A 251,676-nucleotide genomic window follows, 5' to 3' on the forward strand; every position below is an offset into this window, starting at 1 on the left:
CGTGTAGTTCTCCCGCTCTGCCACCACCACGCTTGCGCAGAACTTCCCCGCCCGGGCCGTTTGAGCCGAGGATGGCGAAGCGTTCGCCGATTGGTCCGGCGGAGGCCTCACCCCTTCCCCCTCCCACTCGCCCCGTCCTTTCTGATTTGTGATTGGTTCCGTTGCTCCTCGTTCGTTCTGGTTGGCTGGCTGCGGCCAGTGGGCGGGGCCGCACGGCTGTGGCGGGAAGTGCGGTAGCGGCTGTAGGGCCGGGCGCGAGCGGGCGTTGGTGGTGAGGGGGGGCGGGAAAGGGGCTGAGGGAAGCGGCGACAAGCCGAGCCTGAGGGGCTGGCGGGGCAGGGTCTTAGGCCGGGCGGGGGTCTTAGACCAGGCTCTGGGAAGAGCTGGGCCTGAGGGGATGGAAGATGTGGGGAAGGGGAGAAGGAAGGGCTGGGGAGGTGGGTGAGGGGCCTGAGGTGGGGAAGGGGTCTTAGGTGAGAAGTGGGGAAGAGCTGGGCTTGAGGGGATGGTGGGGAGGGGGACAGGGGTCTTAGGCCAGGCGCTGGGAAGAACTGGGCCTGAGGGGACGGTGGGGAGGGGGGCAGGGGTCTTAGGCCAGGCGCTGGGGTCTTAGGCCAGGCGCTGGAAAGAGCTGGGCCTGAGGGGATGGAGGAGGTGGGGAAGGGGAGAAGGAAGGGCTGGGGAGGTGGGTGAGGGGCCTGAGGTGGGGAAGGGGTCTTAGGTGAGAAGCGGGGAAAAGCTGGGCCTGAGGGGATGGTGGAGGTGGGGAAGGGGCTGGGGCTCGGGGGGGTAGAGAAGGGGTTTGAGGTGGGGAAGGGGGTTTGGGTGGGATGCTGGGAAGAGCTGGGCCTGAGGGGATGGGGGGGAGTGGGGTGGGGGAAAGGGGGCTGAGGTGTGTGGAGATGGGGAAAGGGGTGTGGTTGTCCCGTGGTGGGAGTGGGTTTAGAGGCAGGTGGAGGTTTGGGCTGTGGTGAGGTCTGCTTTGGAGAGGAGTGGGGAGTAGAGGGGGAGAGGGTTGGTAGGGCTGGGTGAAAAGATGGAAGATTTGGGAAAGGAGCACAGCTTGGGGATGGAGCTGGAGGAGGGAGGGGGATGGAGAAGGAAGCTGAGGTGGCCTGGGAAGAGGGAGGGTAGCTTGAGCGAGGTAGACTGAGGGTTTGGGAAGGGAGGAGACTTTGGGGGGGAAGTGGGGGCTTTGCAGGCAGCAGCAGGCGGGGTAGGGAGTAGGGGGGAGAGTTAAGGGGATTGGGAAAGGAACATGTGGGGCATGAAAGCAGAGAACGATTAATGTGTTATTTGGGAGCAAAACTTGGGCTGGTGTTGAAGAGCACTGGCACAGGGAGAGGTGAAATGAGAGGCTGAAAAGGGAGCAGGATTATCTGGGGATAGGGCTGGGGGGGGAAGTGAACGAGGGACTGTGAGAATTGCAGCGGGAATCTGTACTGGGAAGTGGAGAATGACCTGGGGTGGGGGGCCTGGGAGTGAAACAGTGGTTGAAGTGGAGGGGAAATGTGGTGTAAGGCTTGTGAAGGGGTTGGAAGAGGGTGAGCTGGAGAAAGGGGGTGAGTATCAGGGCATGGACTGGTAGAAAATTGGTAGTGGAAGCGCAGGGACATGATGTAGCTATTGATGGATAAGTAAATTTACAAGGGGGGAAAGTGAGGGGGAAAGATTTAGTGCCAGGCTGGCACTTCTGGCTAACTTTATTTCTTTAAAAGTCAATTCTGGTAAAAGCAAGTTCAGCTGTTACCCAGGAGGTCTTGTCTTCCCTTTCCTGCCGTGCTTAGGAAACGTGTCTACATAGCTCTTTTTTCTTTCTCACTAAACTGCGTCCGCTGTGGCCAAATCGATGTCACTTCCCAGGTGGTTGTATCCCACTGTGCAGTCAGGATCGTACTTGATAATGTCTCAAAGTTACCATGGATATAGGCTTTCTCTTAAAACCCTGTTTTAGCTGTTGGTCCTCATGCAGCTGCATCATATACTGCTAAAATTGATACTGGCTGGAAGTATTTGCAGTCGATCGTTGGTAAGCTGCTTTGTTTGGGAGAGTTTTAAGCTTTTTATCCCTTTCTCTTCCAGGGTGACGACCGATTGCCATGAGTTCAACTATTTCCCTCTGATTTGCTGTTCGCTGGGCCGAAGTGTGGGATGGCTACGGAAGCCAAGTACAGCATCGTTCAAGAAGTGGGCCGAGGGAGCTACGGGGTGGTTTATGAGGCCATCGTTAATAAAACTAGAAGCAAAGTAGCTGTAAAAAGGATGCATTGTAACGTTCCCGAAAACGTAGAGCTGGCTCTGCAAGAGTTCTGGGCCCTGCAGAGCATCCAGAGGCAACATGAAAACGTGATCCAGTTGGAGGAGTGTATCCTGCAGAACGGCCAAGTCTTCCAGCCGATTAGTCACCGTTACAGGAAATCAGACAGCCATTTGCTGCTCATTGAGACCTGCCTGAAAGGGCGGAGGTGCATGGATCCCAAATCAGCCTGTTTTCTGTGGTTTGTGATGGAGTTTTGTGACGGCGGCAACATGAACGAATACCTGCTGTCTCGCAGCCCGGACGCTCAGCTGAATAACAGCTTCATGCGGCAGCTCAGCAGCGCCGTGGCTTTCCTGCACAGAAACCAGATAGTGCACAGAGACCTGAAATCCGACAATATTTTGATTTCTCATAGACGTGGAAGTCCCATAGTAAAGGTAAGGGAAGAAAACTTTGCTGTAACGAGTTATGTGCTCTACGTGCTTAATGCCTCACGTGCTCTGGAATGGGCTTTTGGTAAATCTTGTGATAATAAGTGTACTCAGAACATCTGATATCAGCCGTGGGCTTGTTTTTAGGAGTCTCGGGAGGAAGTAGAGGTCACGATGGTGTTTCTGGAGCATCCTTCATCCACTCATCCTCGCTTATCCTATTGAGAGGAGCAGTTCAGGGCTGTCTAACTTCTGCACGCTAGATAATCAGAGAGATCACGATCAGTCAAAGATGAAGCAATATTTTCTGTTCCCTTAAAGAACACGCTGCCCTGTTACAACAGCTAGTGCTTCCAATATTGCTGCCTCAAGCACGTACTGATGCTCAGGGGATGTGGGGAATGTCTTGGTGCTCATGTTGGTGCCCTGATTGAGGTGAAGACTGGCCAGCTGCCTTTCTTACAGCACCAGACTGCAAGTCTATACAGCTGCTTTCCAGAGAGCTGGAGAAACCAGGAGCCAGCTCGCTCCTGAACTTTCAATCCCAAGAGTTCCTGTAGTTAAACATAAAAAAAATAGGTCTGTGCATTCAGATAATTCATGACTTGACTGTTCAGATCAATAATGGTGTTTGTACTTCGACCTGTAGAGCCGTCAGGGGACACTTAAATCAATGTCATCTTAATCACTATGGATAATAATGGTAATGCAAGAGATTCCACGCACTCGCCGTGGAACAGCAAGAGCCACTTCTACCGTAGATGTCGTTCAAGGCATGTTTATGCCCCATTAGATGTAATCAGAGTGAACTTTGCAGAAAAATAACGGTCAGATACCTGTTTTGCCCATCTTAGGAAGGGGAACAAACAACAGGAAAGGAGTTGGGGAACGGACAGCTAACAGGACATTCCCAGCAATTTGTTTCAGCGGGGTTGCCACCCGAGAAGCGTCCACACTGCGGTGGAATTCACTGAGCCGCTGTTTGTAAACATGCTTGGAAACTTGGTGTTTGTGAATAACCCATTTTGCTTTTCTCTTTGTGCATTGCAGGTGGCGGATTTTGGCCTCAGCAAGGTGTGTCAGGGGAAAGGGAATGTGAACCAGCATCGCTTCTCCTCTGCGTGCGGGTCAAACTTCTACATGGCTCCGGAAGTTTGGGAAGGGCACTACACGGCGAAGGCTGACATATTTGCCCTTGGGATCATTTTCTGGGCTATGGTCGAGAGGATCACCTTCCGAGATGGGGACACTGAGAAGGAATTGCTCGGTGAGGGTCAGATCAGCACTGTCCTGTTGTCAGTGGACGTTCTGGATCCATAGGGATCCTCTGAGAGATGTTCTCCCAGCCATAGTTACAAACGCTGTGGTATATATGCTTTGGATGGGGCTTTTTCTAGGAATTTGCAACCCAAAGAAACCCAAAGTCAGGGTTTTTGCGAGGTTTAGGTTTTTGTTTTAAGAGAACTGCAAAGAAACCTCTTTTTCTTCAGTATGCATTGCTCCTAATTTGGTTGCTTCTCACGCAGCGTTTCCAGGTCTTGAAGACATATCACTAAGGCAGAGGGAATGCCTTTTATATTTACAAATCATTATTTTATTTTGAAGATGATTTCTTCTGCCAGATTTTTCAAAAATACTCTGGAGGATTTAAAGGTTAAGGGAAAGATGCTTTTGGCTTCTCTGCTGTCAGGCCCTCCTTATCCTAAGGAACGCTCTTCAAAAATGGATTTGGCCCTTATTGTTGCTAACAAATTGTAAGAGGACAAAAAAACTCGTAGCTGTTGGTGAGGCATCTGTCTTACAGCTATGCTCTTGATAGAGGATTTAGCATCTGTATACTTCCGTTTGCCCAGAAATGCTTTTAACGGTCTTAAATCCGAAACCTTCCTGGAATTGGGCTTACGGGTTCGCTTGTATCCTTGACTTGGCATAACCAAGGGATGGGAGCACTCGGAGCACTGTAAGGATGTTCCAATGATCCAACTAATAAACTGGGAAAGGATGTTTAGATAAGCTTCAGTGCCATCTGGCTGAGTTTCCTCACAGTTTAGAGATGCAAGATCTCGCAGGGATGACTCGTCCGACGGCTCGCTCTCACTCCCTCCCCGCCTCCTCCTTCCTCCAAATCCCCCACGCTTGAAATACTTTATAGTAAATGATTTCAGAAAAGTATATTGCAGTAGAAAATCCATCTCGAGAGGAGAGAATGCCAGTCATGTGCATTAGCATAATAATTGAAGACATTTACCCAGGCGCTGAGATCATAATATACCTGTCTGTCTTTCTTTTAAATGTTTAAATTCTTAAAAGGAATTTCTACAGAGGAACTTTAAGAAGCTATTGCGCTATCCCTTTAATTATTTTTTTTTTTCATCTTCCAAGTAGGCTCAGTTCTAATTCTATTATTTATTTCTTTTTTAAAATGCCAAACATTGACAAATGTTTTAGTTCCTGCCTACAGAAACAAGCAAATGGCTGCAGCTGAGACCAAAGCATGAACAGATTTCATTAAAATTGCTACCCGCCAACTTGAGATAAGGAGTTTGCAAGGCCAACCTTTTCTATACACAGACAGGTCACTGCCTTTGAAACATTTATTCTTTGCCTGGTGCAGGGGCAGAACAGCTTGAGTGAGCAAAGCTGTTTTTACTGTCTGTTTTGGAAGCTGGTTAATCATTTTCAATAACCGGTGAAATTATTTAGATTACCAGGAGCAAATTTACATTTCCCCCCCTTAATCTTGCTGAGGAGAAGTTGGCTAAGGGTAAATGGCATATGCTGTCATTTTAATTGAAAAGTGTTTGACTAACTGAGCAAATAAGTTTTGTGTTTAACTCTTTCAAGTCACCTCAGCCAAGCACAGTCTCCCTCCCTCTTCTAGAGCTTCCGAGTCTCCTGGTAGGGTGAAACGGAGTAAAATGGAGGCAGTTCATCTCAGCAGCCCTTTTTCTCTGCAGATGACCCATAGAACTGCCTGACAAACGTGCCATGCTTAAACTTGCTGCCTCTGTTCCACGCGTGGTTACACACACAGCCTTGTGCAACATCTCGATTACTGTTTGAAAGAAAAAGCCTCTTCTGATAACAACTTCTTGCAATATTTGACTTGGCGGTTGCCTCTTAATGAGTGATCTTGCCGGTAATCTTTCAGTGTTTTGTTTTCCAGATTGTCTATCTGTACTGCACATAACAGCATTTCGTGCAGGTTTTCCTCTACCTCTATAACGTGTCTCCTCCTAATCTGTGTTCAGGAACTTACATCTGCCAAGGCAAGGAGCTTATTCCCCTCGGAGAAGCGTTGTTGGAGAATCCCAACATGAAATTACAAATTCCCCTGAAGAACAAGAAGTCCATGCCGGATGATCTCTGCAAGCTCCTGCATGATATGTTGGCTTTTAACCCAAAGGAAAGATTGGATGCTTTCCAGCTGGAAATCCGAATCAGGCAAATCTCCTATGGCAAAAAGCGCCAACGCTCTGTCTCGTAGAGATGAAGGACGTTCAGGTTAGTGTCTCTGCCAGGCTACTCCCTATTTAGTCTGAGCTTACAGGGGATTTTCTGTTACTGACCTCCAGGCCAAAGCCCTCTAAATCAAATGTGACCTGTAGCGGTTCTGAAAACTCAGCGATAGAAAGATGCAGTCAAACTAGATGAAGAATAAACATTTGGTAAAAGGAATTTTTTTGTTAGACGTACTTCAGCCAGACACTTTTGCCTCCTTAATGGTGTTTGTTCAGGGAATTGGCTGTGCTGTCTGTATTTGGGCCAGCCTATCCTTTACCCTAAACCTCACCTCTTTCCACAAATGATGGCAGATTTCTGCCATCACTCCAGCGTTTACCTGCCCTTGTCTGTTGCTTTTACAATATATTTGCTAACTAAATAAAAGCTGAAGTTACTGTATATTTGTAGGTGTGCATCTTAAATATGGAATTCAGGTATAGTAACTGCCAGATTAAGGACAGTTTTTATTTTTTTTAATTAAAGCACTGTTAATGCTCAGACCATATCCGAGCTGGGTGCAGCAGATGATAGAGGAGCTCCTGTCCTGAACTGTTTAACACATAAAGGCCTTGAAGAATGTCTTGGAAAAGGCTGGACTGGAAGTCTGGTGGTCTTGCTGAGTCCTGCAGTGAGACTTTTGTTTTTATGTTTGAAAAAAAAAATTGATGCTAATCCTTGTGAGTTCTTGATGGCCTCTTTTAGTATCTGCCTTGCTGGAAGTTTGAACATCCACCATAAAATTCAAGATGGTCTGTCAGATTGCATGTCTTTCAGCAGAGCAATGAACATACAGAAGGGAGTTTCTGCTGTTGTGGGCTTCATATTCTAGAATTTATTTGATAAATGCATCACAGCAGTAAAGGTTTTTGTGTCTGATACTGTCACTGAGACTGAACATCTGGCTGTCCTTACAGCCGAGGACGTTGTCCTTTGCAACACAAAGGCATTTCTGATCAGTTTAATACTCGATCTTGCGACAGACTTGTCCTTTAGCTTAAAACGTTCTTCTCCTTCCCAGGTGTTTGCCCATTCTGAAACTATTTTATAGAGAACAATTGTAACCTCAGCAGTGTTTCTTCCTGTCCAAGGTGGGTGGGTGGGTTCCATCAAGGTTGGCTCCTCCATAATTTCTGCACTTACTCTAGACGAGTCTCTTCAGGCCCTTGGAAAGCACTAGCACTTACTATTTCCTCTGGAAATATTCCTCCTGATGTGTTCCAACATCACATCTCTCCTTTCATATCTATATCACTTAATCCTCTCATAATTACTTTGTATCCTAAAGCCCTTTTTGACTTGAGTTGCTTCAAATCAGTAACATTCTGGGTTACAGCAGTTACTTCTGTTGACAGACGCATGACCTTATGTTTTCTATTACCCAGTTTCAGCCCCCGTCAGTTAGAAGAAACGGTGAATGACCCTGAATATTTCCTCATCCTTTTTTATAATTGTCATCCCTCCAGCCTTGTGTCATTGGCACACTTCTAATTGTGCCAAGGCTGGTAGTGAAAGCATTAATTAAACAAGCCCGTTGCCAGTGCCCATCTTGATAAAACTCTACTCCAGCCTCTTCGTTTCCAAATTATCTGTTTCGGTTTTCCCTTGGGACAGGTTATCTGCCTTACACCTTCTTTTTTACTAATCCCAGTCTTCTCCCGTCTAATCTAATCCTTTCTGGTGTGGAACTGCACCACATGCTTTACTGACATCTCAGTGGACAAGACCAATGCTTCTTTTTATCTTGGAAAAATTAGTTTTATCACTGAAAACTACTCGATTAGTCTGGCGGGATCTGCGGTTCTGGGGACTGCCACCTGACACAGGAGGCCTGGCATACTGTAAGAGCAACAGTACCACTAGTTGGCAGGCCAGCCCTGAAGTGGTTAGCTTGCTATAGAGGAATTTGCAAGGATAAAGAGGAAAAAAGGCTCTTAGCAGCGCAGTGTCAGGCTTACTACTGTTGACTTTCCTTTTTTCATTATGAAACCACGGTGGTAAATAGGTTTGCAGACTAGGCGTGGAAGAAAAACACCAGCACAGCCAGGACACATCCCTGAAAACCCCTGTCTGCCTCAATCCTCTTCATTTATTTTATTTTCCTGTCCGGTGGGAAGCTAGCTGAATACCTCCTCGCTCTCGGCACGTAATCGGAGTTGCTGCAGCAATGACTTGTGGCACAGCGCTCCACAGTGTCATGCTGTCGGCAACGCTGTCGGCTGCTGCCTTAGTGTGGGCTGAAATGAAAACCAACTCGCCTCTCTAAACCGGGGTTGTCTTAACCACCACCCCGTGGAGGCTTCAGTCCAGAGAACAGACCCATTTCACACCTGACTTTCCCAATCTAAAATCGGGAGTAGCACGGGAGCTGAAAAGGGTTTCTCGCAGCGCTAAATCTAGGTGCTTCGGAAGAAATTCTTCAAAGCAAGTTTGAATCAAACGGGAGATACTTTTTTTTTTTTTCCATAATGCTTTGTTATCACAGGGCAATGAACTCTACAGCGTAGGGCAGCCAAAAGCTAGATCTCCTCAGAACAGTGTGAAAAACATCTAAATGCATTTTCTTTCATGAATTTAAAGACCGGGATACAGATATAACCTGTGATTTAGGCAGTCCTTAGGTTAAACATTGCTCAGAACTGGGATTTTTCCTGAGGAAAACCAGCTTGTGTCCTGCCCTCTGCTCTTCCCTCAGCATAGGTGATATCCCCGAGGCAGAACAGTGGGTCGGGGACCTGTGGTACGGGCCAGCTCTCTCACCAAGAAGTATTTAATTTTGCAACTTTGGCGTGTTTCCTTTGCAGGTATCATGCTCCGCTGTGATCTGGAGGCCTTGGAGGTGGTGAACAACTCTGCCTTCCTTTGGAATGAGGGGGTTGATCAGAAGAGCGCTGCTGACTTCCAGTTTTCCCCAGACGGTTATATTTAAATGGACAATAATTTTATTTATTTGTACAGTAACTTTAAGAGGAAAACTACCAAAAAAAATATCTATTTTTATAAAAACACTGAAGGTTTGCATATCTGCCTTCTTTTAGGCAGCGAGTAGCATAGGTGAAAACTTGGCTGAGGTGACCTTGACTGTCCAGCCATACTCGGGCATATTTGTAGAGGAGTTTCTGAACTTGCTCTTCTTAAAACAACCCTCGCGCATCCTTTTGGTGCTGAGCTGTGACTGCCCTTTCAAAGGACGGCAAAGAAACATGCAGGACACCTCTGGAGACGGGCTTCTCTGCCCTTTGCGTGCTGACTGCCTTTCCAGCCCTGGCTTCTCACAGCTAATGCCGTGGTGCTTGTCCTTGGCACAGAAGCTGTCTTTAGGAGGTTTAATTAGAGCTTTTTTTGTGTGTGTGTGTGTGTGTGTGTGTAATTGTTCACTCTGTGTTGCTTGGCCACGTAACTGAGTGATGTCTGCTGAATGAGCTGGCAAAGTGTTCAGTGTCTATTCTGAAAAGTTAGAGCAGAAACAAAAATGTATTTTCTTCACAGTAGCTTTTGAATATTCTTGCTTAGATTAACTAAAATGCTTTCTTAAAATAAATACAAAGAATGTTAAAGATGCCAACTCTTGATTAGAACGTATGCGTCACTAACACTTAAAGTAGTTTAAGGAATCATGCTTCCTGCTGTGTTAGCTGCTTGTGCCAGCTGTTCTTACAAGGGAAATGAAAAGGACTGAACTGGAATCTTGGCAGGTAAATGGGGAGTCTAATTTGCACCCTGTTGGAAAAATATTTTAATGTATCTGTAAATATTGCCGATCTTTGCTTTTCTTAAGGAGCTGGGACCTCCTGGCAGAGGTTCCTGCGACGCTCTTCTGTTGTGCAGAGGTGAAATAGTGTCCTTCAGGGACAGCTTCCTTCTGTAAGAAACCAATAAGCTGCTGAAAGAACGATAAGATGGTGAGCCCCTCTGTGCCACCTATGCCACACAGAGGACAGAAATACAGCTATTTCTGTTAGCAACAGATTAGATATTTCTTCCCCCTGTCCTACTCTATCAGGATTGTGGCTGCAATATAAAAGACTTACAAGCAGTGTGTCATAAGCTAAATTCATGGAGAGGATCTTTCTTCCTGCCATGACTTTATCCAGAGGCTCCACTGACCTTCCGTGGGGGAGCGTAACGTTTTCTCACCTGCTCCTTCAGGCTGTAAATTACATTTGTCCTGCACAAATAACCATTAATTGGCTTCTGTCCCCGCAACAGATAAACAGATGACCAAGAGGAGTGGTCCCTGAAAAGAGCTGTTGTGGCAACGTATGAAAAATAAGTTAATTGCGATAGTTAAACTTGACTTTTGAATTTAGAGAATCCAATTTCGAATTTAGAGAGCCCAACAGCGCGCGTGTGCGGCAGCGATAGACACGGTTGCTTTGAAGCTCATTCAGCTCCTCACACCTCTGTGCAGACAGATCTTAGGGTGACTGGAAACGAGCTGGAAATGGGGGTTTGGGTCTTTTGTTCTTAAAAGCCACAGTTGTACGCTTCTCTCTTCTGGTCAGAGCCAGGTCTGGTTTGACTGCAGCTCTACACCCATCTGACCCAGTTCTCGCTGCTGCCTCTGTTTTTAACTCATCCTGGAGTTCTGGGGAATCATAACTTAGGGCTGTATGCTGGGTTTTCCTTCCCGCAGCTTTCAGTTATAAATACTCTCCTGCTTTGCAGAGCTGCTCTTCTGAACTAAGATTTCTTCAACCTTCTCTTTTTAATCCTGTAGCTGCCGCTTCTCCGTTGTCTGCTTTCTGCCACCTCTCCTCAGAGCATGCCGGTGGTCTTCCAGGGCTGTTTGTAGTTGAGTCCAGGGCCGTTTTTCTGGAGTACAGACAGGGCTGCACACCCTCACACCACGTGAGAACGTTGCAGGGCACGAGAAGGGCTGTTTACTCATTTTCTTCCTTGTTTTGCCATGCTAGGCGAGTATCCTCACAGCTGCTAGATATTTTTAGCCAGTCTGTACATATGCTTTAATCACTTGGAACTCTGTACTTTATAAATTAATAAAACGCTGTGGTTTTTTACTAATGCATTAAAAAGTGTGGTGGTAATGCTGAGAATCTCTTTAGAATCATGTGACACTTTTTTTTTTTTTAAGGTACCACAAGTTCGTAAGTCTAACACCTAGTGAATTGGTAAATGAACACAGGCAATGACAGCCTCTAATTTAAGTGACTGCTTCTTAGGGAAAGGGGCGGTGGGGAGCTCTCTGAAAACAAGCTCGATATTCAAAAGTGATCTAAAAGGGTAAATGTAACGTCTGTAGCTGAGAAAGGAACAGAATAAAATGGGAGAGTGCATGAATCCATGGTATTTTGTTCCAAAAGCTGTGTGCAGCTCATTAATAATAATATAGCTGAGCAAAAAAAAGAAAAAGATAAGTTTGTCAAAAACCTACAACTTGGGAATGGGGGGGATGGGGCATTTGTTAAATTACGTATGTTATGGAGAAAAACTCTTCTTCATGGAATGGACGTTTCCCCCCCCTCGTGCTACGAGAACTAAGGGGGTGCCCAGGGGCGGTGCAGGTTTCCCAGCAGACAGCACATTGCTGAGCTCCCTGGTGACAGCAGATGGGCTTAAATCACACCAAGTTGTGGAAAATAAATCTGGGAACAGTGGTTTAGAGCAACCTCTGGTTCAGGGGGTTCCTAAACTGTTCGCTGTGTTTGTAGAGAGTTTTTCTTCCAGCTCCTGGTGACGCTGCTGTCCTCCCTTCCCACCATCAACCGCTGAACCCTAAACATTGCTGCCCACCGCTCTGGTCATGGTGAAGTAGCTGGGTTTGGGTGAAACTGCTGCTTTTGGTGGCTGGAGGAAGATGTTTGATGGTGCTGTGATAGCTCTTTATGTGATTTCACGTTTTAGGAAGAGAACGGTGCCATCAAGCGCGTCGTGGGGTGACAGGGCCGCAAGCAGGTGCCTCAGCTCAGTGCCCGGCTCGCGGGGCTTTGACACTGTTGATTTTTCCCTAGGTCAGACCACAGGCAGCGGTGACTAAAGATCTACCACCCCACTTTCATTTATTTTTTTTTTTTGTAAATCTACGGTCATTATCTCTCTTGAAGAAAAAAAGAACAGAGAGGAACGTGGATCTGTGATTCAGCTTTGCATTTCAAGCAAACTGATAGCGGAGGTGAAGCTTTGTTCTGCTTTGGTGGGGGGAAAAAATCTGTAAGTTCTCCATTTTTATTCTCTCCCCTACAATGAACCTCATGTGCATCGGAGCGGTTTGTTAGAGTGGCCTCTCTAAATGCTGGAGTTGTCCATTGAGGCAGGCACTTAAATGGATTGGTTTGGATTAAGGATGCTTCAGACTAGTTAATTTTCTTTCAGTGGGACAAATAACATCCCTCACAGAGATGCAAGATAGCTAGGGGCTGAATTTAGCTGGGGAAAAATTAAATACTTGCTGCTGTCCCCAGTCAGGATCAAGTCAGTCAATACTATTTTATTTTTCTCTAAAATTAAGCATTGCCTCTGAATCATTCATTAGCAGAATCCTCCATTAATCATCAATCCCAGCACATCGCACATCTTTTTTTTTTTTTTTTTTTCCTATGTCTCTTAAACACATCATGGTAGCTGGTAGTCTTACAGCTGCTGGGAAGGGGTTTTTGGAACTAAATAAATTCACAGGTCTGTTAATCATGAAGACTAATGAGGGTGCACCAGCCGCCTGTCACCAAGCAGTTATCTGCAGGCAACCAACATGCCGAAGGGGTGGCTGGAGGTGCAGAGCGTTCCAAGGGGGGGGGACAGGGGAGCCGGTTGGATAAAGCGTCTCATCGCAGCGGGGGCTCAGCACGAGATAAGGAAAGATTTGCCAACCTGCTCTTGAGGCTTGGGAAGGAGGAGGGATGGGAGGTATGGCTTTCTGGAGAGCTGCCAGTCAGAGAGGGACCTGGGGGGGGTTGATTGCCGGCCGGCTGAACAGGAGCCAGCAGTGTGCCCAGATGGCCAAGAAGGCCAATGGCATCCTGGCTTGTATCAGCAATAGCGTGGCCAGCAGGGACAGGGAAGGGATCTTACCCCTGGACTCGGCACTGGTGAGGCCGCCCCTCAATGAGTGGGTTCAGTTTTGGGCCCCTCACTCCAAAAAGGCCATTGAATGACTCGAGCGTGTCCAGAGAAGGGCAACGGAGCTGGTGCAGGGTCTGGAGCACAGGTCTGATGGGGAGCGGCTGAGGGAACTGGGGGGGTTTAGTCTGGAGAAGAGGAGGCTGAGGGGAGACCTCATGGCCCTCTCCAACTCCCTGACAGGAGGGTGCAGAGAGGGGGGATGAGTCTCTTGAGCCAAGGAACCAGCGCCAGGCCAAGAGGGAATGGCCTCAAGCTGCGCCAGGGCAGGGTCAGACTGGCTCTTAGGAAGGATTTCTTTGCAGAAGGGGTTGTTGGGCGTTGGAATGGGCTGCCCAGGGCAGGGGGGGAGTCCCCATCCCTGGAGGGGTTGAAGAGTCGGGTTGACCCAGCGCTGAGGGATCTGGTGGAGTTGGGAACGGTCAGTGTGAGGTTCATGGTTGGACTGGAGGAGCTTCAAGGGCTTTTCCAACCCAGATGATTCTGTGGTTGGTTTTGGTGAAAGCTGCAGGCCACCGTGGTGGTGCTCCTGATCAATCAGCTGGGGACATTCTCCTTGTGAAAGGTGCAGAGGAGGAATTTAACTTCTTCACGGCTGGAGAGGTAAGAACAAAGTTATTGACTTGTGTGGGTGCAGAAGTGAACTGGCGTCACTTGTGGACTGACTGAATTTAGACAAATAGTTTTGCAAAATAAGGAGAACGGGGAAACCTGCAGCTTAATCCATAGGAGCTGGACACAGACTATTTCCTAATTCAAACCTTCAGCACTGGAGCGCTCAGGTTGCAGTCGCTGTTCCTCCTCTCTCACCCTAAACTGAAAACGTTGCTCCTTTGTTCTGTTAAATGGCCGCTGCCTTCCCCCACCAAAGGCGGCTGTTTCCACGTAAACCACTAACGTTTTATCTGCATTCTGTTTGCAGAGCTCAGCCCAGGTACTCTTGCGGGCAAAATGTAGAGACATCTACGTGCCACAGCTGCCGCTGCGGAGGACCATCACAGAGAGAGGGTTTGAGAAGGTAACGAGCTCGTGCCGTTCAATCTGTCAGTCCCTGTTCTTTCAAGATTATTCGTACGCTCTTAATGGATTTTGCTGAGGCTTTTTGAAGGTGGAAGGAGCGCTTTGCTCCCTTTTAAGCTTACTTAGCTTTCCTTTATTCTCAAAGAGCTGCAGGATCCGAGGATTTAGATTAAATTGTTTTAAAATGGAAACAGTGTGCAGTCTACTGGCGTTATTCAAAGGCCCGGAGTGCAAAGCAGCCAGGTTTCTCAGGAGGATGGGTGAGAGGGATGGTGGAAGCCACCGTCCCGCCACCTGCTGAGGTACACCAGGGAGATAAAACCCAAAACTCATCAACACTTGCCCTCCTGCAGCTTCCCCAGAAAGTTTGGGGTTTAAGTTTTAGAGAAAGTGGTTTTTAAACTCTTGCAAGCTGCACTGAGCCATGATGCGGGTCCCACAGTGCCGGGACCAGGACCCTTGGTTTTACTGCCCTGCTACCTCCAGCTCCCCTAATCCCAGCAAACCTTCTGGGAGAGTTGGTTCCTAAGCAAATAGAGGCATCAGGGTTTAATTAATGAAACTATACTAACGGGAAATAAATTTATAGAACTGCCCTGATACGTGCCATGATGTGGGAGTTTGAAATCCCAGCAGTAGAGGAGGGGGAAGGGTCTCCTAAGGATGTTCCTGCATGAGGGACGCGTGTCCCAGAGCAGTTACTGAGCTTGTTTCACCACTGGCTTCCTGGGAAGTGACCTGAAAGGGCTGCGGGATGCCTCGGGACCTTCCAGGAATGAAAATATGGATCTGTGAGGCTTATACAGTCTATATGTAAGGCTTGGACCTAGATCTAGTGCGCAAGAACATCAGCTGCTTGTACACAGGGCCAGAACAAAGCTTGTATTTAATTTTCATCAGGCTCTCAGCTGGATTTGGACCAAAACTAGATGTGCGTAACTTTGGGAGGAAGCAGCAAGGAAAACAGGTATCTACAGAGGAATTTGTACACATTGACTTAAGAGTTTAGGGGTTTTTTTAACCTTTTCCATTAAAACAACACCAACTTCTGCCAAAGACGTGTGCTGAATGAATTTAGCTGTCAGTTTGTGACCGAGTAGTCTCAGCCTTTTGCTTACACGAAAACATTGAGGCTGAAACCACCACGTTTGGCTTTTTCCCACCATTATAAACAAACTGAAAGACGGATGAAAAAAATACAAGGCCAAGTGTGTTGCCACAAGAGTTTAAAAGCACCAGAGCTGTGAGTCAGGGCAGGACCTGGTGGCCTTCGCAGGGGGACTCTGGGCACGAGCTCCCGCAGAGCCGTTGGCTCCCCTGCGCTGGCCGGCTGAGACAGGGAAGGGACAGAGAGGGGCAGCAGGCAGAGATGTCAATAAATCGATGCCAAACCACTTCTTTCCCAGTTGGAAAAGGACTTGAGATGAGCCCAAAGATTTCGTGCTGCTGCTTACCTGAGGCCTGAGCGGTGCTGTTTTACCTTGACTTTGTTTTTTCCAAACTACCAACTCCTTATTCTTATTAAACAAAGCCGATGAGCGCAGCCGGATCGTGACTGCTGTGTTTTTTAAAAATCAGGCTCCTTTCTGGCTCCTGTTTCTCTTGATTTAATTTTCTCCTTTTCTTACAGATTTGCTGCAGATTCCCCGAGCCCCTGGCGTGACTGCTTATTGCACTGAAGGCAGGAGGCAGCCCCTGCTGCTGCCACACGAAGGATGCGAGAGAAGAAAAAAACCCAAAATCCGAGCTGGCAGAAGGGGATCAATTCTTGAGAGCAGGTCAGATCCCCACCACCCTGCGCCACTGGTAGTACCTGGCCTCCCCAGAGAGGCTGCCCAGGGTCGTTAGGTATTTCTGGGTTAATTGCCTTATAATTTTTCTCTATTTCTCTTTGGTTTTTTTCCCAGTTCACTTTTTCTGTACTGAATAGAGCTGCTGGGGTCTCAGAAACCAATGCAGCTAATTGTGGCTTAGAGTTTGCAGCCAGATGCAGGATGTGCCGAACTAGGATCTGTAAACAGATTTTCTTTTATTTTCCCCAAACTGAGCAGCATCTATTCTGCTAAATTCAACCCTTTCAAATGTAGAGGGGTCTACTGGATGTAAAAATTACCCTTAACATTAATGACAGCAGAGCAGCTGAGCCACTCAGGTCCTACTTCACCACGTCCATCTTGGTGTCCTCTCATTTTACAGCTCAGTTCCTGTAACGGTGGGGCCTCACCTTGGCCATCTTGGGCTTGACCACCTCAGGTTTTTGAGATATCTCCCAGCTGCTCTTAAATTTCCAGTTTCCTGCTGCTGTAGGCTGCAGTCAGACATCCTTCTCCTGGAGCCAGTTCTTCCACCTCGCAGGAGTTACTGGCCGGAGTCATTCAGCACCGGCGCTCTGCCAAAAGCCATCGGCATGTCAGATCCCATGGCTCCCAGCAACAGCTGCTTGCTTTTTTTTTTTTTCCTAAAAAGGCTCTTGAATCACTGTGTTCGCCTCGTTCATCTCACTCACTTGGGGCTGCACATTCACCCAGTGGAGCTTCGAGGGGCAGGAACCACCTCTGCCTGCAACGCTACAGGCAGCGAGGCCCCGGTATTCACCACGAAGAAGAACAACAGGCAGCTGTGGTCAGCGTGGCAACCAGCTCAGGTTGTGTTTTTCTTGCTGATATGGGACGGGGGGTTGTGCAGGTGCTGTGACTGATCTATTTTTTTTTTTTTTTTTTTTTTTTCTGCAGAGCTATAAAAGTAGGGTGATGCCTGTCAGGTCCTCCAAACTCAGGCCGAGCAGCAAAGCAGAGAGGGCAGATGTGCTGAAAAACATAGGCATGGCATCATCTAGGCTTGAAAAGACCTTTAAGATCGAGTCCAACCGTTAACCTCACGCTGCCAAGTCCACCACTAAACCCTGTCCCTAAGCGTCACATCTACACATCTGCTAAATACCTCCAGGGATGGTGACTCCACCACTGCCCTGGGCAGCCTGTTCCAATGCTTGACAACCCTTTGGGGGAAGAATTTTTCCCAATATCCAACCTAAACCTTCCTTGGTGCAACTTGAGGCTGTTTCCTCATGTCCCTGTCTTTGTGCTGCTATTTTAGAGCTTGCCTACAGCTGGGGGGTGAGAGTCTCTGCCAGCAGCGGGCTCACGGTGCTCTTTACCTGCTCTTTGCTTTTTCAGAGGTGGAGCCTGTGCTGGGAGGACCCACCCGGATGCCTGCATGACCCCGGGGAGCAGCTCTGGTCCCTCCTGCAGCACCCACCCGCTGCTCCAACGCTGGATGCCACAGAAAGCAGGAGGTAACAGCTCCCCAGGCCCAAGCAGCAGCAGATCGCAGCAGTCCCATGTCCTCAGCAAGGCCTTCCTGGGCAAAGCCGGGCTTCTGGGCTTCTTCCCGTGGCTGTGGGGAAGCAAAAACCAGCTCTGGAGGCACTTTACTAATCCCTCCAGCTCTGGAGCCATTAGTGGAGCGATGCTGGAGGTAGTTGGTCCAGCACTACCAAGGCAGGGGGAGAAGATAATTTTAAAACAATGAGGAAAAGGCATATAGATAGAAGCAAGAGAAATATTGGAGCTGGCAGAGCTTCTTTTCCCATCAGAAAGCACAAGGTTACAGCAACAAAATCAGGGCACAAGCCCTGGTGCTCCTGCCCCAAGCAGGTTATTGCTGCTCGAGCTGCACCTGAGCTCCCTGGCACCCACGTGCCACCTCCGAGGGCAGGCAGAGAGCATCAGCGTCCCGAAAAGAGCAGGAGAAACGCAACAAGCTGAAATTAATGCAGAAATGAGCATGACTCACCTTTTTTCTTCTTCAGAGGAGTTTAAGCTGGTCACCACTGTTTGCTCATGAAAGGGGACAGCAGCTTCCATTAATGACTTGCTTTTCTCCATGCCTGCTCGTTTATTTTCCTCCTGGGCTGCGAAGGAGCTGGGTGCAGGCAGGGGAGCACAACCCCCTGCCTCAAACCCCCTTTGCCTGGCTGAGGCTGTGGCCCGAATCCTCCCTTGGCACCATTCCAACCCCAAGTGAGGAAACCTGGGGCCTTCCCAGCCCCAGGTTTCATTTCCACAGGCGCCGGATCAGCCACAGCCCTTGGTCTGTTGGGTTTTACAGGCAAATTATATTTTCTTGAGTTTGTTCATCTTTTGAACAGTTGCATAAGCCCTGTCTGCTTAATTGACCTCATTTCCATCATGAAGGGAGAAGAAGGAGGAGCTGCTGCAGCTTGTCAATACAAATCAGGGGGTGGGGGTGGGGTTTTTTGTGCTTTTTTTTTAAGTTTGTTTTTTTTGTTTTTCATCCAGGAGGCTTCACTACACTCTCCCACCGAGTCTCGTGTAAAAGATGCCAGGCTTGACCCCTGAAGGCAACGCCGTCTGCATTGAGCCGACCTCAAACTGCAGAACAATTCAGGGCTGCAGCGAAGCGCAACCACTTCTGGATTTCAAAGCCCTTTTGCAGTGAATTACACGACAGCTCTGTAAGATGGCATACCTGTACTCAAAGGGATGCTGTTTTCAGGGAGCAAAACACTCCAACCCCTACCCTAATAACCCAAACTTTCCAAATATTGAAAAAAAATATGTTATAGCTGAGCCCGTGGTGTGGCTGAGTGGCTATAAGGACCCTGCCACTGAGCCCACAAAAAAGCCAACACGTTTCAGCCAAACTAGACCATAGCTGACAATTTCATAATAAAAGTTTTTGGTGCTCAGCAAGGCTTCTTCCTCCCCGCACACCCAGGGTGAGGCCCTCTGCTCATCTTCAGCCAGAAGTGTGAACTTTTAGGTGTGCGTGGGGGGGGGGGGGGGAAACCACACCAAAACCAGGCCAAAGCCTTGATTTATTTCCTGGCAGGGCTTGCAGAAGAGGTTTGCCATGTGGAGTGCCAGCACCAGGACTCACAGTTGTTGCAAGCAGCATTAATGACACAGGGCAGAGACTGTGACCGCGTCTGTCGTGTACAATCCTCTACAAGGAGCTGCTGTCTGTGCAGTCACAGCACCATCCCCCAAGGCCTGGCAACTTGCTGCATCAGGATCCCTCAGGGCTTCCCAGTTTGTTATTTGGATTCCTGGGGCCACGCTGTGTTAACAAAGTCCGGCTTAAGAAGTGGCCACGAAGCTTCAAGCGTCACCAGGGGAGGGAACTGCGCAGCCCTTTTTCTCCCAGGGGCGTCTCCTCTTTCCCTTGGGCCTCCCATTTTTTTTCAGCTAAAGATGGCCGAAATTTTGTCAGACTTTGTGGCTTTGTTGCTGTTCGTGTACGTCAAGAAAGCCTGAACCCTTTCAGAACAGCCTTCAAGGGAGGCATGGTTTAGCTTTTCCCTCCCGGCTGCCGCACTGCAGTGTGGTGTGAAATGATCTTACCCCAACTTCCCTCCAGCCAACTGCAGACCCCAGGAGCCACGCTAAAACCTGCAGAAAATCCACACCCACCTGCTGACGTGGCCCTTCCCCAGCTCTCTGTAGGCGACTGACACACACCGCTGTAGTTTTAAACTTGGACCTGAAGAGTGAGAAGCTGCAGCTCAGGCTCCCACCCCAGGACTATCCCTCAAACCATCGCAGCTCCTGGGCCATCCTGGCCTGTCCCAGTGAGTCTTGTTGCCCTGGCAGGTCCCCAGGAGCCCCTCTGACCCCATCCCAAAGCCCAACGGGGCATGGAGCAGCCACAGACAGGCCCTACGCCAAGGAACAGGCGTTGGAGGAACTCCCTGTCCCTGGCGGAAGCAATGGCTTGGAGAGGAGTACAAACCAGCTATTCATTTGGCTGCGGTCATATCAAAGGGACAAATCAATACATCACACTTCAAAACAGAGCCCAGCCTGTGCAGACAAGCCTGGAGAGTTTCACAGAAGCCGAGCCAGTGCAGCATGAAATCACCCCGGAAAGAACACACAAACGGGAAGCTAGAAATAAGGACACCCCCCCCCCAAAAAATTGCTTTATTTCCCAATAAAGCTGCTAGGAAACTCAAAATGCATTTTGGCCTTAAAAACCAAAACAAACGTATTCGATATTTCCTAGATTTGCCAGAGGGCTACGCTTTCAGACGCAGGGAAGCGGTGAGCTTTACTGGCCAGTACCTGAAAAAAAACTGGGCTGTCAGAGCTGAAAGCGTCAGAGTGATTCATAATTATGTCAGTGGTACCAGAAGAACGAATTTTACAGAAAATTTTAAGGATTCTGCACAGAAATTGCATCCCCTCTCAATGCATCCCTTTCCATCTCCTCTGCTTTTACGTGTCAGAAGCTCAACGTGGCCCCCTTTACCGGGGCCTTGGAGGATAAAACAAACCAGTTCAACAAATCAAGAAGCAACAGCCTCCATTTCCTGTCTTTAAACCAAACCCTCCGGCCAGGGCACGAGGCTCAGACACACTCAGGGTTTTGGTACCAACAAGCTGCTCTGTGGTTTTTCGCTCCCCAGTCCTCAAAACACAGGACACCAGCGTTTACCTTCAATCATAAAAACACTTTATTGCCAGGTATTTCGGGTCTCTCCAGCCAGGACATGCTTTTTCTGTGCTGCTCGTGCGTCAGCAGAGGCCGGCGTGGCTCTGGCCGCTGACCCCGCAAGTCGCCGCTCGGGAGCAGCAATAGATCAGGGTGGCAGAATCTGCGTGGCGCTGCGAAAGCCTTCCTCCCCGAGCTGCTCCTCCTCCCAGTTAATCACGTGTGGCCGAGTGCTTGTTATTGGCGAAGTTTCCAGAAGGCTCCTGACAGAGTCATTTATTAGAGCAACACCCAAAATGTCAACTTCTCTACAAGCCGCTACGCCGGCTTTCAACCCTATTTTTGATTGAAATGCTATAAAAAAAATGAAGCGGAGGAGGTCAGAGCTCCAGCTGCTCCCTTCAGATTTTGTGAAGTCAAGCGGGCAGCACCAGGCATGCTGCTTCTGAAAACCCTCAATCGCCGACATCAAAGGACACGTACCCACCCCGCGGGTCCTGGGCCGTCCCCACCCTGCCAAGGGGCCAGGGAGAGGTGAGAAGGGTCCTTAGCTCTTCACCCAGGGTCACAGCGTCGCTCTGCCATCCCACCTCACAATCCCACAGAATCATCTGGGTTGGAAAAGCCCTTGAAGCTCCTCCAGTCCAACCATGAACCTCACCCTGACCGTTCCCAACTCCACCAGATCCCTCAGCGCTGGGTCAACCCAACTCTTCAACCCCTCCAGGGATGGGGACTCCCCCCCTGCCCTGGGCAGCCCATTCCAACGCCCAACAACCCCTTCTGCAAAGAAATCCTTCCTAAGAGCCAGTCTGACCCTGCCCTGGCGCAGCTTGAGGCCATTCCCTCTTGTCCTGGCGCTGGTTCCTTGGCTCAAGAGACTCATCCCCCCTCTCTGCACCCTCCTTTCAGGCAGTTGTAGAGGGCCATGAGGTCTCCCCTCAGCCTCCTCTTCTCCAGACTAAACCCCCCCAGTTCCCTCAGCCGCTCCCCATCAGACCTGTGCTCCAGACCCTGCACCAGCTCCGTTGCCCTTCTCTGGACACGCTTGAGTCATTCAATGGCCTTTTTGGAGTGAGGGGCCCAAAACTGAACCCACTCATCGAGGGGTGGCCTCACCCGTGCCGAGTCCAGGGGTCAGATCCCTTCCCTGTCCCTGCTGGCCATGCTAGTGCTGATACTCCTTGCTCCGTTTGTAAAAAGAAGCTTTAATTCCATCATGCCTGACAGAATTCCCGATGCCTGGAAAAGGCAATCATCACACCCGGCTCCAGGGAGGACAAGGAGGAGGATCTGAGGAGCTCCAGGGCAGTTGCCCGACTGCGGGCTGTGATGGGGTGACGGCAGCGTGGATAAGGGGGGGACGTGGCGGTTGTCCACCGTCACCTGGCCAAGGCCTCTGAGTCTGCTGCCATGGGGCTTCCTCATGCTCAAATCAACGGAGAAATGGCAGAGCTGGGGCTGGAAACAGACTAAAGCTGAAGCAAAGGCCATGAGGATGGTTACAGCACTGGAGTACACGATGCGAAAGGAGAAACTCAGAGACTGGAAGCAGAATTCTCCCAGAGGTGCACAGGGACAGGCCAAGAGGCAACAGGGACAAGCTGAAACACTGTAAAGTCCAACCAGAGATTAGGAAAAACTTTTTTAATGTACGGGCAGTCAAATACTGCAACAGGGACCTAGACGCTGCGGACTGTCCATCCGCATCCCCTGAATATTTCCACCCTTGGAGATATTCAATCGCCATCCTGATCTAACTGGACCTGGCTTTGAGCCGGGTTGGACTACAGAGCTCCCTCCTAGCCTGTTACTCCATGGCTGTGTGTCACCGTAGAGAGACAGTTTAAGTTTTAATCTCAATTCCACCACCAGCAAGGTAACGGCTCTCAATCCTCATGGTCTCCTACTGCAAAAGGATGAAACAGCATCGCCTGGGATGGACAGAAAGCAGCCAAGCCCAGCATAAATGAATTCACACAAAGAAAGAGTTGATTCACGTGGCAGAATAACCCTCACAATTTCAATGCAGAAACATTAAAAGCCCGCTGACAGCATCATAGAAATAACAGATGTTCTGCCCACTTGGCTGTTCAATAGGGTCCCCAAATTCAGAGCTTTGGGTTCACCTGCGCTTCGGTCCTCTACTGCAACGCGTCAGAGCCCCCCCCGGGGATCTGGCAGGAACCGAGACGTGTGAAACGTCCCCAGCCTCTCCTGGGGCCACGGGCAGATCTCAGAACTGCTCTCCCCAGAGGAGATGCCCGACTTGTTGCCGGGGGCTCTGGCATAAGCAAGTCCTTCGCAGTTGGCAGGCTTTGATTTTTAGCTGACGTCTGTCACCTTGAGCTTTTTTCCCAGGATGAGTCTTGTCTCCTCCCAGCAGCTGGGGGGGTGAGGGCCTCCCGCAGCATCAGTCCAGCCTTTTCACCATGTAAGGCCCTTCCAGCTCGTAGCCGATCTTCCTGTAGTAGTTCCTTGTGCCGACACCTGTGAGAAGAACAACAAAAAGCTTTAATTCGGTGTGATGACAAAGGAGTTGGAGAAGCCAGGGCTGGAGAGGAAAGTCACTTCCACAGAGGGATGGTGCTGAAAGGAGCTTGGCCTCTCCGAAAAGCTGGCACTAGGCCTCCCTGGCTGCCGCGCTGGATGGGGGTGTTTACTCATTAGCACCTGGACTGATTGTAGGGGGGGAACACCACTGTTCTATCTGCCCTGAATCATGCACCCCATCCTTTGTCTGGAGAAAGGCTGTGAGCTGTGAGGGAGAGAGGAATCAGCACAGGAACAACAGTGAAACATGAGTCAAGAGTTCAGAGTACACCAGATACAACAAAACCCAAAGACGGGCTCTTGAGAGGAGGCGGCCCAGCTGCAGGCACCATTACCAGGAACTGAAGGGCTCTAAAACCCCACAAACTCTGTCCAGTCGCTCCTAGAAATGAGCTCAGCTCCACTTCAGGCAGACAAGTGGGCTCCGCAGCCGCAATCCAATTTCCTCGTTGAAAAGGCCAGCTCCGAACGCCTCGGTTCTCAAACAGCCTCTTCCCTCTCCTTCCTCCCTTAATGAGACCCTGCAGCTCAGGGCGAGCCCAGCCCCACCGACTGAGGCCGCCTTTCATGCAGCATCCTGCAGCAGGACAGGTCCAGCACAGCAGCCTTCCCCCTCACCTTATCTAATTACTCACAGATGCAGACATTAGTCATCGGGGGAGGGAGGAGGAATTCAGCATCGTGGCATCATTGTCAGCGCAGCTGGTGGGTAGGGACAGAAGGACAGATAGGACATGGCTCTCCATCAAGAAAAGCAGCCCCTCTTTTCTCTAATCTCATCCCTCCAGCCAGTTCCTGGAAACTGCAGGCGCTTGCAAATGGCTCTTCAGGAATCGGCTGCATCTCCTGTGCAGGGAGCGACCCGGTGCAGCTGGTAACCCCTTCCTGCCCACGCATCGCTGCCACAATTGTACCCACTGCTGCTTTAATAGATTTGGCTAAAATAGTGGTAATCTATTTCCTGAATGCACATTATAATAGTTACCGAACAGCTTAAAAACCACAGCTCCAGCCAAACCCCAGCCAACACCCTAGAGAAGCATTATATTAATTTAAGGTATGGGATTATATTAATTTAAGGTATGGAAAAGATACCTGAAACCCAGACCCGAGACATCACAGAATCATCTAGGTTGGAAAAGACCTTGAAGATCATCTAGCCCATCCTTGTGCCTCTCATTCCAGCTGAAGCTGGGAAGAGCTTGAAAAACCACAAAGGACCCCAAATTGGAGAACAAATTTACTTCTAGGCAGTGGCAAAGCCCTGGGACGTGGCAGCAGAGCACCGTCCTCAACTAAAACCATCCTGAAGGGACCCAAATTCACTCAGCTTCAGCGTGAGCCTGAAGCCAAGTAAAAACCCAAGTCCACTGCACACACATCCACTCTCCTCTTCCTGATCTCTGCCCAGGAGGGTCTCTGACTTGAACTAAACTATCACCTTTATCAACATCTTGCCTAAAAAACATCCTCTGTGTTTGTTAGTAGAGATACTAGGGTATGACATAAAGATTTGGGCAGTAAAACAGCAGGAGTCACCCCACCCGTGGCCCAGAACAACTTGGTTAAAAGGATTAGCGAAATCTAAAGCAACAATCCTCTTGAAGCCAAAGGACAACTGAATAATTCAGCTGCTGGTTTTAAAAACACCTTGATCAGAGTTATTTCACACTTCCCCTTTTTTTTCTAAAGCCCTTGGGAAACACGTGGATTTTTAAAGAAGGCAGTTTAGGTTGTGTGGAGCATCGTGTGCTGCCTCCATTAATCTCAGAGCTATTAAGTGGCACTAGTTAAGCGCCAACTCTTCCTCGTTTGAGGGCAACGGGTTCAAGCCATTAACAAGAATGATGATGCAGTTGGCCGGCCCTGTGCCCCAGGGGTCCCATGCCGTGAAGCAGCTCAGTCATCATCTCAGCCCTGCTCGTAGCAGTAACTTCTCACACAAAATTACTGTCCTTCAACAGGAAAGTCTTCCGTGAAGAAGCAGCAGAAGCTGCCTCAAGCGCGTGAAGATACGGCGTGGTTTCCCTGCTGTTCAGTTCTAACTTGGGATGTCTTGCTAGCTCCAGTGCTGGAGGAATGTTTTTGAGGCAAGAGGCTTTTGAGGGGAAAAGCTCTCCCCAAGGCACCCACAGACTCCCAGAATCATCTGGGTTGGAAAAGCCCTTGAAGCTCCTCCAGTCCAACCATGAACCTCACACTGACCGTTCTTAACTCCACCAGATCCCTCAGCGCTGGGTCAACCCGACTCTTCAACCCCTCCAGGGATGGGGACTCCCCCCCTGCCCTGGGCAGCCCATTCCAACGCCCAACAACCCCTTCTGCAAAGAAATACTTCCTAAGAGCCAGTCTGACCCTGCCCTGGCGCAGCTTGAGGCCATTCCCTCTTGGCCTGGCGCTGGTTCCTTGACTCAAGAGACTCATCCCCCCTCTCTGCACCCTCCTTTCAGGGAGTTGGAGAGGGCCATGAGGTCTCCCCTCAGCCTCCTCTTCTCCAGACTAAACCCCCCCAGTTCCCTCAGCCGCTCCCCATCAGACCCGTGCTCCAGAAGCACCCCAAGAAGCAGCCATTGAGTTGGCAAACTGAAGCATGGAAGCCGAGTGTCCAGGATTCCGTCCCCTGGCCCATCAGCCCGTAGCGTTGCAAGGCAGTGCAGTGGAACAGCAGCAGCTTGCCCAGGCACCGAGGCAAGATCTACACCTGCAGGTGGGTGTAAGCAGGCAGGTGCGGAGGCACAAGCCCAGGGGACAAGGAATCTCATTGCAATCTCATCTGGTGTAACAGGAGGGGATCGGTGGGTGGAAGCACATGGTGCTCAAGCCCACCCCTCTACACTATATGGGACTGGGGGTGTGACTTCAGACTAGATTTTTGGTATCCTGGACTCCGTGTCCCCACCACACACTTGAAGTTGGCCAGAAAGCCATTCATTCAGACCCCTCTGTCCCCTTTTGAGTGTGGACTATGTTTGACCTGCACCTGGAGCAAAGGTTGTGCTTTAGATTCCTCTGAAAAACTGTGCCAAAACGCACAAAAACCTCCCGGTGAGCCAAACCGGTGCACAAGTGAGGATGAGGATGGGATTCACTTCAGCTGCTCCCAACCCAAAAGCTAACAAACCCAGCCTACAATATTCACTAGGATGCCATTAATACGAAGATATCTCCTTGTAGTCAAAGGGTATCAGGGAAATCACAACCAGCACAGAGGATGGGTGTTTTGAGATCAGCATGGCACAACCGGATGAGAAAAGAGGTGCTGAAGCACGGAATTAAAAGCAGAAACCATCCACAGCCTTCCTCATCCACCAGAGAAGTGCAACATGGTAGACACTGCTAAATGGAATAAAAGATCTGTGGGACACTAAGTCATGCAGAAGGAATACATCATCACACACCTCTCCATTGTGAAATTATCACAACTTTGTAGGAACTCAAAGTCTGAAAAACCAAAGGATTACGCTGCTGGCTTCTGATCACAAGGAGATTATCAACATGCAGTTCTAAGAAAACCAGAGCTACAGCTGTTAAAACAACATGCCATTTTGTCTGCTCACAAGCCATTCTAGGGGTAAGTGATGGAGAAGCAACTCGTAACGCCCAGCATGCCCTCAATACTTGTCCACTAAGTGTTCCTGAAAGGAAGGTCTCGATGGCACAAGTTCTCTGCCCAAATCTTTGCTGCTCTAATTTACAGCAGACGCACCACAGAGCTGGGGAGACCTGTCCAGGCAGAACTCTTCCCACTGCTCCAAGTGCGCCCGTGAAAAGAAACATCATCCAAGAAATATCATAAAAGAAACATCACGCAGGAGCGGAAGAGTAAGGCCAAAAGCTGGGCCAAGAAGCTTTTTGACTTTCCGAGCCAGAATTGGCTGCATTTCTCATTCTGGGGCTTTAAAACAGGGGTTTAGATTTTAAATATTCCGTATCAAACTGTGCAGGAGAGCTTAGTTTGAACTCAGCAGAGCAGATTTCATCCAACCACTTCCAGATTTGCTGCCAGTGATTTGGTTGAAGGGCAGGAGCTCTGATCACGCCTGCCTGGATGGAAACCCATGGCCAGGGGCCAGCTGAGGCTTTTTGGAAGCGTCCCTCACCGCAATCTTCAAATGACACATCCTCTGGCAACGGCTGCTGGTTAATTTAATCACTTTTTGTTCTCTTTTTTTTTTTTTTGGAAGCATCTGAATAATGGTGAAGCCTACTGATAAAACCCCAAACCTGGCTTTTCACCGTAACATTTAAACCTAAAATAAATAAATAAATAAATAAATAAATGCCTGTAGCAGGGAACAGAGCAAAGTGACCACAGAGTCAGGGTTAACTTCTCTTCTGGCCCAGGAGGACGAGCAGTTGGCATGGGACTGCTACCCAGAGGACAGCAGAAATCAGATTTCGTTGCCCATGTGCAGCAGCCCCTGCCCATGACCTTTTCTGTGCAGAGCCCATAAATACACCCTTCTGACTCAGCCCTGCCAGAAATATTGCGATGCAGCATCCGAGGCTGAGTATCCTCAAAGATTCCTTCACCACGGCTCACTAGTCACAGAACTAAGTGAAAATGAGATTGTTTTCAGGATCATTAAAGAGCTACTAATAGTTCATAAAATTTCCATAGCAGAGACTTACTGAGGCACACAAGAGACTTATCTCTACACAGGCCTCTGCATCTTTTGGCAACGACTAAAATCTTTTCCGAAGATGCACAGTCAAGGCGTATCATGTCTCGCACCTTCCTTCCCCCTCAAAATATTTCTCAGCAGCAGTTAGCGGGGCCCTGCGTGCAAGGCAGCGAACCTGAGTCAGCTCAACTTTCCAAACTGCCTCCCTCCATTACCGAGCCAGCTGCAGTTCTGGTGACAGTAAAGCCTCTTCCAGTTTTTTTTTGGGAGTAACTACCCGGCTCGGTGCTTTGCCTGAGGAAGGATGAGCCCCGAGCTCACTGCACGGACACCCGGATCGTCTGTAGGATCTCTGGCAAGTAGGATTGTCCTTCAAGGGTGCTGAGAAAAGGATTCATGCTTAGTGCAGGTAATAAGACAGGAAAGAGTGATGCTACTTTCACCAAAGCACTATGGATTTCACCCAGAACGAGCAGCGAGTCTCAACCCAGCCACAGGGATTTGGGAGGACCACAGCTGCCTCTCTTGCTATCAGAAAGGACATTCCCGCTGCAGTGGCCAGTGTTGCTGCTGGCACAGCGATGTTCTGTGAGGGGAACGCTCTGCCATGGTTGGAATAACATTTTCGGAGTTTTGAAAAGGCAAAGAGAAGGAAACAACAAATACTTCTGCAGTCACCTCACTACTTCTGTGGATGTCGGTAAAACACACAGAGCTGGGCAGGAGGCTTGGAAGCTGCCACGGGACACACCATAAACATCCGCATTTTCAACACAGCTAGAAAAGCAAAGAAAGAAAACAAGAGCTTGGAGAGAACCTCCTTGGCCTTCAAGTGTGACTCCCATGATCAGATGGAGGCGGCCGTCATTCAGAGATCACAAAGCTCACATTTTAGCAGCTCTCAAGACTTGGGGTCGGGTGACTGGGAGCCTGACGTCAGCGGGGAGCGAGCAAACAGAACTCTCCTTTTACCATGGGTCTTGGTGGAGACTCAAGGCTACTAAAAGAGAAGTTTTAGATTTTTCTTTATACTCCTTGCTTTGACCTCCACCAAGTCCAAGAATCACGGAATCATTCAGGCTGGAAAAGCCCCTTGGAATCATCGAGTCCAACCCTCAGCCCGACTCTACAAAGTTCTCCCCTACACCACATCCCCCAACAGCTCATCCAAACGGCCCTTAAACACACCCAGGGAGGGGGACTCCACCCCCTCCCTGGGCAGCCTATTCCACTCTCTGACCACTCTTGCTGGGAAAGTTTTTCTCCTCATGTCCAGTCTGAACCTCCCCTGTTGCAGTTTAAAGCCGTTCCCTCTTGTTCTCTCACTAATTCCCTGGGAGAAGAGACCAGCACCAACCTCTCTACAATGTCCTTTCAGGGAGCTGTAGAGAGTGATGAGGTCTCCCCTCAGCCTTCTCCTCCTCACACTGAACAGTCCCAGCTCCTTCCATCGCTCCTCACAGGATTTATTCTCCAGGCCCTTCCCCAGCTTCGTTGCCCTCCTCTGCACTCGCTCCAGCCCCTCGAGATCTCTCTCGGATTGAGGTGCCCAAAACTGGACACAACACTCCAGGTGTGGCCTCACCAGTGCAGAGCACAGGGGGACTATCACCTCCCTGCTTCTGCTGGTCACACTATTTCTAACACAAGCCAGGATGCCGTTGGCTTTCTTGGCCACCTGGGCACACTGCTGGCTCCTGTTCAGCTGCTTGTCAATGAGAACCCCCAGACCCTTCTCTTCCAGACAGCTCCAGCCACCCCTCCCCAAGCCTGTAGCCATGCAGGGGGTTGTTGTGGCCCAAGTGCAGGACCTGGCACCTGGCCTTGTTGAGGCTCATCCTGTTAACGTTGGCCACCGATCCATAGCGAAGACAACACTTCTCTAGCTGTCAAACAAATGCCTTGTTGTGAAATCCACTGCTCCCCATAACCTAGACTCCGCGCAGGACTTGAAAGCAAAGCCGACACTTACTGGCACTCAGCAGCCACTTGGGCGAGCGTCCAGACCTTGCTTTGGAGCGAGGCCTTGCTCTTCAAGTTGGTAGGACTTGTTTATACAAGGAAGGGTCAGAACTAGGGTTGCAAATCCAGAAGAGTGGTAGGAAAATAAGACAAGGGAACGTTTTCTTCTCTATTGTGTACTGGACGCTGACCGAAAAACCACACACCACATTTCCGAAGTGACGCACGAGTTAAGAATGCACAGTGGATCCATCCACGGCCTCCGATGAGTTTGCTTTGGCATTTACACTTTTCACAATGCTGGATTTTATCTTCAGGGAAAACACGAGGCTGTTTCATGTGAATCGCTACCAACCAACCGCAGAGAACGGTAACAATGGGGAAAAGGCAAAGGATTTGAGATAACCAAAACGCCTTATCAGCACTGAGGAAACAGAAAAAACCCAACATTCTTGATGCTGCTGAGAAAACCTGGGCACGTCAGAACAATCAGAAAAGTTATTCATTTAAGAAACCAAGAAACAATCCTACATCTATCCCTGCAGCAAAGATTTTTATTTTTATTAAAATTTAGATAATTGGCAACTCATTTCCTGAATGTTCCTAAAGATACTGGGAGATAAAAAATCCTCTGAAAATTAGAAGTAGGGGCTTTTGGAAATGTTACCCAGTATCTTACAAATAAAATGCTCTCAATTTTCAAAGTCACATAAAGAGCAAACAGAGACATGTTCACTTTTCTTTTAGAACAACAGATTCTGTTGAGAATCACTGAGAACTACTAGAACTCTGGCAGTCATCAGAAAACATAACCCAGGCAATGTGAATGGAAAATAGGAATGTGAATTTTTTTTTCAGGATAATTGAAAATATTTTTATTTCAAGAGATCTGCTTTAAAAACTGAGCACTGGAAACTATTTTTTTTTTTTTCCCCCACCTACAAGCACTTCGCAGCGCCAGGGTCTGAAGCATTCTTCCTGCAGAGTGACTCTCCCCATGTGTTTCAACGGTCTCTGGAGGGACTAAATCCAAGGATGGGAGAGTTCAGTATTTCCTGACCTCCTCCTGCTGCAGCAACCACAAAGAGCTAATTAGCGCCGCAGTTCGCGTTGTGATTTAGCCATAACTTTATGTACTTACATGATTGTTAATATCACTGCGTGTGAAGCGTTTCATAATCCTTTCTCTAAACGATTAGCAGAATCAAACACAGTAACAGCAACTGTGCCTACCCTGTACTTAGTCTGTGTGTTGCTGTTGGTTGGACCTGGAAGAGAAATCCGCACCTGAAAGCATCTGGGTTTTTTCTGCCAAATGCAAGTTGTGCTTTCTTCCTGCCCAGACTGCTTCTGAGATTTTAAATTACTATTTTCACAACACCTCTGTCTAGCGGGGAGGTGCTGTCATCGCCACATCCCAGAAGAAGAGCCAAGATCCCAGGCAGCTGGAAAATTTGTCTGAAATCACAAAGCAAGTCTGTGATTAAAAAAAAAAAGAGTTTTGAAGCCTGGGTCTCCCTTCATCAGCTCAGCAACTCACTTCACTACTGCAAAACACTGACAGCCTTTCCGATACGAGATTGCATTATTTTTGAAGCCGTGACCCACAAGCAGAAAGCCCTGAATATCCCCAGCATCACCCTTCCGCCTCTCACGCAAATCCAGTCCCTGCTCCATTTAAACCTACTCTGGATTTGATGAAAACACAAAAAAAATGCAGCCCCTTTCTGACAGAGCTGATCCTTCCTCCAACTCACCGTCAGCTTTTGGGCTTGGTAAATAAAAATGAAGGAAGAAACTGCACTATGTAAACAGCACAGGAGACCTTCACTCTCCCCTTTGTAACTTACTCTTTATACACTACAGATTGAATTTAATTTAACTCAATTTAAATCTGGAATGACTTGGCATGGTCTAGGACCTGGTCAATTTGAAAAGCTCTTTTTCTTCCTCTTTTGCATCTCCCAACATCCATTTACCATCAGTCCTTTCAAACGGAGATCTCTAATCTAGCAAACAGGTCCCCATATGCACACTCGGTTCAGCCTGTGAACATAATTTAGTGAACTGCTTATGAAGTTTTATTAAAACAAAGCAGACATACCACATTTCCTCCTAATCTGTCACGCTGCAGAATCTGTGTGTTGGTGAAGGTGCAGAGCTAACAAGGAAAACCAGAGCAAAAGCTTTATCATATTAGCAAATGGATCGCTCGGGGATTTTCTGATTTGCTCTTAAGGCCAAATCTTAAAACCAAGACTATCGCCAACAACTTTTTTTTAAAAAAAAATTAAATATAAACAATTAAACGAGCAGTAGAATTAAAGTGATTTTACAGCATTCAACTTTTGGGGTGCCTCTTAGCACACAGGAGATGCCTTGCTCTAAAACTGCTTTTTAAATGGCAAGTCTGCAGGTAAGACACATCATAGAGCTTCCAGATGGTGAGATTACAACTCATTGATCTCTTTATTATAGAAGCAATATTTCATTAATGACTACACAGGCCTGCCCAAACCCAGCTGCGCTGAAAGCATCCACTGTTAGGAGAGAGAAAGCCACCATGCCAACACCGCCTTCAACTGCGACAGATGAAGCCTGAGCTGACAGATCTTCTGACTCTAAACCAAGCCAAATTAAATATTTAAGAGCTAATACCATAACTTCTCTTACACTTTAACAAAGTGCTGCCATCGGTGTGGCCACTGGGCATTGAGAGAGACAGGGACCGTGAAATGTGTCTGCTACTCAACCCCACATTTGTCAAGTTAAGTGTTTGTGAGCTTTTAGATCCCCAGGCTACGTCATGTCTTGAGGCTTCTTCCAGCGATGGCTGCTGAAATATCCACCCTGGCTGGTAAGGTATTACTGAGAGACTGGGATTTAGGATGACTCACCGAGCATGTGAGGCATTCACCATCGATTTTGTTTCCTATGGTCTATGAGATTTTAAATGCTGATGAAGAAACACTCGGTAATCTTGAGAGTTAGCCTGCCTGTCATTAAACAAGCAGCGTCCCCATGCGTCTACTTCCTCACAGACTGGTTTGGGTGGGAAGGGACCTTTAAAGATCATCCAGTCCAACCCCCCTGCCATAAGCAGGGACATCTTCACCTAGATCAGGTTGCTCAAAGCCCCATCCCACCTGACCTTGAATGTTTCCAGGGATGGGGCATCCACCACCTCTCTGGGCAACCCGTGCCAGTGTCTCACCACCCTCAGTGTAAAAACAGAGCACAGGGCTTCAGGAATTCGTTTTAGTACCTGTCCAGTGCAGGAAGCTAGGGGTCAGAAACCAGCCTTTTCTTCTGAACTTCCCCTCTTACTTATCAGAACAGGAAGGAGATCATTAGATTATAAATATGATGTCTCTGTACTGAAGAACAACTTAAAAGGTTCCTGTAGATCTACAGTTTAATCGTGCAGATTGCTACATCAGATGTTAGTGACTTCTGGTGAGTAAAAGTAGTGTTGAGAAAAGAGGAGAAAGAGCCCAAATGCCTAGCAGGATCCCTGCGATGTGTTCCTGTAAGCAACAGGCACAGTCAGCAGTTTAGGTGGCTCCACTATGTATTTATAATAAAGAGTATCAAAACACTCAAAAAAAAAGCTACTGATCAAAAAGAAGTGACAATGACCAGGCAGGGAAAAATCTTTTACAGTCTCTTCTTGTTTTTGCATGTGTTTGCAAATAAACAATAAAGTCCCTCTTGCAAGTTGCTGATAGGGCTCCTACAAGTTCGTGTGTTCGTCTGGAGCCAGCAGCAATGCAAGTGGAGAGGGTCACTCAAACATCAATTACATCTGCATCTCTGCAGTGCAAAGAAGTCCTGAAAAGGCTCCAGTGTGGCAAATAATGAATGAATACAGTTAATATAGGTTAATACCAGCTAGCCTCTTGCTTCCAAATTTTGCAGACTACGCCCCTTACCTGCTCTGCAGACATACTGTTCGGCTTAGTTCTGAAAAAGGACACGGAGATGGGTGGTTAATGAGGACTGTGCATGCTACGGGTGATTTTTTTCCAGCTCTTCCCCAGCTACTCGACTTCTCTGATGGTCCAGCTAATGAAGCGGGCCGGCGACGCTTGACATCACCTGATCCTCCACGCCTACCATTCAGAAATCCATCCTGCCTTCCCATCAGCACCTTCAGCCTCAGCGCACTCAGGCGTGAAACATCCCTGGCCTGTGTCCATGTTAATTTTCTACTTGACAGAACACAAATAGAAGCCTGGTCTGGGGGAAAACTGATCATCTTGCCGCATAGTAATTAGCTTATAGCGGGGAACGGCAGCGGTGCCAGACCTCCACGCCGTCGTGATAAGGCTGCTACGTCACCGGGACGGAGCAAGGCTACAGCAAAATCTCGCTGCAGGGAGACATTAAACTGCTGCTTCAGAAGACGAGGCGTGCTGGTGCGGATTTGGCTGCGGATCCAGACACCTCACCAGTCTGGGGAGTAAATTACCAGTGAGGCTCATTTAAAGGCTACTGGAGTTGGTGTAGGCACAGGTGATAAAATGCCTGCACTTTAAAGGGAAAGGAAAGGGTGCTCGTTAATGCACCTTGGTGCGTTCAGTTTGAACAGGCCACGCACCTGCAATAGGGGAATTCAATCTCATCCCCCACCTCCCCGAACAAGCATCTTCTGTACAGAGATAAGGAGACAATCCTGTTGGTACAAGCCAAGCTAGCCTGCTTTCCTGATGCCAGCATAAACAGATAACGCTGACAGACGTCACAGCAGATCCTGCAGCCGAAAACGCTCTTCCGTTCAAGTAGTGCTGTATTTATAGAGCAAGCTTTTAGCTTTTGAAAAGTAATTTGCAGTCTTAGAGCAGATAAATATTTGGTCTGTGCACTCCTGGTCCTTGCCCTTGGAGTAGCCAGCAGCCTCACCTACAGCATCGCAGCTTTCAGAGTCACTAAACCAAGGAGGCAGCTTCACCTGCTGCCACCAGCACGCTTGTCAAGGACAATTAGCAAGACACCAACACTTTAAGGATATGGCAGTAGGAAGGTGCTGACCCTCTCCTTGTGGCAGCTGATTTAGGCTAGGTAGGTAATGACAGAGACAGCTACTCAATAGCCGGATACCTTCAACTCTTCTGCTGTGGATAAAGGGAATGCTCAGTGGTAGCCCCATCTTAACAAAAAACTTGCGTTACGGAGGTAAAATAAATAAGCCATGTACTGTCGCTGTTAAATGCCACTGGTACCAAAACCACCAACCTCTGCCGTGTCCATCAAAAGCGAAGTTGGAGGCAGCTACTTGTGCTCAGCACGTGGCAGCGGTGTGAAGTTTAGAGGAAAGTGGCTTTCACACACTGAAGACACGTGAAGGGCACGCAGAAGCAGTGGTGGACAGTGTAAGTAGGGTTTGGAGACGGTAACGTTGAAAATCCACGTGTAAAGGCAGCGGCTATCCCCGAGACAGGCAGAGACATATCCTTTCGAAAAAAAAAACAACAACCCAACAAGAACAGTGATGTTACACACGGAGTCAAAGCACGGTATTTCGGTGCCAGGATGGGATGTCAGTTTGGCACAACCCCAACACTTCTCACAAAGACGAGCAGGAGATTAAGGGCTTGGCAAGGAGCTAGCAAAGCGTAACAGCCCAGAGCATACTCAGAGCTGGGAGGAGCTCAGCGTAAAGCCGGGCTGCCCAGGTGCAGGCGAGCTCTGACCCAGCGGTGTCTCACACTCGGTTATTGCTAAGCCCTGTGTTGGCACGAGCTGGTCAGAGCTGCTCAGGTATCGGCCAGTTGTGTTCCAAGTCTTCAAGGTGGAGGCCTGAAGGCCACAAAGCCTGGTCAGGAATCCCAGAATCATCTCAGTTGGAAAAGCCCTTGAAGATCCTCCAGTCCAACCATGAACCTAACGTTGACAGTTCCCAACTACACCAGATCCCTCAGCACTATGTTGACCCGACTCTTCAACCCCTCCAGGGATGGGGACTCCCCCCCTGCCCTGGGCAGCCCATTCCAACGCCCAACAACCCCTTCTGCAAAGAAATCCTTCCTAAGAGCCAGTCTGACCCTGCCCTGGCACAGCTTGAGGCCATTCCCTCTTGTCCTGGCGCTGGTTCCTTGGCTCAAGAGACTCATCCCCCCTCTCTGCACCCTCCTTTCAGGCAGTTGGAGAGGGCCATGAGGTCTCCCCTCAGCCTCCTCTTCTCCAGACTAAACCCCCCCAGTTCCCTCAGCCGCTCCCCATCAGACCTGTGCTCCAGACCCTGCACCAGCTCCGTTGCCCTTCTCTGGACACGCTCGAGTCATTCAATGGCCTTTTTGGAGTGAGGGGCCCAAAACTGAACCCACTCATCGAGGGGCGGCCTCACCTGTGCCGAGTCCAGGGGTAAGATCCCTTCCCTGTCCCTGCTGGCCACGCTAGTGCTGATACAAGCCAGGATGCCATTGGCCTTCTTGGCCACCTGGGCACACTGCTGGCTCATTATCAATCACCCCCCCAGGTCCCTCTCTGACTGGCAGCTCTCCAGCCACTCCTCCCCAAGCCTGTAGTGCTGCTGGGGGTTGTTGTGGCCCAAGTGCAGCACCCGGCATTTGGCCTTATTGAGTAGATCCCATTGCTGCCTCAGCTCTGGGCTGTGATGCTTTGTCCTGCTCTAGATGAGCACCCGGGCTTTGGCCAGTGGTGCTGGGCACTTCCAGGGGCTCTAAGTCCTCCTGAGTGACCTTGAACGTGCGTGTGCTGCTGTCACTCCGTGCTGCTGAGTTCACTCATTCGCACCCTTCTGTCTCTGTAGACCTGCTGGTTACAGCCTCTCTCCAGATTTCCTAGATTGCTACAATAGATGACACATGCATTAAAAGAACAGAAATCTTTGGGATAGGAACTTTCCCAGAACTGCACCTGCACACACATTATTTAAGTTCACAAGGATTATTTTAAAAGGAGGTAGGGAAGCATTTCTGCCACTTTTTTCAGTATCATAACTACTGTATTTTAAAAGAGAAAGGTATTGGTCTTGTAATTTTACAGCTCAGGTGCTTCAAGTAATTGTAAAGCACTGACTCGTATCTCTCCAGTCATCGTCACTGACAAAGGTAACTACCAAAATCAGAGGATGAATCAGAACAACTAAGTTGCTGCTTAGAGGAAACACAAAGGACCCACAATGTATGAATTTGTTTAAGCACATCCAGTCAGGAGCTTTATGCTTCTGCCATTCAGGAGGGGGAGGACCCAGGACTTTTAATATTTCAGAAGTTGTTGTATGTTACATTTCACATACTCATCACTAGAGCTGCTTTAAAGAAACAGTTTGAAGTACTTGTTACAGGATTAGGGTCAGAAGGGGCTAATTATGGGATGTCAAACAGCAAAGTCAAACCAACAGCAACAGGAATCCGCAAGGGGACAACAGATTGCACCTTGATGAGTGGGTTCAGTTTTGGGCCCCTCACTCCAAAAAGGCCATTGAATGACTCGAGCGTGTCCAGAGAAGGGCAACGGAGCTGGTGCAGGGTCTGGAGCACAGGTCTGATGGGGAAAGGCTGAGGGAACTGGGGGGGTTTAGTCTGGAGAAGAGGAGGCTGAGGGGAGACCTCATGGCCCTCTCCAACTCCCTGAAAGGAGGGTGCAGAGAAGGGGGGATGAGTCTCTTGAACTGAGGAACCAGCGCCAGGACAAGAGGGAATGGCCTCAAGCTGTGCCAGGGCAGGGTCAGACTGGCTCTTAGGAAGTATTTCTTTGCAGAAGGGGTTGTTGGGCGTTGGAATGGGCTGCCCGGGGCAGGGGGGGAGTCCCCATCCCTGGAGGGGTTGAAGAGTCGGGTTGACCCAGCGCTGAGGGATCTGGTGGAGTTGGGAATGGTCAGTGTGAGGTTCATGGTTGGACTGGAGGAGCTTCAAGGGCTTTTCCAACTGAGATGATTCTGTGAACAGGAAATGTTTTAAGAGGACTGCCCTTTATCCACCTTCACTTAGACCAAACGATTACTCCTCCCAAACTCAAGGTACAACGACAAGGCAGTGTACCCGACCCTAAAGAGCTCATGGAAAGGGATGGGGAGCGAAAGTTTATCAGTTGTTGCAGGCAGACTGGCAAGGCAGAGAAATCCCTTGAGGGCCATCACACACAAAGGCACCCTCTCTGACTCTAGAAGTCCTTGGGCAACAAATGGCTGGAGGCTGAGAAGATGTTTGCATGCTTATTCGATATTTACTCCCTTCCCCAGACACCCAGCATCGTCAGAAATGCCATATTGATCTGACCTGCTGCAGCCTACTCATATTCTTCAGGCAGAGGCAGAGTCTGAGGCAAATAGGCTGCAAGTTGGACTAAGAGCCAACAGGCATGAGGGCTGCGTTGTACTTACTCCGTGGGAGGAACGCAGGGAATGAGCATGTGTTTGTCCTAAATCATCCTCTGGATGCTGTGCAGTTTCTGACAAGAAAAACCCTGTATAGCTTGAGTCAGTGCACGCGACTGCTCGCCACTGACTCCCAAAGGGGACCCTGGCAAGCGCCAGCACCTACAGACTGCAAAACAGGAGATACAGCCTCAAAACAGAGCTAAGAAAAATCCCGTCCCAAACAGAAAGCGATACGGGGCTGCAGACTAAATGGTAAAAGAGGAGTGGAAGGGAAAGCTTCGTTAGGGATTGGAGTAGCATCATCATACCAAAAGGAGAGAAAACCCTGAATACAGAATTCAAGCATCGGCTGTTGCCAAAAAGGAAGAAGCGATTATAAATTCAGCAAGCTTATGAGCCCATCCACTAGCCTCAAACACCAAGGTTTCTTACATTTTCAGTGCCTAAGGACTTGTGGACATCAGAGGAGCAACATGTTTAAAATTGTTTTAGTGTAATTTAGGTTTTGGGGGGGGGTGCTTTTTTTAATGAGGAAAAAAAAAAAAGCAAATTCAAAGCAGGTATAACTGAAAGCGAAAACAAAAAAAAACCCCAACCACACCACAAAACCAACAAAAGGCAAAGAAAACACACATGCAATTACAAATACTGGAAAATGGAAAAACAGACATTTCAGATCAGACCTCCCCAGAGCTCTGAATAATGGAGTGATGCCTCCAGGGTCTACCATTCAGCTACCCAAGCCTGCATACTAATATACTACTCACATCAGAGGAGTAGAAAGGCACCACTCATGCAGAAAATTACCTTAAATGAGCAATGACTTCATGATAAACAAGCCACTTGCTTTTTTACTTTGCTCTTTGATTTAGGGCAGGGGGGGGCACCTCCTCCCTACCACTAAGACGTAGACACCACACTTCTGGGTCTGCGCAGAAACCTTGCAAGCAGGCCACAAAATCACCTCGTTATTGTGAATATTTAATTCTGGTTGGTTTAGTCAAACATCCAGAGATGAGCTTCCATCTTCGGAGGCTGGGGAGGGGGGGAAGGATGTACCTTGCAATTTTAGCACCCGAAGCATCCAGGATCACTAGCATCCAAGCTTTAAATAGAGAAGAGAATCCGCACAGTGGCATTACCAGAGGTGTAACTACAGCGTCACACACAATATGAACCCAGAGTATCTATGGCTGATATCATTTCCCGTCCCATCGGTACCCTCATTTCCCCACATGCTGTCAAGAATCCAAAATGCCCTTCTTAACCTGGCTTGCAAATGCTCCTCCTTCCCTTACAAATGCACTCCTAGTGCATTTGTCATGGACTCCGTAGTCGATTAAATGCAGTTCTCCCACCGGTCCCCTTCAAATGAAGTGATATTTAACCAGATACACCACGAGGCAGCTGCTGTACAGCCTCAGCTTGCTTTGTGCATCATTCCCCGGTTCATTGCCCGCAATGACTCCTGGGTGCCTGATGCAGGGGACCTCAGATTTTCCTTTGTTTGAAAGTAACCTTGCATGGTTTTAGGTACTGTCTTTATAAGCAACGGCAATGCTGTTAAATCCTGCCGCATCTTCTTCCCTTTTCGTCTGTAAATTGAACACCCCTAAGAGCTAAAAGACTTATGATGAGAAGACAGGTTCAGCTGAACCCGTTTACTCTAAGAACAGCAGGGAGAACAAAATGCTTTGGAAAGAGTCTGCTGGGAAACTCTGCATTTTTATTTTTTTCCCTAGGAGCGCAAATTAACGTGCTCCGAAGAAGCACAGGAACTGATGGCATTCATTTCTGCAGTCCTGGTTGAAATGTGCTTTTAAAGGAAAATCTGTTCACTGTGGCATGAATACCTCCGCTCGTGACGTCGGGAGAGGTCCTCACCCTGCTCTGGGTAGGGCGATGGCAGCTGATGAGGTGCAGAACACGACCCAGATTGCAGGGTGAGACTGGTAAACCAGGGAGGAGCGTTGGTTTTTCCATAACAGCCTTTAGAGATGAACAAAGCACACCGGAGATAAGCCTGCCTTAAGCCAGAAGTCATTCTCTGCTAAAGCAGCAGTTGAAAAGCTGGACTGCAAGTGTGTGTCGAATTTGGGTTATAAACACAACAAAGATGAAACCCACAACTCAACCAACTCTACACTCAAAGCTTGGACTAAGAACAAGCTTTAAGCCTTTAACCCCCGGTGCAGCCTTGAAAAGGAGGATTACCACTTGCGGGCAGTGTAAGAACAGCACCAGAGAGGAAGATTCCCATGAAAGGAAATTATTTTTAAATCCCTGAAAACTGCTATTGCTCACAGTTCTGAAACACCGGAGCAGGTTGCCCAGAGAAGCTGTGGCTGCCCCCTCCCTGGAAGGGTTCAAGGCCAGGTTGGACGGGGCTTTGGGCAACTTGGGCTAGTGGAAGGTGTCCCTGCCCGGGGCAGGGGGGGTGGAACTAGATGGTCTTTAAGATCCCTTCCAACCCAAACCAGTCTGTGATTTTATTTATACTGCTGTGCTCTACAAGTCACTAGGATGAAAATCACTTTCAATTCATGATTAATTTGATTTCTAAATGCTTCCTACCCAATCTAATTTCAGACTTTGTGGGTTTTTCAGTTGTTTGGGTTTTATAAACTTGGGGATAGTTTGGGTTGAGATTGGGGAAAGGGCTGTTGAGGAAGGAAGAAGCACAAAGGAGGTCTCCCCATACATTCAACTCCTGCTCACTAGATTCTGTGTAGGGTTTGTCTTACTGGTTCTTCCCCTGCCCACTCTAAGAAAAGCTCCTGCAGATGGAGACCACACAAAAGCCTTAACAAATCAAGACAGATTCCCACTTTCCAAAACAGACAGATGCAAAATACGTGGAAGTCTCTGGTCTGTATTATGCAGAAGTTAGGCCACATTATAAATCTTTGTTTGTAACATATCTTATACTGTATATATATAAAAACGCTTCCTACTAGAACGCCCTTGCAGAATGCTGGCTTCTGCAGAAGCGTCCTTGCTTAAGGACAGCAATATTCCTGTCCACGCCTGCACCAAAATCCCACTTAATATACTATCAAGCCTGTTTTCAAAGCTGTTACATCATTAAACCTTCAAAACTGAAGTTCATTAAGAACTCGAGGATTGTACACAGTAGCTATTCCACAACACCAGTCCCCTAGTATGGGTTTATCCTTGGCTTCTTTCAAATCCCCCTAATTAATTTTTTTTTTTTTCCAAAGGCCATCAATCTGAAGCGGACAAACATCAGAGAGCCAATTCATTAACATTCCCATATTTCCACTTATCTTGGGCCACTTCTTTTCTTATTAATAGCTAGTAAGATTGGCGTTTCTAAAAATAACCAACCAGAGCTGGAAGCAAAACTCCAGGGAGCCCTCGCAAACCCCATCAATCCTCCCAGCAATACTTCGGAGTCTCGTCCTAAGGTCTCCCGAGTACACCCTGACAGTTGGCAATCTCTGAGGCAGGCCATGAATCAACATCCAATATGAACTACGAGATGCTGATTACTCAAGTAATTTATTACTTCTAGGGTGACCAGAAGGCTGTTTACACGGGGAAATTAGGATACTTCAGAGTACCGTCACCTGTGCCCTGAAACTTTACCTCTGATTTATATGCCAGCTCAGTTTCTCTCCCCTTAATGTTCTTCATTGCAGGTGAATTTAATGCCAGTATGATGCATCAGATTTACTTTTAGAAAGTTCTGAACCTCCGTTTTCTCCCTAACTGCAAAAGGCAAAGGCAAGAGTAGCACAGTTTCCTTAAACACATGAGACAGTGTGCTCAAGCAGCACCAACAGACTGGGAGATGAGTCACTGACTATAATGAACGATTTTATCTCTCGTGGAGACTACAGAAAACAGGTGGTATTAGTTTAATTTCTATTCACAGTCTTGCGATTGTGGATTCCTGGCTGCTGCAGTATGCTTAGGAGAAAGATGTTGGGATCAGTCACCCCGATCTGATTATTATGGTCCTACGGATCTTAATCAGGAGGCAATCATGAATTACTCACTTGTTTCCCATTTACATGTTTGTATCAAATGATTTTACAGTACTGCCTGACAGAGAATATAAAAATGCGAACACTTCACACTGAAATATGCATCTGACTCACTGCTGAGGGGGAAGGAATTTTAGCCCTCCTTGAAGCAAGAAACAGGCAAGTACAAGACACGACACCTGACCTAACGAAGGGGACATCTGCATTTGCAGGCAAGTGAAATAACATTTAATTAAGAGTAGTGAGTAGGATATACGTGGGAAGGAAGCAAGCAGAGGCAGAGAGGAAAAGATTTTGCCTGAAGTCCTCCGGGGAGTCTGGACAAAAGGAAAATTGGGTCTGGCAGCTAACGTGCTCTGCCACGGAGAAAAGAGGTTTCTAATGAGTAAGACTCTAATGGACACAGCCTGAGATGTCAGGAAATGTTGAATACTGCCTTGATCAGGATGGGCAGCAAATCAGCTGGACAGGAGAGAGGTGTTTCTCATGTAGCCTCACTAAAAGCAGATTAGTCATATGGTGGTTTTTTTCTTTCTTTCCTGTTTTTCATAACCACTTGTATTGCCTCTTTTGGATGTTGTACATATATGCTTTCATCTGAATTTACCTTCATCTGGCTTGAGTTAAATGCATTTCCAAACCAACTTCAAGACATGCTTCAACCCAAGGCCGTGGCAAATAATCAGCCAGAGACTCTTGGACCCCTCCAGACTTATCTAGCTCCCCAAATTCATTCCCTAAAGGGGCAGCAGGGCCCCCACCAGCTGCACGAGCTGGAGATGGGTGTCTGGCTTCCCACGTCTGGAGAGACAGGGGTATCTTCAGTGATCAACTGCAGGCTCTGACATACAGCAGGATACCAGGGAGTACCCAGTCATTTGGGGTCCCTAAGAAATGGGCTGTCCTAAAGCGATCAGTATGAGATACCCCTACTCAAAGCCAGGGTAGGGAACAGTCACAGATAATCACAGAATCATCGAGTGGTTGAGGTTGGAAGAGACTTTTAAAGATCATCCAGTTCAACCCCCCTGCCATGATGCCTGCTGCGAATTTCTAACCAGAGCTGAACTTGAACTGATTTTAGAGATGAGCCCTAGTCAATAAGGAAAACCCTTCATGCTGTCCTATCTTAAAAATACACGTATTTCTTTTTGAAGAAAACAAAGAGGGAGTTTGCTACTCAGACATAACCTTCCCAGAAGTTGTTAAGAATACAGAAATTCAACCACTTTGCTAGCGGAAGCCGCGAGAAGGTTTCAGCCCTGATGGACCAGCACAGCCCCACGCAGTTCTCCAGCAGAGCACGTGCATCAGTGTGGACCAGGGACCATTCCCTGAAGATGCAGTTTGCATGTTCTGGCACTGTTCAGTTGACCAGTTCTGATGTAGCCACTAAGTACAAGACTGGAAAATACTGCTGGAGAAAGGACACTGTTAAACAAAACACTGCAACAAAGCATTCATAAAAACATGCAGTGCTGATGAGGTAGAGTCCTGTGAGAGACATCTTCAAAGCCAACCTCCCTTACATGCTTCCCTCCAGAAAGCAGTCAAAATTCTGCAATAGGTTGGAGATGTAACCTTGCAATGGGTTCCCAGATTAAAAATCTATTTGGAAACCAAAATTAGCAAAACCAAGATCATCCTCCAATGGAGAAGGAACTTCTGGCTGCATTTTTATTTCAGATAAAACCTACAGGAGAACCGAAATTCAAGTGGTAACATCTCCAAGGAAACAGCTGGAAAACTTGTCGTGTTTGCAGACGCTGTAGCATTCTGTATTCAAAGACAAATTGTACTATATTGTACTTTGCACTCCGGGGGGGGGCGGAAAGCACAGACAAGGTCTTAGCAGGATGCCACAAACCGCATGCAGCAAAACGAGACTTCTTGCACTGGATCTCGATGCTGGAATATATTCTTCACATCAGTTTCCTAAAACACAGCTAAAATTAGTAACATGAATGCCTTCACAAATTATTTTTTAGTAACTTCTGTACGTTTTCTGTTCTTGTCAAAAGAAGTATTCTTTAGCACAGAGGAATTGTGATTTCCTCTCTCCACACATCCCAAGCGAAGACACTACTAGCAGAACCAAAAAAAAAACCATTTCCATTTTTTGTGCCTCTTCTTTACCGAGGAGTGACGTGGTACGGACATTTCTTAGCTGTATGAAATTCCCAGTTCAAACTGACACCACGCAGCAGCTATAGGGAAACTCGACTGGCATACGGCTTAAGCAAATAAGAAATAGGCAATACAGAGAATACAGAATTCTCTTTCAGCATCTGGCTACTGCCTGCACGCTGTCCTCACTCACACTCCGGCCCTTGCCACAAGTACTTGTCGAGATGGCCCACTTTGGCTTTTCAACATCCAGGGACATTACAGAGCTGGAAACACACAGAGAACCTCTTCATTTCAGCACTCAGCAGCTTGGATCAAAGATGGGGATTTCTGCTTTTTGGGGTTTTTTGGTGGGGCAGCAGAAGACAATTTTTTTTTAAAAAAGATCTATATTACAGCTACTCTGTATAAATCCCCCAGCCTACATTAATCTTAAGCCAACAAGAGTTTCTCTTCCCATGCAATACGCCAGCTTCCCCAGTTGTATAACCTATACGCCTGTAAAAGCTTTCTATAGCTACCATAACTGCTAATATAAGATAAATTAAGACACAAAGGTAGTCCCGACCTTGACTTCACACGCACACAATGAACTGATGCCGCTCTTCTTAGTCACAATGCCTTAAAAATGAAATAGAAGAAAGGGCTGCAGCTCTTTCTTACATAGCTCCCTTCTTCATGATAATGCTTAATGTATCCTAAAAGCACATCTGTCCACCCTAATGACAGCACTTGCAGAAAGACTCTAAAATGGAGGCTGGCAATTTTCTATCCTCTAAGCTCTGGAAAGCAGCCCCCAACAATAACAACCTGCGACGGGGCCAAATCAGCGAGGTTGGAAATAGCAGTGTTTGGAGGAGGAGGAAGACACCCGTGGTCATGCACTCCGTCTCCTTTGGCACTAAAAGCAGGATGGTTCTCCGCATCATGTCCTCCGGTATGTGGTTTACAGTCCTGGTATTGTCTGGACAAAGCTACGACAGAATTTGATTCCATTATGAAGAAGCATCTGCTGATGTTCGTTTTCTACCTAATATGATGAACGTTCACAGCAGTGGCGTTGGCTGCAGTGGGTTTATTTTCAGATTAAGATATATATATATATATATAAAAAAAAAAAAAAGGAGGGATAAAGCAAAGGTACCTGAAATTACAGCAATTTTCCATGACCCGTGCTCCTCCTTGGCTATTCTTTCTGCCTCCTCCATTAGTAACATACCAAATCCCTGTAATGAGAAAAATAACAGGAAGAAAAAGATAAGTTCTGTAAAAATAGAAAGCATATAAGCCAGGTCAGAACGTAAGCATTAGTACAGTTTCAAAAGACTCATATTTTTGGCACAGGAATGATCCTGTGATCAGGAATATTGCTGAATCTTGCAGGAAAGGGCTTGAGAAGAGGTGTACCAACACTAAACTTTAGAGTGGAGCTTTCTCAGGGTTTTTTTTTCTGATCATGAAATTATTCGTAGGCAGTTCTAGTGTCTGACTGCTTCTCAACGGCAGGAACAGAATGATGTTAAATCCAGTGATGGTAAGAACTTGGTAGGCATCCTGTAATTCCTGGTGCTGAATGAGACTATCCTGCTGAAAGAACCAATCCTAAACAACAATCACCCATCTCAACACCTACCTTACTAGACCTGGGTTTGTGCTGGTGAATTAAACAAAGCCAGAGCACAAATGCCGGCTACAATTGCTCGTGCTGTTGAACCGCAGAAGGATCCCAGTGTCGCTCTGACTGGGGACAGCAGTTCACAGAATCACCTGGGTTGGAAAAGCCCTTGAAGATCATCAGTCCAACCATGAACCACACAGTGACCGTTCTCAACTCCACCAGATCCCTCAGTGCTGGGTCAACCCGACTCTTCAACCCCTCCAGGGATGGGGACTCCCCCCCTGCCCTGGGCAGCCCATTCCAACGCCCAACAACCCCTTCTGCAAAGAAATACTTCCTAAGAGCCAGTCTGACCCTGCCCTGGCGCAGCTTGAGGCCATTCCCTCTTGGCCTGGCGCTGGTTCCTTGGCTCAAGAGACTCATCCCCCCTCTCTGCACCCTCCTTTCAGGGAGTTGGAGAGGGCCATGAGGTCTCCCCTCAGCCTCCTCTTCTCCAGACTAAACCCCCCCAGTTCCCTCAGCCGCTCCCCATCAGACCTGTGCTCCAGACCCTGCACCAGCTCCGTTGCCCTTCTCTGGACACGCTCGAGTCATTCAACGTCCTTTCCGGAGTGAGGGGCCCAAAACTGAACACAGTTGAAACGGACATAGCCAGACATTACAGACCCAGAGACAGGCCCTGCCGCTGCTCACTTTTCTGATACACACGTTGCCTTAGCGCCTCGTCATTTTTATTTCCACAACCCCTCCAGGAGTCAGGAGCTGTTACCGTGCTCATTTCAGGATGAAGAACTGAGGCACGCAGCGACCACAGGGCTTGTCAGAGCTACCCACAAAGGCTGCATCAAACCGCTGCGTGACCCTTGCAGACCTAGGCTGGGCTCAAGCTCTGTACTGCTCGCCTAGGCTCAGCCCGTGACACAGAAGATGCCAAATCAAAAAGAATTGCAGAAGAACATGTTAATATTCTGGATCAGATCCATGCCTCTATTTACATTTGGAAATCCTGCACAACAGGAGTGCTACAGAAAACAAAATAATGCTTCAAAATAAGGGAATAGCCTTTCCACTCTATTTAACAACTTCGTTGTCCTATATATCTGGGAATAATTGATTGGATTAATTCACTCCTAACATTAGGATGCAGAAATTGTACTCAGCTCTTTGTCCATCTGTTTTCCTGACAAGATGTACAGAATGGGGCTGTGGCGACACTGAAGCAGATGTGATTTAATTCCAAAACACATTTAACACTTACAGGCATTTTTAAATAACACACAGAAATCTTCATTCTAAAACGTCCTTCTAATCAGAAATTGCCCCCACAACTGTGAAGAACACTTTCTGATTAACCTCTTGAACACTGACTAGTCTGAATGAACATGAGTGCGTCATATGCCATGAAATTTCAATTTGCAGCCTATTTAAATGTTTGTACTGGGCTACTTTCAACAGATTTTCTCTCTTTTTTTGGTTGTTTTGGGTTTGTTTTGTTTTGTTTTAAATACTTAGGATGACCACCTTTTTATTCCTAAATTTTTACGTGTTAACTACTTTATAGAGGAAATATCCTTCCCCCCCCACCGCCCCAAGCCACTGCGTTATGGTCACACATCATCAGCATCTAGCAAAACTGCATCTTAATTCATATACTCAGGGAAAGATTAATAAATACAAGGAAGTTAATTTAAAGCATCACCTTGAGCACTTCTGGCAAAGAGGACTAACCGATTGCTTTTTTGAAAGCTCAGTCTAAAGGTTCAAAACCTACCAGGGCAAAATTTAATTCACATTTTTGCTCACCGCAAGCCACAGCACGTTACGTGCAGCAGAAGGATAATGTGCCATTTTCATACAAGTCACTGCAAGGAGTTAGAAACACAGCTTTCCACTCCATTCTTCACACGCTTTAAGACATATATGAAATGGTTTCACAAGTGTGTCTGAAGCAAAAAACTGTCTGATCCAACTAAGAGACTCTACTCGGGAGTGTCACCAAATGACAAACCGATAATCATCTCTGAACCAAATCTGGATTTCTTCTGTTTTGGTAAGGAAAATGTATTCAATTAATGTTCCTTTGTATGAAAACTAGGTAGTACCAAAGAAAATCTCACCTTCCCACATGTAATTATTTAAGATTTCAGAAATGAAATTCATCTATCGAATGAGATCAATTTTAGAAGGAAATAAAAAGACACAACGGATGTATCCCCTTTGCTTTGTTTTCACTCAGTTTGCAGCCAGGTCTGATGTACCGTACAGGATAGCAAAGGAAAGATACTTCAGAACCAAAGATGCTTAGTAGTCGAAAGTCAAATTAGCACCAGCACACTGTTACCGTATGGGCATGAAGCACCGCTGACAGCATGCAGCCATATTTTTTTTTTTTAATCTCAGAGTGGTTGCAATTGCCTAAACACGATCACACTAGCAAAAACTCAGAAGCAGCCTGATTTTAACAGGTGAAATGCAAGAAAGGGCTCAAATTAAACTCTGTTTCTATTGCAGGCGACTATAATTCAAAGCAACTGAATGAATCTAAGATATTAAATAAAATTCTTCTCCAATTATATTGAGAAAAGGGGAGGAGGGTGCAAGAGAGAGGCACAGATGACAAATAAAGATGGTTTGGAGTACCTGGTGCTGAAATTTTGAAGGATCCCGACTGCTCACGGGGACCACGCTCCCATACACGTGCAATTCCCGGACAATGGAAACGCCTCCTTTCAGCTCAGGTCTGAACGACTCCTCTGAACACTTCCGCAGTCGTAGAAGGCCAACGAGAATATCCTGCTCTGGATCTTCATAAGAGAGGAAGGTCTCCCAGCCACCATTAGCCACATAATCTCTTCTAACTAATTCAATCTGGTCAAAGAGAAGAAGTGATGACAAACACAAAAAGGAAAAGAGAAAAGGAAAATTTCTTTAAAAATCTTTAAGCAACACGTTGAACAGACCAAAACCAATTTCATGGATCCATAAATTATTATGTTTCAGAAAAAACATGAAGTGCTTTCTTCAAGGCCAATTTAATTCTAGATGGATTTTAGGAGCACTGGGTAAGAACTGCTGCTACTGCAGTCATATGAAAGATAAAATATGCGACTACTTTAATAGAAATGTATTTGCCAATGGGAAAGAACTAGTCTTCTATCCCTATCTGCAAGCTTTCAAGAAGGGCTGGTAACGCACATGGTTACCTGTTTGTAAGGCAGAAACCTAAAACTTACATTTCTTGAGTTATTCGAGTTTCATAATCCCTGCAAAATCAATGGGGGCAGCAACTCTTGCCTCCAACCCAGGGACCTGCTCTAACTGAAATTCAGCTCCAGTTACAAACTTGCTAATGTAGAGTGAGTAGTTTTGCATCTGCCTTCACTAAACCTGCATTTAGAACCACAGACTGGTTTGGGTTGGAAGGGACCTCAAAGATCATCCAGTCCCACCCCCTGCCACAGGCAGGGACACCTTCCACTAGCCCAGGTTGCCCAAAGCCCCATCCAACCTGGCCTTGAACCCTTCCAGGGAGGGGGCAGCCACAGCTTCTCTGGGCAACCTGTGTCAGGGCCTCACCCCCCTCACAGGGAAGAATGTCTTCCTTAGAGCTAATCTAAATCTCCCCTCTCTCAGTTTAAAACTGTTACCCCTTGTCCTATCCCTACTCCCCTGATCAAGAGTCCCTCCCCCCTTTCCTGTAGCCCCTTTCAGTCCTGGGAGGCCGCTCTAAGGTCTCCCCGGAGCCTTCTCTTCTCCAGCTGAACCCCCCCAACTCTCTCAGCCTGTCCTCACAGGGGAGGTGCTCCAGGCCCCCGAGCATCTTCTTGGCCTCCTCTGGCCCCACTCGAGCAGGTCCGTGTCCTTCTGCTGTTGGTGCCCCCAGAGCTGGACCCAGCACTGCAGGGGGGTCTCCTGAGAGTGGAGCAGAGGGGGAGAATCCCCCCCTCGCCCTGCTGCCCACACTGCTCTGGGTGCAGCCCAGCACACGGGTGGCTTTCTGGGCTGCCAGCGCACGTTGCTGGATCATGTCGAGCTTCTTGTCAACCAACACAACCAATTTAGGTCAATGTCTCTACTGCTTTGCAAAAGAAGTGGCTTGGAGATGTCTACAGAACATGGGCTTTCTAAGTAGCAGTCGAGTTCTTTACTAATTACCAATTAGCTCTTTCCAGCACCACACAGGATCTACCTACATGAGCAAACTGTGTACTGCAACAGGAGTGGATCTGAAAGAGTTGATGCTGAGTGAATATGGCATTACACGTGCTTTACAGAATCAGCTGGAAGGATTTTCTTACTCATTCAAATAGTAGTGAAGACACCAAAACCATCCAGACAAGCACCCTGAGAACTGAGCAGTAACATATTACTTGCCTCAGAACCAATTTTTTATAACAATCTAGACAAAGGCAGCTCTAAAGATCACAACAAGTGGAAGGGAAAAGTGAAGTGAGAGTTGGCTGACTGTGGAGAATACAATAAAGACCAGGCTTGGGTAGAAGAAATTACTTCTGCAGAAGACTCAGAAGCTACAAAGATTAACTGGTGAATATGAGAGCAGAAGGAGGAAAAAACTTCTTTTTCAGACAGTCCTGACCTACCATCATCAAGGAGCAGCCCCCAGGACCCAAGATGAGACTTCCTTACGGCAACATGAGACCTGATCAAATCTCACATAATGGTAGCTGTGATTATATGCAGCAGAGTTAGCACTGAGTTAATCTGATGTAACCTGTAGATGATGATGGTAATGTCACATCTTTGGTGACATAGTGACTCACTCTATTTGTGTTTTGAATTGATAGGGTACAGATGAAATAGCTGCCCATCCTTCACAGAATCACAGAGGTTGGAAAAGCCCTTGAAGCTCCTCCAGTCTAACCACGAACCTCACCCTGACCGTTCCCAACTCCACCAGATCCCTCAGCGCTGGGTCAACCCGACTCTTCAACCCCTCCAGGGATGGGGACTCCCCCCCTGCCCTGGGCAGCCCATTCCAACGCCCAACAACCCCTTCTGCAAAGAAATACTTCCTAATATCCTTGCTGTAGGGATTCTCTTGCCCACCTGTAACAATCAGCTGCTAAGACCAAAATTATTTTCCAAATTGCCCAGCTCAACAGAAGAGCGGTGGCAATAGTTTGTAATATTGAGAGCCTGATAACAACACAGTGTATGTTGGGGGGTTTTCAGTACAGACTAGTCTTGGTTCTCACCCCGTGAACTAGGCACCCATTACCAGCTTTCTAAATTAATCTGCAAGGAATCAGGGGAATAATCGGAGGATTTGATTCAAAAGCACACACCGCTGATCTGAACCAAAACCATCACACAGGTACACCTGACACCATTTTGACAGACTCCTTTAACTTTAGGAACTCAAATGTGAATGGCAAGTGTCAGTGGATGCCCTGGGCACCAGCACTGCACTGGTGTTTCTAATGTTTACATCCTGAGTACAGTATAGGATTGATCCCTATGTATACCTTGCCATGCTCTTCCCAGTACTACTATAAAGACTAAAGCAATGGACCTCAGTATTTTTTCTGCAAATCCTCTAATACCCAGAAATCCATGAATTAAACATTTGTTTACAGAACAGTCATAAGGGATTCTGTCGCCTGCCTGCTCTACTCCATGACAAAGCCTGGGTGAACACAGTTCACAATTAAATCCCTTACTGACTACAGAAGCAAGGCTCATTTCAGCACTGACGTACAGCTCACGGGGTAAGCGCCCAAGCAGATGTCTGCCGATGTGCCAAGTTCTCCAAGAGCACAACTCCGCTCCAGCTTGTGTCAGGATGGCTGACACACACAGATCCAGATCTACCGTGAGGTACATAACGCCACTAGTAAAATGGAAATGTGCAGGCAAATAAAAGAGCATGAGATTTTTAAAATATCCAGATTCTGCAGTTAGTTTCCTACGTGGAAAAGCAGTTAGGTTAAAGCTTTCTGTTAATGTATAAAAAAAAAAAAAAGCAGAAAATATTATTAAACAGTGCTATCCTGAGTTTGAAACGGCAAGATTGGAGATCTCCTGTTTTTTCCTGAGGACAAAACAAAACAAGCAGAAAGCGTGGCTCCACTGCTTGTCCTCCAGCAGGGACTAGGTGCTGCGTTATGCCCACATCCAGTCCGAAAGCCACTTGTAGGCAGAGATGAAACAAGACTACAGGAACCTTCACCGGGAGGCTTTATATGGTGTGCATTTTTGTAGCATCATGAGCATGTACCAGAGAAGCCGATCTGCTCAGAAAAGTCCCTTCTGGATCAAGTTTTTGGTTCTCCCTGCTTTCCTGGGCACAGAGGGTTCTAGGATACACAAATCCCCTCAAAGACTTTTTAGGGACTCATGAGATGTACAAAGCCTTTTCCTTTCTGGGATAGGGGTATAAAGGTGGCAAAGCCATCCTGAATCCCTCCTGGTCGGCTCTAGCACGCTGCAGTCCCCGGCATCAGTGCCTCGTCCGTAAACCACCCCGTGTGCGGGGTAAGAACCACCCTCCTCAGGGTGGATCACCATTTCAGTTAGTATTAAATGCCCAGCACAGCCTGTTTTAAACTCACTTTGACAAACAAAGGGAAAACCCAGTTGCAGATTACACTCAACTTAAGACAGCTATTCCCAGCTTTAAAATCTGCCTTATTCCTCCCAAGGCTCTACATTGAGATCATTATCTTGATACAAAACCCCCCGCTTTGCAGGAGCAGCAGCTTCTATATCTTACACTTTCTGCTTTAACACTAATGTAGGTTCATATCTGTAACAGAGCTGTCATCGCCCCTCGCCTTTCAAAAACTGTCAATCCAACGTCTCTTTACAGCAACAATTCACTAGAGCATTTTTAAGGCTATTACGTAGCACTGTGCAGCCTTAACCATTCTGAGAGCAAGCAAATACCTTCCGCTGCTATGGAGAAATGCCACTAATTGAAAAGGCAGCTTAGAGACAGCTCCGTAAATTACCAGCTACAGGCAAGTAATCTACTTCAGATTGGTTTTTTTTAAAAAATACTTTTAAAAGCAGACACACCATTACCATTATAAAAATACATACAGCCCACCGATCCTTAACAGAAAGAAGCTGCATAAAACACAACTAATTACAGCAAGAGATTAATTTATTTTAGATCTGACATGATAGCCTCTCTTATCAAGAGGATGCGTTGTTTACTTACGAAGCCAAGAAAAACATCATACCTTGTCATTAGTCTAAAGCGCATGAAAAATTATACCATCTTCAGAATATTTCTCTTGCTTGCTGTCATGATAAATTTTGCTAAGACTACATAATGACATCCTCCTGCCACTCAGACAGATGAGTTTAACAAAGGGAATTTTCAACATAACGTTGCTTTGAAAACCCTGTGATAAGCTATTTGCTAACTACTCAAGAAATTTACAATTTAAATTAGATTAGCACTGCTGAGAACAGACATCTTTGGAAGATAATTTCGTGAGATGACCTCAGATTAGATAACAGGAGCAGAGCACAAAGGCTGTACGGCCTATGTGCAAACGAGTCCGTACAGCCCCAGTTCTTGCAAAAATCTGGTAGGAACAAGATAATTTATCTGGGATCGTTACACATTTATATACGTTATATCCAGTTATATTGGATTTCTGTTCTGCAAGATGGGGAGTATCGCACTCCATCTGAATTCACATAATGGCAGGAGAAAAACAGAATATGGCACCTAGTAATCTCTGATTTGCAAAGTGAGAACATCTTTCAGATGCTAAACTCAAGAGAATATTCATTCTACTTAACTTCTGGCACCAAACTCAGAGCCTCTTTGAAGCCTGAATAATCAGTGGAGCTTCCAAAGCACAAGTGAGAGGACCTCTGTGAGGAATCTCTCTCTGTGCTGACACACAGCCTAACCCCAGTTTAGTGGCTCCCATTTAGGAAGTGGGTACATGCCCATTGCACGGAAAAGCAGAGAGGTATGTGAAATTCTCAATCAGCTTTCTACCTGGGGGTGGCAGTGCCTTCTGCCTGGCACAAAGAACTCTTGTTTGAAAGTAAAAGCAACATTATCATGGACAAACTCCAGAATCGTTTCAGTCCCTCCTTAATGTCAGCAAAGGCACAGGAAGAGAATATTCCAGGGAATGATTTATTAGCCACAGCATACGTGTATAGTAAGGTGGATCAGAGCCTGTGTGATCTTAGAAAGCTCATCTCCTTGGGTGCCACGGACCTCCTGACTGCTTTCTGGAACAATTGATCCTTCCTTGTGACTACTGGAGGATTAGTTTCCTAAATTGGATGCTTGAAGTTCAGCAGTGAATATTTTCCTTTCTATAAAATAAGCATAGCAATTTTTCTGTGGACTATTTTAGGATTTTAGGAAGGAAAAAACACAACATGTGTCATATGCTAAATGGATCTACTCCCATATAAATATATACATACATGTGCAGAAGTGTGTTTATACATATACCGTTTGCCTATATAAACATGCACATTCACAAAAAAATAGGCTTTAAACTCATCTTGCTAAACCTTCATTCCTGTTCAGCATGCAGACACGGTGCTATTGGTATTTTCTAAATTCAAATTTGTAACGAGGAGGCAGAAAAGGGAAGGCAGTTATTTTGTTATAGCCGTGCAAATATCAAAATAACTGCTGGCTATAGTCAGTTTATTGAACATGGTGGTCCATAAATTTTAACATGTGACTGTGCTCAAACAAAAGACATCCAAAGCTGCTGTGAGAATAAATGGAAAATTGGATCCAGCTACAAAGGCAAACCACAGGATTGGACGTGCAACAAATGTGTCTCAAGGTCTCCACACCAAACACATATAACAAATGGTGTCTGAAACAAGCTCCTAGAAAAAAAGACAAATCTTACCTGATATGGTCTCACTTTATGGTGAATTTCTTGAATTCCAACCTCTCTTGTCCTTACATCACGACACTAGGAAAAGAAAGGGAGGAAAAAAGAATTACATAGGAGAAAAACATTAAGCTCTGAAACATAGAGATTTCCAGCCACCTATTGGGTTCAAAACTAAACTGAAATAGCATGAAGTTGCACAGATGAATTTCAAATGGATAGACTTCAAAATAAAAATGCTCACCGATCCATCCCTAATATACCTCAGGAAGAGGTCCTAGTGCTAAATGGAAAGACACGCTGGCAAAAATCAATTCACTAAGCAACCATTATGGCTCATAAGGAAACGTACCCTTTGATTCACAAACAGCGGGCTCCGGAGACAAAGTCAACAGACGTGAAAAAATAACAGAGAAAAAAACCCAACTTTGGCATAACCCATTTTTACCCTACACTGGGAAGGTCTAACATTGGCAAAATCTACGCCAAGGCACCAGAGAGTCCTTAAATAGCCAGTTTTTGAACCTCAGCAACCTTTTTTTTGCATTTAAATGAGGACAGCTGCAGAAGCCCTACGCAGATATCAGACGGTAAAGCTAATGCTGATCTGGCATCCACAGAGCATCACTGAGGCTTGGGACCAACGATGGAGAAAACAAAGACAGCCAAGAGAAATCCTCCCTCCCTTCGAAGTCAGACAGAGGAAGAGATGAGGCTCCAAGGCGCTTGAGAGACGGGTTATAGCTTGCATAAACTTTTGTGTTTCTCAGAAAAGCCAATGAAAGTTGAGTAATTTGGCACCCATTCCCATAAGCAAACAGTTGTGGCAGTATAAGGACTCCGACTGTGGGAGACTATGTGCACTCACATCTTGGCAGGTTTAGCAGGAAGTCCAACCATCAGCTTAACCCAACTTTTGTCAGCAAAGTGCAGCCACAATAGTTTTACCCCAAGTTGCAAATGCTCGTTTCATTCCACTAGTGCTGCTGTACTTGGAGGGAAGGAAGATAACCTCCATCGGTGGACTAAAATTACTTTAACAGCAACAACACCTACTTGCCCGTGTGTTTCCAAAAGGCAGACTTTTAGACAGGGAAAGAATGTGTGAAAATCCAATTCACACAGAAACTCGGAGTGCCCAGAACAAGCTCTATCTCATGCCCTGTCCTCCTCTGAATGCTTTTAAATTCCATTATCGATATAAAGCAACAATCTCTCAAATAGCAGAAAAATGTGAGGTTTTGCATTTGTTTTTATCCTGGGTTATGGTAAAACCAGGATTCACTGTTATACCAGGATTCTAGAGTAGAGGAACTCTTCTCTGCTTTACAGTTTCCTAGCTACACAAACAAAACAGTAAAAGGTAAAGAAATATCCACCCTTCATTAAGAACCCCAGAACTGAGGAAGGACAATGTATTCTGGGATGCTGCTTTAAAGTTCTGTGTCCCAATTGTGTATCTTCACTTGCGCCCCGTGGCTGGCAGCCACACAGGCCAGCAGCTGGTCCCTCCAGTGAGGCTCCTCAAGAATAATTTCCTTCCAACCACCACAGACACAAGTTGCAGTGTTAGCACGACTGATCCTCAGCCCTCAGACGTGCTCCTCACCAAGCCATTCCTCAGAGAGGGCTGCCAGAACTGCCAGAGCTGGTGAGCTGGCTGATCTTTACTCCTGAGCCTGAAAATGTGTAAGATTCCTACAAGTCCCTTCCTTGCCTTGGCCTTTTCCTCTCCTTCTGCAAGCTAGGAGACAAGAGGACAAAGCATATTTATAGTTTTCTCCTATGACACAAGAAAAACACAACAGTACCTTACATTTCAAGCTATATTGTAGCAGACTGGTTCCTCATTCCACCAGCTGCAGTGTTTCTGCCTCACAAAATTAAAATCTGTAATCATCTGCACAGCAGAGATATTTACAGAGTTGGTTCTTCTAGAAGCGATCACTGCCAGCCTGACAAGCCCTTTAATGGTTCAGCTCAGCCCTGACTGCCATGGATCAGCCATCCCTGCTTCTCCAGCTGGTCTTGATCAGGTTCAGCTCAAACGATGTGGTTTTAGTATCAAACTCAGGGAAGAGTTCAGTAGTAGCCCTAAAGAGCTCAACTGAAAAGCTACACCACAGAGATTGTCTCCCCTGCCTAGTTTTGAAGTGAAAAGTCAGCAGGAGGGATGGAAGCTTCTGTGGCTGGCAAAGCTATCTGCCAAATCCTGGCTTGCAACTGGAGAGAGACTGGGAGGAATGATTTAGGGAGAAAGTCCAGGGCATCAGCTCAGGAGAGATTAAGTGGTGTGGAAAGCCCAGCTGGAAGGAAGACAGTCTGGAGTTTCTTTTCTGATTTTTTTGCACTGCAACTGCAAGATCCAAGTGAGACAGCAAAGGCAGTAAGGAGCTAGATGTGGCCTAGAGAACTATCCACGTTAAATACCAAAAGTACAGGTCAGCTGCACAAGTTGATGTGGGACCATGCAGTAGCTGAAGACTTTACTATTGCTGGATGCAGTAATGCCTGAAAAGCTCTTTACGAAAAGGTGAGCTAGAAAGAGCGAGCGCTAAAACACAATACAGACGCATGGAACAGTTGTGGTGAGGATCTGCCCCTGCCTGAACACAGGACACCAAAGCAACTAAAACCCCGTGGAATAGGAAGTCAAGCATCCCAAGAAAGGAAGAACTTGGGCATAACTTTCCTGGAGGATCCGCAAACCGTGGCTGATAGGCAGGTTTCAGAGGGAGCAGTGTCAGGGCAGACTGTGAGGGGCACTGTGAACGCCGACCGCTGCAGCGATCTTCCGAGAAAAATCAAGACTGGGTATACGTAGCTCCTTCTGACTTCAAATACAAACGCAATTCCTCCCTCTCCCTCCTTCTCTCCACCCCTACTCATATTTTTATTTGACCTTAGAAATATCAAGAATATCAAGTCTCATTTGTTTGTGCTGAAATCTCTCTTGCAAGATTTCTCTGGCCTCAGACTAAGAGCTTTTCTTCCAATTGTTCAGTCAAGTAAGTGCATGCGTGGGAAAAAGAAAGCAAGAAGAACTTCTAATAGCATAAATTAAAAAGAAACCTTCCTGCCTTCTCTCTGATTTAAGAGTTTCATTCTGCTAAGCAGCAGAATATCACAAACTAGTTACTAAGCACCTTCAGGAACAAGGTGAAAGTGTTAAACTAAAAATCAACCAAACAAAACCAGCGTTTCAGAAGTACCACCAAGGTCCTTTTTAGTCATTAATATTTTTTTGAGAGACCTTTGCAGATCGTTTTAGTTCAGCAGTAAACCTGGCTCTGATCATGTCTTCTGGTCATTACTCTCCTCTCTGCTATTTTGTGAAAAGTCAACAAGCAGTTCTCCCTCAGTACCAATTGACAAATATTTTACCTGTGTCCCAAGATCTTTCATCCTGGCCAAGGCAAGCTCTCTCAGGTTCCCGTGCTCCACTCCAGAGCTAACTAGTGGCATTGGGATATCTCTGCATATAAGAGGAAAAACAAAAACCTCAGACAACTGCATTAGCAGACAATACACCATAAAGCGCCATTACAGTTGCCTAAGTCAAGATCCCAAATAGCAGACCACAGAATTTATCTGAATTACCTTTGTTTCAAGTCTTAGGTTGAACAAGAAATAAACACAGGCAAAACACAACTAAAAGTAGGAGAAAGATGAAGGGAAAAAAGCTACAGATTTTATTTTAGTAAAAAGATTGAAGATAAAAGTAGGCTTTTACAATCCTCAGAAATAGGTTATAATTTTGCTCTCAGTTCTTGGAAGTCTGGAAAAAAAAAAGGATCATCCAGCCAAGCCTGTGCCTCGCCTAGGACTCCGGGTCAGATGTTCTTATGGTATCTGTTGCTGGAGACCAGCAATTGGGAACCAGACTGCATTTTACTGCTGTCTCGGAGTTGAAAGTCCATCAGGGAAAATTCATCAGAATTACACATTTTTATATTGGGACGCTAGCTGCTTGAAAGTGAAAAAATTCTGTTTAGCAAAGGATTTGCAGCAAAGCCCAGCCAGAAAGTCTCAGGCCTTCCTATGGGAATGTAAATCATGGGTCGTTTAGATGAGATGCTGGGGGATGTGGTGTAGGGGAGAACTTTGTAGAGTCGGGCTGAGGGTTGGACTCGATGATCCAAAGGGTCTTTTCCAACCTGAATGATTCTATGAGTCTGCAAACGGCAGAACTCCTTCTTTCAGTTCTCCAAGGAAAGTACTAAAATGAAATTTGAAAGCCAGACCAGGTTTGGCCTCTCCACTGCCTTCCAGGGCCGTTTGTCCCACTAGAGATTATGAAAGCACGATACCATCCCTTAGGGAAAGGAGGATTTATCCATCCAGATCAAGCTGAAAAAGAAACATGTGAATTATCGGCACATCCCACTCCACACTCACCTTCTATCTAACTGTACTATAGGGTGATCTCAAACGCTTCTCCCTCCCCCTGCTCAAACTCCACCCTGGCACCTCTGATAACACATCACCCAAGCACACTGCTGTGTAAGCCAAACCCCCTCAGATCTCCTACAAGGAAATAAGGACCACACAAGTATGAAAGATACCCAGGAAATTGTACAACAGGGTTGGTCCCAAAATGGGGCTCAAACATTCCTTGGAGAGTATTCCTCCTTTTTCTTTATCTACACAAGCATTCGACAGAGTAAAGAACAGAATATCACAAAAAAAAAAAACATACAGAGAATGGGATGGTTCAGGGAATTGGTAATGTAATTAGCTCAATCCGTGTTCGTTCAGTAGTGACTAAAAGTCATCACCATCTAGCAGCTGGCTGATGACCTCCGTAAAATGTATTAATTGATCTATTCAGTTCCTTGAGGACTTGCATTCACACCATGGCCCTCACTAACAATTACTATTTTTGGCAGTAGCTGTATAAAAGATAAAGGTCTTCAAGGTTCCTGAAGACCCTTGTGTTGCTTCAGCCCTGCAGAAGTCTGAGACACTGGCAAGGGGGGCAAGAAAAGGAGTTTTCCTTTACTGTTAAGAATGAAAACAAGGGCTTCAGGATTCCAGGATTCTCCTGCCATTTCAGCATTGCGCTCCAATTTCGGTACAACTTTCTCCGACATCACGAAGGCCCTGTGTTTTACTTTTCTCCCCTGTTTTCCAGGCTCTTTTTTCTATAAAGCCAAAGGGTCTACGAAAAATTCCTCGCCTCTCACACTCGCATGCCAAAAAGTTGAGGCAAAATACAATTAGCTAACCAGTTCATTTATTCAGTGGATTTCTTTGAGTAAATAAGACACCGCAGAGCCAACACAACATACTTTAAAGACCTTCAATTAGAGGAAATGAGCACTTCACATTGTGACTAAAGGACACATCAGAGGAGAATGGCATTTTCATCAGGGTATGTTAGATCTACAGTGATAATCTAACTAAACGCCTTTCTTCTAATTATGGAACAACTCCAAAAAGTCAGGCTGTATGTATTTTCCCTACAGGGACACAGATAAACATCCTCACATCTTCCAGTACTAAGTCTTTAGCTAAATCCAGAGTCAGCTACAAAACAGTAAATGAAGTATTGCAAATAAAAGACAGATTACAACATACAGTATCTTGAGCCTCTCTCATCTGCCTACTAGGGAGCAAACTAAATTAAAATATGAATGTGAAAAATAAGCTTTTTAAGAAAGAGAAAGCAAGAAATAGGTTTTCCATCGCCACTTCACATGAGGGCAGAGTATTTAAATAAATACCCTGTGTGCATCATGAATGCACACACTAACTGCCTATTTTGAATAGCCACAAGACAGCATTGTACCAGTGATTTTAGAACTTGTTAAAATGCTAAACAAATTCAGGGATATGGGGGATTAAATCCTGACCCTATTAAAGTTAATGTGCAATTTGCCAGAGGCTTCAACAAGGCCTATTTAATCTTCTGTTTTTCAAACATTTTGCATTACTTAGGACACTTGTGAAGCAGCTGACTGAAGCACACAGCAAAAGTCTAAAGACCTTGAGTCTGCTCTCAGCTCTGACTTATTATATGATCTCGAGGGAAGGTATTTTATCTCTTCATATCTGCATCTCCCCATGAGTAGAGTGAAAATAACTTTCATACAAAACACCAAGACCCACAAAAGAAAGTCCCAAGGTGTGTGGCACTACTACTTTCACACTTTCTCACACACCAAAGCACTTCGGTGGTAATGAGGTTCACAAACATTCAGGATAAATACAGTATTAAGCATCTCTGACAGTCACAAAACACCCTGGAAGATATATTCTACCCCAACCAGCCATTAAAAAAAAAAAAAAAAAAAAGAAATGCCATTGCTAAACATATTTAACTAGGTTTCCTGAAGCAGAAAGACTTCTACAGCGTTTTGTCAGTGAAACCCTTCCCATGTTCACCCGACTCATTAAACTGATTATTTTGAGCATGTGACAGACTACAAAAACACTGAGTCCCTTATGTTTCCTCAAAAGCTGGTACTAGGGAACAGAAATCCCAAATAGTGGTCCTAATAAGGAAGGGCATAGATGTCTCAGCCTTTTTCTGGTGGTGTTTACTAGAAAACCTGAATGCACACATCAAAATGGCCAGTCGGCATGCAGAGGGCTAGGGACAAGTTGCCATTCCAGGCACGGGTTGAATCTGAGAAGATTGTGGAAATAGAGCCTGAAATACAAGATGTGAAGGCTGGAGGACTCGTGGCAGCAGGCTGGAGGGAGATGGAAAGGGCCTGGGGCAGTCATGGAGAACAGGAAAAAAGTCACTGTCCTCAGTGAAGCAGGGTTGGGAACAGGCCACAAGTGTTTTTAGAAATCCAGCTTTGTTCATTATTCTGTTGCAGGGTCACACAATGGCCCTGAAAGCAATTTAGATCAAAGTAATAGCTTTTGGACCTTGCACTGGAGGTGTAAAAATCTGTAATCACCACGAACAAATTTCAGATAACACGAGCCAGTCAGTAAGAAAACAGCTATTCCACTGGAACATAATAACTGACAACCAGATGACAGCTGGATGGAGGCTGCTGCTGTTGACAGAAGAAATCAGTCAAGCCCAGGCAAACCAGCACACGGAGCAAAGACCTTTCCAGGCCTGTGTTCCTTAGGAGAAGGCCTGCTAGGCTGCAAACTCATGCTGTCCTCTATGAAAAAACCCGTTATACAATGCCATGGTGATAGCATCATGAACAAACGGGCTGTTCCGTCTGTAGTGGAATTGATGAGGAAGAAGGAAATGTGCAGGGAGAAAAGGTAGGAGTTTTGCCTTTAATAATGCTTCTACGAGTGATGGGAAGAGCCTGGGGGAATATCAAGTAGAGATTTCCCATCAGCTACGTTTTGCTTTCTTCGTCAGTACCACATCCTTCTCAGAATTCAGCTACAGGCACCAGTTTCTCACAGTGACAAAGATCTGAAGAAAGGATCTCCTGGTTGCTGAAACCGTGTCTCAGTTCCTACAGGCTGCTGTATCACAATCACATTCATAAGCCTAATCAAGCTTCACTATAGTCCTATTTAGCTTCTTCTTCTTTTTGGTAACTTTGGAAAGCTACTCCAGAATCTCAGTACTAACTGAAAATTCCCAGCTTCCTGCCTCATTTTATGCAAGGCTATTTCTTTTCTTGTTCTCTGCCCAAATCAATGTTCCTGTTTCTTAAAAGGTTATATTCCTTCTCTCACAGATTTACAGAGGTCATTTATGTCCACATCCATCCTTCAAACAAAAGACTGATGCTCCTCTGCACGTATTTCCACAGTTCATTTTCTTGAAGATGGGGATTATTCCAGATGAGGTTTTACCAAAGCCTTGTCTGGCTGCTGCGTTCATACTTTCATCTCTTTTTAAAAAGGGTTATCCTGAAAAAAATGCTTTTCATGGCTGCATTCACCACTGACTTATGCATATTACAGATCAAGACATTAAGAACTTTTCCTCCTCTGCATATTTTCCATGGTGATCTTGTTGCTTGCAGCAAAACCCCCCCTGAGTCTGATCTCAAACTTCCCTGAACTGCATCTCATCTCTATCACTCCAGCTTCACCACCACAAGATCCCGCTTGTGCATCCTCTCTCTTTCTGTGATCCTTCCCAGCCCCGCCAGGTTTCCTCAACACCCTATTACTTTTTGTGCCATTGTAAATAAATACAATTTTGAGCAAGATTAGTTTTTTAAATGGATGTTTGAGAAACTCCACTACCAACGCTGAGTCCATACTTTCTTTGCCAAAGCTACCCAGTGTTTCTTGCCTTCAGCCACTTTTTCTCTACCACGTTTCTCTGCTTATCCCCACTCCGCTACATTTATCGGTCTCATTTCCCCATCACAAAATCAAATGTCTTAGAGAAGTCCAGGCAGGTGAGGTCTAATGCACAAGCCTTTCTCTTTCTGCTCGTGGAGAGCCAGGCACTGGCACTGCTTCCAGCTCATGTAGCTGGAAGCCGACGGAGCATTGTCTCCACATGCAAAAATAGGCAAGTAGGCTATAGCCTCCCTCCCTATTTATCAGACAGATTTAGGAGATAACAGAAGAAAAATAATCCAAGGAAGACCCAATACTGAAAATGCAGTGCTAAATAGGAGTATTATCTATCGTCCTGGGAGGTGAGTGCTGGAAATAACGGCACAATCATAGTACATTTATGAAAACACTGCAACACCCACAGGGAAAGAAAGGAAGTTTCTATAGCCAAAAAAAAAAAAAATTACACACCTCACAGCTCCTGCAATAAATATATTTCTTCACCCACAGCCAAGAGGCAATTATCCATCAATATCATTAAAGTACTATGCGTGCTGCATCCTATGCTCTTGTCTGACTGGCAGCAAAAGCAGGGCCTCCAGAAATCCTGGAAGTTTCTGGGTGCATTAGAGAGGCAGTTCAATTTAAATAGCTTCGCATTCTACTTGGCCTTTCCCAGTCTGAACAGATAGGAAGCAGTTTTAAAAATCTTTAGTGCATTAATGATTAAGGTTGAAAAATAATAAAAGGCTGAGTCAGATCTTGCTGTAATTAAAGTAAGAATCCCTCCAAGTGCAATAAATCAATATACAAGGCCTACCACAGAGAATTACCTCTGAACACGGTACACACGTGTCCATGGTGGGACAAGGGCCAGGATTCTGGCCACCAGATCCACAAGAGTGCTGGGGGGGTAGCTCTTGTATCTTCCAGTCTTCCAGAGCTCGTACAGACCGGTGCCACGGATCACTAGTGTTGGATAGAGCTTCATGCCATCCGGGCGAAAAGCAGGGTTCTCAAAAAACTCCTGCAAAAGTGGAACAAAAAATGCAAGTCAGGGCAAAACAAACTACATGTCCCAGGGCTTCAGTGCCCCAACAAAACCAATTTCAAAACAGATTTTGTAAAAGACAATTATAAGTACATTTTAAGAATTACTGGCTTACATTGAGTTGCCAGTATTTATCAGCTTATGACATTTTTCAAAATAAAGAGCGTGCCCTAGATTTAAAGAGAAGAAAAAAAAAATCCACATGACAATGCTACAAGTCAAATCTGTACATTACTTCTACCTTTCAGCATGAATACGACAGATATTGCACCATTTATTGTAACGGACTCTGTTCAGAATTAGAATAATAGAAATGAGTGTACTTATCTTCAATCTCAGCAGACCACATTTAGAGATTAATCAATGTGTCTGGGAAACATCATTTGAATAGCAATGAAGAAAAACAGATTTATTCTACAATGATGTTCTGAACAATCCTGGAGAATGGGAGGACAAACAGTATCTCCTGCTAACTTCTATGACTAAATCCCATCACAGAACTGCAAATTGAACAGCACTAGCTCGCACTACACAACAATTGCATTGGGTTTTTCTTAAAATTAAATTTCAGTAATGACAATTAAAATAAAATAACTTACAAAAAAAAAAATCAAAAACCAGGCAGGACACCCTGAATCAAGCAACCATTAAATTGACTTAAGTGATGACATGGCACGCATAATAGCATCCACAGGCCAGATCTAATACTGGATTAGACTGTTGCACACCTGGAATCCACAGCTTGATCCCTCCCCAGCATAGTATTCTCATAGTAATACGAAAAGTACAAGTCTGTGAAGCTGAATTAATGGCAGACTACTGTGGTGCCACCAGTTGCTGTGGTAGAAGCACTCACCAGCACTTTGCCAAAGTGCTTCAACACATTCATGTGGCCCAGACCCTCTCAGACATTTTGCTACGTTTCCTACTGCTGCTGTGTGTTAAACCAGCTCCTGGAGTGCTCCAGCAAGCCCCGACATTGGCATAAAGCACCATTAGCAGCCTGGTGGGAGCTGGACCTCCACACCTGGGCAGCTCAAAGTGGCTCTGTTGGCTCCCTGGGCTTCACAAAACCATACTTCAAGACGATAAAAAGCAGCAAATGGTTTGCTGCTAGCTTAAGCACACCAAAATGGATCTGCACAGGCTCGAATGCACGCTAGATCCAGCACAAGGACGGGAAGAGGCAAGCAAGGTCAGAGAAACAGCAGGACCACGTCAGCCCAGGCCATTTCTGGCAGACTCCCTGCTTAAGTCTGCGGTCAGGTCTAGCAGCCTCTGGCCTGTGCACCCGCACTCCTGGGCCACCCTACCCACTGCGCAGCTACAGAGAAAAACAGACCAGAGAGCTAGCCCAGATGAAAAAAAAAACACTAAAAAAATATCTTTTCCAGGCAGAGCAGCCTCCTCAGCCATTTATACACATCCTCAGAGAGAGACAGGGACAACTGAGTTGGTTTGAGAGACAAAACAAGACCTGGACCACGGAGAGAGTTCATGCCGCTGCTCCAAAATTAACTGTCAAATCCTGCATTTCTGGTCTGATGAAGCTTCAGCCATCACTATCCCAGCAACATCACTGGCTTAAGGAGCAGGAAGTTCCAGATGACTCCATAAAGAAGGATCACACAAGGGTGAGATACTGGTTTTAAATTTTGCAGGGTTGTTTTAACTCAGATCAACTCGCTGATTTGAGTTACCTGCAGCTTTGCAAAATGGTTATGCCAAAAGCTGCTGCTACTGAGAGAACCGAGCACTTGCCCTGTACAGAATCGCTAAACAATTTGGTTCTCCACCCTCAGCCTCCAGGAGGAATAACTAACTCATTTCTCCTCAAAGAGCATCCAAGATACAACACCAACCATCCCAGACAGGTAACACATCTTGTATCCCGTTAAACTGTGTTTCCTGTAAAGTAAATGGTTTGCAAGGAAGTTGGCTAAAGGCAGATAGAGAGAGATGACTCTGAACCCCAGTGCCCAGGTGCTCACTCTGGAGTGTGTACAGATAGAAGGCTGGTCTCCTCCTTTCCTCAGGACTGTTTATGCACTCCATAAACACTCCTGTTTGTCACAAATTTCACATGGTCACCACGAGATGAAAAAAACCATACTTATCTTGCCAGCTCCATGAAATAATAAAATCATCGCCATCACCCTGAGGACAGGACATAAATGACTTATTTGGAGGCACTCTGGGCTGGTCTGTGCTGCAGCTTCGCCGGCAGCAGATGTGATGGCTCCCTGCCCACACTTCCAGCCACGCCGTCCTGCTCCCAACCTCGTGCCAGCTCCGATTCCTGATGGACCCTTGACCAGGATGACTCACCTCACTAACGTGAGAAAACCCAACGTGCATTTTGGGGAGAGTGCTTTTCTTTTGTTTCAGTGCTGGGCTGCGTTACAGAGCCACCTATGGAGCACCACTGGTGAATCTCAGAATATCTCAAGTTGGAAGGGACATAAGAATCATCAAGTCCAACTCCCAGTAAGGAATTAAGGTCAGAAACAGGATCTGTCCCCCTGTGACAGCAGGGGACCATTATGTCTGCTTAATGCATCTCTTGGAAGTGTGTCCCCTCCCCTCTGCCCCAAGGGTTCAGTTTGACTTTACAGGTCAATACTGTTGCTGGTGGCTGTCAGAGAAGGCAGACATGCTCTGCCCTTGGCCAACCACTTCTACCACTTCTCCTGTGCTGGCTCTCGTGTGCATCTGATGTTCAAGATGCAAAGGGGGGGGGGGAAAACCCCATAAATCACTGGACTAATTTTCAAACCAGCTGAAGCAGGTGTGTAATCCAAAGTCATATAGCATATGAGGTAGCATAGGGTCAGAAAAATAATTCAGAATCCTGTTGTCCTGGAACAACCCAAAAGGACAGACTTCCATCTTTTGTAGGTGGTTAGAGGTGCTCTAATGTAAAACAAAGCAACTGTGAAAGAAGGAATAAGAAAACCATGTAAGAGGTGATTATTCTAACGAGAGGAGCTCCATGGCCAAGCAGCACTGAAGAAGAGAAAGACATTAAGGTAAGGAAGCAATGATGCTTCCCCAATGAGATATATGAAGGTAAATAAACCACTACAGCAGGGGAAAAAAAAGGCTTCCAGTGAGGTTATGTATTAATATTCGCAACGATACTGAACTGAATGCAAAAGCATGTATGATTCACCAGTCAGAATATTTAAACATTCACTGATTTACATTGCAGATTAAAGGCAGGCATCAACACAGCTCTAAGGTTAAAGCCATCCAGCAGTCAAAGGCAAGGTCAAAATTTAAGGTTTCTAATCACATTGCGAATTTTGCATTTCATACACACTGCACATTTTACGTCAAGATATTAAGCTGGCTGATAATGCTACTCCACATTTCAGCAATGCTGGCATTAAAAAAAAACCAACGTATTTTCATATTTATTTCTTAAACTATTTCTCAAAATATTCCTCAAGCTTAATTTTTTCAGAAGTAATTAATTTCAAACAATATAACAAAGCAGTGTCTCCTTTTTTTCCTGAACCCCTTTTTCCAGCAGTAAACTTCAAATAGTTTCTGTAAATCCCAATATTTAAAGGCTTAACCTTTTTCCATTACAAACAGTTTTGATTAAGTCTCTCATGAAACAAAGGAACTATAAAATGCTAACACATGCCAAGCTTTAGTAGGAACTGTAGCCTTTTCTTTTTTTAATTAGACACCTTAAAAGCTGTCTTCAACTGATAAAAACGTTCAGAACAGTTTACAGCCAAAACAAATTCAATTCCTAAAACAACATTTGTTCCAGAGACCACCATCCATGGCATCCCTGGAGTCAACAGGAGGCCTTCCAGCAGCTCTCACAAGCACTCAATCAGGGCTTAAATTCACGTCTGTTAATGCACCGTGAAGTTAGAGGTTAAAGATGACCTAGAGAGAAAGGATCCTGACGTTATTTCCAGTCTTTTTGAATCATTTGAGGATGCAGCGTAGTGCTCTCGCATGCATGAATACTCCAAATGGAAGCACATACAACTTCAAAGCTACTAAACCAATTTCTTTGAACTTGGAAGTTTCTCTCCTCTAGCTAAAAACTGTAAGCCAGCATTTAACACGTCTTGTATAAGAAAGATGGATGCTAGAGTAAAATTTTAAATTTGTGTGTGTAGACAATGGACAGGACCTGAGAGGTTATCGTAGTAGTTTCATTGTAATAAAATAAAAAAAAAGGTCAATTCAGATCAGCTGAAACTTGATCTGAAGGTTCATAAACATGGACCTTTTCATACCCTAAAATAATGTTTCTCATAACCTTGCCCAATTTATGTGGTATTAGAGAAAAGTTGAGTACTTTTTCACAGGAAGTAATATAATGAGTAACCAGAGAATCCTGGAATTCACATTTTTTTTTGCTTCACCTGAACTCCATTAAACATACTTTACTTGTAGGAACAGCTGCTCTGTGAATTACAAACAATGAATCTTAATAAGATCCCATCAACACACATTCAGACTACAAGGTTATACAAGTTAGCCACTAACATGTTTTATGAGAACAGTAATTGATTTTAGTAGCATATGCCTTTGTTGTAGAAGTTCCCTGTTATTAAAGCTAATGGCATCTATAGGATCCATTCATTCACCACCTCATAAACTCACTGCCACTATGAATAATCAGGGTCCAATGGGTGTAAAATTAGTCATTTAGATGCCAAGAAACCTCTGATTTTTCCATCAAGGCAGACGTATCGAAGTGCGTGATGGAATCCTTTTGTCCAACTCCCATCAGTTGCTTTGAGTCCTAAAAATTGCATGACATTGTAATTACTGTCCAAGAAAACAGACATTAGTTGAAAACCAAAAGTCAAGGTAAGACTATGTGAACCAAAACCAGATCAGAATCTAAGAGGAGACAGAATCAAGGGATGAAGTCCTGAACTCAAATATTTCACCTTTTTAAACAGAAAACCTGTTACTCACCCATGTATCTGTTCAGAGTTGCAACAGAAAAGTCAAATGATTTGGGACTGTGAGACCACACAGCAGTTTGGTCCCGTGTTCAGGGCTGGTAATAGCACGACTCAGCCAATATTAAAAGATTATACCTTGAAGTTTTAATCTGATTTTACTGACCACTTTAAGTACAGAACAAATTAGAAACATGTTTTGAAGACATCCAAAAGCTGCAGTTCTCCAAAAAGAGAAAAATATTATTTTATGGGATTCCACTTCAACATTTTACAGACCAAAGATTCAGTTGCCATCTTTAATCTTCTTGCTCTCAAGGTGTTCAGCTGTTTGAGGAGATATCAGTTATAGGATAAGTGCAGCAATTTTTTAAAGCAATTTACTAAAATGTCAGGATTTGTTAAAAATAAAGGTCACCAAAATCTATTTTTTAATGACCGTCCACCAGAAATCAGGTGCCATTCAACCTCATTCTTGAATCGCTTCCTTTACTATAGTCCCTGCATTAAACAGATGATTAAATTCGTGTCTAACTACATTAAGATGAACATTATCTTAACTCTCCATATTACAGCATTCCTTATCTCCATCAGCTGTATTATTTATAACTACGAATACTGGTAGCACTTGAAAGCTGCTGCGTTGAATGACACTTCCAACTCTACAGGGAACGAACAATCACTTAGTAGTTTAATTATATGCATTAACAGAAGCTTGTGGCTCAAAAGTGTGGCTCTGTTTTAACTCTAAATTTGCATTTTCCCCTCTTTCTTGTAAATGCTAGTCTAATTAAAATGTAATGAGAGGATCTGCATTCACTGATACTGACAATGGCCTACTGACCGAGAAGTATAGACTAAATTGTGCTTTTTTTTACTGCCTTTGGAGCAGTCTGGGAACACACACGTTGTCGAGCACCAGTTGTCACCTGGGAAGCAGGGAAATGTGGTGCAAGAGCAAGCTGAGAAGTGGTCATTTTACCACCTAAGTGTTAAGTTTAAATCCCTTAACATCAATATCTTTCAACCACGTGACCTTAGACTTCTATCAAGCTACCAGAACATAGTAAGATGCTACTTGTTAGCTGCTCTGAACACCATCTGTTTGCAGACTCTGACTTGTGATAAACGAGGAGGTTTTAGATCTAGCTTACCACTTTGAGGGATAATGATGAAAAAGAATCATATTTACCATGATGCACATTATAAGTGCATATATGTTACATACTGCGGTCGTATACCCCCTGTGGGCAAAACCAGGAGAGCACACGTGAACAGGAACACAATGCACAACATAAGGCAGATCAGCCCTCTACGAAAGGGAAGCAAACTCTCCAGCATTTCACCTGTGGCAAGCTGGAGCTTGTTCTGCTGACTGCCTGCACACCCACTCTTCAAGGTATCTTCACCTGACACTTATTTTAAATACATAGAATTAAAATACAATTGAAACATTCTTCTAATATACCTGGGGATTTCCTAAAGTTGCCTTGGGTTTATAGAAGGATGGTATGTTGATATTACTTGTGCCAAATATACCATTCTTTGAGGTCCATCAGGGGTTATCTGTCCTCAAAGAGCAACACTTTCTGACCATCCAAATGTTCTCTGGAGGAGTGACTTTACAGTGCAATTAGTAAATACTGGCACCGAATCAGTGATGTCTAATGAAACACAGTACAACATTGCAACATTTTTAATTAGGCTCTTCTGAAAGGCATATGTTACTTTATATATGGTGTCATGAATCTCTATAAAATTGATTCAACGGTGAAAGTAAAGCAGAGATAAATTGAGACACTTCTGCTTTATGTCTGCACTCATGACAAAATCTCCTATAGATGTGACCACGGGGCAAGAAGTTTCTAAAGCAGATGATCCAATTTCCAGCTCTTCTGAGAGCACCTGTAAAGCAGTCTGCAATCAAAGGAGGAAAGACCATTTTCCAGTTAATTGTTATAACCTTCCTGACTATTGACAGCTATGTGACAAAATCATTTCAGTTCCTGACACATTCAAGCTGTTAGATTTCACCACATAAATATAATTATGGAAACGACTAAGCCAAGAAAACAGTGACATAAACCCCAACATTTCTGCCACGAGAGGGTCAGTTCTGTGATGATGACCAATATCTATTTTTAGCCCATCTGCCTGCAAATCTCTTTGACACTAGTATATATTACGGTGCAGAAGAACAGCACATCACAGATTGTAGCATGGTAACGCATGGTAGGTGAAACAGAAAAGTTTGTTTCATATTAATTTTGCATATTCGTTTTGCTAGTCTTTAAACTCCTTAAGGAAGACGCTCAAAATACTAGAGTTTATCAGCAGCACATCACTGCAGACCTCGATGTCTTACTGAACTATTACAAATTACAAAAATTACTAGTGCAGATTACCAAAAAAAAGTATGTTTTTGGCTGCTAGTTAAACTAATCCGTGTGCTTACTTTAGGATGTTCTGTAATGCCTCATACGTAGACTTTGAATGTCAAATAAGAAAAGAGGATTTTCCTGCTAAGGTCCCGGGTGAAGAGTGTAAAGGACCCTGTAAATCCACCCCCCCAAGATGCAGGAAGCTGTTATGCCTCCTCCCTTCCCCAACAGGCTCTAAACCCCAAATCCACATGCCAAAGGGAACCTTCCCAGAAGTGTCTAATGCAAGTGAATCCCCACAATCTTCCACTTCAGAAGAACCCATTAAGAACCCATTATCACATAAAACTCAGAAGCAAACTGCTCTTGGGGTGCAAAGCAACCGTTACAGTAGAGACTAGCTAAATGACAGGAGCATTTAGTCCACAGATGTGAAGCTGTCTTCAGCAAGTTATTTACCAAGACTGTGCACCTCAGCGTCACAAATACCCTAACTCTCTACACACTATAGGAAACTGCTTCTGCCAGACGAGGAGGGAACATGCCTGCCTCCCATCCCATCCCTCCCACGGTCTTTTTTTACCCCTGGACTGTCAGGATCTACAGGTTGCCTCCTGTCTAACACTCGGTTGGATAGTTGCTCTCTCCAAGTTTGCACAGAACTTACCGCAAGGAGATCCTGGTCGGTGACAGTCCCTGGCACTGCTATAATACAACTCAATAAGAAGAGGAGACATTTAACACTTGGAAGAGGCCTTGGGCATCAGCAGCATGACCTTGGAGCGTGGGTTTGACTCCTGAATGCAGTATCTATCCGAACACCAAGACAAATCTCTCCAGATTGTGCTCACTGCACCGAGCAGTCCCATCTGCTTAGTCTTGCAGGTGCTCCAAGTGAGTCTCCATTTATTACGCAGTTTTGGAGAAACCCATGAGACTACCTCAATCAATTTGCTGTGAAGTTTCACCTTCACTTTTACCAAGCACAGAACTCTGGTCTTTATGTTTCTGGAAGGGTCAGCTTTCCCCTAGGGCTAAGTACAGGAAATATAGCATTTTTCATTGTCGTAAGTACACAATTTTTGCAGCACAGATCCCTGTGAAGCATGTCTTCTACCCTAAAAAACATCAAGACCAGCAACTCTATAATGTTTTTGATAATCTAATCCTCCTTCATCAGACCTCTCCTTTCCATAAGGAGCATCAATACAACCATGTGCTCTCTCCCACCCTGCTCAGCGCTGCAAAAGCTTCTCATTTACGTTCACAGCAAAACCATTATGCTTTTCTAGGACTTTTTTTAATTAAAAAACCCCCCCAAACCCCACAAACCCCACAAATCCAACAACTAAGTCCTCAAAAATCTAATTTGGACATCATGGTTTATCCACTCCGATGACAAGCATTCAGTTGCTGATGATGATTTGTGCTAAAATACATATTTTACTGACTGATGCTCTCTTTGCCTAAACGCCTGGTAAATTTGCACTCTCTATCCAAGACACATCCCTTTACTCCTGCGCTCCTTTCCATTTGGCTTTATGTTCCCAGCCATATGCTCATTATTGACTTCAGCAGCAAGGGGCCTTAGGGAAAGAGCCCCAGAAAACAACTTGAATAGACAGAGCGACTGTATGAGCCTATGCAACCCACAGTTGTCTGGGACCTGTTAAGTACAGAAATGATCTTTTAGTTCAGGTAGGAAAAGGGTCTCAACTATACCTTTATATTTAACAGAAGCTTTTTTGAATGGAAGGCTATTTTAAAGGTAGTGATTGTCATTACCATAACTTTCACGGCTGGCATGCTGGAGAAAAATGTGCGTGCAGACAAAATACTAATTCAGAAAGACAAAGAAAGCAATTCAAGACCCTTAATAAATGCAGAGCCTTGCAATTTATCACGTCCATACTAACGGCATAGCAGTATGTACTGTTTCTATGCAGTACAACACAACACAGCAAAGATCACGCTGCTACTGAAACGGCCATCCTTTGCATTTTCTGGTGTAAACAGGGTGACCCTAGCCACATTACACACGGATCCCCAGGATAAGGGACCAGTTTTACCTCTACCTTTCAACTGATTCGGCTATTCTCCTCCTGCACATTGTCACACCAAGGGCTGCAGCTTTAACTTCTACCTTCTTTCCTACATTGCACATATCCAGAGAGAAGTCTGACCCACTTTATAGAAAACACACCCAGAGCCACAGCAAACACACCCCGCAAGCAAATAGAAGTTATTTCCACACAGACACTGGAGAGGGAGAGCAGCTTTGTGCACACAATTCAACCATCTGCAGAAGTGGGCACACACCGGGGCTTTATCTAGATATTTTATCCAGAAATATGAGTGCAATTATCTGTGAAAATAGTTTCTAAAAATAGCCTGTTCCTTACTACTGTAATTCTCATTAACATAAAAATTACCACGGCATTGGCCATAGTTCATGAAACTGTAATTGTTTCCAAAGTGAAAAGCTTTTGAGCTCTAACATTTACCAAGACTCCAAGAGAAGCTCTAGTAACTGAAGAACTGATCATTAAATACTGTCTAATCTGTTTCTGTAAATGTGCCCATGAAAAGACAAATCTTCAGAGGTAATGCTGGCTACCTGCCAATAATAGTGTTTCAATGAGATGTTTAGTAGGAACTGAAAGGAAAATCATTTACCCCACTAAACATCTCAGAGCTATATTTAAAAACACAGATAATTGTCTTCCCAAAGGAGTAAAAATCAATGTAGATCAGCAGTTTAACTATCTTTTATTACAGTTATTAAAAGCTCCTGATAGAGGTGCAATATATTAGTTTCATTATGAATTTCATCTCCTTGATAAAAATGAAAGCCCTCAGGAAAACTACCTCTTTATTTACAGCTAAAGGCGATAATACAATAGCATTTAAAGTTTTACAACAACATCAAATACATTGCAAAGAAAAAGGACACTCTCATTACCCACTGCATTGCTCGACCATTATTTTTCTTTCTCGTGTTCAACGCACCCAAAAAGACTGTAGCCCTCTGCATAACTTACACTTGGATCATAGATGCATCAGGCATTTCACTAAAATTAGTCTATTTCTGGGAAATGCTTATTTTGCAATTCCTTCAGAAAAACCCCAGCCTGACACATGACTATAAGAAAACTAATTTTCACCAGACTAAAACCATTCAATGACTGAATTTTATTTTAAGAACACAAGAACGGCTCGGCTGAACTGAACCAAAAATCTCTTCAGTCTGATACTTGTCTCCAGTACTGACCATTAAACGGTCCTGCCTATGTTTTTACCCTCATCATTTTATTTATAGTAGACTTTAGATGGACAGAGTGAAGCCACAGGACCTCCTCATGGATTTCCTCATGGAAAAAGAGCTTATCTGGTGTTTCTGGGCAGCATCCACCAGCTCCCACGTGCCTTCAGAGCTGGAGGGTTCTGCCAACAACTTGCTGTGACACTTCCCCTGACACTTCCCACACTTGAAACTTCTAATCTTCTGGCTCTCCTCTCCGTTTCCTTTCCTTTTTTCTGCTCCCCAGATTTATTTCATCTATGAAGGGTCTTTAAAGTTGTTTGAGATGGGCTTACAGCCATCCCTCCCGGACGACCAAGAGGAACAGCAACAGTAAATCATGCTTAGGCAAAGACCAGAAAAATAATAAAATAAAGGCAGACACAGGAATATCTTCTCTCTTAATAAATATGTTACTAGCTTAGTAATATTTGTTCTAGAACGGATAAAGTTTGTTGATTATACTATTGCCACTCAGTGGCTCTGCAGAAACAGAATGAGGAATTAGTAACAGCATCCTGGGAATTCTTTAGCCTCCTAAAGTTTTTGCTTAAATCCTAAGTTCTGCTTGGTAGCCCTGTTGGCAAGTGTGATTCATGAATCCTCCCAACCATTTACCCCTAGAGTCACCTCATCTCTCTCATGCTACAACAGCAAAGCTGAGTGTTTATCGCGTTCCACAGGATGAGGTGTCTGCTCTGGTAACAATTCCATTATTCCTGCTGAGTCCTTGATTTATTCTAGCTATTATTCTAATTATTTTCTCCGACCACCTGCTATGTGAGGCACTGGGAATCAGTCTTATCTGTTAGGCTTGCATTTGCCAACCATAAGTAGCAATGTGTGTGTGTATGTGTACACTACCTGGCACAACCACATGGGTGGTGGGAGGAAGCAGAGCATACTCCCTCCCTGCAGCGTTTTCCCATATGTGGAGTGGGGTGGAAAGACCTGAAGTAGAAAGGAAATCCTCTGAGGCTATAAAAAGAATCAATAATAAGGGAAAAAAAGAGGCATGACGGGGGAAGGAGTGGAGAAGCACAACATAACTGGGACACAGGACTATATCGATGCTGTTTAAAAAAAGTAACTGTAATAATCTTCATGATGAAGGCAGGCAAAAAGCCAGTCACCTGCCACTTACTGTAAAAAAAATATAACGAAAGATCTATCTACTATACTCACTCCTATCAATAAATCAAAGTTTTGAATAATTATTAATAAACTCTCCAGGAAAACAGTTGCTATACACACCCACAACTCTGAAAACCTAGATACGTTTGCAAAAGAGTAACTGATGGGCATCCTAGCTGCTGGATGGGAGCAGCAGGAAACACTTTGAAATCAATAGGTCATAAGGGACAGAAGCAACGTTCCTCTTGAAACCATAATTACCTGTTCAATTTGAAGAAGCACCCAGTATTTTTAGTACGCAGTCAGCACAATCAGCAAGTTATTATCTTCCCAGGAGAAGCCCCTGTATTTAATATATCAGCCAGTAATGAAGGCAAGGTGCTCAGACCTCCTTCTAAAGTCATCTGGTTCCTTCTTGTCCTGCCTTTCCCTGGTCTGAAAAGCAGGGTGGCTAGAAGGGAGGTTAGCATCACAACAAATAACTTATTTTTTCCAAACTTGTTTAGAACTACTACAAAATCAGAAATCTGTAAGGATCCTTGATAAGCCACAGGTGTCTTTGTCCAAAAAAGTCAGAGGTATCTTATAGAAAGATTATATGTTTTTGTGAATAGGAGAATACTGCATAAAAGAGCACTACTGCTGCTCGTGAACAGCTTAGTACTGTTGCAAGAACACAACAGATGCTCTCCACTCGGTTCCTCTCTTTGCTCTCACATTATTTTTATGTAGTAGAAATGTCTAAATATTTACCAGCATGGACTAACATTTATACAGCCCAACATATAAGTTGTTTTAATAACTCAAAACCATAATATAAAATTTGAAGGTAGGAAATAGAGAATGTACTGTCTAGCTGAATCCCTGGGAAAGAAGGAGTTGTTGTCTGCTGAATACTTCTATTATATTCAACAGTGCAGGGCTCTGGGAAAAAAAAAAAAAAAAAAGGGTTGTTTTTACTTTTTACCCTCTATTCTCCTCTATTTAAGACAAAGGATCTTTTAAAAATAAATTCTAAAGCATTTAAGATAGGATGAGCAAGACAGAGGAGAAGGTAAAAGGAAGAGGATAGCTGTCTCTTGTTTACCATTCCATCTTCAAACATGTCACAGTGATCCACAACCTCTCCACTCTCATTCCCTGCAGCTCCATTTTCTAAACACACAGTGATCACTTAGCTGGCCATCAACTCTGCAGCTGCCTCTTTCACACAGGTCTTTTTCCGTGGGCTGTCTGGTCTCAGATGGCGATGGGGACCCCGTGCACCTCTCTAACACAGGCATTTTTGATTCCTTCTTCTCCCCTTTCCCAAACTTTCTTCTCTTTAAAACAACACAGGTATAATTCTTCTCCATGTTGATGTGATCTATCACCTCTTCCTCACCCGCCCGCCTCCCCAAGTCCCATTTTTCTTCCTCACTCTGCAGCATTCACATTACTTCTTGAGGGCTTCATCCTCCACACTGATTACTCATCCTCCAACTCCTCATCCGTATGTTCACTGGCATCAAATCTTAATTTGATCTGCGAGCCTCACTTCAAATTTCTGAACTCGTTAACAGGGCTGTCACTTGAGTTGGTCTTCACCCCATCACCCTCTCTTCTTGAATTCCCCCTCTTAAACTATCACCTGGTTTTCTTATTCCCCTGCTTAGCACTTCTCTTTCTGGCCCTCCAACCTGCCTTTTTGCCAATTCCAGCTCTTCAGCAAAAAATTCTGATCTTATCTTCCTTCCTGCTGTGTCCCAGAGCTGGCTGACCATCAACATTGGTTTTCCCAGCTCCTAAAGCCAAGAGACTTCTCTGGCAGAAACAGTCTAAACCAGTTGACCTTCTCTGCTCTTGTTTTCTCTTTCTATTGCTTTTCTATGCTCAACTATTTTCCCAGCTTTCTTTTAATCTCCGCTTTCACAATTCCAGCCTTTTCACCAAGTTCTTGTCTTCCCTTTCTGAAAGCTTTGCCTTCTGCCTCTATTTCTGCAAAAATTGTCACTAGGTGGGCAAAATACAACATGGCATTACCCTTCCCCTAACAAGCAGGGTAGCCTGCTGGCCTGCAGAAATCAGAGGCAGTTCAGTGTCACTTGAAGTTATAACTTTTAAACAGACTCCCCAGATCCCCTGCAATGAAACAGGAGCAACTCCAGATCCGACAGTGGAAAAGCCCTAGCCATTTATCAGGAATAAGCAGCAATGACTAATAATCACTAGTAATTTTCTATAGAAGCTTATAATTCTGTCTTAAATAATTTCCTCCCTCTTCAGTTTTACATCTTGCAAATACCTTAGATTACTGTCTCCTCCTTGCTGGGTCTTACCCAAGGTTAGCTCTTTAAATCTTTTTGCCAGTATTGCCATTCTTCCACCTCAAATTCTCTCCAGCCTAATACTACTTCACTAATGACAGGCCCGTAAAGAACGCAGAACTAGAGCTGCAACTTCTCAAGATACTGAGCAAGGGACTCAAGTTTTGCTGTACCCTGCATCACAAGTAATTCTATGAAAACACAGCTACTGCGATGTCCATCCTCTACACCCTTCAGCATTATAAGAAAATAATCCAGGAGCAACAGGGTCTGGGGCAGGAATTTTGAGTTAACCTTCAGCTCTCCTGCTGCCTTCACCTCTAGTTTTGTGTACATCACTTTGCCCCAGCCTCTCACTTTGTCACACGAACATAATATTTGCTAAGTACTATGACATTATGTTTATGAAGAGCTCAAGGAATTTTGCACAAAACCCCTTAGTAAAAATACCTATTGCAGGTTTCAGATTTTCCTTTATGTACTGTACAGCTGCAGTTTCAGCTGGTTCTTTCTAGATGTGCCTGTTGCAGCACATCAAGATAAACCACTGCTTTCTGCCTGTACTTCTAATCAGTATATTCCATTCATTGATAGTTTTTAGTGCCAGAAAGCACCTAGTCTGACCCTGCACAGAAATATACCTGGGATCCCTGTGTCATGACCGCAATTTCTGCAGTATTTTAAAAAGATGACCAATTTTGATTTAAAATAATAATTAAAAAAAAAATCTACCACATTACCAGATAAAGTGGTTAATTCCCTACATCTATAAACATCTGTTTATCGTTTGCTCTTTACTCCTCATTTCAGTTTTTCTAGAAATAATTTTATATTTTCTTCCACATCATTGATAAAGATATTGAACAGCACTGAGCCAAGAACAGAGATGCTATATAATACACCTATACACTCTACTTTGCAATTAATTACCTTCGACATAGTATGCTTTTAACTTTGAATCATGTTCTATTCTAAATCCAAGGAAAGAAAACCACCTTGGAAAAAAATAAGAGCCCTAGTTAATATCGGAAGAGCTATATTCCACAGAGACCCGAGTGACTCAGTCTTTCATGAGGCAAGGATATAATTTTCTGGATGAAGTAGTTCAACAAATCTTTTTCACCCTCCACCTTCAGAAAAGAATTTTAAATTATTTGTCCTTAAGAAACAATTCTGGCCTGGATCGTAACTAATAGCTGAGCTAAGGAAGAGAAGCAGCATTAGATGAAAAAGCTGGAACACACTAGAAACTCCTGGTTATTTTAAGCCATACTCACAACAAACTGGTCCATGTCCCTTTCAAGCCCCATGTTTGGTAGATCAGGCATCATGTGGGCCACCACTTTAAACCCGGCATCCTTGGCTAAGTGAAAAGACTCGCACACAGCCTTCACGGTGTGACCTCTGGGAAGAGAGAAAAGAGATTCAGGATCACATAGAAAAAGGCGTATTTTGATACGTTTAGTTGAGATTATTCTCTAGGAAGTGCAAAGGGTTGAGTTTTATTATCAGTTTACCACCCTCAAGTCTTGGAACATGGCTGTTAATGAAGTAAACGAGGGCCTAAAAGTTTACTACTTCTATAGCAGGTGAACCACACCAAGGCTACAGCTATTCAAACCACAGCCTGAGAAACTTTGGAAAGCTGCTGGAATTCCATTTGTAAAGCAATGACACGACTTGATGCCACAGCACAAACTAGGACACTCTGCACCAAAGACTGTGTATAATTAAAATGAAGCATAATGAGAAACAAAAGCAACAGAAGAGGAAAAGAGGAAGAAGGATGGGGGCTAAGTAAAACCAGCTAGCTAGAAAAATCATCCTGCAACACGCTTGCCGAACTCTCAAGTACTCCTTTTAGAGAAACACAAACTCTTCTCAACTTCTGAGAGGTGCCAAACCTCCAAAACATAGGGTGGATTAGGACTCCTGAAGGATTTCATGTTCTTCTCCGCCAACATCAAACCAAACTAACTCAGGCTTGCTCTCCAGGAGCTCGGAGAGCCTGGGAGCCCAAACGATGGCAGGAACAAAGGTTGAATTTCACATAACTCATCAGCCTCAAGCAAACTCCTCTCTCCTTCCACCTCCATGGCTCAGGAGCCGCCTTCTGCCTCCGCAACAGCAATCACTCTCACTACAAGGAGCTACCAGGAGGTCCCCATCACATGTGACCAGTCTTCCCACAAAGTCCTTGCTTTTGCTCTTCCACTACTGGCTGACATTTCTGGATGTTTCTATCCCCTCAGCATTTTCTATCTTCTTCCCTCTCCAATCCCTGTTTTTTTCCCACCACACTTTCACACCAGATCACCACATTTTTCTGGAATTTCTTGCCAACAGATTAGCTCAGCAGGTGACTCTTCTTCTCCTCCATAGTCCTTTGGATGAAAAATTAATGCCATCTGGGCATCTTTAGAAATGCATGTCTTTGGCTGAGACCTAATGTTAACCAAACCAAACAGCTACTTCCCTTGTTTTAAGGACCTCTTCTTTCCTCTCTACTGGAAGATTCTGCCTCTGTTAAATCCCTACATGTAGTTTTATGACTATAGTTTTATTTATGATTTTTTTTTTTGGAAGTATTACGGTGTTTTTCTGAGACTGTTCAAGGACAGTATTACTCAAGACCTTGAGTACCCTGAGGGGAGTAAATGGAGACTTGCTTCATAAATAAAAATTATTTTCTTATTAGAAGTGGAATTTGAGCTGCATCAATAACTTGATTATTTGATGCCTAGATCTGTTCCTGAATATTTTTCTGCCTCACAGCCACCAAAAGCACTCAAAAATCTCACTAATGACTTATGGAACATAATAGAAAGTAATTTCCAAACAGTTAGTCTAATTGGTTGTAATCTGACATTTTGCTACAAGCAAAATATTAAAAGTTTAAAGCCAAAACACATCCCCCACAAAGTAGAAGAACAGAAGCAAAATGAGGTCATTTCAAAAGCAAGAGAAACTTGAGTCACCCTTCTCTAAAAGTATATTCCAATTCATTGTTCTGAAAAGTTAGAGGGAGATATACGAGTGAACAGCCTGCATCTTCCCTGCTCTGAGACAGCCTGCAGCAAAGCCTTTTAGGAATTCTGCAAGCAACTTTGAAAAGTGCCAAAAACCTTTAAAAATATAATTCTATACAGGATTACTTGTGAGTGAAGTCAAGTCAGTAATATACTACTTCATTCTTCCGATTCATCAGCAGGAAAGTGAAGGTTCGTTAGCAAATGTACAAGCCAAAAGTGACGTACAGCTTTGAGTGATTTATGGTACCACCTCTGATGTGACAGAAAAAAAACGGAGGAAAAGTGAAGATGACTAAAGTGACAGCTAAGCTTTAAAGTTCCGCCTCAGGATAGGACACCTTTAAAAGATCTGAGGTGTAAAAAATTATTTTAAAAGCTGAAAAGAAATTTAATTGTTAAATGTATAATCTGTGTCAGAATTACCTGTAAATGAATACATCTAAGATTGAAATGAATACACCTAAGAGTGAGATCTAGCTACATTCCTCAGTATGGATCTTTTCCTCTGGAAAGCTCTGACATCTAGAGGAGGAAAGTACCACCTATAAATATTAGCTCTTAACTCTTGGACTACTCAATAAATGGCTTTTCGTGTCTACTGAGACCTGGAGCCTGACCATTTCATAGCAGTGACATCCCGCACTTCCATGCACCAGCAATGCTACAGCTAAACCCACAGGAGGAAACCCATTTTGGATTCTTTCTTTAAGTCTCTACAAGAAAATGTCCAACATTTTCAGTTTTGCACTACTGCCTTTAAGGTAGGTATTAACAAAAATGTGCTTTGGTTATTGAACCATCTGGTTATTGAACTCCGTCATTACATATGATTATGGTTATTAAACATCCTTGGTAGGTGACTGGAATATGCAATAAGAATGGAGGCAAGTTGAATGAGCATCAGAAGTGAAAAAACAAAAGAAATATCTCAACAGAATTACCAGACTTGCAATAAAAAAAAAAAAAAAAGATTGGCTTACTTGCCTGAAAGGGGTGGGATGAACAATATATTGCGCACTCTCCTATGCAGGACAACTGTTCTTTTGGCCACAGGACCAAGATGACAAGGAATAAATCCCAGGCCTCTTGCAAATATATTTTCAATCCCTAGAGATACTGTATGCCTAGAATGACTGTGGTTAATCTATCAACAGGCTTTGTTTCTGGCTATGTCTCACTCTCTGTACTTGCCAGTGTCATCTCTCCTCTCCAGTACTCAGCACAAAAAGGTACCTGGTGTAGAGAACACGCTCTTTGCTGGTAACTACCTCCAATAGGTTATACTGCATTGTATCTACTCAAGCCTATAAATGGTGAATTATGTAGGACAAGCACTATGAGCTCTCTGTGGGCACATGTTCTACTTCACAAAACTGCATTTATTTATGAAGCAATGAAAACAAAGAGAGAGGTGTACCATACAGGAAAAGAACATGAGTTTAAAATAAATCACAAATAACTCCATTTTTTCAAGCCATGGTCTACAGAATATCACAAAGAAATCCATGAAGCCACTGCAGTTTATTAGTTTTTCTTAACAGACCTATGGCCACACAAGCAAGGAAATGAGCTAAATGTTTCAACATTCAATGTCAAATGGGTGTTCAAGCAAACAGGTCAAGACCCGCTACTCGGGAGCATTCCAGAAAGCAGAAATACAGCGAGCAGCTGCGCTCAGCTTCGCACTGAAGCTTTCTTCTCACCTGTTGGTGTCCCTGGCCACGTCCTCGTACACACTCTGCACTCCGATCTCCAGCCTCGTACAGCCGTAGGATAACATGTCACTTAAATGCCGCTTCAGGCAGTAATCTGGTCTGGTCTCTATCGTTATCCCAACACATTTTGTCAGGCTTCGTTCTGAATACCTGCAAAAAAATCCAGAATCACAGAATTGTTGAGATTGGAAGGGACCTCTGGAGGTCATCTTGTCCAATCTCCCTGCTCAAGCAGGGCCACCTAGAGCTGGTTGTCCAGGACCACATACAGATGGCTTTTGAAGTATCTCCAAGGAGGGACACTCCACAAACTCCCTGGACAACCTGTTCCAGTGCTTGGTCGCTCTCACAGTGAAAAAGTGTTTCCTGATGTTCAGACGGAACCTCTTGTGTTTCAGCTTGTGCCCACTGCCTCCTGTCCTGTCACTGGGCACCACTGAAAAGAGCCTGGCTCCAACCTCTTTGCACCCTCCCTTCAGGCATTCATATACATTAGAATCATAAAATCGTTTAGGTTGGAAAAGACCTTTAAGGTCATCAAGTCCAACAGTAAACCTCACACTGCCAAGTCCACCACTAAACCAAGTCCCTAAGCACCACATCTACACGGCTTTTAAACACCTTCAGGGATGGTGACTCAACCACTTCCCTGGGCAGCCTGTTCCAATGCTTGACAAACCTTTCAGTGAAGAAATTTTTCCTAATATCCCATCTAAACCTCACCTGGCAAAACTTGAGGCCATTTCCTCTCATCCTATCACTCGCTACTTGGGAGAAGAGACCAACACCCACCTCACTAGAACCTCCTCTCAGGTAGTTGTGGAGAGTGATAAAGTGCCCTCAGCCTCCTTTTCTCCAGGCTAAACAATCCCAGTTTCCTCAGTTGCTTCTCACAGGACTTGTGCTCTAGACCCTTCACCAGCTTCATTGCCCTTCTTTGCAGGCGATACAGCACCTCACAGAATCACCTTGGTTGGAAAAGACCTTGAAGATCATCCAGTCCAACCATTAACCTAACACTGACTGTTCTCAACTCCACCAGATCCCTCAGCGCTGGGTCAACCCATCCTCTATTAAAATTGTGAGGGTGTCACAGGTAACTTCAGAAGAGTTTCCAACACACTCCAGGTGAGAGTATCTATGTCACACTACCAGAATTAAAATGTAGGTTAAAACCCTCAAATAACCCAGCAGCCAGGGTGCCCTCAGCTTTATAGCAAGGCATGGATGAAACAATACATAAATATGCACACTAGTAAAAGTCTGGGGTTTGCTTTGTATGAAAAGAAGTGGACTGAGACAGCCTCACCGGGCTTTTTTAAACAGCACTTGTTAGGAAGACGCTCCCAAACCAGACTGAGCCTTGAGCACTCATTGTCTGGAAACAAAGCCTGGGCAAAAGGGAAAGTCAGGGTAAGCAACGAGAACCGTGTTCGGTTTTGGGAACAAACCAAAGGCAGCCTGAGCCCTTGCCCCAGTCACTGACGATAATACAGGACCTCCCATTAAGCAGATCTGGTATAGTCAGTACATTTTCGTTTCATTCCCACAGCATACAGATAAATTGCAGGGACTGGGACAAGATCCAGCTGCGTTCTCACAAGAAAATGTACAAGACTGTCCATGAAAAATTCCACAAATCACTTCCCTTTATGAGCAAACAGCATGCTCGCAACTTCATTGAAGTTTAACGCTGAAACAAAATTAATTGTTACCCTTCCCCCCGCCCCTTCCCCATTTATCACTGGATGTCTAACGAAGACTAATTATTCAGGCTAGTAGAAAAATCCACTACTGATGACAAATGGTAAGTTACTGACCTATGAGAGTGTAAAACAAGAGAGAAAAGGAATCCAAACCAGCCTTGAATCAAAGTTCACAAAAGGAAACCATCAATCAACATAATCTCCAGCACCACCAGCAAGGATCATAATATTCCTTTCCGTACAGGAATCATTTCACTTGACCGTCTTTCCTGCAGAATATGGTGGTTGTATAATAGAGGACTGCAGCACAGGAGAAAAGATTTACAGCAGGAAGAAGGAAACAACTTCTTTGGAAATCACTTGAAACTGCAGAGATAATCTGGATAATTCCCAAACAGGGATGCGGGCAGGATTAACAGTCACTGTTTGAGAGGAATATTGGTCTCTTTAATGGTCCCCCATGATGATCTCAGTATTAATATTAAATGTTGCTGAAAAGAGGACACCTTGAGTAAGAGAGAGATGCTATGCTTATACCTGAAAGAATATTGCACACCAAAATCACAAGGATGACTAACTTCAGCTCTTTATTAGGTGTTCTATAAAAATTCATCATCCAATTTCTGGCTCCGGGTAGCTGGAAACTTCTGAATCAAAATAAAGCTTCAGAGCCTACCTTAGAGCATGATGGAGGTCCAGTTCAACCAAAAAATCCCCCAACCCCCCCCGCCCCAAAAGACCAGCAAAAAACCACAAGTGGGCTCAGACTCACAAGCAAAAAATATTAACTCCCTTTGAACTCTTAAAGCCTAAGATATAAAGACCAAGATATTTAAGGGATAGACTGTAATGGCTGTCAAAATAGCATCTTGAAAAAGAAAAAACAACAAAAAACACGTAAAACGTTTCAGAGTTTGCGGCTCACTAATCTGACAGACTAACGGAACAATTGTTTATCACGTCAGGGAAAATATTGCCAACGTGTGATTCATTAACATCAGACTGAAAAACGCCCACTTTTAAAGACGTGATTTGCAAGAATTAAAGAGAGAAATTTTAGCTAGGGGGGGGAAAAAAGAAAAGTCACCAGAGAACTCACCCATCATGCCAGAGGGTACGTGCTCATATTAAGCACCTGCAATCAGGCTAGAAATACTGAGGGGAGACAAAAATAATTATATCCCCGCCCACCAAGCAAATTTCTGGCCAAGATATAAAATGCTGGATATAATGAACACCAACAGACCCTGAACTACAACATCTACTAAAAGCACCAACGGAATTTCAGTACGGTGTAATGGCTGGTAAAATTGTCTTGCCCAACTCTATCCTGAAAAGAAAAGAGTGTCTTAATGATAATCAGAAAAGCAAAACAAAGACGAACCCAAACCAGATAAAGTAACAAAGATGCCATTTCCAAGAAAAGTCACAAGCCTCATCAAATCACCATCCTCTGTAAGAGATGCACATTTTCAACCCGAGCCACAATCTTCCAGCTCTACCCAGCAGCCCCAAAGACTTGTGGTGAACAGAGAGAAGTCTCATACTCTGTTTTCTCAACGTAAAATAAAAGCTTGAATTGAGTGGTCCACACTTAATAAAGATTCCTTTCACCTAATTGGGAAAGATGAAGAAGTGTGTGACAGCCAACCTTCCACAGAAGGTGATTCTGGCAACACACTTCCATCATTTCCTGAATAAAGGAAGATAAATTGGACTTTTCTTGAGTTTTTTCTCAACTTTCAAACTTTAAAGACTCATTTGGATATTCATTATTGTTTCTATTTGCAAAATGAGCAAGTCTATTTCATTTGAAACCTAATACTAAACCTAAGGACAGGCACAAACTGTAAGATTATAAATTAAGCAGCCAAACACAGAGTATCAGAAGTAGACATGAATTAAAAGCTTTACTAGATTTACATAACCTGTCATTTTATGGAAGGAGCTATCAAATAGTACCCATAAAAGCTGTACAGATTATTATTATGCAGCACAAAACTGCATTATACATCTAAGTTCAATTTTTAATTTAAAAAAAAAGAAATCTGTCAGTGTTTAACAGCTAGTTTCAACATTTTCCTATGCACCGCCAGCACCTCCTTTGCTGACCAAGTCAATCGTGAGCTATAAGGGAGAGCTTTAAGACCTAAAAAAAAGAATCAGGAAATACTATATAAAAGGTTATCTCCTAAATACTGGATTTACATCAAGACAGATACTGATTTTTTTTTTTTTTTTTTTAAATCGAATTGGCAAGATCTCTTATTTTAAAGCACAGTCAGGATCTGAGACAGATATGTACCAGCCAGCAGAGAAAAAGAAAAGACAAACTGATGTATGCTTAAGAGTAACACATTTTTTAGTGGAGAAAGCTTTGGGATTATTATATTTTTTTTAATTTTTAAAGAAGTATATCTTTGATATCTCAACTTGCGGATCAAGTCACAGTTTTTTTTATTATTATTAATCAGTGATTTATGTAATAATTTATAGTAGATTGGCTATTTCAAGACGACACTGCTCCTCCTACATCTCCTACTTTCAGTACTCAGGTTTCACTGTAACTGCCCACTGGAAATGTGGTGGTTTCCCACATTTCTACCCAGTTGGGTAGGCACATTTTTGCCCTTGCAAATCCATGCTGAATGCCACTGGCCACCTTCCTGACCACAGAAGCACCTTCCACAAAGACATGCTCCATAATGTTCTCGGGGACCAAGGCGAGGTTTACCAGCCTGTAATTCCCCTTCTCACTCCTCTTGAAGACAGACACAACATTGCCAGTGACTGGAGACCTCTCAGTTGTCATGACCTCTTCAAGGCAAGACGGAGCTGCCTCACCCATCCCCTTCCACAGACTTGCATGTGTCCAATTTGCTGGGTGTCCAAGGTAATCCTCTGCCATGGGCACTACCTCTCACCCCAAATTGCCACCGAGCAAGAGCAGATCTTGCCAATAAAGACCAAGGCAAAGAAACACTCCACATTTCAGCCTTTTCCTGTGTCCCTCATCACCAAGATGCCTGTCTCACCCAGCTGCAGACCCACATTTTCTTTTGTCTTCATTTGCTGACTATGGAAGTCCTTCTTGTTGCCTTATAATCCCTTGGAGTTTCAACTCCAGCTAAACTTTCCTAATGTGCCCTCTGCCTGCCTGTATCCCTCCTGGGTACCCCGTACCTCCTTTCACCTTCTGCTCATAGTCCTTTTTTCATGTTTGAGCTCCATCAGGACTTCCCCATTCAGCAATTAAGCAAAGCTGGTGACCTGGCGGTGCCTGCTTGGTTTCCCGCCCATCAGGGAATTGTCTTTGCAATTTGAGGAGGTTGGCCTGGAAGATCAGCTAAGCTCACCTGGGCTTATCTGCCCTTCAGGGCACCCTCCCATGGGATCCTGCCTTTTGGTTCCCTGGAAAGGTTCGAGTCTGTTGTCCTGAATTCTGACATCTTTATTCTGCTACTCGCATCCCTTGGGACCTTAAGCTCTAACACCTCAGAGTCACGGCAGCCAAGACCGCATCCCCGCCTCAACCAGCTCTTTGTGAGTAGCAGATCCAGAAAAGCACCTCTCCTAGGCACTGGATGAGCCAACTATCTCAAAATATCATCATAATGCACTCCAGAAATCTCCTAAATTAGTTGTGTTCCACCACGTTGCCATTCTAGCAGGTATCTGGGTGTCAAGACTATATTCAAGGAGTTTTGTATATTGTTCATTAAGTGCACATATTCTAATGCTTACATCATTTTCATCCCTTTTTTTAGCACTATCTCCAGTTTATAAGCATTCTTCTTGTTGCCTTTGATACCAAAAACAGCTACAGAACTTTGCAGACACACCAGTACTATATCCAGATGGAATATGATTTGCCTATTCCTATCTAATTTTCCACTATTTATACAGTCAAGGGTAATTTGGCTGCTGAATCATACAGAAAGCTCATGATAATACAACTTAACTCCTAAATATTTTCTAGATATTTCGCTGCTTCTCGGAATAGAATCCTGCACCATTCCTAGAAAAACAGCTTTACATTTTCCCATAATAAAGTACACAGCTTGCTCGTACACAACTTAGTATGGAATACAGATTTATCCCTTATTTGCCCATCTCCAATATTGATAGCTCCTGCCAACCCTTAGAAATTACTATTTTAACACAAGTATTAAGCAGAAGGCCTGGAGGCAAAAACAACAGAATCCTATTAGAAACCATTCAGGTCAGTAACAATAATTTTCTGCTATGCCTGTTTTGAAAACCAATGTAATGTGTGACATGTTGTTCTAGTCTCTTTTTTAATGTCAACATATCTCACTGTACCAAGTCAATTCTCTTGCAGAAGTTTATGCATATTACACTTCATTTCTCAAAAAAGCTCACTAACAGGATACAGTGACTTATCATGATAATGGACATGATGGATTTGCCTTCACTTAATCTTTAAAACCAACACACATCTAACCACATACCCTGCAGGAACGGCACGCTAGCCAAGGCAGATATGAAGAGGAAACAGCCTCTATCCAACCAGGCAGCCAGCCCGAAAAGCAGGTACCTAGAGCTCTGAAGAGAGCGACTTCAGGATACTCAGACACAAGAGGTTAAGACAACCTCGATGATGACCAAGACAACTGAAGACCAAGAGAAGTAAAATAGAGAAAGCCCTGAGGAATTAGACGAACCCAGGTTGGAAACTCCATCCGTGATGGTCTTGTGTATACAAGTTCACTCAAATTCCATGTTCATTCTGGTGTTGATATTTATGATCAGCGTTTCTTCTATGACCTGAGAGTGGAGATGGATTTTATCTTCTCAAGTAGCAACAAACATCTTGCAGTGTTTCTCCTCCTTCCTCAGAACAGTCTTATTTGTTATTTGTACTACAGCAGTGCTGAGGAATCCCACATAATCAAAAGAACAATCAGAAATCAAGACAAGTATATAGCACAAGATGACAGTGGGGCAATTTTAATAACAGACTGACCGCAGAGGTGAATTATGCAAATAAAATAGATGCCAAGTCATACAAATGAAGGAAATGAGATACACAGAAATCTTACGATTTGCACAGACGTAGCTATTGTAAAGTCAATTCTTTTCAGCATGATTACAGAACTGTCTGAAATAGGAAGAAGTAAAAGAGAGGTTATTAATTTTAATCATTGGAGAATATTTGGCTGAATTTTCAGAGAATGCTGGTACATTAAAGCAGACCTTCAAATCAGAATCTGCCTCTTAAGCTCAGGTTTTTTAGATCAAAAAGGCACCTACCTCTCCACCAGACACAGCAGTTTGTCATAGGGTATCAAATACTTTCTTAGAGAAAAAACAGACAGCACAGTTCTGGCATAAAACAACTCATTTAACAAAGCTTCTACTCGCTCTCGATTAAACTTTGGTTTACAGACAAAAGTCTCGTCAACTAAAAGATCAGAACATCAAAGACTCAATTATTTACAATCCATACAACAGCAGCTTCCACACTCCCTGGTTGGGATCAGAGTAGCAGGATGTCAGACAACACAGAAAGACTTGTCTCATCCCAGCAAGCTCAAAAAAGATAAACTATAAGAATAAAGCAGGTGGGTTAACACATTGCAACCACTGGTCACAGCTTAGCTGGGAAGGGGAAGGCACTGCTGCTTATCTACCCCTAGCCTATCCCCAAGAAAAAAAAAAAAACAAACTGTTGCAAACCTGCCTTAGAAGAGGTGCTCAGTCTTGTGGAAAGAGGGAAGTGTTGGAGGGCTGGGTGAGAGAATCAAGAATTTTAATCAGCAACCAAAGGAGTCCTTGGCAAAAGGTTCCTGGCCTTAACTTTGTGAATGACGAGACTGTGAACATCCAGCATCTCAAACAAGACTAACATCTTGAAAAAAAACCCTTCTTGTGCCCTTGACTACAAGGAGCACGGTCCTAGATGTAACACAATCACAGGTGTTCAAGACAGACAATGATGTCTATAGACATGGAATTAAGATAAAAAGCGACACCATTGGTTTCTGAAGACGAAACTGCCAATATAATACAGAAGTATCCTAGGTACCACATCCTCACCCATTACTTAAATGACCTCCTTTTTCTTGATCTCTACTAGCTCTGCTTTACCACAATGCCAGTCTCTGAAACACAGCTAGCAATAATTAATTCAGTATCTATAATTTCCCGCTAGTAAACAAAACAGGTGGCATCTTACTCATCCAACACGTTTCAAAAATTGCATGTTTGATGATTGCCCAGAGCAGGTATTTCTGAAAGCTCAAATGCCAGTTATTTGGCTTTATACTGCTCCCTTTTTATTACACCATTTCAGTGTTTTCTTTCACTACCAGGAGTACGACAGACTGCTTTGGTTTCTTAGCAGCATCAGCTTCCCAAGGCTCCGTTTTCAAATACTGAAAAACTTAATGTTACTTAAAATACAGTCATTTATTGACTAAACTACAATTTTCCAATTTTGATGAAGTAATAGTATTTATACCTGCTAAAAGATAACTGAGAACAAATCCTCTTTTTTTTTTTTTTTTCCATGAAATGCTACTAACAGGTAAGTCACACATAATTATGCTCCCTCCTGCTGTGTCACTTGGTGTTAGAAATCCAGGATAGGATCTGTGTTCAAAATAGTACCCATTCTGAAGCAAAAACCCCCTAGAATTTACCGATTTTCTCTCTTTCTTAATTTGTTTACCAAGTTGTAACCACAATGAATGGATGTGACATCTGAAAATCCTCCGAAGAAAAAGCACAGCACGAGCAGAAGCAGCACAGTTATGTTAACACACTTCAGGCCCAATCAAAGTAGGGCTATTTGCATGGACTAATTAAATGCCTGGCTGTAACGACAAGGAGGTAATGATGTTGGCTAGAGAGGGAAGGGGGTGGGAGGGTTGTTTGATTTATTTTTGTATCATTCACAGCTTTCAGAGAGCAACGTCATGTAGAGGACCTCTGGGCAAGGAGGCTGCAGCTTTGCTGGAGGGACCCTGACGTTCACAACAGCCAGGCCAGAGCCATGCACGAGAGCCGCTCTGCTCTTAAAATGCTGGGCTCATAAATGAACAATTATTTCGAAAGCCATAATCACTGCCTATTCTCAGAGGATGTCTGAGCAGGCCCTGAAAGGTTTGTCTTAGCTCAGGAGGCAAAAAAAAGGACACTGAACAGAAAACCTCGACAGGACCTTCTAACACTGCAGGCTTATTTTCTAAGCTCCCATCCATCAAGTTCAAGGCAAGAACAATACAGAGAATGTTTTTTTCAGCAACAAATTATTAGCAAGCTGTAACTGAAAACACCAGGATGCATAAGCATATGCTACAGTGAAATATTTCCAATAAGAAAAAACACATATGTGTGGCTCTAACAGAAGCCGAGTTGCAACCTCTTTTTTACCTCTCCCTGTCAAAACTAAAGGTTATGAGGGTGAAAAAAGCAAAAACAAGGCTAATATGGGCAAGACAGTGCTTATCTCCTCCTCCCTTATGTTAGCTCTCTGCCCTTCTCAAAGCTGTCCCAGTGAGCAGAGCCAAATTACAGTCTTGGAGACCAAAGTCTTCACATTTCTCCTGGAACAGAAACAGCAGCACGAGCTACCAGCTTCCTCGCACCAAGGCTTAGGGAGATCCGAGTCTCTGAACTGCCTTCAGACAGCAACTGGAGTGCCACTAACAAACTGGAACCACGAACATTGCCTTGGGCAAGTCCAAAGGTCTGTTTAGCCCAATATCCTATCCACCCATGGCTGTTGCAGATGCTTAGACTAGAGCAGTAGGAGCAGAACAAGCTGGAGTGTTTTTTTTCCTTGAATACTTTCACAGTTGCCAATTATTTTCTCTTCAGGGACTCCCTGAGCCAGAGGTGATGTCTTTTGTGGTAGTCGGTGTCTTCAGGATTTAGCAGCTCTCACTGGGTATTTTGCTACAAATGTGTTTGGTCACCCCTCAGCCTAACTATGTCCTGGACAAAAGTGCCTCCTTTGTGTTTAACTCCCATTTCATCCGATAGCCCTAGCTCTTGTGCTGTAGGAGATAATCAACATGTATCCTTTTTTTGCCTTCCCCATGCTGCTCAGGATTTCATAGATCTCTATTATATCACTCTCAAATATTTTTTCCGCGGTTCCACGGTATCATTTTCCTTCTCCCCTCCCTTATTTTTAAAAAGACCTGAACACAGGTTCAAGCTGTGAAGGCACTGCTGAATTACGTGGCAGCATAACAATCTTTCCCAGTTTGCTCTCTATTCCCTTCATTATAATTCCTCACACTGAGTTGGTCTTTTAACCGAGCATCAAGCCTGTGTTTCTCACAGTCACATCTACTACAACTTTAAAATCTTGTTCCTGAGTGGCACTAGTCAACTTGGAGATCATTGTTCTGCAGTAAAATAAGGAAAAATCTTTCTTATACACATTGCTCTATATCTACAGTAATTTTCACCTGCCCCTTCACCACCCAGCCAGCATGGTCAAGACCACCTATTCCAGCACAGATTCCTCTGGGATGCCACTAACGACTCTCCTCTATTGTGTAAATTGATCATTTATTCCGTCTTCTAATATATTTCAATTATTTATGCACTCAAAGTCTTCACTCTTACTCCAACAATCTTTAAAGAGGCATTGGGGAAGGACCTCATTTTTAGAAATCCAGGTACAGTTACACATATTTGTCAAATGCTTCAAAGAAAACTACAACCTGGATGTTTTGTTGAAACATTAGCCCATTCCAAGTAGCCAGAGGAAAGGAGTTCATCTGCCATATGATGAAACAAGAAGCCCTCTATACTCACTCTATATATAGAGGGAGGTGGTCTGCTTTTTTTAGCAGCTAAAGAAAACAAAACCTGTTATCCTAATAAAGACAATTGAGCTCCAACACATCAGAAAAACATAACCTTTACCAAGATGTCCGAAAGAAGAAAATACATAAAGTGCTTGTAAAATGTCCACTTCTAAGCCCACACTCAATCTGTTAGATGAGTATACACACTTCACCACGAGCCAGGCACTTTAAATTTCTGACTAATCTATGAATGCCAGTGAAAAAAACATCTTATATGTGGAAGATGCAGTTAGTCCAACACACCATGCTGATCATTCCAGCCTGGGTTTTCAACAGCCAAGACAAGCAGATCAATGAGCCACACACAGATGAAACGATAGTTTGGTTGCCTACACGCCCAACCAGCCATTCCAAAATTCCCATCCTTGCTCCCAGGATGTTTGTGACAGACTTTTTATCTCCTTTAATCACCACTAATAGCATTTGAAAATGACAAACGAAGAAGCTATGAATGGCGTCTCGAAAGACTTGATAAAACTGCAAAAAGGAAGAAGTGGTTCAGATGATCAGAAGCTTGAAGGCACTATCAAGCTCTGGGCTTGGTACAAAAGAGGGCAAGATTTCCTGTGCCAAACAGCAGCTATTTAAGAAAACAAAATAGTTTACAAGTAATCACATGCCCTCCCAGGCTACCAAAACCATACAGGTCACTTCTGAAATGGAGAAAAAAGCCCATGCATGAGGGTTATCAGTTCCAAACAGTATTATTTTCAAAACCATTTGTCAGGTTATGATGCAGAAGAAAAGCTTGAAAAAAAAATCAGCACAATGAGTGAAAATTGGAGACAGTTTAAGCTATGAAGTTTTAGAAAGGATCAAATGCATTTCTTGGTAACAATTTGGGAATTTCTGTCCAGTAATCCAGGATAAACACTAAATACAGAGTCCCACTCCTTGCTTTAAGCATCAGTTCTGTGCACCATGGTGGCCTTAACCCACACAGTATTTCAAGGGGAGAAAAGCAGAAGGCTGTAGGCTGTGTTTGGTTAATATTTTGGTTTGGTCCATTTTACCTTTCTGGCATCCTTTCACCAAGCAACATAAAATCTAGAAAGAAGTAGCTCTTAGTCCCATTTCAGCTGTCCCTGATGTGGATTCCAGTACAATTTTATTTGACCTTTAGTTAAATTCCACCTCTACAAGGCAATCGATATCAGCTATTCCCACAGGACAGGTTTTACTCTACATCCCTTTCTCTTTTTATCCAAGTGCAAGGAAGCAGATAACACATCCCATGAACAACAAACCATGTCACCACAGTGACACCGAAGTGCAGCTCGTCAGTCTGCTACACACAACGAAACAAAGACTGTTTAAAACTTGCATGAGGAGGTGCCCAGGATTTGTCCTTGATTTCTCACATCTTTGCTGTGCAATTTAGTTCAGGGAAGAAGAACAATTTAAATGTCTGCTGCCAGATCAATATGATCAACGATTAGGTCATAATTACCACAGAATAGTCAATATTTGTAGTTACAGACGCAGGCTGAAAAGGGATTCAGGAGAAAAAAATCCTTTTGTCTAAAATTATGAAAGAAATGACACGACAGTCTCTTTTATTAAATCTAAACTGAAGTTCAAGGTTTCCTTGCTACAGTTGATGAGACAGACAGTACTAGGTGAGACTTATATGTATTAAAAAAAAAAAAATTTAGTTCCAATTTCAATTCTGGTATTGACTCACTGTGGCCTAGGGAAAGTTGCATATTCTTAGTAACAACCACTTCCTAGCTTTTATTGAGAAAAATAACCACTTCTGCTGCTGCGGTGCTGCGTATAGTTCCGACAACTCAATGCCCTAAAAGCTATTGTTGCATAAAGACAATGTCCAGTAAAGACCTTGCTTTGTAGTGTCTGCATCTACCTATTAAACAGAATTCATCTTGTCCCCATCTGACACACTGATATAAACATTCAGCTTGAGGAAGGAGAAGCAGCTTGATTGCTGCTTTGAGGAAACAAAGAAATTGTATCAATAAAATTATAAACAGAGCTAATAAAAAGGAGTCATCAGCCAAAACTGCCAGCGAAAAGCTATGGTTTAGCTAATCTTGTTCTCTTGCCAAAACAACTCCCTCACCTATAAAGCTGCAATATGATCTCTCTCTCAAAAAAAAGCGCTACAAAACCATACACGCACTTGTTTTCTCCGTCCTTGTAAAACCTCACGTTCAGGAAGCGGCTTGCTGCAGCAGACTACAAGAACTGATGGTGCCATTTCTCCAGCTCCATTTGCCATCCATCGTAGCTCCAACTAAGGTGCCAACAGCTACTCAACTTTTAATGGCGATTGAGCTCATTGCTTTGGAAAAGTATTTCAGCTTTTAGCTGCTACAGTAGCTCTAAACTGCATCCTCCCCAGGCACAGACATCGCTCGCAACTCCAGTGAAGATGTGTTGGTCCCAAGGAGCAAGTTCCCACTAAGGAGTGAAGTCAAATGTTTCCTATCATGGCTACAACCCCCTGCAAATGGCCCAACCTGGCTCACAAGACAGATACACCACAGAGGAGACAGAAAAAGAGTACAACCAAAGGTGAGTGACCACTTGTGTCTTCCTAGAGCCAGGGAAAAACAAAGGCCTGGAAAGGAGAATGAGACCAAGAACCAACACTAGAAGAAACAGGAGTATCTTGCAAAAAGCTATGCTGCACCAAAAACCAGCACGAGCTCGAGGAGTCAAAAGCCAAAGATGAAGAAGGAAATACCTCCTGTCCGGGCCTGCAACGGAGCCAAGACTCTTGGTGCGGGATCCAGCCCACGGATGCAAACACCCACATTGAGCTGGGGCTTTCACCTCCTGTGGCAGCCAGCAGTGCCCGATCAACCGAGCGACACATGAGCTGGATCCTTCTCTAGGCTCCACTGACTACATCTCCGCTGGCTGTAAGGGGAGATCAGGCACACAGTTCACACAGAAACACCAGAATTGAGCTGTCTTAACCCACAGGCTGAACCACATCTCACCTCAGAGCTGTTAGAGAAAAGGTGAATCTTATTTACATCAAAGGAGCAAAGGCCCTTCCCACTAATTTTAGAATTTTTTAGAGCAGCACACAATCTATCTCTGGACGTGAACCAGGCAAAGGTCTTGCAGAAAGAGGAAAAAAGTAGATAATGGGATAACACAAGGCCCAGATGAAGGGTGACCAAATCAAGGCTGCACAAACACCCCCAGCTCTGCCAGTTCCCAGCTTCCGAGTACTTGACTTCACAAACCGATGGGCCACGAGGAGGCACAGCGTCTCAGAGCGCATTAGCTGCAGCACATTGCAGAAAGACATTTTTCAAAAGCAAACAGCCTCTGCTCTGCCTCGTACAGCATTCACAAAACAGTCACAGGAAAACCGCTTCTTCACATCCTTCTACAAAAGTATGAAAATTAAACCTGTCTTTTTTTTCTTCTTTGCATGCCTACTGCACCCACCATGTTACTAGAAAATGACTTTTCTTTCAAATTAATTTAGCACTGTTGAAAGGCACTGGATCTCAGTTTACAATATCAATGAGGCAAGCACAGCACAGCTGAGGGAACCATAAACCGCATCTCACTATTTTACCAGCTCATTTTAATTTGGGCTGAAAAGCAATCTCTGCTGAAAGAAGGAAAAAAGGTAGTGCAGGTCCCGCGTTAGCTCTCCAGGGCATGGGAGTATCAGTCTAGCATCGCTCGCATCCTTACGGAGCTCAAAGCAGTTGCTAATGTTTGATCTTCTGCCCACTTGGAAAATCAGAATACAACAGCAACTAAGGCAATGCTTCTGTAATACACACATCCTCCCCTGTGTCAGGGAGGAAATTAACCCAGAAAGCTTATTTAGTACATGCCACACGGTCTCTTCATGACATTATCTTTGGATCACCAGCACAATTTGAACTAGAACTAATAATCAGGCCAGGTTCATATTCATACAGGTGACCAAGCCATGAATAAAACTCCATCTCCAGTTACCGATCCCAGCTGACCACTCAGATCCCATCCCAGCATTAACATTTTAGTGCAGGTCACCGGAGAACTTGTTATGCTTGCCAAATTACACATGCACAGCAGTGAAGCAGCAAAAATGAGAAAAGTATTCCCTTTGGCAGGTGTTCAGCAGTAATTTGCTGAAAATGTACAAAAAAAAGGCACTGAAATTCATTATTTAGCTCTGACAATGTCATGACCGCTAGGGCCATCATCCTTTCCACCGGCGTAGGAGAAAATACGGACCAACAGTATTTACAAATATTGTTAAATTTGGTGTAGTTCAAATTGCTGTTACAAAGACACACTATCACCTCATAAACCTTTGACAAAGATGTATTAGGTCCCAGCACCCACCATAGAAAACCTGAAGTAACATAATATCAGACATGCTGTTGCACCTGCACAGAAATATATGAGTATGGCTTCCTCACACCTACCTTCCCTAGTCATCTACATTCAGTCACAAACCTGAATATTTTACATGCAGGAGAAAATGCTGTGGAAATACTGAACAGGACAGATAACTGGATAGGCAATCATTTTCCATAGCTGCAGGAGGAAAAAAGATGAACAGCTACCCGTAATAAGATTAGGATCTGATGAAATGACTTTCACTTATATATCTTCCAAATAACACACACTCCAGCAGCTGAAAGTTGGGTCTTGCAGTAGAAAATATGCAATGCAAAAGTAACAGGATGGCAACAAAGGCCAGCCAGCTTTGGGGTAAATTTCCTCAAATTCTGACAGCTGGAAAGACGTTATCCATACTGAAGGCATTTAGGGGTAAAAACTCAGCAACAAACAGGTTTTAATGGCAAACCTGACTCCTGCACCGTGAAAGAGTCACATCCAAAGCTGGAAATAAAGAAAGAAAATCTGCCTGCTTCACCAGAACGTTAGGAACTAGTCTCCAAATCTCCGGAAACAAAACAAAATTTAGGCAGAATCTCTGTTGTAAATGATCTGGCACTAAAACAATAGCCAGTTATCTCCTGCCTGGCACAGAAAAATCACTGCCCAGTCAGATGTCCTTAGGGATTTGACAGACAAGCTGTGACGGATACAGCCACAGCAATTTGCAGTGCTGCTGCCACCTCCTATTCGCTTCCTTCTCTGCCAGAACTGCTGCCTGCACAGGAGGGGATGCAGGACGGGATAAGTACCCACACACCTCGGCTGCCCAAATTACTGCTAGAATAGGAGTTTAAGCCGACAATTACAGCAGTTTGCAAGGGAGCTGCTAGAGCTTCAAGAGCCTACCTGTCACAGTACCTACTCATTATGGCAAGTCAAGAGGTGAGATCTGACTATCAAATTCTGGCAATTTGTAGCAGGGCAATTTAACAGGCTGGGCTCCCTGCAGCCAAAGAAGTAGCGTTATCTTCTTAAATCGCTATCCGATCCAGATTACATTAATTTGCCACAGGGTGAACTCTGGCAGCTGAAGGGTGGACGACTATGTTTAGCTGCCGGTTTTGAAAGTGGTAACCTCAAGCACAGGGTCAAGGTAGATAAAAGGAGAACAGTAACCTCTTAAAATCACCCCAGCATGAATCACTGGAGCTAGTGAGTCAAAGCCCTCAGTTATTTTTGCTAGAGTCACAATTAGTACTCAGAAAGCACAATTAAGATACATTAATGTAACAAGCAACCATATGTCAATTGAGCCATCTGAATTGTAGGGGAGCATCTTCTTTGCCTACACTAACTGCAAGGTAAAGCATGTTTGCTTAAACCTCTTTCCTTGAGATTCACAGTACACTAGAATTTCTCACAAGCGGGGCCAGCAAAATACAAACACAAAGCCAGCTGCAACAGCACAAGCATAACATGCCCACTTGTTACCCCACGTAACTTCATCGTGGGTCTGTGGGCTAAAAGTCAAGCAGCCAGGTTTAAATCTTGGTAAAATTACAGCACTGGCAGCAGCAAGACTAGACTTACCTGCAGAAATCTACATCTTCTAATAAAACTCCTACTAAAATCCTGTTTGGGAAATGTAAAACAGACTTCAACTATGACAATTAAGTGCAACCTTTTGAAAGTAGGTTTATTCCTCACTATTGGAAAGCAAAATTAGGAGTGGCTTAGTTGTCAGCCTTCACAATCACTGTATTTCTTGTGGAGCTTCTATTAGAGGAATTATTGATACACAAAACCTAATGTGGGTATTTGAGAAAAGAATATAACGATCTTTCCAGAAAACACATCATTTGACAACCACACAAACCACATTTTTCATGGGTCGCTCTGATCTGGCGTGTTCAAGAGGAGTGATTTCCAGCTGGGTTTTAAAAGGCTGCTTCATGTATCAAACCAACTGCTGCTGAAACTGGCAGTGCTTGGGCTTTTTTTTTTAACTTCAAATGGGCTAAGAGGTCTTAAACTGGACACACAATAATCCAGCCCTAAGCAATGGTTATTTAAAACCTGTGTTTTTTCTTTCAGCAAAGGCTCTAAAGTAGCTGATCTATCTACTTACCACTTGCCAAAAGATCAATATGGCTTTTGGGATGCTTAAAGGAAATTTCCTCGTGCATAATGAAAACATTTGTGGCAGCGGGAAGCACTGCTGCCTGCTCACCAGCTCCATGGAAGACACAGCTAATGGTGGAAACACAAAAGGACACTTGGCAAAAGCAATCGATGACAAGCCTAAGAAAAAGGCAGTCTCACGGTGTCACCAGGTATTTGGAGCTGCAATTTCTCCAGGAGGAATCAAAGGCAGCTGACAGTACTCACTTCTGCCAGTTCTGGGCTTCAACGCACGATGCAAGTGGAAAATGAGCCTTTGAAGAGACTACTGACTGACGAGTGGATGTAAAGCCAAACCAGTCTTGGATTACCGACTTATTATGGAAATAGTTATTATATCTGCTGTGCACCTGAATATTGTCACATAAATAACAGGTACAGAAGGCACATGAATTGCAGAACATGAGGTTCCAGCAATTTTATCCCCTTCTTACTTTGCCATTAACAACGTGATTTACAACCAGATCGAATATGAGACAACACGATAGTGTTAAAATAAAATTTTTAAAATAATTTCTGTGCATTTTTAAAGACACTATGAGAAGCCAGGCTTGGCGTTGCAGTCCAAGGAACTGCATGGGTGCAGAGCCTGGGGGACCTTTCTGACACCCACCTTTCTCAACAAAGGCAAGCTCTCCTTTGGCCTCATTCACTAATTAAAAGTCAGAACCTGGCTCAGAGAAGAGATGCGCAGCCCTTGGAGTCAAGTGGTGAGTCACAGTGGCAGTTAAATATGCCCAGCACCTCTAATGACTCATGGGTCAGGTGAGAGAAGCAAAATGATGGGGAGCAGCAATTCTCATTTGCAGGTGTATTTTACACCTTCTTGGTTCATCGTCCTCACAAAAGAGCAAAGGCAGCCGCAATCAAGTCAACACTTTGGCTTGATGGGAACAACTCCCCGAGAAGGCTGTATTTCTTTAGTGTGCAAAAAGAAAAAAATCTGTCTTATAGTGATTCTTTAGCAGTTACTACAAATCTCCTCCTAAAGAAGGGAAGCTTATCACCAAGTCCACAACCTTGCTTGGTAGGCATCCAGAAGTGCACTGAAATCTCCTCAGTGGTGTTCTCGGCAGATAAAAATTAAAACTCAGTCTTGTTGCACACTCTCTACAAAACAAAGATCTCCCCCTGGCTCCGCAATTCCTTACTCCTTCCTTGGCCAACTTATTTCGCAAGCATACCAAAGCACCTCAAGCAAAGAGTTCTGTCTGAAGAGTCTGAAAAGTGTTTATTATCTCAATAGGGAGGTGCTACAGAAATATTAAACACCAGCAACACTTTCTCTGGGAAGTCACGTCCTTCCTCCACTTGCAACAGATTTGCTACAAAAGCCCAGCAGTTTCTCTGTTTAATTTTTTACAAATCACACTTTTGGCTGATGAGTTGATATATGTAAATCCAGTCACTTCTACACTCACGTCCCATTCATGCATCCACAAAAAACAACATCTTAACTCACCCCAGGTCCACTCACGCAAAAAGAATCTCCTACTGCTTTATAAGCAGAGGTATAAAGGGAGTTCCTCACACCCCCCAGGTCAGCTGCCCAGTTTACCTGGAAACAGTTTAAAGCAGCAACCTAGCTTAGATGCTCTGAGCCATCCCATGAAGATCCTCCTCTTTCCACTGACTAAAACCACAGTTTCAGACTTATTTGTCAGGAGCTGGCTAGAGCAGTGCCCCACCTCCCTGAGACATCGCTCCCAGTCCCGCATTGTTTCTCTCACATAGGCGCTGCTGGGTTTGTGGCTCTGTGATTTACCATGAGGCTGGATTTACCATAAGACTCTGTATCTGCGAGAAAGCCCAAAGTCAACTCAGAATATCAGCTGGAGTCCAAGGGCCAACACAGTTTGAGGACTTATTTCTTCAGACTTGCAGCGCTGGTTCCTGGTGAGGAACAGCATATACCCTCACAGCAGGCTACGGTCATACTGTACTGGTTGAAACTGCACAGAGTCACAGCCTTTTTATCAGATTAACTGGGACCAGAAGCTGCAGCAGGCTGATCAAGACAAAGTATTATATGAAGGAAATTCCAAATTACATCAAGAGGAGGATGCCAGATTGATGAGCCCTTCAGTGCTGCACAATTCAGAGTGTATAGGTCAGCATATCCCTATCACTGCAAAGACAGCGTTGGACATAGAAGCAGGGCTCAAGTTTAGGGCAAAGTAAAGAAATGACTGGACAAAAGGGGAAAAAACTGTGTTCACAGTTAGGTGGACTGTAGCCTAAACAGATAGATGCTCCACTGGCTTAATCAAAGGTCATGCTCAGAAGGGCTTTTAAAAAAGCATCCTGGCTGAAGGTCTTTTTTCCCATTAAGGAATCACTGTACAAAATCTAAAGTTATGATTTGCACAAGCAAGAAAAATTTCAAGGCTACCACAATCCCATTCAAAGTAAGGGGTGAGAGAGACCAGATCCCAGGTTACTGCTGAATGCAGCACCCGCAGCGTAAAACAAGTAAAATACTGTCTGTATTCCCCATGTAGCATGGTCTCTGTTGACGGAAGTAGTAAGGAAGAAGGGCTGAATCCTCATGTATAAAGAGAAATAAATTCACCCTTAATGTTTATTTCAAGTGTCACTGACCATCACAAAATAGTACTGCAGTGATACAGTACAACAGCAAAATGCAAGAAGCACAAAAACTAAAGGTCTGATTCATCTTGAACTCAATTTTCTTGCCTTTAGAATATTTAGGAAGTGTAACTTGAGTAACTCCCACATACCTCCATTTACTAAGCATTTAACATGAATTTTATGTTAAAAATATAAACCTTTATTTATCTGCTGGAAAAAAACCACACATTGCTAGTGCAGGTTTTCTCACATTGCTCGATCTGCGTGCTTGCCAGGCAGTACGCTGACTTCAGAGTCACTTCGTTTTTTGCATGCACTCAAAATTACTTGGTCACACGGTCTGTGTCGTAAATAGTTTCCTCAGTAATCTGCAGAGCGAAGGACAGGCTACTGGAAAAACAATTTTAGGTCCAATAAAATTAGCTAGACACCTGCAGCAGAAAAAATATGGAATAACCACATCCTGAACCACCTGACGTACGTATAAGCCCAGCGCTAATTTGAATAGACAACGTGCAAATACCACCCTTCTGCCATAATGAGCTGTGTCCTTCAGTGCCCAACCAGGGCACTAGAGCAAAAGAAAAGCACTTCTTTCCCCAACTTGTTCATTATTTTATCTTGATAAAATCCACTGGGAAAGAGCAGCATAGCACTTTTTGTCTGGTCTTTGAATGACAAGGGAAAAAAAACCAAAGAAAACCAAGAGAAGTGTTTGCTGCCCTCCGGAGGAAAACCAAATGAAATTACAGCTTTAAAATACAAAGGTAGACATGAAGCTAGGCAAGGGTTAGTCCTACTCAGTTTTAAAACTGCTTTCTTTAGATGATTAAAGGATCAAGGAAAATCCACTGCACTGAACGATGACAAGGTAGCAAACTAAAACTGTCAGTAGAGATGCTCACCTAGTTTTAACAGCTCCAAAACATCAAATCTCTCATTTTTCTTCAGTTTTTTACTACAAAATGCACTGAAAAGTTACGTATTTAATGACCCAAAGCACACGTAAATAAATCAGCCTCTGGTTTTCCGTTCACCAACTGTAAAATGAGAAGAGCATCTCCTTGTCACACCAAAATACTGCAAGGGTAACTGCGTTTGAGACTGCAAGGGGCTCGGAGCTCCTGAGCGCTGACGCTCTCGGGGGTGAGTCATCCCTTATGGGAGCTGACGTCTGGCCTCCCTCCAAGGCGGGATCAGCTCCCCGTCCCAGCTCAAGGAAATAAATCCCGTGGCAATGGGATTCGTCACAACTCCAAATCAAGGTGATGAGGCATAAAAGGTAAAAGTCCAGATGGAACGCCAAGAAATTAGAAGCAGCTTAGCATTTCCCACACGAGAAAATAGATAAACCATGGCCCTATCTTCTGCGGGTGCTATGCAGTACGCAGAGCTATGCTGCAAATTGAGCTATAAATATTCCGTGTCTAAATATGTATTTGGATAAACATTGCCTTTTTAAAAAAAAAAGTTTGTCTTCAGTATTTTCTGTTCTTACACCAGTTAAAGAACACTTTTAAACAACTACATTAAGGAAAAGCAAGACGCTTACCTGACAGCCTCTGCTACATTATTGGAAGTGTGACCTGATAAGGCATCGTGAAGGTTTCTGATGAAGTAATCTCTATAGTCTTCTGGCAGGGCCATGAATGTTCCACCCATCACAATAAACTCTACTTTATCCACGCTGTGGCCCAACTGCTTCAGCTGTAAAATTAAAAGTACCGGGGAAAAATTACCAATCAGGGACTTATCTAAAAGACTTCCCTGAAAACCCTGAGATTCTTACACTGCATTTCCTTCTTTAGCTGTCGTATCTTTTACGAATGACAAACCGTTAACACTTTTGCACAGATTTCTTATAACCCTCCCCTTAAAAACCCTCAAAAGTTATTCTTCTACTGCAAGAACACAGTACAGATATTGAGCCTAGTGTTACAGGTTTTCTTGACAAAGCAGAATTATTTGAGCCTAGTATCTTGCTGATGGGAGTTACCCTGGTTCCAGTTTGAAGCTAGCTTAGATAAGTCCAGTAGTAAAAGTTTCCTCACATCTCCTTCAATCCATGCAGAAATAACTTTCCTTACAAACTTGTGGGAGAGAAGGACTACACTGAATCAATGGAGAATTTTCCAATGGATTTGGAGATAAACAGGGAACCAGTCAAAGCAGAATAGGATCAAAAAACTCTTCAGATCTTCTAACTCTCCAGCAAAGACGCCAAAAAAATTATTTTGGTAGGAAAGCCACTATTTGAGTACTAAATTCTCCATTTAAGTAATTAACAAGAAGTAGCAAGTGTCACAGAAGTTCAGTACAATTTTTTTGTAATAGGATCTCCTATTAGTCAGGCATTGTTCAGAACAGATAAAATCTTATAAGACGTTCAAAACTTGTCATTTATCTAATGGAGATGACAGACAATTAAAAGGTCTAAACATAATTTTTCTATGTGGATCAAGTCAGACTAATGTAGAATTATAGAATCACGAAAAAGCTGAGGTTGGAAGGGACCTCTGGAGGTCACCTAGTCCAACCTCTCTTCTCAAAGCAGCATGAGCTACAGCCATTTGTTCAGCGCTGTGTCCAAACAGGCTTTGAGTGTCTCAAAGGATGGAGACTGCACATCCTCTCTGGGCAACTGCTCACAGTTCCCTGATGTTCAAATGGAATTTCTCATGTTTCCATTTGTGCCCATTGTATCAAGTCCTGTCCTGTCACTGGGCATCACTGAGAAGAGCCTGGTGTTCTCTTCTTTACAGCCTCCCACCAGCTACTTAAATGCACTGGTAAGATTCCCCCAAGCCTTCTCCTCCCCAGCTTAAACAGCCTTGGCGCTCTCAGCATCTCTTCAGATGCTCCAGTCCCTTCATCATCTTAGTGGCCTTCTGCTAGACTTCCCTCAGTATGTTCACGTCTGTCTTCTGGGGAGCCCAGAGCTGGACACAACTCTCCAGGTGGGGCCTCCCCACCGCTGAGGCCAGAGGAAGGATCTCCTCCCTTCTTGATGTGTTGGCAACACTCCTAATGCAGCCCAGGAGGCTACTGGCCTTTGCCTCAAGGCCACAGTGCTGCTCATGGTCAACCTGGTGTCCACCAGCACCCCCAGCTCCTTTTCTGTCAAGCTGCTTTGCAAATGGTTGGCCCCCAGCATGTACTGGTGCCTGGGGTTGTTCCTTCCCAGGGGCAGGACTTGGCATTTCCCTTTGTTCAACTTCAAGAAGTGATCAGCAGCCCATTTCTCCAGCCTGTCCAGGTCTCTCTGAATGGCAGCACGATCCTCTGGTCTATCATCCACTCCTCCCAATTCCATATCATCTACAAACTTGCCAACAGTGTGCTCTGTCCCAGCATCCAGGTCATTAACACAGAGGTTAAACACTCTTGGCCCCCATATTGACAGCTGGGTTATATCACTAGAGACTGACCTCCAGCTGCACTTAGTGCTGCTGATCACAACCCTTTCAGTCCACCAGTTCAGGCAATTAAAAGCATTCTTATTATTTTCATCACAACCACAATGTATTTCCCTTTCAGTGGAAAAATTTACCTGTTCCACTCTGTGTCTTGTCTGGAGATAAGGGTCATATCTAGCCCGAATGGCCCTCATGGACGTTGGCTAAAAAACACAAGGAGATTCATTTTGTAATTTTTTTTTTAAACAACAGTGAAAAAGAACAAAAAAACCACTTTTAGCATTGAAACAGATGCTTAAGTCTTCAAATCCTAATTGACCCTAAAAATCTTCAAACTCAGAACCAAAGAGTCCATCCAATTTTAAATATTATTTTGGCTCCTTAATTTTTTTAAAATTATAACAAAACACACTGTCATCCTGAGATGATAACATGACATAAAAAGAATAACACAATTTTTCAAATTTTTAGTGCATTACGACAGGATAGATAAAGAATCTCTGTAGTGAGTCACAAAAAAATATCGCAAAAATCACAAAGAAAATGTTTTTCAAAATACCACTTTTTCTGTCCCATTCATTTCAGTTTCTCTTCACTTGCACAAGTTATCCAAGCAGCATCCTCTAGAGCTCAGTCTAAACTTCAAATATTCTTTAAGCTAAAGATACTATTTGAACTGAAATCCCTAACAACTTACTTCTTATACTACCACCCAATGTAAGCCTATTAATAACACTCCAAAACAAGGTTTTCAAGTATCTTGGGTATCCTGGATTTGTTTGGTATTTCATATCTGCTGCATTAAAAGCTCTAAAGAATGAGGACTCTCTTAATCATGCACAACTCACACATGCTGTTAGTACCGAACAAATTAATACAACGTATCTAAAACAACATGAATTTTAAAGCAGTTACATATACACAGGATTTTCCTACTTTGCACTAATGGGACAAGTTTCAAGTCGCCGAGAGGTGGATAACAACACACAAAATCCATACTAAAAGGATGCTCCATCGCTGTTTACCAAATTAATCCGGTTTGTATTTTATCTCATTTTGCTACTTTACATCTGTACTATAGCTATGAGTTGTTTTGTTAAAACCACTCACAATAACTTAGTCACAGCAAGATCTGCTGTTAAACTTTCTCCAGACAACAGGAGAGCACTCTTTCAGAAATATATGTATTTAGTGAGATACCACTGCAGATACAGAGACATAAAAAGGCATGAATGGAATTTCAGAGGCACTAACAGCTAAATAATGGTCTTTTTTCTAGAGCTTGACCTTTGTTAATCTGCAGGGTCTTGTAGGTTGGACAGGACTGAAAGCAGGTCCAGTTAGGACAGGATGCTCAAGGCTGTGTCCAGTCAGTGTTTGACTACCTTTAAGAACAGAGATCCCAAAACCTCTCTAGATCCCTACTCAAGTGTTTGATGACTGTCATGTTAAAACATTATTTTCTTGTATTAAGGCAAAATCTTCCACATTCTAACTCATGTCTGTTGCCTCTCATCTTTCCATTCGGCAGCTCTGAGGAGTCTGGCTCTGCCTTCTCTGTACCTTTCCCTTAAACTCATACTAAGCCACAAATAAAACTTTACGTTTCTGCTGGACGGTTTAGTTAGGAGAATTTTGACACAGATTGGTAACTCCTGTAGCAATCACAGCTAGCATTCATTTCAACAAACTGCATGCAGCAGTGTCCCATGGGAGACAGCAATGTCACCTTCAACTGCTCTCACTCAGTTGCTTTCCACAGCTGGAGATTCAGATTAACAGCCATGCCCACACCAGCAAGTCTTGGGGTACAGCCACAATGCTGCACCACCCTGCTCACAATCACAGGCTGCTCACTCCTCTCTACAGCATATTGCATGTTTAACAGTATAAACAGCAGCACGGTAAGGAGAAAGAAACAACCGCTACAATAATTGAGAAGAATTTCCAGTCCTAGGTTGAGCTGCTTTAGATCTCGAAGTTTATGAAGCCTGCTTTTGTTTTTTATTCTTGCGACTCGAGTGAATTTGTAGAAACTGGGGAGGAGTGGCTGGAGACCTGTGAGTCAAAGAGGGACCTGGGGGGGTTGACTGCCAGCCAGCTGAACAGGAGCCAGCAGTGTGCCCAGGTGGCCAAGAAGGCCAATATTATCCTGGCTTGTATCAGCAATAGCGTGACCAGCAGGGACAGGGAAGGGATCTTACCCCTGGACTCGGCACTGGTGAGGCCGCCCCTCGATGAGTGGGTTCAGTTTTGGGCCCCTCACTCCAAAAAGGCCATTGAATGACTCAAGCGTGTCCAGAGAAGGGCAACGGAGCTGGTGCAGGGTCTGGGGCACAGGTCTGATGGGGAGCGGCTGAGGGAACTGGGGGGTTTAGTCTGGAGAAGAGGAGGCTGAGGGGAGACCTCATGGCCCTCTCCAACTCCCTGAAAGGAGGGTGCAGAGAGGGGGGATGAGTCTCTTGACCCAAGGAACCAGCACCAGGCCAAGAGGGAATGGCCTCAAGCTGCGCCAGGGCAGGGTCAGACTGGCTCTTAGGAAGGATTTCTTTGCAGAAGGGGTTGTTGGGCGTTGGAATGGGCTGCCCAGGGCAGGGGGGGAGTCCCCATCCCTGGAGGGGTTGAAGAGTCGGGCTGACCCAGCGCTGAGGGATCTGGTGGAGTTGAGAACGGTCAGTGTGAGGTTCATGGTTGGACTGGAGGATCTTCAAGGGCTTTTCCAACCGAGACAATTCTGTGATTCTGTGAAATAAAGAGCAGCCTAACCCAAGTTTATAGAGAGTGCAGGCAATGCACGATGGCAGACTGATGTAATACCTCATATCCAGTGTAAGACTGTGTTGAATATTCAAAATCAGAATCAGGTCCACCTGGGCAGTACCTGCAAATATAAAAAGCCAGAAAACAGGTATCAAACTCAGACAATTGAAAGAGATGGGGTCTACAAAAGGGTGCAGGCTGAGCAGACACTGCTCTACCTACCCCACCTCTCATCAGAAATACAGGGGAGCACAAATTCAAGATAGCTGGCTGACCACAGCAACGTGCCGACCACTCTCCTGGCATTTGGGCATTCTCATATAGGCAAAAACAATTCCACAAAAGGCAGGCTTGACTAGCTCAAGCACTACAGTACCTTAATGCTGCAATACAGCTTCCAGACTAAAGCTAGTTCAGGACTGGTCAGCTCAGAGCATGGGATGAATGAATAAATTCCCGTGTTTTTGCATGCTGGAGAGAATGATTCTGTGATATCCAGTAACACCGAGAGGAACTGCGCCTGTGTATGTTTACAAGTGCTAAGTATACCGTGCCAAACAGTTGTTTCATTTAATTTTAATGAGAATGGGATGTCAAAAAAACAGTTCAGACCTGTCAAATGACTACATGCACATAAAACAACTTGATGAGACTTCCTAGAAGCAAGATGTACTGTGAATGTGTTTCTGGAACATGGCATTATTTTAGGGAGCTGCCATATAGTTTTAGAGTAATAGTTACGCACAGATTATTAGATTTTAAAAAGTAATTCAACAATCATAAACAATTTAAATATTTTTCACCATTCTATCAAGAACATAGTCTCATTTGATGTAAAATATGATTTTTGTTTGGCATGGAAAGACATAGAGATATCACCCTGTTACACAATCTACGTTTCTTTTCCACAAATTAATAGAATATAAGTATCTTGATAGTGAGAAAGCTCATTTACATTTGTTTTCTGAACTTTGGAATGAATACAACATTTTAAGACCACTTCAAAAGAATACAGACCATCTGCTCCAAATAACAAGGAGGGACTGGTGGGGAACATGAAGTTCAAGGGCAGCCTTGGCTGCAGTGACCATGAAATGGTGGAGTTCAAGATCATTCAGGCAGCAAGGAGGGCGCACAGCAAGCTCTCTACCCTAGACTTCAAGAGAGCAGACTGTGGCCTCTTCAGGCATCTGCTTGGCAGAGTAGCGTGGGATAAAGCCCTGGAGGGAAGGGGGGGCCCAGGAAAGCTGGTTAATATTCAAGGATCATCTCCACCAAGCTCAGGAGCAACACATCCCGACAAAGAGGAAGTCAGGTTAAGAACATCAGGAGGCTGCAGGGATGGACAAGGAAGTCCTGGACAAGTTCAAACACAAAATGGAAGCCTACAGAGGGTGGAAGCAAGGACAAATAGCTTGGGAGGGATACAGAGAAACTGTCCAGGCAGCCAGGGATTAGGTTAGGAAGGCCAAAGTCCTGATAGAATTAAATCTGGCCAGGGACATCAAAGGCAACAAGAAAAGCTTCTGCAGGTACATCGGTGATGAAAGGCAAACTAGGGAAAATGTGGGCCCTCTCCGGGAGGAAACGGGAGACCTGGTTACCCAGGACATGGAGAAGGCTGAGGTACTCAATGACTTTTTTGTCTCAGTCTTCACCAACATGGGCTCCAGCCACACCACTCAAGGGGCAGAAGGCAAAGGCAGGGTCTGGGAGAATGAAGAACCACCCACTGTAGAAGGGCAGGTCTGAGACCATCTAAGGAACCTGAAGGTGCCCAAGTCCATGGGACCTGATAAGATGCGTTCACGGGTCCTGAGAGAACTGGGGGATGAAGTGGTTCAGCCACTATCCATCATATCTGAGAAGTTGTGGCAGTCTGGTGAAGTTCCTGCTGACTGGAAAAGGAGAACATAACTCCCATTTTTAAAAGGGAAATAAAGAGAATCCAGGGAACTACAGGTCAGTCAGTCTCACCTCTGTGCCTGGCAAGATCATGGAGCGGATCCTCCTGGAAACTGCTAGAGAACATGGAAAATAAGGAGATGATTGGTGACAGCCAACATGGCTTCACTAAGGCAAATCATGCCTGAAGGAATTTGTTGGCCTTCTATGACGGGGTTATAGCATTGGTGGACAAGGGAAGAGCAACTGATGTCATCTACCTGGATTTGTGCAAAGCATCTGACACTGTCCAACACGACATCCTTGTCTCTAAATTGGAGAGACATGGATTTGATGGATGGGCCACTCAGTGGATAAGCAATTGGCTAGGTGGTTGCCCTCAAAGAGTTGCAGTCAATGGGCTCAATGTCCCAGTGGAGAGCAGTGACAAGCAGTGCTCCTCAGGGGTTGGGACCGGTGTTGTTCAACATCTTTGCTGGCAACATGGACAGTGGGACTGAGGCACCCTCAGCAAGTTCATTGATGACACCGAGCTGTGTGGTGCAGTGACACGCTGGAGGGAAGGGATGTGCCATCCAGAGGGACCTGGATGGGCTGGAGAGGTGGGACCGTGTGAACCTCATGGAGTTCAATAAGGCCAAGTGCAAGGTCCTGCCCATGGGTCGGGGCAATCCCAAGCACAAATCCAGGCTGGGTGAGGAGTGGCTTGAGAGCAGCCCTGAGGAGAAGGACTTGGGGGGTGTTGATTGACAAGAAGTTTGACATGACCCAGCAATGTGTGCTCACAGCCCAGAAAGCCAACCGTCTCCTGGGCTGCATCCAGAGCAGTGTGGCCAGAAGGGCAAGGGGGGGGATTCTCCCCCTCTACTCTGCTCTGGTGAGACCCCCCTGCAGTGCTGGGTTCAGCTCCGGGGGCACCAACAACAGAAGGACACGGACCTGCTCGAGTGGGGCCAGAGGAGGCCACGAAGATGCTCGGGGGGCTGGAGCACCTCCCCTGTGAGGACAGGCTGAGAGAGTTGGGGGGTTCAGCTGGAGAAGAGAAGGCTCCAGGGAGACCTTAGAGCGGCCTCCCAGGACTGAAAGGGGCTACAGGAAAGGGGGGAGGGACTCTTGATCAGGGGGGAGGGATAGGACGAGGGGGAATGGTTTTGAACTGAAAGAGGGGAGATTTAGATTAGATGTAAGGAAGAAATTCTTCCCTGTGAAGGGGGGTGAGGTCCTGGCACAGGTTGCCCAGAGAAGCTGTGGCTGCCCCCTCCCTGGAAGGGTTCAAGGCCAGGTTGGACAGGGCTTTGGGCAACCTGGGCTAGTGGAAAGTGTCCCTGCCCATGGCAGGGGGTTGGGACTAGATGATCTTTAAGGTCCCTTCCAACCCAAACCATTCACTGATTCTATAACTGTATGGCACTTTGGTATTAAATTACAGTTTCTGCATCTAGAGGCTTGTTTGAAACTCTTATTTTGTGACACAGCAAGATGGACTTGTGGCTATCACAGTATGACTGCTAGGCAGGAGAAGAATGGTACACAGCAGATGGTAACCAAAAGGAATATAAATTTATTCTGCGCGTCCTTAGCTTTCTTTTGAGGGCTATGGGATTAATGACCAATCTAGTCATTTTGTGCTCAAAGACGACCTGAGACAGAAGGGGTTGACAACCCTCCTACTTTAACTGCAGGTGCTGAGCACCTCCAACAGAGAAGGTATCAGAGCAGTCAGCATATTATTACTTACGGTACAGATCTCAACTGCACAGACACCAAGATAATGCCATCTCTATCAAATCAGACACATTCCGTTCACAGTATAATTGATTAGTTTCCTCACTGCCTGCCCTGCAAACTCAACCCAAGTCATCTGTCACCATTATAAAATTAATTACCAAATTACCGTGGCCAAATTAATTTGCTGGCAAAAGTTGCGCAAACCAATTGAAGACATTTCATATAAGTAATTACCTGGAACATCTCAAACAGAATAGCTGCTCATGAAAAAACAAGAATGGAGCCAGCTCACTCCGTTAGGCAGCTGGTGGTGAAACACACTGATATTTCAGGAGGGACAAGGTGGGAAAGAGAAGCAATGTTTTGAAATAACTGAACTGACGTGGTAGGAAAAAAAAACAGATGAGATTTCAGGTGCACAGGCTCTTAAGTCAAGCAGAAGTAACACACTTTAAGGTAAACCCAGCTTGGGTTCCTCAATTCAAATAAAACTCAGAAGCTATTCGCTTAATGTCATGAGCTCTTGGCAGCTGGAGGCCTTTCCCTTCCATCTGTGCTCTTGTTTCACTCCAGAGCCAGGCAGAGCTAGACTGTCACACCGAGCACCTTTCTGCAGACAACACCTGCACCTCCTTGGGCCCGTTTCAGTTCAGCACTTTTTAAACTTTTCAGGTTGAGTCCTGTTTCTTTTCTGTAACTCCAGTCGGCTTACGTACCCAGTCGTATGCACAACACACCTTTGATCATTGTGATACAACTCACATTTGATCATTAATATACTCTCCTGGTTACTATATTCACAGAACTGTGAATCCTACTAAGGTAGGTAGGATTTGGCCCATGGAAGAAAATGGTTTCTTCCTTGAAGAAAAACTGAAAACAAGACTTTTTAGCATAAATGTGCAGGCATCAGCAATCTATAACTTAGTGCTTGTGCAGAAAGGAAGCCTGTCCCCAACACAATGCTACTGCAATATTAGATTTATACAGAAATACTGGAAAACAGTCCTCTTATTTCATCTAAACTGTGATACTTACACACATATGTTGCCTGTAAAGTTAATGTGTGGACACCTGTGTGGTTTACACATCACAGCCACAACAGCAATCTGTAAGAAGCAAAGTTAGAGGAGAGAAATTATAGTTATAATTGCTTCTGAAGTTACTAAAATAAAATGCATCTTGGAAGGCTACGTATACATGTGCATCTGCGAGAGACTATTTAAAGATGTTTTCTGCTTAGTCTGCCACCTAGAATATGTATGTGTTAACTCTTGAAGGAGATAAATATATCACGAAATAGGAAACCTATTATTTAATATTTTCACAATTCAGAATAAAGTGGCAGTCTGTTATAAAGAACTGGGTGTCTTATACCAAATCTGATTAACCACCCTGCTGAAAAGATGCACACAGACATCCAAATATTCGCTAGAACCATCTAACACACATCTAAACCAGTGCAAGGGTGAGAGTGTGCCACCAGCCACCACCTGGAGGATGGAAGTGGGGGAGAGATGAAGAGAAACAAAAAGATATAAACCAAAAATAATAAAAACAGCTTCCTCACTCCGCCTAACTGAGCTAAGCCTTTCTTCCCTGCCTGATCTCACAACTGCTTTTCATACATTAAACATAAGCATAATGTAAGATGCTACCTTCCTTTGTAAAGAGGACGAGACAGACACACAAAGACTTTCCAGTGTCTGCTAATTTGGGGCACGCAACTCAGAATACCTAATTTCCAGCTGGAGTAAGAGTTTAATGAAATATTCTATAGCCAGAAAGATGAAATTAAAGAAATTAAGCAATTGGTGGTGGGGGGGTGGCACATGGTGGTTTGGTTGGGGGTTTTTTTTGTGGTTTTGTTTGGGGGTTATGGATGTTTGGGGCGGGGGGGGGTTAAGTTATAAAAAATGAACACTTCCTGGATTTTTGTTTCTGGGGGTTTTTTTGTTAACTTGACTTTAGGCATGCTATACATACAGTACGGAAGCATAAAAACACACAGCTGAATGTTAGTTGTACCTCCATTATTGTTTTCAGCCTGAACTACCTTTCAGAGAAACAGGTTAAATACATTTTTTACCTTTGTTCACTGAGAGGGTCTGCAGATTAAGCTGCACTGTTTCTACAGCAACTAAAAACCAAGACACGCTGCTCTGAAACAAAACCTCACACCTCCTCTTTCTCTTCTCCCAAATGTTTTGAAAGGAACAGCCCTGTAGGCACAACATCACAGAAAAGGCAACGTGGAAGCTGGCAACGCAACCAGTGCATCTGTATTAAAGCTTCCAGAATTCAATATCCTGGTCTTTGAAAACAATTTAATACAATTTATTGATGAGAGGAGGGGAGGATGGTGGTGGATGGGGAGAGTGATGTGTATATTTACCCCGCTAGCGGTCCTTATAGGCTTGGCCTTCAGCTTTGGTACCAGCACCTTGCGGTACTGCGGTGGCACAGCAGCGATGATGTCAACCAAACGCGGCTGCGCTGAAAGCCCGTACTTGGCCGATGTCTTGGTTTTCAGCCTGAAAGCACAAATACCTCCAATTAAGAACTCCATCCTGACTTGCACACCCATATTCCACAGCAGTGCTATCACACCACTGTTCAGTGATGTGGAGATCTAGGTAGGTTCTGCCAATTTGCCTTTCCAGGTAACTTATTTAAAAAGCAGACAGCAATTCCTTGCAACAGCTGCCCCGAAAATAAACTCCAAATAAAGTTGCTATGCAACAACTGCCAATGTTTTTAGCTACTGTATATTTTTCTCCTAAATATGGTTTTATTAAAACATCTGCCCACAGACTCTGGCTTACCTGTTTTCAGTGATTTAATTATTTTCACGTCTTCCATGTGACTAACCCCTACACATGCAGACTCTAGCTTGAGTTCATTTCTAAAGACATTCATGCCAGTTAAAGACATCAGCAAAAAGTCTGCAATCACGTAAACGAAAGCAAAAAGTCTGCAATTCCACCATGTAAATGAAATAGAAACAGTAGGAGAAATTCAGGTTTTATTATTCCACATATGTAAAGAAGGAAGAACTTTCTGAAAACAACTTCATTTATCACACATTGCTAAGAAAATTTGATTTAAACTTTATCCCTAAATTAATCTCTCCTTTCCCTGGTGGAACTGACTTTGAGACTACTGAAGGATGAATACAGGTGGAAACACAAAAAGGCAATGACAAGTTTCTTGGAGTTTTTCACTAACACAACCCATTTTGTACTCTGAGCATTGCCAGTGAAGTACCAAGGTACAATTTCAAATCACCACAGAATTTACAAATCTTGGTGTCTTTATTACCAGATAACGGTAAGAGAAATGACAGTAGCCTGTGAAAATAAAACATTTTAAAATAAAGCCTGAATGTAACAGGCTGTACAGAACACGTTCATCCCTGGTGGACCAGCTCTTCAGTGACGTCCCGGAGTGACTTACTTGTTCAGATTCACATCTTTTCCCTGCTCGTGAGACTCAATTAATTGTTTTATGATGTCAGCTATCGTCATCATCATCAGCTCTGCATGGCTGAGGTCTCCTGAAATGAGAACAAAACAACAAACCACGTGTACAGCCACTGCTTTCTAATTGCTTGTGACAACCAAGGCACACCAGCTCTGCCGTTCATTTTTAATATTTCCTACAGTTGTTGCCTACAGAGGGAATTTTGCCATCATCACTCTCGATTTGCAGCATTCCCCAAACAAATTAGTCACCACCTCATATCACTGACTTTCTTTTACTTCTAGAACAAACTCCACCTTCTTATGTCAGAGCAATCTGCATGACAGCTACAAATAAAAAGTCACTGGAAGTTAAAGATGATTAGTAGAATAGTCTGATGCTACGAGTACACGTGGCAAGGAACAGGACGCAGTGGTGGGAAGGACAGTGGGACCACGCAAAGGAAGAGGCCAGCTCCATCACAGAGAGGGTATCAGATGCAGAACGGGGTGCTGGGGGCAGGGGAGTCTGGGTGTTGCTGGGCCTTTCCCACATGGCAGAGTGGAAACAAACTGGGAGAGGGCATCAGGCAGCACTACCAGTGTCTTAAAAGCTTCCCCACTGCGCCTCACAGACCCACCCCATGCTGCAACGAGGGTCTGCACTGTATAGACAGTATACATTGCTTACATTTCTTCCTTACCAGCTTGGGGAGAAGGGGGGCATTGCTATTAAGAGATCCATCCACACTTCCTAACAACCACGGGCATTTATTTTGATGCCTGCTAGCTGATGCCCGCAAGCAGTTGGTGCTCATTGCTGTGAGGGGCCTCGGACAAGAATGCACCCAAGGACATAATTTTTGCAGCTGTGATGGGTACATCCTGGTGAGGACAGAGAAGCCAAGAGGCACCTGTGGTAGTCAAGAGAGCTGAGAAACTTTACAGACAGAGCAATGAGCCAAGACGAGGCCATATATGAGAAAAAAACCCTCAGAGTTCATGGAAAGGACACTAAGACACCTCTTCAACAGCCACTAGGGACCACCACAGACCACCGAAAACCCCCATGGAAGCCCCTCAGAGACCCTTCCCCAAATTTTAATACACTTGATCAATGTATTAACATATGCATTAGATCCTCTGGAAACAAGTGTGTACTTCTTGGAAATTACATGAATATTCATTTCTTTTATTATATACAATAAGTGTGCTTTTGTCTTTTGACATGCATGTTAGGTGGAACGACCCCCGTGCATCCAGCACTGTAATACAGACTGCCTGCCTTCTAGAACTTCCAACTAAGCCTTAGGGGGTTCTTTTGAGACCAAATTTACGGTAACAATTTCACCTTGTGCAGCTCCGTCTACACCAGCAAGTGCTGGGACAGCAAAATTGTCAGAAACGCCCCCAAGCAGGGACATAGCTGGGCGTACAACTGCTCCAACAAGCTTTTGTGCATATCAGCTGCGCTGAAATCTGGCAGCATTTACACCCACCTGGGAGAAGCACCACAGTGATGTTCCCATCTGGTCTCTCTCTGCAGGTAGTTTTGTGGGACACGCCAGGCCACTGCAAGCCCCGTGCTGCCCTACATCATCTTTGCTGCCCAATACCCCTCTCCCAGTTTGTTTCCACTCTGCCATGTGGGAAAAGCCCAGCAACACCCGGACTCCCATGCCCCCAGCACCCCATTCTGCATCTGACAGTCAGAGCACCAGGCAGGAGCAAGGCAAATTCCTGAGGACCCACATGGGCGCAAAGGACTCTGCCTCCCAGTGACAGCGCCCAATTCACAGAATCACAGAATCGTCTAGGTTGGAAAAGAGCTTGAAGATCACCCAGTCCAACCATCAGCCTAACATTGACAGTTCTCAACTATACCATATCCCTAAGCGCTACGTCAACCCGACTCTTAAATACCTCCAGGGATGGGGACTCCATCACCTCCCTGGGCAGCCCATTCCAACGCCTGACTACCCGTTCCATAAAGAAATACTTCCTAATATCCAGTCTGAACCTTCCCTGGTGCAGCTTGAGGCCATTACCTCTTGTCCTATTGCTTGTTACTTGGTTAAAGAGACTCATCCTCAGTTCTCTGCAACCTCCTTTCAGGTAGTTGTAGAGGGCAATGAATTCAACAGTGGGGAGAGAAAACGGGTGGCTCACAGAGGGGTGCCAAGTCCCTCCAACCCTCAATCAAGGTTGGGGCTGGCCCTTTACCCGCCTCCATGAAGGCGGAGCGGGCAGAGCAAGCTCTCGCCCCGTTTTCCCACTCCACATACACACAGCGTTAGGGGCGGCGGTAAAGCCCTACCACTGCACACCTCCCACCCCTACAGCGCCGGGGGAAGCACGAGGAGGGGCCCCGTCCCACAGCCCCCCCGCCATGCCCAACCACAAGGTAAAGTGTTGCCCCTCAGCCCGCCCTTACACACACACAAGGCAGCAACTTTCCGCCCCACCGCCCTCAGCTCCCGGAACAGGAGCAGGGCCCACCCTGCCGCCAGCCCCGGGCACTGCCATACCCCCACACCCCGCTACCTTTCCTCTTCTGCTTCATGGTGGCGGCAGGCCCTCCGCCTCTCGTCTCACAGGCCGCCTGCCGTGAAGCGGCACCGCCCCTCGACACGTGACGTCGTGAAAACGTCGCACTTCTAGCCGCGCTGCCGGAAAGCAACAGGAGGACGGCGGGGGTGGGGTGTCGCCGTGCGGTGCATGCGCACACTGCGGCGGGTCCTGTCCCGCGGAGGGTCCCCACGCGTGTCTGTCCGGAATTCTTCCCTTTTCGCCCTTCCTTATCGTATCCAGTTATAAGTGTCCCTCGTTAAAACACGCAGCATTTACCGATATCTACCGGTGTTGCTGTGCTGCCACCGTGGAGGCCCGAGACCTCCTGTGTAGCCCACACAAATGTTTCTAATCAAGTCCAAGGACACACACAGGATGTATGAGAGTCCCTACAAATGTTTCTCATCAAACGCAAGGGCAGATAGGACACATCAGTTAGGTCAGCCTGTTCTTTAAACTGTCAACAATGATTAGTAAGGAACTTCTAATCAGGAACTACAGTCCTTGAAGAAAAGAAACATCCTGAAACATGGAGGCTCATTAAAATTGTTTACCTTAAATCAGCTTAATTAGAGATTAGAGTGTCCTTTGGAGGAACTATCCTCATTATAATAGTAAAAATCACGCCCATTGCTTCAAAGACCCCTGCCTGAATAAAGACCCTCACCCTTGGAGCTTGCACAGAAAAATGACAGCCCTCTGTAACTGTAAATGGAGACGAGGCATGTTGTTATCCAGTTAGGGATAAAGGGATAAGAAAGTAGCCAGTGGTCACTAGAGTAAATGTGTATTTGTGTAGTCTGAAGTGTATAAATACCCTGAAGTTCTTTTGTGCAGGGTGCTGGCTTTGTGGAATTGCCACCCAGCCCCCACCTCTGCGCAAATATGGAATAAACCAGTAGCTCGGCTCTGGGTGTGAGACTGGCTTTTTGCAGAGCGGGTAACGAACCCCATTTGAGGGACAACAGTTTCAGGCACCCAGATGGGACCGCGCTGACAGCCTTGCCCGGCTCGTCTTGTCGTACTCAACGGGGAGCAGCGGCCCAACTGGAATCCAGCACACACCGACCTATTGGTCGGGGACTCAGAATCACAGAATCATCTCGGTTGGAAAAGCCCTTGAAGCTCCTCCAGTCCAACCATGAACCTCACACTGACCGTTCTCAACTCCACCAGATCCCTCAGCGCTGGGTCAACCCGACTCTTCAACCCCTCCAGGGATGGGGACTCCCCCCCTGCCCTGGGCAGCCCATTCCAACGCCCAACAACCCCTTCTGCAAAGAAATACTTCCTAAGAGCCAGTCTGACCCTGCCCTGGCGCAGCTTGAGGCCATTCCCTCTTGTCCTGGTGCTAGTTCCTTGGCTCAAGAGACTCATCCCCCCTCTCTGCACCCTCCTTTCAGGGAGTTGGAGAGGGCCATGAGGTCTCCCCTCAGCCTCCTCTTCTCCAGACTAAACCCCCCAGTTCCCTCAGCCGCTCCCCATCAGACCTGTGCTCCAGACCCTGCACCAGCTCCGTTGCCCTTCTCTGGACACGCTCGAGTCATTCAATGGCCTTTTTGGAGTGAGGGGCCCAAAACTGAACCCACTCATCGAGGGGCAGCCTCACCAGTGCCGAGTCCAGGGGTAAAATCCCTTCCCTGTCCCTGCTGGTCACGCTATTGCTGATACAAGCCAGGATGCCATTGGCCTTCTTGGCCACCTGGGCACGCTGCTGGCTCCTGTTCAGCCGGCTGGCAATCACCCCCCCGCCCCCCCTCTGACTGGCAGCTCTCCAGCCACTCCTCCCCAAGCCTGTAGCCCTGCTGGGGGTTGTTGTGGCCGAACTGTAGAACCCGGCATTTGGCCTTATTGAAGCTCATCCAGTTGGCTTTAGCCCATCGCTCCAGCCTGTCCAGGTCTCTCTGCAGAGCCTCCCTACCCTTGAGCAGATCAACACTCCCACCCAACTGGGTGTCATCTGCAAACTTACTGAGGGTGCACTCAATCGCCTTGTCCAGATCATCAATAAAGACGTTAAACAGGAGTGGCCCCAAAACCGAGCCCTGGGGGACACCACTCATGACCAGCTGCCAACTGGATTTAACTCCGTTCACCACAACTCTCTGGGCCCGGCCATCCAGCCAGTTTTTTACCCAGAAAAACATGTGCCCATCCAAGCCGCGAGTAGTCAGTTTCGCCAGGAGAATGCTGTGGGAAATGGTGTCAAAGGCCTTACTGAAGTCAAGGTAAACTACATCCACAGCCTTTCCCTCATCCAATAAGTGGGTCGCCCTGTCGTAGAAAGAGATCAGGTTTGTCAGGCAGGACCTGCCTTTCATAAACCCATGCTGACTGGGCCTGATCCCCTGGTTGTCCATTATATGACTTTTAATAGCACCCGAGATGACCTGCTCCATGACCTTCCCTGGCACCGAGGTCAGACTGACAGGTCTATAGTTTCCTGGATCCTCCTTTCTGCCTTTCTTGTAGATGGTCACATTTGCCACCCTCAGCTGCGCTCCCAGAGTCGGACGGTGATGAACACAACAGTGCAACGCCTCTACAAGATATCGATAAAAGGGCACAAGGGAGGATTGGTGAGTAGAATTTTTATTTTGGATACTGATTGCTCTGCATAAGTTGTTCTGTTAAGGGACTGCAGCAGGAGCTTAATTTTCTTCTACACAGAGACATGGGGGATGAGCAGCAGAGGGCTCTCTTCCTAAAAGCTGAGTGTATGAAGCTGTCGTTAAAGAAATTTTTTCTAGGAAATAATTTCAGTATGGGTTCAGTTTCCTCCACTGAGAAACCTCGTTGTACCCCTTTAGGATACATCCTTAAACATTGGAATAAATTTGGATGGGATCCCCTGACAAAATTAGAATTACTAAAGTGCTGTGGACAATGGTGGCCGATGTATAAGCTCGACCATGATGAAATCAGGAGGCTGGAATATGTGACCTTGAGTTATAATACTATTTAACAGCTGAAGTGGTTCTGTAGAAGGATCAGTAAGTGGGATGAAGTACTGTATGTTGATTTGTTTTTCATGTTGTGGAATAATCATGAAATAAGGAAAAAATGTAAATTGTTAGCTAATGATCCTAACAGTATACATGTGTTAGCTGAAAGTGGGCAAGGAAAGAAAAAGCAGTGGTGTTGCTCGGCATGCAATATAGGGAAAGGGTGTGTTAAAGGATTTAAGGGGCCAGAGGAGCCAGAGGACGTGCAACTGTGGGTATCAGAACTAGGAGTCAGTAAAGAGGAACCAGTGAGTGAAAGCAGTAGTGAGGAAGAGGGATCTTCCCAGAAGGAAGGGAAAGAGACTTTTAGTCCAGTCTCGGGAAGGACTAGAGAACAGCATCCAGCTGTACAAGCACTCCTCTGACAAGCAGTCAGGGTAGAAGGAATGCCTGTGTTTGTACATGTTCCTTCTACTACCTTGGATTTGTTGAATTGGAAACAGTCAATAGGATCATACCACAAAAATCCAGAAGAGATGTATCAGCTGTTGGAAACAATACTGCTAATCCATAACCCTAATTGGGGAGCTCTTCAGGCAATGTTAAATACTTTTTTTACAGAGGAAGAGAAGTGTCTGGTGTTAGAAAAGGCTAGGGAGGGGAATGAATGCCATAATGCTAATGATGACCCTGCCGGACACATGCACAAGATGTATCCAGAATAAGATCCAAACATCAGTGCGGGGAAAAATAAACAGTATCGGCAATTAATTTTGTATGGGGTCCAACACAGAGTTCCAAAACCTAAAAATGTGTCAAAGTTATATGAAATAAGTCAAGGAAGTGAAGAAAATCCATCAGCATTTTATGAAAGGTTGTATAATGTTGCTAGACAGTGGACAGATTTGAATCCAGAAGATGAGGCGAATAGGAGAATGTTTGATATGTTTTTCGCTGGACAATCTGTTTCAGATATTAGGCAAAAATTACAAAAGGCAGATTTGCCGGAGAAATGTCGATTTCACAATTAATTGAAATAGCTTATAAGGTTTATTATACTATTCCTGATGAAGTCGAGAGAAAGGAGAGACAAAAGGAGAAGCAGAAAGAGAAAATTACAGGCTGCGTTTTTGACAGCACCAATTACTGAGAGTTCAGTGAGAGGCAGAGGGTTCAGAAGGGGGGGTGGTAGTGGTAGGGGAAGAGGCCACGTGAATAATCATGTCATCTGCAGGCCATTAGGACAAAATCAATGTGCTTATTCTAAGGAAGAAGGGCACTGGAAAAATGAGTGTCCAAAGAGGGAGAGATTACAAAAAAGGACAGTGGCCCAAGGGAGTCTGGCACTGGAGGCAGATCTGATCGTGCTAGCAGCCTCACATTCAGATTGACGGGGACCAGCGGAAAATAGTAAAACTTCCCCAGCTGACCTCCTGGTTCCAGTGAAGTTGAGGAACGAAACTGTTGATCTTCTAGTAGATAGTGGGGCAACCCATTCAGTAGTAACCTTTAAGTAAAACACATTGTTGGGATCACAGAAAAGTGAGCTTTTCAGCCATTTTTAAAACCTACGGAATGTACAGTTGGAGGTACTACCTTCACTCTATACGTGCCAGAGTGCCCCCTCCCCTTGCTGGGACAAGATCTATTATGTCAATTGAAAGCACAGCTAACATTTTCTGATGAGTCTCTTCAGCTACACGTGCCTGAGGAGACAGCGTGGAGAGCTTCATCGTGTCTGTTGACTGAAAAGGAGCAGAAAGGGACCAGGATCTCGGAAGAAATTTTGGATGCTGTAATACCCCTGGTATGGGCCTCCAAGAAACCTGGACGAACAAAGAATGCTACTCTGATAAAGGTGGAAGTAAAATCAGGATCACAACAGGGAAGGAAAAAGCAGTATTGAATGAAATTAGAGGCTAGAGTAGGGTTACCATTAATACCTTTGTGCAATATGGCTTACTATGGGAACGTCGGTCTGAGTATAACGCTGCTATCCTACCGATAAGGAAACCTGGACTCAAAGAATATAGACTGGTATAAAATTTAAGGGAAATTAACAAAATCACCATAGATGTTCATCCTGTAGTATCTAACTCCTACACTCTACTGTCTACAATATCTGAAAATAATGTATATTTTACAGTGTTAGATTTAAAAAACGCTTTCGTTTGTATTCCCTTGGAGGAGGAGAGCCAGAAAATTTTTGCCTTTGAATGGGAGAATCCCAGTACTGGTAGAAAAGTACAACTCTGCTGGAATGTGCTGCCCCAGGGATTCAAGAATAGCCCGAGCCTGTTCGGTAATGTACGTGCCAAAGAACAGGAAGAATGGTGAGATGGGGAATGGGCTGGATACGCTGTGGTAACCCCACTGCAACACGAGCATTGCCACCCAATACCTCCGCTCAAAAGGCAGAAATTACAGCTTTAACTCGAGCCTTGGAGTTATCTAAGGGTAAAAAGGTCCTTAAACTAGAGATACCTTTAGATACTCCAGTCCATGACTTCCAGCCAGGAGATAGAGTCTGTATCCTCACTTGGAAGGATGAGCCCTTAAACGACCAGTGCAAAGGGCCTTACCTGGTACTGTTGGTTACCTATACCGCTGCTAAAGTAAAAGGGATAGACTCTTGGATACCCTACACCAGAGTAAAGGGAGCTCCAAAGGAAGAGTGGATTTCTGAGGAAGTCCAACCTTTGAAGCTGAAGATTTCGAGCATCCAATAAACTGTACCTGGGAATCCATTAAGTCACATTCTGATTTAGATTGTGCTCAAGGATTTATTTCTTTGTTTTGTATACTATTCATAATATTGATTCCTTTTGTGAGATATATGCTTAGAAACGTCTATGAAGAACAAAGTGGGATTAGTTTGGGTGATACGGTATTGTATGCTAATTTTTCTGACTCAACAGGAACCAGGAAATCTGTGAGATCGGAATTTACATCTCAATCTGATTCAGAGGACTGTTACAATCACACACCGGTCTAATTGCTGGGTTTGTACTCATTTTCCATAACATGGCCAAAAGGGGAGTCCTTTAACAGGAATACCCATTCCTTCAAATGTATCATGGCAAAATCTGTGGAGTACACCCTCTTTTAAAATAGAATCTTTAGAATCTTGGGGATGGGAAGTAGAAAACCCACCTCCACATGAGAGTTATGAATTATGTTTCCAAAGATGTTCCCCCCCGAAAGGAATAGAATAAATTGCTTGTTGGAAAACAACATTTTTGTGGGAAATTACACTAGCTGTAATTGTACAATAACAATAGGAAAAAGAGGAAATGTTGGCTTGCCCAATATTGTCTGGCCAGTTTCCAGAAGGTGAGGAATGGTACTGGGTATGTGGCACGTGAGCCAGGGAAGTTTTACTGGTGAACTGGGCAGGAATACGCACTTTAGGTGCAATTGTTCCAAATATAACAATCATGGACAAATTTAGTGGAGATAACCAATTTTGGCTAAGATCATTCCTAAAGAGACAAATAAAAAGCCAATCCTCTTGTAAAATGACCAACAGCTTTTCCTTCTTTTGCCAGCTGGTTTATACCATGGTTAGGAGTCAGCACACTGGAAAAAGCTGTAGGAAATATTTTGGCCACAATTGAGAAAACTGGAAATGAGAGTTATGATGCTCTAAAGGCCCTGCAAGAAGTGTCTGAGTCAGCTAAGATTGCTTTACAAAATAGAATGGCTCTTGATACGCTGCTGACCTCTCAAGGAGGAGTGTGCACAAATACGAGCTGCTGTGTCTATGCAGATCAAAGTGGAAGGATTTCCACCGATTTAAATGAAATTTGGCAACAGACTAAAACGCTTCATGAGATAAAAAAAGGATAACACTTCTTACAGATTCAGAGAAACATTCAAATGGTTAACTTCCTGGCTCCCTGATTTGAGTCTATGGATAAAGAAACTTTTAGGAATATTAGTTACAATATTAATTGTGTTTGTATGCCTTTAGGTACTCATCCAATGTATGCGGAGATGCTGCTTATGTGTGGGTGAACAAACTGTGGAAAAGATGAGACTTATCTAGATGAATTTAAGTTCTCAAGATAGTCTCAAAGGGGGGAATTGTAGCCCGCACAAATGTTTCTAATCAAGTACAAGGACACATAGGACATATTATAGTCCATACAAATGTTTCTCATCAAATGCAAGGACTGATAGGACACATCGGGTTAGGTCAGTCTATTCTTTAAACCGTCAACAATGATTAGTAAGGAACTTCTGATCAGGAACTACAGTCCTTAACGAAGAGAAACATCCTGAAACATGGAGGCTCATTAAAATTGTTTACCTTAAATCAGCTTAATTAGAGATTAGAGTGTCCTTTGGAGGAACTACCCTCATTATAATAGTAAAAATCACGCCCATTGCTTCAAAGACCCCTGCCCGAATAAAGACCCTCACCCTTGGAGCTTGCACAGAAAAATGACAGCCCTCTGTAACTGTAAATGGAGACGAGGCATGTTGTTATCCAGTTAGGGATAAAGGGATAAGAAAGTAGCCAGTGGTCACTAGAGTAAATGTGTATTTGTGTAGTCTGAAGTGTATAAATACCCTGAAGTTCTTTTGTGCAGGGTGCTGGCTTTGTGGAATTGCCACCCAGCCCCCACCTCTGCGCAAATATGGAATAAACCAGTAGCTCGGCTCTGGGTGTGAGACTGGCTTTTTGCAGAGCGGGTAACGAACCCCATTTGAGGGACAACACCTGAGGCACCCCTGTCCACCCACCCTCCGCCCCGGCAGCTTTCAGGCCCTGCGCCCCGTCAGCGCTAGATGGTAGCAAAGTATTGATGTGAGGAAAGGAAAACAAGCTGGATTTTCCTGGCAAAAGGCTAAAAGTGCTTCCCTGAGAGGCGCCTGCAGACCTGTGTGCTCCTGGGGAGCACAATGGGGAGAGCTGGGGGCCGGGTGTGTGTGTGGAACGGAGCAGGGGAGAGAACACGGGGGTTTGGGGGGTTCCCTGTGGGGAGAGGCTGAGGGGAAGGGCTCGTTCAGCTGGGAAAGGAAAGGCTTTGGGGGCCCTGACAGCAGCCCCGCCCCATACCTCCAAGGAGTTTATGTCTTCACAGTGGTGTGTGGTGGGAGGACGGGAGATAATGGGTGTAAGTTTTAAGGAGAGAGGTTCAAACTGAGTGTAAGGAGAAACTCTTTCATTGCCAGACCAGCCAAGTGTGGGAGTGGGTTGCCCATAGCAGTTTGTGTCATCTTTGGGGGATTTGAAGACCCAACTGGATAAAGCAACCTGGGCTGGTCCCAGAGCTGACCCTGCTCAGAGCAGGACATTGGACCAGAGACCTCCTGGGGTCCCTTTCAGCCTGAATTCTCCTACGGTCCTATGAAATAAGCTCAAGATCCTTCTACGAATCTCCACTGTATTCTAGAGTCCACATGAGCTTCAACATCTATAACTTCTCAAGGCAGAGAGTTCCACGGCTGAATTACATCTCGCATGGGGAACTACCTGCTTTTGTTTGTCTGTTGCTGTTAGCCAGAGCCTCGCTGGTGCCGCCGGCTCCCACTTCTCCTTGCTGGTGGCATCCTGGTCAACCAGTAGATTCTGGTGGATCTCTGTGAGTAACATGAACGTAGCAGTGAGCAGAGCGGAGAGGCTGCCTGGCTGAGAAAACAGGATTGCAGAGGTGGAGAGAACAGGCAGAAAGGAAAAACAGGCCACCAAAAAGAAAAAAAATCCCACCAAATTATAGGAAAAAAATGAAGAGAGATGCTGGCAACTGCCGAGTGACCCACTTTTATGATTTATGGGCTGGTAAAAACCTCTCTTTGAAAACCTCCTGATCTGGGGGCAGACCTGAAGATATTTTGGCATCATGCTGACGACGGGAGTGCGCCTGGGGACTGAAGGGTCAGGAGGGTTGGCAGGGAGGGAAGAGAGCACGTGGAAGGAGCCGCAGGTCGGCTGTTCCCACCGCGCTGGTTGGTTTATAAAGCAACCAGAGCCTGCTCTGGTGCCTGAGGTCAGCACAGCAGCCTGGCAGGCAGCTTGTACGAGGAGGGGTGTGTGTGTGTGTGTGCACGTGTTGTGAGACCTTCCTGCCTTTCCCACCTTGCTGGGTGGGTTTGGCAACATCCTGCCTATACAAAGCAAGATCCTCGAATGGAACAGGTTGAAAATATGGTTTAGACCATCTGCTCCCATTGCTACTTTTCTCCTGCCTTCAGGGCTTTTTGGAGAGCTGAATTCAGTTCCTTCCTACAGGGAGTGCCCTGCAATGCCTGGACCTGTTTCTACCTCTGATTTTACCTCCCCAGGGGTCTCCCAAGCATCCTGTGCCAACCAGCAATTTATCTGTGGTTTGGAGAGTGGTTGTGCTCAGGATACCGGCTGCACAAACAGTGACAAATCATCTATCCAGACACGCATCTTCTACCATCACCTCTCTCAAAGCCGTTGCAGCAGCTGCTGTGCAGGAAGGGATGTTTCAGATGCGGCCACGCCGTCGGGGGTTGTCTGTGTGTCTAGCCGTGCCCTGCTTTGGGCTGGCTGGGGTGTGAAAGCAACTCCTTCCCTTGAATTATGTGGTGGTGCACGTCCTCCATCAGGAGGATGTTTTTGTATGTTGTTGGGGATGACACAGAGCGCAGGACAGGTAGGATGCCTGTGCTAGATGCTTGTCTAACAGCAAGCCAGCAGGGATAAGGTGACCGATTTCAAACCATTTCCCATACCCCCCTCCCTCCCCTTAATCCACACCCCCCTAAACACAACCCTGCGCACCGCATCACTGCCTCCTCATCTCCTCAGCCCTTCGTTACGTGAGCTGAGCTGTGCTCTGCTTTTGTTATCAGCTTCATCCACCTCTTACAGCAACTTTTTATCTTGCATTTAGCTACTATCATTAGCTGCTTTCCCTTTGCCACAAGGTCTCCACGCTCTTCAATAAGCGTCCTTTAACATATTACAATCCCAACGCTGAGGCTTCGCTCTCTGAATGCTCCTACTTCCCTGGCAACAGCTCACGTTCACTCATCTTCCATCTTGCCACGGGAGCTGGACATTTCCAAAAATCCTTAGTTTTAATCCAACTGTACTCCCACCTGCAACTCCCATCAACTTCAGTTACACATAATCCTTTTCCCAAGTTTCTGTTTCTTTAGCTCAGAAGAGCATTAATTAGGTAAACTTAATTTTGGCTACAAAGCCAAACTACAGTACCAAACTCTGCCATTGCTCCCGGCAAGGAACACCAGGTAAATGCAGGTGGAGTTTTGGGCAGAAACGGATGGTAAAGCTTGGGCAAGAGGGCGACTGGCATGTTTGGGTTTGTTCCCCACATCTGAGCAGGGCTGTAGCCTAGGGCTCACATTCTGATCTTGCTTGTACTGGTGGAATTCAGATGCAGCAATGCTGATTCATTGGCCTCTGGGGTTTAAAAGGTACTTTCAGTTCTTTAATCAAAGGCTGTGGCTAATGAGAGTTGTGCAGGATCTGGATATGCCAAGCAGTGCAGGGAAATGCGCATCTACAAGGAAGGGCGAAGGAAGGCATAACAACCTTCCTCTGTACTTGTTTAGCAATTCCTTATCAGCATATCTGGAAGCGGGCTATAAAGGCGGGTAAATAACCATCTGCCTCTGCAGATCAGCAGCCCGGGGCACAGGGGGTGATAGTCTTGCCTGAGGCCAGCCAGCAGCTCCTGGCAGAGGCAGGTGATGGAACCTCTTTTGTTTCGATTTCAGATTCTGACCCATTTTGCGACCTCAGGAATGATTGTAAAGTATGTTGTAAGTACATTTTTATTCTAATACAGTAATCGGTAGGAGTTACATCAAGGCGTTACGCAGGTCTGCTGTTACTTCAAGGATAGACTACCTGGCTTGGTATATTCCTGGACATTACTGTTAGTTATCTGACAGCATCATAAATACAAAAACTTTGTAAGAGAAGGCCTAAGCCTTAAAATGTATAGTGAGCACTTAAGACACATGATCATTGCTGCGGGGTAGGCACGGTGTCTGCAGCAATGCCCGAGCACTCAGCTCCCAGACCAGTCAGACCCTGGGAACTTTACGTTTCTGGCAAGTACGCTCATTGATGAGAAAAGAAAAACCATTGCTGCAGGGTTACATCATTTCCTTGTGTAGCCATTTGCTGTTTGTAACACGGACCTAGCGCTGAACTGCTGCCACAGGAAGCTACGCGCTGCCTAACGGAGACAAAAAAAAAAAAAGCTGGACCAACAGTTCGGACTTAAGAAGCCAAGGAAACACCCATGAAGCAATCAGTTTAATTTGGTTTCCTGGGGGAAAAGGCTTGTGAGGAGAGATCTGCAATACCAGGGAATGATGCTGATGAATGTTTTGGATGGGATTTACCCCACCTCACTTTAAATGTTCAGAAGTTAGCTTTCTTAATCAAAATTAGTCAGCCTGGTCTCTTGCATAATCACAGATCCTAAGATATATGAGATAATTGCCATCTGCAAGTTCCTATTTCAGCTGATCGCTGGAGAGTTGACCAGCTTAGACTTAACTAGCTCTTAGGCCATCGTGTTAGTTGAGATGAATCCCCCTTGCAAGCATCCAGGGAAACTAGAAAAAGAAAAGAACAAAGTCTGAGAGAGGGAGATGCGCTGAGTTACCTAATCATTGATTTGGAGCTGGAATTCACATGGCACTCAACAAAATACCCCAATGGGCAGAGTCTCCTGCTGGACACTCTCCCTTCAGGTAAGATCCATGGTGCGTCCTGCCCTGTGCCTGGTCTTGACAATGGTCAATGTCTCTTGCACCAAAAAACTTGAAACCCTCAAGTGACACAGTGCAGAATAATCTGCTCACAAATAAGAAGTCTCCTCCTAATCCTTGACGATCGCTAGTCAGCATTTTCTCTGAAACATGATTTCTAGTCCATGATTGTTGAGAATTCATGGGTGTACTGTGACTCTTCCTAACATGTGGAAAGGTTCAGTTTTACCCCAGCTCTCTCACTCTGGGATATGATAAAGCAATGAGTTACAGTTGTTGTGCATTCGGTCCCCTTATCCTTAAAAACCGCTATTCGTTAATTTACTGGATATTTCCTTAATTGTGGAAAGGACAAATAAGAGCACATGATTTACATTCTCTTAAATAATTAGACTAGTGCCAGCTCCCCACACAGAGCCATGCAATGCTTAATCCAGGGTGTGGGATTTGATTTCCTTCTCACTAACATGATTGAAAAGATGGAGTTGCCTTGTTTAACATGAGAAAGAAATGCTGTCTTCAATACAGCCCTAACCAGTTTTTTCTTGAAGCGTTTTCCCTGAGCCTCCTTTCTCCCACATATTAAAGGTTTTTCCCTTGAAGGCTGTGGTACTTTCTTCACAGTCTCACTGATTTTGGAGGGGCTGTAGGTTACAGCTGAGGGATCACGTTATCATCGGTGGTAAACCGCTCACTTTGTAGGGAGGGTACAATTTCCATCACTCAAGTGGTGCTCCATTGTCTTCACAATTCCCTTGGTGCCTACAGAGACAGACAACTTCTGTAATTCACCAGCAAAGCATCACAGAGCAGCTCAGGCCATGGGATATGCCCCAAGATGTCCGAGCGACACACAGGCAAGCTCACATGAGGTCCAGCAGCTCTAGCAAGGATCTGCACAAGTGTCTCCATTGCCAAAAGCCCTGGTGAACTCTGCAGAGACAACATGCCCAGAAGAAAAAGAGAATATAGCACCAGCTCCAGAGCAGCAGTGACAGGAAACCAGGCTGAGAAGCACAACAGGAAAACAGACTTAGACTGTACTCCAGTTTGGAAATGGTGGATCCCACCTGGAGATCCCAAAGGCAAGCAGGAGTCATTGCAACAAGTACAGTACTTTCAAAAAAAAAAGTATAAAGCCTTTGCTCCAACACCTTTCTATCTAAACTGGCTGCAAGGCAGTTAAGATTTCTTTTGGCCAGTCTAAGTGAGGATAGATGCAGGACCTCCACGCCCATTTCTTTGCATTCTGCAGTGAGGTCAATGAAAAAAGTCTTTTCTAGCAACAGCTGAAAAAAAATAAAGCTGGATCCTTATGAAGGACTCAAAAGCACGTGTTCTTCAGCGAACGCAATCCGTGACTCGGTTAACATTGCTGTTGTTTCCCCAGTGCCAGGCAGATGAGCTTCTGTTCTGCTGGGATGGAAGATATTCTGGATCCTTCCTTACTCTGTGTCAGATCCTTCGTTAGATGGAGGAATGTGCCAGGGCTGAGCCTCAAACAGTGGAGATGCTAGACAAAAGAGAAATAATGTAAGAATCAGATTAATGTAGTCAGAGAATTCAGATTCTAAACATATTTAGGTATTCAGCCAATCGTTGGGATTTTGGTGGCATTTAGTACCTCAAATACCTTTATAAATCTGGGTTGAATGGAAAGACAGTTTCCATTCATCATCTTATTATAGAGGAAACAATTATCAGTCAAAACATCTTTACTTTTCCGGCCCACCTTTCTGACAAAGTGCAAACATGCCCTGGTAAAGCCCAGCTGACACACTCTCTAAAGTTGGTAAGTTTACCTTGGGAAAAGCCTGGCAGAGATCACAAAGGTCCAGGAGAAGTCACTGAAGGGATTAAGACAGGATTTGTCTCTCTCTAATACAAAAAAATATAGGTTTGCCTTGCAAATTGCCCCTAATCCAAATGCAATCCCTCAGGGATAATTTAACTTGGTAGTTTTTATACTACAGTAATGGTGTTTGTAGGTAGCTTGCTTCCCTGTTCTCCCTAGCACTTTCCTCGTGCACAGTTTTTAAATTTCTTATCTTGTAGAAGACAGTGACTGCAGCAGAGCTCAGGCTGAACACGGCAGGCCCCTGCACGTGCCAATATCCCCCATCCATACGGAATCATTAATAATCACTGGGTGGCTGCTTCCCTGCAGGAGCTCCCCTTACTCCATCCCCTGCATCCTCTTTGACAACACCAAACCACACCTCAACAGCAGTTGCAGATCGGTTCACAGAAGTTAAGAGACTTAAGAAACACCTTATTCCTGCTCCCAGTGCCTCCCAGATGCAGCAGTCAGAGCTGAGTGCCACATTCCTGGGAGGCCACAACACTGCTGCCAGACCAGTGGAATTCCCTTGATTGACTGGAACAACCAATAACTTGGTCAAGGCCCTAAGTCTACGCTTAACTCTTCATGACTTGGCCCCAGTCCAGCATACAGCCTTCCTAAGGCTCTGTCCAGGCAATGGGACTTCAGGATCAGGGCCCTATTTTATAGTAACCTTGTGTTGCTTTAGAAATACGCAGCGCTGTAACCCTCCAGCCTAATTTTGATGCTTTCCTCTCTTGGCTTTTATGACTGGGATGCATTTATGTACTGCTTTCTCCGTGAAGTCTTCACGTGTTTTCCTTGGGCCTTATCTTACTCGTTCCAGTGCTTTACCCTATTCATCCTTTGTCTGTGTTTGGATTCTTTCTTTTGTCTCCCACAGAAGGATTTGTGATCACTCATTTGCACTGTGGGCCCTCCTCATGGGAGTTAGCCCATGGACCTGCTAAAAATGAGAGAGATCCAAAGAGATGCTGGAGGTCTCCACGTGCTCCATTATCACCCTTCTAGATAGGGTCATCAATAATTACAGGATAGTCGCTGCCCTGTAGGAGTTCCCCTCACTCTACCCCTGTGATCTCTTTGAAAATCCTAACAGGATCACATCAGAAGCCTCTTTTCCTTTGTTCGCTCCAGATTCTTTATCCGCTACCCTCCTTGAACTATAAAAAATCATCAGGGGTCACAGATTGCAATCCTTATGTTGGCAACCCACTTGTGAACTAATAGGACGTTTACCAAAATCTGCACAAATGTTGTGCGCCTCTGAAAGATACCAAAAGGTTTTCCCAGCGGGCTGCAGACATCGAGGACCTTCAGGAGATGCTGGGTGTATCAAGAGGTGAGGTCATCATGAATAGCTGCCCAAGCTAACCCTAGACTGAAATGGCATAAAATTGGTTTTGATTGTGTCAGTCTGCCTCCTTATTTTTGGAAGGCGTTCACGGATCAGCTGCTTTCTCAGCTGTTGTCTCCCTGCTTTGTCCTGTAACTTGCTGAATGCTCTGATTCCAACCCAACCATAGCAGCTCCTGCTGGCATCTATCCAGGACCTGGCAGAGTCCATGGACTTTGGACTGAGCCCACTGTCACTTCTGATCTAAGATCTCTTCCTCTGCCTTGAGTATTAGTGAGTTAAACCCACGTGAAGCCTGTGCCAGCATTCAACACCAAGATGACAGTCGTGACAGACAGGTGGATCTAGCAAGTGCTAGATGTGACGTCTTTGGCCATATGTTCTCTTTTGATGCAGCAGATCACTGTCATCTGGATTCCCACCATCCAGAATGACTGCCTTCTCCTTCGCCTACAGAAATATACTGCCAGCACCATCTCCTTTCCTCTGTGCACTAAATTTGGATATTTGCAGTCTGTACAATAGCCTCCACGTGGGATGTGGCAGCATACTAACATGGAGAGCTGGTGTTTGTCAAGTCTTTCCTTCCTCTTTCACGTGGCTTTGGCACCGGAGCTCGAACAGGTGCTGGTCGTATCCCAGCGTTCCACTGGGAGCTCTGGACCAGGGTCTTTGCGGCTGCTTTGGAGGGCAGGTTCCCATTTGACTGGTGAGTGGCCCAGCTGGGACGAACTGGTGGTTTTGGAACAGAGTCAAGATCTGCAGAAAGTGATAGCTAGGGAGAGAAGGCAGTAATTATCATCATCCCAAAAGCTTCACAGGGACCGAAAACGTTAGAGTCCATTGAGAACTATAAATTCTAAACATCCTATATACATTCTATAAATTATATTCCTAAATGATACCCCTAAATTATATTTGTGAATGATACAAGCCTAATTTGTATTATTTGCAGTGACCTGTGCTCTGGTATGAGTTTACCTTAAGGACAAAAGGACCCAATTAGAAATTGAAGCTAGTAAAGCCAAACCCACATTAATTGATTCTCCACATCAATTCATATGTTAATGCACTAATTCTCCCCCGTGCATATGGCTGCGACTGATCCCAGCCTTGTTGTTTCAAGTCTCACAGTGTAAAGGATGAAGTTTATTTTAGCATACTGTTCAATGAGCATTTTACTAAACAGTATAAAAATTAAGCAAAAAAGCCCAACTTAGCAACACAGTGATTGTTTACTCCTTGAGAAGGACCCCAAATATTCAAAAAGCACAGGTTCTGCAGACCAACAGCTTTGGGATTTTTTAACTGATACTGATTATTTGGTAAGAATAGTGAACAAATGTTAACAAAACCAAAAGTTTACATAGCAACTCATTAAAAAGCAATGTGGGCCGATAGTCTTATGTGAAACTAGTGTCCATAGTAAAATGGTGGTGCAGAAAAGTCAATGCTGTTCTGTAATTCCTGCCTGCCTGTTTCCCCTTTCCATTATCTGACTTGGCAGCAGTGGCAGATATATGGTGCTTCACACCTAATTATCTAGTTATAAATAAGCAAACCTAAAGAAAGGCCAGTGATTATACAACTGCGGAAAGTGGGCCAGGATCTGAGCAGTACTTGACATGTGACAGAGATGGTGTGATAAAAACAGCTGCAGTTTTTCTGTCCTAGCTAGGGGGAAAAGCACACTACCATAGAAGCAGTAGTAGCAGCACAGATCTGACTATTCCTTGTTTTTCAGCTCCTGTGGTGTCTGTGGTTCAGTTTTAGAGCTCACAGGGACAGCACAGGCATAGACTATAGGAGCCAGGCTACTACTGTTAAAATTAGTGACATATATAAGCTGAGTTTGAATATGCAAACATTATACTGAGTTATTTTCACTTTGAGGAGTAGTCCCATGAAGTTCGACAAGATTTCTTGTATGAATAAATAAAATTCAAAATAAAATATACACTGGACAGGACTGTGACTCAGTGCTGAGAGCCCTGGATCTTCATGCGGGCTACACCCACATGGTACATAAATGCAATTCTTACTCAAAACTTCAACTCCCTGTCAATATGTCATAGGAAAATGTATTCCCGACTTCAAATGCTGCAATCTTATTACCTTAGGATATAGGCAGTGAGGCAAGAATGACTGATCCTGTCAAAAAGATGTTATTTAGTAAGTACTAAAAATAAATCAGTAATTCAGGAACAGCTGTGAGGGTGGAGTGGTCTCTCCAACAGAAACAAGCAGACAGCCTGAAAGGCAAAACCAGCCGCTAATTGCTGACATTGCAGTCATTTGCAAAGCTGTCAAAAGCATCAATCACATTGTACCTCCCTAATAAAGTCTCTGGGAATTTTGACGTTTGGGGCATGAAGCTGCTTATTTTGCTGAGAAGCTGCAGAAGACTCACTGGAAGTCCTCAGGGACTTGTCTAAAGGACACTGATGTGGCAGCAGTGACGCCTGCGAAGGGACCTGTAGGGCCAGAGCTCAGAAATCACAGCAGGGCAGCGCAGCTCCATGTCAGAGGGAACAGGAGGGATGATATAATGCCCCAAACCAGAGATCTGTTTCCATTCCCAGCCTGGTAAAAGCTCAGAGAAGTCACCGAACCTGTTGCATTCTTTGCTTTTATTTATATAATACTGGGACAGTAGCTGCTGAAGGCAATGTGAGCATTGAGGTGGTATAGACAAGCCATGAAGTCTTGATCCAGCAAAGTGCTTAAAGAGATGGTTAACGCTGAAACTCTACATATCCTTAGAATAAGGATAAAGATAGAGCAGGTATTTCCTCCCCACTGCAGAGACGTGGGGGTTGCATGAGCATTTGTAAGAAAGAATGAGGCCCTTTCTTCAGAGATCTAATGAACTTAATTTATTGTAATTTACTATTTATTGTAATTTAGCTAATTTACTTTAATTTATTCCAAATTAAGTGTGAGCCTGGTCACATTTTATGCCACCATTTTCATGATTACTAATAAACTCCAAAACCAAAGTTTACCAGGAGGAGAACTGATTCACCGCATGCAAATGTGGAGCCAGTGGATGTAATTCCAGGACTCGGGTCATCACCTTAATTATGTGTTTCTTCTATTTTGGTGTGCTGTTGTTCAGCCTCCTGAGCTTGGAGCTCCATATAATAGCCCTTTTCACCTCTTCATTGTTGGCTGTAATATACTTTATTCTCACCTACTTTCTGGACTTGGATCATTGATCTATTTAAGCGTTTCATTTTAATTTGACTCGATGTTTACTTGCTTGGGGCACTTATTCTTTCATCACAGTCTATTCTTCTTCTAAGGATTTACTAAAAGATTTGAGCATTAAGCCTCTTTATTTGGACTTGATTAAATAAAAATCTTTTCACAGGTCTTCATTTCAACAAGATTTCCCAATGCTACCTTAATAATAAATGGAAATTAATTTTGAATTATTCCTAGCAAGTTATATATATATTCTTTTTCTATGCATTAGCCTGTCATAACCTAACCTTTATTGACATGTAGTGTTGTAGTCATTAATGGCCAGAGTAACAGGGGGCTTATGCATCAGAGAATAAGAAACAGAGCTCTTCTACTGAAATTTGGACAACTCTAAACTCAAGAGAAATATAAGCCTATTTTTAATGTAAAGGTCTAGGAAAGAGCAACACAGCAACACAGGCTACCCCAGATTTTTAACACAAACAGAAGCCAGTGCTACCAAGACTGCATAGCACAAAGGCATGGAGCTCTGATCTGGGCTGATGTCCCCAAGGTGTAACCCCATGGCTTCAGGACACACTGGGTTAGGCTGTCCTAACTGCCTAGGAGGGACCAAGGGAGGATGGTGGACATGTCAGGCCTTGGCAGCAGGCAGTGGCTTTAAGACTCTTCCCAGGGCTTTTTGTGGGGTAAGAATTCAGTACCCACTAACTCTGCATGCTCCCCCAGACATCTGTCTCTGAGCATTTTGTGTCAGCTAAATTCTTTCAGGTGACTATTTGCTACAGGAATAATAATGTCCCTTTTAAACTGTGAGCAGCCAACAGAAGGGGACACACGTATACACATTGTTCAACTCCGTACTGCTGCAATTTGTAGCAAGAACTCCCACTGAAGTTGTGCGGGAGGGTTTGGGCTTCATGGTGGGAGTCAGACTAAGTGCTTGTGCCTTCCTGATTGGGGGTTGCAGGTTAAGTAACTTCAAAGAACACATAACTTTCCTAAAATCTGGGGAAAGAAAATCAACTTCACCTCTTCTTACCCTGAACTAAGATTCTTTCACTTCTGGACTGACAACAAAACAGCTTTAAATTTGAAACGGGAAGCCGTGGTGGGGTGAAACCTTGTAAGGGCGCTCTGATCTAAGGGCTAAGAGGAAGCCATTGGAGAATGGAAATTGTAAGACACAGGGTAAATAACTTTAATAACATTTTCTGTTCTTTAACACTGACTGAAGCTATTTCCTTGTAAATAGGCTGTATGTGGGTCAGAATGACTCCTGATCTCAGGAGACAATGCCCCTCTTTTATGTAAACCTTATTTAGCTCAACTCACATGTGTTCCCTGGCTTTCATCGCTTAGGAAACACACTTCCAGGTCTGCAAAACCCCCTGATACGCTTGTGAGCACATCCTTCTGGCAGTTATTTGTTGCCGTACCTACAAAAGCTTAGACCCATGATGCTTTCTGGAAGCCTGACTCCTTTCATGTGAGGATGCCCTATTTTACCAGCGATGAGTACAATGGATCCTCAGTATTAAGACCTTGGGGCTGCTTGCTCAGGATCAGTGCAATAAACTAACATCAAATTGCAACGATCAAAAGTTGCGAGCACAGAAATGAAGCTTTGGGAAGAGATGCAAGTATCCTAAGAGAATTGATCCAGCGCTTTGTAAAGGATGGAAACGGACTGTCGGGCTACTGTGCGGTAAGCAAAGCGAGGGAGGAGCAGATAAGAAGGTCACTGTTACACACAGAGTTACTGTTCTTTTCCCACCGAAGGCAGATGGACGGTGTCTCAGCTGCAGTGAGAGATTGCCCCTGGCGCGGCCGGACATGGGGTGCTTTGTGTCCTCCTTCTGCCCAGGTATCTCCCTCGGGGACAGGCAGCAAACGTGCCTGGCAGCCTACTTATAGCAGGAGCAAAGCTTCACAGTTACCTACATTAAGTAAAAGCTCTAAGCTAAAATGTTCCCGTGTATAACGATATAATTACAAGCCCGTGATACTTGCCAGTGATTTTGCCTTCTGGAGCTTATTAGATCCATGACCTGCTCTCTTTTTTCTCTCAGCTGCCTGCCGGCTAAGGTCTGGGGTCTCCCCTCCTCCTTTCTTTCTCCTGCAGAGTAGAACAGAATAGTATTAACAAGTGCTATGGAGTTGGTTCCCTGGGGTTGAGCAAAAGAAAATCCCTTATGATATTGCCATCCGAAAAGACACGGTTTAAGATAATGCTTTTTATCTTGCACCCAGGGCAAACCAAGAGCACACAATCAGATACCATGGCTCAGAGGAGGGTGGTAACTTGCTATTTTTTAAGTTATGATAACTTTATAGCACTCAAACACATGCCCTGAGCTCGAGACTTACTGATTTAAGCTAAATCCACATAACATGTTACATCAGCTTAGGGGAATTCATAGAAAGGCAAGTTTAGCTAAATCAGTTTGAGAGTTTTCAGTGAAGTCCATGTAACATGTAACATAAATAAGGCTAGAGGACTGCCCCTTCAACAAGGTATTTATTCATTGTTTTTATAGCTAAATACTTCTTGTATATGTGTATGTCTATGTCTATGAATATGAATATATGTATATTTATAGATGTATATCAATTTATATGCAGCTGTTATTAAAGTCAATACAATTAACTGGCAGAACAGGAATATTTCAGAATGTGAAAATTAAGTGAAGTACATTGGAATATGGCCAGTTGTCACGTTTTTCCAATACCAGGAGTAAAATCAATACTATGTGGAAGTTTTTTTAAGAACTCGGGCTGGTTCATAAACACATGTGCTCTGAAGGTGTTCTTTCCCCTTCCACATTCAAATTCTGCAATACAAAATTAGCAAATTTAAAGCAGCAACTCTGTGTGCTCTCTGAGTGTGTCTCCCAGCTCCATCACCAGCGTCTCTGGGCTCCTGAAAGGCATGCTAAAAGCACAGTATGAATACAAAATTATGACTATAAAGGGTGGAAACAGAGTCTAAAAGCAGCATTTATCCTATAAAGAAACAGCCACACCACATAACACACACGTCCTCAAAAGCAGCCAACACCAGCATGTAGCTGGTATTCACTCATCCCGGACCAGCTGCAGATCAAGAACCATAAAGACAAATCAGACATTATTTCAAATAGCAAATTGAGGAAAACTGCAATCTGCTTATAAACACTTCAATAACAGTCAAGAGAGAAAATTCAATCCAAAATATTATTATGGGGAATGAACTGGTCACATTGGTGGACTTGGGAGTGTTAGGTTTATGGTTGGACTTGATGATCTTAAAGGTCTTTTCCAACCTAAATGATTCTGTGATTCTGTGATCTTTAGACAGAATGCAGACCTGGCCTTGTAGTCATAAATTAAGATATTAACCTCTGCTGCTGTATTTTAGTGTTCACTCTGACGGTGTCCGAGCATCCCCCTGCAGCAGGGCACCACCATGCTCTCACTTCAAGGTCAGGAAAATGTAAGAAGTGAGGATGGCTTTCTCAAGGCTGCAAAGGCAAAGGGCATCAGAGCCGAGAGGAGGACAGCAGGTCTCTCACTCCCAGTGCTGAACTTGGTGTTTCTCACCCCATTTTCCTCCCTTAAGGAATGATTTTAATTCCCACAAGCCTAACAGGCAGAGAGTACTGGGCTGGCTATTCAGAAAACATGAAAAGCAAGAGACAAGCATTAGGATTCGGAAGGACAGCGAAACACCATGCCCTTCTCACGCAAGCGAGCTCCTTTTTGTCAGAAACTGGGCCCAGGCTGCTGACAGAACAATTACTGAAAGTAATTATTTTCTCATTGGGTAAACACTCCAGTACAATATGCAACTGTTTTTAGAGCCGGCCTATGTCCATAAATTATCTAACTGAATTAGTGCTGGCTTCCAGAAGCCTGCGCTGGTTTGGGGGGGGGGGGGGGGGGGAAGGAGCTTGCATTTTGGCTGAGCTGTTGTCATGAGAAGTAGCAGGGCTCTTTCTTGAGGCACAAGGACACAATCTTGGCAGGGGTCCAGCGCTGGGCTAGAATCGGAATTCATTATTCATGATAAAGTGGGAGGCAAATCTTTTGATTTATTGGCAACAAGCAGCACAAACACCAGATGCCTTCCAGCAGAACTGTACATGCACGGACTGAAAGAAACGCCCCTCCTGGTCCTTTTCAGGCAGACCAGAGTCCCAGAGAAAACTTGCTAACTTGGTTCCACACTTCAGATGAAAATCTTTCACTTCACCTTTGCAATATTGCTTAGTGCCCAAAGAGACAAATCCATTCTCGCTGATCTCTGTTTTGTTGTATATAAACAAAAAGCTACCTGGACAATTCAGGCAGAAAACAGACCTACCAGAAATCATCCTTATGATAAATTGCACACATACATGCAGCAACACTGCAGGTCACAGATGTAACTCCACTGAGGGATTTCGATAACCCCTTCCAGGCAATTCGTAATTCAACCCCTGCCTGTATCTCTCCTCTGTCGCCTCACCACTCCCTTGACTCTGCGTCTGATCACTGCTATTCTTAATTTCACTGTTCAGTGACTGTGAAGCTTTTCCCACACGATCCTGTCTAAACCAAATAACCTCTCAGGAAAGACACTCAGGGATCTCTGTCCCATCTCCTTCATGCTGCAGTGATGTTTGTCACTGAGGCTCTTGGACAACATTCAGTTTTTATAGTATGAGCTCATGCCTTTCTGAGCAAGCAGCAAAAAAATCCATCAGAAAAAAACCCCAGTCAACTCTTAATTATCATCCAGATTGCAAATTAACACCATTCTGCCATGTTTTGGGCACTACCCAGCTGTGGCATGGTGTTATGGTTCTTCTCCCCTGTGACATGAAGCACCATCACTGTCCAGGCCAAACCCTCACCCGATTGCTCTACAGAAATCTATTTATTTGTTTTTCAAAGGTAAATACCCAATTACGGTCTCATAGCCCGAAACACATGTTTTGTGTTACCTCTTTTAGGACTCTCTTCGTCTCTGCTCCCCTGAATAATTGGGAGTTGACTGTAGCTTGTTACACTTCCCATGTTCCACTTTTTTTGGCTAAGCAAGGATAAGTTCTCTGCTATGAATTCACAGCAGTGTAGTTTTGATACTGCTGTGGAAGGGAGCATGTAGCTAATGACTCCTCTCAAAAGGCCAGCAAAGAAACAGATGACAACTCTGCCATTTAAATGACAATATTTCAGCTGCAGTGTGGACACTCTGTTGTGATGAACAGGAGAGTTCTCACCTCTCTCTGGACCAGAAAGCCAGTTTAGAGTGAGGTCCAGCTCAGAGGAGATGTTAGCCAGGTCCAAGAGCTAGGAAAAACTATTTTTTCGTTACCTCTTAAATTCTGCAAAATTTAACCTGACATTAGGCAGATTAACTTTGATTCAAAGAAGTAGCCAGTGACTAGTCTCACACAATGCTTTGATGATGGCGTCAGGTATTCCTTTGATGTGATCTTGTTTATTCACAAAGAATTTTCCACAAGTCCGGTTTTCCTCAGCGCAGCAGAACTCAAATGGAAAGAACGGTTTGTTGGCTCACACTTTTCTGGTCAACCTGCTGGCCTACAAGAGCTCTCCCTAGCCCTTCTCCCTCAGCCATCACTTTGGCTTGCTGCTGCTTTTCTGCAAGTTCTGCTCCCTCTTTTCACACATGCTCGTGACCTCAAGAAAATATTCATTCCTCTCTATATGCATTCAGACTGCAGCAAAGCCCATTTCCTCTCCCAGACTACCTTTGTAAAACCCTGTATTTGGGGAAATCACTCCTATTGTTTTAGGAATCTCATTTTACATAGATTTCATTACTTCTGACATTCATTTTACATGAGCAGTGGTTGTTATGCCCTTGAGCTCCAAGAATTCATCTAATCTGAAGAATAACTATACCTAACACAGCCTGGGGGATCAGAGATTTTTATCTTGGTTCTCTGTTCTACTTTACAACCCTTTACACTGGTCAGGCAGGGTCTGCCTGAGCCTGTAGGCTGCAGTGAGGTAGATCATCTTGCATAGCGTTCATATGAGACTCCTAACTCATCCGACTAGACACAGTTGGCTGAGCACGGCCTTCATCAGCCGTCCGAAACAATGCTTGGCATCACAGAGGGGCACTCTGACCGCTCTGCCATTGTGCCGCCATTGACAGGCAACTGACACCTGCCCGAGCCACACATTGGCTCCCGCTGCCACCTCCACCGAAAGCCTAACTCCAGGAACACTCAAGCGTGGAAGGTGGTGTCTCGTTGCTCCTGCTGCAGACAGGGAGCCAGGTGAAGTGCTGGAGACCGCATCCCTAGGCAGCTGCCTACAAGGAAAGGATGGAGGATGCGGTAGAGCCTTAGTTGGGAGGACTTCATAGAATCATAGAACGGTTTGGGTTGGAAGGGTCCTTAAAGATCACCCAGTCCCACCCCCCTGCCACGGGCAGGGACACCTTCCACTAGCTCAGGTTGCCCAAAGCCCCGTCCAACCTGGCCTTGAACCCTTTCAGGGAGGGGGCAGCCACAGCTTCTCTGGGCAACCTGTGCCAGGGCCTCACCACCCTCACAGGGAAGAATTTCTTCCTTACATCTAACCTAAATCTCCCCTCTTTTAGTTTAAAGCCATTAATCCTTGTGCTATCACTACATGCCCTTGTAAAAAGTCCCTCCTCAGCTTTCTTGTAGGCCCCCTTAGGTACTGGAAGGCCACTCTAAGGAGGACTTCTGGGAAGGGGCTGCAGAGGGGACTCTGTCAGCAACGTGGCCACAGAAAAGCAGCAGCAGGATATCATTATGTGAGTGGGAAGCTGGGTCAGCACCTGAAACAGCACACCTGTGTTGCTGAATAATCATTACAGATGAGACTATACACTAGCAATTACTTTCAGCTTAAGTGATATTAAAGGGAGATCCTTGATAAACAAGCAAATCTCATAGAATTCATTTCTCTCCTTGCAATAATCCTCTATAATTACAGATAAATGCCAGATTTGCTAGAACACTTGGCACTAAAATATTCTCCATTGCACAAATGGATAGAGGCTCAAATCTCACTTAGGAGAAGAAAACAGTCAGTGTGCTTACTGTATCATTAGTAACTCAACATCATTTGCATCTGGTTGTCAGCTGCATCTACAGCTCAATGCTGGAACAAGCAACTTTTAAATTCTTCAAACAAGGCTTGTCCCACTTTTGACACTGGGTCATGGGCAGCATAATGGAACCCTAAACTTCACAGAAACCTTCGGGAGCTGCTACATAGAAACATTTAACACAACTGAAAAATAGTATCAGGACATCCATTTGCAACAAGAGGCATTCTGTCAAAATAATTTAGTTAAAAGCCTCAAAGAACTCAAAATGGTGCTAGAGTTTGGAAACATACCACAGAAAGAGGGTGAGGTGGAAACTGGAAAGCTCTTTGAAGTAGTGCAGTATCCTAGGACTAGGGGACGCGGATTATAAAATGATTCATAAAAGGCTTTTGCTCAGACACTGAGAACTTTGTGGAACACCCCGGAGGAGCGGTGGGTCCAGCAAAGTTAATCACATTAAGAAAGAGCCTACGTGAGTGCACAATTGCTTAGCCAAATAATCACTCGGCTGGGGTAATTCATGGGTTGATTGTTCCTGTGCACAGGGCTAATCTCAGCTCTATCAGTTATTTACTTAAAATACAACCTGGATACTTCCATTGTGGCCCCATTGGTTCCCAAGCTTTTTCTTGGCAGAGTGAAGAGGAATCTCCTTCTCTCTGCACCTTTGGTTGGGTGAGAGTCTGTGCAGTCCTTTTCACAGGGACTTGCACAGGAACTAGGCAATGGTCAATCTAACCCATTACGTGTTGACCTGGCTCAGATTAATGATAGTATTACCAGTTTCACAAGTTACTGCACATCAGCTGAACTAAGGTAACTGCTGTGAGCCCATGAAAAATGAGAGTTGGTATTAACAGAGACTTAAATGAGAAATGGGCCAAACACTGCACGCAGGTGACCACTGCAGCCTCCTTGCTATGCTTGTTAATGCACGGAAATTTGGCCACAGATCTAAGATTCTGAAAATATCTCATGCCAGATGTGTCAAAGGAAAACACGGGGCAGTCCTAACACAAGTCGATGTGCAAAACTATACTTTGGGGTGGAAATGCCTTTCTTTTGCCAGTTGCGGACCAGATAACCCTGGGAGCCCAAGAACTGATGCATCTAGGCAGTCTATCCCAGGCAGTGAAGATACAAATAGTATTCATTACTTAAATGTTCTACAGTACGTACGTACTCTTACACCTGCATCTTCATTCAATCATCAAAATCTCTTTTCAGCCATAAGATACTCGAAGTGATAGAATTATATTTTATCACAATTAAATCAATCTTCCTTTTCTGTGCAGAACCAGCAGATTCCTCTCAACCTTGCAGCTGTATTTAAAAACTCTGGAATGAACTCTTGTCCTGATTCTTTCCATTACAGCTGTGTAACATCCCCAGGAGTTACAGCCTGTTTTACAGGCAGCCACTAACAAGCTGTGCCCATGCTCTGTGCTGAAAGGACACAAAGTAGTGCAGCTGCAGCTACAACCAGACCAAGATCAAGCCCAAAAAAGCCAAAAGAGCAGCAAAGTGGGTTTGCAACCAGGTTGCTGAACTACAAGGCTTCCAGGCAGCGTGAAGCCCAGGCAGAGTGAGCTTGCAAAGGACACAGACATACCCTATGTCGCAGAAAAAGCAAAAGGGAAGAGATCGAGCTCTTACGCCTGCCTAGCCTGCTCGATGGGATCGTCGTTGTCGAGGTAGTTGAATCGGATGGTGTCTGTAGGGTGCCTGTCTGATGAACGCCATGGTGGGAGCTCTTTTTTCTCCTTGTTTGTCCTCCTTCCTGGCACAGAAAGTTTTGTCTCTGAGATGTTGCTTTTTACTGGTTCCACATCAATAACTACAAACTCATCCTTTGAAGGAGTCTAATAAGAGAGATTAAAAAAAGAAAATAAATTTTAGCCTATAATGAAAATGAGATTTATTTTGTCTAACTTTAGATTTCTAAGAACTGGGTATTAACTCAAAATAGCTCTCCAGGCTCCATTATGGTCAGTGGGCAGAAATAGGCACCCTGACAATGCATGTCATCACCCATGTCCCTAAATCTGTATTAAGATGAGCTGAGCTGCTTTTGAAGATGCATTGGCTTCCCTCTATTGACTACAGAAAGAATCTGTGGGGGCGGGTTGGTTAAAATTAGAGGGATGAGTTTTGAATTGGGGGCAGAAGAATCCCACCCTTACAGCCTTGCAAACCAGTCATGGCATCAATGAATCTCAGGAGAAAGCGATGACTACTGAGTAATGTTCCACCTCCCCAGAATGGCCCCGTCACCTTTGAAGAAGAGAGAAAGAGACAACACCAAGGGCTATAACAGGCATAATGGGTGGGTTTTTTCCTTGCCACCAAGTAAACTGACTCTGAAATGTCAGCAGGGGTGATGCTTGGTACTCTACCTCTGCTTATCAGATTGAGGCAAGCTATCATATGCTCTATAAACTGGGGAAAAAGAGAGGGGAACAGTCTTAAGTGCTGGAAAGGGAAATTTAGAGGATTACTCCAGAACACCCTGAAAGGACAGCAGAGTGAGACCTTGGTGATTGCTCCTCCTAAGCAGTGAGATTTTCACTTCCCCTCTACCAAGGATGGATGATGGGAAAGTAGAGAGCATGGCCCCACGTGAATTTAGATTCTAATTTAAAATTATGTATTTTCCATTTTACTAGTGGGAGCTTACAGAAAGATAAAGAGGAAAAGGGGTTAGGCACCCGATCAGCCTACTTTTCCTACTGGCCCCAAACATCTCTAGAGGTGGTAGATATGTACCTTTGGTCTTGTGACACGCAGCTCTTTCACCATCTCAATGTAATGTTTCTTCCAGATTCCTTGCTCAAAGGGGGTTGGAGAGAAGTTGATGTACCAGCCAAAACGCAGGCATTTCAGCATCCAGAGCTGATCCAGTTCAGACAGGTACTTCCAGTACCAGCTCACCTGTGAATGCCCAGTAAATTGAAAACCTTGGGGTTTCAAGCATCCATGATTGAAGCTAGCAACTTCTGTGCTGTGGATGTAATTCCACTATGTGGAAACTAGTATGATTCTTCAGCACTGTTTATCACAGAATCCCAGAATCATCTCGGTTGGAAAAGACCTTGAAGATCATCCAGTCCAAACATTAACCTCACACTGACCATTCTCAACTCCACCAGATCCCTCAGCGTTGGGTCAACCCGACTCTTCAACCCCTCCAGGGATGGGGACTCCCCCCCTGCCCTGGGCAGCCCATTCCAATGCCCAACAACCCCTTCTGCAAAGAAATACTTCCTAAGAGCCAGTCTGACCCTGCCCTGGCGCAGCTTGAGGCCATTCCCTCTTGTCCTGGCGCTGGTTCCTTGGCTCAAGAGACTCATCCCCCTTCTCTGCACCCTCCTTTCAGGGAGTTGGAGAGGGCCATGAGGTCTCCCCTCAGCCTCCTCTTCTCCACACTAAACCCCCCCAGTTCCCTCAGCCGCTCCCCATCAGACCTGTGCTCCAGACCCTGCACCAGCTCCGTTGCCCTTCTCTGGACACGCTCGAGTCATTCAATGGCCTTTTTGTAGTGAGGGGCCCAAAACTGAACACAGTTATACTCCATTTAAACCTTTCATTAAACCATTCAAGGTCTTCATGACATGCTCAGTGCCTAAGTGTTAGCTGATCTCCAGCACAGGGTGAAATATGCCAAAAGTCACTGGCCAAAGAGGAAAGTTTTCAGCTTTTTTGGGGCAACTTCCTGCACTTCTACTCAATAAGCATACAGTAGTTGCAATAAAGCCTTTTCTTCCACTGAGAAAACAGCATCAATAATCTCCCTAAGTCTGACAGACCCGTTCTGAAGATTTTCTCCTTACTCATGTTCTGCTGTTATACTCCATCACACAGTCACCTTGCGTGCAATGCTTGTTCCAGCTTAAGGACAAGCATCATCTCTTGGCACTGCCATGCTTATAATAGCAGTTGTCTGATGATATGACACAGGTAGCACTGTAAAAATCTTCCTTTCTAAGTAAGTAATTTCCTAACCTGTCTTCTCCCTGCCTGTGAATGAATAGTGTGAGTTGCATCCACATAAAACATGAAATGCTGGAGAAAGATACTAGAGTAAGCTTTAAACAAACTGAGATTGTGATATATTCATAGTATGATATGGAGTGCTATGTTAGTGCAGTAATAATGTCACCAATATCTTAACTTATTAATTCAGAACTACTTTGGGCATCACCTCACTGCACTTTACCTCATGCAAACGTGTTTTTGGAGTATTAGCCACTGTGCTCAAAATACTGAAGCCCTAGCCACTGTGCTCCAAAGCACATCTGTAACTTCTCTGCTTCTCCACATCCAGCACTTTACCCCCAAGCATTTTAAAGGTTCTGGTTTTCCTAAAGCCTCATGTGTAGTTCTTTGCGACTACCACAAGTCAGTACTTTTTGAAGCAATTAATGATTCCGCACACAGTGCAAGGTACTTCAAAGGAACATGATTTTCAGAAAGTACCAGGTGTCCTTCCTGTGAAGAATCGGTCTTGTGAAGTGCTACATTTTATATGCCTTAGAGCTGAGCATCTAAAATTACTCTTCACTTCTGTAAATCTTGGCCAATCTGGCTTAATTTAGGATGTGTGGAAGTGTTGCGTTTGGTCTCATACAAGCATCACTGAGCATTTGGCACGAGGCTGCCAAGTCAGAAGACATCCGTGCATTATGAAGAACAGCACTGGTGTGTCTTTGCTGAAAACTAGTGCTGTTTCCTTTTTTTTAACTAGCTTGACCTTGACCTGACTTTCTGAACTTTAGGTATGTGTTGGCTTTTTTACCTGTGCACATCGACAGAGGCTCCGTGGGTCCAGGAAGGAAAAAATGTATAAAGACAGGACTCTAGGAAGCCTTGTGGTAAAGTCTAGAGCCTCAGTGGGGACTCGATCCTGTAGCTGCTTGGCACAGAATTTCTGCTGTGATGGGGAGCAGCGTTCCAACAGGTCCACCAGGATCCTCCGCCTCTGACCATCTGTCCACTTGTCAAACTGAAAAAAGGAGTTTCAGGTTTTGAGAAACCGGAGATTCAGCTTCTTAAAATAAAGCACACATTTAAGGGAAGGGAAAGTGCATAAGCAGCAGCTTCTGATGACTCATTCAAGAGCAAAGCACGTGGGAACTGGGAACAAATGGAGAGGCTACTTTAAAAGAAACTCTGAAGCCACGAAACATATGATTTATAATCCTCAAAGGATCCAGGATGGCCTAGTCTAGGACAGACTCATGCTCACAAGACTCTTTGCTCTTGGGACCAGCTCTGAGACCTGGCTTTGCTCATGGAAAGGAGAAGACTCAGATGTGTGTTTACAGGATCAGGTCCCAAATTATAATGAGTTCAGTGCTGATTCCTCCTCTATCCTGACACTTCTATGTCCCCCATTACTGCAATATTTGAGTGCCTCACCATTTTTAAAGTATTTATTCTCACAATCCCACTGCATAGGAGAGAAATCCCCACCACAGAGAAGAGGAGCAAAGAGAAACCAAATCAGCTGCCCATGTCTCACAAGGAAAATCTGCGGTGCAGAGCCCGCAGCACGGTAACAAAGATTTTTCACAGCATTTCTACGCTTATGACAGGTATCTAAAGAGGTGGATTGAAACGGTCGTGGGAAGAAATAAGCACTTAGGTAACCAGACAAGCATGTATCGCTTTGCTACGACGGCAACAACAACGCTGCGTTGAGCGGAGTGGGGCAGAGCTGTGTAAACAGGGTGGGAGCAACGGTGGCGGTAGCTGGTGTTTAACTTGTGTTGATAGCAGAGGCTGGAAAGGGCCCCGTCAGCAGGAATCTCCTGGGAGGAGACTGACCTCATCGCCACAATCTGTGCAATCTGTCTCAAAACCTGCAAGAGCAGTCCTGGCTTCGAGGGCAGTGCAGAGTGCCAGAAGGGAGGAAATGTCAGAGGACCACGGCAGCGGCTGCAGGCAGGAGCAGCAGGAATCCCCGGCGGGAACTGCAGGGACAGTTAAACATGAACTTCCAGAGGCGAAATACGGACTTTGGAGAAGTCCCACTTCATCCTCCTTCCTAGCACAGCAAGAGCAACCCCAACCCAAACTCACCTTCTTTTCAAAGGCAAAACTGAACTGTTTGGGGAATTCCCCTATCTGGGCAATGCTGCTTTTCCCCACTGGTTTCTTTCTCACGCATTGGCCATCCCAAAAACACGCACCCTGCTTTCACCAGCCTGTTTCCTGAGGCCAGCTTTCCACAGCTGACAACGTGCTCTCCACAGGTCAAATCACAGCACATTCATTTTTGCATTTAACCTCAGGGGCATTTGAAGTCCTTATTTAAATGTGACCTCCAAAAACTAAAAGTAATAAGAAAAAGCATATATTTCTTCCAATATTTTTTTTTATTATGAGTGAACGGTTTAATGTCCAATGTTCCTTTTCAGAACAAACAAACTAGAAATTCAGATATTTTTTTTTTCTCTATTTCTCCCGCAAAAATCTATGGTCAAGTGGAGGACTGCCAGAATAATAGTTTAAAATATACTGTGCAGATGAAAGGTAATTGAGAAGGAATTTCTTTCCAGATAATTTTAAAGAACTCTTTGTTTCTTTATATTTACTTGTCTGTATTTAATTCCAGTACCGGAGAATGAACACTATGAAGTAAATAGCTCTTCTCCTTCTTGCAAACACCTCTGCAAAGGTCAGCAAGAAGACAGCATGGAATTGGCATTCCTGAGATCCCAGAGACAAAAAGCCAAAGAGAAGAAAGCTCCCAAATGTTCATGGCTTTTCAGACACAGAGAGTGAATTAAGGAATACACCCTTTTCCTCCCATCCCTGTTTTGCATATAACTTCCACCTCTAATGATGTTTAGCAGAGTACTAAGCAAAAACTGAAGCAGGACCTTTGGATTTGGGACTTAGAAACAGAATAAAATCAGACAAAGATGTACCAGAGGGGAACAGAGGAAGTTCTGCCTCTTCCCTTCCCACCCTCAGCTTGATATAAAAGGCTTTCTCCATTGCGTGGTAAAGGGGAAAAGCTTCTGCTGCACACACTCCCCATTCACGATCACAGCTACATCCTCTTCTCATTAAAACAATTCACAATCACCATTTTGCAAAGATAAATTTCTCCCATATAAGTTCCAGACACAAGGGGGTAACTGGCTTACTCTCTTTCACACCAAGATATTAAGAAAACTAATCAAAGCAAATCTAGCTTCTCTTTCAAGGAGACAGAATATTTGCTCCTATTTAACTCTTCCCCTTCTGCCACGGATTTTGCAATAAAGCAATTCCTCCCAGCATCCTCAGCCTGCAAGGGAAACTCCATTTAAATCAGCGCCACACAATCAGGAGCATGGGAACACGCAGCTTCTTCTCCATTGCATTCAGCAGCAGCCAAGTAGTTAAGTAGGCATAATTTGTCTCTTTTCCAGTATTAACAAGCATGTCCCCATCCTACATTTGGCTGCCTTTCTCCCCAGTTCCTCCCCTGGCATGTGATTACAGCAACCCAACCAGTTGGACCGGATTCCCCTTTTCAAGGTGCTGCACCTTCTCTATCCGCAGCTAGGAACACTTTTTCCCCTTTTCGGTGCCTTTCCCCGAGCCCTGGCAAACAATGTCTCCCCAGGGACTGTATGACATAAGGCTACGCTGGCAACGCACAGTGCTCAGTCCTTGCTTCTGCGATCAGTTTACAATTAATCCATGAGTGCACACACACAAATAACACAGGCTGACACTAAGGGGAGAGCCCAGGCCCTCAGCGCCCAAGTACAGAGGCTCTGCCGCTTAGCCTAAAGAGGCCCCTCTCCGCCGTAAGAGACAGGTTGTTTTACTGACTTGAACTGAAATGGGACATAATCCTCATCTCCAAACCAGCATATCAACATGAGTTCACAGGGTTACAATCACACACAGGCATCCCAGAATCACAGAATCATTCAGGTTGGAAAAGACCCTTGGGATCATCGAGTCCAACCCTCAGCCCGACTCTACAAAGTTCTCCCCTACACCACATCCCCCAACAGCTCATCCAAACGACCCTTAAACACACCCAGGGATGGGGACTCCACCCCCTCCCTGGGCAGCCTATTCCACTCTCTGACCACTCTTTCTGTGCTCTGCAAAGGTAGGTCTGAATTCACTAGTCACTGAGGCTCTTTTGCAGAATGTCTCGCAAGTAGATGGAGATGATTCACTTAGAGAGAAGCAATTTTTCCTTCCCTCCCCAGCCATCTTCTCCTGGTCCTGATAAAGGGATTTGGAGACCTGGGACCTGGGTGAGAAGGGAAGGGATGAAGCAGCCAGGCACCTGGTATCTATAAAATACACTAATCCACCCAATCAAATCGTAAACATCTCTGCTGCCAAGGAGCTCCGTGTCAGCAATTAGCAACTAGCCCCCATTCCTTTTTGCTTTCAGCACCGTAATTAAACAACTAAACCTGAAATTTTGCAAGAGGAGACTCCTGGGAAGACTGTTAAGGAAGACAAGCCAGCAGCCTGGTTACAAGAAGCACCCCTCAGCAGGAGCCATTGCTCCTGCACCTTGGCACCGAGCATGGGGTCAGGTCCTGGGTGAAGAGGTGTCTATAGGTGGGGGTCTGTGGTGAGTAGGGACGGGGTTCAGTTGCTCAAACACCAGTGCCCTGTCTTGTGGGGTATCCTGCAAAGTCTAGAGCTGCCACTTCAAGGGTGACAGTTGTCTGCAAGTCCTGCATCACATCTGCCGTGATATGAGAGGTAGATAATGAGACTAAGAGGTAAATAATGCATATGTCCCCACTATCATACTCTCACCCTTCCAACTGTGATCCAAACTGGATCCAAACTGCGTATTTGGCATGGTTTCTGGCCGAAGGTAATGTCTAAATTGTGTCTGAACAACGTCTGGAAGAGTGCTACTGGCCCAGGCCAAAATCGTGCCAGGGAGCGTGCTAACAATTTCATAGTGTGGATGAGCAAGTTCCAGTACCTGGGTACACTCAGATGTGCTGTATAAATTACCAGCGGAAGATGTAGCCCACAGGGTGAGCTGAATCACTGTCTGGGCTCCCCTGACTTGTCTACATCTCATTTGGCTGTAATGGAAGCTGAGACGCTCAGATCACCTGGAGACACTGAAGCTTAGGTGTCTTAATCTACAGGTTCAACCCCAGCTTCATTGTCAACTTATTAACCTGGGTGTCAGCATGATAGCACTGAGCATTAAGGTAGAGCAAAACGCTTTTATGTTTTTTAAATTAATGGGAGGAATTTTTGGCTTGCAGAACACAGCAGAAAGGGAGGCTGAGGCAGCACGTCAAGGCATCTGCCCTGGGTGCAATACAGAATAAAAGCAACTAGAATAAAACAGAAAAATTAACAGAGAGATGTTAACCCTTTCACAGTTTAACCATCAAAAGGGTTTCAACTGAAAGACAGCAGCACAATTCCTCTTTTATAACTATCTGGATAGTGTTTGGGTAAAGGAGTTGGTGTGAAGGAAATTCATCGCAAATGCCTCCAGCAGGATCAAAGCCTGCAAATACTCATGCATGGGAACAGCCACGTGAGACACGACACATCACCACTGCTTCCACTCTGTGCAGCAATAATACTTTGCAGAGCTGAGCACAACCTGAGACAGCCAAAAAATTGTAGAGGGTCCCATCGTGCATTTTGGATACTCCAGGTGACAGCACAGCCAATCCCATGCCCTTTGGAGCTGCCCAGCAGTGCACAAACAGAGAAATAAAATCCCTCAGGTCAGCTAGTTCATTGTTTCTCAACCTGTGTTTTATGGACTACAACAGTCCAGGAGACATCAAAGATGCTCTGTGGCACAACTGGGAAAAAAATAACTAAATGAAAATGCACATACATAGTCCCTGAATGCATGCAAATAAAATCAGGAAGAAGAAAATAAACAATGAGCATTCAAAGTTTAATCTAATCTTTATTTGGCTGTAAAGGAAAACCACTGTGGCAATGCCACACAAGGCAAACTGTTCTGCTTTCCCAGCAGGTTGGATGGTCCTTTGGTGTAAAAAGGTTGAGAAACACTGAGCTAGTTCATCTCCTGCCACAAGGCAGGATCCACTCTACCTAAACCATTCCTGACAAGTGTTTATCTAACCTGTCCTCAGAAGACTCCAGCAATGGAGATTCCAGCCCTAACCCCTAGGCAAGCTACTCGGGCAGTGAATTATCTGTAGCATTGGCTTTTGCTGATGTCTAAATTGTCTCCATCACAGCAATTCAAGCCCATGATTTCTTGTCCTATCCAATGTGAACACAGAGATCAGATCATTCCCTTCCTCTTTTCAGACATCTTGTGTGCCATTGGAAAGATGTTATTATGTCTTTTTTCCATCTTCCCTACAGCAAAGGGATTGTTTTCATATTTTCTGGGCCTGAGACTGTTCTCACATATGACCTGTTCTCAGAAGTACCTCCAGTTGGTCCTCAGATTTCTCAGAATGCAGGGGCCAGAACTGGGGATGGTTCTGCCTTTCAGTCAGCTCTTTGGGATATTTCCCTGCATTACAATTATAAGGCACTGTGAGCTTACATTCAGTTTGTGATCCACCATAATTCCCAGGAATTTTTTATTCAGAACTGCTGCACACTTGGGTTTTCTCAGATCTGCAGTTTTTATAAATGTCATTCTCACATGCAACACTTTTCACTTGTCCTTATCAAACCACAGATCATTTCATTCTGATTTCCAGTCTCCAAAGTTCGTGAAATCTCTCCAAGCCTGGTATCATCTGCAGATTTTCCATTCCATCATCCAGATATTGCTGAAAACGCTTAACAGTTCTGGACTTAGGACAGACTTCAGCCTTCCAGTTTCATAATAAAGCATTTACAATGACACTGAATCTGGGTTCCCAGCCATACAAACCCACCCTTCAGCAGTTTCATCTAGTCCATGCTTCCTGAGAGCACTTTGAGCAGGTCATGTGAATTAACAGAAAAACTCCTGCCCAGAGCACTGTGATTTCTCGACACAGTTTCTCTCAAGCTCAGAGTGCTCTAGGCTTTGCATACCAGATATTATAATGCCACAGGCTTTGAAGGGAGTGAAGAGCAGCTTTTGTGCTTTCTGCCCTGTTTTCATTGGTATGATGGATGACAGAAGTGCAAGGAGAATTAGATCTGAAGGAGCGTGATGAGAGCTACTGATCTAGTGTCATGCAAAGGGTCAGAAATTTAACCTTTTAGAAGATGATTCAGCACTCATGTGTGTTTGGAGGAAGGCTGTTTCCAGATTTTACCTCTTTCACTGGGGGTTCTAATGAAAACATTTTTGCCCTTCTGCCAGTATATCCCATGGGCATTTTAAAACACCCAACAATTTTCAAGAGACAGGTTTTAGGTCTGTCAGTTACTGACTACCATGCTAAAAGGTGGGTTTTTGAACAATAATGATTCCATTTTTTTTTTTCTTGGTGTCCATGAAATTCCTGATTATCAATATGCATGCATGTCAACAAGCTATGGAAAGCATATTTCCTATAAAGATAAATAATCCTCATGAGCTTAAATAAAATACTTGTCTGTAAAGACCAGTTCACATGCAAAAAATTTCCACGAGTGACCTATTCAGCATAAAGAATAAGCATCACAGTTCAAATAAAGTTACTGTGCAAATACTCTTTATCAAAGAGTGCTGATAAGGAGCATCATATCTATATTTCTGTTTAGCTTGTGTATGATATGTGACGACATAACTAGTTCTTTGGTTTCATTTAAAATGATGTGCACAGGGCTCAACCATACAGTTACTATCGAGCCACATTAATGCATTCACTGAATTCACTCATTTATTGCAATAAAGTCCCCGAGTCTGCATTCCTGTTTGCACAGGAGACTGAGCAGATTACAGCTGCCTTCCCATAATGGCCTGTAAATGGATTTTGCCGTATAAAAGAGAAAGCACAATGCGATATTTAAGGTGAGTTTAGGACTAGGGCAAATCTTGTGCCATTGCACGCTCTGCCATCAGCTTCCTGGGTAGGCCAGGTAGAGTTGGATGCCTTTCAAGCAGCCAGCTACGATTCCCTTCATAGGCTATGGAAGGAAAGAGGCATCTCTATAGGGCTGATCCTTCATCCTACATTAAGTGGGATGAAGTACCGCTTTCTCTCTGTTGACTCTACAAGGACCCTGTGATGATCAGAGCAGCCAGGCTTAAATATTATATTTCAGACATACACACCTGGCCAGAGAAACCCCATCCCGAATGCCTAACATGCAGCCATTTGTGGTTGGGGCAGACAAATCCTATCTCATGTCTTTCTGTGCCTCATTTTTTCATCCGCAAAATAGGGTGACAGCACTTTCATGTCACATGTTGGAGCTGTGAAGATAATGGCAGTACCAAATTGTGAGGTGCTCACTGATTACAGTATTAGGAGCAATATGTGTGCACTTGGTAGATAATATGTCATTTCTTACAGGTTTCAAAGACCTTCTAGCAGGTAATGGCAATACCTAAATATCCAGTACCGTCTTTGAAGACTTCACAGACTTTTCCCAGGGTTTGTTACCCCATTTCAGATCATTCTGATGATGGGATATGATTTCCCAAGTTCAGAGCTTAGAGAATGTGGGCACTGAGGGAATTTACACCTTTACCTTCCTCAAAAGTAGAGCAGTTACAGCTCACTTTCACATCAGGAAAATGAACCCCTTTTTCAAAATAGGATTTTACATTCCCATTATAACAATCTCTTGGTCAGTTAGAAATCGAGTTGTATTTAAATATATATTTAAAGAGAAAAGTTTACCCATTTTCCAAGCAGGGCTCTTCTTTCTTCGAATACCTATAATACATACACACACAAATAAAATTGAATATTTAAAGGGGATTCAGTATGTGCTAAGAAAAGTACAACTTGAAAAGCAATAAAACAATCTACAAAATATAAACAGAATCACTGAATGGAAGAGTTTAGAAGAAACCTGTGGAGATCCTTTAGTCTAAACTCCCTGCTAGGGTCAACTAAAGCAGGTTGCTCAGGGTCACGTCCAGATGGGTTTTGAATGTTGTCTTGGATGGAGACTCCACAACTTCTGTGGCACCTTGTTACACCCTCACAGTAAGAACATTTTTTCTTATGTTTAAATGGAATGTCCTGTATTTTGATTTGTGGCTATTACCTCTTGTCTTTTCACTGGATGCCACCAAGAAGAGTCTGGCTCTGTCTTTACCCCTCTCATCAGATATCTATACGCATTGATAAGGTCCTCCATGAGCCTCTTTTCTCTAGGCTGAACAACTTCATATCTCTCAACCCTTCCCTATACATCAGATTCTCCAATTCCTTAATCATTTTTGCAGCTCTGCGCTGGCTTTTTTCCAGACAGTCCATGTCTTTCTTGTACTGGGGAGCCCAGAAACAGACACAGCATTCCAGATGTGTCCTCACCAGTGCCGTACAGAGGAAGGATCACCTCCCTTGACCTGCCACCTACCCTCTTCCTAATGTAGCCCAGGATGATGGTGACCTTCTTTGCTGGCTCGTGGTTAACTTGGTATCCACCAGGACCCCCAGGTCATTCTCTCCCAAGCTGCTTTCCAGACACTCAGTCCATTTCTCCAGCCTGTCAAGGTCCCTCTTAATCACTGGACCAACCTGCTCAGGGATGTGGTAGAGTCCCCATTGCTGGAGGTTTTCAAGACACAGTTGGACAGGAGGCTAGATAATCTCACCTAGGCTCCCTTTCCCACAAAAGGTTGGACCAGATGCTCTTTTCAGGTCCCTTCCAACCTGGCTGTTCTATGATTCTATGATTTATGAGAGCACAAACATCTGGTCAAACAACTACTCTTCCCAATTCTGTATCATCTTCAAACTTGCTGAGGGTGCACTCTGCCCCATCATCCAAGTTGTTAATGAAGATTTTAAATGATCCTGGCCCCAGTGTTGACCTCTGGCGTACTCCACTAGTGATTGGCCTCCAGCTGAACTTCGTGCTGCTGATCACAATCCTTTAAGGCCAGTGAGTCAGTTTTCAATCCACTTCTCTCTCCACTGGGACTTCATCAGCTTGTCTATGAGGATGTTATGGCAGTCAGTATTGAAAGCCTTACTAAAGTCTGAAAATCAATCAGTTTTCCTGGACCTCTCTTCTCTCCAGGACCACATCCTATGTGATTCTTCCACACAGATCTCTGAAGAGGTCAAAGTCTGCTCTCCTGAAGTCCAGGGTTGTGATCCTGCTATTTGTCTTGCTCTTTCCTCTCAGTATCCTGAACTCCATCATCTCCTGGTCACTGCCACCAACATTGTCCATGACCTTCACATCCCCAACCAGGCCTTCCTTCTTTGAGGTCCAACAGAACATCTTCCCTTGTTGGTTCCTTGATGACCTGTGTCAGAAAGTTATCATCAATGCACTCCTGAAACCTCCTGGATTGCCTGTGCCCTGCTGTATCGCCCTTCCAGTAGATATCAGGGTGGTTAAAGTTCCCCATGAGGACCAAGGCCTGTGAACACGAGGTTTCTTCCAGTTGTCTGAGGAAGGCCTCATCTACTTCTTCCTGATCTTCTTCAACTCTACAGGCTGGTTCTTCTGGAAGGCTCCTTTCACTCCCTAAAGTTCAAGGGCTATGCGTGCACGACAGCGAAGGAGAACTCTGCAGACTTGCTGCAATGTGCTACCTCTCATCTCCAGCTCCCTTCTTTGAAGCTGCTGCACACACGATGTGCCAACATAGCACTCTACTCTCTCGGGCATACAGTGATGTCTTGTGTCTCCTGTGCTTTGATAAGACCAGAAGCTGGGCTTCCCACCTCTTCATTTTAAGAAATTTCAGTTCTCCTGAGTTGCAGACACTGAGTGCCTGAAATCTCCTAGAATGGATACAACATGGGTAGCTCTCACACAGCCCTGGTGATGGCTTCAATCTTAACGCAGCAAGACCATTAGGAGTAAGATTGTAAGACCAGTCTTTGTTCCCTGGGCACTTTACAGTGACAACTAACAAGAAGGATGATCAGTATCAAAATACAGCGGAGGATTTATGATGTTGACCTTTATCCATAGGGAGCTAGACCTGAAAGCACTAGCACGTGGCTTCCCTCTACCACAAAACTGCCTTCTCTACTCAGGATTGTGACCTGGGAAGAGAGGAAATGCTGTAGATGATTTTTCCAGAAGACAGATCAAAGAGGAAAAAGCCCAGCTTATAACTGCACATAAAAACAGCTATTAACCACAACTAGGAAAACATGCTTGATCATTATAAACTCCAAACATGTTATTACTATGACACCCTGCAAAGAAGGTTCCTGCGGAGAAAGACATTATCAGTGCTGCAGTAGTACAGCAGCTGACAGCCTTAGCTCTGTCTCTCTCAGCAGGAGTGTCTCTTGTGAGGGGTGGAAAATGACATTTCTTTTATTTGTACGTTGACAGTTATTATTCGCTTTATTTGCATGTGGGACACTTGGCAAAGTGCAAAAAACCAAAACCTAACGAGCTGAACTTGGAAAAGGATTTGCCACAAGCAAGTGATGAATAGTCAAAGATCTAAGTTTTGGGTTGGATAATTCAAGGGGAGCAGGAAGCTATTTATATAACTGGAAGCAATGTTAATGGTCTTTGATCAAAGAAAGACACATATTTGCTTTCAGCATTCTTGGAGATACATCTGAGCCAACTCTGTCAGAAAGTTCTGCCTACTCCAGGCACTTGGAAGCATTAATTAGCAACAGAATGGCCCAGAATTGGTATAATCATCCACCGCCTTAATCAAGTCCATGTTTACTGCCCTCTCCTCCAAGGCCTTGGAGTTACACCTGCAGTGTGCCTAAGCTGGCTGGCCTTGGACACAACCTGAGGCCTAGGTTGCTCCTGAGATCTACCATCTCACATCCATGTCTTCAGGTGGTTTTAAATAAGCTCAAGTTCAAGGCTGTCTGGCAAATCCCTCCACCCCTTGCTGCAAATGCCACTGGAGGCTCTTCTACCCCATACCTGAAGTACTGCCCAGCAGAAGGCAAATCATCTCCTGACTTCCAGTCCTTCCTTAAAGCAGGACTGATGCTGAAGTCTGTCCGCTTTTGCTGCGGGTGAGCAGGCTGCCCTGCCTCCTACCTTTACGTCATCCTTAACTGTAGCACAGCCTTGGCATATCTAAGACTCCACCTCTGGTTTTCTGACCATGAATGCTGCATAACTGGAGGTTTTGTAATTCTGGCTTCTTGACTTTGGTCTGCCCCTGATGGTGATCCTGGCTTTCAAACAATTATGACTGCCTGTGTCCCAGTAGTAGCACCCTGGATAGTCTTTTCTGTTCTAACAGCTGCTGTTAAGGGCAGAAAACCATAGATGGAGGCAGCAGGACTCGGGATGTACGATAGGCAGTAGAGAGCTGGGTCCTACCAATAGTACAGACAAGTCTACTCTTGGGCATGTTTGAAAATCCAGGGAAATCTACAGAACTGTTAATGCAGTACCGCCAGGATTACCCAAAATTAGACAGGTAGCAAATTTATACTACTAACTGTTCTTGGGTCTGATCCCAACAATGGTTTAGATGGAGCTTAAATGCTTCTGCCTTGGATCAGCTCTGAATTCCCACCACTCATGCCCCTCATTGCCTATTCTACTAACAAGTACATTTCTTATGCATCTCTTCTCTCTGTGCTTTCATCTTCTCACTGTTTTCCACATACCTTCTATCTAGAAATGCTTTTCTCTCTTCATGCTTTCTCTTAACTCAAGAGTGCAGAAATGAACAGAGATGATTGTATGAAAACGGCGCCTTCTTGCTCACTAGCACCTTACATATATCAGTTGGATTATCTCCTGATTTCAGCTGTCAGCAATACTTTTGTTGCAACTATTTTTTTTCCTGCTAACACTGCAGAGCAGTATAGTGATATACAAAATGGAGTTTCAGGCAGATCAATGCTTTAAAACCTGGATCAGAAACAAGCAAACACTTTTTATCATGAATTTCATCACTGAGCACAGGTCTGGGAGCTTATGGTATGTTCTTTCCTACCTGGAACATCATTAAGCATTGGAGTATACAACGATCCAATACGAGCACCTAAAAGTTTTGCTGCAGCCCAATGGAACATCAGACTGCCTAAGGAGCAGGGGAATAAGAAGTTGGGAAGGGTGTTTTTACCCACATACTTATTGCTAGTTAGATCATACTTTATTGCACAGTGATGTGCATCTGTAAAAAATATGTTTTATGGGGTGTAGGAAACAGACATTAAAATGATTCAAAGGCTGGAGAAGATGCCAGATTGAAAGGACTTCAAAGAGCTCAATCTGTTTAGTTTATCAAAAAAGTTCAAGTGTTGGCTTGAAGCAGGGTAAAAGTCCTTCCACAAGGTAAAAATACTGATTACAGAAGAGTTTAATAAGCTTGGAAGAGAAGATTTAAATGATGGAAGCTAATGCTAGAAGTATTTAGACAGGAGACAAGGTTTCATCTTTTCATGGTACAGGGGATTAATCATGTGAAAATTATTAGGGAAGTGATGAAATTTTCATTTTATAAGAAATGAAGGTACTTAACCCCAAAGGAAGTCTGGATACCTTCATGGAAGATATGTTTTAGCCAAATTCCAGTTACTGAGCTCAAGACCAGGAGAACTGTCTAAAACAAGAGGGCCCAAAAAATCCAGGAAGCCAGGCTACATGATGTAATGGCCCACTCTGGATTAAATTCTATGAATCATCAACAGAAATTTAAACTGAATTCTGAAGGAGGATTATGCTCCTGGTGATGCAGGAGCCAAAAACCCCTCAGTCAGTTATGTTAGCAGATCCCAGATATAGTATACAGAGTGGGAGGTTAGGAAATGCATCTCGTTATTTATAAATTGAGTGCATCACTTCAGTTTCCAAAATATCAAGCTAGCCTCGTCAGTGCTGGGTTTAGCAGAGAAGCCAGAGCAGGGGTACTAAAGCCTTTCCTACGCGCTGAGATGGAGGACACTAGCCACTTGGACACCTACACTGATACTCAGCTTGCTCTGGGGTTAAACTGAAGTCTTCTGTTGCAAAAGACGAATGGTTTGGCAACTTTCACTGGGAAATGAATACACATTTTTTGTTCAAAGACTACTAATTTGGCAAAATAACAATACTTCAACTAAATACTTGTATGCTTTAAACAACATACATTAGAACTTTCAGTTTTTACATATTAGGTTTTTTATATATATATGTATACATAATAAAGACTGTATGTGTGTTTGATATATACATACTTCTAATAGTAAACAAAATCTTTAAGTTGTTGTTCCATTACTTATGATCTACACAGGCAAAAGCATAAGTTAAATTTTCTGCCACTTGAGAATTTGTGAAGTGAACCTGAGAACTGGCCTTAAGATTTGAGAATATTCAAAATCTGACTAGACAAGATCCTGAGCAAATGCTCTAGCTGACACTGCCTTGAGGAGCTGGCCTAGATGTTCTCCAGAAGTCCCTTCCGACCTCAACAATTCTATGATTTTATGAATTTGACCCATTTGCACAGAACTTACCTTGTCATTCATGAGCTGATGGTTCAGTGGAGTCCATGTGCTCATCTTGGTCTGTAGCTTGGGGCCATCCATGTTTCTAGGAGGTGCAAATGCCATAGGTATGGGAGATGGTGGGTCCTCTGATGTCTCAGCAGCACCTACGGCTGCAAAATTGAACAGAACAAAGACCAACATTATCTCTGTGCTACTCCATTATAGCATGTTAGTGAAAAAAAATAAGTTTAAGAAGGAATCCAATGATTTCACAGCATAGCAATGATACAAGTAAAATTATCTGAAAATCAGTTAGGGTAAGGGCTTTTATTTTATATACTCACAGTAACAGTGACAGAAAAGGCCAGATTTCCTGATGGAACCTCAGTGCACTAATGGAATGTAAATACTTAATAATTAAGTAGATCTTCCCCATCACAATTATTATTGAATACGCCTTTGATTTTTGCTGCATGAATGATCACAACAGGGTATTTGCAGCAAGCTAGAAAGTACATGAAATTTCTCTTTCCAGTTGCTGCCACTAAAAAATGGAGATAATTCGTGCATCTACTTAAGTGACACTAGCTAGGTTTTTACTGATTTTGATGGGCATATAATGCCAAGTCTCAAAGGGCCAATTTGTTTCTGTAACACTTAACTGAAAGAATGAAATCCAAAATGGTTCAGAATTGACTGAAATCTCTCAGGGTCCTGTGTTAGACAGATTGGTTTTGATGGTTTGGGCTGCCTGTGCTGCTCTTTTAGACAAAAATTTCTACATGAAGTAAATCAGACGTTTAACAAAATTTTCCCTTCCTTTTTGTAACACCCAATAACTGGACTTTGTTCAGACAAAGTAATTTCTTCATAAATTCTTGCCCAAACATAGGAAAAGCTTTTTTTTCCTTCATCTTCTATCCTGCAGCTGGATTCAGCAGGATAATGTCATTGCTCACCTCAGGCATCCAATTTCCAGACTGCAGGCTTAAGCTGCAGCAGCCTGAAAACCAAGTCATTTCTTTACCACATTAAAAAAATATCTCAGTTCCCTGCATATAGTTATTAGGCAATTTTTCTGTAAACACTTCAGATCGTTTTAAAGCTTCACAGTGACAAGGTGAATAATAGGACTTTTGGAAGAAAAGAAAAGGCAGATCCACTAAGTAACTCCAATATTGTGTTGCCAGCCTGCCCTGAACCCAAGCAGTTCAAAACCCACCCAGCAAAAGGACTTTTCTAGCTAATACAGCTCTGAGGCTCACAAGACACATCTTCATGAAAGCCCAGTCCCCCATTCCTTACCCAGACACAATTCCTGTCTATATTAATGGAAGATTAATCTTCAAAACCCACTGCAGGATCTGTCTGGGCACATCACCTTTTTGATTAGTTTTTCCTCCCTTTCCTTCCTAAGTTATTCCAGAATCAAAGAAAAATAAAGAAAAAAATGAAAAATCTGTTATATCTCTCTCTCTGCATCTGGTGATGTAATATGGTCCGTGGTTAGGAAATAAGTTCATTACAAGAATCTGAGTTCTTTCTCTTTTTTTTTTCTCAAGATCCTTAAATAACTTATTGTCTGCATACTGCAATTTTAACTTCCCAGAGAGAAGCCACCAAAAGCTAAAAGACTTACTAAGGTTTCAAACTCTCACATTCTGTAGTTGGCCAATGTTAGAGGCTTCTTGTGCAACTGAGTAGGTGCATTTGGAATACACATTGCAATGGGATCACTTACTGGGTTGGTTTGGTTTTGTTTTGTTTTTCTGCAAGGCCCCTGCCCTTTTCAAGGCACAGAAATACAACATTACAAGCTAGAGAAACAGTTCCACTGCCAAAAAAACAGGTTCAGGCAACCATGTCCTGTTTTTCAGGGACAACCTTCTCCATTAGTCACAAAACCATCAGTTGTCGCTGCAGCACACTCCCAACCCTGGATTCATGTTCCCGTTTCCCTATGCTTTCTTGGTGCTGCGTTCACAAAGCACCTCCGTGAGCTGGCGTGTTCGCAGCTCGTAGCCCAAAGAGGCAGTTGTGCCTCTGGACCCTCTTCACTTTCTGTGCCAAAAATGTGGCTCACAGCACACCTGGCAGAAGTCATATTCCCAGCTGCCCATGCCATAAAACTTCTTGAATTGCACTTGATGTTCAAGCACGATGCGTAAATAGGGCTGCAAAAGCAGGTACCATCAGGCAAAAAGGTGAGTGTAGCCAAATATTTTAACTTTGTACAAGGTGTGCCAGCCTGCCACTCCTCCCTTGCCACCCCTTTGGTAGCACTGTCACACAACCACCGTCTGCTCTGCTCCTCATGTCCCCAGCTACACTCAAAATCACGATGAGGGGAGGGAGGCAACCCCAAGGCCAACCTCAGCGGTGTGTGTTTGCAGGAGGAATTCTTTGGTGAAGTCAGGAGTGTGCAACGTCACTTTAGAGCATGCTGTGGGTTCCTCAAAGGCACGTTGTACATGCTGGGACTCGGTGTGCTTACTTATTAGGTGGCCTTGAATTTCATGGGATGCATCAGAGGAGCCAAAAGCATTAGAAAATATAGAAGCACTTCACCTGTAACATGCAGCTAGCCTAAAATTGGACTGCAAGCCTCCTAAGAAGAGACTTGCTTTACCAACTACAGTTCAGCTGCCTGTTCCCCAAAGGAAAACCTGTGCTTCTTGTCTTCACCCTGAACTCTCTATCCCTGGCAGGATTAACAGCTAATCTGGCTTCTTCAAGAGCCTAGAGTAACTCTGATCAGAGCTAATCTATGACGTGATACTGAGGCGGCGGCAGCAGCTTGCTCAGTACACATTAAGAAGCAGCTGGTGTACTGTGCAGAGCAGCGATTGTCAGGCTGTTTAGCCAGGGCCCCACTTTTCTTCTGTAATAGTTGTTATCTTTGGACTGGCTGCCCAAAATAACATTCCAGAGATTGCTCCAGCTCGTTCTTCACGTATCTTGGGATGAAATTCATCAAGCTCAGCTGATCTGAAAACATTCAACCAGCAAGAGATGTGAGATGAGGTTAACAAGAAATCAGACTTTAAATATATATAAGGAAAATGTTGGTTCACTACCCAAAGAGGAAAAGCTATTGACACAAGATGCCAAAAAAATTATCCATTATTCTTCTACTAGGAAAAATAAAAAGGCAATGTAGGAGCAGGTGGGCAGGCATAGTAAATACCAGTGCAAAAGGGATTTGGGGGCAAGATGAAGTTTTGTGAGTATATACAGTGTTTTCAAGCTGTTTGATGAACTTCACACCAGGTTGGTTGGAGATCTCCAGATGTTTCAAAGCAGTTATCTTACACAGTTTGCAGAGAGCAGGTGAGCCTGGCAGAGGGCAAATGTTAAAAAAGAGTTAAACTTCCTGGGTTACTATAGCCAGAGAGTACATAGGAATGGTTCACAGTTTGAATGAAAGGATATAATGAGCAGGGATCCAAGAAATTTGTGCTTTTTGAGATGTATGAAGAAGGTATACATAATTTCCCAGTGCAGGAAACACGGATGGTGTTGTCTAGCAGTGAGAGAATCTCAAGAACGAAATCCTGCTGAAGCCAATGGAAATACTTTCACTGACTTCAGTACAAGTTGGGTCTAGCCCCTGGTTTAAAAAAATGCGATTGCATTTAAGAAAGATTAACAATACATAATGATCATATCATATTAACTAAGGGCATTGGAATAATTTCCTTTAGCTGGGTTAATCTCTGTTTAACCCTCTGGAATGACATTCCAGAGGTTTGTGCAAACCATACTCCAAACAAGTCCTTCAGAAGCAGACCTGCTTTGTTAATGTTTTTGACCACATCTCTCTAGCAGTAAGCCCTTGTGGTTCAGCAGATCCTGGTGCACGCTGAGGTTTAAGGATGCATTTTGCAGAGAAAGAGCCTAATCACATTAATCCATGTGACGACAATGGCACAGTCGAGGAGTTCAGTTGTGAATAAACAGAATTTAACTGAATCAATCTCAAGCTCAGGCAGGAAAGTAATATTTATTGTAAATTGTTATGTCGGCAATAAACAGTGTGATGATTGATGCTATGGGAGAAATGCTTTAAACAGCAGTAACAGAAAAACAATCTAGAATGTAGGCGAAACTATAGGGCATTCAAAATGGAAAAATTCAAGAGGGTAGCTCTGGGTGGGAAAGATAATGTGAAACAGACCCTCAGATGTAGGGGGACATGTAAAAAGATGGCAAGAGGAGAAGGGCAGGAGGCTAAGTGCACATTTGCAATGATTTACAGCAAGGAGGCCAATACTGCGCTCCTCCTTTCTCTCTAGCTAGCCCCCACCCACAAGCTGCAAAGCACTGCTGTCATCCAGCCCTCCACGTTTGTCACCTGCACGTTGCACAGTGAGCCCCTGCCCTCAGTGAACACGTCTGCTCTGACTGTAGGGTACTGCCAGTGTTCCCCACTACCGCATTAGTCTTCTCACGGTTGTCCCCAGTCCCACGGAAGGCCCTGTGACCCTCACGCAGGGGATCGAGGATCTCTGTGGTACCAATGCTACAGCATCAATAAACCCCAGCGCACGGCATCGCCACGGTACTGATAAACCCAAACACTTGCAGCACCTTGTGTCACTGATAGTTCTGCCTCTCCATAGCACCATCACCTCTGTGCACCTTGCACTGCACCAAACCAACACCCTTACCCCTGCCAGGGTGTGCTAGAAATATCTCTGTGCACAAGAAGCCAAGGTTTGAGTGCCCCTACGATCCCCCTTACCCCAGGCAGTGAATAACTAACTCTGCTTTCCTCGCTGCTCCATGATGCCCACCAAGGCCTCGGTACCTCCATCCCAGAGGTGATATGCTCCACTGACCCACAGACCTCAAATCCCTTGTGCTTCTCCATACTCTTGTCCCCTACTGATGCCCTTTCCATGCTGCTTTAACTTCCATACCCACTCTCTTTATAACCATGGCTCAAAACTGCATCAGAGGAGGTTCAGATTAGATTCTAGGAAATATTTCTTTACTGAGAGGGTGGGCAAACACTGAAACAGGCTTCCTAGAGAGGTGGTCGATGTCCCAAGTCTGTCAGCGGGGCATTTGGGCATTTAAGAGGCATTTGGACAATGCCCTTCACAACATGCTTTGACTTTTGTCAGCCCACAAGTGGTCAGGCAGCTGGACTAGATGATCCTTGTAGGTCCTTTCCAACTGGAACTATCCTATCCTATTGCCTTTACTCCACAGCATCACTCAGGTACCCTCTTTGGTCTTCAATAAACCCAGCAATCTCCCCTCCCTGGTGGTGTCAATACCTGACTGCTCTCCTCTGTGTCCTCATTACAGACGTTCCCCAGGAGCTGCTCTGAGCCCAGAAGCACTGACTCCCACTCCTGCTCCATCCACATCAGTCTCCTTGTGTTCTGCAGGGCCAATGTCCTCCCAGGACCTGTCACAGCACTGCATAGTCCCAGTGACACTACACCCAGGGGAACTGATCAGTATTGATCCTTAACACCCTTTCACCCCTAAATAAAACAACAGCGAGGTCCCTTTTATCCCTCAAGAATAAAGCATTTCCCTTTCTACCCCAAACCTCGTGGGATTTATATTGTTACACAGTTGGATGATCCATGGTGTTCTTACCTCAGATTCCACCAGAACTTCCCTAGTCCTGCAGCAGTTACACTGCCCAGTGTCCCCATGTCCTCTGATGCCCCGATAGCTTTCCCCACCCCACTTCAAAAGCTGGTAGCAAACCCCAGCTGCTCAGTACTTGTGTCCATAGATACCAGTGCTTTTTCTATACATTATCAAGTTTAAACTCATTGCATGATGTCTTTATGCCCAGTCCCTCTGAGCATTAATATTTCTAAGTACTCCTTCCACTCACATGTTGAAATCTCTTCCAGGACCCAAAGGCAACAACAATCCCCTCGGGCCCCTGGCCTGACAGTGCTGGCAGATGGGCAGACCCCAGGCCCATTGTGCCTTAGCGTCCCCCACTTCGCCACTGAGTGCATTAGAGACCCCCTTCCTCACAGCACGGGCCATGTTTGGTGCATACTAGGGTCTTCCATCTTCCTGTCAGACTCCCTCCCTGCATCCTATTGAATCTGTTACCCTCTCCACATGCTCTGTGGAGTCTGTACCCCCCTCTCTTTCCACTGTCCCCCCTGAAGTGCTGTGTTCAGCTCTGGGGCCCCCAGGGTAAGAAGGACATGGAACTGTTGGAGCAGGTCCAGAGGAGGCCATGAAGATGCTCAGGGGGCTGGAGCACCTCCTCTGTGAGGACAGGCTGAGAGAGTTGGGGGGGTTCAGCTGGAGAAGAGAAGGCTCCGGGGAGACCTTAGAGCGGCCTCCCAGGACTGAAAGGGGCTACAGGAAAGGGGGGAGGGACTCTTGATCAGGGAGGGAGGGATAGGACGAGGGGTAACGGTTTTAAACTGAAAGAGAGTAGATTTAGGTTAGATCTAAGGAAGAAATTCTTTCCTGTGAGGGTGGTGAGGCCCTGGCACAGGTTGCCCAGAGAAGCTGTGGCTGCCCCCTCCCTGGAAGGGTTCAAGGCCAGGTTGGATGGGGCTTTGGGCAACCTGGGCTAGTGGAAGGTGTCCCTGCCCAGGGCAGGGAGGTGGGACTAGATGATCTTTAAGGTCCCTTCCAACCCAAACCATTCTATAATTCTATGTGTCCCACTGCATTTGTATCCCCCTCCCCACGCCACACTGCATTTGTCCCCCCAGCGTTTGTCCCCTCACGCCCCACGGCAGTTGTACCGCCATCCCCATGCACGCCCTGCCCACCCCCGTGTGCCCCACGCTCTCCCAGGGGACCCGTCCACCCCCGTGTCCCCTCAAACCTCCGTCACCCCCCAGCTCGGCCTCCCTGAGGGCTCCAGCGCCGGGCCGGGCCGCCCCTCACCTGCTTCCTCCCGCCCGCGGGCGGCGCGGCCTACTCCTCCCGCCAGGCCGCTTCCCGTCGCTATGGCAACCGGCTCCTGCGCCCCTCCCCCGGGAGAGCGCCAGCCAATCAGATCCTACCGGCGGGGGTCGGGAAGGCAGAACGGCCGCAGGTTCCGATCTACCTAGCAACCTGCTCGGGCTCGTTCTGATTGGCTCGTTCGCTTCGGCAGGGAGAGGGGCGGGGCGCGGCGGCGCGAGGGGGCGGGGCGGAGGCGCGGGGCGGGGCGAGCGCTGCGGCGGGGTCGGGCGCGAGGAGGCGCGGCCGCTGCCTCCCGCCGCCGCCGCCACCTGAGGGGAGAAACGGGGCCGCAGCGGCGGGACCCCGCGCTGAGGTAACGGCGGGGACCTGGGCCCCGGGAGGCGCGGAGGGGGGCGGGATGGGAAGATGGGCAGGGGGTTTCCCTCAGGGATGTCCTTCTTTCACCCCCACAGCGGCCACCTCGCTCGCTAAGGGGCAGAGACACCCGCTCCCGGAGACGGCGCTGTGGGGGGCGGCCATGAAGCGTCCTCTGGGCGGGGGGAGTGAGCGGAGCGGAGGGTTAAGTCCTCCGCTCCGATGCGGCGGGCGGTCGAAGGACGGGGGATGCTAGTCCTGTCCTTCGCTGGGCGACATGGAGGTGCTGAATCCACCCCGTCTCCCTCAGCAGCGCCTCGGGGCCGGGAGATGCTGGTCCCCGGCATTCCCGATCCCTACCCGTGCGCTGGGGAGCCAGCAGAAGGGGATGCTAGTCCCATGCGTTTCCCTTCCCTTTCCATTAGGGACCCAAGGGGAGGGAATGCGAGTCCCAGGTGCTCTCCGTCCTTCCCCTCGCAGTGCATCGGGGACCCGAGGAGGAGAGGGTGCCTTTCCCCCCGCCGCACACACGCCCCGTCTTTTCTTCTGCAGTGCATTGGGGACCCCAGAGGCTGCTAGTCCCACGCTTCCCTCTTTTCATGTTGCAGTGCGGTAGCCGTGACCCAGGGGGAAAGGGATGCTAGTCCCATGCGCGCCTCCCTCCCCCTTTTCCGTGCAGGAGGGACCCAAGGGGATGTTAGCTCTGTCCTTCTTTTCCTCTTGCAATGCCGTGGGGACGCAGGGGGAAGGGGTGCTAGTCTCATGTACATATATATCTTTCCTTTTCCTTTGCAACGCAGCAGGAATCCAAGAGGATGCTAGTCCTGCATGTGCACTTGTTCCTTTTGCCTTTAAAACACAGTGAGGATTCCAGAGAAAAGGGGATGCTAGTTCAGCCTGCGCCCTACCTCCTCTTCCAATCTAAGGGACGATAACTAGCTCCCCCTCCAGTTCCTTCAGCTTGCCATGCGATATGAACTCAACTGGAGCGAGATGCTAGACCTGTCCCTCCATATATGTGGAGAATCTCACCAGAAGGGGTTTGTGCCTTTCCATCCTCCCTGCGGGGAGGGGAGCAGGGGCTGTCGTGGTGTCACTGTGCAGAGGGAGAGGGGAAGAGGAGAAACTGCATCTCTTCATTCTCATTCTGCGCTGTAGGTACAGTGAGGGGGAGCGTGGAAGAGTGGGAGAGTGTAATGTGTGCCCTCTTTCCTCCATGGGCTCCTAATTGAAATAAAGGATGTGGGGGATTGTAGTTGTGGTTCTCCCTTAATATGTAACAGAAATGGAACAGGGGAGTACAGCACTGGAGTTTCTTTCCCACTGACTAATTAAAATGGAGTTGGGAGAATAATGTATTCTCCTTTTGTGCCTTCATGTGGGTGGGAATGGGTTGGGGAAACGCTGGCAGTGCTTGTGTGCAACGAGTGAGTTCCTTTCCTTTCTCTGTGATCAGAATTGGGTGGGGAATGACTAAGGTGACATTCTCTTCTTGTCTTCTCACTTGTATGGGAGTCTAGTTTGATGTTTTATCACCCCATTTCTCTGGGACAGATAACTGTGAATTAATCCCCCTACATACTTTCTTTCTAAAGTCTGATGACTTTCTTCTCATTGCCCACCCCCCCACTTATTGCCCCCTTGGTAACTTCAAAAATTATTGGAAAAAAAAAAATTCACTTGTGGGAATCAACCCTTTTAATTTCACAATTTTCATTCTTTATAATAGTCATCTATGCATGTCTTAATTTATCCTTTAGAGCGGGAATTGGATGGGCTTCTTATGATTATAAATAATGTATAAATCCATAACCACACTAACAAACTAGCTGTTTCCTACCCCTTTTGCCTGCAGCTTTTTTTTGCAGTGCCTTGGGGTAGACGGGTAGGTATCCCCTCCTCCTCTTTTATCCCCAGTGTCATCGAAAGTGTTTTGGTTTTATATCCATATAAAAATAACCACAAAATTTCATATGTAGAGGCTTAACAAAGAGTATACAGAACTGGATTTGTGGTAAGAAACTCTCTTGACACTAAAGATTGCTTATTACAGCATTCATCTGTCTACACCAATTAATAGGTCATCTATATGCTTGTTTGCAAAACTTTCGTCTCCTTTCGCAATGGTAGGGTTGTCTTTTTTCTTAATTTCACTGAGATTTATTTATTTTTTTTCCATGAAAGGGCACTGCATGACTAGGCTATATAATTTGGTATTCTTTTCTGGATCTAGTAAATCTATTCTTAATTTCCTTTATGATATTATATAGTAATAAAATGGAAAAGTCCTGAAAGGACATGATGACTTTTGTTCTGCTTTTTGCACAGTTAAAACTTCTTGTGGCTTATTGAGTCTAGGTTTTTCCGTGTTTATTTCAGTTTGAGGCTGTGGGGAAGTCAGAAGATGGGTGGCTTTGTTTGGAGTCTCTACTTTGAATGTCATTAATATGATGATTTGTGTAAAGTGTTCTTGGAGTTTTTCCCAAGACTCTAGATCCTGACCTGGATTTGCCCAATGTTTATGCTTCTAACTTTAACAGAATAACCAGTGTGAGTACAGTTCATCTTATGTTGCTTCTGAACCTCTCTTATGAAGCGTTATCTACTGATCACTGCTGGGATAGCACCTAAATTACAGGGAACATGCTAAAAAATCAATTGCTAATCCACACTAAAAGTTGACTTCACTGAAGTTGTTGTATAAAGTCTTTTGGAGTTGGTGGCTGAAGTGTTTGGGACAAAGAAAAAAATTAATTGAAACCAGTGTTCTGGAGATGGTGAGAAACTGAAAAGACTTCTTTTCCTGAATTTGGGGAACTATTGTTAACATGTTCAGATCAAAGGACTAGATTCAAAGGGGATTAGGCACCTTGGACAAAAGTAAGGAGGAATTGGGTTTGTCTGTCTATAACTTGTAATCTTCTGGTCAGGATGTGAGAATATGCAGAAGTCTTCAAGGTTAAGTAATGCTGCCTGGAAGATGGGATAGTTCAGGTCTTTGGTTTTTTTGAGAGGTGCCAAATTCTTAAAAAATAAGTCTGAGAAATGACTTCCTTAGATCAGAAGGACACAGCTTTTCAGGGTGATATGAACTTGAAATTGGACTAAAATCAGATGTGGTTAGATGTAGCATGTCTTAGATATTGTAGCTAATTTTGGTCTTTCAAATTCAGTGTGTTGACTGCTCTTCACAGCAACACTTGCTTCAGAATATAAGCAAGGCACTGTGATTTGAGCTGTGTTGGGTAGTTCTACCACCTAACTTAAGGTGTAGATAGTTTTTTTTCTGCTTTTTTTGGTCATGTTTTATTTTCCCTAGGTTTGGAACAGTTTTACTATTTATATTCTTTATGTATTTCAGTGCTGCTTCAAACATGGATTCCCTGTCAATAGCTGTGAGAGAGTAAGCAGCCTGTGAAAGCAAGTTGTCAATGAACTTAATTTAACATGGTTATGTTTAGCATCTTGGTCTTTTTCCTATTTGCATGTTTGTTTTTACCAGCCTGTCTTGAACAGCTACAGCCAAAACCATTGCCGCACATGATTTTAAAGAGAAGCACAGAATTGTTTAGGTTGGAAGGAACCCCTCAAGATTATCTGGTCCAACCCACAAAGTATCTGAGGGTTTAAAGAGGTATATGCTATTTAATTTTTCTGACCATAAGATGGGCCTGTGTAAACAAAAGTGTGCATACATCACTTTTTTGATCGGCTGATACCAGCAGAAGTCTGGTAATTAACTCTTTCATATCTCTCACTAAGTTTGCATTAGGGACCAAGGAAAAACTTTCCCTCTCTGACATGTAGAAATTACTTCCCTTCCTGAATATCTAAGGAAAAACATTAGTCTCTCAAGATTGGAAGCCTGTTCAAATGTGTGATTGCCTACTCTTGGGAATATTGATGGAGTACTTGGGGTTTTCTGGTTCACACAAAATTTCTAAATTTCTGTTACCTTTTTTAACCATAATTTTTTTTAAAGCAGTTGGTTAGAGACTGAATTTTGCAACTTTCATTGCTGTATGACAAAACTGTTTTAACCAAAGGGCCTCTCTGTACTCTTACGGCTCTGTCAACTTTTTCCATGCTTTAGCCTCCAATTTCAGAGTTTGTTTCTCCAGTCAATGAGCACGATATGCTGAGTCCCTGTTCTGCTTGTTCCACTCCGGCCCCTTAGCGCTGAGAAAATGCAGATCCAGCCCTGGGGAATGATTGCTGTTTAAATTGGCTCTATAGGTAGAGTGGAACTGGCAGAGCAACCGTAGCGTAGCTACCTTTGCAATTTCCATCTTCACAAGTGTGTGGGGAAAGGAGTGCCCAAAGGATGCTGTCTTCTGACTAATCCTTAGCTGTTACGATGGTTTCTGGAGAGGAAGATATGAGATATGCGTGCAAGTAGAATGGGTTAGAGACAACAAAAAAGCTGCTTACAACTAGACTGAAATTACATATTTGAACATGGGTAGCCAAACCATGACTGCAGGTTATTGGGCAGAACAGTAGTCTTCACTCCTGCAAGTTGGGACTTGTGTATCAGTGGTGGTGACTGTTTTGTTTTTGTTTTATAATTATTCAGCAGAAGTTACGAGGCCATGCAACTAAAGAGATGCTATCGATGTGAATGTACCAGTGCAGATGCTGAGTCATAAATAGCTTGGTTTCAGTGTGGTCAACAATTGTAATGCTCACATGGTTAAATTTAAAGTGTGGGGTTTTCTAAAAATATTTTCTTCATAGTAAATACATTCCCTATTTTCACCATCCTTTTTGGGTGGAGTCTTAGACCATACCAGCTTTTTTTCCACCAGAAATAGTCTGAAACCAGGATTTAAACTTGTCAAGGGACCCTCTTGGATGTGAGAACTTGAAGCAATTTGCCTGCCAGGCTATTTACAGCTAAAATTTTTTAATCAATTACAAGGCTTTTTACTGTATTCTGTTTGTTGTGTTTTTTATTCTAGGTTACCTAACAAAAGAAGAACGTAACTCAACTGCTGTTCTGTCACGATGGGGTCAATTGTGTGGGAATGTGGTTAAACATTTTAATACCTTAACCTAATGCATGCTATATAATACTGAGAAAAGAAAAGGCAAGATTTCTCACACGTCTGTCTCAAACACATCATCTTCTGGTCCGAGCTAAGAATGTTGTATACAAAGAGTATTCCAGTTTTGAAGAACCTTGAACAAGGAGTGAAAATATCACCGTTGAAGTGAAATCTGAGGGTACATGAGGAGTTGAAAGAGCTTTCTGACTGGGCTCAGTAACTGGCCCCATTCCCAGTGTGGAAGGATGGCTGTTAGCTGGATGTTCTGTTACCTTTGGCTTTTGGATGTCTTGGTGGGGCACACAAGAGGGCACAGTTTGTTTTCTTGTGAGCCCATCATCTTGCGGATGTGCCAGGATCTGCCTTACAATACCACTTTTATGCCTAATCTTCTAAATCATTATGACCAGCAAACAGCAGCATTAGCAATGGAGGTAAGACTACTTTTTTCAGCAATATATTATGGTTTTGACCTTTTGTTAACAAATAATTGGTAACACAATCCAGGAAGATATTTCTATGAGAAATAAAAATGAAAAAATCAAGATAATTAATGATTTAAATGTAAAGCCAAATACCACTTACATAAGATGTATTGTAATATATACTAAAATATTCTATGACTGCAAAATTTGCCTAATTTAGTATAACTGAATGTGAAATACTCTGGATGTGTTTGTATGTTAGTCTGTTACTTTAAATATTTAGACAGATCAAGAATGCATATCTTGAATGGTCTGTCACTTAACTAAATGCCAGAAAAATAGCATACTGAACAATGAGTAGATGGTTTTTAGTTCTGAATACTATGTTCTTTGATGGCTTTGTAATATTTGGCCTTTTCTTACTCACCTAAAATTTGGTGTGAAGAAAATGAGAATAGTAAGACATGCTATGAAGATAATGGAAATTGCTCATTTATTAGCTGCAAGAATGTCTGTTGTCTTGCAGACAATTTAGGTAACCTGTTTCTGTTCTATATCCAGGCAGTCAAGCTTTTAGACTTGCACTTTCTTTGTTATAATGGTACCTTATTACTGTCGCCATTATTCCCAAAAACCTTTCTTGGACTTACACATAATTATTTTTTCCTTTTTAAAAAAAACCCCACATTTTCACTGATATTTGTCAAACCTTTCTTTGGAGAACTTTCTTGATGGGGCTTCAACCACACGCTTTGTCTCTTATTATCGATAGTCTAGTTTATACAAGACTTTTAAGTTCACTTCAGTCTGTTCTCTATCCAGCCACCCTTCCTAAGGAGTTTCCTTACTTGGTATTCTGTGATATGACTAGCATTGATGGAAATTCAGAATATTAGGCAGGTCTTGCTGTCAGCCTGTTCAAATTTTCATGAGAGATTTGTGCTGATTAGGTTTATTTGTATTTTTGAAATGCTTGGGGATCCTTGCTGGTAGACATGTGTTGCTGTACACTGAGAACAGAAAGAGTAATCATATGTTTTCATCTTTGAATGCTCTTCCTGACAATATAGGAACTTAATTTAATTCTTCTTGCTAAGTAATATAAAGCCAAGCCTTCATGTAGTCTTCCTATGTAAGAGTTGTGAGCCAGACTTGACAGGCTTTTTACTGTAAGAAGAAAATAGAGATTTTTACCCTTAAATTTGCTTTGTTTGAAAGAACTCTGGACTTGCATTGCAATGGCTCATTTGGATGTGGCTTGGGATTCCAATTATACTAAATACCTAGTAACAGGAATGAATTTTATTTTAGAATTGGTTCTGGTAAGTTCTGAGGACCTTTGAAGATCTAACGGTAAGGAGATAAAATGAAGTCAAAGCAAGTCATCAAGTTTAATAGGATCACAGTGTGAACAATTAGGTGTGTACAAACTGTTTCACTTTGAAAGGTGGAGTTTAGGATGTTAAAGGAAATGATGAAACCAGCTGGATTGAAGACTTTGGAGACTTGGCTTGCAGAGGTGTGGAGATAGTGGGTTTTGGTTTTTTGGCTGGAGAAGTAGATGGTCACCTCTTGGGGTGGAAGTAGATTATCAGTGGAAGGCTTTTGGGATCTGCAGTTCAGTATTTTCTTAAATGATCTAAAAGAGAAGACTAGTGGTAAGATGAGAAAGCCTATAGATACTGTTGTGAGTAACTTAAAGCTAAGGTCAAATCAGAATGCAGAATTGTAAAGATCTTGATTATGTTTGAGATACGTTGAGCCATAAAATTATTGAGGAAATTCAAAGTGATAAATATGTATGTGTTGGGGGGAATAATTTTCTTCACATCAGTGGTGGTGGTCAGCTTATTTCATCAAACTTATGATGGTTTTTTCTATTGAAATATGAGTTGAAAGCTTGACTGAGCACTAAGAAAGCCAAAAGGCAAATCAGACATGGAATAATTAGGAAAAGAATAAAGACCAGATGTTACAGTGGTGTTATATAATCCTGTGGGTCACAAGTAGCTGGAGTGTTGTGAGCAATCTCAAAAATTTACTTAGAACTGAAAGAGGTCCAGAGAAGGAGAGGAAGAATGACCACAGGCTTGTGGAACATATCCCATATGGGGAGTGATAGACTATGGCAGGGTGCTTTAGCCTATTTTTATAACAGAAAAAGCCCAACCAACAACCACCACCATCATAAGTGGCATGCAGAGGGTTGTAGGGGTTTGACTATACACTGTCTCGTCCAGCGCAGGAACTAGGCTCCATCAAATGAAGTTGCTAGAAGCCAAGTCAGACCAAAGATGAAGAGTTGAAACTCTTGGTACCGTGGGTGCAAAACGTTTGAGGAGACTGGACCAGGATTTGGAAGATAATGCCAGTGAGGGTGACTAGGTAGAAAAAAACCCATTTCAGGCTCTTCCCCTTAGCGGAAAATTGTCACAGGCTGGGAGAACATTTGGGGAATGTAAGCAACATCCTGCTGATGGTCCATTTTACTGAGCGTTCTGTACCTGCTAATGCAAGAGGAGGTACTATTTAGGGAGGGGATGCCAACCCCCTGTCTGTGGGCTTCTCTGGTGCTTCCCCAGTATCCACAGTCCCTGAATTATGGATGTTAAGGGTACCTCCCTGCCTATCCCTTTAGTATCATTTAATGGATCTATTATCAATGAATTCTCTAAATTATTTTATGAATACAATACTGTCAACCAGTTCACTAGCCACCATGTGAAGAAGTGCTTATTCGCTAACCTGTTTTAAACCAGTTTCCTGCTAGTTTCATTTAATACCCTTTTGTTCCAGTATTGTGCAATATTGTGCTGCAGTTAAATCCTGTTGCACTTGTGATTTTGGAAACCTCAGTTTTATCCCCCAGGCTTTTCCTCTCCAAATTGAAGTGTTCCAGCTGTTTGGGCTTTCTTCTTGCAATTCAGCTGCTTCAATCCTGTAATAATTTCAGTCACCGTTCTCTGTCTTGTTTTTCTAGCCTTGTCCTTGCTGAGGTGTGGAGATGAGAATGGCACACCACTCCAGATGTGGGCACACTAGGGATTTATTTATAAATAAAATCACGCTTTTTCCTGCTCATGGCTTCCTAGGAATGGCCAACATTATGTTCATTCTTCTGGCTTTTGTTGCACGTTTAAACCAATGATTTCAGAGAACTGTCAAAAATGTAACTTTCACTAACAGTCTGTTTAAGGCCACTGTGGGAAGCAAAGCAGTAATATATGGACCCTCAGTCTGAGCCAGAATAACTGGTGTAATTGTTCTTATCTTTGTAAAATAGCTTTCTGCTACAGAGAGAGAAGCAGCTGAGAAACAAATGTTACTTCTCTGCACTCGGTGGTACAAAGCTCAACTTAATAGCCTAAATTAGCTTGCATGAAACACTGTGTTGCTGCAATTCAGATACTAGCTTGATGTCAAAGCTATTCTTAAACTTAGCATGGGTGCGTTGGTGTTGTGGGTGTATGTATAGGACTCCCTTCTGCCTATATAATTAGCATATAGGCCAGTGGTTTCAGTCTGGGGATGGACTGTGGGCTATGTCTGAATGCTTCATGAAAAGTGGTGAAGGCTGTGCAAGGAAGCAAGGCTGTCATCAAGCTTAAATTCACTATGCAGCAGCCTGTGCCCCCATTAGCAGAGTTTTTTAGGGGTTTGAGCAGGAAAAAAAGAATGAAAAGCCACAGGTTTTCATAAGTATATTTCCACTCCTTGTATTAGCCTGGATTGCCCCATAAATCTGTACTTAGCAAGAAGGAAGTTATTATTTGGCTTTTTATACATTATTTAATGTTGCAGTTAAATGGATGGAGCACTGAAATTTTGAACTGAATGAAGTCTATTAAAACTTGCATTGTGACATTCTCGGGTAAACACCTCTCATCCCCAAGCCCTCCCTAATTGCTGCCAGCATAAAATAATATAGCAGCAGAATCAGTGTGATTCATCTTGTGTATTGGGGGGGAAGGCCTTGTAATTCTCACAGTTTTTCAGTAGCACTTTTTCACAACAGTTCCTCATAAAACCCATAAGAAAAATTCAGCTTGCTTGTACTGAAAGAGTACAATACAAGAAAGAGTGAATGGGAAGCAAAAAGGAGAACTACTACAGCTCTTGTCTTACCACTCGCTTCCCATACCATTGGTTGCTTCCTTGAAGGAACTGTTTAAAAACTTACTCAAAAACTCAGAAAATCAGCAAGTTGTCTTTTTGAGACTTTATGCTGAAATGATTCCTTCATAATTGTAATAAAGGCTAATAAGTTACGTCATCAATGTTGACTCATTATGTTGCAGCCATATTGGTATTAACCATCTTGATTTAACCAAGAAAAATCAAATATTACATTGGGAGTCCATCTTAGTGTACACTGGTCCATACTGTAATCAGTTCCTATGCCTGGCTTTACTCCTAGGAAGGACAGTGCCTTAAGCTTTCTGATGTGCTACATCAGCAAGGCCTGCTTTAACCTGGGAAGACTGAAGCGAGGGCTCTCTGCAGGCAAGGGCCTGGTGCGTTATTTTATCCCCAAGTATCTCCGAAGGGACCTCTTTTCCCAGAGGACAAACACCAGTTGCACCAGTCCAACCGCTGCGAACATCCGCTTGGCTGTAGCAGAGACTAAAACAAGAGTCATTTGACAGCTGCTGCTTTCCAAAAGGAGCAGTGCCAGTTGACAGGGACTAACACACTAGTCGTGATAGCGCATGGAGGTGGGAGATGATGGGTGCAGAGGGCAGGATTTTTGGTGTGGCCAAGGCTGAGGTGTCCGGGCAGGAGCGGGGAGCTGTCCTGCCCTCCAGTACTGCACAGCGGCAGCCGGTTGCCTCCCGGTTCCTGTCTCACTGGGGTCATTCCTTTTATCTGCTGTCATGTCAAACATATTCTAAGGTATTTTTTGAATTTTCTATAATATCCTAACATGTTGTTTTATTACAATAACCATCTACCATAGCCTGTCTCAGCTACACCGGTAAAACTTCCCTCTAAATGTGTTTGTGTTGATAGTGTGACATTGAGATGATGTTGCACCGCACTGCTGCCACAATTTTGCTGTGTTACATAGATCGTGAGCTGAATGAAGCAGTGACAATCGAGGAATTAAATTACCCCAGTCCCCCTGAGGGATCTGACCTTGTTTATCCATATCTTGGGTTATGGTTGCTACAAAGAATTATTTTCTGTCCCTTTTTCACTTAATATTCCTTTGGCCTTGAAGGATTTGCTTATGCGTAAGACTAGCAAGCAGTGGTTTTTATCTGCCTTAATACAATTTTTGTAGACAAATATTTGTATCAGAGAACAAATAACTCGGTAGCCTGTTGCAGCCTGGGAGCATGCTATTAAAGCTTTTGTCACTGATGAAGGGAACTGGTTTAATATGATGATTGCCAGCATTTTTGCAGTTAAATATACTGCCAGCACTTCCTTCTTCTTACCCTGATTTTTATGGGACCTCACAAATGATGCAAGGGATCAAAGAGGCTTTAAAGGACAGGAACCAGACATGGTTGAGGGCTAAATGTGTCCCTCTGGGTGAACGCAGGAGCATTGTCTTTTGGGATTATACAGGAGGTCAAACGCTCCAGAAATGAGATGATACAGTCACCATATGGGCAGAGGAGATAACATGCTATTCCTTTGCTCTTTCTCACAACTTCCATTCCCATTTTGCATATCAAAACCCAGCAGCAGTAGGGACTTAGGGATGCACTGTAGCTAGGTTGGCTACTGTGTAGTTGGGAGATGCAAAGGGGGAAATAGAGAAATAATATTATCCCACAGCTGATTTGTTTTTTGCAGCATGAGGAGGGTAGCTGGAAGGGGAGAGGAGTAATGTTGACTGATATGCTCCTACTCCATCAGGGTGGCAGAGTTCACCAGCTGGGAATCATTGGATTAATATAAACTACCCAGTCATGGGGTTTTGAATATTTAGAAGCAGAGCTAGTGAATAGTTAATGGACTTTGTCACAGAATATGCAACTCCAGATGTGCAGACACCTGATTTTTCATACTCTGTTTCAAATTTAGTGGTTTCTTGTACTGATTCTTGCAGAGGATAATGCCATTGACCTGCTGCAGAGCAGAGGGCGTGCTGCAAGATTTGCATACCCTTGCTAATTATATTTCTGTGTGCATAGCACAGTTTCTTTTCTGTGGCAATAGATTATTTTTTTTTTCTTCTCCCAGCAGTGATCTTTTGAGTCTTAGTTCATTTTTTGGGTCTTTTTTAAGTGGAAAAGAACTGGAGTATGTTTACAGAAGACATAGGAATAAATATGTATTCCCAGTCTAGCCTTAGCATCTGGGATAAGAGTTAGACATTTTTCCAGTGTAGGTAGGTCAAGTATTAAATGGCTCCTTTTAGTGGTGTTTCTCAAACAGTTTTTCTATCAGGCATATATTACTGCTGATTTTAGATAAGCGGGGTTTGGACTCAACATGGAATATTGTCTCTCAATTCTTGATTTGCTTAAGGGCCAGGGAGAAGTGTGCAAAATTCACTGATCTTGGTTTATGTGAATGTGATTCCTACCTTCCCTGGAGCTGGGAGGTAGTACTGCCCCATTCCTCTTCTGTTTCTGAGTGATTTTTTTCGGCTACAAGTGGGAAGCATCTTTCTTTCTTTCCCACTGATCAGCAAGGATGGGGACAACATAGGATGGAAAATCCTTAACTTCTTGCCCCCTTAATTCCATCTTTATTCCTTTTCACTCCTGCTCTTCTTTTGCTTTTCCTGTGCACTATATCCTCCTAAATCTCAGGACTTTTCCTTGGCTTTCTGTATTCTTCAGTTCTGCATCCAAAACTTGTAGAACTATAAGAATATAAAGCTAATGGAAAAGTAGGTTTTAATCAGCTGGTGTTTTGTAAGCACCCTAATCTTAGACACTAATTTGCAGTAAGGATTAATTTTCTCTTTAGTGTGTACGATTATGATGCCTACAGAACAATGGAACTGTACAGATCATAAGAATGCAAGCAGTGCACCAGCTGATTAAAGCCTACTCTTTCATTAACTTTAAATTCTCTTACTCCCACTCTGAATTTTTACCATAGAAATAGCCACATAAAGATTTCAGATTGTTTTATTGTTAAACCAGAATGTCTCAAAGCTAGGATTGCAAAGATGATTCTGCGGAGTACAGGCAGAGCAAAGGAGTGCCTGATAATGTAATGCTTAGAAATTCTTGCTTTAAGAATACCTGAGGCTTGTCTGTTTGAAACACACCAGCTTGTGGTTTCAATCTTGACCTGTAAAGGCATGAGTGTTGTGCAAAGGTGGTAGAAAACCTGAGTGGGTAAGAACAATTTGGGAAGAACTAGAGCTGTTACCATCCCCAGGCAGATCCATACAAAAATTAGTATGATCTGACAATTTTGTAAAATGAGGCTTCTGAGGAAGCTGTTTCTTGAACACAGCCTTAGACGGTCCCATATTCGGACCACCAATCCCATCCTTTTCACACACAGATCCAGTGAACATCAAGATAATCTGAATGAATATTGAATATTCAATGAATACTGAAGTATTTAGACTCTTTAGACAGGAAAAGAGGCCACGTGAGATAGTAATTTGCATTCAGATAAAGCACACAGCTATGTGTGTGTACCTGCTTTGAAGTTGACAGAGACTTAAATAAGGAAGAAAGGGAAAGAGGCTTGTCCTTGGGTAGAAATTTTTTGAAGCAGTTAACCCAGACAGAGTAACGTCCAGGAACAGATGCGCAGAAGACGGACTTTGAGGCTGCTGTTGCATGCAGTGTTTTGTGTTTGGCAGAGTGTTGTAATTCTGACAACCGGCCTGTCAAATACTGATTTACTGAGGAAGGTATTTGTCAGTGCAGAGGTACCCACACCCACAACAGCAAACCGAAGGGATTTGTGGACCTAGATCATACCTGAGCATGTGGTCCATCCTAGTACAACAGTCAAAGGGAATATAAATTATAACTTTAAGCATTTTAAGGTGGAATGGATGCTTGCTTAATGTGAGCAATTACAATGGCGAGTCTCTAATTTTTTATTCCTCCAGGAGCCATATCATTGCATTTCAGGAAAGTGGATAAAGGTATTCTAGTGCTGTGCTGTACAGAGCAGCATGAAAGAATAGAGTACTAAAGAGATGCTTCTTTCTAAAAAGGAGTACAAAGAACACAAGGGTTAAAACTTCTGCATGTAGATCATCAGTGTTCAAATAGTAGAGCTAGACAGCAGGTGTTAGAAGCTCAGACTTTCTTTTGCCTGGGTAACAGATGTTCTCCAGAGAATAATTTCAGAAATACTGTTTTCTAGTCTTTTATGTTTGTTAATGAGAACAAGATGCCCACGTGAATATTTTCAAAATGCAAACTAGTAGTGAGAGACAAAATGAAGAGAAGTAGGGATTGGGGTTTTTTCCGTTAAACCAATAAACTACTGCTTGCACGTTGAAGATAAACTGTCACCATGTTCATGTTTTCTTGAATAAAAGATTAATTCTGAATGATGATCCAACTGGAAATATGGAAACGAAGTTTAGCCTTAATAGTTTAGTGCAAGCATATGAAAAAAACATTAGTTCTATGTAATGATTCAGTTTAAAGTAAATGATCTACATCTTAATCAACATCTATTCACAGTGGGCTCGTTTTCAGGGTCATGGAGGCAGATGGCTCTGCATTGTGGCTAATTCTGTAGCATCTGGTGGAGGCTTAAAGAGGCATTATTAGGAAAGGTGGAACACACATGAATTTATTTTGTATAGTTAAATGACAGTGTACTTTATAGTGAGTTGTAGCTTTATATCTGCAAGTGTAAACTCAAAAGCAAAAGAATGTTGTGCCAGAGCATTAAGGGAATATTGGTCTTACCACTTACTGTTCCTCTTACCTACCACAAGCGTACAGACATTCATGCCTATCTTTGTATGCTTTTTCTCTACCTTAATCAAAATCAGCCTTATCTGCAGTTGCTGTGGGACAAAAAGCGTGTTTATATTATATATTGTATGCTATAGCAGTGCAGGTTACTTATATCCAGTAGTATGTGCAACTTGGAGGATGTAGTTCAGCTCTGTTAGTACTGACGTAGCTACCTCGTATTCTGCATGTACACGCTTTAGATTTTGTCCCTTGAAAGGCAGAGATCTAGCGTGTCCTCTATAGAATCAAGCCAACACTTCTGTTTAGTCCCAGTTGCTAGCAAGATCTTTCTCTTCCCCCTTTACACTCTTCTGATACAAAGATTTAGATATCTCAGCTATAACTTGCGAACGGACATAATAGGTTGAAAGCTCTTTAGTTTTCTGTCCTTTTGACGTGCCATTCTTTCAGAACATGTTCTTTTATGCAAAAAGTTGGCAGGGATGTAAATAACCGTTGATTACTTAAAAGTTGTGTGGCTTGGCTAGGATGTACTTTTTATTCTGCTGGTCACCTGGAAGTGGTGGATTTTCCTTGCTTTCTCTAGTGTGTAATGCTGGTTCCAATTATAGGATAGTCAGATTCAAAAAGAAAGCCACAACAGACTGACAAGATGAGAATAAACATGAAATAACTTAAGCACCAAGGAGCAGTTCTCGTACATTTTATCATTTGTCTTGCTGGTATGGCTGCATTTTTCTTTGTTTTGGGAGACATTTGTGGTGATTTTAGAGAAAGTTAGGATGGCTTTTGCAATTTGAATCAGTTTTGTATCAATGGGATGTTCCTGTTTGGCTGTGAAGCTGTTGTGTGCTGTGGTATGAGAAGAATTCACCAAAGCATGTTGTTAACATTCAAAGGACCAGTCTTCTTAGATTCACATGTTCTTCATTTGTGCACTGCTGCCTTACTCCCCATTTTGTATCCTGGTCATTAAGAGATGTTTTAAGGAGGGTTTTGTGACTTTCGGCAGGTGACTGAGCCAGTGTTTGTCCTCTGTCTAGCACCAAACCGGTACGGAAGGTAAGTAGCCCATGGGCTGCAAAAGATCCCTAATCATTGAGGAACCCTGTGCTCTTGAACTGAATTCATTATTCAATCTTGCAACACTTTGGACCTGCAAAAGAATAACTGTTTAATAAAATACGCTTTTAAAGAATATATTTGTTGTAAGAGACAGGCCAGTAGAAATTAAATCGGGGAGGAGATGGATAAACATAAAAACCTAAGTACAGCGATACGAAGTCAGACCAGCGATGTGGTCAGACTTGGTGCTCTGTCACCCGACGGCGGCCCACCATGGGTGCTGGATGGAACAGGCCAGGTGTGTAACACACATCTACCCAGGCTGTTCTTCCATGTTCAGCAATTTCTGGCTTGGAAATGATGTCTTGTGTTAGTAACCTTTGATGTATTTTTCTACAAATTTATCAGTTTTCTTCCTGAACTCATACATTCTTGTAGCATCCAGACAAATCGGTGGCAAATAGTTACAGAGGTTAAAGGTGTTATGTGAAGAATTTGCTGTCATTGGGTTTTTTTTTCCTTCTTCAAGCATACCACCTGCTGTTTTTATGTTCCCTACTTTTTGTGCTGAAGATACAGTGAACAACTGGACCATATTTTTCCTTTATGTATCATTTGTGATTTTATAGAGGTGTTTCATGCCTCATACTCCTGCTGTCTCTTTTACAAGGTACAAGAATAAAAGTATGCCATATTTATATTTTTATGTAGTATATGAATGCGATACCATGTTAATATGTAAATCTGCTCTGTCAGATTGCTCTTGCAGTAACAATAACGACTAGACTGTCTTCCAGATTCTGCAGAACTGTTAGTGTAAGCTGGCTCTGCATGTTTGAAGCCATAGCTCAAGAGCAATCTTCCCAAAGCTGTGTTGCTTCCAATGATCTGTGAGGCATTTAGAAAACATTTTCAGAGCCCATCAAAGTCAACGGGAAGATTCAGCATCTTTTCAGGAGAACATTAAACACTTGTGTCAGATTTGAGAATCAGATCTTGCCCAGTTTCTCTGTGGTTTCATCTAAATTAATTTGATGTGGACTTAAAACTAGCATGAAGTTGGATACTTGGTCCTTAAAGTTTTATTTTAACTTTTTTAATTTGTAAAACTTTTTTTTTTTTTTCACTGTAGGTTCTAGCGTTGTGTTTTTAATGATGCCTTTCCATTTTGTTTCCCATCTTGTGAATTTGGCCATGATACTCCCTCCTCCTCCCTGCCTCTGTCCCGCAGAGTTAGTTCCTATGGTTACCCCCCCCTTTGTGGGGTGACAAAGGTTGGCATCTTGATTCTCCCGAGCCAAATTCTGCCCTTTGACTCTCTCCCCTTTTCACACCCCTTGCTAAGCTTGGCCTCTTGCTCTGCTCCGAGGCTTGTCAGCGAGGGGGTTCCCATGGAAACGAGGAAGGAAATTTGAAAAGAGGAGAGGAGAGAACAGAAGCACAAAGGGCTGGTTAATTTGAATTTGAACAAGGAAGGAAGGAAGGCTCCTTGTAGTTCATCTTTGTGTGTTGTAGAAACCCGAAATTTATCTTTTAAAAGTTGCTTTCAATTTGTAAACTTGTTTATATTCCCTGTTTCTTGATTTATAGAACAAAAGTTGTCATGTTTGTGGCACTGAGCAAGGAGAAACATCTTTTTAAATTCAGTGAAAGAATTCTGGTCAGCCATTCATTTAGCTTTTTTCCCCCTCACAGTTCTGAAACATCGTTCACGTTTTTAGTATTTTTCTCTGAAAACTTACATCTATTACATTTTTTCCCTTCATAATGATTCAGTCATACTGTTAATTATCTAACATCTGCACATCCTTTTTTGTGGAGGAGTGGGTGAATATATGCCTTAGGAATCAGCAGACCCATCAGTTGAATCCCTGCTCATGAGTATTCCTTCTGCTTTCTTATTGTACATTTTTTAGCATTGTGGTCTGATCTGGGCAGGTGCAATATGGAAATGTAACTGCAGAGAAGAAGATGGTAACAAAGTTTGACCTTGAGTTTCAGTTTTGATGATAACTGTCAATAATAGAGAAAAAAAATCAGGAAAACAAAAATGTCTGTCACGTGATAGTGCCTTCTGGGACATGTTATCTGCATATTTTACGAATGTGTTAAATAATTAAAGTTTGATATAAATTTGTTAAAGAACAGCGCAGTTACTTTGTCTTCAGATTTCCTTCCTAGCTTTTTGAATGACAAATAGTCTGTCTAGTTCTCACAGAAAAATAGTCTTTACCTCACGTAGAAGAAATACCATTTAAATGGTCTGATTTGAAAATTTGTGCTCCAGCTGCACTTTAACAAAATCTTGTGGCTAAAATGCTGAAAAATCTCAGAATCTGAAGAGTACACATTTTCTTTAGTCTTACTTTGCAACTACAGGCAAATTATTCCCGTTATTGAGAATAACCTTAATTAAGTGGCATCACAAGAAGGCGACATAATTCTTCAGATCCATCAGTTACTTTTTGCTGATACAATGGGAGGCAGTTGCTTTTGTCTGGAAAGAGTAAGCTTCCAGGCTTTTAAAATTTAGGCTTTGGTTCCCCTCTCCCTTTGTACTAGTTGCCATTAGTAGCCGGGGTCACGTAGGGGACTCAAGAAAGGGGTGTTGAATTGAAGCCAGGACTGTAAAAGATCTGCGGCTAGCGATTCTCTTACAGCAGTAGCCAATTCCTCTGTCATAACCTGTTGTGCCCATCGGAGAGGAGCCAGTGTGACGGATTAAAGGACACGTTTTTGATCTGTGGGTGTTAGTCCTCATCTGTGAGGTGGGAGGCAGTGGGAGCCAAGCAGGAGTGAAATCAGCAGAGAGCTATGGAGCAGAACTCATCAAACATTAACAAATGCACATATGTACCCTCCTATCCACTATCCTGTCCCCATCCTGCTGTTCTGAGGTTTAAGAGACAAAGGGAGCTGGAAAGCCAGCTCTGCTGTGTGAACTTCTATGGTTCTTCGGAGCAGAAACGCCCTCGTGAGTGGTCTGCCTGGCAGCTGAGCCCTGCTGTGGCTAACCAAACGGGGCTTATCACAGCAGGCTTCCAGCTCTCTTCGCCTTCCCTACCTTACAGCCACACACCTGGTCTTTGCTCAATTGCATTTTCCATCCTTTTAGACACAGATATATGTATAAAAGGGATTTTGCAGCGTTGGGCAATTATTCCAAGAGGCAATCAATGGGAAAACACACTTGTCTCTTGCATCACCCTCAAATGCTTACATCTCCGAGCAATTTAATGCAGCCTTTCCTATTTGTCTGACCTGCTCTTTATAATTTCAGCCCACTGACTCCATTCTGTGTCGATTCCCCCGTTGCAAACACCCCTGCAGCATATTCCATGCAGAACTGCCGCACGGAGTATGTTTACAGGGCTTGTGAGTGTCACTTACTGTTTGAGACACGTTTTGAAGAGGTACTTCTTCCACAACACCCACAGATATTTGTTTCTCTTTATTCTATTTAACTGGAAAAGAATTTGGGTCTATCTCCTATGTAGGGACCCCACAGAGTAGTTGCATAATCTTTTTGTCTTCCCTTGTTTCCTTCCATCCGTGTCCCCTCTCTCCTCCCACTGTTTTATTAATCCTGTTATTGTGTTAGGTCTTGTCCTACTTGTCTAGAGTGTTTCAAAGACATGCCGGATACACTGTGGGAGCAATTTTCCCCAAAACTACGTTAGCGATGCAGAAGAGAGCTAAGCACAAACTTCTGTCCTCAAACAGGGAGAAACTTCAGGACCTTTGAGGGCAAAATATTATTTAATCTATTTTGAGAGAAGCAAGCATGCTTTTAGGGTGCCGCAGAAACAAATAAGCAGAGGCACTGTGGGAATTCCTGTCAAATATTTATCTGGTAAATTATTAACTGTAGGGAAGAAAAATAAACTTTGGGAGCTTGGTTTTATTCTTAATTTGATAGTTTTGATGAGGGTTTCAGAGTTGGTCATTCAGACACTTGTGAGGCAGATAACAGCTTCCTGTCCAGTGGAGAAATATTGTACAATTGCAATTATTTTTAGTTCTTTTTCCCTATCTTCCCCTTTAGAGTTCATCTGTGATCTCATTAACTTGGGACTAAATGGGAGGGATAGTATCCCCTAATGAATCTTAAATTTTAATTTACAGCTGCTGCGTTTGGCCTGTTTTTTTAAAATTTATTAATGGTTTAAAAAGGGTTAAAATTTGAAGTCATCAACTAATTATCTTAAAACTTGCATTTTGAGCAGAAATTATTTTTCATTTAATATGTTGGAGTAAAGGGAAATTTTCAGTCTTAACTCTTCTGTTCTGTATTATTGTCTGATGAAGTAGAGAGACCTGTTTAGTGGCCCCCTTGTAATTCTGTAATTGGGTAAAAAAAATATATATTGGGATGGACAATCTCTTTTACAAGATAAAAAAGCCATCCCAATAAATAGAGTCAGTGTTTGTTCAGACAATATGGACTCACTGTAGAATTATAATAATGAAAGAAAAAATCTCTTTCCAAAGACTGAAAACTTTCCCCAAAGCCACCTCATTTTCCCATTGTTTGTGTCCACCTGTACGTGCTGTGCAGATGGCACATTGGAAGAATTTAATGCATAATACCAAAATATAGAGAGTTGATCCCAAGATTCAACTAGCTGGGGTCCCATTTTATTTTTGTAATGGCTTTATTGTACTTGCTGACAAGTGAGGGCAACAGTACAGGATGATTCTGCGTAGAGCCCCCCGGTAACGCTGATAGATACACTGTTGCTTTTTTACTCAAACTTCCAGGTAAATTTACAAGTTTTCCTGAATAAAATCTGGATTATATCATCATCTGCCCATGTCTCACATGCCAATTAATGCATGTGAAGAGTACTAAGTACTGCAGCTTTACTTGTGTTAGAAATTGGCTAAAATAATCACCAAACCAGATATAATCCCCTGAGAATCCTTACAATCAAAATAGTCTGAAAACTGTAATTGGTATATGAGAGAAGAGAAATGGTAACAGCTGTAGTAGAGTAACTCTGTAAAATGAAGTGGAAGGTGCTGCTGAACTGAGATTTGGAGACAGTGCAGCTTGATTTGGGTTGGATCTTAGTCTAGATGCATATGTGGGACAGCAGGGCTGCGGGGTTTGCAGAGGGTAGACCACACATCCAGGAAAACCATTCCAAATTACTTATGCATGTGAATCAACCTGCTAATTTTTAGAATTAACTATACCAAAAGACAGCTTAGTATAGTAGGCTGATAGTGTAGCCTTCCTGGAAATGAAGCATGAGGGAAAGAAAAATAAATCGTTGTCAAGCCAGTAGACAATATGTTTTAAATATTGCCCTGGGAAATATCCTTGATTTTGAGGCCCAAAGATGCAAATCTTCCCTCCTAGCCAACTGTTGACAAGTGTGTGTGTACGTCTGTGTGTGTGTATGTCTCTGTGTGTGTACATCTGTGTCTGTGTACATCTGTGTGTATGTCTGTGTGTGTGTGTCTCTGTGTGTATATGTGTTTTTGCTGGTATGTAGATGTAACAGATGGTTTGTAATGTTAGATTGAGACACAGCTGTTAAAATATTAGCATTCATTTTACAGATAGGTTTTGTTTGCTATTCAGAATCATTTTTATAGCATTAATCCAACAGATTATGTTCCTTCTTCAGTTTGCTTCATATTATTTATGTACATAGTTGTGTTGGATCAGTGTCATGCTCTGCTTCTTTGCAAGCTGTATATACCAAAACCCCTGACTTTTCCATTGTTAGAGATGCATTATTGTATTACCTGAGTATTCCTTTTGATTTTCAATTTGGACAATAAATACTGGGCAGAGTCAAGAAGAGTTTCAATATGTAGCCAAACACATCTGTAAAATCATTTGGCACAATTGGTTTTGGTTTTTTATGTAATAGTACATTACAAAGCAACAGCCTTATTTGGATATTGCAAGATCATTCCCTGAAGTATTTAGGTTAGATTCATTATTGGCTTTCATAGGAGCAAGATTAAATCATTTAACCTGTGCCCAAGGAGATGTTCATCCTAATGTAGCCAGGTAAGACATGAGAAATTTTGAATGGTAATTCGTTCTTTGAGAACACTGACAGTCATAGCTCAAGCAGTAAGTTTATTTATTACGATGACTGAATCTGCCATTGGATTCTCGTATGTGAAACCAGGTGTTTTGGCTAGTAAGAATTTTGTGAGAGAATTTTGACAGCAGACTGGCTGCCAAGGGAGTAGCAAATAGAGCTTCCTGAATTAATTTAGTGTGTTTTTCCTCTTGCAGCCTTCTGTCTGTGAAAGGTTATGCTCCTGGGTTTTAACAGCATGAATGTCTGTTCTCTGCCACAGCAAGAAGTCTTTGTCTTCTGTGTTGTGGAGCTAATGCTGTAAAACTCAAGGGTTTACCTTAAACATATCCTTGTAATGTTTGCTGGGTCTGGCTGGGTCCAGGGCAGTTGAACTCTATTTTAGATGGTTATGAACACACCAGATGTCCTGAGCAGCACAGCGTAGGGATCAATGTCAGCTAATGTAAGGTCAGCTTCATGGTGCCCCATTCCTCATCTTCCAGCAACACGGCCCTTTTGCACCTCTAGCACTGGCACAAGTTTGCCCAAACCTGTTGTAAGGTCGTTGAGGAGCTAAACCGGAGAAAAACTAAGCTTAGAAAAAAATGAATTGATCAGCCTAGGTGTATTGTACAGGAGAGATATTTAGATGCTAACACTTAAAGGTCTCAGCATTCAGGATCTTATCCTGACTTTTTACACTACTGATGGGCAAATACAGTGTGTGTGGCTTTGGGGTTAGTTTCGTGGACAGTTTAAAACAATCTTAAACCCAAGTTGATGCAAAGGAGGCTGGTGGCAGGGGAGAGGGCAGGAGTTGATAAACTTATGCCCATTGTGAAACTGCACCCTGAAAAGCATTAGATGACAACCGTAATTTGTCCTCATTTCACAGCCATGTAGGAGAATGATGATGTCAACTGTACAGCTCGTGTTTATTTTCAAGGGGGTCAGCACACTGTAGATTCCCTTGGTTAGTCTGTCAAGAAGCAACTTTGTCTTGAATGTCAGAATTCAGAAAACAGAAGCTGCCTTCCATCCTCAACCCAGTGGAAAACATGGAGCTTCATGTAATCTGCACTGGCTTGAAATATTGAGCTCTCTTAGATATCCTGCTACATCAGCTGTGTGAAAAATCACGGTGAAGTCACACATGAAATGGTAGAAGTCATTAAGCCTTTGAGAAATCAAAGTAAATTTTCTTCAATAGAAGTATTCAGGGTTGCTTTCATTGTGTTTTAGAAATCCAACTTGTCTAATTTTATTCTGCAAGGTATTAATGTTGTTTATTATGTGGCAGACACTCATTCTATATGTTGATGGCAGTAAAAATGAAAAGGTGAAGTGAATCTGATTGGTAATGTTTAATCTTGGCTATGTCCTGTATTTTCCCTCATGTTTCCAATTTTTAGAAATTCCCTTTTTATGACCTCTGAAGAACTTGCTGTGGCTATCGACTCCACTGTGTGCTCTCAAGTTAGTGTCACGTCTTCTAACAAATCTTCATACCGATTGCTTTTCCTCCTCCAACTCAGCAAGGTACATTTTTGAGCACTGCACCAACAGTGAATTGTTGATACTCTTCACTCCTGTTATTCTTCAAGGAGACAGACCTCCCTTGAGTGGGCAGAAATAGTCCGTGAGTCGCTGACACACAGATCAGTCTGCAGTGGCAGAGCTGAGGGAAAGAAAAGGTTGTTATCGCTAACGCTCCGCTTCTCGTAAGGGCTTTCTCCCTCCCGCAGGGACAGCAGCACTGGAGCATTTTTTGGGCAGGCATCAAAGCAGTGATCACTCTCAGTTTGTACTTGAAGGTTGTCTTTGCAACCGCAGGAGATAGAAATGTGTCATTTAAATGAAAAATATTATTTTGTCAAGACTTACAGCTCCTGCCCAATAGTCTCTTGCTTGTCCAGGCAAGTGAGCTTTATAGTGTCTTAACTTAATAGTATCTAAAATAGGGTCCAGAGGACTATATATTTATTTCTCTGTGATGCTTTGGAATTCTCCCAAGCCCATCACAGCAGGCATATGGAGAGGAAGGAGGAAGTCCAAGCAGTCTCAGCTGTCTTATAAAAACTATCACTTCTTGAAAATGGAAATTGTTACCAGGACCACCCATCTGCATTCATCGGTTCCTAAAACATAAAGACCACATTTAGGAAAAGTGCAAATTGACAGATGGATGCCATCTTTTCAGTGTCTTCCAAACGAACTTGAGAATTTAAATTGAAGCCGGAGACCTCTTTAAAGAACAAGAGCAGATGGCTTTGCTTTTTAGTCATATAGACAGAGATTAATGTCATTTGCTGTCTTGTCTTTTAACTACTTTCATCTTTATCCTATTTTTTTTTCTGCACTTGAGAAATTAACCTCAGCTGTCTGTTTACAGACCAGAAAGTTTAGGGTGGTTTTCATGACTGCTGCCCTTTCACAGGGAAGGCAGGTAAAATAATTGGTCTTAGGTTTTGAAGTGAATAACAGGGTGATTGTCTGGTTTTAAAGTGAATAACGGGGTGATTGTTTGGTTCAACCTATAGCTTGAGAAAAATATCATTTAAACCCATATAATTACTTGACTTTTTTTTATTGTTGGAATGACTTAATAGCTATTTAAATGTGGACATGTATTTTTAGTACTAAGGTAAAACAATCTGAAATTTTTTACTTTTCAGTCTCTAAAGTAGTACGGTGCCAATCGAATCCTCATTGCAACTATAGTTTTTCCAGCTAACATCAAATTATGAGACCTGGGGTATCAGAAAACAGTGGGCTATGTGGTTCATAAGGGTTCGTACAGATAATGTGAGAATAGTTTTTTCCCATGCTGAAGAGGAAAGCTTAATAGGCGGCCAGAATTGTGACCCCATTTGGCTTTCCATACCTATATCACTGTGCAAAGCTAAAAATAATTGTAAAGAAAAAAAAGTATACCTAAGTTTCCCCGGACAAGGAAGTTAATGGTGAGGTAAGCTTTGAATATCCATTATGCTAAATATTCTACAATGAATTTGTCTTGGCACTGTGCATTAAAAGCAGGCTTGGGCAAATTAGCCTTTTGAAAACAGAATAAAGTGTGTGTGCAATAAAGCTGTACTTCCATGGTCACGTTAAGTTGAGCAAGTGAGGATTGATTCCAAAAGAAATGGACTGACTCTTACACACCTGACCGTGTGTTTCTGGCCCTTTCTGCAACCATTACTTATGTGGCACTATCTAGCTCAAGGCCAAACTGAGTGGAGAAAAGGTAGTTTTCTGTTAGATCCAGCTATGGTTTTTGAAGAATTTAGTGCCCCAGATCACTGCTCTTTGCAAATCCCCAGCTCTGCTGTGCCCATGTGAGCACTCCCTAATCTTCTTTAGGAAACACCAGTTCGGTTAAGGCAGGACTCTCAATTTGCTCAGTTTGAAGCAGTTTAAGTGCTACAGCAGTTGTTCAGCTCAGGATATTAACCTACGACAAATATTTTCGGGTTAAGTTTGTGTACCAGCGTGACTGTGGGCTACAGGCTCCAGCAAACCTAGCAGGATTCAGAGCATGCAGGTCAGAGCCATCGGAGAACAAATTTCTACTGCCTCTAGAAAAGCAATTCTGCCTGTAACAGTCTCTAGAGAACATTCACACCAACTGTCAGAGCTGAGAGAGCAGTTCAATCAGAGAAGACGTGGAGTTATCAAAAGCAGGAGGCAGTAACGTGTTCAGTCTAACTAGCAGTTGTCTGACGAGTTAAATCTACCTGCTGCTTCTGCCATTCTCCTTGGGAGGTAGCCTGGAAAGCATTATTGCCCAGGCACTTTTCAGACACAGTTCAAGATTTTTTCCTAATGAATAACAAGCTAAATTCAAACATAGGGCAACACAGGACAGAAAGAGAGGATCATGTGGCTGGCCTGAGACAGGATACGCCCTGAGGCAGTTCTTCCACCAGAGAATTGCAACAGTAATTGATAGTCATAGCATCACTCTTTTCCCATGAGCCTGAGGGAAGAAAACTTCCCTCCTGCTGCCTATGAGTTTATGAGAATGCCTCCTGTTTAGTTTTCTGTTAAAAGAAAGGAATATATAAACAAACAGAATAGTGAAAGATCACCAAGATAATTTCGTTTAAATCTTTCAGTAATGTCAGTTCCCAAATAACAGCCAGCTAAAGGACTACCACTGTGTAAAATAAAAGGTAGAATTTGTTTTATTATCTCTCAGTAATAGGAGAAGTCTGAAACTGTAACACAGTTCCACGGTGTATTTATAGTTAGAGTTATTGATCTTGCTTTGTAACCGAAAGTGAGTATTTGTTAAAAAAATTATTTGGGGGGGAAAATCTGCACTTATAATTTGGGCTCTCCTTTGTCTTTCATCCCCTCCTGAAAAAAAAAAAAACAAAAAACCAAAAAACCCACCAAACCAAAACCAAAAGAAAACCAAAGGCAAACGGGAAATTTCTACTCTCAGTTAGAGCATGGCCATTAAAACATTTTCAGCAGGTAGGAATTGTAGGGAGGGAAGGAGCTGGAGCCACACTGCTGGGAATTGGGAAATTTCTTAAAGCAACTTTGCTACCAGCAAAGAAAATTCTGGGGAAGAGGGAAAGAAGAGATGGGTAAGGTTGTACTGCAAGTTGGACTGCTCTGAGGAGAGTAGTGATAGGTGATTGTGGCAGGTTATTTGCCACACAACACCTGCATGGCAAAGCAAAGGAGGGACGAGAGTGTTCTGACTCAGCCTGAAAAAAAGTTGAGTTCCTAATGCTGCTAATCACTGGGTTTGAAGGAATTTGCATGGTCACAAAGATTGTTCACAAAGGTGGAAGGACTGGTGGGTGTACAACTGTAGATATATTATACAGTTATGTGATCTGGCATATTTTAAATACTTAAGTACCTTCAGGACTGAAGAAGTGTTTATCTCTTCTTAAACATTTATCCCTTCCCTTTCTTGGATTTCAATAATTTGAATTATTGAAATCAGTTTGGCTATCATGTCTTCTCTTGTCCTTGTCCTCTTCGTTTTTCCTCGGTCTGTTGAGTTATTCCACAGGCCTTCTTCAACAGCACGCCCCACTTAAACAGAGAGCCTTTTGTTAGGCACCAGTGGAGTAGGGCTAAATGTCATAACTTGCACTGCGTCCTTGGGCAAGAAGATAAAAAAAGCCTTTTAATCTCCCTGGCTTTATTTTTAATAGTAAACAACATAATCAGTAAGTGGAAGTGACTTTTCCTCTTAGGAGCTGCATGGGGGTAAGATAATTTTAGAGATAGGGTGCTTACAGACTGAGCTGCTTACAGGCACAACTGCTGCCGTTACTGCTTGAAAGCAAGTAAGTCTCTTTTTCTGCATTATGAGGAGCGGCTGTAGGGTTTTTTCTTCTTCTGTTGTCTAGCTTAGCCTCTTCATGATTTTAAAATAAATTGCTTTGATATAATTCATAAGAGAGTTTTTGTCTGCCTGCAGTTGCTATTTTGAGAGACAGAACGGTGTGAGAGAGGCTTGGAGTTGCTGGGAAACAGAACAACCAGCACTAGGGGAACAGTCCTATTAAATTACTCCTACTTAAGTGGATTTCTTCAGCGTTGTTGGGGTTGAGCATATCTGTACCATGGGTTGAGGAGTATGCTCAAAACCAGACGTGTGTTCTGCAGCTCTGAAGAACCCTAAGTGCAGTGACCATGCCCTCTGCGAGACTTTGTCAGGGAAGATTCAGTTACGCTGATGTTACTTCAGATGTTTCAGCGTCTTCAACCCAGCCTCCAGCTGCCGTGCCAGAAGGGAGCAGGTCTCTGCGCAGACCCTGCGTCGTATCTCTCAGGCCGGTGTGCGTGTCTCGGAAAATAAGTGGCATCTCAGATAGCAGGAGAAGCCACTGTTCAGGCAGCTGTCTCACATCCTGCGTGTTTGAGCACCCTGTAACTCAGCCCTCGGGCTGCTGAAGGGGACAGCCAGGGAACACGCTGCTCTTGCTGAGAGTGCTCTTTCAGACCTTGGAGCCACTGCCAAAGAGCACCATCTGCATCCCCATTTTTGGATGGTTTCTGTCTCAGTTCCAATATTCCCTCGGACGCCATTGCCCAGTGTCCTTTGGAGCTGACTGAAAGCCGTTACAGCAGCCACCTGTCCGTGGTGGGATCAACAGGATACAAGGAAATGCTGGTACCTTTCTGTTCCCTTGAACTTGCTTTACTACTTTGCCTTTTCTTTGCAGCAGCCGTGATCTGGAGCTCTGGTTGCACCGTTTTCTTTCATGCACACCTTGAGATAGTCTGGGATCTTCCTAAATGGTACAGCTTTCTGCATATCAACCAAAACCAAACAGATCTTTTAATGAAGATGAAGTAGCAGGAAAAGAGAAATTTCTGAAACATCTTTTCTTGATGGAAGGTGTATCAGAGGAGAGTAGTAGAGCATTTGTCAGGAGAACTTGAACTTTAGGTAGGGGTACATGCAAAATGGCAGTGGCAGGAGGCAAGACTTGGGGGAGCCGGAGGCATTAAGCCAATAGCTCTTTTTCATAAAAATATAACTTCATTTTCTTATTTTCAAGATTGTTGGAAAAGAAGGAAATTTAAACACTTCCCAAAACAAAAGTGGCGTTTTCCTTTTCTTTTCCCTTTCCATCAAATAAAGGAAGACTATTAAGCTTTTCCAGTCAGGTCAAGTGTCATAACTACCTAGAATCAATTTCTTGGATCCTAGTTGTCAAACAATAGCTTTAACTGTGCGATAGGCAATAACTACTTAAAAATAAAAACATATATGCTTCTGAAGTAAATGTCCAGTCAAACAGAAAGTATTCCCTGAGTAACAATGAGCTTGTAAACGCAAATACTTTCCAACTGTTGCTTCCTTTTTCCTTGTCAACAGCTCTGAAGGCTTATACTGCTCTTCATACAAGCTGTTGCCAAGTTGCATGGCTCTGTTGTCATGTGACCACCTTTTTAAAAATGCATAGCACTGAAAATTTAATCAGCTTGGTAAATAATAATAATGTTTTTTAAAAAATCAGTAAAATCACAGCATGGTTGTGTCCTGTATTCCAAAAATTAACCTTCTGCAGAGCAAAGAAGGCATATAGGAAGAACTGGAAGAGTAAGGAGCCGATAAGGAAGAACTAAAATGTGAAACTTTTCCTCATATTTTCTAGGGATTGTCATTTATATTGCCACAGAAGATGACCTATTTTTTGTTGTTGGGTCTGTTCTGTTCTGTAGTTTGGAAAAAGAAAATGTTGAATTGGTTTAAAATACTTCTCAGAAAATTGCTGTTTGAAAATGTAATCTTTCTACAGCCTACTCTTCAGCTTCAGCTATAAGATATAGGGTTTTTTATAGAGAGAGAGAGCAGGCTCATTTGTGCTTCTGCTATTGCACCACAAATTCTGAAGATGAGACTTCTTGCTCTATAATCCTGCCAGGCTGTGGAGAAGAGGAAACTCTGGTATTGAGATAATGGACTTTTTATAAAAAATCTGTCTAGAGCAGAGCTCATGTTAGCATTGCCATTGATCAAGCAACTGTCACCTTTTCCCTTCAAGCTATGATTTGAAATATAAGTCAAAGAAAAGAAGTGGCTTACTAAAATGTCACTGCTGTTTCTCTAGTTTGGAGAATTCAGCATTTGTATGCTGTTTTGTTTATTCTAGAAGTGTAAATGCTAATGTATTTCAATATTCTGTAGTTCTACTTTTAAGAGAATATAATTGATCTTCTATCAATATCTGAAGAGATGGTGAGGCTTTGTGTAGTGGTAGTTGCCACAAAAACTCAGAATAAGATACTGATCAACTCCTGGAGAGTTTTAAAGACAGACCATAACAAGCAAGAGCAAAACGAACCCATGCTGGATAGTAAGAAGATAACATGGATTATCAGTGTGCACCAGTTTTTATTAAGACATAAATCCCTGTCCTACTTTTTTTCCTTCTTTTTCATCCTCAGAAATACTTAAGAACAGCTATATATTGGCTAACTGTGATAGATTTTTCTCTCAGTGCTTCCAAGGAGTGTTGCTATCACCGTTACTTAAACCTGTTATAAAGCAACACAGTACCACAAGACATCGGTTATTTTTTCTGACTAATTTTGTTCAGCCTTTGATTTCACAGCGCTTTCTGATGGTTAGTCAAGAAATGACATACTTAATGTGACTTCACTGTGATTACAGCCCTCTTCTGGAAGCTAGAAAGTTCTATGTGCAAGAATTTATGTAACAATGATAGCATGCACATTGGGACTGTTTTCTGTCTACAAATGTACTCTGATGGTAGAATGGAGATTTTAACAGATGGGTTCTCTTCAGCTGGAGAAGATGCTGTGAGAAGAACGCGATGGAAAATGTCCTGTGTTTGCATTTTGTAGGAAGATAGGAAGAACACTGCCCTGCTGAAGAAATTCAAGAAATAGAGAGATTATTTACAATTATTATGTCGTGATCTGTAAATAGTATTTGAAAGATCACAGTATGCTATATTTCTCTACAGTCAAGGAGTCTCGCATTATCTAACATTCCTCTGATTGTAATCTCATCAATCAAAAACAAGTTTTCATATTATCCTACTAAATAAGCAGTGAGCAATTCATGTGTCTGCACTAAAAGGAATCAAGTTTATATGGCTGTTATTGGAGAGTGTGAAACTAAGCCTGAATCCTCAGAGGTGTTTAACTGTCTAATTCCCACTGATTTTAGTGCAAATCAAGTACATAAATGTCCCTTGTGAATCTTTGTCATTGTCCTCAGGCTTCTTGATTGCCTGTCTTCCTAAAATACATAAGTGCTGTGTTGTGATGATCATTTATTCCAACAGCCAAAGTTCAGAAGAAGAAGGTCGTGGTTATGGCTGTGAAAGCCCTAACACCTCATGAGGCAAATGATAGCTTCATGCGGAAGCGTTCTACAAAACTGCTGTTTGTAGCTATTGAATTCTCCTTTTTCTTTTCCAGCCGTTTCATCCGATGGTGAATTTGGAATGCTCCAGAGATTTTCGGCCGTTTCTGTGTGCCCTCTATGCTCCCGTGTGCATGGAGTATGGCCGTGTCACTCTCCCTTGTCGCAGACTCTGTCAAAGAGCATACAGCGAGTGCTCCAAACTCATGGAGATGTTTGGGGTCGCTTGGCCTGAGGATATGGAGTGCACCAGGTGAGCAAATCTGGTTTTTTTCAGAGTCCCGGGATAAAATTTTAGTATGATCTAGGGTGTTTTGTGATCTGAAACAAACGTTTTAAATGTGTTCCATTACAAGTGCCCTTATTTTCCCTTCCATTTGTGTAACAGCCTGTTTCCTGGGGTGGAAACTTGAGTTCATATTTCTATCATCTGCCCAAGAGATAGTTGAAAATTTCTGTGGGCAATTATTGTAAGCTGCACATGCATGTTCTTAAATGGATGGATATACCCATCTATTTTTCTTCTTGTCATTTATGCTGACCTGGTTTTGTCTGCTATACTGAGGTTTAATAGGTGATACTGCTATAAATTTCTCCGAGAGTTTGGCAAAATTACATACGCTAGAGATTAATAGTCTCTTTTTCTGAAGGGGGAGCTGGCTGGTTTTGATGAGGATATAAAGTCTCAAAGGTCTGTTTTCAGAGCATCTACCTCTTGTTGAGCTTGTGTGCAAACAGATGTTTTCAGCTTTACATTACACCAGTAACTTTATAGAAAAGTATTTGATGATGTTCCAATCTATTTGAAACAGAACATACATGAAATTGAAAACAGTATCTTGATGCTTTATTTTTTTTATAAGTGACTCCAACAGCTAATAAAATACAGGAGCACAAAGAACAAGAAATAGTCTCTTACAGTTGGATCGGAGAGAATGAAAGCCAATTAAAACTTCTTTTAGCAAAAGAGTAAGTCGGAGGATGCTTCTAGGTCCTGATAGTCTGGAGCAAAGATGGCTCTAACTCCATACTGTGAACAGATGCCTGGGCCCTTTAGGTCCTCCTGTCTCCTCAGTAAGGCCCGGGTAGTGAAATTTCAAAGCCAGAGCTAAAACTACTGAAGCTTTGCTGGTGCTGTGTTAGTGCCATTGTGCCAGAACATGAACTGTGGCAGAGGAACAGACGTACTTGGCTTCTGCTGCGCCCGCTGAGGCGATAACGTCTAGCAGAGGGAGGAACGGGACAGCTCTGCGTGGAATCCCTCCAGTCTCTCCTTCAAAACTTCAGACTGCACCTCCAGCAGTCCTTAGCCTCCAGTCACAGCTTTACTTAATTACAGAAATATCTTCATCATCATTTCAATTTATTAATGCTAGTAGCAGTGCTAGGTTGTATTTTTGGTCTAACTAGCTCGCAGTCCTATCTGATAGCAGCTAGCACAGTTGCTTAGGGAAAGCTTTTAAAATGTTCTATAAAACCATGCTTCCTTGGGCACATAGCCTCAGTTTAAATTTATAGACTTCCTGAGATGGATTTTGTATCCTCACCTTTACGCTTAAAGCCCCAATGGGTCTATTTATTTCTCTGTTTTATTTTTAAACCGATTTTATAGCTTCAACATCCACTGCATTCTGGGACAATGAGTTCTAGAGTTTGTTTAGACATAGTGCAGTATTTCATGGATTACCCATTATTTGGATTGTCCTTGTTTTCCCTCCAGTTATTGTGTCTAAAGTTGGACATGTAAATAAGGTTACTAGTCTTTGCAAAGTATGCATATATTTCTTGTAAATAATTCTTTTCTTACTTTTTTAGATTCCCAGATTGTGATGAGCCATATCCTCGTCTTGTTGACCTCAATTTGGCTGGGGAGCCCACAGAAGAGGCCCCAATGGCAGTACAGAGGGATTATGGTTTTTGGTGTCCTCGGGAGTTGAAAATAGACCCTGATCTGGGTTACTCTTTCTTGAGGGTACGGGACTGTTCGCCTCCTTGCCCAAATATGTACTTTCGGCGTGAAGAGCTCTCCTTTGCTCGCTACTTCATCGGCGTGATCTCCATCGTCTGCCTTTCTGCTACCTTGTTTACTTTTTTAACTTTTCTGATCGATGTCACAAGATTTCGCTATCCAGAAAGACCGATAATATTTTATGCTGTCTGTTACATGATGGTGTCATTAATTTTCTTCATCGGCTTTCTTCTTGAAGACCGAGTAGCGTGTAACGCATCCAGCCCTGCCCAGTACAAGGCTTCCACAGTGACACAGGGCTCTCACAACAAAGCTTGCACCATGCTTTTCATGGTGCTCTATTTCTTTACCATGGCTGGCAGTGTTTGGTGGGTCATTCTTACCATCACGTGGTTCTTGGCAGCTGTGCCAAAATGGGGCAGTGAAGCAATTGAGAAGAAAGCATTGCTCTTCCACGCCAGTGCCTGGGGCATTCCGGGAACTCTAACCATCATCCTCTTAGCAATGAATAAAATTGAAGGTGACAATATTAGCGGCGTATGTTTTGTTGGCCTCTATGATGTGGATGCATTGAGATACTTTGTACTTGCACCCCTCTGCCTGTATGTTGTTGTTGGAGTTTCCCTTCTGCTAGCTGGCATTATCTCTCTCAATCGGGTTCGCATTGAAATCCCGTTAGAAAAAGAGAACCAGGACAAACTAGTGAAGTTCATGATCCGGATTGGCGTGTTCAGTGTTCTGTACCTCGTGCCACTGTTGGTTGTAATTGGCTGCTATTTCTATGAGCAGGCTTATCGAGGTGTGTGGGAGACGACGTGGATTCAAGAACGCTGCAGAGAATATCACATCCCATGTCCCTATCAGGTGAGGAAACCGGTATGACATATTCAGGAGTGCAGAAAATGGATAGTGAAGGGATATGATAAGACTTACTTGTCATCCCTAAGCGAAAGTGCTGCTATTCCTACAAGGACAGGTTCTTGCCACACTCAAATTATTTGCGTAATGCATTAGGCCTTCTGGAAGATTAGGTATTATTGGAAAATTGGAGGCTGCATCAGCTGCTTGGTGGTTTTTTATGGAGTTTCTGGGCTGTGTGGGACCCAAACAGGATATAAAGATGCTATTTTAAACCAGTTTCAAGAACAGGACTTAATGAGTTTATTTTTGGTCATTAGAGATGTGTTATGAGTTTTGCACTGAAGGAATTTTGGCATTTAAACTGAGTTGTCATCAGCCTGATTACTGCTTTTTCTAGATTTTGTTGTTCATCTGTAACAGTTTTGTCGCTTTGATTAGCCTAGGGGTTTTGTGCTTGTTTTAGAGCGGTCTATGCATGTGTCACAAACATCTATATAAAAACTTACTTGAAGTGTCTTCTGAAGAAAACCAGAGCTCACTGCTCATCAGTTTTGTTTTTTTCAAGAAAATGACACTTCCTCACTCGATTTGTTTAACTGAGTTATCTCAGGAACAGAAGCCTCTAAGAGATATCAAACTGTCCACTGTTTACTTCAGTATTATGCTGGTGCAGTTGCAAAGAAAGTATTTAAGTATTAATTACTTGAAGCCTACTTTCCTTTTTGAGCCAAAGTAGCAAATTGTTTTTGGAATAATATTGCATAGCTATTTCCTGCAACTTCTTTGAAAGCAATTTTATCTCAAGAAGCTGTACAGCAAGCATCTATTACATAGCTGCACACACAGGCGTATAAAAAGAAAATGAGTATTTTGGCTCTAAAGCAGTTAAAACACCAGCTGGATCATCAAAGCTCACATTTTAATGCAATAAAATATCACTTAAAGGTTTGGCTTAGTCTATGTAGCTTGATACTAATCCTTTTATTACCTTTTAACCCTTTTTATTGTTTTCTCTGTTAGATTTTATTAGGGTGTGACTCTTCCCTCCCATCCAATGTGTGAGCATTTTTATGGCAGGAAATATCTGTCAGTGGGTGTGTTCAGTTTTATTTGCTTGATTGAGTCTTCATTGCTGCAGGTTTTAATATGTTAAACTGATGATGCTTAAAAACAAAGAAAAAGAGGGACATGCGTTTTTCTCTCAGTGCATTTCAAATATCCACCATATACTAATCTAGAATTTGTATAAGAACTGATAAAATTTAAGGGATATTGCTTTCTCAGAATGTTGAACAAAACCTATTTTAAATCTTGTAACTTCTGATGTCTAAGGGCTAAAATCCTGGCTAGTGGAATAACGAAAACATGTAGTAAAATGCTACTCAAATCTCTAGAAAACCGTTAACATAATGGCTCAGCAGGGCTCAAAAGAACAATAATGGTTTCATTCACATCAAATTGGGTTGAAGGACCCTCAGACACTAGAGAGTATTAGAAGGGTTTTTCTTCTAACCCATCCATTTTTTTTTCTTAAACTAAACATGCTTCCCTAATTAAAGTATCCAGACTTATAACTGAAACGGATTTCCAAAGCTGTGGGGAAAAAAATTTTATCCTTAGATCATGCTAGTAAAATATATTATTAAATTAGGGGAAAATTTAAAGCTTTGTGGAGACTATCACTCACTTTCCAAACAAGACCATGTTTTTTCTAAACCTTGATGTTATTTAACTTCACTTCAGATATTTGAATATCAGTTTCTGAGATTAGACTGTCCTAAATTGAGAGCTGCAGTTGATTCCCCAGTGGACACACAGGGTTGTGGTAGTTGGAATTTGCACAGGCACACTTTTTCCAACACCAGCAAATCTGAGGTTAAAAATTCATTAGTCTGTTCAACCGTTACATCATCTTTGCCATCAGAAGATGATGCCACAGTAACTCATTCTGGAAAATTGCTAATGGGGGAGCTGGAGTATGCAGCTGCTCCAGGCATGCCTCCCTCCTGTGTGACCCCTTCCTGGGGGAGATACTTTGCTGCAGATTCTCCTGGCTGCTGCTAAACAAATGAAAATTAGGCATCATGTTTCTTTGAACTGCCTAAAGGGCTAAATATTCCCAAAATGGAGAAAGCAACAAGATACCTTTATGCTTCAATCTTTATTCTGGCTACCTGGATGTTCCCTGGGTTGACCTGGCTATGTATTATTATGGTTTTTTGTCAGATCTGGGAGGTATCTGTTGCTTTCCCTGTGAGATAAAAACTTTTTTGTCACAAAGACAGGAAATCAAAATCCCAGTATTCCCTCTCTTTGAGGAGTAGGTGCAGAGTAAAAAGCAGCTCATGTTACCCTACCTTGCCCTCAGCATCCTCCGTGTCCCAAGTTTCTGGAAGAGACTAGGAAAGAAGGGAAGGGTTTGTACATGCTGGCAACAGCTCTCTCTCCATGAGCACATCCCAATCCTCAGTTTTCTGTAGCATCATGGGCTGCTGCAGTTCAGGCAGGAGCTTGAATCTGTTGCCTGGGCAGCAACAGCAGCTAAAACAGGCACCAGTTGCTCTCTCGTACCATGGCTGTGAGGGCTCAGGTGAGCTCTGAGATGAACTGTCAAAAGTTGAGTCGAGTGAATATTGTTTCCTTGAGTGTCCTTTAGTAGGGAAAAAACAACTACTAAGTTGAGAGGTGAGGTTTATTTACAGTATATACAGCGTATCTGATTAAGAAATTAAGTTGCACTTTCCCCTCTGTAGGGGAAACACATTGTTTTTGTGGACGTCAACTTGAACAGGCAACTCAGGGAGTTGGGTTTTGTATCAACCTGGACAAATCTCTTACTTAAAAATATCAAAATTGCTCTATTAGAGCATCCTTCTTTCATTACGAGCAATGGCAGATTGACTAAGGTGTTAGCACAAGTAATTATTTTTATTGTTTCTGATTCTGGGACTATTTGCAGTAATTGCAGTGATGTAATCTTTCCAGTCAGTATTACTTCTCTGTGAAATATCTATTTACAGTGGCCTAAAAATGTCTTAACCCATCCACCTCCATTTTCACCGAGACTGGGACATTTTTCTTTTTTCTGGAGGGGGGAACAGTGCCTTTGTAATCTACTTTCAGCACAGGAATATTCAAATGGGGAGCTGAATTTTATGTTTATCCCACTTTTTGCTCATTGCTTTAAAAAAGGAATTCATGCTTGGCCTCAAAAAATGGATTAATGTTTTTGAGCAAGAGGAGTTCATGCAGTGGAAAATGAAATTAATTTTCACTAGCTATAGGACCTGGTACCCCCATCATAAATGTAGCATTTTATCTGAGCTGTGTGCATTACGTGTTCTTCAGATCAGACTTTTATCTCATATATAATCTTTTTTATGACAGTGTAGTGCAATTTTACATCAAGGTAAAATGCAGAAATGAAAGGAAAAAAGCAGGGAAGTGTGACACAATCCAGTCATAAAATAATCACATCTCGTCATCTCTTTTGTTATGGTTGAAAATACATGCTTTGCTGCTCCTCCTCCTGCTTCTGTCTGTAACAGTGGTGGTTCTACCAATATAATATCATCATTCAGAGGACAGAGCCTTGAAACAGAGTTGGATTTTTGTAACGTTGGGCTCAAGGAGGGACATTGGGGGAAATAAGATTCTGCGTGCCCCTATTGCTGTTCAGTGTGGCTATCATCATCATCATCATCATCTCTCTAATAATTATACAATTCTTAGCAAGTTCTTGGTACTGTCTTGGCTTTTTAGTCAGCAGTTCTGACCCAATGGTTAGCTCTCAAAGCTTGTCTCTTTCTTTCACATCCCACTCAAACGAGGGACGAGTGGGACATGGCACTTTCCTCTCTTACTTTGCAATTTCTACCCAGTATGTTGATGGAGCACGTCACGCTATGGGAACTAATTCTGATGAAGTGGTGGACTGGGATAAAATTTTGGCCAGTCACTTTACAGAAGCACAGAATCGCTCAGGTTGAAGGGACCTCTGGAAATCATCTAGTCAACCCCCCTGCTTAAGCAGGGTCATCTGAGGACTGTGTTCAGTCAGGTTTTGGATTCCTGCAGTCATAAAAGCTGTAAGTTCCTTTCTGTCAGACATCTAACTGCAGATATATCTGATGTAAGCTAAAAAGTAGGGTAAAAAGGAAAAAAAAAAAAGTTTGAGGTGCATTTAGCTGCTGTTACATATTCTTGTCCTCCAGGCACCACAGTGTTTTGTTCTTTACAAGGAGAGTGTCTCTTGGGAATTACAAAGACAATCAAACTGGGACACAGCAACTTGCCCCAGTCTATGAAAATATGTCTCAAAACTGGAATGAATTTGGCTACAAAGTGAAATAGATACTCAGCAAAGTCCGTCTCCCAAGCAGGTTGTAATGTACCTTTCTCTTATGAAAGGTAGTTCAAATGGTCAGTACGGCTTTTCTAGCCCAGAGAAAAGGAAAGGAAAGGGCTGCATCAAGTCAGAAACATTCAAAGGTGGAAGAAAGTGATAATTGTCATCTTCCCAGGATAAGGGAACGTGTCTGCTTCCTTGGGATGGCAGAGTATGGTGTTAAAAGCTTTTACCTCCTTTTTTAGTCCCGTAATTGAACTGTGTAAGGTAGTTTAGGCCTGGAGAGGTTTATTGGGCTGAACCACAAAATCAGATTTCCTGCAAAGTAAAGAAGGTCCTGAGTTAAGATTCATTTCTCTTAAATCCAAGCATAAATACTCTCCACAGTTTTCACGAATGTTTCAGGGCTAGGCACGGTGTTGATGGGAGAGCCATCTAATTTAGATAATAAAGAGGAAAAAAAAAAGAAAAATAAACTATTTCAAAGACATTTGCTACCCTAGTGTGGGAGTCCTTGAGAAATGAAACTAAGCCGTATGAATTATCTTTACTTGTGATCTAATATTCACAATTTCCCTACTCATGTGGCTACACCGGATTGAAAGACCTTAGTGCTGACTTGCCAAGATGAAGGTGGTGCTCCCCGCTTATCTTTTTGATGTTATTTAGAGGAATGGAAGCAGATGTGGACAGCACATTTGATTTACTGTTGGTGGGGAAGACCTGAGGTGAGTTTAAAGTTTTTAAAGCAAAGATCAGAAGGAAAATAGAAAAGAGGTGAGTTTAGAACAAATTGCAGACTCTGATTTTGTATTGGAAACTCTTATTTTATTTTTCATTGGGAACTCGGTTTTGTGCTGGATACTGAATATCCATCCTGTCTTGCTCAGTCGTTGTTGTAACATACTCCAGGTAGATTCCTAAGCCCCAAACCAGAAGTAAAAATAGTGGTGAGTACATTTAGACATGGAAGGCACTGAAATGTATAGATCCAGCTATGGAATCTGTTCACAACTGACTTAACCAACGTATGGCGCTGTGCCTGTGCACTGTCTTCTTCACTATATCATCTATTTTTTAGCTTTGGGCTTGACCTCATATAAATGATTGGAATTTCAGAGAGAAATGGGCATTTTTATAGTGATTCATTGCACATTCAGATGAATTGTACCCTGACTTAATTTATTACCTATTTGAAGAGGTCACATTTGCTCTTATTGGATATTTTTATGTTAGGATTTTTGCTACAAAATTCTGGGGAAATTTTTTGGAAAGGGGTAGGAGAGGTTGGGTTGGTTTTTTTTTTTGCAATCTGTCCCCTAAAAAAACCAGAATATGCCTCAACACCTTTTAAACACACTTTCTCAATCCTGACAAATCTTGCCTTGGGTAGCAGTCATTCCAGAAAGAAAGCTTGGTAGTGTGGTTTTTGCTCATTTTTGAAGCAAGGACATAAATAAGCACCTAAGACCACAGTGCCTGGAAGAACATAGGCTTGCGTTTGGGAGTCCCATGGACAGATAATTTTGTTTTGCTGAGCATCGTACAAACATGCTTCAGCTATTGTTGGAGAAGACTTTTTCTGCAAGAACAATGAGCACAACACAACTGTTTTTGCAAACGTAATTTTAACCAAGTTCTCGAAGCAGTTAGTATGCTTACCTCTTTAAATCTTTTCTATTTTCCTTCTGATCTTTGCTTTTAAAAAATTACAACTGCCTTGATATTTTTAAGGAGTTAATTATTAAGAGCGATGCTGTAAGATGATGTAATACAGAATATCATTTCTATCGGCAACAAAAATAGTTAATCCAGCCAATTGTTTTTCCTCTCCGCTCTACCTATTTCACCCCAAGACGAGGCCTCAGTCTTGCTGTGTAATGATGTCAAATGGGTTTTTATTGAAGATGGGAGTCCTCACCCACTCACTTCTGTTCATTGCTGGTGTCGGCTAGAGAAGAGAGGATTAATTGTAGTCACCTAAGATACCAAAAGCATAAATGGAAAGAATGTTTTGTTGATAGTACCTCTTGGCTGTCAGTGGCAGTTATATGTATCTAGTACAGGCACAAAGGAAAACAAAGTACAAGCTTGCTAATATATTTCTGTTAATATTGAAATTATACCACATTACAGGTTATTTTAATGAATTATTTGATAACTAACATTGGAGAAATGGATTTTAATATTAGGATTAATCTCTGTCACCTGCTGATAATTTTGGCTCAAAAATTTGTCACTTTTCTTGCTTCCCATTTTCACAAATGTACTTCTTGATCTAATCACAGTTAATTTGTTTTACTGTAAGTTTCCAAGACCATTTTAGATGTCTCAAAATTAACACTGTTGCGATAAAAATCTCTTCCTTTCAGACTGGTTTGCATCACTAGCAACTCTAAATTGCCGTGTTTGTTTTGCATCCTTTTTAAAGGTGGCCATGTAACAGGGGCAGGGGTAACATTTTCAAGTGTGTTTTGTTCCCACTCAGCGTGGCTTTGTCCTTCCTTTACTTTATGCCTGGTGCCCTGAACAAACACCACAGGAACTTTACTGAAAGCAGAGACTACGCGTAGCCGTCCTGCAGAACTGCTTCAACACAAGGAAGCTTTCTTATGAACAGGTGCCAACTGAAAAGCGACTACGGTGGTAAAGTAATGGTAGGCTGAGAGCCAAGAGTATGGGAGTGTTTAGTCATTTGCTCTGCTGAATATTATATCTCATAGTGCCTGCTTTTAAATGAAATTAGGCAGAAGCAGACACTGAGACAAGCTGCTGTAAGTTCTAGCTCAGGTTTTGCAGCTACGTCTCTTCATTTCTCCCCCCTCCCCGCAAAAAAGAGAAGAAAAACAAAGAAAAAAGCCTTACTTAATTAATTGTATTTGTATTCAGTTTTTACACTACTGACCGCCCCCCCCCCCCCCCCCCAATTCTTGATAGACATTTGAATTGACTGTAGAGATTTTAAATTTTGTGATGGCAAAGTCGACTCACGTGTGCTTAAGAAATGCCCGTGTAGCAGACTCTCTTTTCCCCTGGCTGCCTTGTGGGTGAAGTGTAGCCCCTGCTGACACAGGCTTTATTTTCATGCACAAGTGCTTTAGAACAATTGCACACGCGGACCAAAGAGAAGAAAAGATGGGGCTTGCAAAGATCTTGCCAAAAACAGTGGCAAGAAGTAATTGTTGAGACGTAGAGTCTGCGTTTTTGGGGTGCTGGTTAAGTTGGGATGGAATTTCCTCAATTTTATTGGCTGCAATACATGACATGTTCCAGTTTTTACCATTTTCTCCACTAATCAGGGGTGTTGCCACTATCTTTTTAAATACAAAATGTCTCAGCTGTTTTACCATCTGTGTTACAGTGGGTCTTCAGAAACATGCGGGGGAGAGCACTAAGCTGGATACAGAAAAGAGGCTTTGTTAAGAAACGTCTTAGCACTGTTTCAGTGTGGCACAGGCATAAAGAGAATATACTTAGAGATGTCTATAAATCTAGATTTCTCCTCCCCCCTCTTTTTCATTAGTTATTGTTTAGAATTCCTCTTAGAAGAGGTAATGGATTTGCTTAAATCTGCCCTAAGGAATTGCTTCTTGTTGAATGTAATTATTCTGTCCTAAAAAAAAAAAAGAGGTTGAGATAAAAACGTATTTTCCATACTGCTGTTTACTCAGAAGACACTGAGCAAATCTGAGTTATGAGTTAGGCTTCTTTCAGAAACAAAAGTAATGTCAGTTCAGAACAACCACATTAATCACAGTATTATGCCGTTTCCTAGCAGGGATTCAGTTAATTTCTCCTGATTTAGATGCTTAGGAAAAAGAATATATTCAAGGAAAAGAATATACTCAAGTTAATTTCTCGGAATTCTCCGTTTCAGCATTACTAATATCTGAAATCCTACATAGGATGCAATGTATTCTCTTACCTCACCTTGGCATGTATGCCATTTCCAGTCAATTAACATATTGAGTGAAAGCAATCATTTCCTTCACATGACTCGTTTCTGGCTGTTTTTTTTTAATTGGATTGACTGAGCTACAGACAAAGGGAAATCTTGATTTCTCAACTATTATCTTCAGACAGGTTGATTTGTACTTGTACCCAAGTATGACTCCTTAAGGTCATCTTTTTCTTTTTTTTCTTTCTTTTTATTCAGTATTTTGCTGAGGGTGACTTGCCAAAGGAGGTCAGATCTTGCTGGCTTTGAGTTCCCAGTTTCGTTCCATTCTCTTTTTAATAAGCATGCTTTATATCTACAACAGCCTTTAATTCTGATCATTAAGGAAGCTCTCTTTTTTCACTGACTCTTTTAATTTCTATTAAAATGGCAACAAAAACCAAGTTAGGAGGTCTGATTTCTCTGGTTCTGAAGCACCAGTCACTCTTAACTTTCAGAATTATATGTTGCAGTACATGTGTTAGGAAACCAGTCACATAAAAAAAGATTGAATTTTGAGTAAATTAAAGGAAATTGCCAATAATTTGCATTTGAAAATTATGAATAGCAATGCATTCATTAATGATTATGAGTCTTTCACTGGGTTTCAGAGCTGCTTTGAGCTGTTGGACAGGCATGTCAAAACAGCTGTAGACCAGCTTGCAAAGAGAAAAACTTTAATGGGGTGTTAACTGTAGATCTCTGCCAAAATCACAGCGAATGCTGAACCTCGATGTTTGTAAGTCCGAATGATCTGCACCCGAGTGAATTGCAGTAAGATGGCTTTTGGTGTGTGCTCTCTGTAACGTTCCTTGACTATCGAGTGACTTGTCCTGTCAGCAGAGAAACACAAGGTACAATAAATTTCACAGATACTGCACTTCTGTGCATTTATTCCTAGTGATTCCAGAGTATCATTATTGTTTTCAACAAATTTTTAAAACTTCAGTCCCAGAAGGGTACTTACATTTCAATGTCACTAGTCTCAAGACTAAACAGGTCTGACAGTTACACTGCTGACAATAGCTTTTCTTCTGAAAGCTTCAGCTTTTCAGGAAATTGTGATCGCAGTCACCGTATCTATAATGCCACCGGGCATAACACGAGCAACTGACTCCCCCTGTGAGTGTTCTGGGAGGTTTGCTTAGTGGTGTAACATAAAGCAGTTCAGAATGCAGTCTGTAAATGCACAAATACAGAAAGATCTTTACTCTCTCCGTTAAAATAATTAGACCTGAAATCAGTATTATTAAGACTATACTTAAAAATAGCAGATCTATTCTAATGATGGAATATAATGAGATATATGAACTAAGTTCACCTATACTGCTGGTCCAGCTCTCTCGGATGTATTCTGTACGTGCCTTGATCTTGGTAAACATCTGCTTAGCTTAGACATGGCTGGGGTATACAGCACGAAAATCTAACAAATACTTACACATTTCAAGTTTAATTTTTCTCTTACATTATTCATATGAACAAACAGTGCTCCCCAGCATCATCCTTCTATTGGTTCCTTTTTCTGAACAGAGAATTATTCTGTTTCCTAGAAAAGTAAATGCAGAAAGAGTACAGTCTCTCTTCCCAACATGTTTGCTTTCCACGTGAGCTGGGCCCACTCAGGAATGGGATGCAGCTTCAAAATTCAACTGAGGACCGTAAAAATACTTCTTCTTTTTGTATAAATAAGAATCTTTTTATACAAAAAAAGACTGTATCTAAAGAGCCTGGGTTTTTCACATGTTTTCTATTAACACTTTATATTCTTAGTAATGCAGATGTTTTTACTTGTGTTTTGTTTATGAATTTTTTTAATAGAGTTTCTGAAGTCATTATATATAATCTTTAATGCTGAATTATGTTAAAATACCTGTTATGCTCAAAAAAACTGAGACCAGTGCCTTTTTCTCATTTTCACCATGAAAGCATCAAAGTGTGAACACAAAACTGATTAGCACTAACGTAAATTGATGACTATCAAAACTGATAAGCAATATCAAAGCAGATGAGCTGTGTCATCTTCCAGGATGTCGAACATTCACAGGTCAGAATTATAATGCTGTGACCAGACTGTGTTACTCCTCGTGTTTGAAGTTTGGAACTTGTCTTTCTAAAAATGCTTTATTGTATAGGTTTAACAGCTCAACTTTAATATGTGAAAATACTTTTCATCTCTAGTCCTGAATCAGTTCTTTCAGAGAGAGCTAAGAGGAGTTTTAAGTACAAGTAGGGCATTAACAACTCTTGGTATTATATTTGAGTATACTCTTGTATTTATTTGAGAACAGCTGGGGGTGGAAGGGACCGGTGGGGATCATCTAGTCAAGCCCCTGGGGTCACCTAGAACAGGTGGCTCAGAGCCACGTCCAGCTGAATTTTGAATATTTCCATGGATGGAGACACCACAACCTCTCTTGGCAACTTGTGCCACTGTTCAGTTCTCCTTACAGTATTACAATATTCAGTATTACACTGTAAAATTTACCCAATTGATGTAGTAACCCTGACACCAAATTATTTTTCAACGATTCTATTGAACTGATTTTTTAAAGGCAAATAGTGTAAATGATCATTAATATTATTCCGTTCACACTATAACCTGGCAAAGGCGGCCTTTAGACTAATGCACATAGTATTTCTGTCTGTGGAGAATAAGAAATATTTTATAAATACCATGCTTGCTAAAATACTTCTTTGTTTCTTCTCCCCTAAGTTCTGTACTTTAGCTTTAAGCTATGGTTTGGCTATTATTTGCATCTTTACAAAATTATACTAATCTGTTTCTTATGACTTCATCTCCAGCAGTTTCACAGTGTGGTAATTACTCATTCCAAACCCTTTTTGGAACAAATATTATCTCATGTGCAACTAGTTTTTTCTGTATGGCATTATGTGACTGACTGCATTGTGTTGGATCAGAAAAGACTGTAAGAAGAAAACAAAATAAATGAAAAGTAATGAAAGGGTGCCAGGAATAAGGTTCTGTTAGAGCTTGTCTTTGGGGGAGGAGCATGTAAGAGTCTACGTAGCCTTGCAAAAGAAGAGTAAGAAGGGATGCAGTTGCAGTTTTAGAAATCCATAAAGGACATTAAAAAAGTTGTTAAAGTCAAATGGCAGTGCTGGCAGAATGGTAACGTGGCCATGAATAAACTTCAGTTGGAAATTAGAGAATTACATGATGAATTGAGGGGGGGGAGCTCAGGATTTCAGGGTAAAGCTGGATAGCTGAATAGGCTTGTGTGCCATTGCTGGCTGCAGAAGTGGAGGACTTGATGACTGAGGATGTTTCCTTTGTTCTGTGCTCTTAATGCCAAGTGTTTTCCTTCAAGTAGTGGGAGTTTATTAATGGGGATATATTCCAAGCCTGGGTCATAGTAAGCTTGCTAAATTTTGTCTTGTAAGAACTGAATAAATTCAAGAAAGGATATCTACTGACAAAATAAATATTAAGGCTGCAAAGATTTTAGTCCAAGTACATTTGTAGCATGAGGGTTGACAGAAATCAGATTTTCTGATGCATTAGGTGAGTTTTTCTCCTGACTTATATTTTGATTCCCAATGAAGTGCTAATATCTGAAGAAAAAAAGCTATTTTTTTTCTGGGTGGCAACAGGAAGCTGCCAACCTCTCTGGCCAGGGGACGAATCTGCCAAATGCAGCCTGCTGCAGCGACCTCTCAGTATCCCTAATTTGACAGATTTGCCAGTAATTCAGGTAGGCATCTCTTTTATCTTCTCTTAATCTCTGTGAAAGATAGGTATATCAAGCAGCGGTTGTGGGAGCCAGTCAAGAAGCATTTGCTGATAAAACCTTTGTTTCAGCTGTAAGTTTACTGACCCATTTTAGCCCGTGCCAACCACAATCCCTGTTTGCACAAAGACAGAATACTACAGTGACTCCATCTGGTTCCACAACAGGGGTAAGGACATATTTGGTGAGCATTGGAATGTAAGTAAGAGAAATCATAGTAGATCAGGTTTGTTTCATCCTTTGTGTTAGACCTTTGGGTGAGTCATGCCTTGACTTTGTCATTTTATTCTGTGCATTAGTCACAGGTCTATAAGAGAAAAAGGAGTTTATGGGTCCTTGGACCTGTTATGCCAGACAGCTACAGCTCATCCAAAAGAGGGTACTTGGGAGAGGGTCCAAAGTGAGGAATATGTTCAAGAATTGAGACATGGTTCTTTTATTCCAGCGACAAGAGGAAAGATAAGCTGTGCTGGGGAAAACAACCATGTGGCGGGTGGGAACTTGTTTGCTTTTTTTCTCTCTGCAGAGGACACTCCACTTCAGCTTGTACATGTCTGCAGGAAAAGGAAAGAGAGGTCCAAGTCTCTCTTGGGTAGTACGCTCAAGTAGTCTTGCTTTTTCCATGCTTAATGCCTGGCGTAAGAGCTCGTGATACCAGTTCCTCATAATGGTAAAACACAAGGCAGGTGCTTGGGCATTCTCTCTAAGTTGCAAACCATGGCTAGCACTTAAAAAATTAGTTGCCATGACTGAATGCTGTCCTCCATTTCAAGATAAAGCCACAAACTCCCAGACATCCTGAGAGCTTCACTGAGATTCAGCTTTCCCTTGAGAAACAGGGCATTCTCCCAGAAGTAGTCTCCTGAAACTGCAGAATAAACCTGCCCCAAGATCGTTGTGAGATACCTGTAAGATGCTCACCGAAGCTGCATCCCCGTCCCATGAATGCAAGAGCAGTTAGCATCAAACTTCTTGATGGTCGCTGGTTACTGACACCGTGACTAACAGCAGGGCCTGAAGGGCAAAAGCGTTGGAGGCGAGTTATTAGGCTCTAGTTGTGAGTCAGGACCTTTTTAGTTGTCCTCTGGGATCCCTTTTCAAGAAGGAGATAGATGAGGAAAACCCTGCAGCGTCACCTTGTGAGAGGCCACTCTCTTCTGTGTTTTTCTTTATTCCAGCTATTTTTCCAGCAGATGATTAGGCTTCAGTATGTTCCCCTGGCACAACACAGACAGGGATGACTTCTGGTGAAAACCAGTGCAGTTCTACAAACTGCTGGTTTCTTTCCCATATATTTCTTCCCCATAACATGCCAGAGAAACTCAAGAGAAATTCTTCTAAAATACAGTTCATTTCATTTTAGATGTTCTGTAGAGGCAGTTTTTATAAGGAGGTATTTTTCAGGCACTTACATAGATTAAATTCTTGGAAAAAAATGAATTACAGATGAGTTCAGCATGGTGAGATGGATCTGTAGTGCCAACACTTAACTTCTGTGGTGAATAAGTGTCCTCCAGAATGGCCTGTATCCCATTGTGATGGTAATTTTATAAGTTTTTATTGCAGTGTCTTATTTATTTATTTTTAGCTTGGGTTATGTTTCGAAGCTATCTGTTACTGGCCCAAGTCTTGCACAGGCTGATCACTTGGCTTTAGTTTCCATGCTGGGTATATAGCAACTCGGCAGTTATTAAGTAAGTCTGGAGAATAGTTAGTAATGCTTTTTCATAATTGTTTTAACAACAATTTAATTGTTTTAATGTGAGCCAATGGGCAAAGTTAATGCGTGGTGCTTTCATGCTCCTGCGGCAGAGGAGAGTGCAACTGAGAGCAAGAAACAAAGAGCATCCGTGTTCTCGCGTGATAGCGCAGAGCTGCGCCTTCAGAAATCCCGTGGTCTGAATGATCGTATTTATTCTGCTTGGAATAGCCTGGATGTGGCTCACCGGCCGTGTGGCTTTTGGTATTTTGAGCCAGAAAAGTTTCCTTTTGTTTCTTTTGGATGCAGGGAAGTCTCCTGGTGCTGTTGAGACTGTTCCGCACAGACTTGAGCTATGCTGAAGCTCCTGGAGTATGTATTGGCTTTGTCATTAGCTCTTAAATGAGAGCTAAATCAGGTTAGCAATTACCTTTTTTTCAGGTGCTTTTAGTTTCTCAATTCTTCAGCTTCTGTGGCCTAGTAGGCAGAATGGTGGTGTGGATTTGCTTGTTGGATAAGAGTAAAACAAACAAGTTGCAAGATTTTAATAACGTGGAAAAATGATTTTATTTTACAGTGACAAATGCTACTACATTTTACTGGGAGACGAGCAGTGGTGTGAGTGTAATATTCTAAGTCTCAAAGCGATGACAGTGACGGAAATGGTTATGAAAGTGAGACTGTTGGATCAGATTCCCTTTGGTCTTTCCCCCACTTCTCCCATTTTCAACAAAAGGATGGGTTAATTTGAATTTCATTGCTTTTTATCCTTAGGGAAATATCAAATGATCAGCATTATTGTGGAACCATGCCCCAAAGGAGGGGGACAGGTGTTGTGTTTGTGCTTTCACTTCACATATGCAGCAAGCTCATTAATTTGCGATTTCATACATTTTAGTGGAAAGAGGCCACTGGTCTCTGTCACTAAAAAGCAACCATGATTGATCGTTTGGGGGCAGAAGGGGAAAATATTCAGAAATTAGTTATATAAGCATCTTAAATTAACAGTGTGCCTACAAAGAAGCATTGTTTGTCCCTGGAGGAATGCTGAAATTGATGTTTTTAACCTCCTTTCTGAACACCTGCCACTCTGTGTTTCAGTAGAGAAACAATTCATCCAAACGAATGTCTTTTTGGATTCAGTAAGAAGTACATTTCTGTTTGATGATCTGCTCCAAGCCAGCTGCTACACCAACCCAGTAGACGGGAGGAAAAAAATGGGTTACAGAAATCTTGCTATCACATATGCAATCTTTGTATCTGACAGAACTTGTTTGTTGGTCTTCGCTTGGTGAAACATCGGTGCCCGCGCTGCTTGCGAGACGTGTCTGAACAGACTAGAGCGGAGCGTAGAGCACACAACCCAAACCCCTGCATCTACATCTTGTTGCCTGTTTTTTCTTGCTAGCTGAACGCTTCTGAAGGCCTAGAGCTGCACAAATCCAGTTTGGGGACTTAGATCCATGCAATCTAGCGTTCACACGGGTGTCTGCATGAAGCCTGTCGAGGCTTTCCAATCACATCCTCATACGGGGCTGCCTTAGCAGCTCAGCAGGCAAGGACCAGGCTGTCGCTCAAGCACGACGCTAACTGATTCGCACCGGGTTTGCTAAATCACCGAGTTCTCATGTTGCTAGAGTGCACGAGTCCCTCTTGCATCTCCGGGAAAGCGATCGGGTATGAAGGAAAATGGAGAATCACCACCAGTGTTACCTTTCCTCTAGGAGAGGTTCTCATCTTGAAGGACATCGCCACTGGTCTCTGTTTCCTTGACACTGTCTGCCCTCATGGAGGGGCAGCTCTGATGTTCAGAGCAGACCAGTGTGCTTGCAAGACAGGCTTTTATCTAAAAAAAAAGCTATTATCAGAGTTTTTGAAGGCCCAGAGGAGATCTGCGGTGTCTCTAGATTTGACTCAGTGGCTTGCCAATATATAAGAGGTATTTTGAAAGCCTTTGATACACGATAATGAGGGAAGCGCTGAGGTTGACAGACGTGACGAAGGGTCTGGCAATGGTGCCAAGTGGGAAACAGAAGAAATGACTGAATTAAATTACTTACTAGATGTTCACAGTTATTGTTTCAGCTGATAACACCAGTGTAGTAGGCCTAAAATGTAGTATTAGTTTTAAGAGGTTTTTTTTTTCTTCATTGCCTGCGACTGCAGTGGAACTCAATCTCTAATACTAAAGGGATCACTTTTCTAATGGGATTCATGCTTCTCCATCTGTGCCAAAAAAGTAATAGTATTTGAGAGCTGTTACTTTATAGCTGAACCAGCGTTCGCCCTCTACTTTTAGATGCACGTTGGGACTTTTTATTAGCATTTCACAACTTGGCTTGCTTGCAGAACGAAACTGAAATTCGAAGTTCATGCTCATACAGAACTAATTTCAAGGGAAATTACTGTAATGTATAATCTGCGGTTAATGCTGAAGTCCTAAAATAGATAACTAAGGTGAGCTGGATGGTGCTGCAGCAGGTACAGAGGGTGTTTGGTGATCAAGTACCCCTTTAGATCCCCGCTTTGAAAGCTGAGTGTCTAAAAACCCCTTCAGCATTTAAACCATTGGGGAAGGGCATGAGGATGTCCCACGTCTCTGCGGGAAAGGCAGCATGTTACTGTAGGAAAATTACTGCAGTACAGCAATAGCGTGTTGTAACCCCAAAATGTAACAAATGCCTTCAAAAACCTTGCTAAAATACTCTTAAATCTTTAATTGTAGCTTCAGAAGCTACATGCCATGCACTTATCAAAGCATAAACAATAACAGATTCTATTTCTTAGGCTCTTTTTTTCTTGTGCCACTGAGAGTATGCTTTTGATGACATTTATCAGTCCATCTCCTGAGTAAATTACAACATAATAACTATTAGCAGTGCTTTGCTTGCACTGTAATTCTATTAAAGAAGAGGAAATTCTGTGTAGAGAGTTCACATCAGTGATTTTTACTCCTTGTTATTACAGGATTTGTTAGGTGTAGTTATATGGAGCTCAGCGTAAGTCAGCAGCTGTGAAGGGTTTTGTAAAAAAAATAAGAGATGAAAATACACTTTAAATTCTTAGTAACTGCATTTTAGTTTCCCTTCCTCCTTTCAGTTACGTCAATAGTTTAGCTTTCAGGGATGTTTCTTAAATAAACTTCCGTACTTGTAGCAAACAGTATCAATGGTGTAAGTTTACCCATTTTGTTGTTGTTCTCATAGAAGAACTGCCACATTTTCATTCAAAACTTCTTACCGGAGGGAGATTTTCTCTGAGAATATAATTTTAGAAGAAAAACTTGTCTTCATGTTCTTGCCATCTATCCATTTCCGAATTGTATATTCCACCACACTTCAATTTTAGTACTTGTAAAATTGCAACCATTTTTCACTTGTTGTTGAAATATTTCTGTTAGAAAGAACAATAAATACCCACCATTTCCTTAGATGTTTCCCAATATCCTCACTTTTAAGGAGGTATATAGATCCAATTAGGGCTTAAAGAAGTTTGCATGTGTTTAAGCTCCAACATATTTGTTTATATTTTGAATTTTTAAAAACACAGATGGAAAGTGCTTCAAGTGACCTTATTACATAAGCATGGATGGCATCAGAGACCTGAGTGTCTCATTTGTCGATTAATCAGTCTGCCCATTTTTCATCATTTCTGTTATACCCCAAATTGGGGTGACTTCTCTCCTGCCTCAAATTTGCAAAAGGCTTTCTGCAAAGAATCAAACAAAGCTGAGCTAATGGGCTGGAGAAGAGGAGAAAATTATAATTTCTGCAGGCATGGGAGGATGGTCTTCTACAGCATCTAGGACCACATATATTCCCTGCATCATCTTTTCTCTCCAAGATAAATCGAAACTGGGGATCTTGTCCAGTTTTCACTGTTGTCTTCAAAGGTGGTTACACATGTCATATGGTTTTAAAATAGTCTGGAATTTAGTGAAGCATCATGTCTCCTCTTTTAGTCATTCATCTGAGACAAGTTGTGAAGATTAAGATGCTGGTTATTTTAGAAGTGTGGACAGCGTTACAGCAGCAGCTTTTTGTCTAAGTACTCTCCTGGAAAATTATTGAGGTTTCATGTGTTGGAGTTGGATGGGTCCTGCATGATGAATTCATCAAGGAAAGGAAGAGCAAGTGATTTTGTAGTGCTGGAATTGCTGCCATTGTTGCTTCAGCCGATCCATACTTGCTTCAGTAGTCCTAGTTACCTGGATTTTCTCAGCAGGAGGCATAAATAGTAATAGGCAAGCTGAGGGCATCTAAAAAATGGTTTTAAAATAGCAGAAGTGCTACTGAAACAGCTTCAACATTATACTTGCTGTCAGTGGGGATTTACTATAAATAAGGACCCTTACTTCTAGAACTATCAATGCTGGGGTTGCGTGGCAAAGCAGATCACGTTAGCAGATGCTTTTGAAAAATGTTTTGCATTTGAGTAAAGTGGTGTGTGAAGTTTGGATGTTCCAGGTCAAATTATAACTTCAGGTAATGTGAATATATCTAACCACGTTAAAGTCTGCAATGCTTCGCTGGTGTAAGTTGTAATTTTTACTCTTCCTAAATAGCCAGACAGTATAGCAAAAGTGTAAATCTCCTGGATTTAAGTTTTGAGGGTGAACACGAGTGAGCTTTTGCGTAGTTTTACCACTTTTAAAAACTCTGCAACCCATTCTCTGTCCTAATGAAAGAAAACGGCAGCGTTTCGGGCTTGGAGTTACACGAGTGCCATGCTTCTGAGAAATGGGCTCGGAGGCTTTGGGTTTAAACACCTGGTATTTCCAGTTTTATAAGCCTGGAATAGTAATTCCAAGTTTTATTTTTCCTGTGTTAATTATTATAAATGTCTCATAATCCGCAGATATATGTTGTTTTAAAACAGGTGCAGTCACTTTAGTATTAATGATCAGTGAGTCTAATATGTGTTACTACTTGAATTGCTTGCTTTGTTCAGAGGCTTATTTTTGAGAAATGTATGTAATGATGTTTAATAACTTGCTTTGCCAAAGAGTAGGATGTTCTTCCTTTCAGCTGAAAGTATTTGTTGTATATATCTATTTCATTTTTTGCTTGGAATTATTTATAGCACCCAGCATGAATATGTTGAGCCAGAAGCTTTAATATCAAGTGATTGACTATAATATCTTCATGGAAGTAATATAATTTCCTGAGTGCAGTAGGGATTTGTCATATGTTCAGTGTGGGCTATAGTACACACCACAGCACCTGATTTCTGTTGGCTCTAGCATAAAGCAGTATGACTCAGTCAATAAAATAAAGATGTCCTGCAGTACAGCGAGCAACCGAGAGCTTTAGTGCTAGAACTGTTGTTTTATTCTTAATGCAAGAATCAAAATTAAATTCCCTTCAGGCTGGTGGTTATGCCAGGGGAGACTTGGCCCAGCCGACAAACATGAAATATAAAAATTTACCTGAATATTACCTTCATTAAGAAACGATGAATTTCACCATTTATTCCACTTCATGCCACATTTGCACATTATGAAATGAGATAATAAGGTTAATTTTTGAGAGCTTAATTTTGTTGGATAATTTTTTATTGGGTAATTGTTAATTTTTTTTTTTTCTTGAGTGGAATCTCACAGGTTGACTACAAAACCACCTAGAAAGCCTTCAGACTCGTTTTGCGTGGATAAATGGTTGCGAGCACAGGAAGGTCCATAGCGTTGTCAAAGACCTTCAATGTCAGGGTTTTTCCTGGGGCAGAAATCAATGGAAAGCAGTGCTGAGGAAAGAGCTGACACAGGGAGAGCCTTGATCCCACTTCATACGAAGATGACCTCTAAGAAATATCTTATAATAATGCTCATTATGTTTCTACATTTAATTGAAAGATGGGCATGTAGTTACCGAAGACTGATATCGATGGTCCTGAATTCTCACCGTGCTCTAGCCTGCCACAGTGCCCTGTGTGATTTTGGGCAAGACACTTCAATTCTCATTTTCTGCCTACAATGGTGGTGGTATTAAAAAATGTGTAATAACGCAAAGTATTAAAACAATGATTGCTGTATTTTCACTGCTCCGTAGAGAAGCTGTGCTGCCCCTCAGCATTATATGGTTGGAAAATCACAGGGCATGAGCCTACTTCTGGGAAATCATCTTGAGACAGTGACTAGACTGAATTCAGATTTTCAGTTTGGGGGGAAAAAAAGGTACTTGCTGTTGTTTTAGGAGATTGTATACGCTGTTCTGCATTAATATAGTTGCATAGGATCAGAGGGAGGATCTGTCACTGTCAATATATTTTGTAAACTGATAACACTCAACTTTAAAAGATGCCCATCCCCACAATTCCTGTTTGGAAGCTATTCCAAAATCTTGCTCCTGTAAGGACAGCATTTCTTCATGGCTGTTGAAGCCATGATTCTTTCCTATTGCTTATCTTAAATACTCCTAGGTGGTTTTTTCCCACATTTCAGTGTTTAGATATTTCATGTTATATGGTAATTATCTTTTCCACACCTTTGAGTCTTTATAGGTGAGACAAGCCTCTTGCAAGATGGGCTGTCTGCTCCCTGTCATCTTAGCCCTTCTCTGTGTCCCTCTGCTTTCCAGGAAGACAAATTCAAACTGAATTCCCAGAACTGTACAAAGTATTCCAGTCTCACTCTAACCTTACAGAGCAATGTTCCCATGGCTCAAAACAGCTTGTTTGATATTTTCCTCTGTTTTAAACAGGCCGGTAGATATTCAGATTGCTTTAAGTATAACAATTTTTACCAGCTGTGTCACCATCACTCTCAAAGCTGCTGCTGCAGGTACTCCTTGTTGGAAAGAGACCTAATTTCATGAGCATTTCCCCACGATTAAGCAGCCCCAAACCCTCCAGCCATACTAATCCTTGAGCCATCTGTGGATCTTTGTTATCCTATTATGGACCTACTGTATTTCTGTTGGGATCAGGAGAATTTTACGGAAGACCGATTGAATTTCCACTTGTTTAAACATCTTTCCCAGCCTTAGCATTGCACATTCTAGTGAGCACCTTATACTGTCAATATGTCATGATATGAGACAGTCACTGACGTCTTCTCCTGTCAAGTTCCTTTTCTGTCTCACGTCCGCTGCTTTTAGCCGTGCTGTTCTCGGGCTGAAGACCCTTCTGCTCTGGATCTGCTCTGGTTAAAGGCCTCTCAGTCCTTACCAAGGAGTCACCAACTACAGGATCTCCTTCCCTCCCTCCTCATCCGCCTCCTGCTCTTGCCATCACCTCTCCCGTCCTTACATGTCACCTGTGTATCATTCACATTCTCTCTTGGTCCCTGGCTGCCTTTATTTTCTTTCTCTGCCTACAGGACTAACTTCATTGTGCCATCGCCATTCATAGTCCTCATCTCCTGTTATAATAAAAATTTTCAAGGTATTTTGCAGCCCCATTCCTTCAGCCTCAGCCTTGTTGTGTCCAGTCTTATTCTCTTCCCCAGTTGCTGACTGTGTTGAGTCTGGAAAGCTGCCAGTCAGAGAGGGACCTGGGGGGGGGGTGATTGCCAGCTGGCTGAACAGGAGCCAGCAGTGTGCCCAGGTGGCCAAGAAGGCCAATGGCATCCTGGCTTGTATCAGCAATAGCGTGGCCAGCAGGGACAGGGAAGGGATCTTACCCCTGGGCTCGGCACTGATGAGGCCGCCCCTCGATGAGTGGGTGCAGTTTTGGGCCCCTCACTCCAAAAAGGCCATTGAATGACTCGAGCGTGTCCAGAGAAGGGCAACGGAGCTGGTGCAGGGTCTGGAGCACAGGTGTGATGGGGAGCGGCTGAGGGAACTGGGGGGTTTAGTCTGGAGAAGAGGAGGCTGAGGGGAGACCTCATGGCCCTCTACAACTGCCTGAAAGGAGGGTGCAGAGAGGGGGGATGAGTCTCTTGAGCCAAGGAACCAGCGCCAGGCCAAGAGGGAATGGCCTCAAGCTGCGCCAGGGCAGGGTCAGACTGGCTCTTAGGAAGTATTTCTTTGCAGAAGGGGTTGTTGGGCGTTGGAATGGGCTGCCCAGGGCAGGGGGGGAGTCCCCATCCCTGGAGGGGTTGAAGAGTCGGGTTGACCCAGCGCTGAGGGATCTGGTGGAGTTGGGAACGGTCAGGGTGAGGTTCATGGTTGGACTGGAGGAGCTTCAAGGGCTTTTCCAACAGAGATGATTCTGGGATTCTGTGATTCTGAGTCTTTTGACCGTTCCCTCATTCAGGTTTTCTGACCAGCTCCCTCACAGCTGTGATGCAAGGCAGGGAGCCTCTTCCTGTACCCCGAGTCATTTCATGGCCAGTGGGTGTTTGAGATCTGGGGTACCTTCCGTGGCTACAGTGCAAGTGACGGTGTCACACAAATGCTTACAGACGACTTAATTACACCAGAATAAGTTCATTCCTTTCCTCTACAGCCTTCTTGTAAGAAGACGGTGGTATCTTTCAGCTTGTGCTTGAAGTTCTCTGTCCTTGAAAGTTCAGGTTTTGAGCTGGGTTATCAATTCAAGATGCCTATTTGTTTTAAAACTACGTTACAGACATTCCTGGAAATAGGATCTTTGCATTTTCTCTGCCATCTTTTCCAAACAAACCCTTTGTATATCAAAATGGTTACAAAAATAGACCTCGTGAGCTTTTTCAGATTCAATAATGAAGAAATGAGGAGAGGTGGAGGTTTTGCCAGGTCAGTAAGAATCAAGCAGCCATACCTTCTGATGCCTCGAATTCCTGAGGGGGCGAAACTATGGGCATAACCCTCCACTGAAGGCTAAGGAATAAAGGATCAGCATTGAACAACCCATGAAGCATTTCACTGGGGTTTTTCCCAACAGCAAACATAGCACCTGTGCTTATATATGTTAATTCCATCAAAGAAACAAGTCTTTATATTTTGTAGACTAGAAAATATTTCACAATTATTCAGGGTAGAGACAAAAGACCAGAAATACAAATAAAGGCCAAGACCTCACAGCAGTTGAAGCTTTTGTTTTACTCAACAGTGGGCTGTACAACACACTCGGTCACACTCCCTAGAGCCACGAAACAAAGGAACCCTGTTGGTGTTTACTTTGGCTCAAGGCAGAGACAGTTATTTTAAATGAGTTAATAAATGGAGTAGTGAACTATGATGGGTTGTGTAATCTTCTTTTCTCTTTTTGTCTCTCTAGGTCACTCAGATGAGTCGTCCAGATTTGATTCTCTTTCTCATGAAATATCTCATGGCTTTGGTCGTTGGGATACCCTCTGTCTTCTGGGTTGGAAGCAAAAAGACCTGTTTTGAGTGGGCTAGCTTCTTCCACGGACGCAGAAAAAAAGAGTGCGTATCGGTATCTGATAGGTAAACTGGTTGAGTACAGGTGAATAATCGCCTCTTCCCTTGCGGTCCTGGAAGAGCGTTTTGGTTAGTTTTTCATGGAGACAAAGACAGGAGTAGGTAGGGGCAGTTTTCTTGGAAATCTCTCACTATCCAAAATGGAGCAAGGAAGGACAAGACAAGCAACAGCTCAAAAGCCCCTGAGAATGGTCACTTGTTTTTCCATAATTACTCTCTGGTCCTGGAATCGAATCTACATCACTCCATCTGTTTCCAAACTATTTTTTAACAAGAATTAGGTTTCAGTTGAACACTACAACTTCTCTGTCATTTACTGAGAGGTGAAGTTGAAAGTTTTTATTTATTAACGTGCTTATCAACTGAATCAGACCTTTAAATTGAAATTAAACATTATCTCTTTTCACCATGATTGCAGTTAAAAGCAATTGTCTCTGCTTTTAATCTTTATGCATTAGTGCCAAAGCACAGCTTGACAATAAGAATCTCTTATAGAATCTGTAAGGTTGAAATCAATTTAGACTAAGGTGTGGCATCAATTTAGAGACTATATGATTTCGTAATAGCTTTGAACAGCTGTTTTCATAGTTGTTAATATTGTCTTTTAAGTAGATGTTTGTGGATCCACATGCAGCAAACCTTTCAGTGACTACTCCATGACTTGACTTGTCCATCCTTAGCAGAACTGACCTTCTGCTCAGGTTGAAGTAGAATTACCTTCTGTGAGGTTGGAGTTAATTTTTCTTCACTCAAAAGATAACCTGCTAAGATACGCACAGGCTTAACAACAACTTAATATGATTTTAATACGCGTACGTACATGTAGGTAGGATTTCCGTAGAGGTGCCACACTAGCTTGGTGGGCAGAGGCCAGGGGCAGAGTTAACGCAGGCAGAGGAAGCTGTCTCACAGGTCTGGTTGTCTCGGGGAGATGGTGCCACATGCTCTCCTGGTGCACAGGCACCAGAGCAGCTCCCACGCACGGCAGCGTCTGCCCGCAGCCAGATTCCGGCCCCACTCCCAGAGCCCAGACAAACCTCCCTCCTCAGGTCACCTGTGGTCCTCGGCGAGGGAGAAAATGAAGAGGAGGAGCTAGCCAGGCAGAGGGAATGGAACGTGAAAGAATAATATAGAGAATGGGAGGGGAGGAAAAGGCCTCCCCACAAAAAAAGAGATTTAAAAAAAAAAAAAAAGGATGCAGAGGATGTGATAGCACCTCCTTTTGTCATGCTGTGGTAGAGTGGCCAAGCGTGTGCCGCTCCGCCAGCCCTTCCCAGCAAGGGATTGCAGCAAACTGTGAGACCATAAATTGGCCAGTTGCTTATGCATTGTTATTATAGATGTTGTATTTCATGTTCTCCTCCTGCCAGTTTTAATCCAGATTTTAAATGCTCGTTTTGAGCGAGGAAGCGGCTTCCTGTGTTCCCTGAGCAGCAGTTCTCTGGGTGGCATGAGCTGGGCGGGTCGCAGCGCTATCCCAAGGATTTCTCTTGTGACACTATTCTCCAGTTAAGGCCGTAAGCAAAGGCACTGCCAGCATTCCACGGGTCTAGGCTGGAGGATCGGATACAGGGAGTGGGAAGGATTCAAGAACATGAAACTTTGCTGAAATATCCAGGTGTAGAGGTGCTTCAAAATTAGGCAAGTAGGGACGTTATAATGTCGGTAGATGGTCTTATTGGCCAAGCTGTAATATTTGTCTGTTCTGTTTGTAAAGTAGTTCCAGTGCTGTAACTGCGATCCCTCTTACACCGCAGCCGTTGACGTTAATTATTCAAATTGCATGTCTCATTCAGAGTTGTAAACGAGAGTCGCCAAGTGCTGCAAGAGCCAGACTTTGCTCAGTCTCTTCTGAGAGACCCCAACACCCCCATCATCCGAAAGTCAAGAGGCACCTCTACCCAGGGCACCTCGACTCACGCCTCCTCCACCCAGCTGGCAGTGATGGACGACCAGAGGAGCAAGGCAGGCAGCGTCCACAGCAAAGTGAGCAGCTACCACGGCAGCCTGCACCGATCGCGCGACGGCCGGTACGTTTCTTCGCTTTAATATCTTGTTGAAAAATAGACGAGCCTCTGGAAATTCTGCTAATAGTTGCTTTCTCTGATCGCATCTCCTCTCCCTGTTAGTGTCTGGATTGGAAAGAGAAAAAAAGAGCATGATGTTACAGAATCACAGAATCATTCAGGCTGGAAAAGCCCCTTGGGATCATCGAGTCCAACCCTCAGCCCGACTCTACAAAGTTCTCCCCTACACCACATCCCCCAACAGCTCATCCAAACGGCCCTTAAACACACCCAGGGATGGGGACTCCACCCCCTCCCTGGGCAGCCTATTCCACTCTCTGACCACTCTTGCTGGGAAAGTTTTTCTCCTCATGTCCAGTCTGAACCTCCCCTGTTGCAGTTTAAAGCCGTTCCCTCTTGTTCTGTCACTAATTCCCTGGGAGAAGAGACCAGCACCAACCTCTCTACAATGTCCTTTCAGGGAGCTGTAGAGAGTGATGAGGTCTCCCCTCAGCCTTCTCCTCCTCACACTGAACAGTCCCAGCTCCTTCCATCGCTCCTCACAGGATTTATTCTCCAGGTCCTTCACCAGCCTCGTTGCCCTCCTCTGCACTCGCTCCAGCACCTTGAGTGCATATATTTTCAGAGTCTGCGCCAATCTTTGTGAATTACATGGTGTGAATGTGTTCAGCGCTGGTTTTCCTGCAAAGGCAGTGACCTGTGTTACATCATCCAAGTGCAGGGGAAAACAGATCTGTCCTGAAATCAGCTTAGTATTTTTGTGGCTGCTTTTGTTGTGTGTAAATTTGTTTTGTTTCTGGAAATAGTCCTAGCCCTGCTGAAGTAAACAGTAAAAAAAGTTACCCACTCTAACTTGAGGTGTAGTTAAGGTTTATAACATGATTTATCATCAGGCATTTTACTCACCTAATTATCAATACTATACATAGCGCTGCTGTAAGAACCGAGCCACATAAGGAGTTGAAACAATTTGCCTGGGGCCGTGTGAGCTAAATGACTGAGCTAAACAGAGAAGGGCTTTTTCCACAAAAGCAGAGGGTTTGTGTGCGTGTGTGCCAAGATTGATTTACATTTTTTCATGACGGCGGAGGTAACAATACGGCACCTCAATCCGAGAGAGATCTCGAGGTGCTGGAGCGAGTGCAGAGGAGGGCAACGAAGCTGGGGAAGGGCCTGGAGAATAAATCCTGTGAGGAGCGATGGAAGGAGCTGGGACTGTTCAGTGTGAGGAGGAGAAGGCTGAGGGGAGACCTCATCACTCTCTACAGCTCCCTGAAAGGACATTGTAGAGAGGTTGGTGCTGGTCTCTTCTCCCAGGGAATTAGTGAGAGAACAAGAGGGAACGGCTTTAAACTGCAACAGGGGAGGTTCAGACTGGACATGAGGAGAAAATGTTTCCCAGCAAGAGTGGTCAGAGAGTGGAATAGGCTGCCCAGGGAGGGGGTGGAGTCCCCATCCCTGGGTGTGTTTAAGGGCCGTTTGGATGAGCTGTTGGGGGATGTGGTGTAGGGGAGAACTTTGTAGAGTCGGGCTGAGGGTTGGACTCGATGATCCCAAGGGGCTTTTCCAACCTGAATGATTCTGGGATTCTGTGATTCTGTAATAGTAATGAGCATCCTCTCTTTTTATAAATCAGGTACACTCCCTGCAGCTACAGAGGCGTAGAAGAACGACTACCTCACGGCAGCATGTCGCGACTGACCGATCACTCCAGGCACAGCAGTTCCCACCGGCTGAACGACCAGTCGCGGCACAGCAGCATCAGGGATCTCAGCAGCAACCCCCTGACGCACATCACACACGGCACCAGCATGAACCGTGTGATCGAAGAGGATGGCACCAGTGCTTGAGCCGCTGCTGGCGGGCAGGAGAAGTTGATGGGGGTCGCGTGGCCCCGCGGTCCCTCCCGCCGCTGCGCGGTAACGCTCAGTATTATCGTGCCTCTCGTCGGGTGCTGATTTTGCGCATCAGGAAGCCAAAATTGGCTTCTTCCTGTTGAAGCCAGTGATCTTGTATTTGCGTCAGAGCTAGAGTGTTCAGCAATCTTGAATTCTTGAGTAAAAAAGCTGGTTGCCTCATTTGAACCTAGCTGTAGGTAATTATTTATTCAACAACTGCTACTCATCAGACACCATCGCTGAATTTCTTTGTTGAAAAACATCTCCCCCTCCCTCCGGTGGCTCTGCATGTCGGTAGGTGTTACCCTTGAAACCTCACTGGCGGGCTCACGCTGAGATTTTTTTCTGACAAAGCATAAGGGAACTCTTGACTACTGACAGAATTCCTCTGCGCACCTCTCCGGTTAGATAACAAACCCATCCTCCTCTTCGTCAAGCGCGGGGAGAGGTGGGGACACGCGTTAAGAGCCGTGGAAAGGACGTCCCTGCGCACCGGCGGGCAGTTGTGATGGTGACACTGGGAAGGCGACACAGGAACGAGCGTTTTGGAGAAGGGAAGGAAAGGAAACCCCGCTGATGATCACGAGCTCTTGGCAGAGCTGTTCAGGCTCAGTTGTTGGGATGGGGAGGGAGGGCGGGGGGAAGAGAGAGGCAGGGAAGAGTGATTTTTGTATAACTTGTATTGTCCTTGCTTTTTTACAAAAGGCTATTTAAATTTTCTACTTGTTTACAATTTACGTAGGAAGAGATCAATTTTAAAACCAGTTATCTAGATAATATCCAGCCACTTATTTTTTAGATTAATGTACAAAAGCTGAGATTGCCTGTTCCTGATCTATTTAAAAAATAATAATAGTAATAGAAAAGCAGAATTTCTTGCCCAAACTGGAATGTACAGCCTTTTCCTTACAAACAGAACAAAGCCCGTTTACAAACCCCAGAGCCAGGGCGAGGGAGGCTGAGGTCAGGAGGGGTTTAATCAGGGATGACCCAGCCTCCTTGCAGCTGGTTTTTGTTGGGGGGAGGATTCTCTTTCCACTGAGCAAGAATTTAGAAATGGGCGGGAGGAATCGAGGCAGGAGGAAATGGAGGCTCCTTCCCAACCGGGGACCTTGCATTACTGAGCCACCACGACTGTTGGTTATTTTCTTTTCATTCCCTGCTACAGATTCACGGTTGAGAATTCTCAGTTTGGGCGTTTTTTGCGTGTAAATAATCTGTTGGGGTACGGCGAGTCTTTGTCGACACCGCAGGCGAAAGCCAAGGCGTGTCTCGGATGGTGCAGTCGATCTTCTGAAGCATCTACTGTAAGATTCAGCGTGAGGAAACACTGATTGCATTTAAACCTACCTCAGTAATTACTACAGATCCTTGCTGGGAAATGAATACTTATTTTTTTTTTCATCGTCCTTACATAATTCCCTTTTTGACCTGTTCGAGGCGTGTTGAAAAGCCTTCGTACACGCTCAGATGGCACAACCTCAAGGGCAGGAGTAGGGCACCGGCCCGGGGCGCGTACTTCAGAGGCTTCCGCCAGCAGCAGAAACGGAGCTGCGCTACAATTACTCATTTTAATTGTAGCTGATGACACAACAGCGAAGCACGTAACCATGCGCTCTTTGAAATCAAAGGTTGCCCTGGGAGTCACCGTGTCTTAGAAATATATTTACTGTAAATTCTCTTTCTTGCTTCCACCGGGCTTTTGCTCCAAAGGAGAAGCCCAAACCAAACCCAACACGGAATAACAAAGCTTAGCAACGACTCCGCGCTCTCTTTATTGTAAATCCAGGGAGGGAGGATGCGGCAGCGAGTGCCCCGGGGCAGAGCAGACTCTGCTTTGCCCTTTGCTCAGCAAACAGCCGCGGGGAGAACTGTCCAGATACTCTACATCACCTTTTTGGATGAAAAACCTTTTGAATGACTTAATCCGGTGAAACTACAACTCCCTGTAAGTCACAAAAGTGGAACCCTTCGTTATTTTCACATTCAGCTCCTACTAACTAACTCACATCAAAGGGATGATAGTTTTAGGAATCTGGATTTGCAGAAGGAGCTGGGTAGCTGAGTTTTCCTAAACACTGTAACTGAACTAAATGAGCTCAAGTGTTTATGTTGTTCTTCTTGGCTCAATTTCCAGTCTTTTTTTTTTTTTTTTTTAATTGTAGCAATGCTTTGACTTGTTTAGAGTCAGGGAGGGGAACCACGATGGGAGGTTTGAAATACATCCTGCTTGAAATTTTGTTAAATTTGTGAGGTTTAGTCCCCGTATTGTTTCCAGATGGGAATATCGAAGCTGTTCCTCGTGCCTGTATCCTGTACGTGAGGGACAGACTCCTGTCACCCCAGAGAGGTGATTAAAATGTCAAACCCGAGTTCTGGCTGGGTTTTATGCCCCCGCTACCCCTGCGATCCCACACCCAGGTTAGCACGCCACTCCGTTTCAGCAGAGCGTTCCCCCCTGCCCCGGGTTCACAGCCCTGTACGGCGGTTTCAGGTTTCACGTGTAAGATTATTCCCTGGCCTGGACACTCACAGGGCTTCAGCTCCCCAGTCGTCGCGCCTGGGGGCTCCGAAGCGTGTCCGAGGCTGAATGCAGGGCTACCTGCGCCTGGTTTTGGGGTGCTTTACTCTCTGACACCCCCTTCTAACCCCCAGAGCTCCAGCCCAGGCGCCTGGTTTCTGGAACTGGAGCCAGTCTTTAAACTCTCCCAGAGCTTAAACCCCCGCCCAGGCCAGCAGTCGTGCGGCGGCTGAAAGGCTCCAGTTGCTTTGGGCTTGGCCTGACCTAAGGTCCCTGTAGGTGATTTACGCAGCGCTTTGTCCCTCCGCGGCGGGCGGTGAAAAGCCTGACCCTCCCTCCCCTGGAGCAGGCAGAGAGGTTGTAGGGAGCCCCGTTTCTCCAGCTCGTCCCAAAGGCAGGTTAACGTGTCTCCATCCTACGCAGACGATGACCGAAGCCCCAAACTTCAGTTTGCAAGATCGCGATCTCAAAGCTTCCCATGAAATCCTCAGCTTCTTACTCCCAGTATTCCCGGGGAACTGAATCTCCCGGTTTATCCCATTGCCAGTGCCTCGGTGTGGTTTTTTGTCTGCGAGAGCTTTGCTGTCCCGTCCAGGCAGGGCAGGGCATGGCCAGGGGCAAGCGAGTGCTGGTGAACACGAATGTTGGCCCCATGGCCGCTGACAGCAGATTCCCCCGAGCCTGTGAGGTTCCTTCGCTCTTAATCCCCTCGTAGCTCTCGTTGGTCCTTGAAATCGGACCTTGAAATCCTTGAAAACCGCGCGTTGCACGGAAAAGGCCCTCAGGCCCACGCGCAGCCGCCCTCCCGTGGCATTGGTAGCGTTCATCTTTTTCAAGCGTAAAAGAATCCAAACTCTGCATTTAGTTGTAAATTTCTTGGTCCGTTCTCAAGTGCTATCCCTTTTCTTAGTGCTTAGACCTAAACTTTATGATGGAGGGTTTAGAGATGAGCTGAACCTGGGGTCCAGCAGGGAGCACAGGGCTGCGTTGGGCGGCTCCTGCCCAAATCCAGCTGCAGCCAAACCCAACGCGGCTGCCAAGTCCCGGTGAGGAGCGGAGGGAAAATCCTGGGGAAGGGCCCGCAGACCACGCGAAGAGCCCGCGAGTCGGGGCCAGCCGGGCTCCGGGGGGCTGCGCACTCCCTAAAGCAGGCGAGGGCGGGGAGCGCGCTGTACCGTGAAACCGGGGCGCAGAGCGGGGCAGCCCGAGGTGCGGCCGGACCAGCAGAATATCGAATCGAACGTGAAATATCCCTCCTATCCCGACGCGCTGCGTTTCCAGCCGCATCGGGATTTCTTCTCGCACGGGAAGACGTTTGACGCGGTTTTGGCCTGTGGCGAAGGGCTCCCGGCTCGGCGCCTCGGAGCACTCGGGGCGTGTAACGGCGCTGCCGCCGCTTCCCTCCGTGTTCGTGGGGTAATTTTGCCCGTTTCCGAGTGAGAGAGAGGGAGCAGCTTCCCGTGGGCGCGCGCGCGGCCGCAGCTGATTGCGCTTGCACTCGGCTCTCGGTTAAGCTTGTTTACAGTAGGTCCAGTGTCGGTTTTGTAACGTTTAATTTTTAGCACTTTAACTGTGAGTGTACAAACTGATTATGTTGTAGTAGGTGTACATTTTCATTTTAGACCTTTAAAAGTTTTTAATAAAAGGATGGAAAAAAATCCGTCTCTTCGTCAACGGGCTTTCTCTGACGTGCGTAACTACACCCCCCCTTTAAAAACCCAGTTCGGAGGCAGCTAAGATTTAAGTATAGAAATAATATATATTGTTAAATAAATTTTTATTGAATAAATTTTTGTTAAATTTGTTTTCAATTCTTAATTTATTATTTATTTTATTTATTTCATTTCACTTATGACATTTATTTAATTTATTTAATTTTTTAAAATTTTAAAAAATCTATTTAATTGATTTTATTATTTTATTTTAATAAATTAAAATAAAAATAATACATTACATATTAAATAATAAAAAAGTAATACATTTAAATTAAATAAATTAATAGATAAATTTTAAATCACTATTAAATAAAAAATAAATGATTAAATCAGTTTTACTCTGGCTAGCAGCGCTCTGAATCCAAAGAAAGACTTTCTAGACTTAACCTTTCCCCACCATCTGCCCTCGTGGACGCTGGGCACCCACCCCGCCAACGCAAAGCTCCCCGCAGACTCTGGGCCCTGGTTTGTTCCAGCCTTTTACGAGCAACAGCCCCTTCAAACCGCCGGAATTTCGCGAGCAAAGAGACGAGCGAGGGAATGGCCGGTGGCCAGGTTTGGGCGCAGCAGGTCTAGGGGGGTTGGGGCCTTTTTTGCTGGGTTTTTTATTGCCCAGTCAAACCAGAGAACAGGAGGAGAGGTTTTTTTTTTTTGAAGTAGCTGCCTGGCTTTCGGGCGGGTACATGGTTGTTGGAGTTTGGGAGGCCGAACACCCCGAGTCCCGCGGGGCTGGTGATAAAATAACGACTTTTAATCATCACAGATGGTGCCATTCTAGCACACAGCGCTGTTTTGGGTCTCGTTAAGAGAAATCACTCGCTTCAGGGATGAAACTTTAGGAGCTGCTGACGAAGAGACGGGTGCTGCAGGGCCGCCGGGATGTGAGACAGCGCCCGTGCGCACACGCACCCCTCAGCAGAGCGGCTCCATCCCCTCGGAGTGGTGGCAGAGCGGCTGCAGGAAACTCTTCCCGGGGAAAAACCACGGTGGGGCTGTGGCTACCGAGTGCCGGGGACCCACTGAGCAGCGTGGGGACACTTAAAAGGCAGCTGCCTGTCCTGCCTGAGGAGCTGCACCATGGCAGGGAGGGCAGGAGGGTCAATATCACTTCTCCACCGTCTTCCTGGAATTTAAACCGTCGCTCTTCTGGTTTGTGAAGTTGAGCAGCTGAAGAAATGATCCTCCTCGGCCTCTTGGGGCAGCCAGGGGGGGGATTTCTCCCTGCAGCTGAAACCACCGGGATGAGGAATTGGAGCTCACGTCATTTATCTCCCCGCCTTTGCGCTGCACGAGCAGGTCCCAGAGGGGTTCATGCAGGGGACGAGGGGTTGGGGAGGAGAGTGGAGGTGCCCGGAGCGTGTGTGGCCCTCGGGATGCACAGAAAGCGACATTTAACGATGGTTTTAAGGACCTGCAGGTGAGGAAAGACAGGACGAGCATGAAATAAGAGCGAGCAGCTGGGCAAGGGGACGCGGCCGGAGCTGGAGGTGGTGGCAGCCCAGAGCCCCGTTCTGCTCCGGGCTGACCTTAAGGGCAGTGAATTTCAGTCGCTGTTGCGCTCCTGAGGCAGCTTAACGCCCCCTTTGTGTGCTGGGGCCAGCTTTGCCCCTCAGCCCTGCCGACTCCTGCCCTCATTGCCATTTCTTCACCAGTTTGACGGCAGAAGAGCCTCTGGCCGTGCGCAAATCCTAAAATTAAAATCTCCCAGAAATCCTTGAAAACAAAAGACTGAAATCACATAGGTGGAACTAGAAGGATCTTTCACCAAAAATCATTTTCTTGATGCCCCTGGGCAGCGGGACAAAGCCACGGACCCTTCGGCATGGCCGTGTGCTGGGCGCCGCGTTTCAAACGTGCTTTTCTACCGGTCCAACTGGTTTTTATGATAATAACTCCAAGCACATTTGATTGATATTCAGTCTCCGGTTTCGGTGCCTGCGCGCGTTTGTTCGCCGCCTGTTCCCAACACCCACGTCCCGCCGGCATCTCCTGCTCCCCCTCTGTCCCACGGGGACGTCTCTGAGGGCTTCAGTGTGGGAGGGGGAAGCTGCTTTCTCCTCACCCATCTCTTTGTTTTTCTGGTTTATTAAATCCCACCTTCCACCAGACCCCTTTGCTTCCCACCCCCATTTATCCCATTGCCTCTGCAACTCCCCCCGCAGCCCTTTGATGCATTTCAAAGCGACTTTGCAACGCAGCCGGCTTCCAAAAATTTCCTGGGTGGCCAGAATGTCTCCCGAGGAGGGATGCTCGGCGAGTTGGAGCTCTCAGGACACCTGAAATGGTGGGAAAGCTGAAGGAGGATGGATCTGCAGTGCCAAATGGTTGCCAGCCTCATCCCAAGCTGATCTAATATTTCACAGAATCACAGACTCAACTGGGTTGGAAAAGCCCTTGAAGCTCCTCCAGTCCAACCATGAACCTCACACTGACCGTTCCCAACTCCACCAGATCCCTCAGCGCTGGGTCAACCCGACTCTTCAACCCCTCCAGGGATAAAATAACATTTTAATATAATTTATAACATTTATAATATTTTAAATAGAATCTAACTTGTAAATATATAAAACTAATAAAAAGAGAATTCAGAATATATAAAATAAAATAAATATGGCTGAAAAATAATCACATTGCACAGACCTACATGCCAATATATCCAACACGGACAATAATGGCCCAGAGACCGAAGGCAGCACCCAGCAGGGACTCGCATCCCCAGAGCTCGGCCGCCACATCTGTGCAGGGCACAGAGGTTGTGTTTGGGTGCTTTAATTCCATATTTCTCGCTCTCAGGATTGGTTGATGTCTTATTTTTCCACACCCCCCCCCCCAATCACCTTTCTCCCTGATTTCCAATTTTTTTAGGGTTTGGTTACCATGTTGTCCTTTGGGGGTTATGTCGGTTTCATCAGCAAAATGCCGATGGTTTCGCCCTCCTCAGCTGCCAGCTCCCAGGGCCGGGGCTGCAGGCGCAGGTGAGAGAAGCAGCTGATATATTTTTTAATTTCACATCAATCTACACGAGCGACACGTGGAGGAGGAGGGCGAGGGGCCTGTCCAGTGCCTGTCAGCCTGCTCGCGGCTTTGCAGCCCTGCCAAAACCAAGGGGATTCAGATACATTTTTGGCTCTCAAAACTTCAGATATTGACTTTATTTCTTACTGTTTCGTCTTGGGATTGACAAAACATCCTTTGTTTTCTTTCTTTTAAATCTATCTTGTTTGGCGTAGACGACTCCTCCGCTGCTGCTTGTGTTTGTTGGCCCAGCACTGGTGCGGAGGGTTCCCGCTTTTGGGAGAACATGCTGAAAAAATCCCTTAAGGCCTCGAATTGCAACATAATCCAGCTACAAATCCCACCTGGAATCTGTCAGAAGCGACGAGCCCCGACATACCTCCGCCGAGCTCCCGCGACGCCTTCAAAGCCTTCTGATCTCCTCCGTGGAAACGCTGCCATCAGATAAGGCTCGACCCCTGCCAAAAGACACGAAACATCTGCTTGGCTGCAGAAAGTGGGAGCAGACAGAAGCTCAACTTGCTCCTAAATTTTATTTTTTGGGGGGGAAACAGCTCCTCTTGCCAGTTCTCCCCTGTACAGGGGGGTTTGGGGCTTTCACGGTGGTCCCTGAACCCCGAGGACAAGGTGCTGCCAGGTCCCTGGGGACGGTGGCACTGATGCACGGAGGGAGTGGGGCTGGCAACGTGCCAGCTCGCGGAAAAGCAATAAAATCTGGGACTCACCAACTATTTGGACCCCATCAAACCCAAGAACTTTATACTTCAAATCTTTTTTTCCACTTGAATAGTTTCTTGCCAAATGCAGTTTTGAAGCACCTGGGTGTCCAGAAAAGCTCCTGGAGCTCCCTTGGGGGACCCAAACTTGGCGGCAGCCCATCGAAACGTGAGCTCCCAGCGCTGCTTGGGCACGGCTCGGCAGATGAAGGGTTAACGCTGGTCTTTGGGTGCCTTTAACTGTGCGCAAAATCCCCAAATCCTGCCAAACCTCGTTAGACAACGAGCAGGGTGAGGGGCAACAACGCTAATTGGAGTGACAGCCTCGCCACGGCCGCCTCCAGAGCCACGAGAAATTAGCAGTGGCGTAACGAGGAGGTGCTGAGTTTTGCTGCCGTTCACAGGTGCTGGGTCACCCCCAGCCCCCCCAAAAACCCCGACCCCCCACATCACTCGATGTGAGTGGCTCTCCCGGCCTGTTCACAGGGACTTTTCTCCCTCCAGCTGCTGGGGAGGGATTTTGATCTGGCTTTGTGCAGCAGTGGCAGCGGGAAGTGCTGTGGCAACCTGGGTCCTCGGGGGGATGGGGTATGGGACCCCCCCCATCCCGCACCCCAGGGACACGCAGCAGGGATGGGAGGGGCTGCAGGCTGTGGCATTAGGGACATTGGGATAAACTGGGGGGAGAAACCACGGAGCAGCTGCTGCTGGAAAAGCCGTGACTGGCAGGACCAAAACTTGTATTTTTGCTGAAAGCCCAGGAGAGGGGAGCCCTGTGGCATTGGCAGCGGTCACTGGGCGTCTCTGCTCCCCACCTCAAGTAGCAGTAAATTAAATTCCCAACGGTGCCCCCGCCCCAGCCCCTCTGGGGCTTTGCAGTCATCAAATCAGTCGGATCAGGGACGTAGGGGAGCAGGAAAAGAGCTGCACCGTCTCACAAGCCTGTATGACTGACACCGGGCTGAGCCTGGGCTCGACCTGGCTCCCGGCACCAGGGGAGGCCTTGTCCTTGTCCCCCGCTGCTCCCACCGTGAGCAGTAACAGTTGTTCCCGCTTTGTGCCCTGTTTCCCCAAGGACAATCCATCCTTAAAGGCCTTTCCTCCCTTCTGGGACAGCAGGGAAGTGGGGGCCTTGTAAAAGTGCTTCTGGAGCAAGCTGGGCACAGGGAGGAGGCTGTGTGGGGAGGGAGGGAGGGAGGGAGGGATGCTCGTGGGGAGGGAGGGAAGCTCGTGGGGAGGGAGGGATGCTCATGGGGAGGGAAGGATGCTCCCAAGGGCAGAGGGATGCTCCTGGGGGTGGCTGCTCCCGGCTGGGAGAGTGGGACCCTCAGGCAGCCTGAGCCCTCTCCTGTTGGAGCGGAGCCGAGGAGCTCGGGCTCGCAAAGCTGCTGAGTGGGGTAAACACCGTGAGGGACCAAACCCCGCCGGGTACGGGCGGGTGTTACGGGAGAAGCCGCGATATTAATCCTGCGCACGGTCCTGAGCGCAGGCGATGTCCCACACGCGGGAGGCTGCTGCTCGGGGCACTTTGGTAGGACCCACCGTGGCTTTTCCACCCAAACCCCCACTTTGTCACCCTGAAAAAGGAAAAGCCCCCGGGGAAACGCGCGGCCTCATCGCGGCGAGGCTGAGCACCAGGCCTGGCACCGCCCCCTGGGGTTGAGGGGGCCCCACGGAGAAACCCCCGGGACCAGGAGGGCTGCGGGGAATCATCCCAAAAACAGCATCCCCAGCTGGGATTTTTAATGCAATAGTGCCACCCCGTGCGCCGCGCGAGCCCTGGGCTCCCGGCTGCGGGGACAAGTGGCCCCCGTGGCCCAAGTGGCCTTGGCTGGGACCCAGAGGGTGACACTGATGGGTCAATCGTCACAGCAGGGTGGTGGCATTGAGGATCAAAACACCCCGGGGGTGAGAGACGTGGCTGAGGGCACGGCAGCAGCGGGGAAGGGGTGACAGCTGCATCCCCGCAGGAACCACTCGATCCCGTGGCAGTTGGAATCCTGCAGATGCCTGTGGGACACCATGAAAGCCAGAGAAACACGAAATATGTAGAAATCACACCAAACTCGGTGCTTTCTCAAGCTGAAGAAGGGAGTTTCATGCTGGATTATGCTCTTCTCTATCTCTGATGGTGGATGTCGGGGCAGGGGGAACATGGAAATATCCCATCTCTGACTCTGCGAGGGGACTCCCATGTCCCCAGCCCTTCCCTGCGCCCCGGGAAGGACCAGCCTCACCCGGGAGAAACCTCACGCGGGAGTTTGGGATTGTTTAGCTGTCACGTGATATTTGTGTGGCCCATGGGGGGGGGGGCGGGGGGGAGCAATTATTTTGTTGCACGTGTAGAGGATGTTTAAGGCAGCAACAAGGCATCCTGAAATCCCCCCGCCAGACGAGCTACAGCGGTGAGGACGGATGGGGGACGGGTGTCTCCCCAATACCCCAGGGACCAGAGACACCCCAGCGGGTGTCTCCCTGACACCCCAGGCACCCACAGGTGCCTCTGGGTGCAGCTCAGCTCATGTGAGATGAGCACCCAGGAGGAGGGAGCAGAGTGATGTTCCCAGTTTCAGCTCCCCCAAATTTACCACAGGGGATTTCAACCCACCACCATGACCCAGCTCCCTCCATGCCCACGTTTCCCAGAGACTGTTTCAGGACATCAAACACGGACAAGAAGCTTTTGGGACAGGACCCCTCTGCCCTGAGTATTTTTAGGGTCAGCCTTTGCTATTTTAGTCCCCTCCAAGCAGGCCCACACCTAAGGGCACACATGCAAACTCATGAGCATGGCCAAGCACCCCGTGCGGTCCCATCAAGGCTGTTGGGAGGGCACCCCGCCCATCCTATAGGTTTCATAGGGGATCACCGTGCCCCTAAGGCTGGTGGAGGGATTTGTTGGACATATGGCTGGAAAGGAGATGGCCTCCTCCCAGGCTGTGCAAATAAATAGAGAGCAGCGCTTGCGTGCTGCCGAATAATGGCGGGGGGGAGACGGTTTTGCGGCAGGATGCACGCCCCCAGCGAGGCTTGAGATGCAGCCGCCTCCCTCCGCTCGGATCTAAAAGGCTAATCCTCTGGGAATAATAGTCGTAAGCCTCTTAGCCAGCCGTGCTGTCAGTGCTCGTTGCTGATGAGCTGATTAAATTCGAATGGAAAAGATTAAACTCACCCCCGCCGGGTACCCCGGGATCCTCCCCGGCGGCAGGTGATGGAGAGGGACATGTTCCTTGGTGGGCTCGACGGCTTCGCTCTGCCCTGTCCGTCTGTCCACCGTGGGTCTGTCCAGACCTGGGTGCTCTGTAGCTTGGAGGGATGTTTCCAGCCTTCGTAATGGCCGCAAATCCCCTCCCCGCACTGCACCGGGAGGTCCAGGCAGTAACCGGCCCCTTTGAAGATGGGGGATTATCCAGGTCCGAGCTGCCACCTGGAGCTGGAGAAAACAGTGACAGAAAAATCAGTTACAGGCAAAATTTCCCCAAAGAGACCCCCCGCCCTGGTCCTCAGTCAGCCCCGGGGGACATCCCCAATGTTTTACTTTATTTAAGTGGTTCTATGAAAGAGCCATCACTGCTCCAGACACGAGACTTGGCAAACACACCTTGTCAGAGCAAAAAAACATGGGATTGCTTTGGATTTGAGAAATTTCTGCAGTCTCCCCCCCTCAGAATTTGGCCAAGTGCTGCTTGGGAAGGGGACCCCAACCTCCCCAGAGTCAAATCCCTGTTCCGGGGAAGCAACAGAAGTGTGTGGAAAGGCATCACGGTAACAGAGCTGACGGGATGGGGATTTTGGTTTAAAAAAGAGGCTTTTTGAGTCGGAGCAAGCTACTGGTGGGATGTGAAATGTCACTTCAGCTCTGCAGCAGCCGCAGTGTGGCTTTGGAAAGCCCAGTCTTACCTGCGAGGCTGCCCACGGTCACTTGGCCGCTCTTGCCCTGGTAAAGAAGAGACACCAAGCTGGAGCTCGAGCTGTGCGCACGCCTGCTTGCTCGTGCCTCCGGTTTTCCACTGATTCCTCCAGTGATTCTCCTCCATCATCGCTGGTGGCTCTGTTCTGGGTCTTGCCCATGACCTGCAGTTGCTTCTGCTGCCAGAAAAAAAACCAGGAATTATATTAGAGGAGCCTGCTGCAAACTGGAAATGTGGATCAAATCATGCAGGGTCTCCTGTTGACTCCCTTGCAGAGCGGTATTTGGGATTTAACCCCATTTTGGGGGCGATCCCACCCTGGCTGGGTGTCGGGTCCCTCTCTGCCATGGTTGTCACCCCTTTGGGATCCCTTTTCTTCAAGGTTTTACTGAATTCTTGGTTGGCCTTTGAGTAGGGTCCCACTGCTGCGCTCAGCAGAGCAAAGCTCCTCCCACAGTGACCCAGGGAGGTGACATCACCTGCCAGCCACCAAGTCTTGTTAATATTTACTCGGTCCTTCCACAGAGCTGCATTAATTACCCACCTGAGCTGCATTAATTACCCATCCGAGCAGGCTGGGCAGAGCGGTGAGGAGATGCCTGTGGGGAAAAGTGGGGCAGAAAGAGTCAGGGCTGAGGCTGGGGCTGCGGCCCAGACACCCCCAGCTCCACCCCAGCCCCACATCCCTCCTGCAGGCCCCGTGGGGTACGTATAGTAAATCTATACATTGCTACAGCTGTACGTTATTCTGCGTGTCTGTCTGATCCATAAGCTCCTGCCACAGGGGGAATACTCTGAATCTCGCACCTCCAGCCACAAGCTGCACCCCAAAAGCCAATGTGCCCCAACATCTGCCCCTTCTTCCCCAAACCGGTGCGTCCCACATCGCTTATTTTCTCAGAGGTGTTTTAAGGCACCTATTTTGGGTGGTTTTGGGGTGCTGCCTGGGAATGGGAAGATTTGGGGTGCTGTGTAGGAACGGGCAGAGATCTGGGGTTCTGCATTGGCATGGCGGAGAGAGGTAGCAGCTTCTTGTGAGCCCCCACTGCTCCCTGGCACCCCACTTTTGTTTGCCCAAGAGAAGCCCCCCCAACTCCTCGTAGTGAGTCAGAGCCCATCAGGGGTGTCAGACCCAGATGGAGATTATTGGGGGGTTCATATAGGTTAATGTACATAACTACCTATATATATATATATGCCCTGACGACCCCAAACCAGCCCCCCGGGTCCCAGGGACCCCCCTCCCCGCCCCTTCCCACTCGAGGGGACCCCACGGAGGACCTGCCACCAGAGGGCACCGCGCCCCCATTTTTGGGTGCCGCTTCCCACAATGCAGCGAGCCGGGCCGGGGGGCTCCGCGCCGCTCCGCACGCCGGGCTGCGGCCGCAGGGCGAGCGCGGAGCACCGCGGAGCACCGCGCAGCCCCCGCCGCCAGGTAAGCGCTGCCCCCCCGGCCCTCAGGGCGAGCTCGGCTACTTGGGGGGGGCATTTTATTTTATTTTATTTTATTTTATTTTATTTTATTTTATTTTATTTTATTTTTTCGCTTTTGATTATTTTAATTTTTCTAATTATAGTAATATTTTATTTTGCTTTATTTTCTTTTCTTTTAAATTTATTTATTTAATTTCTTTTACTTTATAATCCCTCCTCCCAGCACAGGAGGGGGGCCGGGGCTCTGCCGGGGAGCAGCAGCACCATCCCCTCCCAGGATGGGTCCCCTCTTGCGGGGACCCATCATCCCCCTTTCCCTTCCCCATCCCGGGCTGCGGATTTTCCCGGAGCAGGGAGGATTTTTTGGTGCTTGCGGGGGTGCAGCATCGGCAGTGGGGTGAGCCCTGGCTGGGCTGGCAGCTGCCTCCTTTTTGGTTGGGGGGGGAGGTCACCCAGACCCCCAAAGTTAGGGGAAACTTGTCCCTGTGGCTCTGGGGTGGCACTGCCTCATCTCCGGCTCCTCGGGGATGGTGCAACATAAATCAGGCTTCATGTGAAAGCAGCTGTTTAAATAGTGGGGCGAGGGCTCCTCTACCCCCGCTGAAAGTTGCTTTCGAGTTTGGCAATTTGGGCCATGGGGGACACAAGGAAAATTGGCCACTTTGAAAAGGCTCTTGAGCCACAAGGAGAAACCCCCAGCTGGGAGGGAGAGCCTGGGATGGCTGGAAAGGAGGTGAGTGGCCCCCCCAAAGTGGAGGAATGGCTTTGGCCTCCCCGTAGACAGGGATCTCGGGAGCCCCGCCATGCCCATCACTGCTGGTTTAGTGGTACCTCTCCATCGCCGCGTTAGCTCCTCGTCCCGGGATGGGACCCAGGAGAGCGCGGGGGAGAGCAGAAGGGCTTGGAGAAGTCAGGACACCCCGGTTTCGCTTCCTTGTCCAGTTCCCCCTTCATGCGATAGATCTGGAGGTGCTGGGGACTCACCAGTTCCCTCAAATTGTGTTTGGGGTCGGTCAGTTGGTTGAAAACCTCAGTTTTGCACAAAAGCCCCCAGCCAGAGCAGGATTAAAGAAATTTTTCTGTGCCAGGGAGGGAAGTTGGACAGGGGCTAAAAAAAATAAACTTGCATTTCATCATGCTGGGGTTGGGTTTCTTTGTTTTTCACTCTGCTTTGGGCAGTCTGGGCTCCCTACAGCTGTAAATGTTTCCATGTCCAACCTTCACCTTCAAACGCATCTCAGCGGCCGAGCAAAAAAACTTTTGCTCCTTTCTGCAAACCTTGCTCCCTCTAGAGCCTGCTCTGTCCTCTGCCTCCTGCGTGCTCTTCCTTTGGGTGTTTCTCCTCTGGGTTTCTGCGGGGAGGGATTTTGCAGGGTTTCTTCTCCAGCCCCATCCCCACGAAGCAGCTCAGGACCAGGCTGAGAGATGCTGCAGACGTGGAAAGTGTGAGCATGGCTGAGCTGGCAGCGGCTGCGTGTCAGTTGGAGCTGTGCGCTCTGCCGAGGGATGCGTGCCGGCTTCGTGGCTTGTGCTGCTCGGCTTCGGAGGTAAAGGATGCTGTGAACAGGGAAGCCAGTGTTATTTTTGTCCCTGGAAGGGGTGTTAGGAAAAACAAAAGCCCTGAGCTATTTCTCTCCCCATCCCCACTGCTACAGACCCGGGCGGGTTCGGGAGCTGGAGCCCAGATGCGTCCCAGTGAGTGTGGGAATGTGCCTCCAACGCAGGGACCGAGGGACGAGGGGGCTTCAGGGCTGGAGGCGCCGGTACATACCACTTACATGGGGCTGTAAACGTTCCCAGTTGCCTGCGCAGAAATGTCAAGCAAGAGCTTTCTCCTTGCTGGAAGAACCTGTGTGGTCCCAGCGATGCAGGGTGGGCACCGTGAAGTGGCAGGGTCCAGGCGTGGGACACGCAAGGAGATGCAGTCCCGTGCCATCCAGGCGGATGGCAAAGACCAGGGATGCTGGGGAAAGTGGGGTATTAGTGGGGGAAAAAAAAGAGGAAGATCGAAATTAAATGATGTGTGTGCCCTGATGTGCTGTTCCAAAATAAATTGGATGGGACAGGAGCCCACTGACACCATAGCAGTGGGCCAGGGGGAGCCTGTGGCATCTTTGCTGCAACGATGCCAGCACAGAATCTACGGCTGAGACTTAAAATCAGTGTAATTTGTTAAATGTATTCCATCATCTTATGAGAAAGCAGATGAAACGTAGGTGCCAACGTCTAAAGTGCATGCAAAATGCTGTTACATCGGGAGAGAGGGAAGATTTTTACACGCTGCGCAGGTTCCCATCCATTAGTCATAATATTTCCAGCACGCAGAGGGGTTTTTTTTTACTGTGTGTGCGCTTGCATTTCCATATAAATGAATGCATGGGAAGCAAAATCAGAGGTGACACGAGGGAATGGAGAAACCCAGGTGGGTTTTTTCCCATCAGGACCTTTTTTCCAAGAGGGACCTCTGGCTTCAGCCCTGCTTTCCCAGCATTTGTGGCTGGTGTAGGTGATTCTTTCTTTTCTCTGATGTGTTTTTGACTTCTTTATAGCAGTCTTCATGCTTTGCGGGGAGGGAGGATGGAAATGTAATCATCCCTGTCAAAAAGTTTGACATTTCGTAGCAGATAAAGCCAAATGTAGACAGTTGCTTTGATTTGGCTCCTTTTTGCTGAGTTTAAGGGGAGGCAGGAGGGGATTTAGGCTGGAGATGGAGAAAGGAGGTGGCACATATGCCCCTCATGTCACGGTGACATCCAGGTCTGGTTTTTTTTTAGGAGAAATACATCTGTGGGAACCAGCTCTTTTCCAACTCTAGTCCTGCCCAGAAAGTTGAATCAATCGTATCCAGCCAGAATCTGAAGGTGAGGGAACCTTTGCTCCTGTGTCACCAACATCAATTTTTGTGGCAGCTGGAATTTGATCACTGGGGATCCCAAAAAGGATTTTGTGGTTGTTGGGTGGGTTGGAATCGAAGGTTTGTGGTTGCTTCCTTTATCTCTTCTATTTCTCTGGTCTTCCTTGGGAAGGAAGAAAAGGGTTTCCAGTCCCGTGTCAGTATTTGTCCTTATTACATCTGTAGTCGTTCCCCGGTGGGTCCCAGGAGCCACTGGCTGGAAATGATCAAACAGAAGGTTTTATGATGTGTGTTACCTCGTAGCAGGACCAGGACAGGGTCCCGGTGGCCTTTTGGATGGAAGAGGAGAGGTGGGCACTGGTGGCTGTCACACGGGGTGGACACAGCTGCTGACTGTTCCCTACCCAGGGGTGGCTCTTTCTGGATGTGCCATTTCTTTGATTCCTTTCCCAAACACCCGCTGGCTTTTCCCAGAGAGGAGGTACTGGGATGTCCAGTTATGACTGGGGCAGAAGGTGGTGGTGGCATCTTGCCCGGCTGCTCTCTGGGCTGCGTGCCACCTCCCTGCCCTTTCCGTATTCCCCTGCAAAAAAACAGGTTTTGCCATGGAACATGGCCTGGGGATGCTTTTTCCTCCAAAATGGATCTGAACATGCCCAGTTCTGCCACAAAATCTTCAGCTGCTTGTGTGGGACATTCCTTAAAAAAACTTAAATACCTGCTTTTTCCCCTCCAAAATAGTGTTGGTATCTGGAACTCTCTCCGGGTTGTGTTCCTGAGGGTTAGGGGATGGCTCTCTTCTTACTAGTTAATAAGGCAATGTTTATAATAGGAAATGAATAGGAAATGCTTAAATTAATGCATTAAATTAACAGGAAATGCTAAGGAGCGTTTGCCCTTCCCTGGGGCTGCTGAGAAGTGATCTCTGCGGGAGCCTTGGCTGGAGGTCAGGGCCTGCAGCAGCCCGGAGGTGGGAGCGGAGGGGCTCACCTGGGAGCTGGGAGCCCCGATTTGGGTGTCCTGGTTTCACACGGGGATCGCTCGCTTGCCAGCCAAACGGCCGGCCTGGCGAGGTGCACATCCAGCTCTCGGCGGGAGCTGGCAGCAAAGCCATGCTCGCTTTTGGTCCGAGCTGGCTGGGAGGTGGGAGCGCGTCCTGATGCCAAATGAGGACAAACTCCTTATTTGTGCAGATACAGCAGAAGGAGAAATCGTTTTCAGTGATGTAAAGGGTCTGAAAGAAGGCAAAAGGGGTGATGAAAAGGTACAAGATGGGTGCAGGGTTTTTCAGGGCCCCCGTCAATCCTGACCCACCTCCAGCGTGGCCTTAGGAGCAGACTGATTCACCTTCAGAGCACGTTACAGAGAGCGTTGGACTCGTCCTCCTGCCTCTTGGTGGGAATTCCTTCAGTGAGGCTCCTCTGGATCAACTTTAAGCCATCTGCCAGCACTGACCCCGGTGAAGTGCCTGCAGAGAGCAAAGAAACCACCTGGGAATCGCTTTGCTTCTTGGACTGGCTTTGCTAGCTGGAAACCAAATCTGTCCCCGCGAGCTGGGGCAGGGGAGGTCACGCACAGGGTTGCAGGGCAGACGTAAACACTGTTATTTAGCAAGGGGTGAGGATAAAGTATTGAAATATTCAGAAAGCTGTTAAAAAGCATCCTAAAGCAACGGCGACGGGCACTAAATGCTGGTGAGCCTTTGCAGCGCTCTCTGCCCAACTGTGTGGGTTTGCACAAGCTCCTTGCAGGGATCGTGTTTTGCTACAGTCCCGTCAAACCTTTTAAAGATGTTGTATAAAAACGGTAAAAAAAAAGATGTTCTTGGATGCCTGGAGCGCTGCTGGCCTCATGCTCTGCAGTCCTGTCCCAGGCTTTGACTAAGTCCTGGCTCTGGCATCAGTTTGCAAATCGAAGTGCCTGGCTTCGTGGCACACAAACACCATTCCCCGAGCCTGGGGATTTGCTAGAGAATTACTAACGCTGGTAAAAGGGGGAGGAAATGTCAATGTGTTTGTATTTGAAAAGTGGGTCCGCGGAGGAATCCCGTGGGGATGCACATGCCAGCCTCAATCAGAGGGTTTGGCCACATAAGTCAGCGGTGGGATTGGGGCCAATACTTTGCATTTCCATCACTTTCAGGATATTTTCTTTTACTTGGCTGGCACTGTAGAGATTTCTTATAGCTGAAAATGAGAAAACTCTGAAATAAAAAAAGCCCAAGCAATTCTTTCTCTCCCAGCTTTCATTTCACAGTTCACCTTTTTGGCTGTAATTTCTGCTGGGGCTTCTGGCTTCCTAGAGAAAGGGTAAAAAAAAAAAGAAAAAAAAAAGAAAGCAGGCGTTTAATAATAGATCAAAAATGAGATTAAGCAGTAAGTCAGCCCTCCCCTACATTCTCCCTTCCTAAAAAGCAACCAAAGAAATCGCAAATCGCCTTGGAAAAGGGGAGTGAAAACAGTGAAGATCAAACCTGCTGTTAAGTATAGATGAGGTGTTTATATTTTATTTAATGACCATATACTGCCACCTTCCTAGAAAAGCCACCCTCCCCTGAATTTCTGTGCGTGATTAATAAAACAGTAGAGACGAACTGGAACGGGGAGGATTCAGCAAGTGTCGAGCTCTGAAAGTGAATGCAACGGGCATCATTAGCAGGCGCGGGCAGGGTTTGCTGCTTGGTACACCTGAAGGTCTGTGCACACCCGGTGACGGAGGTGGGTCCCAAAAACCAGGAGGCTTAACGAGGTGCTGTTTGTTGTCCATCGCCGATGACTCTTTGAATTAATTTTGACCGCATTCTAGAGCGGTGGGGTCTCAGAAGGGAAGCCAATGGGCTGTGTGCAAGATATGCGGGCGCTGGCAGAAATGCTGCGATGGAGGGAAGAGATGAGCTCATGCCGTATTAGTCACCGGCCAAGCTGCACCAGGAAGAGCCTTTCGGCATGCCTCAGCCTGGGAGAGCGTTCAGTCAAGGCTTGCGCTTGATGAGACACGACTTCCCTGGAAAGGAGGCTTAGCCCTGGCACAGGGCGTTGAGGCCGTCAACCCCAGGCCTGTTCTTGTTTGCTGTAAATCCTCCGGCTCCTTCGGGTCTTGGTTTTGGTGGGGCTGTTGCTGCGGGCTGGGCGGGAGGGTGGGAGTTGGGACTTGGCGTGGCCTCGGCTGCCTCACCAGCCCGTGGGGATGCTCTTCTCCTGGCTCATCCCAACAGTCCCCAGAGCCAGCATGGACGTCGTGTATGTCAGTTGCGTGGGCTCAAGCGAGCCAAGTTGGGAGGATGTGCAAGGGGAAAGCCCTCGCTCTTGCACAGTGTCTCCACTGGAGACAGGACAGCAGAGGAGAGGACTTTCAGTCTGACCCACGCCGTGGTCCTGTTTGCACCTTCGATGAATAAAATACCAAGAGGGACATGAGGCATAGCCAGTCCTCTCCAGTATCATCTTTGTCCAAAACAAGATAACCCAACCTGGGTCGTGCCATGGGGATGAAGACCCACAAATCCAGCTGCAGATGTTTTTCTTGCTAAATCGCCCACTTTTAAGTGCGGAAAGTGTCACAGCCCCTCTCACTCTGCGACGGGGCTGCAGGGAGGAGGCTTGAAGAGCTATATCCATTGCAGCTGTGGGTGGTGAAGGCATGGCAGGAGGCGAATGCGAGCAGCAATCCCATGCGTGGGTCTGGCATGTGGGGCTGTGAACGTTCACTGAGGGCTGCCAGAGCATGAGATGAGACAAAAACTGCCCGCCCGCTGGAAAGCACCACTCCCACTTGTGATTAGCATCCTCTAAAGTGTTAATTTATCTTCTTTGTCACCTCCTTGGTCTCAACTCTGTACTTTTAGAGTTGGAGGAGAATCTTTTCATTACCTGCTGGGCTGCTGCTCTTCTTGTTTATTCCCCAAAAGGAAGAAAATTAGACATGCCAGAGCTTAAATTTAAAAAAAAAAAAAAATAAATCCAGACCATGGAAACAACCACTTGGAGGTAGAATGAGCCTCAACAAGAAAATGTTTGTCTTCCACCTTTTTCTGAGGCTGGCTGGGAATAAAGTGCAGGGAGAAGACAGGGCAAGGTTTACTTTCTTTTCATGTCAAATATATTCCAAAAGCGGAGTAGTTGGGATTTCTTTTTTTTTAAGTTGCTTTGCCAAGTTTGGGTGGAGAAAACCAGCTGAAAACCTTGCTTTGGTGGATGTGGGATGGAGGCAGGAATGCATTTATTTTATTTATTTACCTGCTTTCACTGGTGAGGCCCTGAAGCAAACCAGCAAGGCCGTGGCCGCGTTGCCTGCTGCGTGCAGGCAAGAAGAGCACTCTCCCCCCCAAATCCTTTTTCCCGGCACCAACAAGATCAGCACTGAAGATACGTGATTGAGTCAGCAATGCAGATGCCATCAAATGTCTGCTTTATTCCAGTGTATGAATCAGAGCAGAGAAGTGTCAGAGCCTCATATCCTGCATCTCCTGATAAGAGTGCAGTTACCTCTGAGGAAACAAACCACGGTGAAATCCCATTATCCTGCCTGTTGTGAGCACCTATAACTCACTGGCACCAGCAGCGCTTATTTTATTGCAACTCTTGCAATAGCACGTGTAGATAATTTTTTTAAATCCTACATCCTGGAGCCAAAAGATGTTTGGGGTTTTTTTCTGTTTGCAGAAAAAGTGATCCAGCACATCTATATGCACACATATATATGAATATATAAATATTACTGTTTTCTGGAGCACAGGCTGTTGGTGTTAACCCCTGTTAGACCAGTAAGAGCAGCGTGTGCCACTCATCTGGGTACTGGTTGCTTCCTCAACAGGTTTTTCCGATGTATCTTATTCTTGGGGAGGAAGCGGGATTAGCTTCATTTGACCTTCCAACCATGCATTTACCTCCAAAATCAGCTAATTTCCAGACTTAAAATTTTCTCCTTTTGGTTTGCTGTGAAAATTATATGTGGAAGTGAAACCCTTTATCCCCAGAAGTTTTCTGCTTCTCCCTTGCAAGACTTTTCCATCCCCAGCTCCTGCTTTTGAAGGCACAGACCACAGCCAGCTCAGTGACAGCGTTTCCTTCTATTGTTCGATGGGGACAGCTTCTGGCTCCCTCTGCAAGAGCCTCGCGCAGCCGATGGCTTTTGCATTAGCTGCCTCCTTTCTCCTGATCTCAGGGGACCATTTGTGTCCTGTTCCTGCTCCAGTCCCACTTCTGGACCCGGTCTGGGAGGCCTCAGTGGGAGGGAAGGAGACTTGCAATGGTGCAGTTTATATCCCCTAAAAACAGATACAACAGTGAAATTTTGCAAAGAGCTGGCTGTATTGTTCCCAAGGGACAGTGTGGAGTTGTTTAAAAGACAGTTACGCTACTGTTGTTGTGGTGGAGGCAGAGAAGGATCATTTTCAGCCAGATTCCTCTTTGGAGGGGCTTGTTTGTTCCTTGGGGTTTTTCTGCACTGGAGACTACAGAAGTTGGGATAAAAAAGATTTCTGTGATTCCCCATCTGTAGATTTGAGGGAAAACTAGTTCAAATCCACCACCCTAAGCTACATCAGAAATCTCACTGCAGAAGTATGGAGCCTAGACATTAATAATTAGGAGCTTGCACAATAAAGCGATGGAATATTTCACTCATGACACATCTTTCGATCCAGCTGATGCTGTGCAGAGATCTGTGTGAAAGTTCTGCGCAGCCAAGTTGGAGAAGTTTTTTGTTCCCATTTGTGCCTTTTGAAGGAGATGAAAATGGGAAGGAAAAATCAGGTTGCAACCTGAAAGTGTTTGGTAAGGGTCAAGTGTGGGGGTTTTAAGGTGCCCCTCTATTATAGAGTGTTTATATGTGCTGAAAGAAAATGATGCAAATTAATCCTTTCCCTGCTTCCCACATCTTCAAATCACTCCGATTCAGCCAAGCTGCCTCCTCTCAAACTTCTGACAGAAAAAAGAAAAAATCTTCTGGACTGTGACTGAACATGAGAAATGTTAGTCCCCAGGGGTCTGTGTCCCTGAGGCTTGAGGGCTGGATGATAAGAGCTTTGGGCCGTGAGATGACAAATGTAACTTGCTTGTTCATGC

General features: G+C 44.5%; 4 protein-coding genes and 1 long non-coding RNA gene across 11 annotated transcripts; 2 read left to right on the top strand and 3 right to left on the bottom strand.

Annotated features, from left to right (window-relative positions):
• Nucleotides 1-1,739: 1,739 nt before the first annotated feature.
• On the top strand, nt 1,740-9,749 carry LOC141940429 (serine/threonine-protein kinase PDIK1L-like). The gene is made up of 4 exons (XM_074861283.1): nt 1,740-2,697; nt 3,742-3,958; nt 5,943-6,195; nt 8,997-9,749. Exons 1-3 carry the CDS (start codon nt 2,152-2,154, stop codon nt 6,176-6,178), a joined length of 999 nt encoding a protein of 332 aa, XP_074717384.1. The 5' UTR covers nt 1,740-2,151; the 3' UTR covers nt 6,179-6,195; nt 8,997-9,749.
• A 10,994-nt stretch (nt 9,750-20,743) lies between these two features.
• ELP3 (elongator acetyltransferase complex subunit 3) lies at nt 20,744-118,476 on the bottom strand. Of its 4 annotated transcripts, none has more exons than XM_074861289.1 (16): nt 118,397-118,476; nt 115,848-115,947; nt 114,787-114,925; nt 113,430-113,500; nt 108,816-108,879; nt 106,133-106,201; nt 104,135-104,289; nt 82,917-83,078; nt 79,459-79,585; nt 63,899-64,092; nt 58,221-58,311; nt 54,852-54,917; nt 48,625-48,852; nt 45,511-45,592; nt 35,121-35,338; nt 20,744-23,235 (listed from the first exon to the last, which is right to left on the bottom strand). In XM_074861289.1, exons 1-15 carry the CDS (start codon nt 118,413-118,415, stop codon nt 35,157-35,159), a joined length of 1,749 nt encoding a protein of 582 aa, XP_074717390.1. In that variant the 5' UTR covers nt 118,416-118,476; the 3' UTR covers nt 20,744-23,235; nt 35,121-35,156. The 4 variants fall into 4 exon arrangements, with proteins under 4 accessions (XP_074717390.1, XP_074717391.1, XP_074717389.1 ...); XM_074861288.1 differs by lacking the exons at nt 20,744-23,235; nt 35,121-35,338 and adding exons at nt 37,842-44,174; nt 45,177-45,340; XM_074861290.1 differs by lacking the exon at nt 35,121-35,338.
• LOC141941686 (uncharacterized) lies at nt 67,221-68,915 on the bottom strand. Its single transcript, XR_012628389.1, has 2 exons — nt 68,813-68,915; nt 67,221-68,022 (listed from the first exon to the last, which is right to left on the bottom strand). It is a non-coding gene; the product is annotated as an uncharacterized LOC141941686 (long non-coding RNA).
• A 12,842-nt stretch (nt 118,477-131,318) lies between the features above and the next one.
• On the bottom strand, nt 131,319-168,988 carry FBXO16 (F-box protein 16). Its single transcript, XM_074864662.1, has 9 exons — nt 168,951-168,988; nt 162,087-162,229; nt 156,354-156,389; nt 148,382-148,588; nt 146,353-146,517; nt 145,243-145,448; nt 138,516-138,621; nt 133,851-134,070; nt 131,319-131,608 (listed from the first exon to the last, which is right to left on the bottom strand). The coding sequence occupies exons 2-9, from the start codon at nt 162,180-162,182 to the stop codon at nt 131,541-131,543; spliced, it is 1,104 nt and encodes a 367-aa protein (XP_074720763.1). The 5' UTR covers nt 162,183-162,229; nt 168,951-168,988; the 3' UTR covers nt 131,319-131,540.
• Nucleotides 168,989-169,221: 233 nt separating this feature from the next.
• On the top strand, nt 169,222-229,631 carry FZD3 (frizzled class receptor 3). Of its 4 annotated transcripts, XM_074861292.1 has the most exons (7): nt 169,222-169,323; nt 174,287-174,807; nt 199,712-199,908; nt 201,471-202,488; nt 225,357-225,505; nt 227,317-227,550; nt 229,184-229,631. In XM_074861292.1, exons 2-7 carry the CDS (start codon nt 174,619-174,621, stop codon nt 229,395-229,397), a joined length of 2,001 nt encoding a protein of 666 aa, XP_074717393.1. In that variant the 5' UTR covers nt 169,222-169,323; nt 174,287-174,618; the 3' UTR covers nt 229,398-229,631. The 4 variants fall into 4 exon arrangements, with proteins under 4 accessions (XP_074717393.1, XP_074717396.1, XP_074717394.1 ...); XM_074861295.1 differs by lacking the exons at nt 169,222-169,323; nt 174,287-174,807 and adding an exon at nt 196,550-196,590; XM_074861293.1 differs by lacking the exons at nt 169,222-169,323; nt 174,287-174,807 and adding an exon at nt 196,779-196,925.
• The last annotated feature ends 22,045 nt before the right edge of the window (nt 229,632-251,676 follow it).

Source organism: Strix uralensis, chromosome 3 (genome assembly GCF_047716275.1).
Source record: "Strix uralensis isolate ZFMK-TIS-50842 chromosome 3, bStrUra1, whole genome shotgun sequence".
Taxonomy (NCBI): Eukaryota; Metazoa; Chordata; class Aves; order Strigiformes; family Strigidae; genus Strix; species Strix uralensis.

Excerpts from the sequence above, each read along its gene's own strand:
- LOC141940429 (XM_074861283.1), top strand. The coding sequence starts at position 2,152 with ATGGCTACGGAAGCCAAGTACAGCATCGTTCAAGAAGTGGGCCGAGGG. Across the intron at positions 2,698-3,741 it reads GTGGAAGTCCCATAGTAAAG|GTGGCGGATTTTGGCCTCAG; the intron begins GTAAGGGAAGAA and ends TGTGCATTGCAG. Across the intron at positions 3,959-5,942 it reads CACTGAGAAGGAATTGCTCG|GAACTTACATCTGCCAAGGC; the intron begins GTGAGGGTCAGA and ends ATCTGTGTTCAG.
- ELP3 (XM_074861288.1), bottom strand. Across the intron at positions 114,926-115,847 it reads AAAGATGTGAATCTGAACAA|GCTGAAAACCAAGACATCGG; the intron begins GTAAGTCACTCC and ends TTGTGCTTTCAG. Across the intron at positions 45,341-45,510 it reads GAAAATTGCTGTAATTTCAG|CTTTGTCCAGACAATACCAG; the intron begins GTACCTTTGCTT and ends ATTCTGTCGTAG.
- FBXO16 (XM_074864662.1), bottom strand. The coding sequence starts at position 162,182 with ATGGCATTTGCACCTCCTAGAAACATGGATGGCCCCAAGCTACAGACC. Across the intron at positions 146,518-148,381 it reads GCCTCTGTCGATGTGCACAG|GTGAGCTGGTACTGGAAGTA; the intron begins GTAAAAAAGCCA and ends GGGCATTCACAG. Across the intron at positions 131,609-133,850 it reads GACAAACACCAGCTCTCCAT|CATCTCCACTGTTTGAGGCT; the intron begins GTTAGTATGCTG and ends TCTTTTGTCTAG.
- FZD3 (XM_074861292.1), top strand. The coding sequence starts at position 174,619 with ATGGCTGTTAGCTGGATGTTCTGTTACCTTTGGCTTTTGGATGTCTTG. Across the intron at positions 225,506-227,316 it reads CACGGACGCAGAAAAAAAGA|AGTTGTAAACGAGAGTCGCC; the intron begins GTGCGTATCGGT and ends TGTCTCATTCAG. Across the intron at positions 227,551-229,183 it reads CACCGATCGCGCGACGGCCG|GTACACTCCCTGCAGCTACA; the intron begins GTACGTTTCTTC and ends TTTATAAATCAG.